The sequence below is a fragment of the Phytophthora cinnamomi genome, assembly GCF_018691715.1.
Source record: "Phytophthora cinnamomi strain GKB4 chromosome Unknown Contig2, whole genome shotgun sequence".
Taxonomy (NCBI): Eukaryota; Oomycota; class Peronosporomycetes; order Peronosporales; family Peronosporaceae; genus Phytophthora; species Phytophthora cinnamomi.
The window spans coordinates 273,853-553,031 of NW_027150935.1; the positions used below are offsets into that span (position 1 = coordinate 273,853).

Sequence of the window (279,179 nt, forward strand, 5' to 3'; positions counted from 1 at the left end):
GACGATGTCCTGAGGCATATATCGCCAATGGGCTTCGGTGAGTTTGAAGGGGCCGATGAAGCGTGGTGCAGTTTGTTTGCGCCGAGTTTGTCACGGCGGAGAATCGGATACCTTCAGTAGACAGCAAATAATACGGTCGCCCGTGAAATGAATCTTTATTTTTTCGCCCGGGTTTGTCTGCGTTCTTTTCTGCTTGTCCTCTGCCGCTTGCAGTGCATCTCGCACAAACCGTGTGCGGGATAGCCTGCCGCCAGTAGCACAAATTCCAACGGCTGCGCGATCAGCGGGTTCGCCGAAGGCTTCGGCGCAGTTGGCAATTGCGCTCGTTCGTGCGTCGTTTCCAGGATGCGCTGCCGAATGGTCAGCGGGTCAATCAGCACGTTCCGTCTAGTCAGCGAGTGGAGGACGCCGCTGGGCGGTGCGGTGAGGGCTTACTTCATGTTCTGGGCGCTCGTCACAGTATTAGCGCTCGATGCACTGAAGACGATTCCCGCGTCACCGGTGTCGCGGTTGCGCTCCACTGCGCCGGCTTCTCTGTCGGCGGTAAGTCCACAGCGGTAGCCCCTCCCCACCAAAAGTGGAGGTACTTCGATCCCATGGGGAGACCCGGAAGCGACCAGCAGGGACGCGCTGGTGCCGCGCGGAGTTGGCGAAGAATGGAGTCAGGCCTGCTCACGAGTGCTCAGCGTTGCCTTTGCAAACTCAGCCAGCAGCAAGAAGGCACTCCAGCTCGGGAATGATGTCGCGTATCTCCAGTCCATAACGACGCAGTTGACGCGCTTCAGTCTGCCCATCCGTCTCCGGATGCTGCGGCTGACATCTTCAGCTTTGTGCCGGGTATCTGATGAGCCGACCAGAACATGGCGGTGGTGGTCCTGACCGAAGACGGTCGATTCAGGCAACTCAAGGTGTCTAAACACCGTATCCAGGAAGAGCACTGCAGTTTCTTCCCGCGGTGACGGTGTCGGCACCGGTGCGAGGTGAACGACCCTACCGGAACTCGGTCCACGAAACACGCGTGAGGACAAATTCCAGTCTAGCCCTTGCCTCATAGGGAAGGCTTGCCCCGAAGACACAGTCCATCGACACCGAGCGCCGCACCTCGGTCGGAATCGGGAGTGGGCGCAGCAGGTCCTGCGAGGACGGCGACGGCTTCACTCGCTGGCAAATTTCACAAGTGCGCATCCTTGCGTACCCACTTGTACAAGTGTGGCCAGTAGACATTCAGCGCCACCGCCGCGAAAGTCTTCGCGTCCCGCAAGTAGGAGCATCATGATACTCGTGATGATCCGCGCACGAAGTTTCCGCCGTTCGGCACCACGATTCTGGGGCATCGATGTCGATACGTACTTCAGCAGAGATATTATCGCGACTATAACGCCCATGTGACTCCGCGAATTGAACGGGATAGAGCCTTCAGTGGCGCATCGCTGGGTGAAAGGTGTGTCATGATGGCAGCAACGGTCGTGTTCATATTCGTCGCGGTCTCCTCTCCTCGCAGTGATATCGCGGGGCGACGTCAGGTACAAGTCTGCCGCCACAATTGTCGAGCTCGAGTATTCGTCTCCCCGTCAAGTGTCTGACGCCCAAAACCACTCGCGTGATCGTATCGTGGACGCCGAGACAACGCGCGTCGGCAAGGATGTTAATTTTACCAAGTTTGTAGTGTGCCACGAAGTTGTACTCGAGAAGAATGACAGCCAACGAGCCATACGCTGAGATAAATTAGTGATTTCATCGCTGTCCGCATGATGCGTGGTCATCACGGTAAACCGCAAATGTTCGTTCTCGAGCAGGTAAACTCCTGAACTTGACCAGTGCGTAGGCTATGGCAAGGAGCCCTTTGTCGCGCACTGATAATCTCTTCCGCCGGCTTCAACTTGCGGGATTAACTGATCACTCGCACGCGGCCCTCCTCGTCAAACTGCATCAAAGCACATCCGATGGCGAAGCCGCTCGTGTCGCAGATGACGTGGAATGGTTTCGACACGTCTGCTAACATCAAGACGGGCGCGGAGGACAAGCTCTTCTTCACCGAGTCGAAGGCGTCCTGGTATTCCTGTCGCCACGACCACATTGCGGCTTTCTGCAGTAGCGACGACAATGGCTGGATCAGCTTAGTCTTCGAGTATCAGTAAGAAGTTTGCTATGCCTAGCCACTGACGCAGCTCGCGATCTGCGGAGTCGACTAATGAATATATTGACGACCTTCCTGGGGCCGTGGATCCATACTAACCCACAAAGCAGACCAACACCAGAATCTCCGGTGCGCAAAACACACATTTCTTCAAGTTTGCGTACAGCTTGTTGTCTCGCATCACCTGGAAGACTTGCCGAAGGCGTTTCAGGTGGACTTCCATGGCGCTGAGCTTGCCCTCAGCGCGACTGTGTAAGAAGATATATCATCGAAGCGCAATTCGGTGCGAAGTCGCGAAGTGGGCGCAAACACGCGGGGCCATGTGATTAAATTGCCGCCGGCGCGTTCTTCGGTCCTTGCATTACTAACCCTTGCGGCATTACTTCAACTAACTCCCAGAGCATGCTGCCTTCGACGTCCTTCACCGTAGCGAGAGGAATTTCGCACTTTCTCATCAGGATCTGGGAGAACCCATCGGTCAGGTCGATGCACTGTGCGCTACCGCCATGAGGCTAGCACGATGTCCTTCCGTGGATTGGTGTCTGCGCGGGGATGGTGGTATCGTTCAACTTGTTGTACGCGTGGACAATGCGCCACCCGCCCGTGGTCTTCTTCACGGATAAGTTTGACACGAATACGGCGAGATACTCTCGCGCACGTGTACTGCTTGCGGCGGCTCTCAAAGAACTCGTTGATGACTTTCACGTGATCCTCCGGGAGCGACCACTGCCGAGTGACACAATACTTCGTTCCAGGCACGAGATCAATGTTGTGGCGTACTCCAAGATCCACCAGAAGCTAGGCGGGGATCTTGTCGGGGATGATATCCACGAACTCGCGGGCCGTCTCGTACACCGGGTTGGCTGACTCTCGTAGGGCGTCCCAGGATAATGCAAAGCGTTCTAGCGCCGACTTTGGTTCCGGCGTTCGGTCGGGACAGCTCACTTCCATCAACGTCGACGGTAAGCAAAATACCACCGAACTCGACCCGGTGATTGTGACACCTGCTGGATCTCATGAAGTTCTTCCAGGGACAGCCCTGGGAGGCGCGTGATGGACTCTCTGATTCACGTGGTGTGGACTCGCGACTTATGACACGCGATCGGCGGAGCTCCTCCACTCTATTCAAGGACAGACACCGACTCTGTCGGTAGATTGGCTCTGCCAGATGACCTTCGCTAAACGCTTTGATCTCTTCTTGTTGTGCTTCCAGCGGGTGCCCGGAAGCGACCAAGTGTGGGTTTGCTAGCAGATGAATCATCCTCCTCTAGGTGTCGGGAGGGGCTCTTTCCGACTATACCTCGAGGTACGTGGGTGAACCTCGTGTTCGTTCGCGACATCGGTTTGCGATAGTAGCACGCGTCCACCCACTCGCTCAGCTTGGGACGGGAGACCACGTTCGACCGTCATCACATTGTGCGACGGGAACCCCTGCTCGACCGTCGTCGCGTTGCGCGACGGGAACCCATGCTCCACCGCCAACTTGTAGCTCGGCAGGAACCCACGCTCGACCGCCTTCTCATGTTGCGGGAACACATGCTCGACCATCCGCCTTCACCTTCGCGTTGACGCGAGGGAACTTGTTCATCCACATGTAACAACACAGCACAAGAATCCATCAAACGTATACGGCAGTGACACCTCGCACCGCGCAACGCAGTGGGGCCTTGCCATCCTCAAGCTTGACTTCCACCTCGCCCGGACCCGTCCGGGAGCGAACAGCACTGATAGACACGACGCGAAAGATACGGCCGCTCCTGAGTCCAGAAGCGCGCAGTAGGCACCGGCAACATGAAGACTGACAATGATCAGTCTCGAGTCGCCATTCGTAGTAACATTAAAACGTGCATACAGCACTGAGGTCTAGAAGGTCCGGCTGTCAAGGACGACCTGGCTCACTCTAGCCGTAGGGTGCCCTGCACGCATTGGCCCTGGATTGTTTATTATTGAGCGATCAGTAGCGTCGGCATCGACGTGCGCAAGAACAGGAGCTGGCAAGTACGGCATTCCGCCGATGGAAAATCTCAAACTGACAGCGGAGTGTCAGGGGACGAGAGTTCCACCCACTGCCCCACTATGAGAGAAGCGCTGTCAACCACCCGGACGCTTCGGCGTCGACTTCTATTGTCTTAAGCGCTGAAACCTCGAGAAGCGTCCGACACGGCCTGCGCACATAACGCCACCATCTGTGGTGTTTCGCGGAGCGCGAGCGAATGCCTCCCTCCAGGAGAAGGGTTCAGCGCGGGTTGTGACAGTACCGCGTCATGCCCTCACGCATCTCTAACAGGGACGCACCCGCGACGTGTCGATAGGGTAAGTGGAGCGATGCACGATGCGAGGTAAATGCGGCTTCGGTACGAACGTGCATGACATTGCCTTGTGTTTCGCCCATACCATAAGCCCGTCCGCCGAAAAGCATAATGTGCATGTTACAAACACACCATGCAGGCATTCCTTGTAGTGAAAGTTTTGGGATGTCGCGGCTCGGAGTCTGCTGCACCTGAACCAGCAATAAACCATATATGTAGCAGTAGTTAGCTATTGTGTTGATCAACAAATACAGTTTGTGACGTAAATATCTTGTAAATTTTGCGGTCCAAGAACTCTGGGCAAACTGAAGCATAGGGTCTTTGACTGTCACCAGAGGGCAGAACTTCGCCTTGTGACGGAAGGCCACACAATCCGGGCAAACCCGCACAGCGCCGACGCCAGCGCTTCCTCGGCCGCGTTGACAATTTGGGCAAGAGTTGAGGTAGGGATCCCAAACATCAGACACAGCCGGCCGCGACACTCGCACCCTACGTAAAACGTCAACAAATAAGCCCAGCACCTGGTGTGGTGCTGGAGCCTCAGGGTGCCCGCTACTGTATTGAAGATAGGTATCTCGTAGTAGGCACGAATCACAGTAGATTGAACGAGGCACTACTAAGGAAACAAAATGGTTGGACGAAAGACAACTACCGAATTCCTCGAAGAGTTGTCCACCCCAAATCTCCTCGATAAGCTGCCCCCCCCTGTTGTGCTTTTCAGCTAATTAGCTCTCATTTCATTTTTAGCTGAAGGCGCATTGTATGTCCTGCTGTCTCGCTCACTGCTTCCTCTCCTGCGGCTCTAACTCCTATTTCAAAACAGGACGACGGGCCAGCGGCGTTGATTTGTGTGTAAATGTTGTCGGCTGTGATGAGGGCGGAGCTGGACGTAGCTGCACGGCGCATGAAGCCTGTGGCAAGCAAATAAAAATCGACGGCATCATCGTTTTCAGAGGGAAACTGTAACGGGGTTACACGTACAAGTGGCTACGTTTCAGTTGTGATTTCCAACAGATAAGATATCTGCCAAAAGCCAGATATTTCTTCACCTTTGGTGTAAGTCACACCAATGGATACATTGAAGTGGGGCTTTCACCACAACGATGTCCAAGCATCACCAAAGATCCTATTGGTAGAAAGCAACATCTTTCTACCAATTAGAGACGTGCATATTAGCGGAGCTCTGACAGCCAGCTGCTGTCAACCCCTTTCATAGATGATAAACAGTTTTAGCAGTTCTAGGAGGAAGATCAATTTACAAGTAATAAAGTTCTCATTTTACCTAATCTAAGTCACTTGGAGTCTTTATTTGATTTATATTATACGTGCGTACTCAAGTATAATTAACCTAAGTAATTACTAAGTACTTACGATTCCATACACGTAGCGCAACGTGTAAGCTAAAGTAGTGAGTCAAGTTAGATCCACTACATCTACTACCAATCGCGCCAGCTGAAGGCAGCTGAGCGCAACTATCCGGTGCATGACAAGGAACTCCTTGCCATGAAGTATGCACTCGCAAAGGTCCGAGGTATTTGCTTGAAGTAGACCATCGGTGGTCTACACTGACCATGCATCACCGCGCACCGCAGTGAAGTCAACATATCACAAAGAATGGCGAGATGGCCTCATTCTTGCGGAGCATAACTCCGGCCGAACACAAACCCGATTGACAGACGGCCGGATCATGCAGAAAACACTATTGACGCCATGCGACGAGCAACTCATCATCTTCTGCAGCCGAGGTGCACGACGTGACGCGAAGCCTTGCCGGCCTACGGCACAAACACCTTCCGGACAAGTCCTCGTCGTGAAGCCGCCCAAGATTTTTCGCGTGCGCACGACGGACCGTTTTGCCGTTAAAGTCGTAAGCGACGAGGACTCAGTGACCAGGACGACGAGATATGCCCCGGATTACGATTCGACGTGAAGACTTCACGTCTTCAGCGCGATTACTGGCACCACTGCGGCGTTAGGTGCTTGGTGAGGAATAACGCGAGCCGTCTTTGTCATCAGCCGACCTCGTCGGAGTGTTGGTTCTTCATCATTGTCGCTTCCCGATACGGAGGAATAATAAACGATCGCTTCGAATACGGCATCTGTTGTGGTGCGGCAGCGAATTCGTTCAGTTCGTTTATCAGGTGTTCAAACATCACGGTGATGCCGACGATCGTGTCGACAGACTCCGCGCGTCATTCCGTGGGCAAAGAGCGCCTTTGGTTTCCGACCATTTAAAGCCGACGGGATCACCGCAAGACGATCAAAGCCGAAGAGCCAATCGGTTTATCGACGCAAAGAAAGTCGTCATCAACGTTTATCGGGCGACAATGAAACGCTGGTATAACACCGGAGTGATGGTTCACTTCAGCACGATCAATATGTTGTCGCAGAAGTTGCCGACACTTCGCACAGCGTCAGCCGCAACAATCGACAACATTAGACAATCAGCAGCCGAAGATCACAGCAGGGCGTAAGACGAAGTCCGCAGAGTCGCCTTCAGCGGAAGCGATGACGACCAGCTCGACGTCTCCGTTATCAAAGATTGCCGGTAACCGGTTTGAAAACCGAAGACACAGCTTCTGCCGACCGGAAGCGAATGCAAGATTACCGGCAGATAAGAACCAAATGAATTAAAACCACAGTCTTCAGCCACACGAACCTCGCTTCCAAACATTGAAGTTCGATTTCGAGTTAGTAGCCCGTCAAAACCCGGACGACAGCACGCATTAACATCGCCAGATATCACCAGTTCATCCGACTTTTATCGGGCGGTTGAAGTCGTACCAGCATCAATTTAGCCTGGCCGATGGAGTTCGTTAAAGCTCCAGTTCGGCAACGATAAAGTCTTCCTCCTTTCATCCGTCTCGAAGTCGACCTTTTGATGAGGTTCAGAGATCGTCGTGACCGTCTTGGTTCAGTTGCCTGTACACTGCAGCCTGACGAAGAGGAACAAATTCGGTCAGTACGATTGCAATTCGTCATCATATTCGGCATAGCCTGTTCGTCAGAAGCCAATTGCCAGAGCAGTGCCGAGCGGATTGTCCGCATTACCGGAACGAACTTCAAGGGCCTATTGAGGATTTCATCACATATTGGGAATCACGGACCAGCCTGCCGAGACGTTCGAAGAGGAACAGTACGCGTTGGCGCTATCGAGCGCTGTGGAACAGTCGCTGCGCCCGAAGTCTTCGCAAGAACTTAGCACGTGGAGTTTGATGCTTCGGGAACGACGTGCGTACCGCTGAGTCGTGAAGTCACCAGTACCGCGCCTGAAGTTATTCGCGTAATTTACGCTGGTCAGCGCATCGTTTTCCGCAGCAACGTGGAGTTGTTTCCGTTTTTCACGCTTCGAGCAATGTCTCGCGATGACGCATTCTGTTTATCCGGATCACGGTAAGCGTCTGGCTTCATTGGCTTTCAATAAAATCTGGTCTCTGACAAAGCCTGCTACTGGCATTTTGCCGAGAGTTCTTTGAAATTCGCCGGATTATGGAAGAGTCCGATGTAGTAATCGCGCCTGTGATGCCACTGTACGTATGCAGCGCCATCAAAGATGACGCCGTGGCTGCCGATCTGCACTTTGACGCGGAGTATCCACTGGCTGGTATGATTACTACACGGACTCCTTCCATGAGCTCCGATGGTTCAAAGTAAGAAGACATCTTCTTCGCAGCTAAGTGTCCGAGTGGCGGCACTTTACCGTGCTGGAATTCTTTGTTGAGGTGAACTAACAAGATATTACGGGACGTTTACCGAGAACGGATTACAAGCGCGCGGAAGTTTTGAAACGTACTGAAGCGGGTGAAATTTGAGCAGCCCACGCTACGCGGGAGGAGGCAAAACGTGCGCTGTGCCCGAGGACTTCAGCACGAAGTGTCTCAGGCGCGTCCTGGGCTTGAGCGACTGGTGACCTTAAAACGGGTACACGTCGTTCCGTGTGCCCGAGTTGTTCAAAGAGCTCCGTGCTAAGTTCTTAGCACGTGAGGTTCGGGCGCTAGCGATGACCACAGCGCTCGTGCTACTCTGCTGCACCAGCGCGTACCGTTCCTCGTAATGCCCTTCACCATTTCCGGAACGTCCCTTCCAGCAAGACGTCTCCGTGGTTCTGTATGTATCTTGATGTGGAGTGAAATCTTCCAACGAAAACGAGCCCCTGGAGGGTTCGTTTTCGATATATCAACAATCCGCTCAACAATACAGAAATTGAGCCGCGGGCGTCACGGATCGGTGGTGGCGTAGCTGGAACATTCCCGCATGACTGTTCTGGCCGATCAGTACGTCTTCCACGACCGGTGACCGCCGTGGAGCGTCTGCAGGTGCTGAGTTCGCCGTCTGAAGAGGAGCGAAGTGACCAGAAGGCCTGTCGCGGCGGTCTCTGGCAGACCGCCTCGAATATCCGTATCGAGTTGGGGACCCAGGATGAAGGAGAGGCTGCTCGTTGCCGAGGCCAATGCTCTGGGCTTCTGCTTTTTTTCGAGGCTTCGCCGAGGCTTCGGTCAGCCGAACTAGGTGGTCGTGCCGCAGGCCGGTTTCAGCCGCCCGGACGTAAAAGGTCGGATGGAGTGCGCCGACGGTATGTCTTAGCGTGTATGCGCTGCCGCCGCCAACAATAAGTGGAAACGCCTTTGATAGCGCGGAGCCAGCTTACTTGCCCGAAATCCGAAACCGTGATAAGCCAGCAGGTTCGTGCACGAACCAATGGACTAACTTTGAATCTATTTGGCCGCTCACATTGTCTGTATCCAGCCTACACTGCAGCTGCTATTAGGTCTTGGACAAAACCCAAATCATGGGCTTGCTCTCTTTGGTGATGAAACTGATTGCATCCGGAGCTGGAAGTCATCTGTGCCTGCCTCCGGGCTGGGAGCCCGGCCTCTGCGGAGCCCTTTGCGTTCAAACCCGCGCAGACCCGTGGTCGCTGGCCCACAGGAGGAGTTCGGCGCCCCGCGCAGACCTCATGGTTTGTCTGATTATTCACGTAATAATTGTGCAAGTGTCAGCGGTTCGCGGCTGTTGCATTGCAGTCAGATCCTCCCCACTTAAAGCGGGGAGCCATCACCCGAGTAAACTCCGGTAGTCGTGGATGCCGCTTAAGGCATTCACGCCGCAGAACGGTGTATGCCCGGTCGAGGCATGCATCAGTTGTTGATGACAAATCCTTATTATCGATAAACACTCTGCCCAGTATTGAACGAGGAGCGTAGCTTCAATATTTATCACAACGACCGCTCGGTTTGATCATCCACCGCAGAACCGCAGCCGATATGGAAAGATGGCTCCTGCGAAGCGTAAACACTTTGCTTACAGGTGCGCTAAAGAAGGTAATCTCTGGTCCGGATTACAATGTCGGACGGCATGCCATGCAGGTTTGAACACCATGTCGACGAACAGACGGGCCGTTTGTTTCGCTATCACTTTCTGTTGGCACCGCAGCAAGATGCGTACCATCTTGCTGAAGCGGCCGACGAAGACCACAACACCGGCATTCCCTCTCCGCTGGGAAGACTACGATGAAGTCCAAAGACATGGATCTCCAAACACTTCCGCTGACGGAGTCGGTAGATTGGTAGCGATTCTGCGCAAACGGCGCAGTACTCACGCGTTACATACCTCGCAAGCACGGATGTACTGCGCACCCACGGTACTGGTGGTGCCAGTAGAAGTCGCGCGATATTGACGTGCGCCCTTCATCAGTCCGGAGATGTCCCGCAGTCGGGGCATCATGATACTTCGTATACTATCCCCGAGCCGCAGGTCATGGTCATTTGGCACGACAACCGCGATCCGCGTTGTCGCCTGAATGCGTCCGTCAACACGAAAGCGGTGTGCACGCGCTCGAATAGTGCTTTTAGCAGCTCTGACGGACTCTGTCAGAAGGCGCTGTGCCATAGGCCAAAGAAGAGCTTCGCGTCCGCGTCGTGCGCGTACGCGGGCCTTCACATCATCCAACAGAGATGATGCAATTGTTCGATCGCATACAATGGCATTGACGTCAACAGCTCTGCATAGTCCGGCCGACGTGATTGTTCTGAAACCCTAAACCCTAAACCCTAAAGTCCCAAACTTCTAAACCCTAAACCCTAAACCCTAAACCCTAAACCCTAAACCCTAAACCCTAAACCCTAAACCCTAAACCCTAAACCCTAAACCCTAAACCCTAAACCCTAAACCCTAAACCCTAAACCCTAAACCCTAAACCCTAAACCCTAAACCCTAAACCCTAAACCCTAAACCCTAAACCCTAAACCTAAACCCTAAACCCTAAACCCTAAACCCTAAACCCTAAACCCTAAACCCTAAACCCTAAACCCTAAACCCTAAACCCTAAACCCTAAACCCTAAACCCTAAACCCTAAACCCTAAACCCTAAACCCTAAATCCTAAACCCTAAATCCTAAAACCCTAAACCCTAAACCCTAAACCCTAAACCCTAAACCCTACATCCTAAACCCTAAACACTAAACCCTAAACCCTAACCTAAACACTCAACACTCAACACTAAACACTCCACACTCAACACTAAACACTCAACACTCAACACTCAACACTAAACACTAAACACTAAACACTCAACACTCAACACTAAACACTAAACACTAAACACTAAACATTACACGCTAAACACTAAACACTCAACACTAAACACTCAACACTCAACCCTAAACACTCAACACTCAACCCTAAACACTCTACACTAAACACTCAACACTAAACACTCAACACTAAACACTAACTCTACCTCAAATTCAACTCACCTTTATTAAAACTTATTATTCACTTTCTTTCCACCATTAACCATATCTCTACCACTTCCAACAACAACCCATTAATATTTTAATCCACACACCAACTTCACAACATACCTTCTTCACACCAACTTTATCATCAACCTTCCCTATCCAATCAACACTATTATTTTTTCTCCAATATCACCTTATATTACAATCCTTTTATCTAATCAATTTCTAAATATTATCATACCACCTTTTTCCAAATTTCCACTACAACAAATCTAAATATTCACCAACACTACCCAACATCTACCACATCCTCTCTAATAACTACCACCTTCCTACCCATTCATACCCCCATTCCCAACCATCACAACCAATTAACATATTCCATCACACATAACCTTCATACCACCCATTCTCCCCATCCACCTCATCCATACCTTCATAAAAAAACCACAACAACACCCCTTCCTCACCATTCTACATCACACTTTCTTCCCAACACCACACACCTACCTTCCCATTTCCATCTACCACAACCTACCCTTCACAACTCCCATCCTCCCCAACTACTTCATATACAACCACACCCTCACCAACATCCCACAACAACACCCCCTACCTCACCAATCTACATCACACTTTCTACCCAACACCACACACCTACCTTCCCATTTTCATCTACCACAACCTACCCTTCACAACTCCCATCCTCCCCACCCACTTCATCCACAACGCAGCCTTTGTAGCGTGTGCGTTTCCGCTTATCTTTACTTGAATGTAGTATGGGATCGTTACGAGCTCGCATTGGCTACAACCCATATGATTTTGCGAGGTAGAAGTTTGTGAAAAGTCACTATATAGCTGCCTGTTCGCACCAGCCAAATTTCTGCGTCAATACGGTTTGTATGTCGTCAAACGCGAATGCTAATCGCTGATTGGTTGACTATTGATGTTAAGCCATATGGCTGAGCACTGTAGTTAAGTTCGGCGTGGTTGAAAACGTACCCTCCCGAATTTCCAGCTTCCGAGTAGCTATATTTGCTGCAGAATTGCTATCGTTTATTATTAGGCGATATGCCCTTTCTACGTCACACGGGAGTGGTACAGTTGAATTCGCCACCTGCGAAAACGTATTTCCCCCAATTTTCAGCTTATAAAGACGAGGTGTTGCTGACCCGCAATTGGTGCTCTTGCGCTACTCAGGACATTTTCGTACATATGTTCAATCAGAACACAGGACACAGCCTATTATGGACCAATCACAGACGACCTGCCTCCATCGACTGCACGTTCACCTCCATCGACTACAGTGCAAAAGTGCTCTGCAACTGTAGTTCTGCCTCCATCACCTCCATCGACTGCAGTTCAGACCGCGTATCATGATTACAGCATGGGGCCGACCTCCACGTTCCGCAGTGTCAACTTTGGGGAAGCGTCTTGAGGTCACTATTTGGAGATAGAGGGCAAGTGATGGCGCAAAAAACATCTACACGTCGCGTAGAACCCATTGGACTAGGTAAGCCGACCCCTACCCTCGAACCCATATCGACCCGTCTATGCAAATATTGCATACACACAGCATCAACACGCGGCTCGTGAGAGACCACCCAAGCAGCCTGACCGATGCTATGACATACTCAGACAGCCCAACACAGTACACCATCTGTTTTGGGCGACACGTTTGACAGGGAACGATGCATCATCACGTGTGAGTCGCTGAAAGGGCGCATTTATTCCGCTTGTTTAAGCTCGCAGCGCAGCCTTTTTAGCGTGCGCTTTTCCGCTTATCTTTACTTGAATGTAGTATGGGATCGTTACGAGCTCGCATTGGCTACAACCCATATGATTTTGCGAGGTAGAAGTTTGTGAAAAGTCACTATATAGCTGCCTGTTCGCACCAGCCAAATTTCTGCGTCAATACGGTTTGTATGTCGTCAAACGCGAATGCTAATCGCTGATTGGTTGACTATTGATGTTAATCCATATGGCTGAGCACTGTAGTTAAGTTCGGCGTGGTTCAAAACGTACCCTCCCGAATTTCCAGCTTCCGAGTAGCTATATTTGCTGCAGAATTGCTATCGTTTATTATTAGGCGATATGCCCTTTCTACGTCACACGAGAGTGGTACAGTTGAATTCACCACCTGCGAAAACCTATTTCCCCCAATTTTCAGCTTATAAAGACGAGGTGTTGCTGATCCGCAATTGGTGCTCTTGCGCTACTCAGGACATTTTCGTACATATGTTCAATCAGAACACAGGACACAGCCTATTATGGACCAATCACAGACGACCTGCCTCCATCGACTGCACGTTCACCTCCATCGACTACAGTGCAAAAGTGCTCTGCAACTGTAGTTCTGCCTCCATCACCTCCATCGACTGCAGTTCAGACCGCGTATCATGATTACAGCCTAAACCACTCTCTCATCAACATCCCACACCAACACCCTGTGGAGAAGCGAATTCCGGGAAAGGGGTGATTGGGAGCAATCGGCAAAAAGATGGATCTTGACGGAGTCACTATACCGCGGAAGTGACACCCGAGAAACCAGAACGAGGGGATCTGGTGATGTGGGTGGATCGAGGCTGTCAGATGTGTGTGGCGTCAAAGGGAGACTACTGGAAATACTACAAGATGACACAGAAGACGTCTACATACGGCAGAGGGCCAGATCCGTACTATCGGAAGTAGTTGGATCCAGATCACATGTACCCATGTGGATCCAGACCCGGGTCACCTGTACCCAGGCGGATCTGAGCTTCTGAGGGATGACTAGGATACGCTAAGCGGTGGATGGAGCTTACGCCAGCCGAAGGACCCCAGATCAAGACAAGTTAACCCAGATCAGGGACGGTGGGATCCGGATCACATGTACCCATGTGGATCCAGATCCAGATCACATGCACCCATGCGGATCTGGGCCTCTGAGAGGTGGCAATGGCAAGCGAAGTGGAGAAAAGAGTTTGCGACGACCCAAGGACTCAAGATCAGCGAGGATCAGCGTGAATCAAGCGGATTTGGGAGAGGTGGATCCAGATCACATGTATCCACGTGGATCTGGATCCGGATCCCGTACGCCCGGGCGGATCCAATCCTCTGGTAGACGGCTAAGACGAGGAAAGCGAGGAAAGGAGGTTGCAACAGCACAGGGACCCCAGATCAACGCAGACCGACCCAGATCAAGGCACTTCGGAGATCAGCGGATCTGGATCTGGTGATCTGGGGATCTGGGGATCTGGCGGATCTGGGACTCAGTGGGTGATCTGGCGGCTACAACTCAACGGAGGGAACAAGCGACGATGCAGTGAAGGTAGAGGTGGTCCGTAGAGCCGGCAGGTACAGATGGGAAGATAGTTCGGATTGGGTGATAGGATTTTGGGATAGGATTGGACATAACCATAAAGGAGAGTCGAATTTGCCTGGGAGTGCTCAAGTGGTCTACTCGCAGCGGGGAAACGCATATTGGCCCCGCTCGACGTACGCTGTGGATATTGGATTTGGCTCCACACGCACCCCAAGACTACCAAGCGCCAGCAAGCGGCCCTCACCCCCCAAAGAGTCAAATTTGCCTTGGACAACGCAAATGCCTTCGCCTTCGCCTGGAATCGGGATCGACATTGGCCCACCAAGAAGCGGCAAGGTACTGGGTAGCAGATCTAGTGTTGGTTGAATAATCTGGATAATATATTGGCCAGATCAACCTTCCTAGTGAACTCCCTACAAGTACAGATCCCAGATCACCCGGAGTTAACTACTTGGCCGGGTGATCCTTGATTCTCAACTACCCTGATCCCGCTATAGGAAGCGGCAAGTACGACAAAGGGCGACCTACCAAGTCGCAACAAGGGCCTACAACACACCACAAGGCAACCACTCGGCCGGATCCAGATCCAGGCCGCCAGATCCAAGTCGGGAATCACTTGATCTGGACCAAGAACCGCGAGCAGAGTGAAGATTTCCGCGCTGCTCCACCGGATCCCCGTGTCTCGCCAAGACGTTCCTACTTCAACACTTGGACTCTTCAGAAGTTACCAGAGGAGCAAGATCCAGCCCTACCGACGGGTACACAAGGTGAGGAGTTCAGCACTAATCACGGATCATCGGAGTACCCCCTCCGTTAGTCGGTGTCCGGGCGCTGTTGGGAAGTTGGATCTAGCAATCTCGCAGATTTTGCTGATCCCGCTACACCACAACCCCTTCCTCAGCATTCTACATCACACTTTCTACCCAACACTACACACCTACCTTTGTGGAGTAGCGCCCTCACAGAAATCTGCAAAGTCGTCCTCGCACAAACCCGTCGCGTCCGCTGTCGGTGGGCGCGTCGGGTATTTCCCCGGGACTTGAGTAGCGTATCTCAGGATAGGGTAACGAGTAGCTCAAGCTTGGAGCGTGAAGTCTTCCTTACTGGGACGGTCTTGTCCTTGATACGTATTTTCTCCTTTCTTGCCCTTGAACACGTGCAGTTATAGGTGCGTCGCGTCCTTGGGGGTGCGTGGCGTTATCGGGGCCGACGCGGTCTTGTGCGGCGTTATCGGGGCCGGCACGGGTCTTCGCCTTCAGCGACGCGTTATCGGGCGTGCTTGGACGGTATCGTTTAACGTGTCCCTCCTGTTGGGCACGGGTCTGAGGGTGAGTACACCGACGACCGAGGGACGGGGGCCGCGTTATCGGGGCGGCTCTGCTTGCCGGCACTCGGAAGCCTTGGACCGCAAGGGAGAAATCCACTTGAGCGGCACAAAGAAGATTCGGGACTGAGCCTTACACCTATCCTATGCTACCGACTGACTACTTGAAGATTGCTAGCTACGGTTCCATGCCTAACCCTACTTCGATGACGCATGCCCTGATTTAAGATGCTGGATCTCAGGGGTTCCTAGGACGGGGTCGTCCCAGACCTGAGACGGGGTCACTCAAGCGGGGTGTCACTCAAGCGAGGTAGTCCGAAAGCCTTGAATGACAGCTCCGACTCAGTCTTGACATCTGAGGTGTCTTTCACCCTTTCCGCAGAAGATTCCGTACAGGTCGCGTTCTTTCACTCTGGGCAACGGTCCTCTGGCGCGCCTCGCTCATCACTTCTCATCTCGCGGTCTGCTTCACCACACCGTCCCATTTTCATCTACCACATTCAACCACAACCTACCCCTCACAACTACCATCCTCCACACCCACTTCATCCAAAACCACACCCTCATCGACATCCCAACAACACCCCTTCCTCTCCATTCTACATCTCACATAAACCCTAAACCCTAAACCACTCTCTCATCAACATCCCACACCAACACCCCTTCCTCAGCATTCTACATCACACTTTCTACCGAACACCACACACCTACCTTTGTGGAGTAGCGCCCTCACAGAAATCTGCAAAGTCGTCTCGCACAAACCCGTCGCGTCCGCTGTCGGTGGGCGCGTCGGGTATTTCCCGGGACTTGAGTAGCGTATCTCAGGATAGGGTAACGAGTAGCTCAAGCTTGGAGCGTGAAGGCTTCCTTACTGGGACGGTCTTGTCCTTGATCCGTATTTTCTCCTTTCTTGCCCTTGAACACGTGCAGTTATCGGTGCGTCGCGTCCTTGGGGGTGCGTGGCGTTATCGGGGCCGACGCGGTCTTGTGCGGCGTTATCGGGGCCGGCACGGGTCTTCGCCTTCAGCGACGCGTTATCGGGCGTGCTTGGACGGTATCGTTTAACGTGTCCCTCCTGTTGGGCACGGGTCTGAGGGTGAGTACACCGACGACCGAGGGACGGGGGCCGCGTTATCGGGGCGGCTCTGCTTGCCGGCACTCGGAAGCCTTGGACCGCAAGGGAGAAATCCACTTGAGCGGCACAAAGAAGATTCGGGACTGAGCCTTACACCTATCCTATGCTACCGACTGACTACTTGAAGATTGCTAGCTACGGTTCCATGCCTAACCCTACTTCGATGACGCATGCCCTGATTTAAGATGCTGGATCTCAGGGGTTCCTAGGACGGGGTCGTCCCAGACCTGAGACGGGGTCACTCAAGCGGGGTGTCACTCAAGCGAGGTAGTCCGAAAGCCTTGAATGACAGCTCCGACTCAGTCTTGACATCTGAGGTGTCTTTCACCCTTTCCGCAGAAGATTCCGTACAGGTCGCGTTCTTTCACTCTGGGCAACGGTCCTCTGGCGCGCCTCGCTCATCACTTCTCATCTCGCGGTCTGCTTCACCACACCGTCCCATTTTCATCTACCACATTCAACCACAACCTACCCCTCACAACTACCATCCTCCACACCCACTTCATCCAAAACCACACCCTCATCGACATCCCAACAACACCCCTTCCTCTCCATTCTACATCTCACATAAACCCTAAACCCTAAACCACTCTCTCATCAACATCCCACACCAACACCCCTTCCTCAGCATTCTACATCACACTTTCTACCGAACACCACACACCTACCTTTGTGGAGTAGCGCCCTCACAGAAATCTGCAAAGTCGTCTCGCACAAACCCGTCGCGTCCGCTGTCGGTGGGCGCGTCGGGTATTTCCCGGGACTTGAGTAGCGTATCTCAGGATAGGGTAACGAGTAGCTCAAGCTTGGAGCGTGAAGTCTTCCTTACTGGGACGGTCTTGTCCTTGATCCGTATTTTCTCCTTTCTTGCCCTTGAACACGTGCAGTTATAGGTGCGTCGCGTCCTTGGGGGTGCGTGGCGTTATCGGGGCCGACGCGGTCTTGTGCGGCGTTATCGGGGCCGGCACGGGTCTTCGCCTTCAGCGACGCGTTATCGGGCGTGCTTGGACGGTATCGTTTAACGTGTCCCTCCTGTTGGGCACGGGTCTGAGGGTGAGTACACCGACGACCGAGGGACGGGGGCCGCGTTATCGGGGCGGCTCTGCTTGCCGGCACTCGGAAGCCTTGGACCGCAAGGGAGAAATCCACTTGAGCGGCACAAAGAAGATTCGGGACTGAGCCTTACACCTATCCTATGCTACCGACTGACTACTTGAAGATTGCTAGCTACGGTTCCATGCCTAACCCTACTTCGATGACGCATGCCCTGATTTAAGATGCTGGATCTCAGGGGTTCCTAGGACGGGGTCGTCCCAGACCTGAGACGGGGTCACTCAAGCGGGGTGTCACTCAAGCGAGGTAGTCCGAAAGCCTTGAATGACAGCTCCGACTCAGTCTTGACATCTGAGGTGTCTTTCACCCTTTCCGCAGAAGATTCCGTACAGGTCGCGTTCTTTCACTCTGGGCAACGGTCCTCTGGCGCGCCTCGCTCATCACTTCTCATCTCGCGGTCTGCTTCACCACACCGTCCCATTTTCATCTACCACATTCAACCACAACCTACCCCTCACAACTACCATCCTCCACACCCACTTCATCCAAAACCACACCCTCATCGACATCCCAACAACACCCCTTCCTCTCCATTCTACATCTCACATAAACCCTAAACCCTAAACCACTCTCTCATCAACATCCCACACCAACACCCCTTCCTCAGCATTCTACATCACACTTTCTACCGAACACCACACACCTACCTTTGTGGAGTAGCGCCCTCACAGAAATCTGCAAAGTCGTCCTCGCACAAACCCGTCGCGTCCGCTGTCGGTGGGCGCGTCGGGTATTTCCCCGGGACTTGAGTAGCGTATCTCAGGATAGGGTAACGAGTAGCTCAAGCTTGGAGCGTGAAGTCTTCCTTACTGGGACGGTCTTGTCCTTGATCCGTATTTTCTCCTTTCTTGCCCTTGAACACGTGCAGTTATAGGTGCGTCGCGTCCTTGGGGGTGCGTGGCGTTATCGGGGCCGACGCGGTCTTGTGCGGCGTTATCGGGGCCGGCACGGGTCTTCGCCTTCAGCGACGCGTTATCGGGCGTGCTTGGACGGTATCGTTTAACGTGTCCCTCCTGTTGGGCACGGGTCTGAGGGTGAGTACACCGACGACCGAGGGACGGGGCCGCGTTATCGGGGCGGCTCTGCTTGCCGGCACTCGGAAGCCTTGGACCGCAAGGGAGAAATCCACTTGAGCGGCACAAAGAAGATTCGGGACTGAGCCTTACACCTATCCTATGCTACCGACTGACTACTTGAAGATTGCTAGCTACGGTTCCATGCCTAACCCTACTTCGATGACGCATGCCCTGATTTAAGATGCTGGATCTCAGGGGTTCCTAGGACGGGGTCGTCCCAGACCTGAGACGGGGTCACTCAAGCGGGGTGTCACTCAAGCGAGGTAGTCCGAAAGCCTTGAATGACAGCTCCGACTCAGTCTTGACATCTGAGGTGTCTTTCACCCTTTCCGCAGAAGATTCCGTACAGGTCGCGTTCTTTCACTCTGGGCAACGGTCCTCTGGCGCGCCTCGCTCATCACTTCTCATCTCGCGGTCTGCTTCACCACACCGTCCCATTTTCATCTACCACATTCAACCACAACCTACCCCTCACAACTACCATCCTCCACACCCACTTCATCCAAAACCACACCCTCATCGACATCCCAACAACACCCCTTCCTCTCCATTCTACATCTCACATAAACCCTAAACCCTAAACCACTCTCTCATCAACATCCCACACCAACACCCCTTCCTCAGCATTCTACATCACACTTTCTACCGAACACCACACACCTACCTTTGTGGAGTAGCGCCCTCACAGAAATCTGCAAAGTCGTCCTCGCACAAACCCGTCGCGTCCGCTGTCGGTGGGCGCGTCGGGTATTTCCCCGGGACTTGAGTAGCGTATCTCAGGATAGGGTAACGAGTAGCTCAAGCTTGGAGCGTGAAGTCTTCCTTACTGGGACGGTCTTGTCCTTGATCCGTATTTTCTCCTTTCTTGCCCTTGAACACGTGCAGTTATAGGTGCGTCGCGTCCTTGGGGGTGCGTGGCGTTATCGGGGCCGACGCGGTCTTGTGCGGCGTTATCGGGGCCGGCACGGGTCTTCGCCTTCAGCGACGCGTTATCGGGCGTGCTTGGACGGTATCGTTTAACGTGTCCCTCCTGTTGGGCACGGGTCTGAGGGTGAGTACACCGACGACCGAGGGACGGGGGCCGCGTTATCGGGGCGGCTCTGCTTGCCGGCACTCGGAAGCCTTGGACCGCAAGGGAGAAATCCACTTGAGCGGCACAAAGAAGATTCGGGACTGAGCCTTACACCTATCCTATGCTACCGACTGACTACTTGAAGATTGCTAGCTACGGTTCCATGCCTAACCCTACTTCGATGACGCATGCCCTGATTTAAGATGCTGGATCTCAGGGGTTCCTAGGACGGGGTCGTCCCAGACCTGAGACGGGGTCACTCAAGCGGGGTGTCACTCAAGCGAGGTAGTCCGAAAGCCTTGAATGACAGCTCCGACTCAGTCTTGACATCTGAGGTGTCTTTCACCCTTTCCGCAGAAGATTCCGTACAGGTCGCGTTCTTTCACTCTGGGCAACGGTCCTCTGGCGCGCCTCGCTCATCACTTCTCATCTCGCGGTCTGCTTCACCACACCGTCCCATTTTCATCTACCACATTCAACCACAACCTACCCCTCACAACTACCATCCTCCACACCCACTTCATCCAAAACCACACCCTCATCGACATCCCAACAACACCCCTTCCTCTCCATTCTACATCTCACATAAACCCTAAACCCTAAACCACTCTCTCATCAACATCCCACACCAACACCCCTTCCTCAGCATTCTACATCACACTTTCTACCGAACACCACACACCTACCTTTGTGGAGTAGCGCCCTCACAGAAATCTGCAAAGTCGTCCTCGCACAAACCCGTCGCGTCCGCTGTCGGTGGGCGCGTCGGGTATTTCCCCGGGACTTGAGTAGCGTATCTCAGGATAGGGTAACGAGTAGCTCAAGCTTGGAGCGTGAAGTCTTCCTTACTGGGACGGTCTTGTCCTTGATCCGTATTTTCTCCTTTCTTGCCCTTGAACACGTGCAGTTATAGGTGCGTCGCGTCCTTGGGGGTGCGTGGCGTTATCGGGGCCGACGCGGTCTTGTGCGGCGTTATCGGGGCCGGCACGGGTCTTCGCCTTCAGCGACGCGTTATCGGGCGTGCTTGGACGGTATCGTTTAACGTGTCCCTCCTGTTGGGCACGGGTCTGAGGGTGAGTACACCGACGACCGAGGGACGGGGGCCGCGTTATCGGGGCGGCTCTGCTTGCCGGCACTCGGAAGCCTTGGACCGCAAGGGAGAAATCCACTTGAGCGGCACAAAGAAGATTCGGGACTGAGCCTTACACCTATCCTATGCTACCGACTGACTACTTGAAGATTGCTAGCTACGGTTCCATGCCTAACCCTACTTCGATGACGCATGCCCTGATTTAAGATGCTGGATCTCAGGGGTTCCTAGGACGGGGTCGTCCCAGACCTGAGACGGGGTCACTCAAGCGGGGTGTCACTCAAGCGAGGTAGTCCGAAAGCCTTGAATGACAGCTCCGACTCAGTCTTGACATCTGAGGTGTCTTTCACCCTTTCCGCAGAAGATTCCGTACAGGTCGCGTTCTTTCACTCTGGGCAACGGTCCTCTGGCGCGCCTCGCTCATCACTTCTCATCTCGCGGTCTGCTTCACCACACCGTCCCATTTTCATCTACCACATTCAACCACAACCTACCCCTCACAACTACCATCCTCCACACCCACTTCATCCAAAACCACACCCTCATCGACATCCCAACAACACCCCTTCCTCTCCATTCTACATCTCACATAAACCCTAAACCCTAAACCACTCTCTCATCAACATCCCACACCAACACCCCTTCCTCAGCATTCTACATCACACTTTCTACCGAACACCACACACCTACCTTTGTGGAGTAGCGCCCTCACAGAAATCTGCAAAGTCGTCCTCGCACAAACCCGTCGCGTCCGCTGTCGGTGGGCGCGTCGGGTATTTCCCCGGGACTTGAGTAGCGTATCTCAGGATAGGGTAACGAGTAGCTCAAGCTTGGAGCGTGAAGTCTTCCTTACTGGGACGGTCTTGTCCTTGATCCGTATTTTCTCCTTTCTTGCCCTTGAACACGTGCAGTTATAGGTGCGTCGCGTCCTTGGGGGTGCGTGGCGTTATCGGGGCCGACGCGGTCTTGTGCGGCGTTATCGGGGCCGGCACGGGTCTTCGCCTTCAGCGACGCGTTATCGGGCGTGCTTGGACGGTATCGTTTAACGTGTCCCTCCTGTTGGGCACGGGTCTGAGGGTGAGTACACCGACGACCGAGGGACGGGGGCCGCGTTATCGGGGCGGCTCTGCTTGCCGGCACTCGGAAGCCTTGGACCGCAAGGGAGAAATCCACTTGAGCGGCACAAAGAAGATTCGGGACTGAGCCTTACACCTATCCTATGCTACCGACTGACTACTTGAAGATTGCTAGCTACGGTTCCATGCCTAACCCTACTTCGATGACGCATGCCCTGATTTAAGATGCTGGATCTCAGGGGTTCCTAGGACGGGGTCGTCCCAGACCTGAGACGGGGTCACTCAAGCGGGGTGTCACTCAAGCGAGGTAGTCCGAAAGCCTTGAATGACAGCTCCGACTCAGTCTTGACATCTGAGGTGTCTTTCACCCTTTCCGCAGAAGATTCCGTACAGGTCGCGTTCTTTCACTCTGGGCAACGGTCCTCTGGCGCGCCTCGCTCATCACTTCTCATCTCGCGGTCTGCTTCACCACACCGTCCCATTTTCATCTACCACATTCAACCACAACCTACCCATCACAACTACCATCCTCCACACCCACTTCATCCAAAATCACACCCTCATAAACATCCCACAACAACACCCCTTCCTCACCATTCTACATCGCACTTTCTACCCAACACCACACACTACCTTCTGATTTCTATCTACCATATTCTGATTGGTGATCTTGTGATACTCAGGACATTTTCTTAAAGCGTTTAATCAGACCACAGGACACATAGTATTATGGACCAATCACAGAGAACCTGCCTCCATCGCCAGCACGGTTCACCTCAATCGACTACAGTGCGAAAGTGCTCTGCAACGGTAGTTCTGTGTAACGGGGTTGCACGGAAGTTACCCGATGGTTACAGAGTGTGGGACACACAGGAGTTGTGGGGTCCACATCTTAATCTAAATCAGTAGGAACAACAGTAGGTGGCTTTATAGCCAATGGATATGCAAGAGACTAGGGCTCACTATGCTAGATACTGAACGTCATACATTTACACCCAGACAAAGAGAAATACATTCAGTTTGGGATTTACACTTAAGGGTCTGGTGTTGACTCTTGGAGTCCGTAAGGTGTACGGACTCGTACGTTATTCTAGTATTAGAACGACCGCTATCCCTAGCTAAGACTCGGTGAGTCTAACCCGTCTTCCTCTGACGCAAAGCTACGGCAGCCCCGCTGCATTTGGTAGCACTTGTAGGCAATTCGACACCTGAGTCTGGAAAGATTGACCCTCTTTGAGGATGGAGCAGTTCGCTCATATGCCCCGGAACCAGCAGGAAGCGCTTAAAACGCTTATGTCCTTGCTTGGCCTGGAGGGCGTGATCCAACTTGTGCTGCAAGGCCCCGACGCGGTGAACGCGCGTCTCGAGGCATTATCCAGTTATGAGAATGCACTGTTGGAGCACCTTCAGCAGAGGATGGCCGCGACTGCGGCGCCCCAGGCGCCCGCGTCGTCATCCGACGCTGGTCCAAGACCCAAGCCGCTCATGGTAAGCGTGAAGACAATTGAAGGTAAAGAAGGAGAGAGTCTCCTGTTGTGGACCCGAGAGGTCGAGATGGCTATGGTATCAGCCATGCTCCGGACGGAGCAGCAGCGCGTGACGCTAGCTATCTCGAAATTCGGTGGGCGAGCGAGAGAGTGGGCACTAACGTGCGGGACGTCGGTCGACGTGGCCTTCCCGACGTGGCCTTCCCGACGTGGGACCTGCTAAAACAGCAACTGTCCCAAGTATTCGCCCCGCCTAACCAGGCGTATCGTGTGCGGTCACGTTTCATGGCTACTCGACAGAGTAAAAAGGAATTGGTGGACTATGTCCAGGAGCTGAGGACCCTTATTGCAGGTATGTCTGTTAATCCTCTACCTGACGCCGTCACCGTAACGGTGTTTATGGAGGGTTTGCGCACTGGCGTTGCCAGGACGGAGGTATTCCGTGTGCATCCCACCTCTTTTGAGGAGGCTGTGAACATCGCATTGAACGCTGAGTTCAATTTTAAGTCGTCACGACTTGGGTGGAATGCGTCGTACGCTACCTCGTCGAGTGGTCCGGAACCCATGAACCTCAGCTATGCTGAAGACGAGGAAGCCGAGCTTCGGACTGCTGAACAGCGGCGGGGCATCCGCAGATGCTTCATCTGTGGTGACACCCGTCACCTGCGCGTCGGCTGTCCGCTACGCAACCAGCGTCAGGCTTCTAGAAGCCATCGCTCCGCTTCGAGCCAGATCCCTGGTTCGTCTCGGGGAAATGAGGAGACCCAGTAGGCGCGGGGCGGCCTACAGGGGAAGAGCTAAGTTCTGTTGAGCCTCGACGAGGTGGAGATCCCCACGACTTAGCCCCGAAGAGAGCTGTACTCTCTAACACGGACCGTGTGTAAAAGCCGGGCTTGCTGGTCAAACAGGCGACTGTGCAGGGCTTTCAGAAGCCATGGACGATTTTGATCGATTCGGGAGCGTCGGGTAACTATTCCCGGCGCTCCACGATTGAAGGAAGTCAACTGTATGTTGAGGCGCTGGCAGCGCGTGTTGGTGACATTGTCACTGTTCGTCTTGCGACGGGCACTCGTGTCGCGGTGCCCAAGGTCCCGGCGGACCTGGGCGTGAAGTTTTTGGATTTCGACAGTGTGGAACGCTGTCTGGTCTTCGACCTGGATTCGAGATACGATCTCATCCTTGGCATGGCTTGGCTAGAGCGCCACGAGCCTTCGATAGATTGGCGGTCCAAGACCCTTAGTGCTACGCACTTCTCTCCTGGTGGAGCTTTGGCGAGTCATGAACCCACCTCTGCTAGGAAGCAGAAGCGCTTTTGGCGCGAGCACGGGACCGGGGCGGTCCATATGCTCGATGTCGGAGTTTCCGAGTTGGTGAACACTGAGCGTGTTGAGAAGGAGTGTTCCGGGTGTGTATCGGTCACTATACGTGGAACGTGGAGCGGCACGAATTCCGCTGAGCGGTGAAGACCCGGAGGGCGAGACACCGCTACGTGCTATTGAAAGCACGGTCGGCACGATGCTGAGGAGCCAGGGGCGATGCCCGGCTGAGGGATGGGGCGCGTCACTAATCAATTCCGCTAAGCGGGAGCGCGCGTGAGGGCGGCACCTCGCTGCTTGCCAGCGTTGGTGCGGTCGGCATGATGCCGAGGAACGGTGGAGTGGCACATAATCCACGAAGTGGAGGCTGTGGATCGAGCAGCACTCCGCTGGGTGTCGGTCGAGACACCGGAGCTCTTCCAGAGCTGAATGAGGTGGCAACAACTGGCGCCGGTGGAGGCGCGAATTCGAAGGTCTCTTACCGACGGACCACGCCGGCGAAGAGGAGGAGGCAGCGGTGCCGTGCACTGGCTGCGATGCGCTAGGCGTCTGAACTCGCACGAGTCGAGAATGGCGTGTCGAGCGGGGGTGCTCAACGCGAGAGCGAGCAGCTCTACACACTTGTGAACGGAGTGACGGGCGACGTCGACGGGAATATCCGACTCGACGCGTTGCCCTCACTCGAGGCTCTCTTATAGCTGGACGAAATATCCTTGGGCGAGTTCGGCGAGGCCCTGAGGGCCGGCGGATTAGCCGATGCGGTCGTGATACGCCGGATCAAGAACTGAACTCGTCAGCGCTTTTTGATGAAGCTGTCCTCGAGGACACCGAGAAGGCGCTGAATGCGCGTAGCTGGTCCGCTATCACGAAGGACCCTTCTGTTCCTTTTTACCCGGTAGTGAAGGAGTACGAGGACGTGGTGGCCAAGGAACCGCCCTCGGGGCTACCTCCGGATCGAGGTGTGCGTCATGAGATTAACCTTGTTCCCGGAACTAAATACTGCGTGACGAGGCAGTGACCTTTGCCAAAGGAGCAATGTGACATCATTGACGCATTTTTCCGTGCTAAAAACGATGCAGGCATGGTGCGTGAGAGCAAGTCTCCGCACTCCACGCCCACCTTCTGTGTCAGAAAGCCGAATGGCAAGTGGCGTATCGTGCATGCTATTAACAAGCTCAACGCTGCCACCATTCCGGCACAGACACCGATTCCTAGGAAGGATGTTCTTCAGGACAACATGACGGGCTGTACCTGTACGGTGCGCTCGACTTGGTCGACAGATATTATCAATTGCTCATGAGAGCGAGTGACATCCCTCTCACGGCTCTGAGTACCCCGAGTGGGATGCTCTGGGAGTGGCTAGTTATGCCCCAGGGCTGTCGAACGCACCTGCTACGTTTAATCGTCTAGTGACGCAGTTGTTCAGACTCCATCGGGCGTACGCACAAACGTACTTTGGCGATATTTTCGTCCACAGTCGTACGGAGCACGGGAAGACTGATGTGGAGAACCACGTGGAGCACCTGCGAGCGGTGCTCGAGTGCATGCACGCGGATACGTTGTACGCCAACATTGACAAGTGCATCTTCGGTGCAGAAGATATACCCTTCTTAGGGTGCTTCATTGGGAAGCGATGCCTGCGGGTCGATCCGGTCAAGGTCAAGGCCATTGTGGATTGTCCGGTTCCCATGAACCAGAAAGATTGTCGCAAGTGGCTTGGCCTCGCCAATTACATGCACAAGTACAGCGAGAATTACGCTGAGATGGCTCGGCCATTGCCTATCCTTCTGAAGAAAGATGCGGTCTGGCTTTGGGACGCTGAACATCAAGATGCGTTTGCGGCTATTAAAACTAGCCTGCTTCATGCGCCTATTCCGGCATTGCCAGACCCCGCTCGTCCCTTTAGTGTCGTCTGTGACGCCTCGGACTTCGCTATCGGCTGTGCCCTGCTGCAAGCAGACGCCGAGGGGGCGCGAGCGCGTGGTCGCGTTTGAGTCTCGCCAGCTCAAGGCTGCAGAGAAGAACTACCCAGGTCATGATAAGGAGCTACTTGCGATGAAGTCTGCGCTCGTCAAGTTCAGGGTTCACCTGTTGGGCTCTCAGCCGTTCGTGGTCTACACGGATCACGCGTCGTTACGCACTGCGACTCAGTCGCCTCAGCTCTCGCAGAGAATGGCCAAGTGGTTTCCTTCTTCGCAGAATATAACTTCGATGTGAAGTACAAGACTGGCAGACAGAATGTCCTCGCGGACGCGACGTCGCGCAGGCCGGACTATGAGCTCGCTCACGTCACGACGGTGACTTCGTCACTTCCGGATCAGATCCGTGCGGCTTCTGCCAAAGATGACACGTGTGTCGCGCTGTTAAAGGCTCTGGGGAGCAAGGCGTTTGAAGAGTCGGGCGCCGGTTTGTCGGCGCGGCTGCGCGCGCGACTGCATCGCTATACCCTCGATGGAGACCTGTTGTTTTAGAACACGGGATCCGAGGACACGCCTCGCGTTGTTATCCCTTATGTGGAGGATTTGAAGTTGCGTATCCTCTATGAGGCGCACGACACCCCCTGAGCGGTCATCTTGGCCGTGAGATGACCTACAGCTCGGTGAGCACCCACTACTGGTGGCCGAAGATATACAAGTGGACCAGCAATTCTGTGCGCACGTGTGAGACGTGCCAACGGGTGAAATCATCCCCTCATGCGGCGGCGACGCTGGCAAGCTTGCCCGTTCCGGCGGAGTGCTGGCGTTCCATGAGTATGGACTTCGTGTTTGGTCTGCCGGCAGACACGGCGGACAATACGGGCGTCGTCGTCTTCGTGGACCGGCTGAGCAAGAGTTCATCTCGCGGCTGTGCCGGACACCATTGATGGTAAAGGTACAGCAACGCTGTTCTTGGATCTCGTGTTTCGGCAACACGGACTCCCGGAGTCGATTGTCGCGAACCGAGACCCCCGGTTTATGGGCCACTTCTGGAGCGCGGTCTTTGCGGTGCTTGGCAACAAGCTAGACATGTCCACGACGGACCACCCGCAGACCGACGGTCAAACGGAGCGCGTGAATCGCGTCGTGGAGGACATTCTCCGCAGCATTTGTGCTGAAACCCCGAAGCGTTGGAGCGCTATGCTTCCGCTCGTCGAGTTTGCGTTGAACAACGCTGTACATGCCTCCACGAGCTATACGCCGTTTTACGTTAACGGTCTGGCCCATCCCCGTGTCCCTTTAACGCCGCCACGCTGTGGCTGCAGGCTTGGTGGGGGAGAGATGGCCGACCTAGCCGATCGACTTGCTGAAGTCAGCCCGGCTACTGTTCCTAAACAGGTTGACGATTTTCTGTCAACGCGTCTAAGTGTCTTACGACACATGCGTGACGCAATGGCTGAAAGCCACGACAAGCAAAAGGAAAATGCGGATGCCAGATGCAGAGGAAATGTTGACAATTATGAGGTCGGGGACCTGGTGTTGCTAAATGCAAAGAACCTACCTAGACATGCAGTGTCAGCCGTCTTCAAGACGAAGTTGCACCCGCGATTCATCGGACCTTTCAATGTCGTGGCTAAGGGAGGCCTAGCGTACACGCACAATCTTCCGAAGAAGATGGGGACGCATCCCGCCTTCTACGTGGGCATGCTCAAGCCGTACCGGGATCCGGCACAGGCGCGGATGGAGGCGCCACGAGCGTTGCGGTCGACGAGGTCGAGGGCGCAGTCACAGGCGCCGAGGTCGACAAGGTCGAGGATGCAATTGCAGGCGTCAAGACCGACGAGGTCGTCGACACGGTCGGAAGTGTCGACGACGGGAGTACCACCGTCACAGGAGTCGTCGGAAGCGCGCCCTGCATTCCGGCAAGAAGGTCGACCTGACCACAGAGCTCGGCCACCTGGCGCTCCAACGCGGCAACCCGCTCAGCTTGTTGATGCTCCCGGGAGCGAAGTAACTGAATCCAATCCCCTTCGTCACGGGCGACCTGCTCAAGATCTCGGAAGCGGTTCCATACCTCGTCGGGAACCTGGATCCAATCTACCCGCTGGTCCAGCGCCGCGACGTCGTCGAAGCATCGACTTAGACGCTGGTCAACGTCGCCGACGTGCTCACGGAGCTCCTCGTAGCGAAGGTGGATCTTACGAGCCTCTCCCTCGTTCACAGATCGCCTGTCCGGCGATAGCGCGCCTGCCTCCAGCGCTGCTCGATGAGCAGGGGAACCTCCACTATCATGTAGAGCGCCTCCTGGCGAAGCGGCAATGCCGGGGTCAAAACCAGTACCTGCTAAAGTGGCGATGGTACCCGGAGTCAGAAAACGCATGGGAGTTTGAGGTACCCCTCCGCCAAGACTGCCCAGACGTCGTGGACGCTTTTGATCAGCTTGATCACCAGCGCCCCGAGAGCTCAAGGCCGGCACGCCGGTCGTACCGCGCTTCCCTTCAATAGCTTGGGAAGATGCTGGGTCAGCTACAATGCTCCGGGGCTGACCATGAACCCCAACTACTCCTCCCTCGTGATGAGGAGAAGCTGGAGTGCTCAAAGGAGCGTGGTGCGTTTCACCTACCCGCGAATGAGACTGGAAGCCAACAGGCAGGTGGCGCTTGGCGCGGAGCTTTGCAGACTCGAAGCGGAGCCGGCGTTCAACGCGAACATCCACTTCACTGAAGCCTGCTCGGAGAGCTTCCATCGACGGCAGATGACGGCTGCCCGCAGCCCAGAGCTCGAACTGAGCCTCGTACACCGTGGGGTCCTCGCTCGGATTGAGCACTACGGGGTACGTCCGCATCTGAGGCGCGGACTGGCGCAGGCCCTGGCGTCGCAGACGCTCCCGATACTCTGCCACCGTAGTGGTCTGGAGAGAGAGCAACCGCTCGCGGAGCGAAGTCCGCAATGCGACCTCGGCCGGCGTACGGGCCGGAAGCCCAATGACGTAACGTCAGGTTCTGCGTCGCAGCCTGACGCGCGGCCTTGACCGGGTCGCGAGGCTGGATGTTATAGTGCGCGCGCCGGAGCAAGGGCCGGAGCTCAGGACGCTGAGAGCGCGGTGGCAGGTTCACCTGCCCCACGAGGTGCTCAGCCTGAGCTTCGTCCAAGTCGTTGGTAACGACAGCACCCTGTGTGGGACCTCCGATTCCACGGAGTGGCGAGTACCGAGGCTCAGTGAGCTCCCGCAGTTCGAGCGGACGACGCGGGAATGGGTTCGGAGTTCGGAAAGGAGCACGCGGCTCTTGCGCTGAGCGCTCGTCGCCACGACGGTTCGGGGACTGCGCCGGAGGCGTAGCGAGGCGGCTCGGAGAGCGAATTGTTGCGGGTGTCCCGGCCCCGCGTTGCAGCGATGGCACGCGAGAAACGCCACCACGGCTCGGCGAGCGAGGCGAAGCGGGTGATCCACCCTCTCGATGCGGGGATCCTTTGTGTGACTCCTCGTAGTTGATTTGGCCTTCTTCAAAGCTCGCCATGTGTTCGTCGTTGACCCGTCTAGGCGGTTGGGCCATCGCTCGAAGTGTGCTAGTCCTCTCGCAAAGCGAGCCGTGCCTGAGGCGATACGCCGCGAAGTACTGGGGCACCGAGAGCCTGTTAGGCGTCTGTGGTGTCGGCACCGAAGTGGAAGGCGCCGGTGGGCGATCGCTCGCACGGGGTGATGTGGAACGAAGTGGCTGCGCCCTGGTGTGGACATGGTGCGCCGCTGCTGCTGTCTGTGGTCGAACGACCAAACGCGTTGTGACTGCGAGTCATGCGCTGGCGCTCAGCGCCGAGAAGGTCCTCTGGGTCGTCCACGCGATGTGGATTGACCAGCTCGAGAAAGGTTCTCGATGGAACAAGATCACACGGTTGATAACGTTAAGCGTGGACACTACGTGTCTAGGGTTTGGAAGGGAAGGGTGTAACGGGGTTACACGGAAGTTACTCGATGGTTACAGAGTGTGGGACACACAGGAGTTGTGGGGTCCACATCTTAATCTAAATCAGTAGGAACAACAGTAGATGGCTTTATAGCCAATGGATATGCAAGAGACTAGGGCTCACTATGCTAGATACTGAACGTCATACATTTACACCCAGACAAAGAGAAATACATTCAGTTTGGGATTTACACTTAAGGGTCTGGTGTTGACTCTTGGAGTCCGTAAGGTGTACGGACTCGTACGTTATTCTAGTATTAGAACGACCGCTATCCCTAGCTAAGACTCGGTGAGTCTAACCCGTCTTCCTCTGACGCAAAGATACGGCAGCCCCGCTGCATTCTTCCTCCATCACGTCCATCGACTGCGGTTCAGACTGCGTATCATGATTACAGCCAACCACTTCCTACCCACTTTCAACCACAACCTACCAACAATTTACACCCTTCACAACGTCCACCCTCCTCACCAATTTTATACAAAAATACACCTTCATAACCCCCCCCCCCAACAACACTATCATCCACCCCATCCCACCCCACACTTATCTACAACATTATTCTTTTTCCCACATACCCACTCCCGACCACCATCTATCAACATATTCCACCACTCCACGCCATTCACAACATCCACCCTCCCCACCAACGTTATACATAAACCCACCTTCATAACCACCTCCCCAACAACAATATCGTCCATCCGATTGTGACGAGGCTCGCTTGGATCTTTCCGGCGAACGCGTCAATATCCTGCCGTCAACGCACTATATGTCCCACGCAAGACCCTTAGTGGATGGCAGGGGGAAGCTGGCTTCAAGGAACTGTCGCTTCAACAAGAACTGGCATGGACAGACTCTCGGCCGAAGCCCCAGTTCTCAGCTGGGAGTCTCAGCTACATCGCTGCGACTGCTGTGACTCTGAAGCCACGATGACTGACATTGGCTATGGATTGGCTTGACTCCTGTGAAGCTTGGATTGCGGTCACCCCGCTGAGCTACGCTTAGCTCAGACGTCTCCGATAGACACCGGTTGATGACTGGATGCGCGGTAAACGGAGCGGACCTGGTCTCAGCTGAAATCGTTGCGGCTTGGCTGAGAGTCGGTCAGCTTTCGTGGAGAAGGCGCTGAAGTCTCCAAGTCTCAGCTGGAAGAACTGAAGTTCCTGGGTCTCAGCTTGGATCACTAAGCCTAGCTGATCTCAGCCGAAGCCAGTTGGTTTTAGATCTCACTACTCTGAGCTTGGGTGGTCTCAGTCGGAACAGCTGGACTCGGTATGTCTCGGCTCAGATGTATGTGCTTGGACTCAGCGGACTCTCCGGAGTCTGGGTTTGGCGACCCAGGTCTCAGATGATGCGGACACTGGTGGACACTTATGCCGGGGGTCTCAGTTGGAATCTCGCCTGAGACTATGGGGTCTCAGAGTGGCCGATGGGTACACGGTGAATGCGCGCTGCTGGAGGGTCGCGTCATCAATGATGACGGACTCATATATCAGCCGGGATGGGACCAGCTGTACCCAGATTACGACACACTTTCGGCCAATGAGTCACCGAAAATCAGCCACCCATCACTGAATCTTCGTTGAAAATCTGCTGAACCCATGCCTGACCACGCTGGAATTTGCCGAGCTTGGCCCATTATTGGCTAAAACTCAGGTTGAAGCGCCGAATGCATTTAGGCACACTGGCAGCTCTCAGGATGGTCCTAGCACCCTTTGTGGTAGCTCTCCGAACGGCTCTCAGCGCCCCCACTTGATAGGCCTTTGTTTGCGTATGTAATAATTGAATCAGAATCGAATTTGCTCCGAAGGACGCAAGTGGGTGTGTTTCCTTGTGTAAAAGGGTGCCGAGGACCGGTTCCATCAAAACTCAAGCCCCACATAGTCTTTTTGGGTGTGCCACGGTGTGAGGAGGACCTTAATTAGCTATTTTATATTATTACGAGTTCTGGACGAAAGTACCGACACGCATTTAACATTTTCGGGGAGTAAGTGACTCTCCTGAGATTTCGGCGGAGCGACGGCGCAGGTGCTGAGATTGGCTCAAGTCTTCGGTGTGGTTGCTGGATTTCACTCATATTTGAGCGTGGTGCGCGAGCGTCCCTGGGGTGCAGAGCGAGAACCCAGACTACGGACAGGCTCAAACTGAGCCAATTTTCTCGTGGCCACTGTAGGGCTGAGGGGCGAGAGAAGACCTCTGGAAGCGGATCTCAGCTGGAGCCGCCGGAGGAAGCAAAGAAGCTATGGAGACCAGGTCCAAGGTCTCGGAAGAGGTGGACAAGTTACGTGTAGAGTGTCGTGTTTTGTATCGGAGAAACCCGGGGCAGATTGGGTTAGACACGTGCGAGCTGAGACCTGTTGAGTGGGGAGCAGGTTCCGACTGGCTGAGGTCCAAGCATGGCTGATACTGTACTGTGTGGGTCCCAGCCATGTACCAAATCGAACGGAGTGTCCAGACGAGTAACATCAAAGGATGTGTTCAAAGCCCACATCAATTTCTCCACTTGGTCGTCCCAATCACTCTGATCTGGCTCAGCCACGTAAGCTCGGACTGCTCGTATCACAGTCTGAACGGATCGTTCCTGTTGGCCATTGGCCTGAGGTCTGTACGCCAGGGTAGCTCTCTGACGGCTTCCCAATATGTCTCTGAACCTCGCAAAAATCTTGCCCATGAATCTAGGGTCTCGGCCATGGCATATCATCTCACTTGCACCAAACCGCTGAAACACCCGATCCATGTAGGCCTCAGCTACTTCTTGAGCTGTGGTATAGCCCATCGGCTTACAGATCACACATAACCCGAGAACAGACACTGAAATAGCAATATGAACGTATTGCCGCGATCAGACCTTGGTAGATTCGTAACAAAGACCCTGGAGACCACCTCAAACGACCGAGTCGCCAGGATATTTCCTGATGACGGCCCAGGGTTGGGCGTGACGCAATCCACACATTTTTGGACAAAACGATCTACGTCAGCGTACATTCCAGACCAGTAATACGCTTGGCGCAACCGCTCAAACGTTTCGGTGATTCCCTGATGAGCACCCTGAAAGTCGTCATGACTCAGATACAGCAGGTCAGTACGGAGCGAACTTGGCACCACTAGTCTCAGGCTATTGTCTGCATTCCGAGGGCGACTTGCCGTAGCTCAGCTCAGGTAATACAAGGCTACACGAGAGTCCAGCACAAACTGATTAGTAATTTTGGCCACATCTTCAGCTTCAGCGGAGGCCGGTTCCGTCAGATCTCCACTCAGGTGGTTTCGGAGCCCGTTGATCCACGGCTCAACTTCCTGTTGGGCTAATATTCGCCGCCACCTTTTGGCAATCGCTAACGTTGGTGCCATAGCCTCAGGTCAGAAGCGGTTAGCAAATTGCTCGGCTCCCATCTGAGAATCGTCCACAGCATTTGAGTCCGGACCATCCCTTTTGGCTTCAGCTGAAGTTCCTTCAGCCCGCGCACACCTTCTCGTGACAACAAATATCCTGGCTCAGGCGACCAAGGTTCGGCTGCTTCCGTTAGCGTCGTAGGCTCGGTCACAATATCCAACTTGACTCCGGATCCTTGATCGAGATCTGGCTCGAGCTGTTCATCCACAGACTTCTGTTCTTTGATCAACTTCTCAGTAATACGATTCAGCTGATTCAGCTGAGCCAATTCGACCGAGTCATCAATTGTTACAGAGTGTCGAGCAGCTAAAGACTTCGTCGTCAGGTAATCGGCTGCCGCGTTAAACTCGCGCTTAACGTGAACTAGCTTAACTGATCTGAACTTTGGGCGAAGATTCTCAAATTCATTGAGCAACATCTGAAGTCTCGGATTCAGACACTGGATGAGACCTTGATCCTGTTGTGTTGCAATCCGACAATCCCCAACAATGGCCAACTCTGAGATCCCTCTTGCAAGGTCATTTTCATGCCATCGATCAACCCATGGTACTCAGCCTCATTTAACGTAGCATCCTCGAAATGAAACCGCAAGCTTCGACCACATCCCAAGACGGTAATTTCCAGCGAATACATCCCGCTGAGCCTCGGCGATCTGATATAGATTGGCCGCTCCGTCAAAGCTGAGCAACCAGCCTTCCTAATCGGCTTCGAGCATCTCAAGACTAATAGGAGTAGCTCGGATGACACGTCCTTTGGCCGGGATAAGGCTCTCAGATATTTGGGCCAACTGATCAGGGGGGGGGGGGTAATCCCAGCGCCCATAATCGCTGCCAAGCCGTCCTCACCTTGTTGGATCCTGTGAATTTCCACAGGACAAGGTTCCAAGCGGGTCTCCCATTGCTCGCAGCGTCCCTTAAGTGATCGTGACGTGAATATCCACTTCAGCACCGAATGTCGGGTATATACTTTGATCAGTTTCGTCCCAGCCAGCATAGTGTAGAAAACGCTGAGAACTCTGATCAGCGCCACCACCTCCTTCTCAGCTGGATGATATCTGAGTTCTTGGTCATTCAGGACACGTCCAGTAAAACGAACCGGAAGTATAACTCCATCATGCTCTTGGTCCAGCACAGCGCAAGCTGCCCATGGGTTGTCATGCACGATAATCACGAATGGTTTCTGAAATCTGGATGTCTGATAAGAGGTACCGACACAATATTACGCTTCAGAACTTCGAAAGCCTCTTTGGCTCGACTGAGGTCTCGGCCAGCTTGGATCTGCTCGTCCGTCAGCTCGTACAGTACAGATGCTATAACGGAGAGGTCTTCAATACACTTGTTGTAGTAATTGAGACTTCCTAGAAAAGACTGAACACCTTTCAGAGTCGACGGGAACGGGAGATCCATCACACCCTAGGCAATTTTCGGCTTGGCTCGAATCCCTTCGGCTCCAATTTCATGAAACAAATACGAAATCGTCCTCTTGCCAAATTCGCTCTTGGGCAGGCTTACTGAGATCCCCCAATACCTCAGCCGGTACAACAATCGGTCCAGATCCTCGCACATCTGTTCCCAGGGCTAGGCTCCATAAGCGATACCGTCAACGTATGAACTTCGGCCTAAAACAGGATTCAGCTGAGGTGGCACCGGGATACTCCTTTGGAATACATTCATATTCTCGGCCATAGCGGTTAAGTCATGCTCAGCGGAGCCTCCAACATCAATTCCAATAACCTCCAAGACTTCGGCGTTCACCTGAAACTCTTCGGAGGTCGCGAGGCGTACGAAACCCCACAGACAATTGTCCAGCATCTGCCGGTATGTCAATGGAGCATTTTGCGGGCCAAATTGCATCCTCGCCCACTGAAAGTGCCCCAGCTAACAGATAAACGCTGAGATGTGCTTCGCTCTGAAAGACATCTGCACCGCCCAGAACCCGCTAGCCATATCCAAGCTCTGGAACCACATTGCACTCACTCTCGAACCCAATCAATAGATCGTCGATCAAAGGCAGAGGGTGATGCATGAGCTTGATTAACTGGTCCACCAGTGGATAATCAATACAGAGTCTGATATCGACTCCGTTCTTTTTCATCACGATGACAATTGGCGATTCCCATTCTGAGTCCGAATACTCGATCAGCTTAGTTTCCATGAGCTTCTGGAGCAAGTCATACACTTTCTGAAGGTGTTCCGGCCGAATTGGTCTGGACCGCTGAGCCACCTAGACTACGCCTCTGGCTGGTGTCGGCACAGCATTTCCGTTCCCCAGAAAACTTGGGTGATGTCTTTCCAAGATAATTCTAACTTGGGATTTCATCTCTGCAGTCGTTATTCCGGGTTCTCCAATATTTGCCGTGCTCAGGTCCGCCTTGGGGCTAAGATCTTTGAGTTCAGGAAGAGCAGCCAGCTGATTCCTCAGGTAACTCAAAAGTTCAGTGCCTTCATGAAAATACACAGATGCTTCTTCTTCATCCGAGATATCAATTTCCAGCCGCATACCCTGAGCCAAATCATCATGTAGTCGCAACGTCGGATCAGTAACAAAGTTCACCAGCTGATCTTGAAATCCGCCTTCCAGTTCCTGATGAGCCTGCGGCTACGTACTTCCACCTCCAGTCATCCTGATAGACGCTAAGTCGGGTTCGGAAACTGAGACACCTTCAGCTCAGCCGACCTCAGGCCGAGAATCGTTCGCTTCCTCGGCTATTATTGGCAAACTGGGCGACACCGTTGATGGATCACTCTAGGGCGGTCGTGGTGGCTTTTGCAACGTACGTCTCTGCCACGTCTGAACAGGTGGATTGGTATTTACCATGGATCTCAAGTTTGGTCTGTCTTATGGAGAACGATATGGCTGGTGGGGTGATCATGTCTTGGTTGGTGACAGACGTGATATGGCTATGGTGCATGGAGCAATCTTGCAACCATCGGAGATGGATACTAGAGCTACGACGAGCATTATGAGCTTAGCACTTGCACGCAGGTTGAAGCTGAAGCTCAGACGTGGTTACAGGCTCCGGGTTACGGGGGTTGGAGATGTTCCGACATACGCTACAGCTCAGGCTAGGAAAAAAGTTGACGCTCGGTGTACGTGTTGTTTACGTTATGGATATCTGGGTTGGGAACATCGGCGCAGGTGTAGACTGTCTCTTAGGGATGGATTTCATGATTGCTGCCGGTGTCCGACTTTGTCCTCGCGAAGGTGTTGTCCGACTCCCAGACGAAGAGTCTTTGTACTTGGTTGGTGGACCTGGGTTCGATCACGTTGTGCTTGAGGTCGGAGTGTCTTTAGCTGAGACTGAACGACTTCATCCGGGACGGTCCATGATTCTTCCGGTCAAATATCACCAAGCTGAGCCCGATAAAATTACTGAGTGGGCTGGGCGTGGTGATCAATGGGCGACTCGGTTCATCTATGGGGCTGGCAGGAGACCCAAGGCTGTCGAGGTGGTAAACGGCTCAGACCAAGTGGCGCGCATTACTCAGCACACTGTGGTTGCATGTCTGGTTGAGAAGTGGCATTTACCTCGCGGAGATCGTTTTGGCTGGCCCAATGCTCAGAAATACCGGGAATGGAGTGCATTGATATATGAAGCTGAGCCCTCCCCGGAATATCTGAAGCTGGAAGAGATGGTTGCGAGACAGGCTGAGCTTGTCGGACCTCCTGCCACCGAAAAACCAACTTACGAATTGCCGAAGAAGCTATTCCTGTGGAAGAAGCCCTCGGACCAGAACAATGCATGTGCTGCTAGGTCTGAGTTTGACGCAGGAATGGGCAATCGCCACACTTAGAGCAAGGCTGACGTCTGCAGTACTGGGTCGGATGACCTTCGTCATGGCAGCGTCACAGATGAGCTTACTCCAGCAATGGTTCTCAAACTCAAGCTCTGAGCTCGGATCACCGATCTCAGCTAAACCAGAATAAACTCGGGCTTGGTCAGATGAATTTGTGCATTTGGGGTTATTACTGCGCCAACATGGAAGGGATGGACCCACATATGCAAATGCGCAGTATGCGTGGGACTTAGGCTTGTCGCGCACAGGTTCCCGAACCAGCGAGCCTAGTGGTTTAACGGCGTCTCAGGGTCTGAGTTGTCCAGCAATAACTGAATAGTCTCAGGATCGAGGCCCTCAACTGAGCCTCCGGCGCGGATTGCCTCCTACATCGCCTTGAGTGCCGACCACATATCGCATAAACCCCGGCGATTTCTCAGTCTTGTGATGTTTCCTTCCACATTCATTGCACAGTATTTCTTCACACTGAAGTGATCCAGTTCCATACGGTTGGTTGTCCGGTCTTGGCTTCCAGGCCAAACTCTCAGCAACTCGAAAAATTTCCTCATCCGTCACAGCGGTCGAATGGCTGGGCTTAGCTGAAGTAGATATCGCTGAGCTTGGTGGAGACTCTGCGACTTCAGTTTTCGGGGCGGAAAACTTCAGCTCGGCTTCACTGTTTGCATCATAGTCCTGAATGACTTCATCTTCGAAATGAGCATGACGTCCAGGCTCAGATGTTGATTCCAAACCTTCGGCTATAAAGACCCGACCTTTGGTTCGTTGCTGCTGAGGTTTGAACGGGCCAAACTGCATGTTCTGAGGTGGGTGTCTCTTTTGCGTATAGTTTCGATCCTTCCGATGATCATCTTGCTGCAAAGCCTCGATACGCGTTAGCGTTTCCTCCAGTTAGCTCAGAATATCAAACCGGTTACCTGGTAGAGTGGTCCGCATCCGAGAATCTCCTAAAACCTTGATGAACCGGCGAATATGAGCTTCGCGATCAGTGGTCGGCTTCTCAAAAGCAATCCTAGCCTTTTTGGCAGCTCGGTTGGGCGATACAAAAACATCCGAGGGGTCTCAGAGTCACGCATCTCCATAGCGTAATCCCGCTCAGCCTTAGAACCGATACTGCGGCACTACTCTTTCTTGAATACGTGAGACAATCTCTTCCAGTCAGAGCGGGTCGAGTCCGGGGGCTGAGTGCACCAATCCTTCAGAGAACCTGAGAGTCGCATCCTCAGCTGAACTATCCGAGTATTCTTATCCCAAGGCGCCATAGTCGCATAGTACATAAAACGTTCCCACCAATTGATGCGACCATCCAAAGATGCACGTTCATCAGATTTATACAGTACGTCGTGGGGGGGGGGGGGGGGGGGCATGGCTTGCACTACCACTCGGGTCTCAGACCCAGTACCAACATTCTTGGCTTGGGCGGCGGCTCCGAACTGTCCTTCGAGCTCATCTTGAGACGAATCACTGGAACTGGAATCATCTGAGCCCCAGTCATCATCACCGGGCATCTTGGACTTGATTGCACGAACTTTCCCGCTTCGCTTCGACGTGGAGGTCGATGTACGGGATGTCGACTTGGTCCGCGCGCCTTGAGCTGAGGTCTGAGACTTTTCTGTCATAGCACTCGCTTTGACCGGTTCCGGCTTAGTTTGATTCGCCGGACTAACTGCTGCATAACGTCCGTTAGCTGAGCGAACTGGGCTAGGACTAGATCGCTTGGTGGACAAGACCTTGGCGTCCCATCTGAGACTCGGATCTGGGCTGAGGGCAGAGCTGAGACGAACACTCTAGCGTTTGAATTAACATGAGTGTTCAACTGCTCTTGAGTCATCTGGAACCTTTGGGGCTTCTCCTCTTGTTCATCACTTGCTCGCTTGTGCTCAGCTTGGGCTTCATCATGCTTCTCTTTCAGTGTCAGCAATTCCACCACATACTCAACTCGGATCTTTTTTTAATGAACCTTCTGCAGTTCAGCCTGTCTAACTCTGGCTTCAGCTCCTTGAAGTTCCTTCTGCACACCCAAGAGATACTGAGCCCGAGCTTCGTCTGCATTGCGTCTCTCAGCTTCTTCGGCAGCACGTTGCTCAGCTAATTTTTCCATAGCTTCTAACTGCCTTCACTGTTCTGTCTGAGTCCTTTGCTGGGTTTCAGACATTTGGGTGTTTGCAACTTACAACGTCTGATACTCCTCACGAAGTCTCAGCTGTTCAGCTTGGCTGTCAGCTAAAGCGGCGTTCAGCCAAGCTTCTAACATGCGTCTCTGATCTCCTCAGCATTGATTTGAGTCCACTCATCGGCATCATGCTTAACCAAGTCACGCTGAAACTGTTCCTCCATCATCAACGCTTCTGCGGAGGCTCCCGTATCCTTGGATGGGGTCCAAAGTTAAAGGCGGCAGGTCCAGTAACCCGCTGATCACTAAAACCAGTACGTCTCGCATGAGCCAGTCTCTTCGACTCGGAAGTGTCAGGTAACGGCAACTGGTCTGGGTTCTCAAGTCTGAGCGTCCCAGACTCAGTTCCGGCTGAAGCTGAGCCAGGTCGGGGAGGCTGAGACGTGACTGATATTACCATCCCAGGCTAGGAGCCTCTCGGCATAGCCGTTGTTGATACAATGTGCGGATCGCCGGGTACAGAGCGATGGGGGACACTGGACGGTAACCGGCACAGCAGCAAGGCGTTTCAAGATCTGGTAACCAGTGGACTACACAGGCACCGAGGTCGCCGCGAGGAGACTATCCAGACCAACATTAATTCTGCGGAGGCTGTCGACAATTTGGACACCGGACTGAGAACGGTTGGGCCAACATCATGTGTGAACACTGTCACCGACGTGGCCTTCCAGTCCGTGTATGCAAGACGAAACCGTGCAAGAAGTGTGACCAGTTTCACGATGGGAGATGCGAGGATTGGAAGCCGCCGGAAGCTGTGAAGAGACTCGCGCAACAAGGAGCACTGAATGACGTGCCGAAGACCATACTGGATCAGCTACTGGATGGCAAGGCAGATTCAGGAGGGGCGTTAAACCACTAAGCCCGCTGGGTAGGACCCAGTACGCGTCGGGCGCAGGCCCCCTGAATTTTGTGCCTTAGCTTACATTGGACCAGTGCTGAGAGCCAACTACCAAGACAACGAACAATGCATGGTTTCTCTGAGCAATGATGACATCATTCAGTCTGGCCGAGTCCAACTGGACTACCTGGACTGAACCATCCTGGACTGCCAATTCAAGAGGATCCGAAGGAATTTCAGTTGGCCCCAGGAGAACGCTATGAATGGTGGACGAATCATAAACCGGACGGGGCGAGCCAAGCTGATATCTGCGTTTTTGTCGCCATTCGGTCATTTCCAGTGGTGCCGCATGCCATTCGGTCTAAAGAACGCTCCGCTCGTTTACCAGCAGATGCTCAACAACTGTCTGTGGGGCTTTGCGAGGTTGCCGCCGGTAGAAGAGGCTATCGTGGATCGGGACGTACTGAATTATGTGGGCCTCGACCCGCTGTGAGGCAACACTGGATTGGGGACACTGGATCAGACAACGAGATTCAGAAAGACAAGTGCCTGCCGACCTTGGTGGATCAGGTGACTGTGTTTCAACGTAACATCCCCGCACCGACGCAAATGGGCCCTGTTCTCGGACGGAGCTCATACATTGATGACATTGCACACTGGGCGCCGACGTGGGATAAGTTGTGTGAGAACTTGGATGCGCTGTTAGTCAGGGTACGCTACTTAAACATCGCGGCCAGTCTACCGAAGAGGGAATTCGGTAACTGGTCCATCCCGTACCTGTCACATGAGATCAGTGTTGAAGGACTCAGAGCAACACCGAAGATCGCCAGGACCTGCCATTCCCAAATACGCTGAAGGGTATTCAGTCATTCCTGGGCAGTCGTAATTACTACCACAAGTGCATCGAGGACTTCCCAGTGGTTGCCGCGGTTCTGTATGAGCTGAGTGACGATCAAGTGCGAGCAGACCGGGACCTGTCAAGGGCGAAAGAGGCGTTCGAGATACTGAAGCGGAAGATCATATCAACTCCGCTACTACGTCACTCAGACCGGTCAAAGCCTTTCGTGATCATTCCTCACGCGCATCAGTGGGTCGCATGAGCAGTACTGGGTTAAGAGCATGATGGACGTGTCCGGCAGGTGCGTTTCATAGGACGAGTGCTTAAGGAGCCCAAGGTTCGATATCATGTCGCCGAGAAGGAAGTCATCGCAGTGATAAGGGTACTGGACGTGTTCAGGACACTCCTCGAGAGTTGTCCGCTGATTGGTTACACCCGCTATTCAGTACTCAGGTGGGTGATTCCATCCAAGTCCGCGGATGGGCGCTGTGTCCCCTGGGGCGTGGCCCCCTCTCAATGGGATTTGGAAGTTCGCCGTGTGCAGCGAGACGAAGATGGTTTGGCAGCCATACTGGGTGCTGGCATTACTCCGCCAGAACACCTCGATGAGATCGAGGGATTGCTGGTTCCAGCCAAGGGGTGAGCCTGGCCACCACCAGTCATTAGCGTTGAAATGCTGGATGAGAATTTCGAAGGTGTGATGCTGAGTTTCGACAGTGCCGCCAAGACGTCAACGCGCAAGGGAAGTTGTGGTTGCATTTTGTGAGGATTGCGTGGATAGGATATCCTGGATGCGCGAGTATTCATTCTGAACGACGCTACCGTGAACGATGCGGAGTACCATGCGCTACTGAATGAGTTAACCATGGCCCTCGACTGAGGCGTCAGGTATCTGATCGTTGTTGGAGATTCTTGCATCGTGGTGCAACAAGTTCATGGACTCATCAATTGTAACCAACCCAATTGGCAGAGACATCTGGTCATGTGCAAGACATTGGAGGCCCGATTCAGTACGTTGCGACTTGTGCATGCCAAGTGCGAGTTTAATCAAGCAGCGCCTATCTGACTTCCAAGACGTTAGCACTGGACATACCATGGAGTATCGAAGATGTGGATGCGTGTATGCACTTTCAGCGATTGTCGAAGATTCACGAGAAACTGATGAAACCTGCCGAAGTGGTACTGGATGAACATGCGCCTGACACAGCCGTACAAGATGAGGTGCCAGTGGAGCGACCAGAGATACCGGATGAAACATTACTCGATCCGGAGTCTGCACCACAGCCCCCAGCAGCTAGAGTCACGGCTGCGCTAACCCGAGCAGCCACTCAAAAACAGACTGAATCGACCGCGCCGATGGACTCACTGGAATACCAGGCCGAAAGGTGGCGCCGAATTAGGGCAGGATGACTATCTAGTGGATCTGAAGGCGTTCCGGAATGGAGACTTTGATCGCTTCTCCCCTCGTCGGCTGCGCAAGATCGAGAAGGTCGCAGACCTGTTTGCACTGGATGCCAGGGGCGTCCTGTATAGACTTGCTCGCTCTACACGTGACCGACCTCGAGACGCCCAGGATAAACCTCGGTTGGTGGTTCCGCGGACATTGCGCGAGGATCTGCTCCACTTCGTGCACGAGGATTTCCAAGACACCATGGGATCACCCTGACCCGTGAACGCCTATGTTCTGCCCGGCTTGTATGCCGACGTCGAGCGATTCGTGAAGGAGTGCGTAGACTGTGCGAGTGGAAAAGGGAAACCTCCCAATCCAGGACCGTTGCCCGGGAACATCGAGCCCCGACGCCCATTCGAGGTGGTCTCGATGGATTTCGTCACTCACATGCACAACACGTTCCTGCTGCTGCTCCAGGATACCTTTTCTGGATATGTGATGTGCAAACCGATGTCATCCACGACCGACCAAGATGTGGCAGAATCGTACGAGGAACGAGTCTTCAGGAGGTTCGGTGCATCCTCGATGATCAGACATGATCTGGACACTCGCTTCATGAGCGAGGTGTTCACCCGATTCAGGGAGCTACTTGATAACAAACAGGGTGCGACACTGTCATGCCGACCGCAGGCCCTCGGTGCAGACCGTCATCCGGAGCGTTCGAGCCTACATTTCTGAATCGGGCCAGTCTGACTTGGACGACCACGCAGAGCGCCTGATGATCTCCCTGAATACCTCTTTCGATGCGACCAGACTGGATACACCGTTCTATCTAGTACATGGATGGCATGCACAAGGAACCGTATCCGCTATGCTAGGACCGAAGCCATCCAGTGTGCCCGAGCGCACTGCGTATGAATGGCGGCGGAAATTCCAGCGTGACTACAGCTACGCCCACGCATGCGCAAAGCGCTGCACAAGAAGGCGAGGAAGGAGCTGTCAGAAGAGCAAACCAGGAAGTGGAACGAACTGTCAGATCGATTGAAGTCTGGATTCGAGAAGGGCGATTCAGTGTGGCTCTACATCCCCAAGGTGCAGACTGGATTGAGCCGAAAGCTTGATCCCATGTGGCACAGCCCATTCAAGACCGACGAGATACATGACGACTTCCGAGTGAAACTCAAGATCGACGATACTGGATACCGTGTCAACCCGTGGGTGCACGTCAGCCACCTCAAGCCCCGAGCTTTGTTCCCGAAGCGACCCTCGATGGAGATTACGCTAGAAGAGGACGACGATTTCGACGCTGCGCTGTTACCCGAAGACAGCTGGGAGCCGGGCGCGCTGAATGACGAGTACGAAGTGGAAAAGATTCTGGATCTCCGATGGACGAAGCGGACCCGCACGTCCAAACGTGTTGGCGAGTACCTGATTAAGTGGAAAAGATACGATGATCTAGAATGGCTCCCGATGTCCAAGCTCAATTGTGAGGCGCTCATGTATGAATTCAATCAGGGTTCCGGACCCGAGCCCGTTTCCAGGCTATGCAAGCTGGAGATGATCACCCCAGTGTCTAGCATACTGGCTGGAGACACTTGGCTCGGACCAACACTGATTGAGCTAACGGATTTTGGACGTGATTGTGATTGTTGAATTGTGAAACTGAATTATGGAAGTTGTTGGATGCGAAACTGGATGTGTACGCAGACTGAACTGGAAAACGAAATTGAGTGCTGAATGATGAGACACTAAACAAAGTAGTGAATGGAATGAGAAGGAGATGAAATGATGAACGTGCAAAACATGGATTATAGAGTTAGGTTGCCTATCGCTAATGCAGTGCCTAATCGCGGTATCCCTCGGACACCCTGTTGTTCGCGCGCTTGTGAGCTGGAAGCAGCTTCTTGCGAATGCGATCTGGCAGATGCACGATGCGCTCCTCGACGGTCTTGATCCCAGTCCACTGGATGCGTGCTGGTTCACGCCGGTCCCGGATCTTGAGCTGTTTGGCCATCGAGTATGGCATGCCATCGGATTTGTTTCGGATTTGTCATTCAGGATCCAGTTACAGACCTTGGCCGGGTAGACCCAGATGCCTGGTTCAAACTTCATGATCTCATGGACGCCGGCCACCTTGAGTGCCTTGAGCTTGGCCGTCCACTGAATGGCCACAACATCGCATAGACGCTTGCGCTTGGCCTGCTCGTCTGCATCCACCTCCAAGTCGAACGTTACCCAGTGACCCGCGAGCCAGAACCGCAACGCGTTTCTCCGCATGAAGTGGGCCATGTCGTCCAGCACATCCAGGACGTCGTTATCCAGGTCCTCTCGATCGTGGAACAAGAGCTGAGTAGTCCGACGCCGGAACATCTTGTCATCAGGCCCTAAATTCTAGATGGCCGTGTACTCTGCGGAGTCGTAGCGCTTTATGAGTGGGCCGGACCCACCGTCCTTGCTGGGCGCGTAGTCTGAGAAGTATGGAGACTGGTCGATCGCGTGTGGTGTACTGGGTGCGAAGGTATTAAGGATGCCGTTGTGCCGCCAAGAGTTGATCCCGGGACCCGGGACCTCGATTGTGGCCATTTCTTCTGGAGTCAATTCAGACAAGGTCTTGCGAGCGAGGGGCGACTGCCGCCGAGTCTCTCCAGGACGAGCTTTCTGCTTCTTCTTGGTTCTTGGTGTACCGGGTGCGGAGTCTGACTGCGATGACGCTGAATCGAGCTTGCGCTTGGATCGCCGAGTCGGAGTGGATGGCGCCTATTCTTCTTCGTCATCCTGGGCCTCTTCACCCTGTCCCCCTACCTCCACTTCAGTGTCACGACGCTCCATCTGAGCGATCTTGGCCTGCGTCTTCTTGCTCGGAGTCCACGTAGCGTCTTGCGTCTCGTTGTCGACCTCGTAGTCGTCGTCTGACCTGAGGAGCAGGACGTCGCCGTCGCCCTGAGTCGGATCCACCAAGCCGGGCCATAATTCGGGATGTGGGTGGTCTTGCTTGCACTGATCCAGCACGTTTCCCGCGAGATAGCAGATTTCAGGCACGAGGCACGCCCAGTCAGCCTCATCTAGCTTGTTCCAGAACGGCATGCGAGCCAGCATGTTGGACAGATCGTGAGCCTTGAAGGGAGCGCGAGCCGAGTTCCCGCTCTCCAGCAACTTCATGCTGGCAAGATATGTTAATCCAGAACCCATGGCCAACTGGACGTCGGTGAAAAGCTTGCGCCACACAGCAGGGAGATCTGCGAGCGATGCTCACGCAGCTTTATCATCGGCGAGATAATCTTGGTCCGCAGGACGCGCACGTTGCTGCGTAGGATCCCATTGAGTCGGACGGACCTGGATGAAGTCTGCAGCCTTGCGATCGCGGTCTGCTTTCTTGGGTTGAGGCTCCTCGTGTGACGAGTCGCCGGATGAGGGGTCGCCTGTGAGATCCAGGAACGCAGTGTGCCTGCCGTGAGACCCAGTACCACCGCCGTCACCATTCTCTTCAGTGTCGGTGTCGCCGCCACTCTTGGCGACGTATGGCACTGGATTAGCGAACAAGTCGTCAGCCGAGGTGGCATTGATGAGCGTCTTCCATTCAGAAAGGGGAAACGCGCTAGCCTTGTGTTGCTTGAGCCGACCCTCCAGTCGATGGCAATTGCCAGTCACTGGAGTCTGATGACAATTCAGGACGGTCATGGCCCGATCCACGTTGAGCGACCAAGCCTCCAGCGAGTCAGCGACCAGGCCTGCTGTCCTCAGTTGACGTTCCATTTTCGCGACTTGGTCCCGGAGTGACCGTTTCTCAGTCTCTTGCTCCTCCAAGAGCCGATTGAAGTCGAACTGGTACCTCTCCGCTGTCGCATCGGCTGTGGCCTGCTGGTCCTTGCAGAGTGCCTCCCACTGTTCATTCAGTTCCGTGAAGTGGGTCTAGAGCTGCGCTTTTTTTCTGCGCCTGGAGCAACCACTCTACCGCGGACGAACCAAGAGTTTGGACCTCATCGCGCGTTAGGCGATACTTGATCAGCAGACGACGCATGAACGTGGTCATACTGAATGTGCGCTGCACGAAATCTTGAGGCTCATACACCACGAAGAGCGAAGCCAGTTCCCAGCGAGTCTGGACCGAATCAAGAATAGTCTCCAGCTCTCTGTTACTGGGTGGCGATCCAGTGCGCGGACGCAAGAAATACTCATTCACGTCGTCGGCCTCGCCCACCAAGTCATTCAGGTCCGTCGAGTCGGTCGCTGAGAGCCCCTCCATGGCCGCCAACACCTCAATGCCAGCATAACCTTCACGAACGTAGCGACTGCGATTGATGTGCTTTATCCTGGCCGGAATTCCATCAAAGCAGAATGCCTCATCCGGAGTGTGATCCGGAGACGCCTACCAGTGTGCAGGTGGGGTGGGAGTGGATGACGCTGCGAAGCCACGCTCCAGAGGCAGCCCCTTCCCGCGGGTTTCTGTAGCTGACAGAACCAGCCCTGAAATGCTGCGTTGCTTGGCCGCCAGTCGCTGAGCTGCCATCTCTGCTGCGGAAGGGCCTGGATCTTGACTGAGCTGCTTGGTCTCGCCATCATCGTCCGCAAGCTGCGATAACCCCGCGACGCGAAGTCTATGGTGTTTCTCATCGTCCTGCTTTTCCTTTCCCGCAGCCATTTCGATCAGCGAACACTCCCAGTGCTTGCTGCGCGCTTCTAGCGATGCTTGGTTATCTGTGGAGCCTTGCTTTTCCGTGCCTGGGTCATCCGTGGGATTGTCATCGGTCGTGGAGTCGTCGCCTTTGCAGCTCGTACTGGGCTTTCTCGACTTGCCACCGGAGTTGCCGCCGATGCTGCTACCCGTGCCCAAGTTGGCACCAGCCTCACCGCTACCCGATGGTGGCGTGTGCGGAAGTTCTGCCGGGCTCGATGGTGTGCCGCGAGGCGACCCCGCGTCGTCGCCCGCTTCCGGCATCCCACCTACGAGCCTTTCGATGGAGAATGGATTATGCCGTTGACGTCGCATTTCACGGTGATGCCCTCTTGATGCGGCTTGACCTAATGTGGAGACAGGACGCAGATTGTACTGTGTCCGCGAACTTTTGTTTCTAACGGTATGGCTATCCAGTGCCGCCCGCCATTCAGATTGGCCAGCACCGCGTGTTGGTCTGCTCATTGCCTGTCACCGCGGTGACAAAATCCTCTGCGGAAAACTACGATCAGAGCGGCGGTTGACACGATGACTCGGGAATTTTTCTTGGGGCCACATCCGACTGCCGAACTGGATGGATGTGATGGAGTTTTGATTGGTCGCGCTGGATTGGAATCCGGTGGCGTGCTGGGTGACACGAGAGTGCTTGCTTGTGTGGAGATTTGGTACTACCAGTGCTTGCAGTTAGTATGGGCTCACAGGATTGGAGATGTGCCCCTGGATGAGCGCTCCTATTCAGCGAGGAGTAACACATGCTGTCCGTCCGCCGACGCCATCACCGCAGGAAAAGCCTAAGGCGTAGAAGTGTAGTCGGAGAACGTATCCCAGCTACAGCCTGCATTGGCTCCGTTCACGACACTGCAGCAAGACCGAATGATCCTCCCAACAACATGACCCCGTGCATCAAGCACCTCACTGATGCAGATTCACGATTAACCAGATGAATGGTGGCATCCCGGATCGTGACACACTGACTGAACAAGTGTCACACTGAATCCAGTTGATCCCCGGATGACCACCCTGGATGGAGTCAAGAGAATACCCATTCAGGACAAGCTACCCGCGATATTGCTATGGAGTTTGTCCCCAGCCTGGATGACACCAAGGCATACCCGTCGACACTGTATTAGCCGCACGTCGGATGCCGAAGGCCAATTCGACCGCGAAGGGTCGATGTACCCAGATGGCGCTGTCATGAAGTGATGAGTGATGCCGTGGAGAAGGTCGACGTCAACAGATCAAAGCATAGTCAAGTCAAGTGAAGCATACTGAAAGCTTTATTAGAAGTCAAAGAAGTGATAGAAGATAGCTAGCCAAACGTAACAACAAACAAGAAACCAATTTGCCGAGAACCAGACAAGCCCCCCCCCCCCCCCCCCCGCGCGCGCCGAGAGCATCTCGACGGACCGGAGGACGACGTCCAGCGCAGCGTGGAGGACAAGCTGCCCGGAACATCGCCCGGGGGCCCAAGACAACGGTCGGCTTGAGACCTCCCCGACGTTGCGAGCGTTGGGTGAGTGGCTTCTCGATTGTTTCAAGCCGAGGCGGGCAAGGCCTGGGGTATTGCCCACTGGGGGGATCTGCTCTAGCTTCATAACCAAGTTGCTACGTTCATTCTGGACGTCCATTTCATATTTCCCTACTGTTGTCTCAGGTGGTTATTAGCAGTTACCCCTGCGACTGAAATGATTTACTGCTGTGTGATAGGACTGTGTTTTGTATTGTCTTATATTTCCCTTACTTGGTGAGGGCGGTGCGCGAACGCTGAGTGCGCCTCCAGTACTGACTAGTGTACTGGGTGAAGACTCGCTTGTTGACTGGTGTATAGACACCCACCCAAGCGCCTCACAGAATAAGTGGTGGATGTATATTGTGTGACGTTTAGCTCGGCATTGATTTTCTGTATTTCAGTGTGGTTGGCTATTCTGGATTACGGGTCTGACTATGACTCCTACCATTCAGGACAGTCCCGTAGCGACTTACATTCTGTATACTCAGTTATATATTATTAACAACTTCAGGTGGCAAATCCGGTCCGCCAAAGATAAACGTACCGACAGGGGGTGACACCAGGGCACACGCCAATACTGGATCCCCGATCCATTTCCAGTTCCAACTCATTCAGTGTGTTGGTGACTGGATCGTGGTGACAAGACACCAAAGGGTACTCCATGGATTTCCATTTCCCCACGGCACTCGCACTATACACCTGGACGATAAAGGCGTTCACCCGCCTCGCCTCACGAACAACCACGACGACGAATACACCATCGCTGGCAGCGAGGAACACCCCGACGGTACGGACACCACGACGAACACGACACGATCGACGACACAGTGGTCGTAGCGCAGGAACTCGACGTTCGATAACCGACGGAGCACCATCTCCCGACGACAGCAGCAGTTCGAGTGACTCGAGCGAAGACTCAATTGATGACAGCAGCACGAGCAGTGACGACCCCGAGCGCAGTAGTTCCAGCAGCAGCTCTGACACCGAAGAAGATGAGCATCACGCGCGACGCAGTGAACGTGAACGACACGGCTACCACGGTCATCATGAAGAAGCTAGACGACAAAATGTAAAAGACCACGAACTCCCAACGTACGTACCGTCGCCTGATGTTTCGGTGTCGACGTGGATCAACCGAATGGACTTGAACATGAAGGGCGCCGAGGAGTCTGGTCGTGGAAGCTGGATGGACCGGAATCTGTATTTCATTAGTGGCGGCAAGTTGCAGGACGACGCGGCCAGATGGTGGGTAAACCTGAACAGAAGACTTCGGGAGAGTAAGAAGCGATAGACGTACTTGAGGAAAGCGATCTTACGCCGGTATGGAGAACGTCTGGACAAATCGGCAGCTGACTGGAGGGGCAACAACCGAGTCTGGATGCGGGGGAAATTTACGTTGATTTCGGAGCTGGACTTCGGAGTGTTGCTGGCAGAAACAAGGTGAGAGAACGAGTGTTAGTGGTGGCGCAGGTTATCAGATGCCTGGATAAAACTACGCGGAAATTAGTACTTCAAGATCCGAAACCAAAGACACTTGAGAAGGCAATCAAGAAAGCTACTCAGTGATCCTGATGACAACGTTCCCCAAGGAATGGCTAACATAGGGCAGCCGTGGGCGACAGCTCCGACGTCTTACTTAATGCCGATGACGAGTAATGCGGGTCAGACAACGGTGATTTCTGGGATGGGAGCAATGCACTTACCAGTGGAAATGATGCACCACCGGCCGACGACCGACGTTGACCGAGATCCAGGTGTAGTAGCGCTGTTCACCAATCCACAGGGGGTCTGGAACAACTTCTGGGGGACGTGGGATAAGCCACCTGGTCGTGAGTGGAATGGGAAGTACTGGACGGAAAAGAAGGAAGCACCGCGCAGGAAACTTGCGTCATCACCTGCGAGTCGAACAGAGGACAATAAGCACACTGAGAAACCGAAGGTGAAGCGAGCACGAGATTCGAGTGAGGACGAACCCGATGTTAGGCCGCGGAAGAAGAAACTGACAGCGCCAGTGATGCAAGTGGTGCTGGCGACGGATCAACAGCAGGTTCGAAGTTTGAACCACGAGTGAACTTTCGGCTGGACCCGTCTTCTCCACGATGTTATCGGTGCTGCCAGTACGGGCATTTGGCGAGCGAGTGCACTAACCAACAAATGTGCTACGCATGTAAGAACTGGGCATCCCGCGAAGGAATGCCCAGACGGGGAGGCCAATGCGAGACATGAGACCTACCTTGAACGGAAGCGAAACACGAAAACGATGGAGAAGGGAAACGAACAGCAAGCACAGTAGCGGGGGTACGGCGTTCGCAGGTAGCAGATTCCCTAAGACGAGCAGTTTGAGGAAGACGAGTTAGTGAAAGACGCCTACACGTTGGGTGTGGCGACACCAAGACTACGAATAAGGAGCCGGACACAAAGACGAGATTGATGGTGCACGCGGGGTTACGAGTGGAATGACTGGTAGCAGCGAGTGTGACGACGGTGGCGACCGACACCACGCTGCTAATCAACGAAGTAATGAAGGAGTTGCAGGCGGAGGCTGCTGTCCGTGACAGCGAACGGGCGGCACGATAAGTGACGACTGTACGGCACACGAGGGCAGCAGAGAAGTACGTGAGCGATGGACGAGAAGAATGGGTACGAGATGACAATGAATGTACTCAAGGGGTCAGACCTGTGGCTGCAGCTGGAGAAGGCGCGACGACGATGAATATCCCGGCCACTGATGACAGCGCGACATCGACGGGCGTGCCAGCCAATGGAGAAGGCGCGAATATCACGACGGAGGAGCAATTTACAGCGACTGTGGACAATGCTAATATATTAAAGAATAGCGTCGCTGCAGTGCGACTAGCTTGATGACGACCCGCAAGCAACGAAAACGAGAAGGTGCGAAGCGAGCCCAAGCGTGGAATCAAGCGGTAGCACGAGAACTGGAGCGGCAACGACTTGTCACTGACGAGCTGATATGTCAACGGCGTGCCGACGCTGAAGAGGCGTTGTCTAGGTTGACAGACCGACGACAACGACGAACGGAAGATCGCGATGTTGATGAACCTGCTCACGTACAAGAGCCCGTACGCGTGAAGTTAGTGCAACGAGCTAGTCGGAGAACGGAAGTGGTGACGAGTGATGATAATGCTGCCCCTACGTACGTGGAGGTGGATGATGTCCTTCCTGCGGCCACGGTGGACGTATCGGGCATCCAACGAACCGTGAAGCTTGACAGCGAAACCCGGTATATGGTGGCTCGGACAAACTGGATGGTGTACGGCGATCGGATCTCCTGCACGGCGCCCGTAGCCTTCGTGGAGGGTAGTGGCGGGCTGCTACTCGAAATGGTTGGAGTGTGGAGATTCGTGAATCTGAATGTGTTCGAGGAAATTGTGACAGTGGATGCATGCATCTTCACAGGTTGTGACGATGTGTTCTTGATCAGGGTCGCTTTCATGCAGAGGCATGAGGCGATCATGGACTTTAAGGGAAACGAACTACGATACAAGGAAAACGAACGATCAGACGTAATTCCGTTCGGAGGCCCGATAAGGGGACGCATTGCAGCGGTAAGAGTGGCAAGGAAGGCGCACCTAACGAGCCGTTCTGTGACACCGATCGAGGTGGCGGTCGTAGCGAAAAACGGAGAAAGAGGCGTGTTCATTCCGACAACGAAGTTAGGATCAGTAATGTTGGACACAACCGTGACTGAAGTGCAGAATGACAGGGCATGGATTCCAGCGGTGAATGGTAGTGAAGGGCGCGTCGCCCTCGAAGAAACGTTTAGGAACTTGGATGCCGTTGGACGAAAATGTAGCTGGATTAGAATTTAATGGTGAACATCGACCACGTTAAACTACGTCGCTAGCTCGATAAAAATGGTGACGACAACTCGCCATTAGATGATGAAGCCGAAGTTCATATTAGCGTGGGAGATGAAGAAAGCCGACAGCTGAGTATACGTCTGTTGCGAGTATACCGATGGTTGGCGGTGAACACTGGTGCGTGCCCATCAGCGACCAAGGTGCAGATTGAACATCATATCGATACCGGTGATACGGTACCGGTGATGCTCAAACGACGTAGGTAAGCTCAAACAGTAGACGCGATTGTGGAAGCCAACGTGAAGACGATGTTAGCGTCGGGGGTGATTGAAGAGGGCACTTGAGCATGGGGTTTTCCGGTGGTACTCGTGAAGAAAAAAGATGGGGAAGTGCGTTTTTGCGTGGATTACCGCGCGCTAAACAAACTCACACTTAAGGGCGTATATCAACTACCGAGGATAGATGATATGCTAGATGCTGTTGGCGGTGCATTGCTGTTCACGACGTTAGATCCCAGGGTTGGGTACTGGCAAATTCGGGTGGCATCAAAAGATAAGGAGAAAACCGCCTTTATGACGAAGGGTGGACTGTATCAGTTTGTTCGTATGCCATTTGGTTTGACCAATACGCCATCAACTTTTCAACGCTTGATGAATAGTGTATTACGTGAGTTAACGTGGGTTACTTGTCTAGTTTATTTGGATGACATTGTAATTTACACCAGAGGGGGATCAAGCAGTATCTAGTACAGTTAGCGTGTGTGTTGCAACGACTCGAGGATGTTGGTCTGGCACTGAAGTTGAAGAAGTGCCACTTTGCGATGAGTAGCATGGAGTATCTTGGGCACGAGCTATCCGCAGATGGGGTAAGACTTTAGATCGACTGGTGAATGCTGTGCGTGACTTTCCGACGCCCGTGAACACGAAGGGAATCAAGCCATTTGTACATCTTGCAGGTTACTATCGACGATTTGTGAAGAATTTCGGGACTCTGATGGCACCGATGACCAAGCTATTGCGAAAAAATGTGGAGTTTGTGGGGAAAGAGGCACAGAGGCGAGCGTTTGATGAAACTAAGTTGATTTTAACAACGACGCCTTTGTTGTTATACCCTGATTTCAGTTTGCCTATCCGACTGGTAACCGATGCGAGTGTAGTTGGACTCGGGGCTTGTTTGATGCAGGACACGGGAATGACTATGAATGAACCTATAGCTTACGCCAGTAAGGTGCTGAGTGAAACGGAGTTGAAGTACGGAATATCAGAGTTAGAGTGGTTTACGGTGGTCTGGGCTATAAACCTATTCCGTCCTTACCTATACGGACGCCGATTTACGATTATTACAGACCATGCGGCTCTCAAATGGCCTGTCGGGAAAACTACACAGATGGGCATTATTGCTGCAGGAAATGGACTTGATATTCGATATCGTCCGGGAAACACTAACGCAGTCGCCGATGCTCTCTCGCGACTTCCAGCAGTGATCCTTACTACGACAGGCAGATGGAGACGGCGGCGTAGGCAACTCACAACGAACCTGATACCTGCCATTGAAACGCGGACGCCGAGGAATGCAGGCACGACCGAAGACATGCAAACAGCAAGGGAAGACTGGGGCAAGGAGGATCAGGTGCAGACAATCCGAATAACCACGGTCGAGACGCCGATGGTGGAGGCGGCGACAGTTGTTCCCCTATCGAAGGACGGGCAGCAGCTGAATGAAGATTCTGATATCGCGGTGGACCAATGACCGCATCACCGAAGCGACATACCAACGCTAAACGAGTTTTCGAGGCCACTGACACGGGCGGCAAAGCGAAGGGTCGAGGAATTGCAGCCTCGAGGGACGAGAGGAAGATGAAGCAGCATTGTGAGGCATGATGGGGGGCGAGCCCATGATGCTGTACACGGCGAACAACCCCAACGACGCTGAGGTGACTGCCGGGCCAGTGACGATTGGTGACCATGCACAATCCGAGAAGACAACGAATAACGCGGGGGTGATGTGAGCACTATGGCGCCAACAGAGATGACGCCGACAGTGCCGTACAGCACGATAGGGACGCGATCCACGACGGATCCGGAGCCGGTCGATAGCAGAGGACGAGTACAACGACGGTGGAGTCATGATAAAAGCGAGCGGAAGCAGCCGGGGGCATAACTTGCAGGACGTGGACACGAAGGCGATGATGTCGAACAAATGAACGGGCTGCATTCAGCGACGGGAGCTGAGGACGCACCACGACGAAGAACGCGACAGAAAACTGCCAACCAGCGGGATGCAGTACGACGACGAGGTGACGAAGGCGGCGCCACGACGATCGAAGTGATGGAGCCGGCGAGTAAAACTGCGACGAAGTCACGGAATCTGAAGCCGAACCAGGTGAAGAACGCGGTGACGACCACGGCGAGTGCGCAGCCGAAGGCGGAAGTGACACGGCGAGGTTCAACGAACGCGCAGAAGATGGCGATGGAACAGCGACGACGCTCAGCTTAGTACTGATCGACACGAAGCGGGGGAAATGAATCCTCTGACCTCCGGAACTGTGGCCGATTGCATTCAGAGAGAGGCACGATTCGGTATGGGCGGGACACTTGCGGGCACCGTACACGTACGAGCGGATTGCGCGAGTGTATTGGTGGCCTGAACCATTGCAGGAAGTCAAGAAGTGGGTGCGTGGATGCCGAGATTGTGGGAGCCGTAAGGCACGACCACGGGAGGTTATCCCACTGCTACGAAGTCTACGAGGAGGTGATGTAGGCGATCGCTGGGCTTTGGATGTGGCTGGCCCATTCCCTCGAGCAGGAGGAGGAGAGCGATATGTCATTGCTGCAATTGACTATGTAAGGAAGTATGTTTCGGCAGTAGCAACAGAGCAACACGCCACGGAACATATGGCAGAGTTTATCATGAAAGAAGTGGTGCTCAAATTTGGTGTATTTCGGGGATTACTGACCAACGGAGCGCCCGAACCCACGGGGCGAGTCATTGAACAGCTCGTACCATTACTACAAGCCGAACAGACTAATCCTGTACCCTATCGACCTCAGGTGATAGGTTTGGTTGAAGATTCCACCGGACGTGGAAAGACACTGTTTCCATGTACATGCATGATGACAAACAAGATGACTGGGAGATGTGGGTAGCATTTGTGGTGTTTGCATACAACTCGGGCAGACACCCAACGGTGGCTCTCTCTCCTAATGAACTCATGATAAGGCGAAAACTGCGATCGCCAAACGATTTGTTACGGAGTGCGGGTGTGACGGAGGCAGGTGAATTGATGCCGTATCATCAGAAGTTGCTGCAGACGATGAGAAGTAATCACGAGTGCGCAGAACGAGCACGACGTCGCGAACAGACCCGACAAGTCAAGTATTATAACCAGCGTCTGAAGACAACGAGGACATTTAAGATAGGAGATCGTGTATGGATGTACAGACCTCCAAAAGGACCAAACGCTACGAAATTTTTCACAGATGGATGGGGCCGATGCGTATCGTGAGTGAAGTTGGCTACGAGAACTACTTGGTGAAACGTGAAGATAAAACGAAGAGCTACGAGAATTTATAACGCACGTTTCAATCTTAACGAACTACCACGAGCATACCGACGAATAGATTAAAGCAGCCGAAGACATTGAAGCGCAGTTGAACCATGAAGGCGAAATCGAACAAGAAGGTGATGGCGCGTAAGCAGGAACGGCTGTTGGAGCAACGACGGCGACAACGCGTCCTGTTACTGAAGCAACAGGCAAACGAAGACGTAGACCTGCAGCTATAAGTCAGGAGGCTTGGAGAGACGAGGGTGTGCAGTTGGTGGAAATCGGCAGACGAAGACGACGAAACAAAGCTGGACATTACGTACTTGAGTTGAGGCTACGACTCGCACGGAGTGCCCACGACGGACATGATGAACACGATGAGCCCGAAGACGACGGGGCTTGGTGGGTATTTCTGGCAGAGTACAACCGCTTGTTCGACACCGGTAGAGTCGTGGAAGACTCTGGTAGTGGAGAAGGCGTGTAACGAGTGTGGCGTTTACCGTGGATTGCGGGTTGTTCCCGATGATCTTCGCGGTTGTCAAATACCGCAGAAACGCAATAGACTGCTGGAAATTGTCCATGGCGAAGATTGTGGTCTGGAGGGTCGTCATGAGCACGTGGATGACGATCCGAAGGTCACCAAAGCAGCTAAGTGGGAGAAGGCGATAGTCCAACGAGTGGTGGGGGCAGGAGGCGACGTTCACAAGATAATTCGCTGGGTGGAGCACATGAGGCTTCTCGCGGTGACCACGAAGGCCTTTCGGGGCAACTTACGGGCACGGAGAACTACGGGCCATCATCGGCTGGGGCACCCATACGTGGACGGGAGCTGGGCCGGTGTGCGTTAGTTCGAAGAGCTCTAGCACAGGGGAGGATTACGGAGGACGGAGGACACGAGGAACAGACTAATAAATAGGACGCGAGTCCAGCTACTGAAGTGGCATGTATGGTGTTGGCTGTCTCGTTATCTATACTAGCGAACCCTGAACAGCCTTCGCACAGCGCTTGGACCCGCCGGCGAGCAGGTGTCCCAAGACTCATTACAATAGTTTCAAGGTGTCGCTACGGAGTTACCCTACACGTTGGTGAATCCACCGCTTCATTGTGTGGTAATATAACAACTCGACAGATTATTAATGGCAGATTTTCGAGGATTTGCGACACAAGTACTCGACACGTTGGTGAATCCACGGTTTGAATGTGTTGTAGTTAATTACTCAACCGGTTACTAATTGTAAGGATTCAAGGCGGTGTTACAGAATTACTCGACACACTGGCGAATACATGGCTTCAATGTGTTGTAAGATGATTACTCTACTGGTTACTTCATACAGTGCTTCCAGGCGTTATTACATAATTACTCGACAGATTACTAATTGTATGGTTTCATGCCGTAGTTGTAGAATCACTCGACATGTTACTCATTGTAGGGCTTCACGGCGGTATTACACCGTTACTCGACAGGTTATTAATTGTAGGGCTTCAACGAGTAGTTTCACATATACTGGATAGGTTACTGAATGCAGTACTTCAAGGGGTTGTTACAAAATTGCTCAACCGATTACTACAGTGCAGTTGTAGAGCTTCAACGCGTGGTTACGCAAATTACTCTACACGTTGGTGAATGCACCGCTTCAACGTTTGGTAATATAATACATCGACATGTTAGTCAGTGCAGCGGTTCAAGGCGTTATTACATCATTATTCGACAGGTTGCTGAATGCAGTACTTCCAGGCGTAGTTACAGAAGTACTTGACCGAGCGGCAGGACGACACCACGTCCGGCCGTGACGTCCCGGTGGCCAATTACAGAATTATTCGTCAGGTTAGCCCCTTACTTCCCGCATGTTGGAACGCTCAACATAAGAGGTGTATACCCTAATTTCCTCCCGTCGCAGCATCTATGTTATGTTGGAGGTCCGACATAAGACTGATGTATACTTGGATATTGTATGTATCATCGTCGCTTAACCTGGCATACAAAAATTAAGATTTTTGTTTGCGTGTGAAATGGACAAATGCACAGGATTGGGTTTGACCTTCGTGCGGGCTGGGTTCAAGGCGCCAGAGAAAGGATTCTACCACCCATCAAAATCAGTGGCCGACGGACACTGAACTCCCTCATTCGAGAACTTAACCGCGTGGAGAACAATGGTCGGCCCCGTCGGCAAACCCCCACGCCACACGCTAACGCCGTCACAGAAACAGCAGTTCCTCGAAGCGCAGCGGAGGGAGAGGCGACTGCGTCGTGCGGCAGAGATGGAGGAGAGGGAGAACGCAGCGGCGGCAGCTCCACAGAAGACAGCCGCGGCCAAGACCACAGCCTCGGAGGCGAACGCGGCTACACCGGGGGCGACGGTCGCACCGCAGGCCAAGAATGTGGCGCCAGCAGAGGCCAAGCCGACGGGAAAGAAGGCGCCGAGTCGGAAAAGGCGCCCGCAGAGACGCCAGCGATGTGGAGGACGGATTTTGTGCCAGGCCCCATCGCATCGCGAGTTGCCGAAGCTGCTACATCGACAACCCCGCCTGACACCATGACATCAGGTGTGGCGGGCGCGATGGCCAGCATTGTAACGGCGATTGTGGAGGAGAAGAGGCAAGATGGAGCGCCAGCAGCCAGGACGACCAACACATCTTCTGGATCAAGACCAACTGGATCGGGGAAGCGGAAGCGCGTGGACATGGTGGAATCGCGGAAGCGGCGACGAGGACTCCTTCAAGAGGAACGAGTTGACGACATTGAGGTATGTAATGTTGGAAGCGTCCAACATAAAGATGGTGATGACACGTTGCAACCAACTTATGACTAACATAACCATTTATTGTTCTTTTGTTTTGGCAGGAACTGTCAAGTGCTGAAAACGATACTGCTGCGTCTGGTGAGGAAGTCGTCGCGGTTACTACTCCTGTTCTTGTGAATTGTGGCGTCGACGGTGGCCCCAATCTGATGCCGCCAGGGGCTGCCGCTTGCACAAACCTCAACTCCGATAAAGATCCCGACCTACGTGAGGAACCTGAAGACGAAGAAGACGCGGAGGACGACGATTGCTGGGACGGAGACTGGGATTTTGGTCCGCTGACCGATGAAGAATCGGATGCTGAACGCGAGGAGTTTCCTGAGTCGGTGTGCTCGTCTGCTGCAAAGGTCAGCAAGTACATCACGGCGATGAGGGACATCGGGTGGGAGTATGGTAAGTCGACCTCGCTCAGCATAACTCTTTGTATGATCATATGCATCCACCGTAAACACTGACGTATCCGTTTTACACTATATACAGACGAATCCAAGTTTGGCCCGGATCCCACGTATGCGAACTTGTACGATGGACCGTTTGGACCTACGCACAGTGTTCTTGAAGTCGCTGAAGACCATCTCGCGCTCATGTTCTATTTCATGCCGCCCAAACGGTGGGCCCAGATTGCAGTTGAAAGCAATACTTACCACCGTCAGTCGATTCCACAGCGCGCACGGGCAATTCGGAAGCAGAAACTTCGAAGTGGTTGTGAAGTGGAGGACCTTGGAGACATTCGACTGTGTTTATCAGGCGTGAAGGACCTTGCAGTGTACGAGGTACTGCAAGTGATGGGCTTGCTTACTGCTAGAATGCTGGCGCCTATCCGCAAAGGCATTGCTGCACATTGGTCAGTGGGGAAGGTGGGGGCGATGCCTGCCATCCGGTTTGGGCTGTTCATGGGCAATAATCTTCTTTTTTTTCACATCATGGGCTATCTTCACTTCTCCAACAACAAGTCGCCCAAGGCCAGCATCGATCGAGCATGGAAAATACGCCCAGTCGTCGACGTGCTGCAACTGTAACGGGGTTACACGTACAAGTGGCTGCAAGCCACTTGTGAATTTAACAGATAGGTTATCTGTTAAACGTTTTGGATACTTCCTCACATTGGTGTAAGACACACCGATGGATACATTGAAGTGGACCACCACAGTGAGTGGTCCACACATACCCAAAAGATCCTATTGGTAGAAAGCAGCATCTTTCTACCAATCAGAGACATGCATATTAGCGGGGCTCTGACAGCCAGCCGCTGTCAACCCTTTCATAGATGATAAACAGTTTTAGCAGATTTAGGAGGAAGATCAATTTACAAACAATGCAATTCTCATTTTACCTAATTTAAGTCACTTGGAGTCTTTATTTGATTTATATTATACTTGTGTACTCAAGTATAATTAACTCAAGTTATGACTAAGTACTTTCGCTTCCTCATACACGTAGCGCGACGTGTAAGCAAAAGTAGTGCGTCAAGTTAGACCCACTACACCTGGTAGCACTTTGTAGTCCGTCTAACGACCGACTGCTTGACGTTCATACGAGGTGTACGAACGCGGAGCCGAGAACCACATGAGCACGGAGGTGCCCATGGAGAGCTCCCATACGCCTGCAACGCATGTTGCACGCGCTGACTGCCCCCACTTGTCTGGCCCAGAGTGGGAGGCCCTCCAACGACTGTCAACAGTCATTGGGGAAGCGGCGATAGCTACGATACTGCGTACGCTATCGCCGACAGAGCAACATGGTGTTGCTCTAGGATTCATCATGAAGGAACAGCGTGATGTTGCTTCCTCAGTGACGGCGTCGTCAGGGACGACACCACGTGCTCAATCATTGAAATTTAGCGTAAGCATTTACGTGGGAAGAGAGGGTGAGCCTCTCCTCCGGTGACTTGTCGAGCTCGACACAGCCATAACGGCTCGACGCATCGTCGACCCGCTGTCGAAGGTCGCGTTCGCCATGTCCTGCCTTGGCGGACGCGCAAGGAGTTGGGCGTATGGGCGCCGACTCTCCGATCCTACGTGCTTCAGCACGTACGAAGTGTTCAAAGAGGAGCTCAAACAAGCGTTTGAGTCCTCGCAAAACGAGTTCCGGTCGAGGGCGGAGTTCCTCGACCTTCAGCGGGGTAAGCATGACGTTCATGCTTACGCGCAGCGCGCACGATATTTGGTATCAAATATCGTGACTAACCCGATTGACGAGGCGACCAAGGTCGTCACGTTCATGAAGGGGCTTAGAGATGGGCCTGTGAAGACCTATCTCTTCCGAGAGTACCCGAGTACTCTCGAAGCTGCAATCACTCTTGCCATGCAAGAAGAGTTTAGCCTGCGGCAGGCTAAACTCCATGTAAACGTACCGAGGCCGCAACCGCGCCCGGTAGCGAGGACGGGAGGTCCGGAGCCAATGGACCTCTCGAGCGCAACAACTGCTGGTTACCAGCAGCAGGGAGGTAACGTGCGATGCTTCCGCTGCGGAAGGATCGGTCACTTTGCACGGGAGTGCACAGCTCCCATGCCCCCTGGAGGTGGCCGTCGTGGCGATGCTAGGCATCGCCGCGGACCAACAAAAAACGCGAACATCCAGTAGGCGCGGGGCGCCCTACTGGTAATGCAGTCGCGCGTGCCGACATCGGGCACGCGACACTGAGGACTGCAGCCCCCAGTGAGACCAGCTCTCACTGCAAGAAACAAGATGACAGGCCAAACCTAGTCATCTTGAAGGTTTACTCGAAGAGAGCGAGTGACTCTCTTCGAGCTTTGGTAGATTCAGGCGCGTCGAACAACTTTGTTCGACTACGAAGCCTGTCGAGACTTGACTTCGAGGAGGTAGATACACCTCGAAGTCTTCTGGAGGTACGACTGGCAACAGGTGCCATCGTGAAGACCGAGAAGCGCGTCGTGAACGTGCACTTCTCGTACAAACAACGAGTGTTTGTCGAACACTTTATCGTCCTGGACCTGGACGATAAGTTCGACGTAGTAATGGGCATGCCGTGGCTTGCACGGCATGATCCGGTGATAGACTGGAAGAAGCGCACGCTCGTGCGCTTCGGACGCGACAGCGGAACAGAGAGCGATGGCCCTGTTACCGCGGCTCACCAGTCGAGACAGCGCTTTATGCTGCTGTCCCGGAGTGCCCAAGAAGTGCGCGAGGGCGCGCACAAGTGAGACCCACGTCGGCAATGCTGCCGACGTCAGAAGAAAAAGATATGTTGGTTCCGGGAACCAACACCCACGTTCAAGCGTGTAAGGGACAGTCCCTGACCCGAAGCGGTCAGGTCGACAACGACGCGTCGGCTCCGGGAGCCGACGCACCCTCAGTCATGAGGGGCTCCGCCAATGAATGGCGTCGAGGTGACGACGGCGTGTCAACTCCGGGAGTTGACGCTGCAAACAGTGCGGACGGTTGCAAACGTACCGCACTGACGCAATTTGCATGCTGTCGTGCAGCCGGGCTGCACGACGAAGCGCCATGCGGTCAAGCCGGGCTTGATATCGCGCGCCCGCAGACAGGGTCTGCCGGCGAAGGAACACATTACCGTGCAGCCGGGCTTGATACCGCGCGCCCGCGGACAGGGTCCGCCGGCGAACAGCTGTCCATAGCCGGGCTTGGACCAGAAGAACAACTGTGCAAAGCAGGGCTCCGCACAACAAAGAGACGGCGCATGCGAAGAACGCTGCGCAAGTCTCGGTCCGGGACCGAGACGCTACAAGAACAGTCTGCCGGGCAGACAGAAGCGGTGACGCGGGGCGTCGAGACGCTGAACGTCTTGACGCGTACCGATACTGGATTCCAGTATCGTGACATGGAACTCGCTAGTCCTCCGACGACGGCGTCGGAGTTGACTTCGCTTCCAGCCATGAGCTGGAAGCGCTTCACGCGCGACTTGCACGATGGACGCATCGAACAAGTCTGCGTTCTTTCGGACAGCGAAAGAACGGAGAGCGAGAGCGAAGAGCTGAGGCAGCTCTTCATGGGAAGTACCACTGAGAGTGAAGACACTCTCAGTGCGAAGACGAAGCGAGAGCGCTTCGAGGAACAAGGTTGGGACTCGCTGAAGTCGAGTCCCTATTACAAATTGTTGAGGGAGTACAAAGACGTACTCCCGGAAGAGATTCCTGCGGAGCTTCCGCAGGATAAGGGCATTCAGCACGAGATTGATCTCGTGCCGGGCACGAAGTACTGTGTCACGCGGCAGTGGCCACTGCCGCGAGAGCAAGTGAAAGCGATCGACGACTTCTTTGAAAGTCGTCGCAAAGCAGGACAAGTGCGGGAATCAAAGTCCCCGCACAGTGCTCCGACGTTCTGTGTCAAGAAGCCACAGGACGGATGGCGCATCGTTCATGCCTACAACAAGCTGAACGATGCGACGGTACCGGCGCAGACGCCGATACCACGAAAAGATGTTATCATCAATTCGATGGCCGGGAGCACCGTTTACAGTGCTCTCGACTTGCGAGATGGATTTTATCAAATCCTAATGCGTGAGAGCGATATCCCTCTCACGGCAGTGAGCACGCCAAGCGGCATGCTCTGGGAATGGCTAGTAATGCCACAGGGGCTTAAGAACGCCCCTGCGACTTTCAACAGATGGGTGACGCACTTGTTGCGCTCGGTGCGCGACTTCGCACCGAGCTACTTCGATGATGTATTCATCCACAGCCGGGCTGTGGACGGGAAGACCGACGTAGAGATGCACAGGGTGCATCTCCGGCAGCTACGTGAGCTTATGCGAAAGCATAAGCTCTACGCGAACCTGAAGAAGTGTATCTTCGGGGCGAGCGAGATACCCGTCCTCGGGTGTCTCGTAGGGAAAAATGGTGTTCGCCCTGACCCGGAAAAGGTCAGAGGTATTATCGAATGGCCAACGCCTTCAAGTGTCAAGGAACTGAGGCAGTTCCTTGGCAGCCACGTACTTGTGCAAGTACGTGGAGGATTACGCGGGCAAGATCCGCCCGCTGTCACAGCTTCTCAAGAAAGGAAGCTGTGTGGGATTAGACACCCGATTGCCAAAAGGCATTCGATACAGTCAAGCGGGGCTTGCCTGAGGCGCCGATCTTGGCAGTGGCTGACCAAGATCGCCCATTTCACGTAGTGTGTGACGCATCCGATTTCGCNATCGGATGCGCGTTATCGCAGCACGATCACGAGGGCCGTGATCGTGTCGTCTACCAATCGCGTCAGCTGAAGCCAGCTGAGCGCAACTATCCGGTGCATGACAAGGAACTCCTTGCCATGAAGTATGCACTCGCAAAGTTCCGAGTGTACTTGCTTGGGAGTAGACCATTTGTGGTCTACACCGACCATGCTTCACTGCGCACCGCAGTGAAGTCACCACATTTCACAAAGAATGGCGAGATGGCTCTCATTCTTTGCGGAGTATAACTTCCGGGTCGAATACAAACCCGGAAGATTGAACGTGGTGGCCGACGCGTTATCACGTCGGCCGGACTATGCAGAAGCTGTTGACGTCAATGCCATTGACGCCATACGATCGAGCAAACCCACATCATCTCTGTTGGATGATGTGAAGGCCGCGTACGCGCACGACGCGGACGCGAAGCTCTTGCTGGCCTATGGCACAGCGCCTTCTGACAAGTCCCGTCAGAAGCTGCCCAAGCACCTTCGAGCGCGTGCACACCGCTTTCGTGTGCACGAAGGACTGCTACTTTACAACGCAGTCGACGACAACGCGGATCGCGTTGTCGTGCCAAATGACCATGACCTGCGACTCAGGATCATGTACGAGTATCACGATGCCCCGACTGCGGGACATCTCGGACGTGAGAAGACATACGTCCTTCTCACGCGCGACTTCTACTGGCACCACCAGTATAAGTGGGTGCGCAAGTACATCCGTGCTTGCGAGGTATGCCAACGCGTAAAGCCTGCGCCATTCGCGCAGGCTCCACTGCAATCACTACCGACTCCGTCGGAGTGTTGGAAGTCCATGTCTTTGGACTTCATCTTTGGTCTTCCCCCGGACAGCGGAGGGAACACCGGTGTTGTGGTCTTTGTAGACCGTTTCAGCAAGATGGTACATCTTGCTGCGGTGCCAGCAGAGGTGACCGCGAAGCAGACGGCCCGTCTGTTCGTCGACATGGTGTTCAAACACCATGGCATGCCGTCCGACATCGTGTCGGACAGAGACCCGCGCTTCACAGCGCACCTGTGGCAAGAAGTGTTTACACTTCTTGGGAGCCAGCTTTCCATGTCGACTGCGGATCATCCGCAGACGGACGGTCAAACCGAACGCGTGAATCGCGTGCTCGTCGATATGTTGAAGAGCTACGCTCACTCGTTCCACTACTGGAGCGAGTACTTACCGATGGCAGAGTTTGCCATCAATAACTCAGTGCATGCCTCGACAGGGCATACACCGTTCTACGTGAATGTCATGCGGCATCCACGTCTACCGAGTTTACTCGGAGTGATGTCTCCCACTTTAAGTGGGGGAGGATTTACGACTGCAATACAGCAGCCGCAGAAACCGCTGACACTTGCACAGTGTCAGCTGCAACAATGGACAAACCACATGAGTCTGCGCAGGGCGCAGACTACCCCAAAAACATGGCCAACGACCACGGGTCTGCGCAGGGCGCAATCACCGCAAAGAACCACGCAGAGGCCGGGCCTCTAGCGGAGAGCGAGCTGAATGACTTCAGCTCGGATGCAATCAGTTTCATCACCAAAAGACAAGCCGTGATTCGGTTTGTCCAAGACACAATGGCAGCTTCTGTTGATCAACAGAAGCTGAACGCAGACAATGCGGGCAGAGGCAACACAAATGAATTTAAAGTTGGTTCATTAGTTTTGTTAGCTACACAAAACCTGCCTAGACATGCAGTTTCGGATTTCGGAGCAAGCTTGCTTGCTCCGCGCTTCATCGGGCCGTTCACTGTGTTGGCACAGCACGGCAACGCATACACGCTAGACATACCGTCTAGCATGCGCCTCCATCCGACCTTTTACGTCGGACGGCTGAAGCCATACCGGCAGCACGAGCCATCTAGCTCGGCTGACCCGAAGCCTCGGCAGGAGCCGAGGCAGAAGCGGAAGCATTGGCCTCGGCGACGAGCAGTCTCTCCTCCAGCGCGGACGCGCTGGAGCAACCCTTCATCTGGGTCCCCAGCTCGACCTGGATATTCGAGGCGGTCTGCGAGACCGCCGCGACTTGGGCCTTCTGGTTCGCCAGCTCCTGTTTCAGGGCGGCGAACTCAGCGCCTACAGACGCTCCACGACGGCCACCCGGTCGTGGAGAGGCGCATACTGATCAGCCCGGGGCTGATCATACCCGGGGCGTGTTCCCACCCCCGCCACCGCCGATCCGTGACGCCCGCGGCTCAACCCGCTGGATTGTTGAGCGGATTGTTGACCATAGTATCCCGAAAACGAACCCTCAAGGGGTTCGTTTTCGTATTCGTTGGAGGATTTCCTCCCCATCGAGATACATGGGAGCCGCGGAACGTCTTGCTGGAGGACGTTCCGGAAATGGTGAGGGCGTACGAAGAGCAGTACGCGCTGGCGCAGCGGAAGTAACACGAGCGCTGCGATCATCGCTAGCGCCCGAACCCTCACGTGCTAAGAACTTAGCACGGAGCTCTGAGACTCTCGGGCACACGGAACGACGTGTACCCGTTCAGGTCGCGGTCGCTCAAGCGGACCGCGCCTGGAAAGCACTTCGTGCACTGAAAGCCCTCGGGCACAGCGCACGGCACATTTGCCTCCTCAGCAGCAACATGAAGTTGCTCCAGCTTTCCACGCTTCGAGTACGTCTCGAAGCGGTCACGCTGCTTAATCCGATCACGGTAAGCACTCGGCCTCTTGTTGAAGTTCTCAACAAAGGCGTTCCAGCTTTGACAAAGTGCCTGCCATTCGGGCACTTTGCTGCGAGAAGAGGTCTTCTTGCTTTGAAACCATCGGAGCTCATGAAAGAGTCCGATGTAGTAATCGCGCCTTTGATGCGTTTCCGCATCAAAGTGCAGCTCGGCAGCCACAGCGTCATCTTTGATGGCGCTGCATACGTACAGCGGCACCTCATTCGGAGGTACCGAGTTCCCAAACCGGTCCGCGATCTCGGACGCGGACGGCATCCATGGATCGCGCGCTGCAGGCGCAGCGCGCGGAGAGCCTTGAGCTTTAACATCACGCGCTGCAGCAGCAGCGCGCGGAGTACTGAGAGCCCCAGCGGAAGCGAGTGGGGTATCGCTTTTAGTTCGCGAACGCTTCGAGCTCGAAGCGTCCGATTCGTCCCCTTCACGCGGGCGAACGTTCTTGGCATGAGGGTCGATCGATTCGCTCGACACTGAGTCTTTACGCTTTGAGGGCGAGTCCTCCTCGCCCTCCATGTCTTCATCGTCGTCGTCGAAGTCGACGACGTCACCGTACTTCGCCTTCTGGCGTTCGAAGTAGTCGTCGATGGAGAGATGACTCCCCATCGACTTTGCGGACTTCTTCTGAGGCGCGCTCATCGTTGAATGAGCGCGGATTTCTTCTCCAAACGCGGAGAATTGACGAATGGTCAATTCCAAAGATTGACGTGCGGGGACCCCGCGCGTCTAACCTTATAAGGGGGGATGGTGTAACGGGGTTACACGTACAAGTGGCTACAAGCCACTTGTGAATTTAACAGATAGGTTATCTGTTAAACGTTTTGGATACTTCCTCACATTGGTGTAAGACACACCGATGGATACATTGAAGTGGACCATCACAGTGAGTGGTCCACACATACCCAAAAGATCCTATTGGTAGAAAGCAGCATCTTTCTACCAATCAGAGACATGCATATTAGCGGGGCTCTGACAGCCAGCCGCTGCCAACCCTTTCATAGATGATAAACAGTTTTAGCAGCTTTTAGAGGAAGATCAATTTACAAACAATACAGTTCTCATTTTACCTAATCTAAGTCACTTGGAATCCTTTTGTTACTTAACTTATATTTGTGTATTCAAATATAATTAACCTAAGTAATTACTAAGTACTTACGCTTCCTCATACACGTTGCGCAACGTGTAAGCTAAAGTAGTGAGTCAAGTTAGACCCACTACAGCAACGGACATTCGTCCGCGGCTACCGAGTGCCCCCTGTTATCAGCTTTGACGAAGCAACCCTTCCATCGCGTTCCAGACACAATCCTACCCGCCAATTCAACAAGGACAAGCCCCCCAAGTGGAGCACCAAGGTTTTCGTCGCTGCCTGCGCCAAGACGGCTTACTGCATGAGATTAGTACCCGTGGCGAGTACGAACTCGCCACGGTTTTTTTTTTTTTTGGCTCAAGTCCTCATGCTACATAATGGATGATATATATCTCGATGTCTAACATAAGATTAATTATATGTGTTGTGGTTGCTATATCTACAGAATTGAAGTGTACTCTGGAGCGAAAGCGCATTTGCGGACACGATTGCCCAAAGACAATAATTCTGGAGAAGCTGCTGTGCTGCGGAACATGAATGCGCTATGCCCACCAACGCCGACTGCCCCATGGCGTTTGGTGGTCACCGATAGGTTTTACACCTCGGTAAAGCTTGCGCTGGAGCTGCTTCACCGCTTCCCCCAGCTAAGCACCGTCATGTGGATGGATCGGCTACCCGTACACATGTTGTCCACAGAAGGTAGTCGACAACCCACCACAGTCAGTACATATGCATGCATGAGTACGCTACTCAGGATGACACACTAACATCGCAAATACTGTATCTGTTATAGTGCGTCGTGTACATGGAGATATGCAGGCTGTTCCTGCACCAGGACTGGTGCAGGATTACCACCGCTCGATGGGCGGTGTCCACGACCAGTTGAGACTCCAGCGCTACAGTGTGCAGCTAGCGTACAAAACACGCAAGTACTACAAGACCCTCTTCTTGGGTCTGTTTGATATGGCATTAGTGAACGCCTTCATTATTTACCGCTATTTCCGGAAGGTGAACAACAAGCGCCCTCCTAAACACTCTGTGTTTCTGGAGACATTGATGGAGCAACTACTTTCCGTAGACTCACCTGAAGCTTTTGAAGCAAATGAGGTAAGCGCTATGTTGCTGATCTAACATAACAGTATGCTGGCATCACACATAACTCTATTTATGTTGCATTATTTGTTTGCAGCGAGCTACAAGCGCACAGGAACGAACGGCAGCGTCTCAAGTGATAGGTGGTTCGACTCAGCGGTCTGTTAAAGACGAACGACCGGATTTGGTGGAATCGGATCACCGCCTCGAGGGGAATCTCGACACAGTTGACTGCGAGCAAGGAACGAAGCGGCGTCACCGAACATGCAAGGTGTGTGCCATTCTCAAAGTGAAGCCACGGAAGTTCACCAAGTACTTTTGCCCCGGGTGATCAATGGGCAATCGACGGTGCGTGATTCCTGCTAATTCTGTTTGATTTTCGTATACTAACATGCTGTACGATGATGCAGTACCTACTTGTGTAATATAGCACAGGAGGGAAAAGAGAAAACATGTTTTCAGGTCTGGCATGCTGACTGGAGCGACGGCAACGACATCCCGCGTGCGCTCCTCAGCGCACAACCGATCCCCGTGGGCGAGTGGTCAAACCCTGGCGCGGAGACCGGGAGGTACCGGGATCGATCCCCGCGGAGTGCGGGACTTTCTACGGAGGCCGGAGATAGGCAATATCTTGGACGAGCATGCCACTCCGTGGAGTGGTCCGCCCTGCCAACCCGCACCCCGGTGTAGGATAGTTGGGTGGGCTGGAGGCCCCAAGTGCCGAAAAATGCCCCATAGTGTAATGAGGGGTATCAGAACCCGGTCCCGAAATGGGTCGGATAGCCACAGGCATCCCCACCAGAGCAAGCCTCAAGCCTGGTGTGTGGGTTCTGGTGGCTTAAATCTTTCTCTCTGCTGAGCGCACATAAGATCCGTAACAGACCTCCGCCGTCGGGTCCTGGGAAGAAGCGAAGCCGCTCGACTCGAGGACGTCACCGCTCGGTGGGGTCGGCGGACGGAGATGGCTCAGCTATCAGCCAAGAGGAGGCGGACGGAGATGGCTCGGCGGCTAGCCAAGAGGAAACTGGTGAGAAGGAAAATGCTGACGACAGTGCAGGGGAGGCAGACGACGAGTCGTAGGTAGCACCTATGTTTTTTGGTAGCTTGCAATCAATGGAAACGTTACTTTTGCATTCCTGCCATTGGCTTCAGCACGTGAAACCATCGTTGCTGGACGTGTGCAACAATGTAATGAGGGGCTAACCAATACCCGGGACATTTTTATGTTTATTTAGGCAACATACGAAATGCCACTGGCTCATTTCACCTACATCAGCTTACTTTATGTTGTAGTAGCCGCTACTTTACCCACCTGTCTCTTCTTCCACCCACCCCTAAACACCCACTTCAAAATCGTACTTACACTGCGACTCATACATAGATCTATATATTGATTATGGGACAGGTAAAAATATACCCTCGTAAAAAGAGGCGGGAAGTAAGGGGTTAGTGCATGTGGGACTTCAATGTGTGTTTTCATTATTTCTCGATTGATTACGTAATGTTTCCGAATCACTCGACGGGCTACTGAATCTTTAAGGCGTTCTTACAAAATTACCCAATAGGCTACTAAATTACACGAGACGCTTACATATTTAGTGGACACGGTTGTATGTAAATGTCATCACCAATTCCTCCACTGAACTCCAACGCGATCAGTAACTTCACCGGTTTGACTATCAACTATCCCGGCATAAACTTGACTAACCAACCTCGACTCGTAAACTATTTGAGAATATGTATAATAAATCATGTATGCCGCATGGTTCGACACACCAAGGCGGTCTGGTTGCCCTCAGTGGTGCCAAAGTCACGGGCTCAACGGTCAGTGGGGAATTTGCAGCGGGACAAGAAGCTGGTGGATACCCCGATTCTTATAGGTTAAGCGATGTACGTGGAGAAAAACAAGCGACCTAGTGGACTACTGTGGACGATAGAGGCAAGGTCTAAGAGTTCGAAATTGTCAAGCTAAATAATAACTACAATGCAGTTAGTAAAAAAAAAAAAGATAAGAGAGGCAAGTGTGAACAAATGAAAATGATTTGATGTTGCTGGAAGTTTTCATCGTGAGGAAAAGACGCTAGTGTGTGTAGATACCGTGACGCAATATCACCACAAGTATTTGGCTCTTTCGCAATCATGTAGACTGTTGTAATCAATTAAAGTCGAATAGTGAGGGGCCAGCTGTGTTTTGCTCTAGAATGTGTGCCCCGACATTGCAAAGATTCGTGAATACCCTTCCTGTTGGCGTTTTCACAAGCCATTTCGAAAATTCTGTTCTTGTAAAACAACTGATCTGGGCCTCAATACCAGTAGCTGTGATTGTTTTGGTTTTGCAACAGTCAAAAAATGCCCACACGCTGGGTATCATCTTACCTCGGAGACGCGTAGCACAGAGCATTCCCGAGTCACTTCCGAAATGTAACGAAGTTTTCCTGAGGATATTGCCTAGGGGTAGTCCACAGATATAACAGGAATGTGAGTTGGCGCTGAAGCGTAAGTCGTTAAGACATGTTCGGGATCCGTGATCGTCTCCGAGACACTTGAAACACTGCCGACGTTGGAGGGGGCATTGGTCTGGATAATGGTGCACACGTTTCCATGGATTTGATGTCCAACACACCATGCATATAACGGCTTATTGTAGCAAAAGAACTGCTGAAATGTCAAATAAACCATTTCGTCCGCCTGAAGGAGGGAGTTTGCCACCACGCTTTCCGCTACAAAGCGATGCGTTGTAACAGAAGTAGTTGTTTCTTCCAGCGCAGGAAGCTGGGCAGTAGTACACACATCGCATGATTGACTAGCGTTGCTAACAGTACAAGGGAGACTTGATCCGTCCATCGCCTCCTGTAACCGCTGTCGTCTACAGTGATCTTTATCCAAAAAGAAAATTTTTACTTGTTCCAGAGCGTGGACATCCTTTTTTGATGCGTTTTCGATTAGTTTTTTGAAGCGATCCCAGTACGCATCTGAATAAATTGCAATACACTCAGCCGGTTGCTTGTCACGTCCAGTTTCTTGAGCATAGTCAATGAGACTATGTGTCTATCCATAGTGAATCACGGTTCGGACGGACGGGTAGTCTACACCCTGACCCAACCTGCTTGTTGCAACGATGTAAGAACATGCAGCGGATTTCCATTTTTTTCAGACTCTCCACACGGTCAAGGTGGTTCATGCCACTATGATAGCGAACGAATTCTTGCTCCGTATTGTAAGTTAAGATGTTAGCCAAACGTTCGACGTTCGATCTGGTGAAGCAACATATTATTCCCTTATCAGGGTGCACTAACGGTATTTGGACGATGGACAGGCCGGACCGCTCCATTTGTTTCACCGTTACGGTTTCCATAACTCTATATCGTAAAGAAGCCGTACAGTGGGTGTTCGAATGGTAACAAATTCAAACCCCAAAACTAAGGCAAGTTTGTCTTCCCACTCCACAGGAAGGGTTGCTGACAGCAACGTCTTTGAACAGCTATGGATGATAGCAAATGCACGTGTACCATGCATCTTCGATAGGTAGTAGCAGTTAGAGCTAGGTGGACTTCGTCAAAAAAAATCCTGCTAATTCTTTGCTGCTCTTGGAGTGTCAAAATGTAGCTCTTAAAACATTGCATCTCCAAAACCTCAACTCCGACAAACAAAATCGATGGGCAATAAGAGTGCGGGTTCATGTCTTGGTGATATGCGCAACAGTGTATTCCTAACGCGTTGGTTTTATCCCCAGATTCTATGAGCAGCGCAACCAAAGGAACTACCACGATAACCACTCGAGAAGGATCGCAAAAAGAAGTCAGCTGGTAAAGTAGTGATTTGCCGCCGTTGGTAGCCAAAACAACAAGCAAGTGGCTTACACTTTGCCGAATTATTGTCATAGCACTACACTGTTCTGTCGAACGAAACTTAGCAGTAGGATTTTTCAAAAAACAACGTATTTGGCTCTTAGCTGTTGCAAAATGAACTGGCAGCAAAGCATTCATCACGTCTCGAATTGCCGGTCTCGAGAAAGGCGGTATAGCAACAGTAATATATCGCATCGGTTCGATGCGTGTCGCCACGAGCGGCACATCTGGAGCCGGTACGACAGATCCTGAGGCTTCGTTATTTATCCGGCCACTAATTGTCACCTCAGATGTTCTTTGTTCGTCGTTATCAGCACTTGATACTTCTCCCACATGTAATAATGAATGCCATTGTTCCGAAGTACATCGAAATTCCCACAAATCATCCCGAGACATGAAGTAAGGATCTTCCGATGACCTACTATATGCAGTTGATGCGGTATAGCTTGAATGAGCGGCTTGAAAATCTAGGACATCACGTCTCACTCTGTCAATTTTGAGATGCCGTTCCATGAATGCAATAGCGATGTGGCGGTAATGGTGGACTGAAATGTTCATCTTGCAGTTTACAAATGCTTTATTTATCGAAGCGCGGCACGCGTCTCCGTCTAAATGTCCTTGCTCATGACTGCAAAATAAGTAATAGTGAGTATCGCTAGCTTTCACCCCCCGAAGACCAGATTGAAAGCCGCGAAGATATTCCGAAAAAAAATCCAGCACCGGGCGGACAACAGTCAAATAGATCACGATCTCAAACGTGATGCCTCTGGGCAAGAATCTTGCTATAAGGCGGTCCTGTCCTGATTTGGATTGACCTTTGTGATATCTCTGAACGAGCATCACTTGATCTACCATCATGTAAACCGATTTCTCCCCTGCAACATTGTTTCGAATTGTCGTTGCACTCATTTCCGATGCTCTAGGCGGTTGTCCCGAAGTAATATAAACAAGAGGAACAAGAATCTTTGTCAAATTATCCACTTGACAGCACCACATTTGCATACAACCCTCGTTGAAATCTCGAGATTAGGTGGGTGCTCAAGTCCCTTAGGTTATCCAGCGACACTTGATAACCGTCCATCAAACAGCGATCATATTTTGAGAGGTACGCAACTTGCGGGATGCGTCTTTCGCCAGGTGCCATTGCGATGCCAGATCCAAAACTCAAAACTTCTTGCATTACGCTAAATGGCGTACGATTTCCACTTTTCAGATAAAAGTGAGGTGACTTCGCTCTTAACAGAGTGGCATAGTTGTTTGCATCTGGGGGGCACCCCAGAACCTCTGGTGTATATTCATTAGCGCCGAAAATCGTGCCCAATACTTCAAAATAGCAACTAAACTGGTAATTTGCCCTGCCGGTTTGAAGTGAACGAACCCAGAAGAGTCCTTTGTGACGCCCGATATTGATTTGCATATAATAAATGGATGGGTTGGAAACAAGAGGAATTCGTTCGGTTCGTTCTCGCTGTCCAAGTTTACTCGAAAAATTACACCAAGAACATCATCGAGCAACTTCAAATGATTTGGGCCCACCTCGTCAGGGTTTGAGCTCAACACCGAAAGGTCAGAAATCTGTTTGCTTATATCGATGTTGGCAGCAGGTTCGTTCCGAACTATATACCGGGGGAACGCGTGTAGCTGTACCATGCGTAGCAGAGCGCCCATGGTTTGACAGTACTTTTTTCCACTCTCCTGGATTCTGTTAATTTTTGACGCTGGGACTACATCGTCTCCTGTTGATGAGAAATGACGCTCGAGCAAATATGTCCGCGTACCAATTATCTCTTGACCTATGTCCCAAAATCGAAGAATAACAGGATAAACGAGCTTTAGCAGTCGATCTTCGCCATCAAACTTGACAGAACTTATTAGCGTGGATATGTCATCGGTGCAGTGCGTTTTGACCACTTCATGCCATCTAAACCGCCTCAGAAATGGCGACACAAGGCGGTCATCAGCTGGGGGCACGTGAGTTACTTCCTCTGTATATTTCTTCAGTAAATTACTGACGGCCTGGTTGAATGGATCTCTGTCACCGTTTGAGCATTGAAAATCGGAGACAGCAAAATATTTTCGTCTTGGTCCGAGGAACAAGGTTTGGACCATGCAGTGACCATACACAAGGGGGGTAATCCTGGGGTGCTGTGTGCGAAAGTGCTTCACCATTGTATCTTTCTGTGGCGCGTAGTATACACAGATACCACAACTAAATCCTTGATTAACTTCAATACCATCAATGACTTGTCGCAGCTTTCTTGAGTTTGCTGAATATTCCTCAAGTGCACTCTCATTAGCAAATTCAAGCGGCTCGAGTTTACTCTCCAGTTCGTCACTGGATAACGCTATTTCATGTTGTCTTCTGAAGTGTCGCATTACTTGATCAACGCCCGAGTTAATTGCATGACGACACAACGAACAAATCAACAGGCGTACTCGTGAATTATATTCCACGCCAGCATCAATGATAGGGAGTGCACAAGTATGCAACACTTGTTTTCTCTTGCTTGAAGACTCACCCACCGTTGGGGTACACGCTGCCGAATGCTTGCGAAGATGCTTCGGATCCAAAAATCGGCTAGGACAGCTTGGGCACTTCAAAACCCCTCCAATTCGTTTAACATCGACGTATTTACGTGCCTCTTGCTCAGAATTCTTATAAAGTGCACATTTCACTATTTTCTGATGGACCACACGGGTATGTCTTTTCCGCTGTGAATCGGTTGGAAAATTCTCTTCACACTGGCGACACGAATGGTTACAAGATAATGTGGATTCCATTGCGGTGCTAAATCTGCGCTGGGTAGGGCCCCACCAGCCGTAACCGCACTAACTCACGTAATCCAAACTTACCCACTATATCGAGATGGCACACGTGAACTCCAAACTAACAACCAGCCGCAATTCTCCAAACAACTCCACAGTGAGTCCAATGAGAATCTAACGTGACAAGCAGTAACTTCAACGGGCCCACAACGAGCTAGAAACAGGTTTTCCCTGTCTGCGCTATAGAGAACTGCCTGAACAACAGAGAAATGACCGCGATCTCTTGTTGCACAGACCTCCGAACGGAAAATGTGTGAGGACCTCTCGTTCTGTGTTGTCCATTTGTGGCACATCGTACCCCTACACAGCTGCGACACGGAGACGCAAATTATCCCACGTATCTACCAATAGATTTGAAGAAACCACTCTCTTGAGACACGCTGTCAGAATGCCCACGCCTTACTAGATAATTTATTTATTTTAATGGATATGAGGGAACGAGGGAGTAACTACGTGATAAATATATTTACATTAAAAATGGAGATCAAGAACTCGCATATCAAGTTTAGCCTTATCTAAAAACGACACTTAGAGCTGATACTGCTCGCCCGGGCGGACGCGCCCGGGGATAAACACAGTTCGTTAGGACTGTGATCCTGAGCTTTGTTTTCCTGAGCTGTGGCCTTCTTTTCTGACTTCTGAACTTTTCTTTCTGGTCTCATTACGTATTTCATGTGACCGTTTTGAACAGCTGAAGACTTGCTTTGAACAGCAGAAGCAAACATGTTTCGAACAATTGAAGCAAACAGCTGGAAAATGAATGAAAGAGAAAAAAAGAGAAGGAAAGAGGACACTGAACGTCCTAGCAGCAGCGCAGGTCACGAGCATTGGTATGGGTACAATAGTAGTGACAATAGCACTACTATTTACGATTTATTGGCTACTATTGAATTGGCACTACTAGTGACATCAAACCCAGTACTATAGTAGTTCTCTGGATTTTATCCAGAGTCCGTAGGCGGATGCCACTCAGGTGCCATTATTGGCTAATCACATACCCTGTTGAATATGGTCTACAATGTTGAAGAAATGTCCGTGTTTAATGCCTGTTATTTTGAATAGCCTCTTTGTTGTACAAATTATGCTGCTATGTTGACCCATCCAGTAGAGATTGAAAACAAATACCTACTCTTTTGCATAGCCTCTACGTAACGATAATACCTATGACAATGATTTATCTATTTACTCGAGCATTCGACTTGAAGGCGAAGATTCATCGAAGTACTTTTCTATGGTGTAGGTACATGGACATTATTAACTGTGCATGAACGTTGAGGGAGTGTTTCATGTCTATCCTCAGGCGAGCAAAGCTTGACATAATTGGCCACCGCATTCGCTTTTTCCGAAATCGGTACTACAGTAGTGCCCGCCTAAACGTTAGCGAACAGAAGTAATTACAAACAAACGCGTTTAGTATATCAGGGATACTTAGTACATGTTAGTTATCCTCGGCTATGTCTAATTTCTGGTTGCCATTACCATGCACTCTGCAAGCACTATTGAAATTTATAATAGACTGATAACTGTGCAACGTATTGTCTGCTTGCAATTTCTTCAAACTATCTACGACGTCTTGCTCGAGACCACTACTTTTTCAAGCACGAATTCACATACACATGTACCTTAACAACCAGTTGTCGTAGCCTAGAGAGCATCCGGACACATTCTACCAATAGTTGCATGCACTACGACGGGTGGACACACCGTTTCACGATCAAGTTGAGAAAGTCTACAATCAAAACTAGAAAACCTATAATATCGCTACGTGAACTTCCAACCAGAGAGCCAGCAGTAACCACTAAATTAAAGTTACATCGTATTTGGAGTCTCTATGCAACACCGATCGAAGACAATACCCAGGATAGCAAATCCAGTGTTGGTAGTTTCTCGTTTTGAATGTAGTTTTTCTCGTTTTTATCCTACAAATTCTCAATTTGACCGTGAAATGGTGTGGTTACAATCAATGGCACACCCCTTGCCGACAGGCCTCGGTTGCTTGACTGACGAAGCAGTGCCTGAGAAATGTATCCGTGCAGTGAGGCTACGAACGGCAACACACGCGTTCCAAACAATTACTTTCAGTTAGTCTAGGCATGTTTAAGGAGCCCACTATCGTTTATGCAGTGTTCATCCATTAGCCCATGATTTCATAAATGCGCACAACGTTTTGTAGTCAATGAGCGTTGGCGCAATGATCAGTAACTCCAACCTTTAACTCTATGCAACTCCAAACCTTCTCTTGCGGTTCGAAAACTAGTAGGAAACCGTGTAAGCATTAATTTTGGTTCAGCAATTCGCGTAATTTACGAGCAAATAAATACTTTGCTGGCAATTCGCCAAACTAAACCATTAAACGCGATCAAAACCCGCAACACAGGCATTGAAAGTGCAACCATAGCTGTTTTGGGGTGTAGAACAAAATTATCTGACGAATAACTCGGAGAATCTTGGACCATCGTTCAGCTCGCGCGAGCCACTTCAGCAGTAAAATTGCAATATCAAATTCATACTTAGTACTACGAAGTAGATACTCAGTGCAAGTATGCATGCCATTAGATATTCCTAGCTTACTTGATAAAAATGTATCGATTCGAAAATTCTCTGGTCGATTGATTACCGATTTCGGCATATTTGGCCGGGTTTCACAACTCAAAATTAGTTCCATAAAATGCTGTCGGAGTGAACAAGTAAAACCTAAATGTGATAAAATATGAGAGCAGTACTAAAGCACGAATCTACCTCAGCTGCATGCTAAGCGGTCTACAAGTTAAATTCCAAAGCTGTTCCGAGCGAAGCACAGCTTTGTAGTAGTAGTAGTAGTAGTAGTGATAATACCTCTACTAATTCTACTATTCGTGTGGCTACTACCAAACCCTGTTTGGATGAATGGTGCACGTCTTTCCGACAGATAGCACGACATGATTGTTTTGAGATGTTCGCGGGAGCGCGGAGCACAAGGACGTACTCTCTGTTCACGCGTTTGGGTACACCCGGAGGCATGACCTCTCGCGCAGTCGTCGGGCTGCAATGGAGGCTCCGTGCACGGATTGCCGTGGACACGAGGGCCAGAAGACGGAGGTGTAGTCAAGGACCAGGTCGGCCAGCACGGGGTGTGCTTTGTGCGCAGCGATCTCACCCGCGATGTACGCACCCGAGGGCACCTACGGTGGTGGCGCGCGAACCCGTCGTGTTGGCTGTCCGGCTATGGTTTGAGCTGCCGACCAGCGCAAATAGCAAGACAACCTGCGGTACAAGGCGACTGGCGTCGAGGTAGGCTACGTGAGGGCTCCTAGACCAGCGGCCGTCTTCATGATGGAACCTGGCGCCATCGCTGCACGAGCAAGAACGCGTGGTGGGAGGACGTGTGCGAGGCACCAAGAGCGGGTCTGTCAGCAGTATGAGGTGATTGGCGGTGGCGCGCGATCACCCATCTCCACCAAGGGCCACCAAGAGTTTCTACGCGCAGGGCGTCGGCAATTTCTGTCGCTCCAGCAGCACGTGCGGTGACGAGGTGCGTAAGGTGACCGACCATTACGAACGTCGGCTGTGAACGGCAAGGTGAGCGACGTGACCGTGAACAAGAACTAAGATGGCCAGGTCATGCTCGACAACGCCAAGATCAAGGACATGTGGGCAGATGCGTGCGCTTCGTCGCAGGGGTGTGCCCAAGTGACTGGGCACCGTCCAGCGCGACCTCTATCGCCTAAGCTGAAGGATGCTGAATGGTGGTTATCTGGGCGCCGAACACTCGGGATTTACAGCGGCGCAGGTCACGGCAGCGTGGAGGCGTTCGTGAAGTTGACGTGAGACTGGCACGTCAACGAGATGCCCTCACGAGGGCGTCTTGGTGCACAAGCCGGAGCAGGTGAGTCGGTCGCGTAGGATGAAGAGCGGCTTGACGTTCGGCTACAAGGTAAGAGTGGTGTCGAGAGATTGCGCGTATTGCAACCGACACGTCGGCCGAGGTGGCGGGGTTCGTCTCGTTTCAAAGGAGCCATTGGAGGGTCCTAAAGCTTGGTGAACGGCGTGTCTCCGGATCGTGGCTCTCAATAATATTTATATTTAATGACCTTCACCAATACATGCACCGTTTCCTCTTTTCTAGCTTAGCAATCACTACTGTAGGGCTTCCTATAGACTTGCCTAGTTCTTCACTAGCCGATCGCCGCCGCTTCGCGGCGGTGTGTGTGTGGTTAGTCATAGGCGGTTACGCTCGCTGTTCCAGCTCGCTCCACTAATTGTTATAGCCCCCTCCGCTACGCTCCGGCGGGTGTACAGTTCGTCTTACCCCGTTACGCTCGCTGTGCCAGCTCGCTTAACTACTCGACATACCGTTCGTCCCAACCCGTTACGCTCGCTGTGCCACCTTACTCCACTACTGAACATAACGTTCGTCCCAACCCGTTCCGCTCGATGTTCCAGGTCGCTACACTACTTGGCCTACTGTTCGTCCCAACCCGCATTGAAAGTGCAACCATAGCTGTTTTGGGGTGTAGAACAAAATTATCTGACGAATAACTCGGAGAATCTTGGACCATCGTTCAGCTCGCGCGAGCCACTTCAGCAGTAAAATTGCAATATCAAATTCATACTTAGTACTACGAAGTAGATACTCAGTGCAAGTATGCATGCCATTAGATATTCCTAGCTTACTTGATAAAAATGTATCGATTCGAAAATTCTCTGGTCGATTGATTACCGATTTCGGCATATTTGGCCGGGTTTCACAACTCAAAATTAGTTCCATAAAATGCTGTCGGAGTGAACAAGTAAAACCTAAATGTGATAAAATATGAGAGCAGTACTAAAGCACGAATCTACCTCAGCTGCATGCTAAGCGGTCTACAAGTTAAATTCCAAAGCTGTTCCGAGCGAAGCACAGCTTTGTAGTAGTAGTAGTAGTAGTAGTAGTAGTAGTGATAATACCTCTACTAATTCTACTATTCCTGTGGCTACTACCAAACCCTGTTTGGATGAATGGTGCACGTCTTTCCGACAGATAGCACGACATGATTGTTTTGAGATGTTCGCGGGAGCGCGGAGCACAAGGACGTACTCTCTGTTCACGCGTTTGGGTACACCCGGAGGCATGACCTCTCGCGCAGTCGTCGGGCTGCAATGGAGGCTCCGTGCACGGATTGCCGTGGACACGAGGGCCAGAAGACGGAGGTGTAGTCAAGGACCAGGTCGGCCAGCACGGGGTGTGCTTTGTGCGCAGCGATCTCACCCGCGATGTACGCACCCGAGGGCACCTACGGTGGTGGCGCGCGAACCCGTCGTGTTGGCTGTCCGGCTATGGTTTGAGCTGCCGACCAGCGCAAATAGCAAGACAACCTGCGGTACAAGGCGACTGGCGTCGAGGTAGGCTACGTGAGGGCTCCTAGACCAGCGGCCGTCTTCATGATGGAACCTGGCGCCATCGCTGCACGAGCAAGAACGCGTGGTGGGAGGACGTGTGCGAGGCACCAAGAGCGGGTCTGTCAGCAGTATGAGGTGATTGGCGGTGGCGCGCGATCACCCATCTCCACCAAGGGCCACCAAGAGTTTCTACGCGCAGGGCGTCGGCAATTTCTGTCGCTCCAGCAGCACGTGCGGTGACGAGGTGCGTAAGGTGACCGACCATTACGAACGTCGGCTGTGAACGGCAAGGTGAGCGACGTGACCGTGAACAAGAACTAAGATGGCCAGGTCATGCTCGACAACGCCAAGATCAAGGACATGTGGGCAGATGCGTGCGCTTCGTCGCAGGGGTGTGCCCAAGTGACTGGGCACCGTCCAGCGCGACCTCTATCGCCTAAGCTGAAGGATGCTGAATGGTGGTTATCTGGGCGCCGAACACTCGGGATTTACAGCGGCGCAGGTCACGGCAGCGTGGAGGCGTTCGTGAAGTTGACGTGAGACTGGCACGTCAACGAGATGCCCTCACGAGGGCGTCTTGGTGCACAAGCCGGAGCAGGTGAGTCGGTCGCGTAGGATGAAGAGCGGCTTGACGTTCGGCTACAAGGTAAGAGTGGTGTCGAGAGATTGCGCGTATTGCAACCGACACGTCGGCCGAGGTGGCGGGGTTCGTCTCGTTTCAAAGGAGCCATTGGAGGGTCCTAAAGCTTGGTGAACGGCGTGTCTCCGGATCGTGGCTCTCAATAATATTTATATTTAATGACCTTCACCAATACATGCACCGTTTCCTCTTTTCTAGCTTAGCAATCACTACTGTAGGGCTTCCTATAGACTTGCCTAGTTCTTCACTAGCCGATCGCCGCCGCTTCGCGGCGGTGTGTGTGTGGTTAGTCATAGGCGGTTACGCTCGCTGTTCCAGCTCGCTCCACTAATTGTTATAGCCCCCTCCGCTACGCTCCGGCGGGTGTACAGTTCGTCTTACCCCGTTACGCTCGCTGTGCCAGCTCGCTTAACTACTCGACATACCGTTCGTCCCAACCCGTTACGCTCGCTGTGCCACCTTACTCCACTACTGAACATAACGTTCGTCCCAACCCGTTCCGCTCGATGTTCCAGGTCGCTACACTACTTGGCCTACTGTTCGTCCCAACCCGTTACGCTCGCTGTGCCAGCTCGCTCCACTACTTGACTTCCAGTTAGTCGCAATGTGTTACGCTCGCTGTGCCAGCTCGCTCCACTACTTGGCATACCGTTTGTCACAGCCCGTTACACTCGCTGTGCCACCTCGCTCCACTACTTAACTTCCTGTTGGTCGCAACCCCTTACGCTCGCTGTTCCAGCTCGCTTCACTACTTGCCATATCGTTCGTTGCAACCCGTTACGCTCGCTGTTCCAGCTCGCTTCACTACAACGCGATCGCGTTCGGTGCTCGAATGTCCAGCATGCTTGAAGGTTCGGCGTGCTTGAAGGTCCTGTGGGAGGTGCTTGAAGGTCCAGGTTCACCCCTGTCCAGCGCACGACTTGTATTTCGCACGCTGTATCGCGAAATGTGTGTGACACCCCGAATAATAATATATTCTAACATAGAGGGTTTCGGCCAATCACAGAGCAGTAATAATATATTATGTGTTTATCCATTTATCCAGTCAACGCTCAGGCCCAGAAGGTCGTCGTCTATTTACTTTATAGAGCTATCGCGCACATGTACAGGTTGCTATATCGCGCGCGCAGCGCACCGTCGTCGCTGTGCGGCGCCCGACGTCCGATCGCTTCCTCGCTCCGCCGCGCCCGAATTCGAAGTTGAAAACGCCAATGTGAGCGCTGAGGCAATATCAGCCAATCACAGGGCGTTATAAATATAACGCAAAAATAAGCCAGTCCGGAAGGTGGTGAGATGCCATAGGGCAGGTTACTAATGCGTTAATGCAGGGCGGTAGGACGATGCTCTACGACAGGCTAAGGCCCGAAGACAGAGAACGGACGGACTGACAGACAGACTGACAGGATACTCTGTTAGTTGTAGTAGATTGTTCTCATGAACCTAGGTTTGGTCAATATCCTGTATGTAGGGAAGTTGTCGGAATGTCGGAACGGTTGCGATATGGGGTGTTGAGACTGACTGTGTTGTTATAGGGCGCCAAGGCCTCCAAGCTCTCCACCACGGGCGCGCGGCTGGACAACGGGACCGCGCTCTCGAGCGCAGCTCGCACAGCTTGGGCGAACCGTACGCCGTGTGGGCAACGCGTCCGTGGCCAGCTCTGGTTCAGCGCCACGACGTTCGCTGTCTTCCGGCCACATGGAAGCCCCGCCTCGAGAAGAACAACTGCGCCATCTATCGCTAGAAGGAGGCGGTCCACGCCAACAACCTGCAGCGCAAGTCCATCGTGTGTGCCAAGATCGACACGTCGCTCGAGGAGCTCGAGTACGCCGTCAACTGCGTCACTACGGAGGACGAGCGCGCCTATGTATCCCGCTGCTACCTGTACAGCTTCCTGTGCTGCAGATGCACGAGAAAGCCTCGGCCGACGACCCGTTCCGCTTCATAGGCAACAAGTGGTTCGTTCGTGGACTCGGTCTTTAGCTGCCACGACAGGCTCGTGGCTGAGTTCTCGAAGACGATCGCCTACAGCACATAGGAAGTCATCCAAGGCACTAGGGATAGAACGACCAACATGACCACGAGATAGCGTACGGTCACTGATATGAATGAAATTATCATCGCGGCCAATCAAGATGCGGCAGGGGTCGGCAACGCGACGGAGCTGCGTTTCCTCGCGTTGCCGTCCGCTGCCGTGTCCAGCCCGCGCGGGAACACAGTTCCATCGCGTTGCCGACCGCTGCCACGTCCAGCCCGCGCGGAAACGCAGCTCTGCCGCCGCCGAGGACGCGACGGCCGTCGTCGGCTCCAGCGCCTGCAGCTGCAGCCGTACCTTGACCACGTCGATGGGGTTGGTGGCCGCCGCGGAGATGGTGTTGGCGACCTCGCCCAGCACGATTTTGAGCCCCACGCTCTGCTGCAGCTCAGCGTGCCTCTGAGCTACTCCCACGGCGTGCAGGCGTCGCGTTGCCAACCAACCACGAATGGTGGCCGGCGTGCTCCGGATGTACCAAATCGTGAATGTTAATGTGGTGTACTTATTATTTTTGAGAGATATATCAGTGTCGACAACAATTGCAATAGGTCTTCTGTTTTAATGAATTATGAGAAATACGTCACGATATCAAGATCAAGAGGGTGTAGGGTTTAAGACCACCAGTTATTACAATTTATCGAAAACCCAAACTAGTTTTAGGATTCTCCCAAAATACTCTATTTTAGGTGGTGGGTCCGGATACGTGGCAGCAGGACCCCCAGATACCCAAAATAAACCCGGCTGTGGGACCCCCAGAACCCCCGGATACACGTGTATCCACCCGGTAATATTTTTAGCTTTAGTTTATAATTAGGCGATATGCCCTTTCTATGTCACACTGGAGTGGTACAGTTGAATTCGCCACCTGCGAAAACGTATTTCCCCCAATTTTTAGCTTATAAAGACGAGGTGTTGCTGATCCGCAATTGGTGCTCTTGCGCTACTCAGGACATTTTCTTACATTTGTTCAATCAGAACACAGGACACAGCCTATTATGGACCAATCACAGACGACCTGCCTCCATCGACTGCACGTTCACCTCCATCGACTACAGTGCAAAAGTGCTCTGCAACTGTAGTTCTGCCTCCATCACCTCCATCGACTGCAGTTCAGACCGCGTATCATGATTACAGCATGGGGCCGACCTCTACGTTCCGCAGTGCCAACTTTGGGGAAGCGTCTTGAGGTCACTATTTGGAGATAGAGGGCAAGTGATGGCGCAAAAAACATCTACACGTCGCGTAGAACCCATTGGACTAGGTAAGCCGACCCCTACCCTCGAAACCCATATCGACCCGTCTATGCAAACATTGCATACACATAGCATCAACACCCGGCTCGTGGGAGACCACCCAAGCCGCCTGACCGATGCTATGACATACTCAGACATCCCAACACAGTATACCATCTGTTTCGGGCGACACTTTTGACAGGGAACGATGCACCATCACGTGTGAGTCGCTGAAAGGGCGCATTTATTCCGCTTGTTTAAGCTCGCAGCGCAGCCTTTTTATCGTGCGCTTTTCCGCTTATCTCTACTTGAATGTTGTATGGGATCGTTACGAGCTCGCATTGGCTACAACCCTATGATTTTGCGAGGTAGAAGTTTGTAAAAAGTGACTATTTATGTAACGGGGTTACACGTACAAGTGGCTACAAGCCACTTGTGAATTTAACAGATAGGATGTCTGTTAAAAGTTTTAGATACTTCCTCAACTTGGTGTAAGACACACCAATGGATACATTGAAGTGGGCCACCGCAATGAGTGGTCCACACCTACCCAAAGATCCTATTGGTAGAAAGCAGCATCTTTCTACCAATCAGAGTCATGCATATTAGCGGGGCTCTGACAGCCAGCCGCTGCCAACCCTTTCATAGATGATAAACAGTTTTTAGCAGATTTTAGAGGAAGATCAATTTACAAACAATACAGTTCTCATTTTACCTTAAACTAGCTACTTGGAGTCTTATCTGATTTAAATTATATTTGTGTATTCAAATATAATTAACCTAAGTAATTACTAACTACTTACGCTTCCGCATACCCGTAGCGCGACGTGTAAGCTAAAGTAGTGAGTCAAGTTAGACCCACTACACCTGGTAGCACTTTGTAGGCCGTCCAACGACCGACTGCTTGACGTTCGTACGAAGTGTACGAACGCGGAGCCGAGAACCACATGAGCACGGAGGTGCCCATGGAGAGCTCCAACACGCCTGCAACGCATGTTGCACGCGCGGACTGCCCCCACCTGTCTGACCCAGAGTGGGAAGCCCTCCAACGACTGTCAACAGTCATTGGAGAAGCGGCGATAGCTACGATGCTGCGTACGCTATCGCCGATGGAGCAACATGGTGTTGCTCTGGGGTTCATCATGAAGGAGCAGCGCGATGCTGCTTCCTCAGTGACGGCGTCGTCAGGGACGACACCGCGTGCTCAATCATTGAAATTGAGCGTAAGCAATTACGTGGGAAGAGAGGGCGAGCCTCTCCTCCGGTGGCTTGTCGAGCTCGACACAGCCATAGCGGCTCGCATCGTCGACCCGCTGTCCAAGGTCGCGTTCGCCATGTCCTGCCTTGGCGGACGCGCAAGGAGTTGGGCGTATGGACGCCGACTCTCCGATCCTACGTGCTTCAGCACGTACGAATTATTCAAAGAGGAGCTCAAACAAGCGTTTGAGCCCTCGCAAAACGAGTTCCGGTCGAGGGCGGAGTTCCTCGACCTTCAGCGGGGTAAGCATGACGTTCATGCTTACGCGCAGCGCGCACGATATTTGGTATCAAATATCGTGACTAACCCGATTGACGAGGCGACCAAGGTCGTCACGTTCATGAAGGGACTTAGAGATGGGCCCGTGAAGACCTGTCTCTTCCGAGAGTACCCGAGTACTCTCGAAGCTGTAATCACCCTTGCCATGCAAGAAGAGTTTAGCCTGCGGCAGGCTAAACTCCATGTAAATGTACCGAGGCCGCAACCGCGCCCGGTAGCGAGGACGGGAGGTCCAGAACCAATGGACCTCTCGAACGCAACAACTGGTGGTTACCAGCAGCAGGGAGGTAACGTGCGATGCTTCCGTTGCGGAAGGATCGGTCACTTTGCACGGGAGTGCATAGCTCCCATGCCCCCTGGAGGTGGCCGTCGTGGCGATGCTAGGCATCGCCGTGGACCAACAAAAACGTGAACATCCAGTAGGCGCGGGGCGCCCTACTGGTAATGCAGTCACTTGTATCGACATTGGGCACGCGACACTGAGGGCTGCAGCCCCCAGTGAGACCAGCTCTCACTGCAAGAAATAAGATGACAGGCCGAACCTAGTCATCTTGAAGGTTTACTCGAAGAGAGCAAGTGACTCTCTTTGAGCTTTGGTAGATTCAGGCGCGTCGAACAACTATTTTCGACTGCGGAGTTTACCCAGGCTTGACTTCGAGGAGGTAAATGTACCTCGAAGTCTTCTGGAAGTGCGGTTGGCAACAGGTGCCATCGTGAAGACCGAGAAGCGCGTCGTGAACGTGCGCTTCTCGCACAAACAACAAGTGTTTGTCGAACACTTTATCGTCCTGGACCTGGACGATAAGTTCGACGTAGTAATGGGCATGCCGTGCAAGCGACGGCATGATCCGGTAATTGACTGGAAGAAGCGCACGCTCGTGCGCTTCGGACGCGACAGCGGAACAGAGAGCGATGGCCCTGTTACCGCAGCGCACGCACCAGCAGGTGCGCGCGGCTCACCAGTCGAGACAGCGCTTAATGCTGCTGTCCCGGAGTGCCCAGGAAGTGCGCGAGGGCGCGCACAAGTGAGACCAACGTCGGCAATGCTGCCGACGTCAGAAGAAAAAGATGTACTGGTTCCAGGAACCAATACCAACGTTCAAGCGTGTAAGGGACAGTCCCTGACCCGAAGAGGTCAGGTCGACAACGACGCGTCGGCTCCGGGAGCCGACGCACCCTCGGTCACGAGGGGCTCCGCCAATGGATGGCGTCGAGGTGACGACGGCGTGTCAACTCCGGGAGTTGACGCTGCAAACCGTGCGGACGGTTGCAAACGTACCGCACTGACGCAATTTACATGCTGTCGTGCAGCCGGGCTGCACGACGAAGTGCCATACGATCAAGCCGGGCTTGATATCGCGCGCCCGCGGACAGGGTCCGTCGGCGAACAACTGTCCATAGCCGGGCTTGGACCAGAAGAACAACTGTGCAAAGCAGGGCTCCGCACAACAAAGAGACGGCGCATGCGAAGAACGCTGCGCAAGTCTCGGTCCGGGACCGAGACGCTACAAGAACAGTCTGCCGGGCAGACAGAAGCGGTGACGCGGGGCGTCGAGACGCTGAACGTCTTGACGCGTACCGATACTGGATTCCAGTATCGTGACATGGAACTCGCTAGTCCTCCGACGACGGCGTCGGAGTTGACTTCGCTTCCAGCCATGAGCTGGAAGCGCTTCACGCGCGACTTGCACGATGGACGCATCGAACAAGTCTGCGTTCTTTCGGACAGCGAAAGAACGGCGAGCGAGAGCGAAGAGCTGAGGCAGCTCTTCATGGGAAGTACCACTGAGAGTGAAGACACTCTCAGTGCGAAGACGAAGCGAGAGCGCTTCGAGGAACAAGGTTGGGACTCGTTAAAGTCGAGTCCCTATTACGAATTGTTGAGGGAGTACAAAGACGTACTCCCGGAAGAGATTCCTGCGGAGCTTCCGCAGGATAAGGGCATTCAGCACGAGATTGATCTCGTGCCGGGCGCGAAGTACTGTGTCACGCGGCAGTGGCCACTGCCGCGAGAGCAAGTCAAGGCGATCGACGACTTCTTTGAAAGTCGTCGCAAAGCAGGACAAGTGCGGGAATCGAAGTCCCCGCATAGTGCTCCGACGTTCTGTGTCAAAAAGCCACAGGGCGGATGGCGCATCGTTCATGCGTATAACAAGCTGAACGATGCGACGGTACCGGCGCAGACGCCGATACCGCGAAAAGATGTTATCATCGATTCGATGGCCGGGAGCACCGTTTACAGTGCTCTCGACTTGCGAGATGGATTTTATCAAATCCTAATGCGTGAGAGCGATATCCCTCTCACGGCAGTGAGCACGCCAAGTGGCATGCTCTGGGAATGGCTAGTAATGCCACAGGGGCTTAAGAACGCCCCTGCGACCTTCAACAGGTGCGTGACGCACTTGCTGCGCTCGGTGCGTGCCTTCGCGCTGAGCTACTTCGATGATGTGTTCATCCACAGCCGGGCTGTGGACGGGAAGACCGACATAGAAATGCACAGGGTGCATCTTCGGAAGCTACTTGAGCTTATGCGAAAGCATAAGCTCTACGCGAACCTGAAGAAGTGCATCTTCGGGGCGAGCGAGATACCCGTCCTCGGGTGTCTCGTAGGAAAGAATGGTGTTCGCCCTGACCCGGAAAAGGTCAGAGTGATTAACGAATGGCCAATGCTTCAAGTGTCAAGGAGCGGAGGCAGTTCCTTGGCTTGGCCACGTACTTGTGCAAGTACGTGGAGGATTACGCGGGCAAGATCCGCCCGCTGTCACAGCTTCTCAAGAAGGAAGCTGTGTGGAATTGGACAACCGATTGCCAAAAGGCATTCGATGCAGTCAAGCGGGGCTTGACTGAGGCGCCGATCTTGGCAGTAGCTAACCAAGATCGCCCATTTCACGTAGTGTGTGACGCATTCGATTTCGCGATAGGATGTGCACTGATGCAGCACGATCACGAGGGCCGTGATCGTGTCGTCTACTACCAATTGCGTCAGCTGAAGCCAGCTGAGCGCAACTATCCGGTACATGACAAGGAACTCCTTGCCATGAAATACGCACTCGCAAACTTCCGAGTGTATTTGCTTGGAAGTAGACCATTTGTGGTCTACACCGACTATGCATCACTGCGCACTGCAGTGAAATCACCACACATTTCACAGAGAATGGCGAGATGGCTCTCATTCTTTGCGGAGTATAACTTCCGGGTCGAATACAAACCCGGAAGATTGAATGTAGTGGCCGACGCGTTATCACGTCGGCCGGACTACGCAGAAGCTGCTGACGTCAATGCTATTGACGCCATGCGATCGAGCAAACCCACATCGTCTCTGTTGGATGATGTGAAGGCCGCGTACGCGCACGACGCGGACGCGAAGCTCTTCCTGGCTTATGGCACAGCGCCTTCTGACAAGTCCCGTCAGAAGCTGCCCAAGCACCTTCGAGCACGTGCACACCGCTTTCGTGTGCACGACGGACTACTGCTTTACAGTGCAGTCGACGACAACGCGGATCGCGTTGTCGTGCCGAATGACCATGACCTGCGACTCAGGATCATGTACGAATATCATGATGCCCCGACTGCGGGACATCTCGGACGTGAGAAGACATACGTCCTTCTCACGCGCGACTTCTACTGGCACCACCAGTATAAGTGGGTGCGCAAGTACATCCGTGTTTGCGAGGTATGCCAACGCGCAAAGCCTGCGCCATTCGCGCAGGCTCCACTGCAATCACTACCGACTCCGTCGGAGTGTTGGAAGTCCATGTCTTTGGACTTCATCTTTGGTCTTCCCCCGGATAGCGGAGGGAACACCGGTGTTGTGGTCTTCGTCGACCGCTTCAGCAAGACGGTACATCTTGCTGCGGTGCCGGCAGAAGTGACCGCGAAGCAGACGGCCCGTCTGCTCGTCGACATGGTGTTTAAACACCATGGCATGCCGTCCGACATCGTGTCGGACAGAGACCCGCGCTTCACAGCGCACCTGTGGCAAGAAGTGTTTACACTTCTTGGGAGCCAGCTTTCCATGTCGACGGCGGATCATCCGCAGACGGACGGCCAAACCGAGCGCGCGAATCGCGTGCTCGTCGATATGTTGAAGAGCTACGCTCACTCGTTCCAATACTGGAGCGAGTGCTTATCGATGGCAGAGTTTGCCATCAACAACTCAGTGCATGCCTCGACCGGGCATACACCGTTCTACGTGAATGCCATGCGACATCCACGCCTACCGAGTTTACTCGGAGTGATGGCTCCCACTTTAAGTGGGGGGAGGATCTACGACTGCCATACAGCAGCCGCAGAAAACCGCTGACACTTGCACAGTGTCAGTTGCAACAATGGATAAACCACATGAGTCTGCGCAGGGCGCAGACTCCCTCAACAACAAGGCCAACGACCACGGGTCTGCGCAGGGCGCAGACACCGCAAAGAACCACGCAGAGGCCGGGCCTCTAGCGGAGAGCGAGCTGAATGACTTCAGCTCGGATGCAATCAGTTTCATCACCAAAAGACAAGCCGTGATTCGGTTTGTCCAAGACACAATAGCAGCTTCTGTTGATCAACAGAAGCTGAACGCAGACAATGCGGGCAGAGGCAACACAAATGAATTCAAAGTTAGTTCATTGGTTTTGTTCGCTACACAAAACCTGCCTAGACATGCAGTTTCGGATTTCGGAGCAAGCTTGCTTGCTCCGCGCTTCATCGGGCCGTTCACTGTGTTGGCACGGCACGGCAACGCTTACACGCTAGACATACCGTCTAGCATGCGCCTCCATCCGACCTTTTACGTCGGACGGCTGAAGCCATACCGGCAGCACGAGCCATCTAGCTCGGCTGACCCGAAACCTCGGCAGGAGCCGAGGCAGAAGCGGAGGACTTGGCCTCGGCGACGAGCAACCTCTCCTCCAGCGCGCGGACGCGCTGGAGCAACCCCTTCATCTGGGTCCCCAGCTCGACCTGGATATTCGAGGCGGTCTGCGAGACCGCCGCGACTTGGGCCTTCTGGTTCGCCAGCTCCTGTTTCAGGGCGGCGAACTCAGCGCCCTGCAGACGCTCCACGACGGTCACCCGGTCGTGGAGAGGCGCATACTGATCAGCCCGGGGCTGATCATACCCGGGGCGTGTTCCCACCCCCGCCACCGCCGATCCGTGACGCCCGCGGCTCAACCCGCTGGATTGTTGAGCGGATTGTTGACCATAGTATCCCGAAAACGAACCCTCAAGGGGCTCGTTTTCGTATTCGTTGGAGAGGATTTCCTCCCCATCGAGATACATGGGAGCCGCGGAACGTCTTGCTGGAGGACGTTCCGGAAATGGTGAGGGCGTACGAGGAGCAGTACGCGCTGGTGCAGCGGAAGTAGTACGAGCGCTGCGATCATCGCTAGCGCCCGAACCCTCACGTGCTAAGAACTTAGCACGGAGCTCTTTGAGACTCTCGGGCACACGGAACGACGTGTACCCGTTCAGGTCGCGGTCGCTCAAGCGGACCGCGCCTGGGATGCACTTCGTGCACTGAAAGCCCTCGGGCACAGCGCACGGCACATTAGCCTCCTCCGCAGCAGCATGAAGTTGCTCCAACTTTCCACGCTTCGAGTATGTCTCGAAGCGATCACGCGCTTGCTTAATCCGATCACGGTAAGCACTCGGCCTCTTGTTGAAGTTTTCAACAAAGGCGTTCCAACTTTGACAAAGTGCCTGCCACTCGGGCACTTTGCTGCGAGAAGACGTCTTCTTGCTTTGAAACCATCGGAGCTCATGAAAGAGTCCGATGTAGTAATCGCGCCTTTGATGCGTTTCCGCATCAAAGTGCAGCTCGGCAGCCACAGCGTCATCTTTGATGGCGCTGCATACGTACAGCGGAACCTCATTCGGCGGTACCGAGTTCCCATACCTGTCCGTGATCTCAGACGCGGACGGCATCCACGGATCACGCGCGGAGTACTGAGAGCCCCAGCGGAAGCGAGTGGGGTATCGCTTTTAGTTCGCGAACGCTTCGAGCTCGAAGCGTCCGATTCGTCCCCTTCACGCGGGCGAATGTTCTTGGCATGAGGGTCGATCGATTCGCTCGACACTGAGTCTTTGCGCTTTGAGGACGAGTCCTCCTCGCCCTCCATATCTTCATCGTCGTCGTCGAAGTCGACGACGTCGCCATACTTCGCCTTCTGGCGTTTGAAGTAGTCGTCGATGGAGAGATGACTCCCCACCGACTTTGAGGTCTTCTTCTCTTGAGGCGCGCTCATCGTTGAATGAGCGCGGATTTCTTCTCCAAACGCGGAGAATTGACGAATGGTCAATTCCAAAAGATTGACGTGCGGGGACCCCGCGCGTCTAACCTTAAGGGGGGGATGGTGTAACGGGGTTACACCTACAAGTGGCTGCAAGCCACTTGTGAATTTAACAGATAGGTTATCTGTTAAAAGTTTTGGATACTTCCTCACCTTGGTGTAAGACACACCAATGGATACATCGAAGTGGACCACCACAATGAGTGGTCCACACATACCCAAAAGATCCTATTGGTAGAAAGCAACATCTTTCTACCAATTAGAGACATGCATATTAGCGGGGCTCTGACAGCCAGCCGCTGTCAACCCCTTTCATAGATGATAAACAGTTTTTAGCAGATTTAGGAGGAAGATCAATTCACAAACAATACAGTTCTCATTTTTACCTTAAACTAGCTACTTGGAGTCTTATCTGATTTAAATTATATTTGTGTATTCAAATATAATTAACCTAAGTAATTACTAACTACTTACGCTTCCTCATACCCGTAGCGCGACGTGTAAGCTAAAGTAGTGAGTCAAGTTAGACCCACTACACGAGGTATTATAGTGTGGGATTAAGGACGGCCTGGTGCCTACTCCGGTGGGGCCACGGGGTAGTTGTAGTGGGTTCCACGACACGGCCATGTAGTCGAGACTCCCCCGTTGGTGCACAGATGCCAGGCAGGCCGTCCCGAATCTGCAACATTGCTCACTTACCTGCACCCGGGTTTAATTACCTTGGGGAATGGCATTTGGGTACTGCAGCTCTCCACTATACTGACCGTTACTTTCTCTAAAGTGGGTAGCAATACCTATTTTAAGATGATAAGAAAGACTGCAGCTGGCACCCGCCGCCGACGTAGGAATTCGCGTGCCCTTGCCGCAGCGACCGCTCTTGGGAGCCGCGACCCTGAGGTGCCCACGTCCGCCCGCCAGCGGCGTGGGAAATCTCATACCAATCCGGGGTAAATGGGGCAGATCTCGGCGAAGCCGGGTGACCCGCCTCATCTCCGGGCCAGTGGTCGTGTATGGGACCGGCGCTCTAGGTGGACGCACCTATTTGCGCTTCTGTGTCCGCGGCGGGGCGCGTGTATAGGCCCAGGAAATGGCGGCGGTGTTCTTAGACTTTATGTCTAACGCGCCATGTGACTCTGTTACGTGTACGTAGACCATAATGGCTCGAACGAAAAAGAAAAGGATACGCGAGGAGATCGAGCAGTCCATGCGGGACAACGAGCGTATCAACGCAACTCCGTCTGCCCCAGAGGAGCCTACCGCTAAGAAGCGCCGCCAGGGACGTCGGAGGGCTAAGCGCCACAACTTAAACAACGAATTTCAAGCGCTTAACGTGACAGCCACAGCCACTACTCTCACGGCGGGCGAGAGTCACGTTGCGGCCGGGAATACGACTGTTGAGCCTCCACCAGCCCACCGAGAAGGACCTCCGGTCCCGGTAGCCGTGTCTGTTGCTTCTACAGTTGTAGCGGCGGATAGCGGTACAACGGAGCAAGTTCGTGGCCCGACCCCGGCGGAGCTAGCGCGTGTGCGGCGCGCAGCAATGTCGGTTTCTCAAAAAGAACGCACGCGAGCCCGCGACAGAGAGCCCAGGTTAGAAGGGCTAATATGACGGGATCCCAGCGCGAGCGTCAGAGACGTAGAGCTGCAGAACTCCAACGTGCACGTCGAGCGTCAGTCCCCGAGGCCGAACGGAGCTCAGTGCGCGAAGAAAACCGCTTACGACGGGCCAATAGAAGATCTAACCAAACGGAGCAACAACCGGAGATTGTGCAGGAGACCGACCGTCTCCAACATGCAGAACAGCAACAGCAAGAAGGCCCTGGTGAACGTCAAGAACGGCAGGAACGCGAGCGCGTTCGCCAGGAAGAACGTCGGGCTGCGCTCAGCCAGGAAGTCGTCGAAGCGGAGCGAGCCGCCCGCCGGGAACATCAAGGCAATGGTTCGCGATGCTCTAGACGAAGAGCAGAGAGAGGAACAACGCCAACAGGAGCGTATACGGCGCAGCACCCGTCGCAGAGGTCATGCACTCGCGAACCAGGAGGATTTCAGAGTCTCGATGCTCAGTGGCGGCAACATCGTCAATGGGCGCAACAGACTGCCTCCGACTACGGTTTGCCCTCATTGCAACGCGTGGAAATGGCCTACAGAGTCCAAGAAAGGCTGTTGTTTAGAGGGAGTGGTGCAGTTGCCTCCACTACCAGCTGCGCCTCCGCGACTGCACCAGTTGTACACGGACGCCCAGTTTCGGCGCCGCATCCGTGCCTACAACCACGGGTTTGCCTTCACGTCGATTGGGACTTCCTGTAGCAACTGGTACAACTTCAGGGACGTGAACCAAGACGAGAGCGTTGCGGGATCATGAGGCGTATACACGTATCGTATTCAAGGAGCCATGGGGCACTACCTGGGCTCTCTACTTCCGCGTATTGATACGATCACAAACGAGTCGATGCCCCCCAAGTTTGCCCAGATCTACATCGTCGATCCAGACATGCAACAGCGTGTGGAGCGACGCCGCGGTATCTTCGCTGATCTCCATCCCGGAGCGCTGTTGGAGATCGAGCAAATGATGGGGGAGTGCAATCCGTTCGCGCAACAATTCCTCAATTTCGCGGAGAAGCTGCGCGCCGACCAGGCAGCGAGAAAGGAGGTGGTTGATATGGTGTTCCGGCTACACGAAAAGAGATCAAACCCACGAACCCACAACCTACCAACGGTCTCGGAAGTTGGGGCGACTCTTATCGAGGACGGCAACGTGGACAGCCCGCGCGACATCCTTCTGCGTACTAAAGATCACTCGCTGCTTCGCCTCTTCGAGACACACTCTGTGTATGATCCGTTGCGTTATCCCCTACTTCTTCCGCATGGAGAACTGGGTTGGACATATACAGACGTGTATGCGAACAACGTGGTGCGCAGAAAGAAGCGTGAAATGTCCCTCCGCGAGCACGTAGCCTTCCGGTTGTTCCAGAAAGTCGGCGACGAGTCGGTACTGCACCAAGGTGGACGTTTATTCCAGAAGTACTGCGTAGATCAACGAGAAAAGTGCGAACAAGAGCAACTGCGTTGGGTGGCATCCCATCAAGCCGAACTACGGGCCGATCAGTACCGCGGAGTTCAAGACGCGCTTCTAAGTGAAAACACGGTGGTTCTGCGCGAGGGAGAAGCTCTACTGACCGAGTATAACCGCGAAACGGGGGCGCTACAGCACCCAGATGAACCGTAGCGTCGCTCGGAACACTTCCTGGACCAAATTGGCAAGCGTATCGTTCTACCAGTTACGCATTCGGGGAGTCCGCGGGCCATGTACAAGTCTTACCAGGATTCTATGGCTATCGTGCGAGAGTACAGAAAACCGGACGTCTTCGTTACTATGACGTGCAACCCTACGTGGGAGGAGATCCAGGAAAAGATACCGGAGCCAAACCAAAGCGCTCAAGACCGCCCGGACATCGTAGCGCGTGTTTGGCAGCAGAAACTCGCGGCTATGCTGAAGACTTGGATGAAGGCGTACTGGGACGTATTCTGGCGAGGATCTACGTGGTAGAGTTCCAGAAGCAGGGCCTCCCACACTCACACATTCTGATTATTCTCGCAGACGAAGACAAACCGCGTACACGACAAATCATCGACAAGTTGTGCTCTTCGGAGCTTCCGAACGCCGAGATCAACCCTCAGTTGTACGAGACCATCCTCACATGCATGATGCATGGTCCATGTGGCGCGGCTAACCCCTCCAGCCCCTGCATGAAGGACGGGAAGTGCACGAAGGGATACGCGAAGCCGTTGGTAGAGGTTACACAAGGAAACGTGAACGGGTGTCCTGTCTACAGACGTCGCCGCCGGCCTCCAGGAATTCTCAAGTTCAAGGGAAGGGAGTACGACAACGCCACCATTAACCAATGGGTGGTTCCGTACAACCCATACCTTTCGCAGAAGTACAACTGCCATATCAATGTGAAGGTTTGTACGGCCCTCACAACAGTCAAATACCTGTACAAATACGTCTACAAGGGGTCCGACAAGGCGGTAATCACTGTTGAAACGGTGGGGAGAGAGTCGAACGGCGCAATGATGGAGCCCAACGAGATTCTCCGGTTTCTGAACGCAAGGTATATATCTCCGATAGAGGCATGTATGCGGCTTCTCGACTTTTCCGTTCAAGGAAAGACGCACTCCATCGTACAGCTGACTATCCACCTGGAGAACGAACGATTCGTGACCTTCCGTTCGAGCGACAACCCGGATCGAGTTCTCACTCGCGGTCGCCACACGATGTTGACCCGTTTCTTTGAACTGTGCGTGAGTGAGGCCCCGGAGAACCAAGTGACAAAGACCATATTGACCCGCTTCTACGAACTGTGCGTGCGTGAGGCCCCGGAGAACCAAGTGACAAAGACCATATGGTGTACCAAGACATTCCGAAGCTATTCCGATGGGATGACAAGGCAAAGAAATGGGTTCGTCGCAAACAATACCAAGCGGCGCTTGGGCGGATGGTTCATGTCACCCCTCAGGACATGGAGAGGTTCTACATGCGTGTACTGCTGTGTCACCGCAAGGGACCTCAGAGCTTTGCCAAGCTTCGGACAGTGGATGGTGTTACGTATGCGTCGTACCGCCAGGCCGCACTCAAACTGGGCTACCTTGAAGACGACGCGGAGTGGATTGCGCGTACGGAAGAAGCCGCTGCCTTCAAGATGCCGTACCAACTCCGCCAGTTCTTCGCGACTATCATTGTTTATTCTCAAGTTTCGGAGGTTCGCGCACTGTGGAATCGATTCTACGAGGTTCTTTCACAAGACTTCGCGTTCATATACGAGGACTTGGAAGGACAGGAGAAGGAATACACGATTAGGTTCCACACACTCAAGGATCTTAACGATTTGCTCCAAATCAGTGGCTACGTAGTGGCGGACTTTGATGTGCTGTAGCGGGATCAGCAAAATCTGCGAGATTGCTAGATCCAACTTCCCAACAGCGCCCGGACACAGACTAACGGAGGGGGTACTCCGATGATCCGTGATCAGTGCTGAACTCCTCACCTTGTGTACCCGTCGGTAGGGCTGGATCTTGCTCCTCTGGTAACTTCTGAAGAGTCAAAGTGTTGAAGTAGGAACGTCTTGGCGAGACGCGGGGATCCGGTGGAGCAGCGCGGAAATCTTCACTCTGCTCGCGGTTCTTGGTCCAGATCAAGTGATTCCCGACTTGGATCTGGCGGCCTGGATCTGGATCCGGCCGAGTGGTTGCCTTGTGGTGTGTTGTTGGCCTTTGTTGCGACTTGGTAGGTCGCCCTTTGTCGTACTTGCCGCTTCCTATAGCGGGATGAGGGTAGTTGAGATTCAAGGATCCACCCGGCCAAGCAGTTAACTTCGGGTGATCTGGGATCTGCACTTGTAGGGAGTTCACTAGGAAGGTCGATCTGGCCAATATATTATCAAGATTAATCAACCGACACTAGATCTGCTACCAAAATCCTTATTACTGCTTAGCGGGCAAATGTCGATCCCGATTCCAGGAGAAGGTGAAGGCACTTGCGTTGTCCAAGGAAAATTTGACTCTGATTTATGGTTGTGTTCAATCCTATCCCAAAATCTTATCACCCAATCCGAACTATCTTCCCATATGTACCTGCCGGCTCTACGGACCACCTCTACCTTCATTACAGCGTCACTCGTCTCTTCCGTTGAGCTGTAGTCGCCAGATCACCCGCTGAGTCCCAGATCACCCAGATCCGGATCCACCTGATTCCCAGATCCGATCTCCGAAGTGCCTTGATCTGGGTCGGTCTGGGGTCCCTGGGCTGTTGGGACCTCCTTTCCTCACTTCACGCATCTTTGCCGTCTACGAAAGGCTTGGATCCACATGGGTACATGTGATCTGGATCCACCTCCCCCAGATCTACTTGATTCACGCTGGTCCTTGCTGATCTTGAGTCCTTCGGTCGTCGCAAACTCCTTTCTCCACTTCTCTTGCCATTGCCACCTCTCAGAAGCCCGGATTCGCATGGGTGCAGGCGATCTGGATCTAGATCCACATGGGTACATCTGCTCCAGATCCCACCGTCCCTGATCCGGGTGAAATTGTCTTGATCTGGAGTCTTGCGGTGGGTCTAAGCTCCATCCATCGCTTTGTGTGTCCTAATCTCCTTCCCGAAGCTCGATACTGTGTTGGCATTGGTAAGCCGGATCTGGATCCACATGGGTATATGTGATCTGGGTCCAGCCCTCCCGTATATTGCTGATCCAGCCCTCCACCGAGTGCAGGCGCCATCTGTGCCACCTTGCAGTATCCCCACCAGCTTCCCTTCAACGCTACGCGCCTCAGGTAACCTGAGTTACTCGTACTAGCCAGATCCACTCGATCTGGCTTTTCTGATGTCACTTCCGTGGTATTGTGTGTGGTATCGGGAAATGAAGCCGAAGCCAAAACCCAAAGGCGAGACAAGGTGCGAAGAAGACTCGAGGCGCCGGCGCCAACTGGCAAGGCACAACCCATCGCCAGTCACTGGACCAAAAGCCCCGGTCGCAGATTGGCCTCAATTGGTCGGTGACGAGGACTCGTCGACGGTCCCAAGTAAAGCGTGGGCGGTTGCAGCTCGCTAAGTACGGTGCGAACCTACTGGCAAGATCCGAACTTATGAGTCATCGGCGCCTGTCCCCAGTCGTCGGTGGCGTTTTAGCGGCCGTTGGAGTCGCCGGTAGCGCCGCCACGTCGCAGAGAAAGGGCCGAAGAGTCGTAGGTTTCAATTGGCGGTCCAAAACGGACGCGTTTATACTTGATACTTGTATTGATCGATAGGAAACTTAAGAGAAGACAAGATAAGCCTTCAGGCAACAATAACAGAACAGCTTTTCCTCCCAACCACGCAAGGGCTACACCGGTGCATGCAGTGAACGACCTGCAGCTCAATGTAAACCTGGTAGGTAGGATTATGACTGTCTGTGGGCACATCTACTAGTGTAGCGTGTGTTCATCCATGTCAGGGCCAAGAGTTAGTGGCCGGTGTATTGGTAGCGACGTGTCGTCACCATAAACTGGAGGAGCGAGAGCGCACTCCATTTATTTCTTCCCGCCGGAGTATAGCTCCAGCACCCACGTATCACGCCGTAAAAGACCGGGACCCTTCCTTCTTAGGGCCTGCGAGGTATATTTTGTGTGTAAGAGCGTGCTAGCCTTTGCTCGTGGCTATTGACGCTGAGTCTTCCGTCGGTCGACTAGCGGAAGCTCGGTACACAGGGGAAACATCAACCCAGTGCAAAGGAAAGTTCCTATGGGATCTGGATCCACCCGATCTGACCGCTCCGGTGGGCGCCACTCCTGAGGCGCTACGTCGCTTGAACCGGGCCCTCTCCACTCGGCAGGGAAAGACCTAAATCAGCTTGATCCGGCTCCACTCATCCCAGCTCCGTTTGACCCAGATCAAATACGCCAGATCCACCAGATCCTCGGTGTCTCTGCTCTGACTTGTCTTGAGTGATCTGGGCCGTTAGGCGAGAATTATCACCATACCAGTCTTCCGTTTGCCAATATCTGACGCACACAACGCCAGATCTTCACATACAATATACATCACCCATCCCATTAATATGCAGCCACCCTGCAGATCCTTCTTCCAACACACCGCTAGAGTGACCAACTCACTCCAGTTGATCCCTGTCTCACTACTCCTCGTGAGACTGCATCACGCCAAACTGGTTCCGATTCGCCCGATCCCGCAAGAAATCGTGGAGTATCGCACCGCAATTGAGGTCTGTCTAATCGGTCCATGTCAGTTCGTCGTACCCTCTCCAATGCACCAAGAATTCCCTGTAGATTCGGCCGTAACGAGTTCGATTTCCTGTTCTCATGTCTGTAATCTTCTCCACCTCGTATTCGTCCTCGTTCAGATCATGGATCCAGCAATCCTCGGGCAGCAGGGCTTCATCGAAGTCAAGACGATCTGTATCCTCGACTGTCAGCCGGATCTGGGGCGATCTGGGAATGTCTTCACCAGCTTGAGCTTGGAGACATGCACCACCGGGAAAAGGCGGTATTCTGCACCTGCCAACTCGATCCGAGCTGCATAATCGCTGGTCTTCTGCGCCACACGGAATTGGCCGTGCCACAGATGCGCCAACTGCCGGGCATAGTCGTCTTTTACACGATCCAGATACAACCAGACGCGGGATCCGACCTCCATCTGGTGCGGGTGTACTTTTTCATTATGCTGATCTGCCCGATCCGAGATTGCCTCTCGCAACTTCGGCTTGACTTGCTCTCGTGCAAGTTGGTAATAGCGCTGGATCTGGTATCGCCACCTCCGAGGATCTCGATCCTGACGTCGAGTGCTGCCTAGCGGGGTCGTCGGCTCCAAGGTGGATCTAGTATCCCACCCATGTACCAGGTAAAACGGGGTTTCCCCCCGGATCCGATCCTGAGCGGTGTTGATCGCGAAGGTAAGTCGTTCCGCATAATCGCTGATCCAGATCCTGCACGTACATCTTGAGTGCCCTGGTCGCTGTTTGCACCATGCGTTCGGCCGTGCCGTTGACCTGGGGGCGCTAAGCCATAGTAGCGCGCTGTCGTTGTCCTCAGATCCGGTTGAACGACCTGAAGAAGTCGGACATAAACCCTGGCTCACGATCGTGCCGGATCACTTCGCTGGCGCCGAATCCCCTGAACACGCACTCCTCGTATGACTCCGCGATCGTTTGTGCCGTTCTCGAGGCGCTAGCTTTGGCGATCACATACCCTGTGAACAGATCCACCCAGATCAGCAGCTCCGTGTTACCTTTGTAGGACTTGGGCAACGACGGGATGTGATCTGGAACGGGTAGGTTGCCTGGATGTTACCGGGTGACTCACCCTGGATCCGGGGTCGCCCCTTGCCAGTCTCGCAGTCCACGCACTCTCCGACATATTGCTGCACACTCCGGTAGAGATCTCTCCGGTGGAAGTGATCTCGGATCTTCTGATACGTGCGTCCGATCCCTTGGTGGCCACCTTCCGGACTCGCGTGATAATGATGCAGAACATCCTGTTGGAGTGTCTCCGGAATCACCAACCGCATCAGTCCATCTCGATCAGCCTCCGATCTTTTCGTAGGATGGCGGTAGAACAGCAGATCACTCAGATCCACTTCATAATCCATGCTAAGGTTGCCATAGGATCTGGCCTCGTCCTGCGTCAGATCTTGCGCCGCCCCGACCAAATACTTCTTCAGCCCGGAGATCCACGCCTCGTCGTCCTGAGCTTGCCGGATCCGATCGATCCTCAGTTCTCTCACTACCTCTTCTTGTAGGACAGTAGGTATGGATCTGGACCTAGCCTTCGATCTGGTGATTGCCGGCGAAACTCGAGCGATCGAGTCGTCCTCCTCCGCCCTCACCACCAGTATCTCGTGCAGTCGGTTCAGCGTGACCAGATCCTGCAGATCCTCCTCGTCGTCGTCCAGGATCCCGCCTTGTCGTTGGAGCGCGGCGCCGCTAGACTACCAGCGCTACCGTTCCAGTCGCGCTTGACGTGTACCAGCTCGTGATCGGGCCAGATCCGAAGCCGATCTAGGGCGTTTTGCCTTAGCAGTGTGAGCCCTGGTGCTTTGCAGTCGATCTCACCTCTCACTTGGTGGATCACCAGGTTTGAGTCGCCGCAGATCACTAGCCTGCGCTGATCTTCTCCCTCGAGTAGGTCCATACACAGCAGGAGGTCGTGGTACTCGGCTTCATTGACAGTCAACCCTTCAGCATAGCCGGATCTAGCCTTTACCACACTCCACTCGGGCAACCTCCATAAGATCGCGCTGTAAGCGCCTTCACCACGTTTGACGCGGGCGGATCCGTCGAAGCTGACCACAAAAAGCTCCTCATCTAGCCGCACAGTCGGGATCGGTGCTTGGATCTGGCGCGTGGGTTCCTTCTTCGGCGCAATCGCTATCAGGGCCTGATCCACTTGTGATGTGGGTGTGATGCTGGCAGCGATCGCCCCCAGGATCTCGTCTTCACCCTTCGTACACTTGACGATCTCGAGCGTCCACGGAGAGAGCAGGGCGGCCCACTGCCCTAGGCGTCCTTGTAACCCCGGTGATCTGAAGAGCCACGCCAGTGTAGAGTACCTGGTCAGGACCTTGATCGGGCGGCCCACCAACATATTATAACCCAGATCCAGGATCCGCAGCAACGCTAACACCTCCTTCTCGACAATCCCATAATTGAGTTCATTGGACTTCAGCGTGCGGCTTACGAAGGTAACCGGAGAGTAGATCCCATCATGTTCCTGCATAGGGCCGCCGAGATCGCCCAATCATTTGCATACACCACCACTACTGGTTGTAGACCAGAGTTGAAGTGACGCAGGATCGGAGTCGAGGCAACCTTGCTCTTCAGCTTAGTAAACGCTCGGTGAGCTCGGATCCAGTAGGAATCGATCTCGCCCAGACCACCCAGGCCCAGATCATCTGTCTTCAGACTATGAGAGCTCAGATCTGGTACCTCCGGATAACGTGCATCCAGATCCGGTATCACCAGATCAGGATATCCCGATGCTTGGTGTTCCAGCGCTGATCTGGGGGCTTCGCCTCCATGTAGAGTCGACGCAACGCCGCTGGGGTGCAGATCACTCGGTTGTGAGGTCTCACCAGTCATGGATCCAAGATCACCAGATCCTGACTCGGTGATCCGATGTGATCTGGGGTGGGCTGATCCAGGTGTGCCTTTATCTGGGCCCGAGCTTCCGCCTTTGACATCGCGACGAAGTCCACCTCTCGTAGCTCATACAAGACTGCAGCGTAAATCGCATAATCCTCGATAAACCGACTGGAATAATTTAAGCTTCCGAGGAACGACTGGATTGATCTGAGTGATCCTGGGACGGCAAGTCCACCAAGGCAGATAGATCCTTGGGATTCGCCTCCAGGCCTGAGTTGGATACCTTATGGCCTAGATATTCCACCTTGGCTTTGCCCCAGAGGCTCTTCACCACGCTAATCGAGATATTCCATTCGTCACACGCCTCCAGCAGATCGTCCACCCGTTCACACAAGTGATCCCACGATCTGGCGGTCATCAAGATGTCGTCAATATGAGATCTACGTCCCAACACCGAAGGCTTGATCGAACTCTACCGACCACTACTTGCCGGGTGCAGATCGGCTCGATATTCACTAGATCTGGATCTACTCATATCTGATCCGGACCGGCCTGATCTGGGATCGCCCAATCCGAATTGGCCGGATCCGGGCTTACCGGATCCAAGTCCGTTGGACCCAGATCCACTTGATCTGGGGGAACGCTGGGTCGTACTCTCCAGATCACCACTCATCCGGCATCGACAAGCTCGAACTTCGTCATATCCGGGTCGACCAGGTCGGACAGCTCCAGATCCAGATCGGGCAGATCCAGATCCGCCCGATCCGGGCTTGTCGACTTCGCTTCCGCCCAAGCCAGCTCCAGTTGATCTAGGCGAAAGATCACTAGACGTGTCCAGATCACCATGCACCAGGCTCCGATCTGCTCGTATCTCCTCGGATCCCGGTCGGCCAGATCCGACCACTCCAGATCCAGGTCGGGCAGATCCAGAGCCGCCAGATCTGGGCTCGTCGACTTCGTTTCCGTCCAAGCTAGCTCCACTTGATCTAGGTGAGAGATCACTAGACGTGTCCAGATCACCATGCACCGGGGCCAAATCTGCTCGATTGTCGTCGGATCCGGATCCGCTTTTGTCAGATCGCGGATCCGGGTGAACCCATAGAGCACATTATCGAGCATCCGCTGGTAGATCTGGGGGGCTGGGGCGTTCTTCGAGCCAAATGGCATACGATTCCACTCGAATAGACCGAACGGGGTGATGAAGACAGAGATCGCACGAGCCCGATCTGTCATGGTCACCACCCAAAATCCGCTTGCCATGTCGAGAGAGCAATACCAAAGTACCTTGTCCAGATCTTCGAGCAGATCGTTGATCAGGGGCATTGGGAAGATCATCAGCCTAGTTAGACTGTTAACCAGCAGATAATCAATACACAAACGTATATCTACGCCGTTTTTCTTGATGATCACAGGCCCATGGCGAGATCGAGGCCTTGATGCTCTGGGCTCCGAGCAACCCCTTGATCAGATCTGACAGCTTCTCGCGAAACTGAGGTGCAACCTTACGCACACGTTGAGCGATGGGCCTTGCATCAATATCACAAACTACGCCACGGGCGGCGGGGGGCAACGCATTGCCTTTGCCGATCAGCAGGTGTCGGCGCTTCCAGATCAACCTGCGTAGGCGCTCGATCTCCTCCGGTGAGTTGATCTCCGGATCGTCCACTTGTATGTCCTCGATCTTCACGTCTGCAGTCCCCACCGTGTCTTCAGGCAGCACCGCCCTCTCGGCTTCGACGTCTTCTGCATGCAAATCACCACTCTCAAGGATGCAGACTTGCTCGTCCTCGACCGGATCCGAGCCAGCCTGATCTGGATTAAGCGGGTTTGTAGCGGCCGTCGAGCCCGGTGCTTGGTTTGCCTCCTGTATCATTCCGCCGTGTAGACCCATGCCCTTTCCCACTTGTCATCACTTGATGCGTGTATACCAGTCGGATCCGCGTTCTGTCCCTTAGCACCATATGCCAGATTTGCAGATCAGGGTGATTACCACCCTGATTACTCTCCGATAGGACAATGGGCTGATCCGCCTGTCCCACGCCAACTGGATCTTCAGCACCTTGCGCGTACAGCGTCGGATCTTGATCGGTGGGCACCTCGCCCGGTCCCGTCGATGGATCTGGGGATGGCAGGTCCTCGGCGGCTTGCTGCGGGTCCTGATCTGGCATGGGCATGTCTTTTGGTGGCGATGACCGAATGCGCTCCGCCAGGCAAGTACTCTCGTGGTACACACTGAGAAGCCGAGTCAATTGACCCATCTACTGCGAGAGGGTCCATATTGCTCTGTCCAAGGTCGCGAGGACCAACATTCCCTGAACCTCTTCACGTGGAGGTATACTTGTTGTTGACACCGCCAAATCTGCTGCGAATATATCCTTTCAGCCTGTCCGACAGTGCAGTCGGGAAGACGTGCACTCTGCTGGCAAGTCGCACACATTCGGTTAGCTTGATGGACACCCGCGCTTGGAGAGGAACTTCAGACATACTTCCTTCCCATCTTGACGCGGGATTGAGATGCCCTCCGGAACCTACCAGGCTTTATTGTTGCCAAAGCGCTGTTGGCATGGTCAGTGGGGGCGATCATCCGAGCGAGCCGGATTACGGGTACGACCGCGTCATTGCCTCCATCTTTTCTCGTTGGGTTGTGAGCAGAAGTCCATGTAGCACGAGCTTGTCTGGCGTAAATAGTGAACAAATCAAGTTTCTAGTTGCTGATTCATTTGCACTGTTGGTCGCCACAGCATTTCTGTACTGCTCGAGCTGAGACTCAATCCACAGCACTAGCCTGAGGGGCATATCCTGGGGCCAGCGCTTACGACTCTTCAGAGCTCCAAGGAAGTTGTAACGTGTGATCGCGAGCTGCTGCGTCACCGCGTCACACATTACAGCACAATATTGCTGCAATCCGGTAGCACCAGCCAGGATGTCATCCCACGAAGCTGGGTCCGGAACTGGTAGAAACTTGGTTGAGACAGAGATATCACTCATGTTCACGAAATTCTCGCGCTGGCGCTTTAGCCTAAGCGGTTAATCCACTGGAGTAAATTGCAGAGATGACAGACCAGGGCTGCCGAATTGGGGGTCGTACGCGCGCATGGCGACGCCAGGGTAGGCCCACAGCAAGAGATCGGCATAGGACACCATTGAATCCATATAGCTGGCGGGAGATTTACCTTTGTAAGCATCAGATGTGACAATAGCATGAACTCGGCGTTGCTCGGGCGTCGGTGTGAAGCTGAATTTGCTCCGTTTGGTCAGCCATTTCTCCTCCCATTCGTCTGCTGAGCGTTTGGCTCCCGTGACAGACATTTGGCGACACTCCAGGAGATAGGGCAGTAGGTGAGGTTTGCGCATCCATACAAGGTCCAGAATTTCAACGTCTGCTGGAGTTTCAGTTTCCATTCGTGCTGGGACTGTCAGTGGAGCAGGGTTTGCGATGGGACCGATTTCACTCGTTTGCTCCAAAGCGAGGCCCGCGTGACCCAGTTGGGGTTGCTGCGAGCGGTTAACTGGTACTGTGTTCTCTGCGTTGACAGGACAATTGTTACCGTTCGATTGCAGGGCTAGGACGAGAACAACTTCGTCTGCTGCGTTTTCCACGTCGTCGTCCACTGCAGTCATATCGAAGAAAGATGACGTATTGGGAGCTGCTGTGGTTGGTCGGTCATCGATCTGACTTGACGCTGACGATCCCGCACCTGTTGCAGCTGGTTGACATGAGTTGAACACGTTTTCCGCCATCGATGTAATATACGTAGTTGATCACGTGCTGCAGCGAGACTCGGGAGCGACGTACTGTGCTCGGGTCGATCCAGCTGTACATACACTCGTAGGCCAGTGACACATCGGGTAGAAGCTCATGTAGTAGTTGTGCAACTGAGATTGTTGAGCCCGATAAAGCCGGGTTCAGCAGTAGTTCCATGATGATATCGAGAATTTTGTCGAGTTGACTGTAGCTCCAACTGCCGAGGGGGAACTCGTGACACCCCATGATCATCGCAACCACTGTATAAACTGAGTCCCAGATGTCGCCGCTGGTGGCCTCGACTGGACCTGACTATGTGTTGATGACGAGGTTCGACTTGGAATATACCGTGACTTGGCCGTAGCAGAATTACCCGTCATCCTTGGCACATACTGCTTGCTGGACCCAAGTTCCAAGTTGTTCGCCTTTGGTGTCCCTGCTGTCGACCTTCCTTGCCAAGGCGGTAGCTCATGATAGCCTCACAATTGACCCCGTGTCGTCGTTTGTTGTCGCGAGTCGGACCGTCACCATTGCGCCTCTAGCGTTGCTGACCTTCTCGTAAGTAGGGGATGAAATCGAACCGTTGAGGTCTTCAGGGAAGACCAAGATAAAGGAACCCCGGGAGAGAGTGAGAGTCGCCATCTTCTAAGGAAATTGGACGTGGGTTGTGACGCGACTGAAGACGAAGGCCGGTTAGAGGTTGCTGTTGTTGGAAGGATTGGCTTGCTTCTAGCACGTTGAAAATCCGGAAATAACTACAACTACATATGTGTGGTGACTTCACTGCGGTGCGCAGTGATGCATGGTCGGTGTAAACCACAAACGGTCTACTCCCAAGCAAATACACTCGGAACTTTGCGAGTGCGTATTTCATGGCAAGGAGTTCCTAGTCGTGTACCGGATAGTTGCGCTCAGCTGGCTTCAGCTGACGCGATTGGTAGTAGACGACACGATCACGGCCCTCGTGATCGTGCTGCATCAACGGGCATCCGATCGCGAAATCGGATGCGTCACATACGACGTGGAATGGACGATCTTGGTCAGCCACTACCAAGATCGGCGCCTCAGTCAAGCCCTGCTTGACTGCATCGAATGCCTTTTGGCAATCGGTTGTCCACTTCCACCCAGCTTCTTTTTTAAGAAGTTGTGACCGTGGGCGGATCTTGCCCGCGTAATCCTCCACGTACTTGCACACGTACGTGGCCAAGCCAAGGAACTGCCTCAGTTCCTTGACACTTGAAGGCGTTTCCTGTTGCTTCCAGTACCCCTGCGGCACCTCCAGATCCCCGTCGCGTCGGATCTGGCAAAGTCGTCGACTTGATAGAGACCTGAGACCACAGCAGTACGTTTCCCATGTAGATCACGTGTATTACCTTGTAGATCTGGTCGCTTGCTAACTTGATCTACCGATGTCTTGTTCACAAATGCATAGATGCAATACCTAGAACGCTCGGCTCGTACCGGATTCCAACCCGGCGAGCGTCCTAGTTTAACATCTTCTCGGCTTTCTCTGGTAGCATCCCCGCGTGCTTGGTCGGGTTGTACCACTGGCGGATCCAGTTGTAGAACTCCTCCATTGGGTACTTGCCCATGTCGTGGAGCTCCCCGCACCCGCGGCACACGAAGAGGCAGTGATCTGCCGGGTGGCCTCTCTTGCCGCACTTCTGGCAAGTCAAGCGCCTCCAGCATCCAAGCTCCATGTGCTTCCGGGATCCGCAGTGCGAGCAGCGACTGCGATCGGATCCGTCGGCATGGACTCTGGATCTGTGGTCACGAGGCACTTGATCTGCTGAGCGGCGTTCCAGTTGGCCCCGATCTAGGGTGTTCGACACTTCCTCGGCATGTAGAGGTTGTTCACCGCCCGCGGCCATGTAGATCCGGCGATAATCGTCCCCGTCCGAGTCAGATCCGTCTGAACTTGAGTCGGATCCGAAGTCGGGGCCTGGATCTGGACCGCTCGCACATGTTTCGCTGGGACTGCCGATGCGGGCGTCGCTGAGGCCTTCTTCCGGTACTTGCTGGATCCAAATGCAGACTTCTTCATCCGGTTCTTCGCTCGATCCAGCGCGCGCAGGACTTCTTCGAGCTCGTCCGCATCTGGAAGTCGTAGCAGCGTCAGCCGATCGGCCAGATCCTGATCTCCCAAGGTTTCAATGAAGTGATCCATAGTTCGCGCTTCTCTTTGGGTCCTCCGTCCTTGATCTTGAGTCTTGCACGTAGTCCAGCGACATTCAGCCGGTGCAGGTACTCCAGCGCAGACTCATCAGATCGCTTGCGAGCATGGTAATACTGGCGGGCTACCGAGATCCCGAACCCACAGTACTGGATCTGGAAGCTGCGGAGCAGCTCCGACCACTTGTTGCGTGTGGATCGGGGTAGCTGCCGGTACCAGTTCCTCGCTGATCCGGACAACAGATCCGCGAAGGTCAAGCACTTTTCTCCATCGGATGCTTGATCGCGTAGGAACGCCGACTTCACCTTGCCGACCCAAGCTCTCGCGCGATCTTCGTCTTGATCTTTACCAGAGAACTCCTTGAGATCCGAGATCGCCGAGATCCGGACGCGTTGGATCATGGTGGATCCGGTGGATCCGGCTGTGGTTGTGGCGACAGCGGCGTGGCTCGGTGTCGGGAAGTCGAGTTCGTCGGGATCGTACTCCCAATAAGAGTGATCTGGATCCGGCGACTCGGTGGACTCCATGTCGACGTCTTGTGATCTAGGGTTCTGGATCGCTTGGGGTGTCGGCGTCGGTGCGAGGGTCTGTTGCTCCCTCAGGAAGCGGCTCATGGCGGCTTGGGAGTAGGACTCCAGCTTGCCAGTCGATTCGTCGGAGCCGGATCCGGTCGCCGTGGTGGCTTGATCTGTCGGCTTGGCCGTCTGCTTCCTGGATCCAGATCGGGGGTGATCTGGGCGCTGGGCCTTGGATCGAGCTTGGAGCATCGATGCGCCTGACGGTCCGAGCGACATACGTCGTGGTTCCGATGAAGTGTCGGATCCAGCTTCCGCGGCAGACACGAAGGGCGATGACGTCCGTAGCTTGTCGAGTCAGCCTTGGTGGATGCTGATCCGGGATCTGGGACCATCGGCAACGATGTCGCCGGGATCTCACCCACCAAGACCCTCAGCTTGTCGAAGAGGCCGTGAGTCGAGGCTTGGATCTGGTCCAGATCCAGATCGAAGAGATCGTTCGGATCAAACTGTCCCGCCACAAGTCCGGTCTCCTTCAGCAGATGCATCAGTTCTTCGCCGCGACCAGCTTGCTGTCCGCCGTCGCGGGAGCTGCGATGGGGCCTTGAAGGTGTCCGATCTGCTTCAGATCCAGGATCCGCATCACTGGATCTTGGGCGATGAAGTCACGCAGCTCCGCACGGCGGAACGCGAACTCCAGAGCGGCTTCCGACCATCCCGATCCGGGATCCTTGGGGTCTTCTTCGTCCAGATCCGGGGCCTTCATCTTCCTCCGCGCCGCCGATGTCTTCGGCTGGTCTTGATCCAGCGGCTTGGGCAGTGGAGGAGTGTAGGGAAGTTGCTCGCGTTTGAGCTTAACCGGCGAATCAGCAAATGTATACCGATTTGTGCCAGCCTTGGTTTGTTTTGTTGGTGGATCTAGACGTGAGTCTAGATCCACCGGGGTCCCCGAAGGGACCTGGGGAGGAAGTTGAGGTTTGTCTTCCAGATCCGAATCCGGATCTGCCTCTTTTCCGTCGACAGAGGTCCTCCTAGCACTCTGTCGATCCGTGGATCTTGCTTCATTCAGCGGCGTCGTCGTCGATCCCAACTCCGATGACGCCTGGTCCCCTTGTTCCATCTTCACTTGAACTTCTTCTTGGGACTCACGGTGAAATCCCGAGTCACCAGAAGATCCGGGCACGCGCACCATTGTGGTGTAGCGGGATCAGCAAAATCTGCGAGATTGCTAGATCCAACTTCCCAACAGCGCCCGGACACAGACTAACGGAGGGGGTACTCCGATGATCCGTTATCAGTGCTGAACTCCTCACCTTGTGTACCCGTCGGTAGGGCTGGATCTTGCTCCTCTGGTAACTTCTGAAGAGTCCAAGTGTTGAAGTAGGAACGTCTTGGCGAGACGCGGGGATCCGGTGGAGCAGCGCGGAAATCTTCACTCTGCTCGCGGTTCTTGGTCCAGATCAAGTGATTCCCGACTTGGATCTGGCGGCCTGGATCTGGATCCGGCCGAGTGGCTGCCTTGTGGTGTGTTGTAGGCCCTTGTTGCGACTTGGTAGGTCGCCCTTTGTCGTACTTGCCGCTTCCTATAGCGGGATCAGGGTAGTTGAGAATCAAGGATCACCCGGCCATGTAGTTAACTCCGGGTGATCTGGGATCTGCACTTGTAGGGAGTTCACTAGGAAGGTTGATCTGGCCGATATATTATCCAGATTATTCAATCGACACTAGATCCGCTACCCAGTACCTTGCTGCTTCTTGGTGGGCCAATGTCGATCCCGATTTCAGGCGAAGGCACTTGCGTTGTCCAAGGCAAATTTGAGTCTGAATTATGGTTATGTCCAATCCTATCCCAAAATCCTATCACCCAATTCGAACTATTTTCCCATCTGTACCTGCCGGCTCTACGGACCACCTCTACCTTCACTGCATCGTCACTTGTTCCCTCGGTTGAGCTGTAGCCGCCAGATCCGTCACTGAGTCCCAGATCCGCCAGATCCCCAGATCCCCAGATCCGCTGATCTCCGAAGTGCCTTGATCTGGGTCGGTCTGCGTTGATCTGGGGTCCCTGTGCTGTTGTGACCTCCTTTCCTCACTTTCCTCGTCTTAGCCGTCTACCAGAGGCTTGGATCCGCGCTGGCGTACGGGATCCGGATCCACATCCACATGGGTACATGTGATCTGGATCCACCTCTCCCAAATCCGCTTGATCCACACTGATCCTCGCTGATCTTGAGTCCTTCGGTCGTCGCAAACTCCTTTCTCCACTTCACTTGCCATTGTCACCTTTCAGAGGCCCAGATCCGCATGGGTGCACGTGATCTGGATCTGGGTCCACATGGGTACATGTGATCCAGCTCCCACCGTCCCTGATCTGGGTTAACTTGTCTTGATCTAGGGTCCTTCGGCTGGCGTAAGCTCCACCCACCGCTTTGTGTATCCTCAGAAGCTCAGATCCGCCTGGATACAGGTGACCCGGGTCTGGATCCACATGGGTACGTATGATCTGGATCCAACCACTTCTGATAGTGCTGATCTGGCCCTCTGCCGTATGTAGACGTCTTCTGTGTCATCTTGTAGTATTTCCAGTAGTCCCCCTTTGACGCCACACACATCTGATAGCATCGATCCACCCGGATCGCCAGATCCCCTCGATCTGGCTTCTCGGGTGTCACTTCCGCGGTATTGTGACTCCGTCAGAATCCATCTTTTGCCGATCGCTCCCAATCACCCCTTTCCCGGAATTCGCTTCTCCACATTGGTCTCCAGCGCCACTTCCAGCCAGCGCACCGTTTGGGTTCATAACCTGACGGCTAGTGTCCACAGGCTGTAGGCGGTGACTGCGCGTCACAGCAACCATGCCAAGTAGATGTAGGAGAGGAGAGCGCTGGCGGTGGCAAATGACCGCGACGTCGGGAAGGGGGACACTTGTGCTTGAGGTGCACGATTGGGAAGTACTGTCGCCTCCGCTTTCCTAGGCGATGTGCATTCAATCTAGGCTACTGATACGGCTAAGAGCAACTGACCTAGATGTACCTTAGTTGACCTAGCAGCCACTGTCTCTGTGACTGTGTTACATACACACACAAATGAAAGATGCTTGCGAAAGAGAGCTCTCTATTCAGCTCTCGTCACAACCAAGGGGTACGACCTCATGTCGTACCCACACACCTTGCATCATGCGATGCATCTCGAGTCAGCACGACCCACCTCTGTGGTGGCGTCGGCTACTCAACCTCACATCGCCTTCCCGACCACCTAACAAACCACTGAGTGGGTGCCGCGCAGGAGGTGTTCCATCGATACTCCCAGACATCTAATATATATGAAAGAAACGGGAGTGAAGCGTATTTGGATCGTTGTGGCTATGAATGTTTAGTGCGTCTACAGGTTTTGTCAATTCATCAAGAATCTATTAATTACTTTACCGGGAGTCTCTCCTGGGCTGAAACCGCCAATTTTTTTTTTTTTTTTGGGGGGGGGGAATCTCATTAAATCCGAACCAAAAACATTATTGCAGTCAAATTGACAAATATGCCTTATTTGGCACTTATAACGACATATCGTGAAGGTTGCATCCTCGCACGACGACTAGCCTTCACGCAGCAGCAGCAAAGTTACATCTCGAATTCAAATTGAGCATCATGCATGATGAAATTCGATATAAAAATAGTTGTGGTGCACAATAGTTAGGAAAACGTCAACATAGTTTATATGGAAGGTTATATGACGATGAACGGAACATGTTTGTGATAATCTGTTGCGAAGATGCTTAAAACGTATCAAAGTGTGTGTGGAGAAAGTTTGGTGTCGATTGGACATTTTCCAGATTTCTCATTTTGCAAAAGCCCCCCATGGCGTGTCCGGTTTTTAGCGAGACTCCCTGTTAATGAATGGTACCGACCTGTGCACGACTGCCAATGGTGGCTAACCCACAATTATAAGGTCACGTTTTCTAGCTGCACTTTTTTGCTTGGCTTTGGCCAAGCCCACCCAACTGGGACCCACCATAGACCTACCGCCGCGTAATGGCTTTGATAAAAAAAATAAATAAATAAATAAAATAAAAACAGTTTGGGCACACAGCTGACGCTGCAAGGAACAGCAATCTATTTGGTACTCTCCGTTAGTTTGGCCAGCTAGGCGTCACTGGGTACCCTAGAGTCGATCCATCATATCGAGTTGTTACCACCCCATGCGCGGCGAACCCAGCGCACCAAGTACGACATAGGATACTCCAGGACGAGGTGACATCGAGTCCGCTCCTGCTCATGAGTCGCTTGGCAATTGCCTCGCGTCCTGCTATACGAAGGTTCAGTCTCAAGCGAATTGCACCTCTGTCGGTGAGCGAGTAGCCATTCTGCTACATCCGGGTGATTATGCGTTTCTGCGATTTCAAACGCGGCTTGAGTGTCCATATCGTCACTCTGTTCCTTGCCGCGTGCCGCGTGGAGAAACTGCACAACGTCGAGATGTCCGCTACTGGCGGCGGCTCGAAGCGCACGACCCGCGTCTCCCTCGATCCTGTTCTCGTGCAGCCATTTGACCGTCTCCAGATGCCCCGCTGCAGCAGCCCAGTCCATTGCTCTCGTGGTGCATCCTTCACTACGATGAATGTGCAGCCATTGCACCAAGGACAGGTTTCCAGCCGCTGCAGCCCAGTCCATCGCCCCTCTGGAGCACCCTTCCGTGCGGTTCGAATGAAGCCACTGCACGATTGCCAAGTCGCAGTTCCGGACGGCGCTATCCATGGCGTGTACCGTGCAACCTTCACTGCGGTTAGCGTGCAGCCACTGCACTACATTCAGGTGACCGCACAAGGCCGCACCGTTCATAACGGCTGGCCCCCACTCACACCGATCAGGGTGACACTTCGACAGCCACTGCAGCACGTGTACATGGCCGCAGGTTGCAGCGAACGAAGCCGCCTCCTTCCAGTGCGAATCGGTGTCGCGCTCTGCCAAGTAGTTGAGCTTCCTGACAGAGACGCCTCGCTTGCACGCCAGAGTCACGGCCCCTGAGCCCGAGAAGTTGTCCAGGAAGCCGTCGATGCGCCGTACCACGTGATCAAGGACGCTAATGCCGCGCGATCCCAGGCATTCGCGACACACCACATAGGCTGCAGTGAGCACGGGCGGCCCGCTGCCTGGCGGCGTGGACGTGCCGCAAGCAGCGCTCATGTCGGAAAAGTTTCTTCTGTGAAACTAGGATGTGTGCCACATATGGATACAGTTTGAAAGCAGCAGGAAGCAACAAGATTGCATGTCTAATTTATGGCCGTGAGCGCTTACGCCAACGAGTACGCCGCGATTTCCTTCGACACGTCGGCCACGATGGCCAGGCTTTGCTGGGTCGTGGTGGTGATAGCGTTCGGACTACCCTTGAGTCCAAATTCAGCTACTACGAACGGGTTTGGTACTGTCGGGTCGTCGTCGTTGCCAGCACTTGGCGCGTCAAGGGAGAGCGCTGCCTGATAGTCCCACACGCACACCTTCGCGTCGTTGGCAGTGGACACAAGCCGGTCCTGGGGGCGGAACGCAGGGAAGTGCACCTGGGAAACCATAGCGCCATGGTGCTTCAGCCGGCGTACGATCTGCTTGGATCCAAAGTCGACAACCGCGATGCTGGCATCCCCCAGACCAGCCGCGAAGGACTTGTCATTCGGCGCGAACGCCAGCGAGTGCACCAGCGGCGGGTTGAACATTTGCTGGACGCCACCTTCCCCCTCCGCAGACACATTGTCGCCGAGTGCATTCACGCCGGTGTTGAGATCGATGCTAAACTTCACTCGACCCCGGGAGAAGTCCCAGAAGAGAAGCAAACCGTCCATTCCGCCCGACACGAGATCCCACGGCGCGTTTGGGCGGAAGGGCGCGGCGCTGCAGATGTTGCTGTGCTGGCCGCGCAGTGTCTTGAAAAGGCGGTGGCTCTCCAGGTCGTACACGCAGATATTCCCCGTGTCGTCCGGCGCCGACAGAAACTTGCCCTGCTTGCCTGGGTGTCGCGACAGCACGTTGATCTCGTCCTCGTTCTGCTGAAACACCTCTCGGTCCGCGCAGTCCACGATCAGCGCAGGCTGCCGCACATCGAAGGTCAGCACCTTGGTGCCCGCTGCCACGTAGATGAAGGCGCTCTCCGCGCCTGCGTTCGCCTTGCCGAAGGCGAGCGAGTTGACGGCGCTCTCGTCTTCGTCGTCCGTGCCCAGCGCCTTCTTGACGTTCAGACACTTGGTCACTCGGGTGGTGCGCACGTCCCACAGGCGGCAGGTGCCATCGTCGCTGCCTGACGCCAGCACATTTGGGTGCACGTCTTCCTCGCACAGCAGCGTATTCACCGATTCGCGGTGGCCCTTGAACGTCAGCACTCGGGTCGGCGCGGCCATCGTGGCCAACGAGCGTTGTCGACCTGCCAAAATAATGAGCGCGAAGCGGTACCGAAATGCTGGTACAATCGACTGGCCAATCGAAAACCCACCCTGCAACAACTTCAACGCTCATGTCACACTTGAGTGGGGTCCGCGACTGGTTTGCTGCCTGAGCCCCTTGCAATCGTCTCGCTGGAATGTGCGGCCAGGCCTCATAAGTTATGGGTTAGTTTAAACCTTGTATCGCTGCCCAGACAGCCGCCGAATGCAGGCTGTTTCGGTGTGGTGGTGGCGGCGGCAATGCTATTGTCAGTGACAAGTTGTCACAAGACTGTGACTTGTGTGCACGCTGCGCGGAGACGCACCGTGAGGCTGTGAGCATGTCTCGAGTGGCTCTATCTAGTAGCAGCTGTCTCAAGTTGTGACGAGCGTCGATGCTGGCATCACGGCCGACCCGTGGTGGCAGCCAAACCGTGTGGGCTTGCGCGCTGGACTCTGACGCCACCAGCCTGGGAACCTCGTCCTCGACTCGAGCCGGCCGACAAATCAGGGTGACCGCTTTACCAAGTCGGTCGGTCGGTCCGCTGCAAGGAGACGATCGAGACTGTGCGGATGAACACGCACGATTTGCCGTGCGCGGAGCCCGGCCGGCATGCATGTGCTTGCTGCGGTGGTCGAGCACTCATCACTCGGTGACACCGAGTCGGTGTCGAATCGCCACGTCTCTGGCGACCATAGAGGTTTAACTGATTGTGACTGCAACTGTAGTCACAGGCCGAGTATACACAGTAGTGTATTCTGCGAGGACCATCGTGAGCACAGCTCACTACTGTAGTCCTCTTCGTGAGCAGCGCGGGCGGTGAAGCCACCATTGGCACCGCGCTCCGGTGGGGAAGCTGGTGGTGCTCGCAAGCGGCGGCGGGAAGCTCCGATCTCGAGATCTTCGGTGGGGAGCTTCCCAAGACGCCCCGAGGCACTCTTATCCGCGTGTTGGCCAACCGTCTGCTTTTACAGCTACGCAACGCTGGTCTGCGCCAATCGCTCGCCCGGCTCGAGATATCGTCTGCTTCAAGAGCACCAAGGTGACGGCGGCGCAACCGGGGCTCCCGCTGGCCGGTCATCCAGCGATGACACAACTGCAAAGCCTGTTTTTGGTCTCTGCTGTCAGGGCGCCTTGGACTTTGCCGCCTGCACTGATTCAGTACAGTACAGGCAGCAAAGCCTCAGTGCCACTGAAGGCATCAGCCACACGATCCGGGCCCTGCTGCTTTCAGCGCAGTTTTGCAGCGCGATCGATAGATCTTCCGCCCCGTGCGAGCCGGGGCGCGGAGGCACAACGCACCAGGCTACATGCGCGTTGGCAACGCGGGCGAAGGAGCTCGCGCCGCCTCAACGATCCGGAGTCGCGCGTTGCATTCATCAGCGGCGGCATGTTAGTCACGCGCGCAATGTAGCACCGAAGTGCGCCATGCCGTTGTCGTTGTACGACTACTGTACCGGCGGCGACGGCGATGCCTGAATGCTCTCTCCGGGGCTGTTTCTGCCGTGCCTGCAATCGGGCAGGGGCGAGCAGGCATCTTAAGCGTGACCAGCGCAGTCTCACCCTATGCGGGTAATGTGCCACAGTACTCGCAACACTTGGTGCGTAGAGGACAGGATCGGTGTCCTCAGTCGTCGTCGCTCGGAACAACACAACGTGGCGCTGCTTGTCAACGTCAACGTCAACGGGTGCAATGCGGACTCGAACGCAATGCTGCCAACAAGGGGTGGTGGTGGCTGCAACAATAGCCGCAACAGCAGTCGAGCGAGCCGAGACGTATCGCCGCCGCATCTTGAGTGCGAGGTCCCACCCTACTCACTCATTCACCGGCCGCGCCTACCTGGATAAATGCGTTGCCATGCCGCGATGCCGATCCTGAAGATCGAGGCCGGCCTCGCTCCGAGGCTCGGAGTCCGAGCGAGTGCGTCCCTCGACGGCACAATGCTGAGCTGACCGTCTTATCCAGCGCCGCCGGTGCCGGGCGCGGGTGTAGCGAGCGCCTTTCGGTGACGTGCGTGTCCAATATGGCGAAATCGCCTCGTTTCTGGTGGCAGGAGCGTCACGAGAGTTGGCTGCCGTGGAGAAGAGCGGTCACTCCAGGCGAGCTCCACATGGCGGCACAGCCAGTGGACTTCCGTCGGATCCCAGCCCAACCAACTTGATTGCCTCGCCCGGGGCGGGTCAGGCACCTGCCTGGTGTTTGCGAACGACTTCACCGAACCATCCGCGAGATGTATCGGCGGGCCGGGGTTCGTGGCTGAAGCCGGAGGACAAATGGCGCCGCGCCATCATGAGAGGTGAGCGTTGCAAAGTGTGCTTTGCCGAGCCGTGTCAGATTATATCTACATATTATGTACACCCGCTCTGAGTTGACGCCGCAGTGCACGTTGCAGACCCTTTCTTGTCGGGAAATGCCTATCGTGATCCGTGCCCAGCAGTCTTCCAGAGATCAGATGCGCCGCAGGGGCCTCAGAGGCATGCAAGAGCTGCAGCCTCCTGCAGCAGTCTAGGCAGCAGCAGCGCCACCACCACGGTGCAGTTTCTCAGCGTCCTTGGCCCTCGCAGCAGGGCGGACCCATCGTGGTGGAGCGTGGCCGCCAAGACCCGCTTGCCATATCTCGCCAGACAGACCTGAATGTGGATGAAGTTGCCTTTTCGGGTGGAATTAACCAATCGAATCGCAGTCGACGGATCCGATTTCGGCCAATGGCGCTGCCATGGCGCGCGCCGATTGGCCAAAAGTCTGCGCGACGTTTCGCAGCGGCATGGTTTTGTGCCCGGATTCGTAACCGCTCGGTTCAGCATAATCCGGCCTCTTTTTTGGCTGGTCTGCGTCGCAGCCACGGCGATCTCCACTTTCGGATTTCCCTCGCGCGGAGCACAACACACAGAAAACGCAGAATCGCGACGATGCAGATGAAGGTGGCCATGGACAAGCAGACCTCGCGGCGCCTGGTCAAAGTGACCAACTACGCGCTCGTGCAGGTGCTCAAGGCCACGGTGGCGCGCCTGCGCCAGGTGGAGATGGAGCTGGGAGACCTGGAGCTGGCGCTCGAGGACGAGCAGGAGGAGGTCGAGTCCTACAGCGACGACATCGACGACTGCCACGACCGCATCGAGGACATCGACGAGTTCGTGCGCGAGCTCGAGGCCGGCAACGTGCGCACCGTGAGCGACGTGGCCGCCGCGCTCGCCGAGATGGCCGAGGAGCGCCAGGAGGAGCAGAAGCTGCTCAAGGTGCTGGGCGACGCGCGCTCAAGCCACGAGCAGCAGTTCGAGCAGCTCCAGAGCCAGTCCACCGCGCTCAAGCAGGAGCGCCTCCTGCTCAACAAGACCCGCTTCGAGATCTGCTGCCTCTTCCGCCGCAACGGCGTCTTCGAGCTCGTGCGGCGGAGGCTCGCGGTCTTCAACCCTAAGCTGCTGTGAGGCGTTGACGCGATGGCGCTCAATATTTATTAGCCCTATAGTACTATGGAAATACAAACTCGATACCATATCTGCCACACTCCTCTTCTGTGCGTGTCTGCGTTCGTTCCATCCTTCCCCTGCATTCGCCAAAGGGCTTCCAACCTTGGAATCCAAGGGAACTTCGACGCTGGGCTGATTTTTTTGCTCGCTTCCCTGTCGCCGCGGAACCCGCGGGTGGGCTTTGGTCCGGAGGTGCTGGCCATCACCCGCGCCGCAGCAGCTGCGCAAGGTGCTCTCGGTGCGCCATCACATGCTCGCGTCTCCAAATCGAAAGATCTTCCGTAGGATTGCGGGCACGATATGCCGATATGGCGGCCAAGACCAGGCGCTCACCCAGCCATCTTCCGATCGTTACCTCCGGGGTGTGGGAACGAAGATGGAGTGCAAGGTGCGCAGGCCAATGGCGACGCTCGGTCGCGGGCGCGACTGGCGACTCCACATCGCTTGATACATCTCGATCCAGCTCCGAGGAGCGCGGCGCGGATTTGAGCGAGCGAGAGACCTGCCATATCATCACTTGGTGGTGTTTTCCGCCGCAGCTGTCTAGGGATCGCCGCCGCGATAGGCACGCGCAGAGAGAGGAAGTCTGAGATGGACGCGCCGCTGCAGTGTGAGTCAGCAGCAGTTCGGCCAAGCCGATCAGAGACGGTATCCATGATCCATGATCCAGGCAAGACTCGGTTGCGGATCATTCCCGCCGGGCCGCCGCCTCCCGCAAAGGTGTGCAATGCAGCCTCTTCTTCTTCTCCAAATGAGGTCGTCCAAAGCGCTCTGCCGGCCCAGCATGATGACCCAGCACAGCTAGGTCATCATTTCTTCGCAGTTGGCACGGTTCGAACCAGTGGCCTACGGAAGCCATACATACAGAGGATTCTCGGACAACCAAGCGTGAACATCCGAGCTCCTCCGGGCGTGGTCTTGACGATCCGCCCTTCAGAAAGTGAAACCGCAGCAGAGATGTAGCCATGTTCGAGAACCCCTTCAAGCCGCCTCCCCATAGCAAGCGAAACTCCACAGCTTGTCGGGCAGGACGGCCATGACGACGGTCAACCTTATACCTCGGTGCGGTGCTCTTCTCGATGTACTCTGTCCGATACGGTGATACTTTGCTCACGATTTTGGTCTCTTCCCTCACAGCCACATCTTCGGGCTTAAGATCGATGTCCACTCGAACGTGGCTTTCGTCGACGACCAAACCGTGGCGTACCCAGCAGGCCACCAGATAGTCGTGTGCTCTCTCGACGACAAGCGCCAGAAGTTCATTGCCGGCACCGAGGCCTCGGAGGGCGTCACCGCCACTGCGCTAGCCCCGAGCCACCGCTTCCTCGCCGTTGCTGAGCGCAGCGAGCGGGCGCTCGTGAGCATTTTCGACCTCAAGACGCTCAAGAAGCGCAAGGTGCTGAGCTCCGCTGATGCACAGGCCCGAAGCTACGTCAGCATGGCCTTCAGTGCGGACAACCAACTGCTACTCACACAAGGAGGGGCTCCAGACTGGATGCTAACGTGCTGGAATTGGTCCAAAGGTAAACCCGTGGCCAGCGTCAAGGCTCCTCTCCATGTCATGGCGCCTCATGCTTCTCCGAGCTCCGCCATGCTAGCGCTGGCAGGCCAGTCGACGCTGCATACGATCAGCGGCAGCATGGCTCACTTGAGTTCGTCACCTTCTGACGCCAACCTCATGGGAACCGGTGCTAACAACTCGGGGGCAACAGCAAGCACGGCTTCCCCACCGCAGGTATCTGCTTGCTCGTTTAGCGATGTAGATGCGGGATTGGTGTGCGTCACGGGCGCTGGGCTGGTTCGCTTCTTCAGAGTGCTTGAAACAGCCTTTCGCCCCTTGCCGAGCCCTCGCATGGAGACCCACATATTTCTGACCCATGCTTGGCTGAAGCAGCGCGATGACTACCTTGTCGCAGGCTCTGCTGCGGGGGATCTTATGCTTTTTCACGGAGGCGAGTTTGTCACGCGTCTTAGTGCATCCCCAGGACCTGGGAAGGCTGTGCACAGCTTGACTGCAACCACCAAGGGATTGCTCTGTGGACTCAGTGACAACACAGTGGCCATGTTCAGCGTCATTTTAACTGACACAGGAGACCATGTTGATGCAGCATCACCCAACGCAAATTCTGAAGACGAGGCTGGTTCCTCGTCAGCACCCCAGGAAGACCATTTTCTAGAAGATGCAGCGGAGATTCTGACATTGCAGCGACTTATACGAGTTGACACAGGATCCGGCTACGTCGCAACAATTGCAGTGAGCCCCAACGAAGATGTCATTGTCGTCACCACCTCGAATGCACAGCTGCTTACATTTCCGTACCAGATTCACACTTCAGGGGTGCATTCCGGTGCGCCAGCCACCGTTCCAGTGGTAGATGAATCTGCCTCGATCGCAGTCGCTGGCACTATTATCGGTGGAGTTGCGGGTGCAGCTACGGCAGATGCTACGGCTATCCAGAGCGAAGATGTTGAATATGTGGTAACAAGTTTTCATCAGCCAAGCGACCCAAGCACCAACAATGGGCCACCGGGGGGTGCTAACGGAGGCATTCCCGGGGGGTTATTACATGTGACGGGCATGGATGTATGTGTGCGCAAGCCTCTCCTCGTGACCTGTGGCTTAGATCGGACAGTACGTGTGTGGAATTATATTGACCGCACTTGCGAGGTCGCCAAGCGTTTCAATGAGGAGGCTTTCAGTGTAGCTTGTCATCCTTCTGGGTTGCATCTGCTAGTTGGCTTTGCAGACAAACTGCGCTTGCTCAATATCCTGATGGATGATATACGCTCTTTCAAGGAGCTCCCTGTGAAAGCCTGCCGTGAATGCCAGTTCAGCACTGGGGGTCACCTTTTTGCTGCAGTGAATGGTAATACCATCCAAGTGTTCTCACTCTTCACGGGGGAGTTAGTGGCCACGCTCCGAGGTCACAACGGCAAGGTGCGCAGTCTCTTCTGGAATGCTGACGATTCTAGCATCGTGTCTGCGGGGCTCGACGGCGCTGTCTATCACTGGGACCTTGACGAAGCAAAACGCGAGGCTGAGTTCGTGCAAAAAGGTGTGTCCTACTATTCGGCACTCTGCAATCGTGAAGGCACCGCAATCTACGCTGTTGGGGGCGATCGATTACTCAAAGAAATTGAAGTGCCTTCGTCCCAACTTACCAAGGAATTTATGTGCGACGCTACATTGGGGCAGTTGGTGCTGTCTGGCTCGCAGCGCCTGCTGTTCGGTGCTGGGATTGAACCGGATCGGCCTGGAGCGATACGAGCGTTCAAATTCCCACTGACGGGCGAATCCACAGAATTCCAGTGCCTCAGCGCTCCTGTTACTCGTCTGCGGGTCTCATTTGATGACCAATTTCTCTTCGCTGCAGGCGAAGATGGCGCCGTGTGTATCTTCGAAGTGCGGGATAAGGAAGGACGCCCCACGCGACCTACAGGGAAGGACGGGGAAATCTCGTTATCTGCAGCAACCGTTGGCGGCGCGTTTGCTGGTGGCTCGTCTTACCATCACGACGGCCTTGGAGGTCACGGAGGCAGCATGGCGGTATTTTCGGAGGAGATTCTGGTGACCAAGTCAGATCTTGAAGAGAAAAACACGCTGATGCTCGAGCTGAAGAACAAGGTGGACGAGCTCATGCTTCACAATGAGTACCAGTTACGCCTCAAGGACATGACGTACAACGAGAATTTGAAAGACCTGACGGAAAAGTTCACGCATGAAATTGAGCTTGAGAAAAATAAGTACGAGTTGCTGAGAGAGGACAAGAACGACATTGAAATGGAGTATGAAGAAAAGATCAAGCAGCTGGAGGAGCACCACCTGCAGCAAATGCAGGAGACTGAGGCGGCGTATCAACAAAAAATTATGAAAGAAGTTGAGCGATACCAAGAAGTGCTTACTCAACGAGAGGCACAGTGCCTCCACTGGAAAAGCGAGCAGCAGCGTCTTGTGACCACGCACGATAAATATGTGGCTGATGTCACTGAAGATTTTGAGCAGCGCTTGAATGAAGATCGTCAGCTGCGAATGCAGATGGAGGAGGAGAAGGACGAACTTGGCCGAGAGTACCGCGAGACCGTGGCCCAGGTCGAAGCCGACGTAGACGAAGAAATTGAGGCACTCAAGAAGAAGTATGAAGATAAGTTGCAGGCTGAACGCGAAGCTACGCTGCGGTTTAAAGGGGAAAATGGTATTATGAAGAAAAAGTTTTCTGCGCTCCAGAAGGATATCGAAGACCAGCGTGACCAAATCAAACTACTGCTAGAGAAAGAGAAAGAGCTGATTGAGGCGATTAAGCAACTCGAGAAGGAAATCCAGGCATTGAAGCGTGAGATTCGCGCGCGTGATGAAACCATCGGCGAGAAGGAAAAGCGAATTTACGACCTGAAGAAGAAGAATCAAGAGCTGGAGAAGTTCAAGTTTGTGCTGGACTACAAAATCAAGGAGCTGAAGCGTGCTATCGAGCCGCGCGAAAACGAGATTGCTGACATGAAAGCTCAAATCAAAGAGATGGACCAGGAACTAGAGCTTTTTCACAAAAGCAACGCTCAGCTGGATGTACTCATTGGGGAGCAGCGACAGCGTATTAATGCTTTACAGAAGGCCATTGCGGGGCACCGTCAAGTTTTGAGCGACCAGCAAACATCAATGAGACGCTTCCGCTGCGACCTACACGAATGTGTGCGCCACCTGCAGTCACCCAAGGAGCTCGCGCTCCAGGTGGCGCAGCTGTACAATAAGTATGTCACCACCGACAATGGGCCTGGTGGCTTTGGCTCAACCAATGCGGGCTCTGGTGGCGACGTCGAGGCTGAAATCCAGCTCGAATATGCCCGACAGAAGCAGTATCTGGAGAAGTCGGTTCACGTCCTCAAGCGCAAGTACGCCGCTGATGCGCAGGAGCACCAGCGTGAGAACTTGCGTGCCACCTCCGACAATATGCTTCTCATCCGCGAGATCAATGACCTTCGCAGCGCTCTGATGGCAGCCAAGAACAATCTTCAAATGGAGAGAGCTACGTTAGCAACTGCTGGTCTTGGCACCTCGGCGATGAACCAGGAGAAGACCCACGGCAGCAGGACGTTGGTGGCGGCTCTGGAAGCAGTGGGTGGGGATCCTGACGCACTGATTGCCAGGCAGCGAGCTGAAATTGAAGAGTTACGCCGGGCGGTGAAGGCGCTTGAGGACAAATTGGCGAGTAGTACAGGGAGCAGGTCTGGAGAGATATTCCCCCCTATTGGTCGTGCCGTGGATGGTTAGGATGTTCATCAAGGTGTTGGCTTGGTTCAAAAATGAACACTCGATTTTGCATTTCATCTATCGTATCGTTAGGTGTAGCTCGATATGGACGAACTGCAGGAGTTTTAGTGAGTCGCAGAACGCAGCCTCGTGCATGCTGGTAAACAGAAATTGAAGTGGAGTCTGCTTCAGCAACACTGGGCCTTTCTGTTGGTCAGCGGGAGTTCTGCCGTGAGAGCACTCGATCATTTACTCCGTTTGCGGGACCCCAACGCCATGCTAAGCGCTTGTGACGCCAGCGTGTTCACTGCCGTCCACGTCGTGACGCGCGAGGCGTTCGCAGTTCACGGAGTGGCCACTTTGCCGCATGTCGCGAAGCGTATCGATGCCTTCCTCGACACTTTGTCTGGTCCCTGGGCTGTGGAAATTGCGTGCTGGAGAGGGGACTCGAAGCGAAAACTCTCGTACCTGGCGGCGCACGACCCGAAGACCTTCTGGCGCCCGGCTGCAATGTGGGCGGCGATGCAAGGGCATATCCACGTGCTCCAGTGGCTTCATGATCATCACCCAGACCGATGCGAATGGTCTGTGGGCGTCATGGACGACGCTGCGAGGTGCAGGCAGCTTACCGCCGTGCGGTGGCTTCACGCTAACCGCAGCGAAGGGTGCACTTCCACTGCGATGACGCTGGCTGCTGCGGGTGGAGACCTGGAGATGGTCAAGTGGCTCCACCACAACCGCAGGGAAGGCTGCACGACGCGCGCTATGGATCTGGCCGCTAAGAGTGGATATCTGGACGTCGTACAGTGGCTGCACAACAACCGCAGCGAGGGCTGCACTACCGATGCAATGGACCACGCCGCAGCCAATGGCCACCTTCATGTGGTCCGGTGGCTCAGCAGCAACCGGCACGAAAGCCACACGGGCCGCGCACTGGAAGCTGCCACCAGGAACGGTCATCTTGCGGTAACCCGGTGGCTGGATGGATCAAGGGGAGAGAGGCCCGACGACCGCATGTTGCATCAAGACGCTGTCGATGTCGTCCCCCGCCATGGCAACGTGGTGGAATAGCTTGCGGTAACATGGCGGAAAAGTGTCTCCATAAGGTTAGGCGCATGCATGCCAGCAACATGTACTCAATGCCCCATTCCCTGCCGCAAATTTACTTCCCGACTAACGATTCAGTCGAGCGCTGGGCTCACCATCCTGAATAGGCTGTCGCCTATGGAGCGAAAAGAGCATGTGCCAACAAGATATCTCCATCTGCATTGCACCTCGGTTTGCTTCGTGTCTCACTTGGCCCGATTTCTTTGCGAGGCATTCCAAGTTAAATCGCCGATCGCGACGGTTCTCGCTCCAAGTGCTCATTCCGCGATCTTCTTCGTCGCAGCCGCAGCAAGACCATGGCGACCGACGGAGCTCTTTGCGCGTCTGAAGGCGTTCCCGTGCTTACTGTCTCTCATGTTGTGAGTCAGGAGTGCCTGGCCAAACACAACGTCGGCGGTCTACCCTACGTGGTCCGTCAGATCAACGCCTTCCTCGATACGGTGTCGGGATCGGATGGAATCGTGCGCGCGTGCAGTCGAGGTGTTTCAGTGCACATGCTCACGTACATTGCATCTCGTGATACAACATCAAATTGGGAGGACGCGGCCGTGAGTGCCGCTGCAGGAGGTCACGTGCACGTGTTAAAGTGGCTGTCATTAAACTACGCCGGTCACTGCGAGTGGGGGCCCAACGTTATGGATGCAGCAGCGCGGTACGGCCATCTCCAGACTGTTCAGTGGCTTCACAAGAATCGAGAAGAAGGCTGCACCACGGACGCGATGGACTGGGCCATTTGCCGAGGTGACTTGGTGATGGCTAAATGGCTTCATGCGAATCGGACGGAAGGGTGCACAGATTTTGCAATGAACTACGCCGCCTTTGGTGGTCACTTGAAAGTGTTGCAATGGTTGAGCGAAAACAGAAGCGAGGGACGACCAGGTTTGGCTCTACAAGCCGCGGCGAAACATGGGCACCTGCCTGTTGTGAAGTGGCTGTACACACGCTGTGATGTCAGATATCGACGCCTTGCGCTGGAAGATGCCAAGAAATTCGGTCACTCGGACGTGGTAGCTTGGCTACAACAAGAACAAGGTAAAAACCGCGGTTTGCAGGAGTTACTGGCCGATGGAATGAAATGGATGTGGCACTCGTTACAGGCACCTGATGCTGGTGCTGTCAAGATCGCAGACATGAAAGCTGAGCACAACACATTTTTTTCAAAGTAATTTCAGTGACTTCTGCCTCGCTCGTTTGCTTTTGCGCAGAGCGCTACAAGACTTAAGATCAACTTAGATGTTGTTCAGGACGATGGACACGGGGTAGTGGTCGCTGTTGTAGCCGCTGCAAGATGTGGTGTACAAGTCGTGGTTGAACGAAACACTCGCAATTGCCGACGAGAGCGATTTGGAAACCAAGATGTGGTCCAGGCTGCTTACTTCAGTCATTTCGTAGACGCAGTCGTTGTCTTCGTCATACCACTGCGAATAGCGATCGGACTGCGAAACCTTGCTGGCCACTTGAACGAAGTTGGTGCCCGTCAGGATGCTAAGCACAGCACTAATGGGCTCATTGCTGTTCTTGTCGAGCACAGTGGAGGACCAATCGTTCATGTCGCCCGTGATAATGGCATGGTTCCCCTGGCTAACAGCAGCGCTGGCTAGACTAGCGAGTACTGTGGCCTGCGCTTCGCGCTCATAGCAACGGGCCTTGTTCTCAGGGTTGGCGAGTAAGTGGGCGCTTATCAATGAAATTGGCTTCGAGAATCCCGACACGTTGAAGGTCGTGTAAAAGTGCTTCGAGACGCCCTTGGTGCTGGAGAAGCCACTTGCGGTTGGACACGTCGACCCAGACACAGGAATCGAAGCCGTGGCAGTTGATCGCTTCAAGTCGACCACAGGATCCACGCGTGTCAAGAGGGCCGCGTTCTGCCCTGTAGACGTGTCAGTGCCGCGTACGAGATAGCCCACGTAAGTGGAATCTCCCAGGGCTTCAAGCTGAGTGATCACCGCTTCCAGCACTGTGCAGTCCTCCACTTCATTTAGATGAAGGATGTCTGCGTTGAGCGCCTTTACCACAGTCGCGATCTGCTGTATGTGGCTTTGAGCTTGGGCAGCCGTCGTCCAGGTGCAATCCGCTCCAGGGCACACTAGAGTATGTGTCTCAGTTCCGAGGAACAGGAACTCGGCGTTGAACGTTGCCACTTTCAGCTGTGACTTGTTAGCGCGGCGATCACCAGGGTTACTTGGAGCGGTGGCGCATGCCGCAAAGGCGCCATCAGCTGGACTTGCGAGGAATCCAGCAACAGCGAAGGCGGCAGCAGTCGCGATGGAGGTGAGAGAAACCATGTCGAAGCTTGGCGAGCGGGAGGTTGGGCTGAGTTGAGTGCGTATGACAGATCAAATTCGAGAGTGAGAGGCCTTTGTGGTCGAGCTGCTGCCGGTGAATGCCCATGTGCTCTACGGGAATTCTTCTGTGTGTCTGGGCGCCATACACAAGCAAACCAGATTGGGGCTCGCACCCAAAGGATGACGAACTGTTTAGTAAGACGTCTGCTCGAATGGTGAAAGGACGAGTGCCATCATGGTCCGATTGTCACCAGCGGTGAATGCGAGTGGCCGTGATGTTGAGCGCGTCGTCCTTGGCATTCGCAAACTCAAGCCTGTGTCTTCTGCTCATGTACATACTGCACTGTAGTGGATTCGTACCAGGCATTCATTGTTCACTGCAAGACGGGTACGACTCGCGGCGATTGCTTCAAGCGTGAATGTTCATCACCAATACATCATCGTGCCACTTTCAAACAGTGAAACATCGCCGTTTTCCTGTTCGGATCAGCATTTACAAGAATACGTAGTACACTTTGCTCCCTCGTGCAAGATTTGCTTTCCTAAAAAAAGTTATGATCAAGTGAAACTCCTGGTGCAGCAGCGCACGAATCGGCGCCAGCCAGTACTTGACTATGGGCGACGATCCTTATGACTTCGAGATCGCGTTCCCTGCAGCACCGAACAGTGCTAGCAGATCAACCAGAAAGCATCGCAATAGCAGTGGCAGCGATGACGATGGCAGTGATGCTAGCGGGGGTCTCAGCAGCATGAGCAGTATCAGCAGTGATAGCGAACACGAAACCGATCACAAGCGGCAATATCGAACGGAATCGAGCTTCAACCGAGCACCCAAGAGCTTCAACGATCCGAAGGGTGCTGCTTCAGGTGCTGTGTCGTCGGGAAGCGCGCTGGATAAGGCTCGAAGCTTTTTGTCGAAGTACTCTAGCGCAACAAAGGACAAACCCAATGGATCAGACCCCCCAAATAGGTGAGCAAGCTCTCGTTCCTACTTTGTCGGCTTGATACCATCTAATGAAATCGTGTTCCACAGCTCCCGTAGTCGACGCATTAGTCTGGAGCTAGATGACGAGGACGAGTTCTCTGCGGGTTCTTCGTCTGGTGACGACGGCATCAGAAGCAAGTCTGCAATTCCTGTAAATTTGAGTGGTATGGTGGTCCCTAGTGAGCAAGATAGCGCCTCCCGTCACAGTTCTGAATCACCTGGTTTCTTTGACAAAAGTGCTGACAAACAACCGATGTATACAAGCGTGCACTACGGCAACGAAGTAAATGGAGAGAGCAGCCAAATTAGCGGTCGATTGCCGTCATACTCTTCTCCTCAATCGGTGACGGCAGAGGTGGCGGCTCGCGATGACGAGCACAGCAGCGATGACAGTCAGATTGGAGATAGTATTGAATCTTTTCACAGCGGCGCGTCGGATGAGCGATCGCAGGAGTTGTCTGCTGTAGAAACACCAACTGTCACGCTACCCAAAGAAGATGATCAATACCACGAAGAGAGTGCTGACGTTTATGACGATTCGTTTCAAGAGGAGAGCCTGGGTCAGAGTCAAACTAATAGTGCCGTTGACGTTCAACCGCGTCTTGGCACGTCTAATTTCGCTACAGTGATGATGGATCATTCGGTTGCATCTGAAAGCGGAGTTTACGAAGAGGAAGTGTTTGAGGAAGACTCGATAGTAGCTACACCTGCTCCTACCATCAGCTCGGGGGCAGCCAAGGACAATTTTGTGCAGCAGGAAGATTCGTCGTCAGCACACGATGCTTCCAGCAGCTATCTTGATGATGAGCCCGACGAACAATCCTCTATCCCCAAGCTGCCTATCACCTCTCTTGTGGATATCCCAACCAAATCAGATTCTTCACCGAAAGAAGACAATGTACAAATTAAAACTCAATCGAGTCTCGACATCTCAACATTCACCGCGGGGAGAACACTAGAATCTGAAACTGGAGTGTGCGAAGAGAAAGCGGAATCGACAGTAGCCACACCTGCTCCCACCATCAGCTCAGGTGCAGCAGTTGCATCAACGCTCCAAGGCACAAGGTACGAGGACACATCTTCATCCCACGATGATTCAAGCAACCACTCCGGTGACAAGAACGACAGCCTAGCTCAGTGTGCCAGAGAACTTGGGGCTTGTAACCCAACGGAGCAAACAAAATCGGAATCCCCACCCGACCCAAAATCTGACAAAGTCACACCGTCAAAATATTCCCACGTAACTATCGTTAGAGATTTCGAAGTCGATGAAGAAAAACGCGTCGAGATGCGGGATGCAAGTACTCAATTTACTGGAAACCACGCCTCTATCCAAACAGATCTGGTTCCGGACGGTATGCGCAACTTGCTCACTGCTACAAGCACTGCAAACCGGAAAAGTGAAGTATGCCCGAGCAATCCCGAAGATGTCCGTGTTCAACGAGTGCCACAACCGCCCCCTCCTCCAATATCATCAATGTTTGGGTCTCCAATGTACAGCTTGGACATTTTGAAGCTGCCCGGGACGTCATCGACGTCAATATACAAGCAGCAGTTACTTGCTTTGCAAGAGCAAATTCTGCAGAAGAAGCGCGAGACTGAAAGAATCGTCCACGACCGAATGACGTTCCAGTATTCCTCTTCGCGAGGCACCGAGCGGGTACGTTGGCTTTCGATGATTGAATCTTTACCTGTAACTAATTTGAGACGTTTTATTCGGAGTTAGTTCTTGGCAGCTAGACGGACACAAAAACTGGAATTGTGGGAAGCACTCATGCGTGTTGACCCAACGCTTGACGAACAAAAGGCTCGGGAGGTGGCGCGCCTTTCCCAAGCAGCGTCAACGTAGAGTACTTCAACGTAAAATACAACTTCTGAATTATGTCAGGAATATTTGTCTTCTGTAATACCTCGTAAATTCTTGGTGAGCCTGGCAGCGTGGAGCCAAGCGTTTTGATATGTGAGTTCACACAATCGGCTTTTCATACAAGTTCGCGAATTTGACGCCAAGTTATGCTTGCGATTTCATTGCTTTGCTCAAGTGCAGGGACAAGCCCCATGATAAAGAGCGTCCTCGAGGGGACTCGAACCCCCAATCCCCGCCTTCGGAGGGCGATGCCTTATCCATTAGGCCACGCGGACTTGCTGAAGATTGCCCGATTGCTAAACTGTGTAATCTAGCAAGGTTCACGAAGTTTGGCAAAAATGTAAACTGAGTGAAGCAACGCGAAGTACACTATGGACACCAAAACAACACAGCTGATCACTCACTTGATCGCATTTAGGTATGGTTCATTAAAGCTAACGAGGGAGCAGCGCGGCGCGGTCGCCACGCGTCTACGAGTCAAAAAAGGAATGTACAAGGCACGCCGGCGCGACCCCGCCTTCTACTGCCACCGCGCCGCTACCTCCCCCACAGTAGTCTGCTAGCGCACGCCACTTACAGCGTCACGCCCGGCACGGAGGCGCCCGGCCCCGGGTGCGATGGTTCGTACGAATGTCCGGGGTCGAACGAGGTGCCCGGCTCGTACCCGAGGGGGCTCTCCGGGGAACGCGGCACGCCGGCCACGTGCATTGAGCGCTGCGACTGCTCCATCTCTACCTGCTGCTGCAGAGTGAAGCGCGGCTCGGCCAGAATGGGCACCGAATCCTGGCGGTTGCGCGTCTGCGGCGGCGCAGCGCCGGTCACCGAGTCGCTGCGCATCTTGGACGACGAGGACGGTATGGCGGCGGGTGCAGCCGTCACGGCCGACTCCTTGCGCATAGCCATCGCCACTTCCTTCTGCGCGCGTTCCTCAGCCGACACGCCGCCCGAGCCGGCTGCGTTGGCGTAGTTGTTGGTGTTCGAGCGCGGGGCCTCGAAGAAGATGTCGCTCTGGCGGTCCAGGTCCTGGTCCTCGCGCTTGCGGGTGCGCACGTAGAATGTGATGACGACCAGCGCCAGCACCACCACGGCGGCCACCACGACCGGCACGATCCAGCTGGACGCCTTGGACGAGCTCGAGGTGCCGTTGTCGGCGCTCATGGAGCCGCCGGAGCTGCTGGGCGCCACCGTGCCGTACACGGACGTGGTGGAGGACGAGTCCTGCGCAGCGGACGACTGAGTGTCGGTCGATCCCGTCGTGGAACTGGTCACGGTGGTTGTCGGTGCCTCCGTCGTGGCCGAGGGGGTCGCCGTCGTGGCTGAGGGGGCCGCCGTCGTGGCCGTGGGCGCCTCGGTCGTGGTTGTCGGCGTCTCGGTGGTGGCAGTCGGGGCCTCCGTCGTTGCCGTCGGGGTCTTGGTGGTCGTCGTGGGCGTCTTGGTCGTCGTAGTAGGCGTCTTGGTCGTCGTGGCAGGCGTGGCTGTCGTTGTCGCCGTCGTGGTCGAGGCGGACGAGCTGTCGGTGCCGGCCGAGGACGTCGTGGCCGCCGTGGAGTTGGTGGTGTCCTGCGCCATCACGACCGCCAGCGCACACAGCGCCAGCACCAGTAGCAGCGCGCCGAGTCTTCTGACGCCCATATCTCCCTGTGTGTCAACCTGCCTGCCTGGTCTCCTGCGCTGTGCTGTAGGACGGTGGTGGTTGCTTCCTACCTACCCGCTGTCCGTCCGTCCGGGCCAGGTGAGAAGGGGCTGGTTAATACTCCGGCGAAGCGGAGTGAGTGCTTATGGCGCGAGTGCGAGGCCTGGGCCAGAGCGGAAGTTCTGCGCGCCGCGGCCGGAATGAAAGGCGAGGGAGGGCGGCCGAGAGAGTCGGTCGGGTAAAAGCCAAGTGGCCCATTCCCACCAAGGGAAGGCGCAACCCCACGACGCGGGCAGGCCAGATGGTGCTGGCGATCGACGAAATGCACATGAAACGCTGCGGCTGCTTGCTGCAACCGGAGCTGCCTGCCAAGTCTCGCCTTATGGGGTTTCACCAGCTTGCCCGCGTACTGTAGCAGCGACTGTCTCGGACATGCGGCTCCAGCGCTCCAGCGCTCCAGGCGCTCGGTGCTGGCTGTGTCGGAGTCTATTCTCGCCTGGCAACGGCACTCGGAACTAGGCACCCGTGCCACTTTCTTTCGAGTGTGGTGGAAGCCCTGCGCTGTGTGCACGCGGATGGTACATGCCAATCACGCACGCAATTGCTGTACATGCATCAGTCGCCTTCACGTTGCGGGGGCACTTCGCAGCGGAGCCCCACAACGCCGAAGCCCTGCCTACGATGGCCGGCCCCGAGATGGAGGCAGGCAGGCAGGATCGCTTCCCTATGGCTCCTCGCTGCAAGACTGCCGAGGGCAGAGACTTCGTGTGCAACAGCGAGCATGGCAGGGCTTCGTGGCATGGCCGTGTGTCGCCAGCACCTTGATTCAAGGTCAAGGCTTGAAGGAGCGGCGCAGCTCTCGTCCTGTCCAGACTGGACAGGACCCTGCCGATCTTGGGATCGACCGCCGCTGACTCAAGCGCAACAGCGGCCCATTTGGCGGGTGTGTCTGTAGAGGGCACCCATTTTCGCTGGACATGTGCCTTTGAGGCGCGGAGGAAACGTGTCGGTCTCGTTACGCCACGACTGGGTCTGGCAGGAGAGCCATCCTTGGCCGATCGGGTCAGCAGCTCGGCGCTACTCGCGCGTTGCCGTGGCGACTTCGGGGCGGACCTTCGCGTACGTAACAGTGGCCACTCTCCGCTCGACAGGGACTCTACTGAAGGGCCATCACGCATCGATTAAGCTCCCTGGCGCAGCGCAGACGTACGGAGCTGTCTGCGACGCTGAGGTGTCGTGCTACCAGTCGTGGCGGTCAATCGAAAAGCAGGCTGTAGGCAATCGCTGGCGCGTGCGATGGCAAAATACACGACTTCAGAAACTGGAGCGTGTATAGTGGCGGCTAATGCGCCATGCCTCCCCAGCGGCCAACATATCACGCCTCCCTATGGTTATTGAGGAGCAAATATCTGTCCGCAGCACATTCATTATGAAATGTGTTGGGGCGAGTACTTAGTAACGGCTCCAGTCCCAATGCGATAGTGACCCAACGCAGTATTGCTAGCAATGATGGCTCGGAAGTCCTCGTGCAGCTCGCGGGGCCGGGGCAATGCCCGCCCGGCGGCTGCTTCTGCGAGCTTGACCACGGCAGCAAGTGGATTTGTCGAGTTTCACCCCAGTATGTCGTTGGAGAACGCGCCGACGCTGGCGGATTGTCTTCCAAAGCCCGTGCATTCCACTCCTGCCTTGGCGGAGCACAACTCGAAGGACACCACGCTGGAGCAGGTCCTCGCGGACCGCGGCCATGTGTGGACAAAGGTGAACGAGGTACGCAGCTGACGTGCGGCACCCAGGCTCAAACACCAATTGGAGCTAATCCATTGCCCCTGCAGGTGATCGAAAAGCTGGCGCCGCTGCAAGCCTTCCAAGGAGACGTCCACGCTCTGCAAAAGCTGCAGCAGCTCCACCTTCTGTGTAATATCCTTTCAATTGTTTGATCCGCTTTGTACTTGATTCGTATTACTAGACGTAGCATAAGAATGGCTTCGTTGTTGTCCTTAACCTGCCCTACAGCAGCGCGAATCGCATCTCCGCACTCTCCAGCTTACGTTGCTGCAGGACGGACGAGCTCTCTCATCCGTTGAAGCCGCCACGCACACTGACTCAGTGACTGAGGCCACCGAAATGTACGTGTCCTTCTTTGCACGACAACGCCTTCAACATGACCAACCTGCTTTGTCTTCAACAACACAGCGAACAAGGCGACAATGGCATCGATACGTGTACGTCCAACGCGAATGAAACCGAATGGCAGAATGAACAGGAGCGACACCTTGATTTTGTTGACTACGACGCCATGGACTTGATTGAGCTATCCGAACAGTTTGCATAAACCCGTGCTCCGCAGCGCTAATGTGGAAGCTATAAATCGTCATCGGGTTATATTGGCTCTCCGTCCAAATCATCTTCATCCATGGGAGCTCCATCCAAATCCTCGTCGAGGGGTTCTCCATCTAGCTCATCTTCAGCTGCATCGCCGTCAAGTGGCTCACCGTCGAGTGCTTCGTCATCCATTTTCACGCCGTCGATATCGCTGCTACTCTCTATGCCTGCACTCAGTTCTTCGTCGATAGGGTCTCCATCTAAATCCTCCTCATCAATCGGCTCGCCATCCAGGTTTTCTCTATCTACTTCTCCCACCCTATCACTTCGTCTTTCTGCCGCATCGTTTGTGCCAGCCTTTGGTTCATCCGCGGAAGGGGTATCGATACTAGATTGAGTATTGGGCTTTTTGATAGCCATAGCCATAGCAGATGCTGGTGTAGTTGTTGCGGTTGGAGAAGTAAACTCTTTCAGCCAGTGAAGCCGAGCAACCAAATGCTTCACGTCACCCGAGGCCAAAATTCCAGATTGTCGGCATGTTTTTCGTAATCGCTCCAGATCTGCTTCTCCAATACCTCCAAACGTGAGGCTATGTGTAGTCATGTATTCGTCCTCCTCCACTTTCCGCAGGAACGTAGCATGAAGCCCCACCAGGACGGCCGGAGGAAATAGACTCCAACTTTCCCACGCTGTCAGAACATTCATCACCTTATCTTTCATTGCGTTGGCAGACATACGGCCGACGATGTTCTTGTGCGAAACGCGCAGTGTGTCCATTATCTCTGGCAGACATTCTTGAAATGTCGTGCGGAAAAGCGATGCATTCTTCACGGCCGCTGAGCTGTTGTGTAAAATATCGGATGTCACATACAGTAAACCAACGAGAGTGACACCAGACGCTATGGAACTCTTGAAAGACTCCAGAATAATGTTGACGAGATCCACCGCCGCCTCTGAATTGTCTAGCGCGAATCCCATCGTCTTCTTCACGGATTCTCTCTCCAGAGTCAGCTCGCTGAGGAGCTCTTTGAAATCATCATAGTCCTCACCAGACAGTCGGTTTCGCTCACGTCCTCGTTCCAAGTCTCGCGCCCGCGCTAGTTGTTGACCCGTCAGCAGCTTCTGGCCGTTGTCCACGTTAGCGTACTCACGACTAGTCCGACTGTCAAAATGTCTTCTATCCCGGCTCATATCGTGTGAGTGATCACCATGACGGCGGTCGTCGCGACGGGAACGTGAGCGCGATCGACGGCTCCGCTTACGTGAGTTTGAATCATCGGATGACCATGACCTGCTTCGATGACCACGACTGCGACTTCGACTTCGACTGCGGTATCTACGCCGCCGACCTCTTCGATCATCTCGGCTATCAACAGAGCTTTCGGAGCTACTTCGGGAACGGTGCCGACGTCCACCCCGTCGTCGACGGGATCTCTTAGGACTCGAACTGGGGCTTCGCGACCTGCTGCGACTAGAGCTTCGACTGTGTCGTCGGGGTGACACAGAGCTTCTGTCATGGTAACTGTACCGCCCAGATGAACGAGACGATGAACCACGTCTTCCATACCCTTCACACTGAGAGGGTGTTTTGGGTGGCACCCATACGGGTCCTTCGACCGTCATTTGAAACGGGGTTTCACGCCACGATTGTTCATCGTCTCCCATCGCGAAAGAATAAACTCGCCACCTATAGTAAAGAGCTAGTGATGATTGCGGCTCAAACAAGAAGTCGTAGTCGGTCTTGTTGTTCGCCTCCCGCATGCGAACAGCATTCTCGAACTGTAGTCCATCTGCTGCCACATAACGCGCGAGATGATCCACACGTCGCCTCACTGAATTATCAGCGGGTATCTCGACTGTAATAGTCTGCGTTGCGACTGTGTTGACGTCGCCCGAAGGAATGGTGGAAGGATTAACCGACGGAGGGGTCACTGCAGATGGAAGCAACACCCCCGGCGCGCGTGCTCGAGGTTGAATTTTGACAGCTTTGCCCCAGCCAACAATTATTGGTTGGCCTTCTAACTGCAACGATATAATCGACAAGAGGTAAGAATGGGCCCCGATCTTGCGAACATCGTCTTATCGGGGAACACTCACCTCCTTATTATCCAAATTGACGCGGGCGTCATCAGCATCACGTCGCTCATAGAAGCTCACAAAGCCGCAGTTGCGTCTACGCGCACGCTCTTCCTCCGACCGCGGCCACATGATCTTCACTGAGTACACATCGCCATAGCGGCCAAACTCTTTCTGCGCGTATTCAGAAGAAGCAGGAACACAGAACCACAGGCATCAGCGTCCTTCTCCACCGGACCACACACTCGTTTCCACCTGACAACGCACCTGCAGCACTTCCTCTGTGACCGTTGGGGCCAAGTTGCCCACGTACAAATTCGTCGTCTCCGGGTCGCCCGTGTCGAACGAGCCCTTTGCCATGCCCGCTCCCTCCATCGAGACAGGCGCTGGGCCCCGCTCCTTCATTTCCTCCAGGAACTCGTCGATTGCTCGCCGCTTCTTGGGCCTCTGCGCCGTCTGGAGCTGCTCCCGGTGCTCGGCGTCCTTCTGCTTGATCTCGTGCAGCATCTTGTCCATCTCCGACACCTTTTTGCCCGCCACCGCCGTCGGCGCCGGCTCCTTCGCCCTCAGTCTGTACACATCACCGCTCTGCCTGGCGGACTGTCGGGCGTCCTCCTGCGTGCCGCCGCGCACGAAAGCCTTGCCCCTGGTCTCGTCCTCGTTGTCGAAGGACGCCACGAACGTCGCGTAGATCTTGGCGGCCTCCTCGTCCGCCTGCCGCTTCTTGGCCTCGCGGTCCTCGCGCTCCTGCAGGTCAGCGGCGTCGTCAGTGGGTCAGTTTGGCCTCCACTAGGGAGCAGGGCGCCTGCACCTTCTGGAACTTGGTCTTCTTCTGGTGGCCCAGCACGAAGCGCGCCAGCTTGTCGTCCGTGAGCGCCGCCAGCGAGCTGGGCTGCATCTCGGTCTTCTCCATGCCCCACGGCAGCTGCTGCTGTGGCTGTGGCTGCGGCTGGGCCGGCGCTCCGCCCGACGGCGCCGCCTCCTCCTCCTCTGCGCGGCACGAGCGTCTCCGCCCCATCGGATTGCCGTGTTCCGTATCAAGTTAGCGTGTGTCTCGTAAAAACTGGGAATAGTGTGCACCACCTGAATCTTGTAATGTTGCGCAACATTAGGCTAAAGATCGAGGCTCCCCCTCCTGCTTTCAAGAAGAGAAATCTTACGCGAGGAAGACCAGACGACATCATGGTGCGTAACCGGCTGCGTGTGCCAGCTAACAGGGCTGCACGTGCCTTATACTGCTGTCGTGGTGGAGAACTGACCCAGTCGCTGGCTCGTGCCTGCTTTGTCGCCCTGAGCAGTCCATCCTGTCCTACAACGGAGCGGCGATCATCGCCATGGCGGGCAAAGATTGCGTCGGCATCGCATGGTACGGCTCGCTGCAGTGCGGGGGACTTGGCTCCAAGAAACTACACAGTACTGTGACTAACCTGCTGCTGCGCGCGTTAACAGCGACACCAGACTAGGCATGCAGGCGCAGACCGTGGCCATGGACTTCCAGAAGGTGTTCCGCGTGACGGACAAGACGTTCCTGGGCCTGGCGGGCCTCGCCACCGACGTGCAGTCCGTCTCGCAGCTGCTCAAGTTCAAGCTCAACATGTACAAGATGAACGAGGAGCGCGAGATCAAGCCCAAGACGCTGAGCGCGCTGCTGTCGTCCATGATGTACGAGAAGCGGTTCGGCCCCTGGTTCGTGGAGCCCGTGATCGCCGGTCTGACAGAGGACAACAAGCCCTTCCTGTCCAGCATGGACTGCCTGGGCTGCGAGATGATGACGAAGGACTTCGTGGTGGCCGGAACCATGGAGGAGGCGCTCTACGGTATGTGCGAGTCCATGTACAAGCCCGACATGGAGGAGGAGGACCTGTTCGAGACGCTCTCGCAGTGTCTGCTGTCGGCCTGCAACCGTGACGCGCTCTCCGGCTGGGGCGCCGTCGTGCACATCATCACACCCAAGGGCATCACGTCGAAGAAACTGCAGTCGCGCCAGGATTAGGCGTTCAGCTCAGTGACCATGCCGATGCGTTCTGGACGCGGTGCGGCGCTTCTCGGCCGAAGTTCGCGGTAATACAGACTCGGCACAGGGTGAGCGCAAGCAGTAAAGCGACAGGCGAATACAGGCATAACGACACACCCACAGACTGCGAGTAGGTCGTTGCTTTCATCGTACAGGTGCGATCAACATCGTGAGAAATGGCATCAGGGTGGATTGGGCCCCCAGTCTTCAATCGACAACGACCCAGCAACCGGGGGCATTGAACCTGCACCGGGCCAAATGTTACCAGGCAGGTCTTGCCCAGCGTTCCTCGGTCCTTTGCGCGATAAGGCATCGCCACGAGCGTGCCGTGCAGGTCTGCAAATGCCCGACAAACATCTCGAGAACACCTATAACCTTAAATATTGTATGAGTTGTGATTGGCTCCCACATACACATTTAACTGTGATATTACATTACCTTTCACAACTTTGTACGTTTGCGGTGTTCTTTACGGAAGCAGAAGTATGCCCAGCTGGTAGGTAGGGTGCTCGGTGTCACTCACTTGGGCTCTCCACCCGCACAATGCACGACACGCAAACGGTCCACAGCTCGGGCTCTCCATGCACGCAGCATGGCATTGCATTCGCGCGCTGGATGGCTCGCCCGCCAGCGCTCGCCGCCGCCACCTTCAAGTGAGCTGCTCGCAGCGACTGTAACTGGTCTCTTACGTTAGATACGTTGCCATGCGCCCGCTCTCTACTCGCCTTCGCGCATTACCCGGTCTGCCCGGACTCAAGCGGCGACGCCGGCGCTGCAGCTCCGCGTCCGACGCGCCTCCCCCCGCGCTCCTCGCCTCGTCCGACTCGGACAGCGGCGAGTCTGCCCCTCGACGGCTGCTGCCGGCCGCGTCGCTCTCTCTTCTGGCTCCTCGGCGGCTGCGCCGTCGCCGCCCGCGCAGCCTCAGTCCAACTTCCGTGAGCTCCGTCGGCTCCGTCTGTTCCTTCGGCTCCAGCTCCGCCATGGCGGCCACGATGGTGCCCGCGCCGCCCTACATGCTGGGCGAGCGCCCCACGCCGGCGCACGGCGGCTCCGGAGCGCCGTCCTTCCGCCAGGTGCCGTTCGTGCGCGCCAGCGAGCGCGTGGAGAGCGGCGTCAAGGTGCGCAAGCAGCTGCGCAAGTACCTGAAGGCGGCGTCGGCCACGCAGCACATGGTGGCGCAGAGCCATCTCAGCGACGCGTGTCTGCCGGCTCTGCAGCCGCAGGAGGTGGCGCAGTCCTGCTTCCAGGAGTTCTTCACGCAGATGCGCACGTACAACCAGGTGCTGGGCAACAAGCACTTGGCCGCGAGCAAGGCCTACCTGGACATGACGAAGCCGCTAGAGAACTCGGGCAAGTCGAAGCGCTGGGCGCGAGACGTGTACAACTTGGTGCAGCGCTGTGTGACGGACGTGCAGGTGGCGGAGAAGAAGATGGACAAGGCGAGACTGCGGGTATCACGCGCTGCGGACGAGCTGGCGCATTGGAAAACCGTGCTGGAAGCTAACGAGGCGACGTATCAAGTGCAACCGAACAACCCGGAGGTGAAACGTGCGTTCCAGCTGGCGCAGTATCGCTTCTCCAACGCTTTCGGCGAGGATGAAGCTGCTGGCGCAGAATATGACGACGCGAGGACCATGCTGCTGAGTGCTATCGCAAGACGTGATGAAGTTGTGGAAGAGGCCTCAGAACTCTCGCAGAGCGTCGAAGAAGATCGATTGGATACGCTGTTGATCGTCATTGGACAGTTTGTGGAGACCAAAGTGGCTATTTTACAAGCAGAGATCGAAGCTATGGCAGATCTGCAGCGCACACTCAAGGCAATGGACCGTGACTCAGTTGTACAGCAGTATATCGTGGATAGTATGGCGCCAGAACTCACACATCGACATGCGAAGGCCCTTAGTCTAATGGAGTGGCACCGCGTGTCGTGGCGGTACGAGCAGCAATCGCGGCAAGCCGCTGAACCAGCCAGCTACATAGCAGTTGCAGGATCTCAAGAGGATATTGCCAAACTAAAGGCCTCTGGGGTGTCAGAGAAGGATGTCGAGGTTATCAAGGACTTTGTGTCAAGCTGCTTTGTAGATCCTGAGGCTGCACTCCTTCCTTCAGGTGCGTCAACGTCGTCAGGTACTTCTGGTCCTTCATCAAAGCACCGCGCCAAGTTTACAGATGGTTCAGCTTCAGCCACACAGTCCATGTATCGCCTGCAAGTTGTTCGCCGTGTAATACTGGATTGCCTTACGCATCAGCGGGCACACGATCGTGAACTCACCCGTGAAGGATTTTCTCGACTTTCGGCAGCATTGCGGTTGCTGCTTGATGCCTGCGTGGCTCAACACGACACACGTACCACAAAGCATCTCATGAATATGCTGCAGACTTTTTACCGTAAGACCAGCAAGGATGGACAAGAGTACCTTCATGCTGCGCTGAAAGATCATGCGGCTTGGCGAGTAGGTGTATTCTGGGGAGACGCATTGTTGGAGAGTGTGGCGGAGGAACTTAGCAAGACGTCAATGGACACCCCATGGTACTTTCTGGCTGACCCTGAACGTGCTCAAAAGGTATTGGAGCTGCACAACGTCGTCTATGGTCAAGTGTCTGCCTACTTGTATCACCTTTCTAGCTTTGGCTTTGCGCGGCGACAACTATTCCAGTTCGCGCGGAATGTGTGCTTTGCCTACGAACTGGGTGAGGACCAACGCATTAGTCTACTAGCTTCAGTTCAAGGTATGGCTCTTGAAGTATCGCAAGAAGACGACTACGAGGAGAAACGAGAAGAACCTATGGGGGACGACTGGCAACGCCCATCAGAGCGAGATAGTGAAATGTCTGATCGTGGGAGCAGCAGGGTCCCTGCCGCGCGAGCTACCGACGTTCAGTTTACCTCGTTTACGTTGCCTGACTGGTCATCCTTCTCGAGTGGAGGTGGAATCAGTGGTGCTGGAAACGACGGAAGTGTGTCAAAGTTTGGCCGAGGACGTGGAGAGTCAAGTGCATCTAACGCAACGACAGTTATCGAGGGTTCAACCACGGCATCTTACGTTGGTAGCGTGCGTGATCTGGAGGAAATGAAGATAATCGCGTCTACAGTGGTTGGTGAAGAGGGTGACGAATCCTGGGAAAATTTGTTTGGAGCATCCGCTTCCGCCTCCACGGCTGCCGGTGACGAGCCCACCCCGTCGATCCTTGGCATTGATGATGAAGGGTCCGACGCGAGCGATAAACACAAGGACAAACTGATGAAGCGCCGCAAAAACTCGCGTAAGTTTAACGATCAACTGCGGCTCGCACGTAGCATCCCTCTCAGTCTCCGCATCCACGAGGAGGAAGCGACCGCAGCCGAGTCAACTGCAGTTTCGGGAAAGTCGGAGCAGAAGCAGCCACCGCTACCACCCGGTCCTCCCCCACCGTCATCCGTCCCGATCCTGCTACGACCCCGTTCAACAGACAATGTTTTCGTGGCAGCTCGTGAAGAAGCTGGTTACCTGCCGCCCACTCACAGAAGCAACATTCACAGTCTAAGGCACGATCACGTGTTTGCTACCGACGAGAACGGCAGTGTCAAATCTGAGAGGAGACGACACAGGAAGCTACACAAGGCGCGGTCCGTTGCCAGCATCGACACATCAATGCTAAGGGCCGAGAACGAGAATGAGCAGGTGTTCAACAGTAGTCGCTCTGCTGCCAGTCCAGCCACAGGCATGGACCAGATCAAGACCATCGCGGCTCGAATGAAGCAGAGGCGCAAGGAGAATAGCAACGGCAGCATCGACTTCGTAGCGCTGACTCGCGCTCAAAGCGACGCCACTGAATCGGCTTCAGCATCAGCTGGCGCGTCGAAGGATCCCCCCACGCCGGAGAAGAAGCAGGAAACAACACTGTCAGGTGTAGCAGCTCTGCGCGCCCGTTTCGAGAACAAATGACGCAGTAAGTAGAATAAAACGAGTGAGTGAGACCTGCAAAATGAAGGTAGAGTACCCATTCCCGATCACCACCATCACCAGACACAAGACCCTTGAATGCAATAGACGGCGGTCGAGGAGAACAAACGAAAAGCTTTTAGTGAGTGCCATCTAGAAGAGCCCCCGGCCTCCCTTCGTGTCGTCTAGAAGCGGCCGCCGGCCTTGGGCGCCTTGCCCTGGTACTTGTCCGGCAGCAGGAAGTTGGCCTTGGTGTCGCTCGAGTGCACGAAGAGGCGGCCGCACACGGGCATGATGTCCCACTCGAGGCTGAGAGTCACGTTGGCGCCGCGCAGCTCGTCGTGCTGGTCGGCCAGGAAGTACTTGACGCCCTCGTCCTGGAACTGCAGCAGGCTAGCGGCCTCCTTGGTCTGCACGATCTTGTCCCAGATGACCACCTGGTTGCGCGCGTTGCTGGCGCTCTCGAACTCGGCCATCACGTACACGAAGAGCTGCTTGACGTTCCAGTTGAAGACGGAGCTCAGGTCTGACGTGCACACAAGAAGATAGAGAGGACAGTTGTTAGCCCCGCACATTGGGAGCGTGGCAGTTAGAGAGAGAGCGCGCACCCGCGTCCAGATCGAAGGAGAGCGTGGCGCGGTCCGCCTTGTCGCGGTAGTTGCGCAGCGAGTGGATCTTGGTGAGCTCCAGGCGCCGCACGACGGGCGCCGGCTCGTGAAGGAACGTGCTGATGGCCGTGAGCGTGCACATGATGGCCAGCGCCATCAGCGACGTGAAGAACACGGCGTTCGCGCGCGTCCAGACCGAGTACATGTTGCCACGCGGAGGATATTCGCTCTATGGGCCAAAAAGTCGATTTGCAGGGAAATGAAGGCTCGTGATTGGACGAAAAGGCAGAGCACGGGTTCAACGGCAACTATAACTCGAATGCAGGCAGCGTGCACACTGCACTAGCACTGCGCTGCTTGCTTGTATATAGTTACAGCCATCCACACGTTGACAGCAGCTACAGCCCTCGCGCCCAAAATGCTGCAAGCTCGTCGCTATAAACGCACCTTACACTGCTGCGGCCGGGTTGGTGGTCGCGAGCATCACCACAGGCGCCGGCTGGCGGTCAATGCCGGCATTCACGAGCTCGGCGACCAGCAGCTGCGCCGTGCGGAGGCAGCGCAGATGCATGATGGTGTTGGCGGCAACCAGCAGCCCAACAAAGAGCCCGACGCTGCTCGAGTAGTAGTACGTGGACTCGCCGTACTGGTTGTCGTCGATGCTGGAGCTGTCAGCGTTGCTGCCGTGTGTGCTGTTGTCCGCGTAGCCGTACATGCTCCCCGAAAAGATGAGCGTCATGACCAGCAGCCACATATTGAGGACCAGCATCGCGTAGTTGCACCAAATGTACCAACGCAGCCACTTGAGCCGCAGCAGGTCCACGGGCGCGCGCGAGCCGTGATAGCCCATGAAGGCGGTCATGAGCCCCAGCGTGCCTAGAATGAACGGCTGCAGGAACAGGAACGTCGCCACGTAGTACGCCATCAAGCAGCCGGCCATCCACCGGCACTTCTGCAGGAAAGTAAAACGCATGTTGTCAGCCTCCGCGTCGCCCGAGACTCCGCCCGGGGCCATGGCCATGACCGTCACGTAAGGCAGGTTCGGGTTAGCAGCGTTGGGCCCGCTCTGGTAGATTCCCTGTGGCGCATTTGGGTTCACCGGAATGTTGCTGCCGCCGAGCAGGTGCGACTGGATCTGGCTGATGTTGCCCAGAGGCTGCGACACTGCGATGGGTGGCAGTGTCGACGCCATTTTCATGGCGGTGCTGGGCGTCTCCTGCGCGATGTAGGGCGCGGTGGACGCCTGCACTTGCTCCTGGTCGGTGGTGCTGGTCGTGACCGTCGTGGCGGAGGCCGAGGCGGGAGCTGCGGAGGGCTGCTGCTCGCCGGAGTTGCCTGCTGCGTTCATCATGCCCGTCGCGCTGATGCCTGCTCTGGTGCTCGAGTCGAAGGTCGGAAGAGAGCAGCGAATGAGTGACCAGGTGCAGCGTGTAAGAATTCAGCATAAATATCCGGTTCCAAGCGTAACCGTACCCGCATGTGTAATAATCGTAACCCATGCGCGTAACCGCCGGGGTACATGTTCAAGGGTGTAGCGTCAACCATGCTGACGTCCGCGCCGTGGCGCCAAGCTGGCCGCGCTTGGCTCTCGACGCGCAGCCGGCGCTTCTCGCTCGCGGCGCCCGGCCAGCCGCCGTACCGCGTGCTGTTCTTCGGCACGGACGATGTGTCGCTCGCCACGCTCAAGGCGCTGCACGCCCGCAGGTGCGCGCAGTGTGTGCGGATCGTGTGGCTGCCATCAACTCGTCGACTCCCTACTGAGCTGAGCCGCGTTTTGCCTCTGCAGCAACGAGGAGCTAGGCGCCGACCGCCTCGTAGAGCACATCGAGGTCGTGTGCCCGTCGGACCGCCCCATGAACGGCCGCAAGAAGGACGAGCCTGTGCCCGTCAAGAAGTTCGCGCAGCGCTGCGGCCTCAAGGTCTTCGACACGCCGGCGCACTTGAAGTCGCTCAAGGCTTGGGACTTCCCCGTGACGGACGCGTTCGACGTGGGCGTGGTCGTGTCCTTTGGCTACTTCCTGGTGTGTTGCTGGCGACTGTGAGGAACTTCAAGCGTCCAGACTGCTCATGAGTTGTGTTCGTGTTGAGTGTGATGCAGCATCCAAATATGCTGAAGAACCTGCACCATGGTGCAATCAATATGCATCCGTCGCTTCTCCCCAAGGTACGGCAGAATCGGTTGAACTGGGCTCCAAACAATGGTATCGGCGCTTTCCTGAACCGGTTGGTTGAGTTGGAATACATGTAGTACCGAGGCCCTGCACCGATCCACCACGCTCTGTTAAACGGCGACAAGACCACTGGCGTCTCGGTGATCGAGATCGACCCGAAAGCGTTTGATGTGGGGCGCATTCTGCTTCAGGAGCCCTACGATATCAAGGCCGGCATTCAGTGCCAGGAGTACGGTCGAGCAGCTACATGAACACGCTCGATCATAGTGGATTCATTAACCTTTCATGATGTATGTGTTATACAGGCTAGCACAGGAGCTCGCCGTATTTGGTGCGGATTGCATCGTGGAAACACTGGCTGATCTGCCGACTCGGAAGAAAGCGTCCGTTGTTCAGGACGACGCGATTGCGTGCAAAGCCCCCAAGCTGACGCTCAAGGACGGGTTCATTGCGCTTGACGAAACTGCAAGCGAAATATTCCACGTAAGTACTACAGCTTCGCACACAAAACACATGATGTTTAACTAACACCTTTGCATTCAATCCTTTCGTATGTCATGGTGCACTAGAAATGGCAGGCACTAAGCAGTTCGGTTGGAGTAAATGTCCAATTTCGAGAAAAGATAGTCAAGTTGATCGAAGTTCGACTTCCGTCGATCGATGAGTTACAATCTGGTAAGTCTCTGTTTTTAGCCTTTCACCGGGCATAACATAAGTCACTGACTTGGCCGTTGCATGATACTTTGTAAAGTTGAAGCCGACGAAGCTCGCAACGGGCCAGCAGCAACCGGGATCTTTTTCTTCGAGAAAAAACGTCAAGCGCTCTGGCTGCGCTGCGCGAAAGACTCGTGGTTGCTCATCACAAAACTGCAGCAAGCTGATCGCAAGGTCGGAACCGCTCTGGATTTCTGCAACGGCTATCGCCTCAAGAGCATGCAGCGGGAGCACTTCGAAGAGGTGACTTTCGCGCCTATCAACAGCAAATTGTAGCTGTTGTGCATTGTGTGGGGATCAGTTGTGATACAGACGTTTAGGTACCACAACGTCGTGGTAACGTACTTAGTAGTTAATACAATGACCGAGTGGTGAAGAGAACTTCTATAACCGGTATGTTAATTGCTACGTGCATATCTTAGGCACTGCCTAATTGGCCACGGCGGGTGTTGTTCTTGACGGCTTGATGCCGAGTTTTCTGGTGGGCTTAATTAAAGCCCAATTTCTGAGGAGTTTAATGTCCATTTACCTGGTGGGGATTGAGATGCTTGGACGCATGAAAGTTCACGTGGGTCTCCCATGCCGTGGTGTCCTTCCTTGTCCCCCCCCCTCCAACTGCACGTCGAAGTTGAGTACACGTACCTGAGATAATAGTTAGGTTGGTCGCTGGCGTCCAGTCGCGCGTGGTAGAGGACCCGGAGGCCGGTACCGTTCATCAAGTCGGATTTACCCGGTCTAGAACGAGACTTGTCTGGTCCCTCCATCTTTCGATAGCCAACGAGAAGAGCATCCATTTCAGAACTGGGAACAAATAAATATACAGCGATTGAGGAACGGAGTTACATTGTGCTAACCCCAATATATTGTTTGAATTCGGAAATGACCTACTATCATATGTAGAGAATATCCGCCGTACGTTTGTCTTTTGTATCACAGTTCACAGAACTGTACGTACAAGTACTATAATTATTGTTAATGAACTGCTACTTATACTAAGGTTGAGGGGTAGCGTTGGGCTCACTTCGAAAGGGCCAGCAAAGGCAGTCGCTCACAGATTTGCTGTACTTTGACTTACCACCAGGTCACAGCTTACAGCCACATACATGTGCTTTGCTTCAAAAAGCTGCACTCTTCGCGGACAGCAAAATTGCCGCTACGAAAAAGTTGGGTGCTGTGGTGAAAGATCACCTCGGAGGTGGTTACTTCGCATGTAGCATAGGCCGCCGCTGAGAAACAACCTCCAAAATCAAGTTGCATCCCCAACTGACAATTTACTTTGTACATATATCCTTACACCGTGTGGCATCTGTGTTCTTGTATTTCAGACATTTGCTTCAATAAAGAACACAAAAATAATAAGTGTATGAGTTGTGATTGGCTCACAGATACAGATTTTACTATAATATTTCAATAACTTTCACAATTTTGTATATATCAGGTTTTTATTTGTAATAACCCTGTTGCCGGAGCGAAAAAGCACAACTAACGAGATTGTTCCTTTCACGCATTTCGTTAATTCCGTTGGAATTAGATCCATAAAAGGCAATGTACTGCAGTACGTGCCAGAAACTAGCCTGCCTAAAGGACGGTGAAAGACGGACAACAAAGACAATCGCAGCTAACATGCGCATTAAAATATATTGTTGCTGTATTAATAAATGCAGTAAAGTGTACTTTATACATGTACAGGCAGCCCGAAGACATTCGTACTTGCAGCATTCCAGAGGTGCACTTTCGCGTGCTTGGGGCGTAGAAAAATGTAAAGGCGGTCTCACCGGAATTCCTGCCGATGCTGTCTGCACTGTCGAAACTGTGCATGACCCTTGTTGCAACATGTTAGGCCCCATCTGCAAAGTCGGAACAGGTCAAGGCATCGTCAAGGATAATCGTAATCTCACCTTGACTTGCCAAGTCTATTGCAAATCTTCCTGAATCGAATTTCTGTCAGTATTTTACAGATCTTAATCCCAAGATGTGAGTTTCGCCATTACACCTACGTATGTATGGGCAAAGTCTTCGTTGACAAGGACCACCCTCTGGAGTCTCCCGTTAGTGTCTTCTTCGTTTCGACGAGTTTCACTCTCGATTTTGCCTTCAGGTCGACTTGAGCCCACCCAACCTTCAGACTTCTAACAACCATGCTGGCTGCTGCTGCTCTTGCGTCGGCCGCCGCTCTACTGGCGGCTTCGATCCCGAGCGCCGATGCCCACGGCTACATGTTGATCCCCGAGTCGCAGTTCAAGGGCTCTGCTAACTCGGCCTGGATCGTGCAGATTGACCCCGTGTGGAAAAGCAACGACTGGGATGGCAATAAGCCGGGCAGCGTGGATGCATTCAAGGCTCTTAAGACGGCCAACAACTTCAAGGACCTGAAAACGCTCATGGACGACACCTCCGTGTACGGTGCTGACTGCGGTTTCACCGACCCAAACGGCACTCCGCAGCCCATTCCGACGGACGGCAAGGCTACCTTTTCTCGTGCTATTGTCCACGTGGGTCCGTGTGAGATCTGGCTGGATGACAAGAAGGTGCTTTACGAGGACGACTGTTACAGCAAGTACGGTAATGAGAACCAGGACATCAAGTCGGTCTTCCCCGTAGACTACTCGTCATGCGACAACGGTGGCTGTAAGGAGATGCGCTTCTACTGGCTGGCATTCCAGGGCATTGATGGCAAGACCGTGTGGCAGTCTTACAGTAAGTTGTTGTTCATAGCGGCCTTGACCAGCGAAATTACTAATGGTTATTTTTGTGGTGGTATTACAGAGGACTGCATTCCGCTCAAGGGGTCGGGAGGTGGTGGTGGTTCGTCGACGTCGCAGACTCAATCTTCATCAACGGGTGACTCAAACAGCCCGTCCAGCAGTGACTCCAACAGTCCGTCCAGCGGTGAATCGACTACCCCGGCGCCGGAGTCGAACGGTTCCCCCACGACTCAGGGATCATCTGCGGACACCCCCGAGGTCACCCCAGCCCCGTCGTCCAAATGCAACGGCCGCAAGCGTCGCTACTAAGCGCACCATTTGCCAGTGTTGAGTGAAGATATTGGTTGTGATGCTGGGACTTCCCCAAGTTTACATGTAGATGACTGCGGTATATGAATGGAATGTGAGTATTATTGTTCCGCTAGTCTAACCGCAGTTCCGAATATTTTTTACATGGTTCCAAGTGTTTAAACTTTTTTTTTTAACACTGTAGCAAGTTTAAAACTTAGTTGCTCAATGTTTAAAATAAAAAGTGTTAGAATTAGATGTGTGAAGCGCCAAGATTTCAGTTATATATTTTATTTCGCGAAGTTGTGTCGACTTTTTCGAGTATATCGTGTACTCAAACTACGAGGGAAAAAAACATCGTGTGTTGTGGCGAGCGTGCGTCATTATTGTAAACGAAAGTCAGTAGTATGTGTCTTATCTTGAGAAAAACACAACGCGATAAAACTTGCATACGTATGTCGATCATTTTTAAATTAAAGAAGAAACTCTTTTTTAGCCGTCTATATAGGAACTTTGTGTGCAAAGCCCGTCTGGACTAAAGTCCCCCTCCGTTTCCAAAATTCCTATAGTATTTTGTCTGTATGTTTTCGCTTCAACAGTACACGACTGTCGCGGACAGCAAAAACGGCCACTTTGAAATCATAGTATTTCTCCGAGAACACGCGGCCACAAGCTTCAACAAGTGCGAGCATCAAGCTGTGGCCGTTGTCACACGCAATTCTTAGAGAGGCTTGCTAGAAACAGGATGGATAATGGCGATCGGGTTGCGTCGGAGCACCTGTCCAAGCCAACAGGATGATTTGGACATGGCCAAAGCGAATCACTGATCATAGGATACCCGTACAGCATGGTTCGTAATGTACATTGCCCCAATGCACAGCTCAGACTCTCAAATCTCATTGCGGATACTGTTTGTGTAGGAGCCTTGCCAATGAAAAGGCGAGGTCTCTCGCACGTTGGTAACCAACTATTACAGAACCGAGACCGTCTGTGATTTGGGCTGGAAAGCGTTCGGACGGCAGGAAACGAACAGCAACATCCCAACGTCCGCCCTCGATCAAAAGTATCCTTTGTCGGGATGACTTTATTCAACTATAAGCGGCTTGTTGACTCAATTTGCACTATGCCCGCAGAAACTTCGATACTTACTAAATGCTTTGATATATGCGAAGTCTTTTATGTCCGTGCAAGGCCAAAGAAAAATGAAAGCACGCGGATACTCTTGCGCGTACAGTAGATCTTTCGGTCACTCTACAGTTTGATAAAATGCATCTTACATCTGCATTATGACCACCCATCTGCAATGACAGAACATCAGAACGTATACATGTACAGCTGTTAGCTTGTGGTGCAAAACTCACCATTGACCGCTGCAACATCAAAGCGATAGTATCGCCGGGATGGATACAGCACCGTATGGTAGGGTATTTTCCCCCACAACGTGACAAAGCCAATCTCCGTGGCATTTCATCTTGAGATGAGGATTCACGGGTCGCCCGGCACCAGGTTGCGACGGGGGCATGCTACTTTGCTGCAGAGTTGCCGAGTCATCTCCCACTCTCAATTTTACCTTCAGGTCGATTTGAGCCCACCCAACCTTCAGACTTCTAACAACCATGCTGGCTGCTGCTGCTTTTGCGTCGGCCGCCGCTCTACTGGCGGCTTCGATCCCGAGCGCCGATGCCCACGGCTATATGTTGATCCCCGAGTCGCAGTTCAAGGGCTCTGCTAACTCGGCCTGGATCGTGCAGATTGACCCCGTGTGGACGAGCGACAAATGGGATGGCAACAACCCTCAGAGTGTGGATACGTTCAAATCTCTTAAGTCGGCCAACAACTTCAAGGACCTGAAAACGCTCATGGACGACACCTCCGTGTACGGTGCTGACTGTGGTTTCACGAACCCGGACGGCACTCCACAGCCCATTCCGACAGACGGCAAGGCTACTTTCTCCCGTGCCCTGGTGCACCACGGTCCGTGTGAGATCTGGCTGGACGACAAGAAGGTGCTGTACGAGGACGACTGCTTCGCCAAGTACGGAAACGAGAACCAAGACATCAAGTCGATTTTCCCAATTGACTACTCGTCATGCAGCAAGGGTGGCTGCAAGCAGATGCGCTTCTACTGGCTGGCATTCCAGGGTCTGAATAAAAAGACCGTGTGGCAATCTTACAGTAAGTACTTTACAGTGTAGATTCCGAGGTGATGGTGGAATCTTGATGTACTAACCAACTTTAATCCTGTGCTACGATAGAGGACTGCATTCCCCTCAAGGGATCGGGAGGTGGTGGTGGTGGTTCGTCGACGTCGCAGACTCAGTCTTCATCAACGGGCGACTCAAACAGCCCGTCCAGCAGCGACTCCAACAGTCCGTCCAGCGGTGACTCCAACAGTCCGTCCAGCGGTGAATCGACTACCCCGGCGCCGGAGTCGAACAATTCCCCCACGACTCAGGGATCATCTGCGGACACCCCCGAGGTCACCCCAGCCCCGTCGTCCAAATGCAACGGCCGCAAGCGTCGCTACTAAGCGCACCATTTGCCAGTGTTGAGTGAAGATATTGGTTGTGTTGCTGGGATTTCCCCAAGTTTACATGTAGATGACTGCGGTATATGAATGGAATGTGAGTATTATTGTTCCGCTGGTCTGAACGCGTCCTAACCTTCGACTTCCTAAGGCTCACGGCAGCATGATGCGAGTATTTCGACAGGGTATAGGCCATCGGATATCCCGATAGCTTTGCAAAGAACCCCTGTAACGATGATAATCTTGATCACCCTTTCGTCGTTGGGATACCCATACTAGTGCTATCTGGTGATGCATGCCTCGTAAGTAGCACCAGACCATCACCAATGGCAATGCTATTCCATACAGGTCCAGGCACAGATTCAGCATGATCTTGATGAACGGACTTGAGTTCTTCAGGAAACCATCGACTAACCTGCCCACACACTCCATCAACGCCATCCGCCACACATTTCCCCCACTGAAAGACTTGCCCCGTTGTGCTTACGACCACCGTCGTCTGAGGACCTGAAGCGATTAAGTAAACGCGCCTGTCGCCAGGTAGAGGCACCTGCAAGGGTTCATAGGAGCATCCCGCGGCAATAACAACACCGAGTTTGTTGCTAGGTCGAGAATCGTCGATTCCAAGCTGACCTTCCCAGTTGCAGCCAAAAGTTAGTACCTGACCCCCTGCCGACAAAACAACCGAATGTGTGTCGCCACACGCAACGTCTAACACTGGTGTACAATCTGTGGGCAAGCACACCGGGGCTGGCTCAAGCGTATATGGGTCAGCTGCGGAAGAGTGAGCCCCCAATCCAAGTTGGCCGTAGATATTTGATCCCCAGGCGTAAATCCCGCTACTGGTTACGGCAATGGTGTGCTGACGACCACAGGCGACGCGAAAAACCTTATCCGGTGGAGAAAACCACGGCACTCGCTCAGGGATCGTGCACCCGCGACCCAGAGGCGGTGCTGTAGATAATAAGCTGGAAGAAGCTGTCGGACTGCTCTCCCAGCTATACAGCCCGCCCGACGACGAGATTGCCATAAAGTACTGTTCACCTGCTTCGATCTGCCGAAGATCCGCTACATCAGCGATAGTTTTAGGGCGTGCAAGAAGCGGTTTCCCACCTAACAACCCAAAGCAGTCGCCTGTCGGATCGTTGGCGAGCATTCGGACGCCGGAAGAGATCTCCGGTACCAATTGGTCGCTGAAGAGGATCTGTTCTTCCTTAAATTCCGCGTACGAATCATTTAGCTGAGGCTGAAGTTGCAGTGACTTCGACATATCGATGCCTGTACTTTTACTTTCAAGGACACGGTACGGCTCTACAGCTCTCCACTGGTGCAACTTGCGTCCAGTGCTAGCCGCGAAGGAAGCCCGGCTTGTACAAGCAGCGACGATGTTCCGCAGTCCAACTCTACAGCTCAAACAACAAGGATTCGCGTGTCAATTCAAGCAACCACCACTATACCAGCATCTACGAAACGACGTACTCCTCCAAGCGAACCATGAGCAACCCCCTATCGTCCCTGTCATCCCATGACAAGGTTCGATAGAGTGAAGAACCCGGGATATGATCGTCCGATTCTGTAGGAATACCACACTCAGCTTTCTCATCCTGGTGGTTGCGCCGCGCCTTCTCTCCAAAATATGAACATCCTAGAATGAAATTTCCGGCGTCTTTGCTAAACAGGAAGCAGTAGAGCTGCGAACAGTTGCGGACTTCTACACTGCGTATTCGCGACAACAGCGGGCGCGGCCGCATCTGAAGCGCATCCGCGTCAAACACACAAGCAACAACATCGTAGCACACCGAAACACGTTTTCGCAATGCCGCAATCGACTCGAACGAGCTGTGTGATGGTAAAACTCCCACTTTGTCTGTTGGTGAATGTCCGCGCAAATCAAATAGCTGTCGAGGGGACGAAGGTTCTCTGCGCGTTGGTGATGGCAACGGTGAGCTCTTAGGTGACATCGTGTCTTCTTTCACAGGCACCGCCCCTTTCGGCGGAGACGTCAGGTGGTCTGCACCGGAGATTCCTCGGCTCGCATAGTAGCTCGCAAACTGCCGCAGCTGTTGACGTCGCTTGACGGAAACAATCACGTGAGCAAGTGAGACGATGATGGGTTTCTGTTGCCTTGCTGCACCGCCCTTGGTCGCGTCAATGGCACTCGCCAAGTACATTTTGCGCCACATGACGCGCAGGAATTCGGCCTCGTCCAGACTCTGGCGCTTGCTCTTGAGCTCGGCTAGCAGCCCCAGCAAGTCCCGCTTGACGTCTCCAGCTGTGAACGGGACTAGCGACCGCTGAAGTTCCGCAGCACTAACCTGGCCATTGCACTCCAGTTCGTGGAACAGCTCCCGCAGCTCCACTTGGGCCTGCGTGTAGCAGGCCACATGGTCCGGGTCCATTGCAACTTCTTCAGCTTCAATGTCTCCGTGTCGTTTCGTCGTCTCAGATCTGATTCCAAGCCGCTTTCATTGGCTAAGGCATCGACGGCGACAATTGGTCAAAACGCCGTCCCGAGTCATTGGTTCAGGTAGAGGCACACGTCCAATAGTCGAGTCAGACCAGAGCGACCATGGTGACTGCCGGAGGTGCGTTCCTCGCCCTCGGAAGGCCCCGTGGCCCGATGCAATGGGGTGACTGTTTTTGCCTGCGTCTTGTGATACTGCGACTGAAATTTGGTCTCTGTTGGGCGTGTGTTGTCAATGCAACGGAGTAGACAAGCATCCTATGGATCGACTCAAAGACGATGTCGTCCAAGTTCGCGGCAAAGTGGCCGACATGGACGCTGCGGTGGAGGTTCGTTGCCTTGTTTTTATTGCGTTTGCTTCTTCGACCAAGGCTTGTAACAGTGTTGTGGTTGTGGTGGTTGTTGGTGTTGGCGTGCAGACGGAGCTGTCCACCGAGTTTGGCATGACCTACCTGCAGGTGAAGAACCACGCGCTCCTGACATATACCAAGATGGAGCTCTTCTTTGCGCTGCTGAAGGTAACACAACAGCGCAATATATATCGTGAAGTTTCCACTAACACCGTTGCCGTGGCGGATGTTACCCAGCTGGAGAAGCCGGAGAAGGTCAAGGACCACCCGGTGTTCAAGGAGTTGGTGCGCTACCGCACGCTGCTGGAACGTATTCGTCCGCTAGACCGCAAGATGAAGTACCAGGTGGACAAGATGCTGAAGGTGGCTTTGTCGGGCGGCAAGGGCCTGGACGAATCGCTGAGCTATGCACCCAACCCAGACGAGCTCGCAGCCGAGGATGGACAAAACGATGGCGAGGATGGCGAGGAGGGTGGCTCTGGTGCTAAGGATGGTATATACCGGGCTCCGCGCTTGGCGGCCGTGCCGTACGAGGAGGAGGAGCGTGCGCAGGTCAAGCAGGCCAAAAAGGATGAGCGCAATCGCAAGCGTTTGCAAAAGAGCACCATTCTGGCGGAGCTGCGCGAAGAATTCAGCGAGCGACCCACCGAGATTCTGGCCAGCGGCACAAGCGTAGTGGACAAGGAAATTGCCCGCGAGGAGGCGGAGAAGAAGGAATTCGAGGAATCGCGGTTCGTCCGTGTGGTTACATCGCGCAAGGACAAGATCCGCAAGCGCCAGCGCGAGATGGAGGCGAACCGTGCCGACAACGTTGGCTCGATCGACAATTTTGCCGCTGTGCAGGACATTCTTTCGTTGGATAAGACAAAGCACAGAATCCCGACGCCGCGCGAACCGAAGAAAATCGGCGGCAAAACGGGTGGTATCTTTTCGCACGTTGACGCACCAGTAAGTTGGATGCAGCACTCCTGTTGTTGTATTTTTTTGATACTAAAATTACTGACCTATTGACAATGTTGGTGCCAACTGCAGACCGAGAAAAAGCGAAAGGTGTCCCGAACTGCTGGAAGCAGCAACAGCGGTGCTCGTGGCGTGGTCTCGGCACCATCAGGCGCTGCATCAAGCTCGACTTCCTCTGCTCCGAAGAAGTCCTCGGGCAAGAAGAAGAAAGTGGTGTTTTCCAACCTATTTTCATGATTTCGTAGCTATGACAGCCTTAATTCTGAGGAATAGACGTTCGTGTACGAGAGCTTACAGGTATTTTCAGCACAAGGGCATTCGTCGCTGTCAAGCCCAAACGAACTCATCAAACGGCTATGCGGCGTCCTTCAGATGCATGCACCTAGTGCATGATGCAGCAGCCAGCGTCACTACACTCTGGCCGTGTGTCATCCACCTGTGCGTGCAGCAGTGCATCAGTCTACAATTCATGCAACATTGCTTGCATCGATTGCCAGTCAAGCATGGGGTCTTGGAATCCAAGTTGGATCGGCCAGCTCGCCCATCCTGCTTTCATTGCACATGTCCCAAAGAAACGCAAGTTTTTCTGCTGCCGAAAATTACCTCAGTAAGTCTCCAAAGTATCCTATGATTCTATGACAAGTAGCGTCTCATCATCGAACGGGATGGTCCGACAATGAAGTAGGACGTGTTGACATTTTGGTTTCGGGCTTGCTGCGCGACAGCGACACCCAGTCAGTGCTTCTCCCCCACCCCACCCACAGTCGCCCGACTACCTGCCCACTGCTACGATCGGCCCTGGTGGACGTGTGGGGGCTTCGACGCTACGTTGGGTATTTTACGCGGGCTTTGTGTGGATACTTTGTCAACTTAATGGTGCAAATTTCAGCAGGCACATCCAGTGCGTGTCTTCGCGACATGTGGGTGGCATGATGGGGAGATTCGATAGCGGAGATGAGCTAAAGCGTCGCGAGTTACGGTTAAACACCGACTAATCCACAGGGACTGACGATAAAAACTGGCACGTTGCCAGCGATTTAGCCACGCCAGCCACGAATAGAACACTGAAGAACCCTTCCAATGACCGCTTGTTACGCTGTTCTCGGACCCGCAGCTGGGCGCTACTAGAGCGGAGACGAGAGCCCACAGCACGGAGACGAGCTCCAGCGGCAATGGCCTAACAAGTGCGCTCGCTCGCGCGCATGTCCAGCGTGGCGCGACGTCTCTCGTCAGCAGCAACGCTCCGGCAGGGTGGCTCCGCTGCGAATTGCCAATTCCTGCACTTCCAGCGAGCCGGAGGAGCGAGCGGCGCGTTCGGCTTGTGCACGCAGTGGACCTGCGCCGTCCGCCAGCAAGCAACGTGGGCGCTGCTGCTGCGCTGCGAGCTCTGCCAACTCAGCGGACGCGCAACAGATGGATGACTGCTCACGAACGGACACGCTGCTTACATACCCAGCACCAGCATCGCGTGCTGCATCCCATGGCGCCGACAGGGACTGCCAGCAGCAGGAGCAGCATTGCAGCAGCAGCGACGGCATCTGCACAGTATTAATACATGCACATGTATATTCATGTGCGTAGAACCAGATCCATTTGCCCTGGTTCTCCTCACCGAAATTTCACGCGCGATCCGAGCGCTTGAGGTTCGCGAGGCGCGGGGCCCAGCAAAACAATCGTATGGCAGCTCTCTCGCGGCAACGCGCCGACACGGAAAAGATCCGCGGCGTGCAGCGCGTAGGTAACCCTTTCCGTTTCGACAGCGAGTCGATCGTGCTTCGCGTGAACGTGGCGACGCCAAACAGCAGGATGCTGCTGCCGCAGAGAGGATCGAGTCGCAGCGCCGTCCAAGGCCAGGAGATTCGCTCTTCCACGGCTCTGAACCACCACGCCTCGACGCGCGCGGGGGGATTTGAAATACATGTACCGCCGTGACGACCGCATGAAGTTCATGATGAACTGCGAGGTAGACTCGTTGGCGACCTTCGGCGCTGTCTGCCGGCGTGCACCGACACAGCACTGCCGCGCAGGGGGAGTGAGAGGCAAAACTAGCTTGTTGATGTTGCGGTCCGTCCTACGATTGTCGGGCGCCAGTCCCGTGTCTATGCCGGCGCGGCCGACTTTTCTTAAGTGTCCGTTTTCGCAGGCTACTTAACGAGGGCCAATCACAGCGCTGAGTTCCCAGCGCATCGATTGGCTGTAAATGTCGCCAGCCAATCAATACCACTCTAGCGTCGCAGAAAAAGGCGCGCCGGGTGGTCAGAAGTATTTCAGGCACAAGAGGCGCCGCCGGCTCCCATACTGAGGCTCATTTCCGCTTTTTCCAACGCAAGCCGAAGCTGGCACCGCGCAAGGAAAAAAAAGAAGAAAACGCCCATACTCACTTCAAGTCAAACTTCCTCATGGGCGAAAACAAGATGCGAAAGCGGCCGGCGACGGCGGGCCCGGACGCGCGCCCGGGCGCCTCGGCCGCGCCCGTGTTCCTGCAGAAGACGTACGATATGATTGAGAGCTCCCCGCCCGCCGTCGCCTGCTGGGGCGACGCCGGCACCTCGTTCATCATCAAGCTGCCGCGCGAGTTCGCCAAGACCATGCTGCCGCGCTACTTCAAGCACAACAACTTCAGCAGCTTCGTGCGCCAGCTCAACTTCTACGGCTTCCGCAAGCACAAGAAGGACGAGATCGTCATCTCCACGGAGGAGGACGAGAGCAAGAACTGGTGGGAGTTCTACCACGAGAAGTTCATGCGCGGCCGCCAGGAGCTTATGGCCCAGATCCGCCGCAAAACGTACTCGGAGCCGGCCTCCCCCGACCACGAGGAGGTCGAGACGCTCAAGCAGTCGGTGCAGAGTCTGCAGGGCCAGGTGTCGGAGCTCATGGGCCAACTCTCGGACCTCACGGGGCTTGTCAAAAGCCTGCTGCAGGACAAGCAGGCGCCCATGCCTTTGCCCCCGCAACGCGCCCCCAAGCGCATGAAGATCAGCGAGGGCCCGGTCTCCGTGCCTAGGATGGCCGTCTCTCCGCCTACCAACGTCATGGCTGAAGCCTATGTGCCGCAGCTGGACCAGGTGCCCATGCCCGCACCGCAACCTCGCCAGCCGCAGCCCAACATGATGCTGGACTCCGTGCCCAAGATCCAGAACCAGCGGACACGAGAGATGTCTCTGATGGAGTGGACCGAGTCCTACGGAATGGACTACCTGCTGAACGACTCCGGACGGCAGATGCCGCTGTTTTCCGAGGACATGCTCAACTACGACTGAGCTTCGGTGCCTCTTGAGTTTCCCAGTCTTTGAAGCACTTGAGCGCTGGCAGGAGCAGAGCTTGGCAACTTCACGGACAAGTGGAGGGGAAGACATGGGGCGAGGAGACGTCGATATCCATTTTTATATATCACCAGTTGGCGACCGTTGCCCGGGCAATGAACCTGGCCAAGAAACGCGGTGGCGAGGTCCAAGGTGGCTTCGCGACGGCGGGACAAGACAAGGGGAGCGGCTTGGCTGACTGACTGGCTGGCTGAGGTCGTTCGAGAGCGAGAGGTAGCTCGACTCGGATAGAAGCTAGGCAGAGGGCAGAAGAGTGAAGTGGTTATGTAGTGTGCATGCGGAAAACACGCTGTTGCATCCGAGAAAAGTTGAGCATATTGGTACAGTAAAGTAAGAGATGTCATTGAACGCTTTCATTTTGTTTGTTGTCCGTGTTTGCGCATCATGTCAAACAAAAATATTAATTAACCATTCGTACCAAAGTACGAATCGCGATTTAAGCTTACCATTCGAAAAAGACGTGTTTTGTGCTCATTATCAGCTGGGAAATGTTGAGAACTCGAGGCATGCATCTGAAAAAATATCTCGCTTTTCCGATCCACAAAATTTCAACTTTTCTCACCACAATATTGTATTCAAATTTAGTTTATTGCATATTTTAATATGCAATAACCTTTAAAAAGGAAAACTCGTGCTAAACGCCATCGATTAGGAGTAAATTAACGCTTTCTACGAGTATTTTATACTTTCAGTTTGTATGCCCCATAAACTCCGAAATCTGATTGGTCAACTTCAAACGCGATTATCTCGATAACTCTTAGAATCGAGGCAGCGGCCCCAAATTTTGGTAACGGTGTGCCCGACTTGCTGGATTACTGGTCCACGAGCCGAACAAGAGACATCCCAAAAAGCTCGCAGTCGAGTCTGAGCGTGATTCCGCCGATAAGACGCACCGAAATGTCGGAGCATTCGCTGGCGATAGGTAGGGACAACTGCTGCACAAAAGGCAAACTTGGGGTCGGTAGCATCGTTGACCAGGCAGCACATCGTCAACTGTTGGTTTCGTCACTGGACAGTTGATATCATTCAATTCGTGGCGATGTTCTCGCTGACGGCAACTCCGATGTCATGGAGGTACTCATGTTGTCAACATCATTGTCGTATCCAGATAGACTATAATCTTTGACTTCAGGCAGCAACAAAATAACATCAATTCCGATCAAAGCGTCGAGCCACCGCATCGTTTTACACGTAACAGAGACTCCTAGGGACGACCAGCAGTGCTGGCGTTGTTCCAGTCGGCAAGGCACTACAGCAGTTCCCCCGAGTTAATGACCAGCCCCAGTGGATCCGCCACCATGGCCATGCGCTTCCACCAGAAGCGCTTCTTCGCGTACCCGAATGGCGCCCCCAGCCTGCACACGCTCAGCTCTGTCGCCTCCCACAGGTGCGCTAGCGTCTCTTCCTCCTCCTCGTTTTGTTTCTGCTGAAAAAGACGCAGAAGTGCTCACTCTACCCGAGTTGCATGGCATGACCGACCAGCTACACGCTGGTGACAACCGACCGGTCCGTGTCGCTCCTGGGCTACGGAGACGCCGGTTACAGCCTGCACAAGCTCGAAGTTGACGCTCTCCACGCAGGTAAAGCAGACGTAGTGGCCAGCGCTGCCATTGAGCGGTCAGATGCTCGTCAGGCGCGCGTGGCGATCGCGTACGCCGTCGGAGATACTCTGTTCCTGCAGGTTGTGGCGCCCCACCACGAATCTCTAGGCAATGGAGAAGCTGCTCAAGTTGCGGGCTGCGGAAAATTTGAACTGGAGGCAGCGCCGACGCACATGTTCACTGTGAAGGCATCAGGAAGCACCGGGGACGTCTTCTACGGCGTCATGGTGTGCTGCACCGACACCATGATCGCGTTTGGGTATGTTGAGAGTGAGAGCGAAAGCTCTTCGACAAGTTCTGCTGCTGACTGCGCTCGGCTAGATAACGAGCAGTTTGCTGCCTTCTTCCCCGAATTCGCGACGTTTTCTCACACAGTTCTGGCTACGGATGTTTTCACGTCGCCTGAGAGAGGGCAAGGCTGGATCGCATTTGGTTGTGCTGACGGGTATTGTCTTCATCATACCGTACCGCGATGTACGTCGCTGACGCCGTAGAAACTCACGCATGTGTACTCGTGACTGTGCTGATTAGATTGGTGCGTGTATTTCGAGGGCAAGTGCAAGGAGGATGCCTTGGTGGTCCTTTCAAGACCAAAGACTTGCAGCTGAACGGACCAGTGACGTCCGTTGCGCTTTTCCCCAAGCGATCTTCTTCTTTGGCGTCGTCTTGGCAGTGCAATTTGTTGGTGACGTGTGCAATTGGCCAAGCGGTGGTATACGAAGATGTGTATAGTGGCGCAAACGGAAGTGATGATGGTGAAGTCTTGGTGGACTCCGACACCTTCGATTCAATCTTCGCGGGTATCATTGCTGACATCGACCTGGTAGCTGGTCTTCTTTTCCACCATGTATTGATTGCAAAGTACCAACTTGTGTGACGTATGATTGTTGGTAGGACGGAGAAGCTGAACTCCTATTGGGGACAGACAGCCAAGTGCTGCTGGCATACAAGGCAGTGCGTGGCACTGACACCGACGCAAAACCCATGGACGACAGCAAGCACAGCGCCGTGTTTGAGGACGCAGCGAAAGACTTAGTCGAGTCCAGCGTCGAGTCTCCCGACAGCTCGCACAACATTTGGAGCGTCCATTCAGCGCCCGGATCTGCATTGGCAGAGCGACGGAAGTGGCAGCGGCTGACTCGGAGCCGCTGGGACTTGGAGACGTTCGGAGCCATCTACAGTCTCCTGTGGAGAGACGTGAACCACGACGGCGTCCCGGAGCTGCTCGTCGCCAGCTCCACCGGCGTCTACGTGTACGAAGCCGACCCAGCCTTCGTCATCAAGAAGCTCGAGTCGGTGCTGTCGGCGTTGGCCACTTCAACTACACGCTCGTCAAGCGCCCAGTGATCCCTTACCATCATCGCCCTCTCTGATTCGTGCAAAAGATGTTACAAACCGTTTTCATTGGTTAATATTCTAATCTCACCATCCGCCGTGCTAATTGCGTCTTCACTCTGCAATTGACACGCGAGGGCAGAGGAGACCATGCTGCCGCTCCGGTCCGCGTCCTGGCGTCGGCCGCTCGCTCGCCACGCGCGTCTGCTGTCCGTCGCAGGGACGCCAGGTCGCCCCGATGGCGTCTCCGCAGCCGCCACCGTCAGCTCCAGCTCCGAGGCCAAGCCGGGGCTGTTCCAGCTGCCGGACCTGCACACCCCGTCCGACTTCCCGAGACTCACGCGGGACGTCAAGCTGCAGTGCCACCAGCTGCGACAGGAGGTTGTATTCATATTAGTAGTGCTAATATAGTAGTGCTGCACTAACGTATCGTTGCTGTTGCAGCTGGCAGCGTCGCCACCGGGGCTGCAAACACTGCGCACTCTTGACGACATCTCCAACGCCATTTGCTCGGTCATCGACGCCGCGGAGCTCTGCCGCAACGTGCACCCCAACGAGTACGAGATGACATATACTACAGTAGTTAATACTTTTAATCGGCTACTAAGTGGAGATTGCTGATGGCGTTGCGGTGGTCAGGAACTTCCGGCGGGCTGCGAGCGAGTGCTTCACGGAGCTGTCGGACTTCATCCAAAACCTGAATGCTGATGTGGAGCTCTATCGGGCGCTGAAAACGGTGACGGAGGATAAAGTTGGGATTATGAGCTTCACGCCCGAGCAGAGGAGGATGGGTGTTTTACTGCGCAACGAGTTCGAACGTGACGGAATTCACTTGTCGCGGTCGGATCGGCAACGAGTTATTTCCCTGCAGAATGACATCACGCACCTCAGCATGAAGTTCCAGTCGACGATGTACAGCGCCCGAGAGTATGTGGACGTACCTGCTAAACTTATTCGCGGTATGCCGCATAGCATCACGTCCGTGTGCGAGCGCAAGTGGATGAGCCGCGATACGCTGCGAGTTCCTACGGACATGCACGTCATGAACACTATCCTTAAGTGGGTAGGTGCCCCTGAAGTCCGACGGAAGATGTACATTGCTGCCAATTCGTGCGCCACGGACAACCTCCCGGTTTTGGATGAGTTGCGGGCGAAGCGTCATGAACTGGCTCAGCTATTAGGCTTCCCCACATACGCGCACTTAGCTACAAGGTAAGGTGCGTGGGCAATATTGACGTTGGACACCTTGCTAATGATATGGTGTTTGCATCCGAAAAACAGCGATCGTATGATTGGATCCCCCGAAGCTGTAGAGAATTTCATCGAGGATATTGCAAAGCAGCTCATGGCTAAGGTTCGTCAAGTGCCCGTATCCCCACAACTGCATTGAACCTTACTCGATTTCTTTTGTTTACTGGCAGGCCAAAATGGAGCAGAAGCTGCTGTTGGATGCCAAACGGAAGCATGAAGGTCGCTCTGTCGATCAGGTTTACATGTGGGACTTGCCATACTACATGGGAATGCTAAAGGCCCAGGAGCATCGCATCGACTCGCGTGTGATCTCTGCATACTTTCCTCTGGAGAACTGCTTGAAGGGTCTGCATCTGCTGTGCTCAAAGCTATTTGGCCTGGAGCTGAAGCAAGAGCCAATGCTCAACGCTAGCGAGCGATGGCACGAAGACGTTGTCAAATTGGCACTCACACGAAACGGTGAAAAGCTGGGATACATTTACTTCGACCTGTATCCGCGGCAAAACAAGTACAATCACGCAGCCCACTTCACTATCCGCTGTGGCAAGCGCCTGAGCGATTCATCGTACCAGAAGCCCATTGTGGCGCTGGTCTGCAATTTCAACAAGCCGGCGCCCGACAGTCCGTCCTTGCTGACGCATGCAGAAGTCGAGACGCTTTTCCACGAATTCGGCCACGCCATGCACTCTCTGCTGTCTCGAACCGAATTCCAGCACTTGTCAGGAACGCGTGCAACGCTGGACTTCGTGGAGACTCCTTCCCACCTGTTCGAGTACTTCGCTTGGGACTATCGGGTGGTTAGTGAATTCGCGCACCACTACCGGACAGGCGCTCCGTTGCCTGCTGCCATGATGCAAGGTCTGCGTGCCTCAAAGACGATGTTCGCCGCGATGGACACGCAGACTCAGTGCCTGTACTCGATGCTGGATCTCCAGCTTTTTGGAGAGCAACCCTTGCCTTGCTCTCCTCCCACGACTACACAGATGCTGCACGAGCTGCAGAACTCGAGCACTCTGGTGCCTCACGTGGATGGAACGTACTGGCACACGCGCTTCGGACACCTCATCGGATACGGTGCTGGCTACTACAGCTATCTGTATGCGCGCGTGTTTGCGGCTGACATTTGGCATACAAACTTCGTCGGAACTCAGGGTCCGTTGAACCGCGAAGCAGGTGAGAAGCTGTACCAAAAGCTCATGGTGCACGGCGGTGCCAAGGATCCGAACGTTCTGCTGGTCGATATGCTTGGTCGCGAGCCTTCTCCGGCAAGTTACCTGCGCGAACTGGGAGTGTAAGATGTCAGACGAGAAAGTGGCAGCCCTCGGTGATCTGCACAGCAAATACCAGGGTAGTTAGTGTGAATAGATTGCAATTTCTCGTGCGTTAACTCCTTCCGGAGTCTGCTGATATAATAGCTGGTGCAATGAGAAGTGCTCGGTACAATAAGGGCACACATCACCAGCAGGATAGCGGACGGAGCAATTGGATCCAATCGGACGGCGAACAGGCAACAGGAAGCACAGGGATATAAATGGCTGCCTCGCTCAGTCAGCAGTGTGGTCCGTCCGTCGCCAAAGTCTGTCTATTGCACGACACAACAGGCCGCACACGGCGCTCCGTCCTTGCCGACATCGTCCGGGTTGGCCGCCTTTACGTCCACACGCTGCTTGCTGGCCATCTCCACGTGCATGGAGCTGGTGGTGGAGGTCGTGGCGCTGGAGAGGTCGGAGCTGCGCACACTATCTAACTGGTCGGCGGGCACGGCGGCGATTGTGCCGACTTTCTGCTTGGTCACGTCGGGGGACTTCTGCGTCACGACGCCCCCCGCCTGGCGCCACAGTAGCGCGTCCACCCAGAAGGCGGCCTCGTCGTGGGACCGCGCCTTGATGGTGTACACGCGCTCGTTCAGCTCGATGGTGAAGAGGCCGGGGCCATCTGCATCAACACAATACACACAGCACGTCAGTCAAATGACGATAAAGCTGCAAGCAACGAGAGCTCAATTCCTACCGACGTGGTCTTCCTGGAGCAAGGTGATGGCTCCCACCTGCGGCAGGTTCAGCGCCGCCAGCAGCTTCTGGCCTTGTTTCTACAGAGAAACAAAACCACGTCAGTAAAACGCTGCGGCCCCAAAGAGGCTACTGCACTGCGCGCACCTTGTAGTACGTGAGGAAGCAGCCGTTGGTCTCGAACCACCGCTTCTGCCACTTGCCCTCGCGCGTCTTTTTGAACAAATAGCCTGCGGACATGGCCACAAGCGCCGGTTAGCAGCTTTCTCGCTCTCTCTCTCTCGCCTCTCCGCCGCAGATCCGACTGCGCGCACGCACCGCGGATCTCCTCGGCGCGGAAGTTGGCCGTGCCGGAGCTGCTGGGCTTGTTGGACGGCGACGAGGCCACGAGCTTGGCGTCCATGCGGTCGGCCATCGCTTGCGCTTCTGGTTCTTCCTGTGCGGCCGCGATTGGTATATTGAGACTGGGACTGTGTCGAGGCCACTACTGTGGGGGTGACCTCCCGCCTCAATATGATCTGATATAGTTGTATTATGGTGAGAAATGGGACGGCAGTCATCGTTGAAGCGGAGGGACCTGCGCGCCGGCTGACGCATTTGGACGTGGACACCAAAATAACGCGCGTATCAGATTTTAGCCGCGCACTTGTATGGGTGAAATGAACCCATGTCTGATTCGAATCAGTGGCGTTAGTTTGGGCGCGGTATTTTGGGCTTCTACGGTGGACCACGTCATTTCGTTGGTCGTGCCCCTTATCTCGCCTGATAGTGGCTGTCGTTCTGGATCAGCGTCTCGAGCTCCTCGAGGCGCTGCCGGTCGATGTGCGGCTGCATCTGCCACGAGGCCAGGTACACCGTCACTGTCTCGTGCTTGGAGCACTCAAAGATGTCGCTCGCGATCAGCGACTTGGCCACCAGCTCGTGCTCGTACATGGCCAGCACCTCCAGCAGAATCAGCTCTGCCGAAGCCACAACACGCACCCCACCGTCAGCTTCAACGATTGTCTACGTCACCACTTCGTCGTGCCTCTTAATTCAGCGGTCGTACCGTATCGCTGCCTGCGCTTCTCGTCCAGAGCTTTTGCCTGGTCATCTGTCAGCAAGCGCCTCATCCGCGCGTAGATATCTGCCTGCACATCGATTCCATTAGCAACGAGTCAGCACCAACAGCAGCAACACCCTGCAACCACCAGCACGTTGGACGCACCAATCCGTCGACTTCATCCTGCAGACGCTTGCTGCAGCGGTGGGCCAAATCCCACAACTATCGCGCAGCCATTCGCCAAGTGTTAACTATATAACCAATAGTCTACCCACAGCTCCACCCCGAGCGCGTACCCGTGACGACGCGCGCTCCTGCAACTGCCCGCAGTCAGCCAGCGACCCCCAGTGCTCCCCTGCCAGGTATCTGCGATGGAGCATCTCGTTAGTGCTCGTTGTTCCCAGCTCCAATGCAGACGCGCAACGCACGTGGTTTTCTGCACGCTGTCGGCCACCTTGGAGAGCTGCTGCTGTCCGCGCGCGCAGCCGGCCCGCCACTCCTGGTCCAGCTTCTTCCACGGGCTCAGCCACCAGCACCCGTCGCGCGCCGCCACCATCCCTTCTGCTGCCGATCGAGCGGCGAAATACCACTGTGATACTGCATGTCATGCTTTAGCATAGGACTTAACTTCAACTTGCCGATGTCATTGTCAAGCGGCGTCCTCGGCGAACTCCTCGCTAATGTGTCGAAGAAGAGCGCGCGCTATGATGATAATAGCCTGGCCTGCTAGCAGTACTCAGACAAGGCCCAAAAAACAACCGTCAATACAGAGAGCTGCCTTCCCGGCAATGCCAAGCCTAAGTTACTGGTGGCTGCTGGAGCCCTGGACCAAGGCTCTCGCTCTATGCCCATGACGACAGCGTTCGCAACACGGATCGGAGTCAGTAGTGACAGTAGAAAGCGAGGCTGTAATGGGCTCTGAAGTCGTGAAGGAGCGGACGCTGATATCGTAAAACTGCCCCTCGTGGACACATGCTGCCAGAGATACGATGAAATTACTGCCTCGGGGCTTTCCCACTGATAGCCTGTCCATATCTCAAGGGAAACCACACCACGTAGCGCTCGTGCCATTCCTAAACCAGCAGCCCCCCACTAAACAGACCAAAACCAAGCCTGGCATCACGATCGCAATGACGACTCCTGGCAGCGCCTCGAAGTATGCTGCAGTAGTGACGTCCAGTGCGGACGCGCTGCAAGAACGCAAAATTCAAGACGCTCAGCCTTCTCTGGATCCCGTTCAAGCAAATGGCGGCAATTGGGACGTCGCATTCTTCGGCTGCTTCTCAAGCCTCGTTCCGAACTGTTTCATGTCAACTATCTGCCCCTGTGTGGCCATCGCGCAGATCCAGGCGCGTCTCGGTAACTGCTACGTGAAGGCGTTGTATGGTCACGGCAGCGCGATGTTCGGCCTCCTGGTATGTTGCGTGCTCTTCACCACGCATAGTATTGACAACCAAGACAATCAGCTCCCCAGTGCTGCGCTTCACACGAGGCATTCGTCAGGCGGCCAGCAAGTCCTGTTCCTTTGTGGCGCGGCGTTCTTCTACCTGGTCTACGCTGCAAACGTGTGCCACCTCCGCGCTCGCGTCCGAAAGGAGTTCCAAATCGATGGAAACTGCGGCAACGACTGCGTGGTGGCCATCTGCTGTCCTCCGTGCGCGATAGCCCAAATGGCATCGCAGACGCAAAGCTACACCCCAGGTAGCTGCAGCTTCCGACAACCTCGCGTCGACGCTCTTCCAGGTTACCCCGCCACGCCACCGATGGCATTCGCTTAACTGCCGAGAACCAAGAATATACAGGAGTGAAATGGACCCGTCTGGTGCTATAAGGAAAAGTAATACATTTCAGTCGTGTCGGAGTGAAAAATCAATGGAAGGGGGTTACTCGAAGCCAGTGGGGCCATGTGGTCCCATCGTTTGCCGAAGTCAACTGGATAGAATGCACCGGTAACCCATGTGTGCTGCTGCACAATAAATCATTCCGGGCGACTGGAACTTCGTGAACGATGCGGCTGGAGAAGAAGATTCGAGGCGAGCACGCAGTTCTGTCGTCACAGGCAAACCAATTCCGTCGCCAGCCTTATGATGAGCCCTCCAGACACATGCGAAACCAGTCGGGCGGACAGCTGAGCCATGTTTAATCTGCGAAGCCACTTCGTTTGGAGTAGCTACCCACCCGCAGCCACGGACGGTTTCTTGGGTTCAGGCCGCCGACCAGAAGATATGTTTTCTTGAAAGTGCATATGCGGCAGCAATATGGTCGTCGACGCTCCAGCCGCCCCGAACGGATAGGACAGCAGGCGGTACGGTACACCCAGTTTTAAAGAAAGTTGCTGGCCGCTGATCGCACCTTCCCATTTGGCGCTCGTCAGACTGGCAACGCATTTGGGAATTCGCGGCCTCGAAGCTCTTCCACCCCACCAACTAGCCCTCCAGTCTACGCGATTCACCATGCAGACGCCAAGCAGCGAGACGAGCTACGCCATCCCCGTCATGACGCCGCAGCCGAGTGTCGTGGTGCTCCCGAACGCGGACGACCCGAAGGATCGGAAAATGCGGGACGACAATCAACTGGTTGGCGCCACGCACGTAGCAGACATCGTCGACACCGCTAACGACTGGGACGTCCCGTTCTTCGGCTGCTTCTCGAGCATCATGCCCAATTGCTGCATGTCGACGATCTGTCCCTGCGTGGCCATCGCGCAGATCCAGGCGCGGCTGGGCAACAGCTACCAGACAGCGCTGTTGAGTCATGGCTCCGTGATTTTCGGCCTGGTGGTCTGCATCATCCTCTTCATCTCGCACAGCACCACCACGGACGTGGTTGAGCAACGCTCTCCCACGGACGGTGAGCCGCATCCTGTTGATCGTTCGTCGGAGGGGCGGCAGATCATCTTCCTATGTGGTGCCGCGTTCTTCCTACTCTTTTACGCTTTCTCGCTGTGTCTCGTGCGGATGCGAGTACGAAAGCAGTTCGAGATCAAGGGCAGCGTCGGCGTCGACTGTTTGGTGTCCACGTGCTGCGCTCCGTGCGCGGTGGCTCAAATGGCGTCCCAGGCGCAAAGCTACACCCCTGGGAGCTGCAGCTTCCAAGAGCCTGGACTCGACACGCTGCCAGGATATCCCATCACACCGATGCAATTTATCTAAGACCAGCTCCACGTGATGCTACACCAACACCGAGTTACCAATGAAATATATGATCGTCGCTGCTTGTAAGCGCTTCCATCTAAATCTACGTCCTGGACACGTGCATGTACGCTACACAACCACGCCGCGAACACCTCGCACACCTTTGCTGGTGCGTAGATCTACGGTTGTACTGCATTGGATGAACATGTTGAAGTTGTCGCCTTCGCCATGCACTGAGCGACTTGTCTCCGCTCGAAGACGTGGCCGCTGCTGATTACATGTCTCCCTGCACTCTTCCGTTGTTGCCTTCGCCAGTTGGAAAGCTGCATCTGGGCTGTTGGGAGGTTTTCGATTAGCACCTGGGGCGAGTACTATTACGTACTCGTGCTCCTATCCGAAGAGCTCACGAGGTTGAACCGAACGTCGGTCTGAATATTAGAGCTTCACAATCCGCAGGACGTGTCCTCGATTTGCCTTCCAATGGCATTCCCATTCCCACCACTCAGTGGTCAACTGGGGCACCCAGTACAATTCCACAACCGAGACTCGCCGCTGAGCTGAGCATGTCCAAGTCTGTCGCCACGTACGCCCAGGCTCAGTGTCCGCCAGAGGCGATGCTGTCCAAGCAAACCGAGCTGGGCCCGAAACTCCCCGTGATCACTATTGTCCCCGATGCCAACCCGGTTCGACCCGTAGCTAGACGCGGGCCTGCTGCAGCTGCATCTCGCCGACGTGAGTTGAACTCGACATCGACATGGAATGCCAGCTTCTGTGATTGCTGCTGCGCCGTGGCTCCAACCTATTGCTGCGTCGTCACGTGTTGTCCGTGCACGACCGTCGCGTCGGTGAAGGAGAGCTTGGGCGGTGGATACGAGGGGACGCTGGTGTACTTTGGAGCATTGGCGTTTGGAGTGCTGTTCTGCATCGGATTCGCAGCCTCGAACAACTCTAATGACTCGCCTGACTTCGACATGGCTTCAACGCCTCCCCCGGCACACCACCACGACGGTCTTTGCAGCTCGGCACTGTGGGAAGCCGCAGCGCTCGCATTTTTTATGACGTTCTTGTTTGGCGTGTGGCGACTTCGCGTCCAAACTCGCCACGCTCTCGGTATTCAAGGATCACCAGCGGTTGATTGCCTCTCCAGCTTCTTTTGCTGCTTCTGCGTGATCTCGCAACTTCACCTTGAACTCAAGTGCCACTACGAGGAGCCATCAACAACTCGGACTCCGCAATGCTGCCACGAACGGGGCGATGAAAACTTCGCCGCTCCTCGCCGGATGGATACGCTGGCGCCATACGCAGTCATGTAGCATTGAACTAGCAATTAATGAATGGGAAATCGTGGGCGGAAGGTTTGTGATGGTTCTGATCCACTTGAAGTTGTCCAAAGTATTTGTGATGGTATTCTCGAAAGGTGCAACAGAGTACATGTAGTTTCAAGGATGGAGAGGTTGCACTTGCTCAAGCTGATGAAGGTGTACTCCACTGAAGTAACTCCACTATGCTAGTGGGCCACGCGTCGTGGCCTTCCCAGCTCACGTCCAACAAAATTGTTTCATGTTGAAGCAACCATCTTCAAATAGAGTTTTCCTAGTCAGACTCGATGACTGTGTGCTTGGCCGTGCCACTTTCTCCCAGCAGCCGCTTGGAATTTTGCAACGCAGCCCAATTCGGTTGTTGCAAAACGAGTCAAACATGTTACCCGCTCAGTACCCGTTCGAGATACGTCGAGAATCGAACGTAGCGATCAGTTTGCTATCTTCGTCATCTGCTTCTTCACCACTACGAAGCAGTACCACAGCAACGTACCAGACCAGCTTGCAGGCATCAATGCTACACGTTTGGACAAGCTTCACACTCAATCATTTGAACTCCTGTAGCTGACTTGACCTTGGTCAACCAGACCATACCTCGTCAGAATCGCCACGATAGGAGGGTGCTGCCGGTGTTGGTGCCGATCACTCCTGCCAAGATCGAACTCCCATTTTACAACTTACCTCGCATACGCTAAACCACCACTACGTCCACCACCTCCCCAACATGAAGACCGGAGCTTTTGTCGCTGCTGTCGCCACGACCCTCGCTGCTATCACCGCTCCCACGCAAGTCGCAGCGGACGAGTGCTCAACGCTCACCCTCGTTGTGACCTTCTTGCCACTGTTGACTGACGCCAACACCTGCGCCTCGAACACGGGCTACTCGCTCTACCCGTTCACTGGACTCCCCACGGCCGAAGAACTCACTCTCATCTGCGCCGACACCACGTGCACCAAGGTGCTGGCGGAGGCCGCCGCGTTGGATCTCCCGGACTGCACCGTGACGTACAACGGAGTCGCCTACAACGTCAAGGACGAGGTCACGCTATACGCGACCGCCTGCGGCGTGGCTCGGAAGTAAGCTCCGCCATCAGCTCGACCCAGGACTGAGAAAAGCTCAGTATGTAGTCAATGAAATGTGATGGATTTTCCTCTTCTGCCGACTTGCTGTTTGCAGATTCTCGATCACCAAAGTGTCCTGCTTGGGAGACCTGTTAACGAATCTCTGTAGTATTCAGAAACCCTGGTGCTGTTGCTTTACAATTTACAAGAACTGCAGTTAATAAACGTACTGATGTTGGTGGCATGTTCAGTGCACAGTTTCCAAATGGTTTGATCATCGGATGGGGTGGTGGAACTTCCACGCGCAGATCAATGCGCCCGACGAATATCGTAAACGGCTGCGAGTGGCATTCGAGCATTAGCACCACAGTTTTCACGCCCCGCTGCCAAAAATGAACTCTGTAGCATTCGTCACCGCTGTAGCCGCCGTGCTCGGCTCCCTCGTCGCCGCTGAGGAGTGCGCCCCCACCACGCTGAGCTTCGCGCTGCTCCCACTGGAGTCTCAATCAGGTCTCTGCGCCGCCGAATCGGGCTACAAGCTGTATCCGTTCACTGGTATGCCTTCGCTCGACCAAGTCAAGGCCATGTGCAAGAGCGACGCCTGCAACAAGCTGCTCGTCGACGCCAGAGATTCCGAGATGCCTGACTGCGAATTGACTGTGAACGGCTCCGCGTACAATATTCACGAGAGTATCGAGCTCATGTTCGCTGGGTGCAAGGTCATCGACGTTAATGAGCTCTCCTCTTAGTCACCCTGTACCTACTGATTTGTCAGTACAAAAATCTCATTTTTCCAGTGGCACATAAAGGTTGAAATGTACTGTGACGCTAGTTGTCTTCGCTGCAGGGAATTAATCGTGGTTATCTACCTCGAAAACAACCAATTCTTTAGACAACGATGCTGAACGGTTGTACATGCCGACATCGAGCGCTGATCATGGCCCGAGGATTGCTTGCGCCAAATTTCAGGTACCGTAAGCCCATCAAAAAGGTGGGAAGTTTGCAAGGTTGGTCGTCGAACCGTCGAAGATTGATACAGAACTTGGTAGTAATGCCCCACACAACCTAAGACACCCACGGCCAAATCGTCACTTTGTCTACGGCAACTAGATGTACAGTAAGACAGGTCTTTTGGCCCGCTCAATGCTGTAATCAACGATAGCGTGGTGGCTACCCAGTTTCCGCTCGTGGTTGCCATCTCCTGATTTGCGTCTCAATGAAGGTATCAGCTCCCGTGGCCGTCATCTCTTCGACCCTGCTGATTGCTCCAAACGGGGCGAATGCGGCATGCTTGAGTTGGTCGTCGTTGTACCAGGACGTACTAGACGGTGTCTGCGTCTGCAATGAGACTCAGTGTGACTCCATCGCGAAGCTTACAGCGGGCCAAGTGGGGGTCTACACCACCTTCAAGGATGGCCAACGCTTGACATACACCGTGGCCAACGTCGCCAAGCCTTCCGAAAATACATACAATGAGAAAATCGACGACTTTAAGATGACCAACTTCACTATTGCAGCGAACAAGGCGCCCAACTCAAACAAAATCGACATGATCCAACGTGCACTCAACATGACTACGATAAAACTGTTTGCTTCGTCATGGGCACCCCCGGTCTGCGACAGCTCTGAAGTTACGGTGAGTGTCAAGCACACGGACTCCAACACATTTACGCTGACGCTGCCGGCAAAACGGTGATCCTGCCACCGTCCGATGATACGAAAATCTTGTAAGCGCGGTGACTATCACAACCTGACAAATAGACGCTGTCGATCCAGAGAGCAGTTCTCGAGAAATGTCAGTGAACTAGAAAATCCTTCAGGTACTCATTCAACTCACGCCACCAAGCACCTCAAGCACAGAAAACTCACTATAAAGACAACTGCCTTTATTGTCGCTGGTGCTACTACCCTTGCCTCCATCTGAGCATCTACATTCGTTGGTACCGAAGCATGCTCCACCATGACCATCGTGTTGAGACCGCAACTCGCTATCTGCGCCAACACTATCTGCAAGGGCATAGAAAGCTACAAAACGCGAAGTGTGCTAGATCGACAGTATTAAAATACATCTTCAGACTTGCTACAACAGCAAGATGTGTCAGGGCGACGAAGAATACACTAAGCTCTGCATTCGGTGAACCCAAGTTTGAGCGCACTATCCACAGCCGCACTCACTTCCAAATTCGCCTCGCACAAGCAAAACCAGCCACCACTACCAGCATGAAGACCGCAACCTTCGCCGTCGCCGCCGTTGCTGCATTCACTTCCTTCTCCGCACGCACACTCGTTACCGCTGAAACATGCTCCACCATGACCCTCGTCTTCAAGCTACTAACGCTGCTCTCCGATGCCAAGAGCTGTGCCGACGACACCGGGTACACCATCTACCCGTTCACCGGCAAACCCACGGACCAGCAGATGACGGCTATCTGCGCCAACCCGACATGCACGGGTGTGCTGCAGGACGCCATCGGCAACGACCTGCCAGACTGCACGATCGACTTCGAGGCGACCAAACTCAACCTGCGTACGGAGCTAACCGACTACGCTATGCGGTGCGCTGTGTACAACTCGCGCAAGTAGAATGGTGCGACCGGCAGACTTTTCTACCGGTAGTCAGAGCACCGTCGTGTATGCGTAGGATAATGCTTAATAGAACTTGTTAATCGACGAAGCGCCCGAATTTCATGCAAACTTTCAATATGAACACTGCAATATGTTAGTCGTAATTTTGGTTAATAATATGGTACTATAGGAGTTGCTTTCTAAGATGAGGCACTTTACACCTTTCTACCCGGAGCAGCAGTGGCTGGCGCTCCTGTCGTGTTGGGGTTGAAGCGAACTGAAGGCGACGATGCCAACCGGTAGCCACTAGTAGCAGGGATTCCGCCGTTCATAATTGGAACCGTGGCGGAGGTGGGAGGGGTGTAGGCCTCCACGATGTACACGGAGTTTGGCTGCGTTGGGGTCTGGAGCAGGTTGCGGTCAAGGCGATCGTTTGCGTACAGGCTGCGCTGCACCCGAGGCTGGTTCTGGTTCTGGAGTTCCTCAAGCTGGCGCATGAGTTTGCGCCGCTTCCACCAGTAGTAGCCGTAGGCCACAAGCATCAAGATGATGATCACAATGGCAACAAGGACCACGTACATCCACCACTGCCAGAAGAAGCACGGCTTGCCTGAGAACGGAAAGTAAGTGCTGAGCAGACTGCTCTTGCGGTCGGAGGAGCCGACGCAGCTGCAGAACGAGTCCTCGGCGGTCATGGTCTCCACCGTGATGTTCTTGCCGGAGGTGACGCCGTTCGGGCAGTTGTCGGCCACCGCGAGGCCCACGCGCTCGTTCTTGCGGTCGTGCACCGTGAACAGTCCGTCCATGAACACGTCGCCCAGCAGCGTGAAGTCTCCCTCGGAGATGCCGAACACTCGACACGCAGACTCGCCCTGCCCAGTGGACACCACGAGCGGGCGCCAAATGTACTCAGCCGGAATGGTGATGGTCATCTGCTGGGACTTCTCGTCGTCAACCGCGAGCGAGATGGTGAGTCCGGGCAGCGAGTAGATGATGGAGTCGGCGTTGGTCGGGTCGCACTCGCTAGAGCAGCAGGTCGAGCCGTCGTCGAAGAAGCTGTCGCTCACGTCAGTCGTGACCTTCTCCACCTGCGTCTTGAGCTCCGAGATCACGGCGCTGTAGACGCTGGACGGGAAGGCCAGGTTGCTGGTGCCCGAGTCGATGATGGACCGCGGCGAGTTGATGGTCTCGCAGTCCAGCCCAAGGCTCTCACCGTTCACGCCGATGTCCGTGACGATGACGTTGTAGTACTTCTCCTGCACCAGTGGCGTGTAGACGATGTCGCCCTTGTGGAAGCTCTCGCCGCTCGGGCCCTGCGTGCCTCCGAGTAGGAACTCGCCTGCGTACAGGTACGAGTCGTCCTGCAGCGACACGTTGCTGAGGCTCAGCGCCTGCAGCGCGCCGCACATCTGCAGGCTGAAGACGTCGTCGAGGCCGTCGGCGCTCTGGACCGTGTCGAAGTAGGGCGTGGGCGGGTCGCTCGAGGGCGACGCGATGGCCTTGTAGCCGAGCCCGACGATGCCGTCGTAGCCCGTGGAGATGAAGCTGTCCTGGGACGTGATCTCGGCGAACGGCATGCTCTCGACCGTGCCCAGGCCCTCGCCGGAGAAGGTGTCCTGCACCACCTCGCCGCTCCAGGAGCCGCTCACGTACGTGACGCTGACCGACGTGCCCTGGTCCACGCACGTGCTCGAGTCCGAGCACGAGTACAGGTGCTCGTTCGTGAGCGAGCAGCACTCGGCCGTGACCACGGCCGTGTTGGCCGAGCCCGTGTCCAGCAGCAGGTTGAACGAGTCGCTGGCCGAGCTGCCCGAGCTGGACGAGTACAGTGGCGACCCGATGTTCACCTGCACGTAGTAGGCCAGGCCCGACGAGAGGCCCCAGAGCTTCTGCTGCAGGATCGTGTCGCTGGCCTGCGTCGACGCGCCCAGCAGCGCCACCATTGCCGTCGCCGTTGCTGCTGCATGTGTTGCGCGAGACACCTGCATCCCGTAGCAGTGCAATACTGAGCTCCGAATATAACCCGGTCAACTGAACGCAGCAGTAACGCAAAATCCACACTGCGCTCGGTCGATCAACTTGGCGATCGACCAGCGCGGCGAGAGCACGGAGGCCGTGCCCTGCAATTCCTTTCGATAGGGGTGGGATGTCCCAACAGATCCTGGCCACTTGCTGCATGTGATCTGCCCTGCACACCGGTACGAAAACAGGCTGTTTGTGGAAGACGCCGTGCGAGTCGGCTAGATTGTGGCGCCGTGGGGCCTCAAATAGAGGAATGTGGCCCGTGTCCAGCTGCAGAATGTGGTGTCCACATTGCCACATCCAGACCCAGGGCGTAAACGAGGCCTGCAGTCAAACGCCCGGCATGTGCTCGCGCCCCCCATGACGTTGAGCCCCAAAACTTTTGCGGGCTGGACAGGATGGCGGTCTCAGCTCTACAAGCATTTGACTCACGCGCGAGTGAGCCCCGCGGCAGGTCCAGTTCAAAAAGCTGCACTTTAGATTTGGGGTCCTCAAATCTAAAATTGGGCGTCGCGCCCTCACCAGATGAGCAGGATCGCAGCGCGCAAGGATGGATCGGCACCGATGCCCGCCGCAACCAGAGCGCGCGTGGGACACCCCGACGGAGCCTCCAGCCGCGCTGCCGATGATGAATACATGTATTACGTGTACACCTCCGACCCCTCTTCGCCAGCACCTTGAATCAAGGCCCTTGATTAGGCCAGTAGCGCTCACTCAGCTGAGTCCTGGCGCGGACGCAAATCCAGCGGCAACTTGTAAACGAATCCATGACTTCAACAACTTTCAGCAGCGAAATCGATGCTTCAAGTCGTGTGGCGTACATACTCCACAAAATGTGTACGTGTACACACGTCGACTGTGTCACTCTATCAACCCTCTTAATTCCGACTTTTCTAAACACGCACGGAACCATTAAGTTCGCGCCCATTAAGCTCGCACCCGCCCCGGCATCACCTCGCGCCCGCCATGATGAAGAAGAGCGTGGTGAAGAACCGCGCGCCCGCGCCCATCCAGATCACGGCCGAGCAGATCCTGCTCGAGGCCAACCAGCGCAAGGAAGAGCTGGCGCAGCCGCCGCGCCGCCGCATCGCCGATGCCGCCGAGCTGGCCGAGTACCGCATGGGCAAGCGCAAGGCCTTCGAGGACGAGCTGCGCCGCCAGCGCCACCACGTGGGCACCTGGATGAAGTACGCCACGTGGGAGGAGAGCCAGGAGGAGTTCGCGCGCGCGCGCAGCGTCTTCGAGCGCGCGCTGGACGTGGACTACAAGGCCCCCACGATCTGGCTCAAGTACGCCGAGATGGAGATGCGCCACAAGTTCGTCAACCACGCGCGCAACGTCTGGGACCGCGCCGTGACGCTGCTGCCCCGCGTGGCGCAGTTCTGGTACAAGTACGCCTTCATGGAGGAGATGCTGGGCAACCTCAACGGCGCGCGCCGCGTCTTCGAGCGCTGGATGGAGTGGCAGCCCGACGACCAGGCCTGGTACTCGTACATCAAGCTGGAGGTGCGCGCCGCGGACATCCCGCGCGCGCGGGCGCTGTACGAGCGCTACGTGCTGTGCCACCCGGGGGAGAAGGCCTACATCAAGTACGCCAAGTGGGAGGAGCGGACGCAGAAGCAGCTCGTGCTGGCCAGGAAGGTGTACGAGCGCGCGCTGGAGGAGCTGCGCAGCGACGAGAAGACGGAGCAGATCTACCTGGCCTTCGCCCTATTTGAAGAGAGGTGTCGCGAGCTGGAACGGGCTCGCGCAGTGTTCAAGTACGCGCTGGACACGCTGCCGAAGGAGGAGGCGCCGGCACTGTACAGCGCATTTATTACGTTCGAGAAGCAGCACGGCGACAAGGAGAGGATCGAGGAGGTGGTGATTGCCAAGCGGCGCGTCGTGTACGAGCAGCAGGTGGCTGCTAATGCCCTGGACTACGACTCGTGGCTTGAGTACATCAAGCTCGAGGAGAACGAGGCCGCCAGCTCGCAGTCGTTTGGCCTGGTACGTGAAGTGTACGAGCGCGCCATCGCTAACGTGCCCCCTATTCCCGAGAAGAAGTACTGGCGCAGGTATATCTACCTCTGGATTAAATACGCGCTGTTTGAAGAGCTGCTGGCAGGCGACAACGACGACAGCGGCAGCTCGTCTGAGCGTTGCAAGCAGGTTTATAAGACGTGCCTGAAGCTGGTTCCGCACGACAAATTTACGTTTGCAAAGATCTGGATACTCTACGCCAAGTTTCTCATCCGGCAGCGCGACGTACAGGGAGCCCGCATGATTCTAGGCGAAGCTCTAGGACGTTGTCCGAAGAAGAAACTCTTCGCTAGCTACATTGATCTGGAGCTTATGATGGGCGAGATCGACCGGTGCCGCAAGATCTACATGCGGTTCCTCGAGTTTGATGCACAAAACTGTGAGACGTGGCAAAAATACGCCATGCTCGAGCGTCAGGTAGGCGAGACGGAGCGTGCCCGCGCAATTTACGAGCTGGCGATCAAGCAGCCGGTACTGGACATGCCCGAGATGATCTGGAAGCACTACATCGACTTTGAAATCGAGAACGAGGAGTGTGAGAATACCCGTGCGCTGTACGAGCGGTTGCTGGAACGCACTAAGCACGTCAAGGTCTGGATTAGTTTTGCTCAGTTTGAGGCTTCATCGTCCGATGACAAGGACACTCAAGCAGAGAACCTGGAGGCGTCGCGCGACGTATTTGAGCGCGCGCTGCGGTACATGAAGGACCAGGGTGGTGAGGAGCTCAAGGAGGACCGCGTGCTGTGCATGGAGACGTGGCTGGAGATGGAGAAGAAGGGCGGCGACACCAAGATGATCCAGAAGGTCAGCGACATGCTGCCGCGGAAGGTCACCAAGCACCGCATGGCATACGCGCAGGACGGGGTACGTCGAACTGTCAAACCGTCAAGTGTATTGTGTAAATGTGCGATACTGACATGCTGTTTTGTGCTGTCTGTGCGTGCAGGCGGAGTTGGGTCTCGAAGAGTACACGGACTACATCTTCCCAGACGACGAGCAGGCGCAGTCGCACCTCAAGCTGCTGCAGGCCGCGCAGCTCTGGAAACAGAAGAAGCGCGCGAGAGAGGAGGCTGCACAGAGCGAAGAAGACGCAGCAGAACCTTCAGACTTGTAGATCCCCGCAATGTATTAGCTTTCGTCCATCGGGTGGCCGGTCACTTCAACGTGTTGCCCTCTATCTCATCAGCTACTGCAGCAAGAACTGTCACAATTGATATCGCTTCTGAAGGGATTAGCACCTTCATCACCCATCCCGATCATTGAGTCATTCGCTTTGAGGCTCACAAGCATCGCTATCATGGTTCTTCCTGTGCGTTCGCTGCTGTCTCCTGGGCGCTACACGCGCGCTCTGTTCGCGCACGCAGGTGCATCTGGTAGCATTGGATCTCCTCTCGCTGGTGGTGTAAGTTGCAGCGCGCGGTTCGCGTCCAACGCGCCGCCGCGCCAAGTCTTCGCGGACTCCTCGGTGGGCATCGGCAGCCTCCCTCTGGCGCCTGAGGAGACACAAGCAGAGCGCGAGCTGCTCAAGTCGCTGCCGGAGTTCCAGGAGGCGGCGCAGGTGCTGCTGGGCCAGGGCGGGGACGAGGCGCGGCTGCTGCCCAACTACAAGCGCGCCGAGAAGGCGCTGCCCAAGCTGCAGCGCACCGTGGAGATCTGCCGCTCGGCCATGGGCTTCCAGAGCGTGTATCTGCAGGCGGCGCTGCGCCACCTGGTGGCCACGCTGTTTATGAAGGGCGACGTGGCGGAGGCGCGCAGGGTCATGCAGGAGCGTGGCGAGGTCATGCAGTGGCCCGTGGCGGAGCACGAGCGCATGCTGCGGCTGCTGCTGCGCGCCAACCTGCCCCATGAGGCGGAGGCCTGGTGCCAGAAGGACGAGTTCTCGCAGCTCTACCCGAAGGACGAAACGGTGCCACTCAAGTGGACGCTGTACGAGCTCATTGGCACGGAGCTCAGTGGTGGAGCCGAGCAGCTGGCCAAGGCCGTCGAAGATCCGCTGTTTGTGCAGGCCGTGGAGACGCTCAGAGAGAAGAAGGACGTCGTGCTCCAACACGAGGAGGCCAGCGACTTGAAGGCCAGTGAGGTGCAGCTAGGGCGCGAGATCCCGTACCTGCTAGCGCAGTACGCGTCACTGTCAGTGGCCAGCACGCGCGCGCTGGAGAGAGACCCCAAGGCGGACCCCAAGGCGCCTCCGACCGACGAGCAGCTTGCGAGCCTGAACCAAGCTGAAGCCTTGTACAAGGAGGCGCTGGCGTGGGTGGAGAGAACGGCGGCTGAAGACGACAAGGACGCGCTGCTGGCTTCGGGCCCGAACGCTCCGTTTGGAGCGTGGGTCGAGACCAACCTCGGCGAGTTGCTGCTGCGCAAGAACCAGCCTGAGGAGGCTATGGAGTGGCTGGGCAAGGCCATGAGCACGCTGCAGGCGGAGCAGAACGGCGTTGGAGGTAGTGCACTGGCGATGACTCGTGTGTTGGGACAGATTGCGCGGGGTTGCCACACCATGGGCCAGGCAGTGACGAGCGAGGGTCTCTTTGTTACCGTGGTCGAGTCATTCGAGCGTGAAGCCAAACTGTCTGCGACGGATCGTGTTGAATTCGCTCGTGTGCTTCGCTCGTATGGCGATCTGCTATCAAACTGGGAAAAGCGTGAGGCTGGTGCCGCCAAGAGGTACGCGCAAGCCGAGCGTGTGGAGAAGGAGATTGCAGAGATGTGCAAGGCCAACCAGAGTGCCACCGCACTGCACCCCCTATTTTATTTACCGCTTTAAGGGGTGGAGGAGTCGAAGAAGTTGGCATGCTTGGTAGTCGAACGAACAAAGTTGCCGCACTGTGATGCGCCTAATCGAATACCTGGGTTTTCACATGCAACTGCTTCTTCATTGCTATCACAGCTGCGCTGTTAACAAGACGCACAATGACGCCCTACAAAGTAACTGGGCTGAGGAGACTGCACCAATGTCTCGTCAATCTTGCTGAGCTCAGTCCATATCAACAGCAATGTAATCGTGGCGGTACGGGGGACTCTGGCCGTGTTGACGAGAAGGTTGAACGCCACTTTGAACAAGCCGTTCAGAGCCCGCCAGGGAGATCGCGCAAAACAAGAAGAGGAAAGAGACTCCCATCTACGAAGACAAACATCGCGAATGGTACGTCAGCACATGGGAGCAAACGTACTACAAACCCCAAGTTCAGCCACGTACCAGAAGCATCCACGGCATGATAATGTCGAAGCTGGACATCGTTTTGCCCTCTAGCCGATCTGCTAGAAGGAAGAACGGCGCCACCAACATCAAGATGATGCCAGCAGTAAAGACCGCGTCCAGCAGTCGGTGCGCGGAAGTCGAGTTGATGTACTTCTTGATGGGGTACCAACAGAGATAAGCCACCAATACCCACACAGGCATCATCACGCGCCACCAGCTCGTTGCGTCCAAGCTGCCGTCCACCTTCATCCCAATTAGTAGCGCCTGGGCGACGCGCAGCAGCGTCATGATCGTCTTGCGCACCACCGCCTTCACCAGCATTCGTCGCTCCTCCTCAATACCCGCAGTCTCGGAGAAACTCGCGCCCACCGTGTCGTTCACGAGCATTTGATGGCCCAAAACGCCTGCCGTCACGGTCTCGAGCAGATTTAACGCCTCGTAGAGGAAATACGGCGCCAAGACCGTGACGAGGCTCCAGTCTACGACTCCATCCAGTCTGAGAGCGATAAAAACTTCCACCACCAGCAACAGCAACTCCTTGACAAAGGCGTAAAGTTTACCGTTCGCGAACACCAGCGAGAACAGCAAGCTGCCGTAGTAGACGCCGTTCAGCACCCACAACGGGGAGAAGACCACCCTCCACGAGTTCGAGATCAGCTTGTCCACTTTCAGACAGCACAGAACTGCAACACCAAACACACCCAGTTAGTTAGTTGCCATTGCACCGATGCAAAGCAAGGGCGTAAAGACGACGTACTGGGGATGGCCAGCACGAACAAGAAGTGCACCATGGCGAGCAGCAACGTGAGGCAGCGGCCGCGGAAGCCGAAGCCCCTCACGGTCTCATACACGTCCTGCCAACGCAATTAGGTGAGTCTTGTTAAATAGTAGGCGGATAGTTGACAGACGCCGCGCACCTCGACGCTCCAGCCGTTGATGCTCATTCTGAGGCGAGGACTCCACTGCGCTCCGGCGTCCGTGGTGGCAATTGGTTTTGATGGGGATGCCCCACCACGTCAGGTGAAATAACGGTTTGAAGGCCGGGTGCATCTGGCCCGGAAATCAGTTGATTGGGAAATCCTGATTGGCTGACAGCTGGGGTCTATAGGGAATCAGCTTGGCAAGTTTTGAAGCTGCTCGCGAAGGCCTGTTTGTCCGTGGGCTCATTTCGTTTAGGTTCCAATAAGCCTTATTGGTGTTTCTCCTAGAAGATGGAATATCTCGATCTGGCTCGGATGTGTTCTCAATACGTTTTGACTTTACCTCACTGATTTGGAGAAGGCGAAGTGAGCGCCGCTCACTATGCTGGCGAAGATGCTCATGATATGAGCAGCGGCAATTTTGACCAAGAAACTGACACCGAGATCCGCACCGCCCATTAATCGTACACGATGCAGCAGACGTAGCCTCCCTTTGTCAGACTACATAGTGCTTCTGTGACTGTTACACCACCCAAGTGTCTGGAGTATCTGTATTCACCACCTCCATCCCCTCGTAGGACAGGACCTGAAACATTGGTGGTTATCTGTTGAGCTTACGATTGCATTACGACGCCGAAGTCAGCGAGCAAAAGCTCTACAGAACAACGAAGTGCCGGACTTGTAGCGGTAATTGCTGTGACGGTTGTTGGTGCCTTAGGTGTGAACGCATTGATGAAGAAAACAATGCTGTATTTTAAAGCGCTTCGAATGAGGTACCTGACCTGAGCTCAAACAGTCGTAAAATACTTAGCGTATGCCCCGCTAGAATTCCCTGAAGAGATCTCGCCAATTTACTAACAAATTGCTTGGTTTGACGATGCACGTACCGTATATATCGACCCAATACCTCGGGTCTGTTATTACCGCAGCCTGTAGATCTGTAGCGCGTTCGTTATGCCACTTTTATTATTGTGTAGCAACGAAGTTTGCACGTTGTAAAAAAACAAAGTACACCCGTAATTGTACCGCGTTCTTCTATGACTTTTGCTCGTGAGTCGGTTGTAGTTACTATTGGAGATCTTCACAGTTTGCATAAGGTCGAACTTTTTTCCGATTAAATTCTTCAGTTTATCGAAGTCGACAGTTTTCCGCACAAACGTGTCGAGCTCCTTTGAGTTCACGGTCGTTCCCAAAGCCTGTCGACGATTGCAACAGCGAGTATATCTTCGACTTTCGCAAAATTGGCTCCGCTTTTGTGACCGGCCACGTTCTCACCACTTCTAAAGTTTGCACCGCCGCTTAACGGATGTGTAGTACCCTGCTGAGCGATGAGGGGGTCGGCATTGATTGCCATGCTGCCAAAGCAAGTTGATCAGAAGTAGTAAGACGACCTGATAAGGCCGCATAACTGGGAATCCGGGATGAAGACACGTTTTAAACTTGAGGGGTTCGAGGCTGATAGAGAAATGATTCATCAGCTTATCCAACCTTCACAAATAATGTTTTCCAACGCTGTGGGCGCTGTGCGGATCTCGGTGTCAGTTCTACAGCTAGCAGATAAACAAAAAGCGCGTGATGTTCAACAGGAAGTAAATTTCTGGCAAATGCCAGCGTAGCTATCGAGCCGTCAGCCAATATATAAACTGCCGCTCACTTTTGCTTCTCCTTGTCCGTCAAGCTCGCCACGACTTCGGCGACAGAAGCACGCAACACGTTGTTTGGGACGAGTTCCATGGGCGTTTTGCCCCCTCTGTCTTCGGCAGTCAGATCAGCGCCGTGCTCCAGCAGCTTCTGCCACATGATGGGGAAGAGCGCAAGACGCGCAGCCTGGTGCAGGGGCGTATCCCCAAAGCGGTTTCGTAGGTTTACATCGGCTCCGTGAGCAAGTAGCACGTCCATTAGCTCGAGATCGTAGCGACGCATGGCGTGATGCAGCGGCGTGGCCGTCGCCGTGTTAGCCGCGTTGACGTCGGCACCATGCTCCAGCAACAGCCTCGCCATCTGCAGCTGCACAGACTCCTCCTCGTCTTCCTCACTGTCACTAATATACTCGTCCATATCGGACGAGGTCATGGCCGCGAGCAGCAGCAGCGCCGTGTTGTCCTGGAAGTCCGTCGCGTTGACGTCCGCCTGCCCCTCCTCCAGCAACAGCTTGGCCATGGCGAGCTTCGCCTTGCTCACTGCCGTGTGCAGTGGCGTGGCCATCCTTCTATTGGCCAGATTCACGTCCGCGCCCATGGCGATCAGCACTCTGGCCACGTCCAGCTGGGTGCAGTCCGCCGCGTAGTGCAGCGCCGTGTTGCCCAGAGAGTCGGCGGCGTTCACCTCCTCGCGCACGCTGGAGCTCCGCAGCACCTCCAGCACGCTCATGGCGCCGTACTTGGCAGCAATGTGCAGCACGCTGCTGCCCACGGGGTCTCTGCCCGAGGCGTCGGCCCCGTGGGCCAGCAGCACCTTGAGCATCTCGGCCTCGTCGGTGCGCGCGGCGTCGAACAGCGGCTTCTCGCTGTGGCGCACGTCGGCGTTCAGGTCGGGCTCGAAGCCCAGCACGAAGCCCAGCACCGACAGCTGGCGGCTGCGCAGCGCCGCGGACAGTAGCCGCCGCCAGAAGAGCTCGGAGACCTGCTCGGCCCACTGCGGGCGGCTCAGCACGGCGGACACCAGCAGCTCCGCCACGCCCACGTGGCCGTGCTCCAGCGCCTGCTCGCACGGCGTCTCGCCGAAGAAGCGGTTGGCCAGCAGCTCGTCCTCCACGACGCCCTGCTCCAGCAGCACCGCCACGCGCGCCTCGTCTCCGGCGGCGCTGGCGGCCAGGAGGGCGGACGAGGTGTCGCCCAGCGGGTCCTCGCGGCCGTCGCTCCAGTTCTGCATCAGCGCCATCTTGGAAGTGTGAATGAACCCATTTCAGATTTTAGCTTCAACTGAGATGGTACATGGTACCCTGTGAGAGCTATGTACCTTATATTTGGCACAACTGTAGTAGCATTTCAACGCGATGCCCAAGCTGCTGCTGTGCGGCGCCGTGCAGGGCCACTGGGAGCTGCTGTTCGAGCGCGCGCGCAAGCTGAACGCGGCCGCCAAGGACAAGCCGTTCGAGGCGCTCGTGTGCGTGGGTCGATGCTTCCCGCTGCCCGCCGAGTACCTCGCAGGAGGCAGCAAGCAGGTGCCGCTGCCCACCTACTTCCTGCCGGGCCACGAGGCGGCGCGTTCGTGGCAGGAAGACGCCAGGCAGACGGAGGTTTTCGACCAATTGAGCGCGGAGAAGCAGTCGACGGAGCCTGTGCAGGTCGGAGAGGGGTTCTTCTGTCTCGCGGGAGCTGGAGTCGCCAATGTAAGAGACGCAACAGCGCAGAACTGCTGGTTGGGAGCGATTTGGCGCATTACGGGGTGGTTTTAATGCTGCTTCTGTTGTGCAGATTGCAGGACTGAGGGTGGCCTACGTGTCTGGAACGGAGACTCACGGCCTGGAGGATGAGAAGGGAACGCTGTTGACTTTCTCGAAGTCGTCGGTGCGTTGTCTAGGGATACCGTAGCGTACCTGGTGACCAATGGCTAATGCGTGCTGTGTGCTTGCTGTGGTGCAGACCAACGCGCTAGTGCAACAGCTTCTCGCCAGTGGAGACCAGGGAGATGTGGACTTTTTGTTCACGGCAAAGTATCCGACGAGCTTTCAGCTTCTGCTGCCGGAGCAGCAACTGCCTCATGGCCTGCAGGCGATGCGAGGAAGCGCTGTGATTAGGGAGATTGTGCAGCAGATACACCCGAAGTACCATATTACAAGTCGTGGAGGTGATGGCACCCGCGGCGACGTGTTCTACCAGCGACTGCCCTATGTGAGCGAGGTGACTGGCACGGGTCGCAAGCAACTCACGCGACTCATTGGCCTCAGCGGTGTGAATAAAATCAAGGACAAGACACGCAAGTATCTGCACGCCCTGCAAGTCGTGCCGTTCGCCCAGCAGAACGCAGAAGAGCGTCAGCACGTGGATATCCCCGCAGGCACCACACAGAACCCGTACCTCCACGCGATGCTAGAGGAAGCAACCTCTCGGAGTGGCGAACCCGGTGCGAAGCGAAGAAAGCTGGATCCCGCTGCGACCGGAGGTCTCTCTGCCGAGCAGATTGAGCAGCTCACTGCAAAAAGCCAAGGTGACGCCCAGTTCTTCTACGACCAAAGACTCGCGGCGAAGGGCCAGCGCAAGGGCGGGCTAGTGCCAGGTGACCACCAGCAGCGGAGGAATAATCGCCCAGCAGTACCAGAGCGCACTGAGTGCTGGTTTTGTTTGTCAACACCCACGCTCGAGCGCCACTTGATCGTGAGTATCGGCCAGGAGGCCTATCTGGCCATGCCAAAGGGAGCTATCTGCGGAGACCACCTGCTTATCGTGCCTATTGCGCACGAGGCGTCCACAATGGCGCTCAGCGAAGATACGTGGCGGGAGATGGAGCGCTTCAAGTCGGCGCTGCGTCGCTACTTTGCATCGCAGGGCAAGGAGCTGCTGGTGATTGACCGCAACGTGGCCACGCTGGGAGCCACGCACTGCCACTTGCAGGTCGTGGGCGTGCCCAAGGCGAAGGCCGAGGCTACCCGCCGCGTCTTTGAGACGGAGGGCGAGAAATACCACGTCAAATTCGAGGAGCTGCAACGCGGTGCTGACGAGAAAGCAGACGACAGCGTCGATGTTGCGGCTTCTACGGGGCCGCTGGAGCTGCTCCGCCAGCAGACGGACGGCAAGCCGTTCCTGTACGCCGAGCTTCCCGATGGCCAGGGCGGCACCACGCAGCTGCTGCACCACGTGGAGGGCAAGCATTACGTGCAGTTCGGGCGGCACGCGGCTGCGTGCTTGCTGGACATGCCGCGGCGCGCCAACTGGAAGTTCTGCGTGGTGCCCAAACCTGAGGAGGAGAAGCTCACGCAGACGTTCAAGAGCCAATGGAAGCAGTACGACTTTACGCTTGAGGACGAGGAAGACGAGGATGGCGCTTGAAGAAGGAGGTCGGAGAAGGCGGGTTCTTAAGGGGACAATCAGCATGGTATATTGATACGGAGGAGGGCGCTGCGCGTAGCTCTGCTTGGCTTGGCGCGAAGCGGGCCTCTCCTGCTGGTTTACTACTACTACGATAGCTTAGGATGGCTTAAGGTTGCGTCGATAATATAGAAATACGGCGGGGACGGAGGCAGGTCCAGCGCATTGACACGTTCCTCCAGGTCTTGTCTGTTGTCGGCTTCAGCCTTCGTGCAGGCCGCTCTAGGCGGACTTCTTGCCGCCGAAGACGACGTTCCAGATGTCGGCCTTGCTCTGCGCCTTGGAGGCGGAGCTGGCGCCGGCCGTGGGGTAGTTGACCTGCTTGGCGGCGCCCTGCGCGGCGGCGGGGGACTCGTGCAGCGCCTCCTGGATCTGCTTCTCGTAGTCCACGCCGTAGATGTCGCACCAGGCCTTCTCACCCTGGGAAACGGGCGGGATGCTCGTCTTGGCGGAGCCGCCCGAGGTGGCGGGCGTCTGCTGTAGTACGCGCGCGGGCGTGGACGAGCTGATGCAGCGCGCGGCGGTCTTGGGTAGTCGGAGCGAGGTGCGGGCCAGCATAGCGGAGGTGGTGGCTGTCGGGGCAGTGGGTGGGGCGACTTGCGCGGTGGAGAGTGAATTCGAAAGTGAGCCAACTCGCGCTGGCCGCGCCTCCAATTCAAGTGATGAGCGCCGAGTGAAGATCGAATACGCAAGCTCGTCGAGAATCATGGATATCGCATATTTAATCACAGTCTAAGGTATCGCAGGTTATCGAATGTGTACGGGTTGTGTGCATAAATTATATGACGGAATACATCAGAGACGGCGGGGTTATCCAGATAGGTAGTCATGATCTCTGGCGGGTCGAAATGGAATCGGCCGAAACGTCGTTTCGTGTCTCTCCGCATGTTGCAGTGGTGCGGAGACGGCGGGCTAGGGCCCGTTAAACGCCTCGGTTCTGCGCGCCTACTACTTGGGCTCAGTATACGATTACTCACTGAGCTGTTCCGGCTCTGTACATGGCCGATTTTGCGCCAATGCGGACGCGCCATCGTCCGCCTGCATTCTGGCTGGAGCCCAGTATGCTTGCGTTTCGCGGAGATTGCAGGCGGGGCTTTAACTTCAAGGCGCAACGCCTGCCGGTGACGCGGGCGACTTGGTCGTGCACCGATAACTGCAACCTGCACCGCCGCAGTCCGCTTGGTGCGCCGGCGCCAGCCATCGTCGCGTCGGCCGGGGCGCCTGGCCTCAGCGAGTTCTTCCTATCGGGCTGATCGCCGCCGCCAAGCTCAGCACGCGCGTCATCGCCGCCCGGCTATTGCCGATCGAAAGTGGAACTTTGCGGTGGTTCGCGCCGAGTGTCTATGCGGCCGCATACAGAAATCGAGTCTCGCGCGGAAAATGCTCGTGACCGCCCGCGCTCAGCAATTTAAACGTGGCGCCGGCCGTGATAGGTGGGGGACCAAGCGCACCCAGCAAGCGAAGCCACGGGGGTGAGACCGTCATACCCCGAGCGAGTGTCGCTCTCCGGGCCGAGTCGGCGTCTGAGTCCGCGCGGCGGAATCAGGCGGGGCCGACTGTAATCGAGTTGTTTGGATGCGGGATGCGCCAAGTTCACGGTGGACGTTGCGCTTCAGAAAGCGACGCGCCAGCCTCGAATCAATCCTGGCATTCATTACGCTGCTACACTGTAGCCTACAGGTGCATCGATTATCTCGGGTCAGCGCAGGCTCTATGGCATCGTATCCCGCAGAGGTATCCACTAAAAACAAGTATACACAGGGATCGAGTTTCGAAAGGCTGCGTCCGTTGGCCACGGAAGGGCCACCAATGCTGCTTGGGGGTGTTCATCGCGTTGAAGTGCACGGCATGAGGTTCACCGGAGGCCTCTTCTCTATCTGGTTCCCGCGATCGAGTGACCATCCCCCGCGGCTCTGAGCAATCGATCCCGTCGGCAGCAATCTCCGTCCGGCTCGCTGCCTCGCCTACCTAGCGCTTCCACGTGGTCATGCAGCCGTCCTGCGGGCGCAGGCTCGGCAGCCGCACCAGCTTCTTGCCCAGCGAGTTGCCCTTCTTGACCAGCACGCTGAAGACGCCCGCGCAGATGAGCAGCGTCAGCAGCACCGAGCGGAACAGCCGCTCGAACATGTAGCTCTGGCCGCCGCTGCGGTACGTCTCCACGAGGAAGAAGGCGACCACGAGGCCCATGAGCTTGGCCAGCACCGACTCGAGGCTCTCGCCCTGCGTCTGGAACGGCGACGGCTTGCTGCGCGACACCGAGAAGCGCCCGAGCAGCAGGTCCAGCACGTCCTGGCGGTAGCCGTCCATGAAGTTGTTCATGATGTAGCGCACGCACGAGTTGTAACCGTCCATGAGCGCGCCCTTCTTGGTGCGCTTGCCCGTGCGCGTGAAGTCCGTCTTGAGCGCGCCCGTGCCGGCGTAGAACAGGCTGATCGCGTCGGCGTTGTTGCCCCACACGCGCTTGAACGTTCGCTCGAATTCCTCGAACGGCGAGTTAAGCACGTTGCCCTGAAGCGCCTCGGTCTCGTTGAGCTGCAGCAGCAGGCTGCGCCGGCCGAAGAGCGACTGGCAAGAACGGCAACATGTGTGCGAGGTTAGCAACGACTTCAACCAGAACATACGGCAAGCAAGATACTCCTTGTGGCGGGGGTATGTATCTCTGACGAACTCACCTGGACGACGTTGGTGCGGTCAAGATTGTCCATGCAGTTCGTGCGCACCACGCCCGACTGTTTGCTCACGACGGCGCCATCCGCGCTCTTGCAAAAGTATCTGAGCCAAGATCACACAACAGCAAAGATGTTTAGAAGTCGGTCGGCTGGATGCTAGAAGCTGTGCCACATCTTACCCGTGGTCCAGGAAGTCGTCGTCAACCTGTTTGATCAGCTTCTCGAGGTTGCCCCATTTCATGTTGCGGCACTCGCGATGAAAATCGAACCAAACAAGCCGCACCGCCGCGAGAATGTGCGAGTCCTTCGTGGCGGCATCTGCCACGGTCTTGGCCATCGCTTCGCCGAGCTTGAGCTGTTCCTTCTTCTTGTCGATGAGATTCACGAACAGCACGCGGCCATACAGCGACATGAGTTCGTACGCGTGCTTCTGGAAGGCGGACACGTCCCGCTCCACATCGCCCGCCTGGTACACCTTGGGCGCGTACTTCATGGTGACCGGCGAGCTCCAGAACACGGGGATCGAGCCACGGATCTGTACGAACGAGGTTTGTCTGCCGTCGTCGAATAGACAGATCTGCTCAGTCTCCACGAAGTTGGCCACGTTGCCGTCGTCGTCAACGCCACGCATAGTGAAGCGCATCCCCTGCCTCTTGCACGACCGCCGCGAGATGTACAGGATGCGGAAGGACTTGTCCTTGACCTTGAGCTGCTCCGTCACCTCGATGTGCGCCTGCACCATGGGCGTGACCCACTCGAAGAACTTTTGCTCTGCAACAGCACAGATCAAGCAATTGCCACCGAGTCAAAAACACAATCCCTCTCGTTCGCGCGCACACCCGACCACACTCGCCGTACCCAAGAACGCTGAGCACAGCGATTTGTTCCAGAAGAAGCGGTCGTCCGCGCGCTCCGCGATGCTGCCCTTCTTGCCGTCAAAAGCCGCGATTCCTGCCACAAGAACCCCAAACCCATCAGTGCACTGCCGTCTCTACGACTCTATTGCCTCCAGTCCGTACGCTGCAGCGAGTGCGTGAGGTCGAAGTCCTTGGCGAAGTGCAGCTTCTGCTTCTCGATGTCCGTGGTGATCATGTCGATGTAGCTCTGCTCGTCCTGCTCCTGCTGCGGCGTGAGCGTGGGCAGGTTCTGCGTCGGGATGAGCAGCAGCTCGAGCCGCTGCACGAGTCGGATCTCTGCGTCGTCCACGCCCCTGGCCGCCAGCTTGGACTGCGTGACCACGGCCAGGTACGGCCCGCGCAGCAGCCAGAAGACGCCGTAGATGGCGTCGAAGGCCATGCGCCGCCCGTGCACGTGCTGGAAGTCCTCCACGTGCTCCACGCTCAGCCCCAGCGACGCGTCGCCTGCCGCCGAGCGCGGGATCTGCAGACTCAGCGGGTGCGACGGGTGCAGCACTACCAGGAAGTCGTCCTGCACCACCAGCTCGTAGTGCTTCTTCTTGTCGGCGGGCGGCGGCATCTCTCTCCTTGGTACTGAAGAACACTTCTATTGTGAATGAATACTGCTCGTGTCCGATACGCTGTGTACAGCTACACAGCTAAATATATCGCGGCGTCGCGAGGATACGAAACGGCTACAACGCACTCGACTAAGTGCGAGTGCACTTCAACTGCAACGGTACGTGTCAACAAGGTTGTGGGATTGTCGGCCTTACCACACACGCAACATGGACGCTAGTTGAGTACCTACTACCTCCTTACGCAAGTGCTGCTACCCATCGCGCACGGGCTTGTACAGCCTTTTGCTGCTTAGGCGGCGTAGGTGTGCAGGTGGCTGGGGGACGACAGTCGGTAGTTGTGCGGCGTCGGGCTGTCGCGGAAGTCGCTGTGGTGCAGGCCCCGCGCGGCCAGCGACTCGAAGCCGCCGCCCGCCGTCATGCTCAGCAGCGTTTGACTCTTCTCGAGCTGCTCCAGGATGGCCTCGCCCTCCATCTGCTGGTGCCGCATCCAGGCGGCCGCGGCCTCGTCTCGCGTCTGCAGGCCCGGGTGGATCGCAAAGTCGAAGAGCAGGCTGCCAGCCACGGCGCCGACCAACGGCCCGACGAAATACACCCAGCACGAGTCTGCTCGCTCGCCGGGCAACGCGATGGACCCCCAACCTGCAATGGCTGCTACGACTCGAGGCCCGAAATCTCGCGCCGGATTCAGACACGCCTGTGTGAACGGGGTCATCACCATTGTGAGTGCTGCCAGTGCTGCGCCGACGTAGAATGGAGCCAGAGGCGTCGCCGGCATTCGTGGCGGTGGCATCTCGTTGATATCTTGAGCCCCCGCAGTTGAATTCGTGAAGGCGGCTACACCTGTTGGCTGGTGAGGCTGACGGATAACGCGCTGCACGAGCACGAAGAGCATCGTCCCCAGTGCCTCCAGGAAAACTGCGCCGACGACCGAAACATCACCTTTGCTCCAGAAGCTCGAGCTATCTTCACCTGTGGGGTATACGAGCTGTGGGTGCGGGAATGAAGCCCCGAACGCAACTGCTGACAGCGATGAGCTTGCGCTTCCCCGGTTGAGACCTAGACGCTCCTCGTAGCGCACAATGGCCGACTCAAACACGAGATACACCGCAAGTCCAGCGAACGTAGCACCCAGCAGCTGAAATAGCATATAGGCAGGGATCTTGCATGGCTGAAAACCGCTGCGGGCGTGTGGCGAGACCGCGATCGCTAATGTCACGGCTGGATTCAGGTGTGCACCAGACCCTGGGCTTCCGATAAAGGTGGCGAGTGTGGCTGCAATGCCCCAACCGACCGCGACCTGTTCCAGCGCCAAATCCACGGAACCAGGAGTTGTGAATGCAGCAGCGGCAATTCCTGCAGTGCCCAGGAAGACGAACACGAACGTCCCAATGAATTCCGACACGCATTCGAGAGCTAGCGGTCGGAGCGTCGGAGAGAGCATGCTGCTGCTGAGCATGAATACCTTGCGGTCGAGTTTCCCAGGCACACTGGAGAGAAGGACGCGGCCGGCCGGCGTGGAGATGATCAATGACGGCAGCGGCAGCAGGCCGCCGGAGCGCTCCGGTCTTTCTCCAGCAACGCCATCGCGAGCTGCAACGGCGAGCGGTTTCCCCGGAGCAAGCAAAGCGTCGCCGACTGGAGTGGCGACTAACAACGACTCCGGCGCTCGAAAACCATTTTGCTTGGTTCCAGTGCAGGACAGGCGGCGCTATCGCTAGACACGCAAAAAGTACCAAAGCGAGCTACACCCCGGGCACAATTGGAAGCAGCAGCAAACGAGTGACGTGACACGGTTCAGCTTCAGCTTCAGCGGTGCGTGTTGTTTGGAGTCGACTGCTGAATGGCGAGCACGCGTCCGGACGGAGCCGCACCCGTCAAGCTTGCTCCGACCCTGCAGGCAGCACGTAGCCAAACACTTTGCTACCCAGGAACGTCAGGTACGGCAGTGCGTTGGCTCCCTCCTGCGGGATGAAGTTGCGTCCGTCCCAGTATGCGCGTCGTGTCCAGCCCGCGAGTTGCGTGCACCGGAGCAGCAGGTGGCCGTCGTCCTCGGTCACGGTGTCCACGCGACACAGTAAGTGTGCCACGCAGTCCTGCAGAGCAATGCTATGGGCCGCAGCGGTGGCGACCTCCTGGCGAGCCAGTTCCTTCTTGGACAGCTTCCTCTTCTTGGTCTCCACTTGGTCACTAGTCTCGGATGTTGAAGTTGCATCCACGGGCGATTGCAGCTCCCCGCCGCCGGGGGCGCACACGGCCACGTTAAGTTGCTCGAACTTGTCCACGTCGGCTCCTGTGCTGCCTCCGATGGCCAGCACCAGCTCCTCCATGCCTCGAACGGGGACGTTTAGCACTGCAACGAGTAAAGCGGCAAAAAAGGCAACAAGTGAGGAAAAAGCACTTCAACTGCAACAACGAGGGGCTGGGTGCAGTACCGAAGACGGCCCCCGATTGGCTCATGAACTTGGCCGTGTGGCGAGTGGCGTTCATGGAGCAGATGAATCCCCCCTTCAGTTGCCCCCACACAACCGAGCGGCAAGTGTTAACGTCTCACGCAGATGACAACAGGCAGGACAGCTCTATCTAAACGACGGCGGACCTGGTTATTGATGGCTGTGAGCCACGTGATGGTCATGAGGCTGCGTGCCTCGCCATCTTTGCTGCGCACTGAGAGCAAGCACACTGGATTCGGGTACAGCAGCCGCGAGAGCATGCCCCGGTCCACCGCCACCCACTCCATCGGCGATACCATGGTGGCTGGCAATTGATGCAGGTCGACCTTGACTTGGTTTCACTATGTCGCCGTTTCGCGGTGTTTATGCCCATTATATACCCGAGTGCAGCCAATCAGCGCCGCGCGAATCCAAAACGGGTGCGGTTTATGCAGGCGGCCCATCCCACCTGTTCTCGTACTTAATCGAAGGCCAGTGCAAAATGAGACCCCCTTGACGCCAAGAACTCAACCGGAGGCGAAGGGCTTTAGGCGAACACTAACCGACCCTCCCTCTCGTTGCGTAGTTTTCACCATGGCGGGCGGCAAGAAGAAGGTGGCCAGCATGGTCTACTACGACCTCATGGGCATCGAGGCGGACGCCACGCCCGAGCAGATCAAGAAAGCCTACCGCAGGAAGGCGCTGCAGCTGCACCCGGACAAGCGCGGCAACACGCCCGAGTCACAGGAGGAGGTGGGGCTTTAGACACCGTTAACACTATCCTAACCAGGTTAGAGAGTGCTAACCAGTATTTTTTAATTTTTGTCGCCAGTTCACGCGCATGAAGCAGGCGTACGACGTCCTTTCGGACCCGCAGAAGCGCGAAGTCTACGACCAGTACGTGACCAATATTTCTCCATTGCCATTCCCACCAGTGCCAATTATTTTATAACCATTTATTTGCCGTTTAACACTACCTTAAAATTATTGTAGAGTCGGTGAAGACGGCATCAAACTCATGGAGGACTACGGCAACATGAGTCCCGAGGAGATGTCCATCCTGCTGTTCCGCTCCATGGGCGCATTCGGCGCCAGGGGCAAGTGCGTGCTCATTCTACTGGTGTCGCTGCTCTTCGCCTTCTTCCTGCTCATCCCCAGTACGTCCTGCAAAAAATATTGACCAAACCAGTCAATTTTTTTAACACTGTCTATCCTCGACCGAACCTGTATGTCCACCAAAACTACAGTCTTCTGGTGCCTGCGCGCGGACTCCACCATCTCCTGGAACTGGGCCGTGGTCTGCATCCCTCTCTGGATCGTGGACACCATTTATTACTGCTGTCTGGGCTGCATGTACGCGTCCTCGGACGTCGGCATGGACCCGGAGGACAAGGCCCAAGAAAAGCCGCCCCTGTACAAGCTCTACGCGTTCCTTAAGGCGCTGCTGCTGCTGGTTCTGCAGGTTTTCCTGGCCTTGAAGCTTAATGGAGACCTCAGCTGGATGCTCGTGGAGGTGCTGATCCCGTACTTCGTCTACGACGGGCTCAACCTGCTCGAGGCGATGGCCGGCGGAGTGCTGGGCTACAACATGCTCACCAAGAACAGCGAAGGTGCAGGTGTGACCCACACCGAGGACATTAAGAAGCAGCGCGCAGCGCTGGTGCTCGCAGTCGCGAGGAAATTGACTTTGAACCTCGCGCGGATTGCTCAGGGAGTGCTGCTGGGCCTCAAGGTGGACGGCAACTTGGGCGACGCCAGCTGGTGGGTCGTCTTCATCCCCGTGTGGCTCTACGTCGCGTTCTTCGTGTCGTTCCCGGTCAGGAAATACTTCCGCGCGAAGGCCAAGGCCAAGGAGCCCAAGGACAAGTCGCCCAGACCGCAGCATACCCATGACGCGTACACGCGCGAGTCGGTCACGGAGGAGGAGGAGGAGGAAGTGTCCAAGTTTCCGGCGCTGGATGCGCTGTGCACGATTTTGGTCATCGGCGCACTCATGTCGCCGTTTTTCATTCTGTCGGCAAGACTGCAGGACGGGTCGTTTTCCAGTATTTACGTGCTACTGCCGTGGCTCATTGTGGTGCGTTCTTCGTGGCTTTACCGACTCGCTGTTTGGTTTGTATCCTCATATCCTCATTGTTGCTTGTTTTTGTCTTGCTTCAGGTCGGGCTCGTATTTTGCTTTATTTGCTGCGCGATTTCCTGCGTCAGTTTCCACGACCCGGAGGACGGCGGCGCACCTGAGGAGGCTACCGCAGAGGGCGCCCAGAACATGCCATCAGCAGAAGAAGGTGCGACTGCGCGTTCAGATTACGTATCTGTCGACATGGATTAAGTAGCAGGGCTGGTACGGCAAGTGCGTTCGTCCTTGCGCAGTTGGCAGGCGCAGAGGCCGCAACGCCAGTTTAGGCCTGCTGCTGCTAGTTCGCTCACGATCCCTATTTTATTAATGGATCGATTTTGTTTGTGCTGTTGTGTTGCTGCTGTCGTGGTTCTGCTATGCAGTCGTGTGACTACAAGAAGCTGACAAACAGTATTACCGCATCTCCGGGTAGATGAGCTTCAAGTCTGGCATCGTCCTGCAGTAACTTCGAACACAGCCTGCCGGATATCCACATCCTTCTTTTTGCTCATTCTTCACTTGCAAGCCATGCACTCAATGTGTACCTAACTTTGCTCGCTTGATATTGGCTGAGTTGGCTGCTGTATCCAGGCGAATCGAAAGGTGTAATCGAATCCTGTGAAAACGTCATGCACGTGTCATCAGATTCACACTGCGACCATAAAGACGGATCAACTCACCGGAGTGTTGGAGCGATGCTTGTGCGTTATAGTACACCCAGAAGAGGAGCTTTACTTGTATGCCGACGAATTGTTTGTCGAGGACAAAAGCCAAGTGATGAATAGGCGAAAAACCCAACTGCTTTTTAAGCGCGTAGAACAGCAGCAGCAACGAGACCAATTGGAGCGAGCAGTAGAACAGTACATTCTTGAGTGTCTGAAGTAGCATGTGCTCACTCATTCCGTGGAGTTGCGCGTAGTATTCTCGATTGGGCAGGTGGTACATGCCATACAAGTAGATCGCTGTTGAGGCAACTACATACGTTAGCAACGGCATTTACAGGTAAGGTGCACTTGAACGTTCATACTCACAAAAGACAAGTGGGATAATGACCTCGACGTAGTTGAGCAGAAGAATAAACTCCGCCAGGTACAGAAGCCGTTGAACCATTCGAGTGTATTGTATGGTGACTGGAAGTTTTGGCATTGGGCCCCCAGCAACTCGAACTACTGGATGCACATTACCTTTGGTAAAAAACGGCTTGGTCGCATGACTTGAAAGTTTGCGAACTGATTCCCTTGCCGACACCACCAATGACTTTTTCCTTGTTTCTTCGACAGGCCTCAGAAGAGGAGGGCCTGGAAGAATGACATCCATGACTGGAGCTACGCGTTTGAGTTCCAGAAACGACGAAATTCTCATTTCAGGCTTTACATCCCGTCGCAATCGCAGGAGCATTGTCGCTCGGTCTAATGCAGTCGGGTTACGGCTCCTACTACGCATACTTGCGTAGCGATCCCAGACAAATTCATGCTCGATTTGTATCTCCAACTTCTGTAGCCTTCTCTTTGTGTGTTCCGCATCCCGCAGCGATATTGTCATCATTATGATATCTACGGTCATTATCTCCAACGTTGTCCACACCGAGGGCGAATTCTGCATGCAGTAGACTACAAACAGCGCGTTGAAGACGTCGCAATTGAAGATCACAACTTCAGGTAGTTCATCGGTAAGATGGAGAATTGTTTTCGAAAACAAATTCCGCATGAACATCTTGATAGCCGGCAGAAGCAACGCGAACCCCATTTGGGCCCTCTCTGACAGCGTAGTGAACACGTAGAAATAGGGTGGATAAATGAACACGAGCAGCACTTCGCACATCCATAATTTGACCGCATTGATTATCATCGCTGTTGCCCCGGGAGTCATTCGGATCTTCCAGCCCCATTCAAACACCATCGTAATCGAGATCAGGGTAACCCAAAGAGGGGTGACAGTCAGCAGTGAAAATGGTAATGGGAACCCAATCGCCAGCGCGAATGCGTAGAGAATACCAGTGCTAAGTGCTGACACCAGGATTGTATTCCCAATGGCTCGCCATAGCGGGTACGGGAGAAGAGATACGTTCATTCGGAACTGCTGAATAGCCAAGAAGGTGATTACCACAAACGTATAATACGTCCGGAGGAAGTACAGCCTGTTCGCTTGGATTCCGTCGGACGGCTTAGCAAGTGGAATGGTGTCGACGAGGACTGTGACCAGCAAACACGGCAGTGGCGTGATAATCATCACTCCGATCACTCGCAGCCAGCTTGTTTCATTCGTATACTTGGTCAACTCTAACACGCGCTCCGCCGAATACTTTCCTCGTAGTTCAACTTGCGTCGACTCCCAAAGTTTCGAGAACGAGCGCAACATGAATCCCACGGACGGGGAACGAATACTTATGACGATCAGTGACAAATACCAGAACTTCGGTCGAGCTTTATCGCTAGCAATCGCAATTTTAGCAGGTTGCCATTCTTGTTTTAGCCTGGATGCGATGATGTCCACGCAGCACGATGCTGTAAATTTCGTCGTCGCCAGTTAGCTTGAAATTGAAGGGGTTTGATGTTGAAGCCACGGTCGAGTAGTCGTATCCTGTGAAAACAAAACACTTAGCAGCGTGCTTGGTATGCAATCAGATCCAGCGACTACATGTATAACGCACCTGAGTGCTGCAGTGACGTTTGAACGTTGTAATACATGTGTACCCAAAACATGAGCTTGAGCTGTACGCCGCTGTACCGTTTCTCGAGAACGTAAGCGAATTGGTGCATTGGCGAAAGCCCTAGCACGTGCTTCAACGCGATACGCAGCACCTATAATGAGACGAATTGGAGGGAGCAGTGCATCTATACACTTTCAACGATCTGCGCGTGGTTCATGCTGCGAACAGGAAACTGTTACGTTGGGTGAGATAGGTGCTGCTTTTAATTAACGACCAACATGACGGGCACAGTACACAGGCGCAGCTGTCGGGGCCACTGTGGACTTGGTAGGTGGGGGAGTCGCCTGTGTTTTGGGGGTTGGACGCTTGAGCCTTGAGCATTACCAGTAGCATCCAGGAAGTGCAGTAACCAGCAAGACTACGAAGTGCTGCGCGGTCATTCTTTGAAATATAAAACCCGTGTTGAAATCTTCTTTGCTACTTGACAATCTTGAGTGGACGTTCACACCAGCGAGGTGTGTCGGGAAGTAGCGCCAGCACCGACGCCATGGAATTTCCCACCGGAGGCGACACAGCGCAGGGCAGGAGACCCTGCAATGACAATACCAAATACGCGAAATACGCGAAACACACCTACTACAAGTTGCTCGCAAACTTTGCATAACTCGTTTGAATTCTGAAACACCACCTTCCGAAGCTCACAGTCGCTACTTATTGAACAGCATTTTGCGGAAATCTTCGTTGCTCTTGGGCTTCACTGTTTCCACTGCGGTGTTAGCATCCACCCCCGAAGACTCTGTCTTGGTGGTATTGTCTTGTGCAGCCAGTTTGCGACGAAGTGCGCGCGGCATTAAACTCGTGGACGGCAAATTGAGCCGCGTTGACGGTCGTGCGTGCGGTGCGTTCATAATTCCTGTGCTTCGCTGTTGCTTCTGCTTCTGTTGCTTTTCCTGCTGCTCCAAGATATGAGTGATCGAGAAACGAGAAGGTTTCATCGTAACTTGCTCGCCTAGCTTGTCTTGCAGAGCGGGAGCGTTAGCCAGACAAAACTCGACCTGTGAAGGTTCGGATACTTCCACGAGGCCATAATTCTTCAACTTTCCGTGACGGTCCTTCAAAATTGACACGCGCCTGACCACCACTAGTTGACCCGCTGACTGCATGGCCTGCTGAAGAGAGGTCTGTAGCTGTTCTTCTGTCACCTGCTCTTTGGATCCTAGGCCGTTGAGATCGCCAACGTACAACGTCACTGGATCGGTCTTCCAAAACCCTTGCTTCTCCGCGGGCTTTCCACTAGGTGTAGACGCCGAAGTCGAAGGTGGCTTGGAGCGCTCAACGCGCAGAGGGTGCCCGTGGAGCAGGGATCCGTTTTGTTTAAGCCCCTCTTCCACTCCCGCTTCGTCCGTGAACTGCACGTACGCCATCCCACGAGACTTCACACGATCACCACGCGTCTTCACAACAAGCCGGACATCTTTCAGGGTTGGAATATCGCGGAACAGAGCCTCGATATCCTCTTGGCTCGCTTCCTTTGACACGTTGCATAGGAAAAGCGTGTGCTCATTCGTCAAACTCTCGTGTGCCTTCTTCTTCTCCGCACTCTTAGCCTTATTAGTCTCGCCCACTTTGATTGCCGTACCATCATCTCCTTCAGCACTGACCGTATTGGGCTTGGCACGCTTTCCCGAGGGTTGATGTTGCGAGCTCTGGGTTGGCTTGCTTCCTTCGTTCGACGGGTAAGATTTGCGCTTCTTGGTATTTTTTGTCTTCTTCTCTTCCGTAATGGGTGCTGAGATCGCGGTAGCAGGAACTTGCAAACTTGTAGACACTTGAGCTGCTGAACGATGCTTCGTATGATACCGGCGCGCGCGGAGATAGTTATGTAGGTTTCCATTTTCGCGCTCGAAGACGAGCCACGCTTCTGCAAGAACTAGTGGCGAGTCCTTCACGCGTTCCACCGCCGTATCAAACACCATGTCGCGAATTCCGGCCACTGTAAACGCGCCCGTGCGACGAATTGCTTCTAAGTAGGCAATCCACGAAGCCGCCAGGGTCCCAAGAGATGTCTCCAGCACGTTCTTCCACACCTTGATTACCTTGTCCGCCTTCATAGTGGTCAAGGGCTCGAGAATAGTCGATCCTTCAGGGTTCAGTAGAGCCCAGTAACACTTGGCTTGGTACTCTGTTAGCCTTACCCTGCCGTCAAGGAAGTCTGGGAACGTCTTGCTGATGTACTGATCGCATTCCGAGAAAACTCCCCCCACTAACGTGTCCACCTGCTGAACCATGCCGAGAGACTCCTCGTCGATGCTGGCCGAGGCGTGGCGCCGCACGGAATCGCACCATGTCAGCAGCACGTTGAGCAAGTGGAATTGGTCCATGGGCGATTTCGAGCGAGTCAGCAGTTCCGTTCGCACAAACTGCGAGATTTCTGTGAGAGGCTTGCCCTGGCGCTCCATCTCAACCAAACACTCGGTCCAGGCAGCGGAGTCGAAGGGGACATTACGCACAGCTCGTCGAGCCACCGCCAACTTCCCGCCAACGTTGGCATCGCCTTCAGCGTCGTCTTGGCCAGGCTCCAAGTACTCGAGATAGCTGGCCCAGAGCGCGGGGCTCAGGCACATGGCCGCCACTGCGCGCTCGTACAAGCACACGACAAGCTGTCGGCCTAGCTGCGACGACACCAAGGGCGCGACGCGGTGCTTGACGAAGTTGAGGTACTGCAGCCAGGCCTGCTCCGGCGCCGCGGCGTCTTCCGTTCCGTGCGCGGCTCCGACGCGCGCCTCGAAGCCGCGCAGCTTCTTCATCAGCGGCGCGAACAGCTTGCTCTGTCTGCTGGAGGCGTCCTCCAGCGGCGACAGCTCTTGCTCGGCCTCCTCCTCTGCGTCCAGCCTGTTGTACGCGTCCCAGGCACGGAACTCCGACATGGCCAGGTCGTTCTGGTCCAGCGGCAGCTGCATCTGCCTGCAGAAGAGGTCTCGCAGCGCCCTCTCCTTCTGCTTCTCCTGCTCCTGCAGCTTCTCCGCCGTCAGCTCCCTGCACAGCGCCCAGACCTCGTGGCCGCGGGCGAAGTGCGTGCCCACGGAGCTCTGTGCACTGAGCATGGCAAGCTGCAGCTCCTCCTGGGCGCCGCTCTCGCCCAGCAGCCTCAGCTTCTGCAGCGAGAGCGGCACGGACCAGTAGTCCGCCTCCGCCAGCTCCAGCAGCTGCTGCAGCTGCTCGCCTGTGGCTCCACAGGCCTCTGCGTCGCCCACCCACTGCGCGGACATGTCGTCCGACAGCGGGAAGACGCGCTGGAAGGCGGCGTACAGCTCTGCGCGCAGCGAGTGATACGTGGAGGCCTGCGGGCTCTCCGGGCCCTCGGACGTCGGCCAGTGCCACGTCACGTGCGTCACGGCGGCTGCGAACTGCTCGTACGCCACGTCCAGAGGCTGCGGCGCCTGCAGAACCGCGTCCGCGGCCTCTCGGCAGCACTGCAGCACGGCGGCGGACGCTGCTTGTGCTTGGCTGTGCTCGGCCGCCTCCTCCAGCACCTCCACGTGCACGCTGGGGGCCAGCGAGGCGGCGGACGATAGCGCAGACACGTCCGCCATGTCCTCGTCGCTGGAGAAGCCCGAGGACGAGCTGCCGTCGTCGGGAGCAGCGCCGCCGCGAGCCATGGACACGGAGGACGAGCTCGTGGGGATTCTGGTTGGAATAATGGAGATGTTGTGCTATTTATTGAGGATGCAATATATTGGAAATTAAATTGAACGGAATATACCAGACGCATCGAAATTTATTTCCGATATTTTACGTTCTTTGTACTCGGTGTTGTATCTTTCTCGTCTTTTTAAGTTATTTTTTGAGTAAAGCCGGAAATACAAGGTGCGAGTGTCCGTGACGAGAGCATGCTCAAATACGATAACTATCTTCGGCGCGATGCTAGTTTTGAAAGTTCAGCTAAAAGCAACGCGGACAGAGAAGTCTGGGTGTTTGCAGACGAATCGGGAACTCGACGATAGCACGCATGGCACCTGCGTGTCAATTGCTGGCCAAGCTATGGCACGCTACGCAAGTGGAGATGCATGGACGCCACTCGACGGAGCGAGTGCTCCAGCTGACAAAGTACGCCAACGAGACGAGTTGGTTGCGGGTGATCACGATTTTGCTGGTCACCCCGCTGCCATGTCTGGTCGTGACAGTCCTCGTGGATATTCTACCGCTTGCCAACCCATCCGAAGGTGTGGGTGCCAACAAAATGTACTTCGCGCGCTCTTTCTACACTTTCGTCGTGATCACCTTCCTGGCTACCTACCAGTTCCGTATCAGCGTTCCAGTGCTCCCGTACCCTTTACATCGCGCGATCCGAAACACGGTGCTGATATCAGCGCTTTGTGTGGGTGTGCACTACGGACTCGCCGCAGCGATAGGGTTTCCACTGCCGTTTTCGATGATGACGGTGACGCCAGCCTGGACTACACTTGTTTCGATAGCTCTGGCTTTCGAATGGACCAAGAAGCTCAAAAAGACTCCTGGAGCTGGAAAGATGGTCGTCAACGCGATCAAACTGTGGTTATGCGAAGTATTGCTGGTTTTCACGTATCCGGTGTACTACTACGTTTTTACGACTCTGTCAAAGGGGGGCAAGACAGCATTTGCGTTGCTACTGCCCGTCATTAAGCTGGTTATGAAGAATATCATCGCGCGTTCGGTCGTTCATCTCATCGACGAAATGCCGGAAGTAGTAGTATTCAACGCGGAAGTTTTCAATGCTCTATTTGTCTCCTACTGCATGCAGAACTCGCCTTCAATCTGGATAACGCTGGAGATTATGATCTTCGACGTCTTGATGATGGGCTTCGCGTTGCGTGACGCGGGAAATGCTCGCAGGAGTTTAAAAGAGCTAGAGCGGCGGATCGAGCACGAGAAAAGCTGGGATAGTTTTCGCGATCGTAGTACGAGACGTTCAAGTACGAGATTAACTACTTTGGACCGGGCAAGCATGCTCCTATATCATAGCGTTAAGCCAGAGGCGGCAGCAACGTCCACCGCGCCTTCAGCACCAAATCCCAGCGGGACACTGACGACTGTTCACATTATGACCAAATCCTTCAGCTCGATTGTACCAACCTCACAGAAGCAGCTATTAGGACGAGTTGGTGTCCATCCGGCTACAACTATTGACGACAGTTGTCCGACCCGCTATACATGCAAGGTTCAGCAACTCGTATACTCCGCCGAATTTTTGCTTCTGCTCAACTATGTCGAGGTTATCATTCCGCTCGTCTACTGTAAGTGCTTCGTTTCACGTTTATTCGCAAGAACTCGAGCCTAACAAAACGAAATTGCGCAGCGATTTACTTATATGTCATGCATCACTTGCCGAATCGTGACTACTACGCCCAGCTTCACGGCATGGATCACGACCATCTTATCCGTACGCTGCAAAATGTCATGTTTTACTGCTCACTCCAGCTGGCCTCGCTATTCGTGCTATTTTTCGTGTTGCAGTGCTCACTGGGGCTATCGCCGACTCACCAACTGGCATACGTGCTGGAGAAACAATACAGTGGGGTGCAGCTGAAGTTAGTGTTTTGGGTCTACTACAACGTACAGGCCTCATTGCAGCATTCAGGTACGTTGACGTGTTTTATAGTTTGCTGAGTTACAATGTGACGAGCTTAAGATTATGTATGCTGCTTCTACAAGGCTACGATTACTCCTTCAAATTTGCTTGGTTGCATCATTAAAAAGGGAAAGGCTTCTATTAGTTTAAAGTTAGAAAGTAATTTCGTTTAAATTTAAAATAACTGGTAAATTGAAGTAAAATCAATTGAAAACGAGATAAGACTATCTTCTTATGAAGGGCAATTTGTATGACTCCACACGTTTCTCTGTGGCGTGTTACCGAGTAAGTTGGCGTTGTCTGGCTAGACAACCCATGATGATACAGGTCGATCATTACTGCAACCACGGTAATTTAAATGCGTGATCGTAGCCTATCGAAAACTGAACATTAGCTGATCTCGATTACCCTAGTGATGGAATTGTGCAAACTCACCATTGTGTAGTAACGAAGTTTGCACGTTGTAAAAGACCCAAAACACCAGTTTGATTTGTACCCCGTCGAATTGCTTTCCAGTACATCAGGTGATTTGGCAGGTGACACATTCCTATCAAATAAATCACTAATTAATTCGAATGCAATGAGACAATTTACTTGGATAGAACAGTCGTACAACCCAACGTACTTACAAAGCACAAGTGGGATGACCACCTCGACACAGCTCAGGAGGAAAAGCAATCCTGCCGAGTACACCAAGCGCTGGACCTTGCGGATATAGTGTGATCGAAGTCTGGTAAAACCACAAACAGCATGTTCTACATGTAGAATGGGGGTTCGTACTGTTGTTACTGGTAAAAGAAAATTCCCGCGAGTACGAATGCATCCTCGGTAGATTTTGGTAAAACTACGACCTTTCGTGTCATCCCCTTGAAACAAGGCATACCTGCCACTCTATTCACGAGATCAGGGTTCGGAGCGAAACGTCTTCGCAGTTTGGAACGCAGTAGTGGTCATTGACGCTTTCGTTCTTGAGTTATCATCCAGCAGTATACTAGCTCACTGCAAAGTAGTAAAATCTCCGCTAAGGTCTCGAATTCGTTGTATTCCTTCCGAGATTCGTTGCTGTGTCATTCTCAGTTCCAAATCTCTCAAGTAGCGACGATTACTTCTTGCATCGCGGTGGGAGAACGCCATTATCATTACACCGAAAACATGATTTTCAATGTGACTCAAATTGACGGCTAGTTTTACATACAGTAGGGCACGAAAGAGCGTTGAAGGTGTCGCAATTAAAGATCACAACTTCGGACATTTCGTTGTGCAAGTGAGTGACAGTCCGAGCTAAAACGTTTCGCATAAACATCTTGATGGCAGGTAATAGCAGCACCAATGCTGTTTTGCCACTCTTCGACAGAGTCGTAAGGATATACAAATACGGCGGATATGTGAAAACCAGAAGCAGTTGACAAACCCACAGCTTGAAGGAGTTGATTAGCATTACCGCTGCTCCTGGCGGCTCTCTCACCTTCTTCGCCCACTCAAAACCATGATAATCGAGATTGGTGTTGCCCACGGGGGTGTTACCATCAACAATCCGAACGGGACTGGGCAACCAACAGTCTGGGCAACTCCGTAGAGATGAAAAGTGACACAAGCGTTGCGCCACGAATGACGCGCTTAATTAAGGGTATCGGGACGCTGGCCCGGAACTGCAACACAACGAGAGTAGTGACTACCAGAAACGTATAGAATGTTCGAATGAAGAACATGAAGTTGGCGTTGATTCCGTCAGACGGATCGGCGAGTGGCAGCAGATCCACCGCTACAGTCACGATCAAGCACCTGAGTGGAGTGGCATATAAGACTGCGATCACTCGTAGCCAGGTCGCTTCGTTGAAGTACTTGGTAACTTCTAAGACACACTTCTTCCGAGCATACTCCACTTGAGTTGCCTCCCACAGATTGATGATCACACACCATCTGGTCGACATCCAGCTATGTAGTTGAGAGACGATGGATGCTTAAAATCTGCAAGGACTGGTTAAGTTTTGTGCGGTTGTTTGTAAATACACACTCAGATGTCATTATCCCAGCTTGACGCACATTTCGACCGCCCGAAGCGATCACGGCGACAGCGCTCGTGCAGTACAGTTGATTTTTCCCTCAAAAGTGATTCGACATCATTTTCCACATCGAAGAAGAGGTCTCTAAAAGGCGAATATATCTACCACTACGATGTATTCCAGCAGGCATATGAGTAAGGGGCGGATGCAACGATAAAAAGCAAAAGCGACAAAGAGCTGACTGCGCATTGACAAAATGTATCCGTCACTAGATCAATGCAGATAACCCGAAGATGCCTTCCCAATGTCCTGGTCACGTACGTTCGGGTTCTATCTCTAAACACGAACACGCTCGCGGGCCACGCTGCACTTCTGAACCGCGGTTGGTGTACCAGTTGAAGGTGCTTCTGTTTGTGTAGGCTCGCTGGCGAGGGACGATTTCGTTGTCGGCCCCTCACCCGTTGACTCCGTCGTCAAAGTTTCGTAGGACGAACCCGGCGTCAAACCGCTCGTAGAATCAGCTTCGATAGCCACAGCCAAGCCTACAGAGGGCGAATGCGTTGTCGGAGCCTCGGTCGTAGTATTGGATGACGATGCACCACTCAAGGCGCTGTAGATCGGAATGCACTCCTTGTAAACCTGCCACGAAATGCCAATGACGAAGCGCACGCCGAGCCAGTACCAGTACAGGATGCAGCTATCGCCGCAGCCACTGTAATCTAGCTTGTACGGCTGCTCCGTGATAGACTCGCGACAATTCAGGTACGACAGGGTCAGCTTGTCCCCCATGTAGATCTCGCAGGGGCCATCATGCGTGTAGCCTGACGTACGCATCGTGCCGTTCTCCGGAATCTGCTGAGAAATTCCGTTCGGGTCGGTCCACCCGCAGGCTTGATCAGCTCCTTCCGTGACTGTGTAGTTGCCATTGTCCATGAAGTCACGAAGATTTTTGTAGCCGTTGTCAACCATGAATTGCGCGAAGTTCTCTTGTGTTGTGTACCAACGGCTTCCACAATTCCTGGCGCTCAGCCGACGTCGCGTTCGCCCGCGTCCATGTCGGGGTCGGAACGTACACGACTTGGTGGGCTTCAACAGAGAGACTCTGCAGCAGGAAAGCACTGCCGAGGAGTGCGAAGGGGGTCAGCATTGTTACTCGAACAAGTTGGTGTGAGGGTGAATTGGACAATGACATTCGGAGCATCGCTAAGAGCTGCACGGAGTGGCATTTTGACGCGTTGCTGCCGTATTTTCCTATGTGTACACCTTGAAGAATCTTTGGTGGTCGTGGTGCTTCTTCCTGAGCAGACTGGCAGTATACCACGGAAACAAGGATTTTATGCTAGTCTTGTGCACGTGCAAGCACTTCGTTCAATGACCGTAGTGGCTCGGGAGCTTTATGCACAATAAGTAGTGATTCTTGCAAAACCAATAACCTTCGGTTGAACCACGTCATCCGTGTTTGCAGATTTTCGGCTTCACAGAGCTCAGACGCTATGTAAAAGCGCCGATATTTGGTCGTAGAATCGATTAACAAATTTTGGCTAGGAAGGAAAGCGGCTCCATGGTAGCGCCTACGGAGCGCTGGTGCTTGTAAAAGCGCATAGCTCGCACACGATCAACTAAACTCCAGTCGGTTCATGCTGCAATTGCATGACATCTTAGTCATGCACATATGTGTTTCGCGAAAGAGGGATGACACCCTTTGTCCCAAAATTTAATCACGAGTGGTAGTGAGTTTAAGGCACAGCAACACAATACTGGTATATTATTTGGACGGAAATGACCCCAACAGCCAAATGCACAGCCATCGACGCGAAGGCAACCCAACGAATTATTCTTTTGGCCATCTCATGGCGTGGTATGTGAAGGCAAATCGTGTTGGCAGCCCAGCTCAAAATGACCACCAATCAATGTGTGTGAACTTGACATCGGTTCTACCGACGGTGGAACCATGAAAGTTGCGATATTTTAGTGTATGAAAGCAATTGCAAATTACACTACATGTACCGTTTTGTTCGGAACGAGCTTGGCAGCGTTAGACAAGCGGAAAATTGTTACACTGAGCCCGACTTCCTACATGTATACAGGTACAGAGGAAATGAAGTATGCAAAACAACTTGTTGATGTACTTTAATATGTCGTGATCACCAAGGCGCTACAGAGCGGCTTCAACTACTACTACTACTTCCACCCGATGGTGGCAGTTTCATTTCCCAAGCATATGTGCAGTGGCTATTCTCGATCAGCCTCAACTCACAGGTCGTTTGAGTGAGAAATCCCGAACTCATGTCGATATTCGTGTGTCAATTATCTAGTGCTGCTTTTAATTAAGTTCTGAGAAAGGAATGATTTGATGGCCAACACAGTTGTTTCGGAAAGGCCGTGCATTTATCTCCCGGAAACTGTCGTTAGAACCTAACGGAGCCCTTCGAGGCAAGCTTGGATCAATGCCGTTTCAAGCGTCATGGCATAAAGCTAATAATGCGTGAGACTCCTGATAGATTGCACAGTGCCAAGTTGTCTTCGCGTCCTTCATGGCTTGCCGTGGTCATGGGATTTAGATGAACCAGAGGCGAGGGGTCTACCTGGTGCAACCGCCGCAAAACTTTCCAAATGCTCCGACGTCACAGCCAACTGCCACGAAAAACTCTGTGGGCAGCGGTCGATTCAAAGAGCACTCTTGTGAAGGAGCGCCAAGGAGATTTCATTCCTGAATTCTTCTGTTCCAACGCAGGTCTCCCGACGTCTCGCGTTTCGTTGATGCTTCGACCCGTGTCAGATTCCATGCTACATCTTCAAATGGATCAAGCCACGTGTTCAGTTGAAGAAGTTGTACCGCTTTCGAAGAGTTTTGAGGCAGAAGATTCGCCGACCAACAAGTCTTCAGGCCGTCCCTCAGCACCAGCCGCGAAGATTTTGTTCCTATGACATCTCTCTTCGCACCCAGTCGTCACCCGCGCCTGTCTTCTGTGACGCAAGGATCGCGGGTTCAGTCAGTCTTCGCTCAGAAAGCACCTAGGTACACTTTCAGCCTCCTACGGCCTCCTCCAGGGCGCTACATGTCTAGTTTGTAAAGCCAGGATCAATCTCAGTTCGCATTTTACCAACCACTATACAAGCGGGCTTGGCACTTTGAAATATTTCAAATCAGCATCATCGACCTGGTTCACCCGTCGGCCGCCAACCCTCAACCATGAGCCGCTCCACGCACAAGGACGACAAGGAGCGCTACCTCACGTATTCGATCACCGTACGTGCAGCGAACAAGGACAAGGGGATCGAAGAAGAAGTGGTGACTAAGAAGATGCCGAAGTTTATCGACGGTGGCCCAAAGGACTTCTTAGACTGGGTCTATCACTTCGACCAGCTCGCCTCTCAAGCACTGGAACGCCGAAGACAAATTCTGAATACCACCATCCTACTGGAAGGCGATCTCCGAGAAGCGTTCGCTGACGCGGCCATCTCAGACGATGACGTCCGCATGGACGAGGAGTTCACGCGCGCACTCCGCAAGGCCTCTATCGTAGTGCTCCCGGTCGACTACAGCGAAAACTACAAGAGGAGTTGTGGGAGATCCGCAAGCCGCGCACCGAGTCGCTGGCCGAATACAGCAAGCGGTTCCGCGCACTCGTGCGTATGGAGCATACTCTGGCCCGACTGAATGAGAACTCGCCGATGTGCGAGGACGCGCTGTGCCGACTCTACAAGCGCGGACTGCCCTACGATTGGCAGAACAAGTATGACGCTAGTGGTCAAGTCTACACTACCGTCGCCGCTCTGGTGCCCTTCTTCGAGCGGATTGAACAAGGTGAACAGCGCCTCCATCGCGCTGGCAGTCAAGACAAGGGAAGCCGTCATGACAACTCTCGCGGCCATGGGCGCCGCAACAATAACAACAACAGCAACAGCACCAGCTATCGCAACGGCAACAACAGCAACAGCAACAACCGTCAGCAACACCAGCGAGGAAGAAACCCTGGACGAGGTAACGGCAACAACAACAGTCACGCCTCCAGCAACAAGTACTGTACCTTCCACAGGACGACGACCCACAACACGGCTGACTGCCGAGCTCTGCGCCATGACAACCAGCAAGAGGAGCATCAGCAAGCAGACCAGCGCCGCGGACCCCGTGCAGCTCAGCCTCCTCAACAGCACCAGCAGACAAGAGTGGTACAACGCCAAACGGAGGGAAGCTCCAGCGACGACGAATATTTGTTTGTGGGACTGAACGCGTCTCCGACCAGCTCACCACCTCCAATGCGCGTGATGATCAAGCTGGAAGCTGGCAAGGATCGTTTTCAAGCTCTGCTCGACAGTGGCTGCTCGCGCAGCATCGTCAGTTCCGCGTTCATGGAGCTATTGCAGCAGAAACAAGGGGCAACACTTGAGCATTCTCAGGTTTCCTTCAAGTTGGTCAAGGGAAACACTAAAGCACCGGGGCTACGACAGTCCGGTTCCGGATCCCACAGTTGAAACGCGATTCAGTGATAATCCATAAGTTCGAGGTCCTACCAACGCTGCCCGACGATATGACAATAGGCCGCGATTTAATGGGCGCTCTCGGACTCGTGATCGACTTCAAGAACGGCCGCATCACGTGGGACGGAAGCGAGCTCGTCGTTCGCACCACGGAGCATGGCCTGCAGCGCAGGACAACGCAAATGATGACGCTACGCTCGATGAAGACGACGAGCTATGCGCCGGAGATGACTGCGCCACGACACCAGAAGATCTGTTGCCGCAGCACCTCGAAGCTGCTTTGGAGCACTGTTATTTGAAACTGCTCGAAGAATATGTGGATCTGTATAGTGGACGACTTGGCCGGATCAGACTGGATGACTATTTGCTTCCTCTACGTGCTGACTACACGCCTTCGCATGCAAGGCCTTACAGCGTTCCTCGTAGTCAAGAAGAAGCCGCACATCGTGAGATCCAGAAACTCCTTGAAGAGGACGTTATCGAGCAGATCTACGGCTCGGAGGCAGCGGCGCCAGCATTCTTCTTGGTGAAGCCCAACGGATCACTTCGCCTCTTGGTTGATTTCCGTGAGTTGAACAAGTTCCTGCGTCGGTCGCCTTACTACGTGCCCAAGATTCGTGAGATCCTGCTCCGCCTCGGCAAAGCTAAGTGCATGTCTACGCTGGACGCGAATATGGGCTACTTCGCGCGTCGATTGGCGAGACAGAGCCGAGCAGCGACCGCTTTTTGCCTCCCGTTCGGCAAATTCCAGTTTAAGCGGTTGCCCATGGGCATTTCGACTGCGCCGGACGAGTATCAGGCGTGCATGGAGAGGATTCTCGGCGACTTAGACTTTGTGATTGTTTACTTGGACGACATCTTGATCTTCTCCGAGAACCCAGTCGAGCACCTGGAGCACCTGCGGATTGTATTCGACCGGCTCCGCCAGTATGACGTCACTCTCAACGGCAAGAAGTGCCACATTTGCGCGATCGTGTGGACTACCTCGGCTTCACACTCACTCCCGAAGGAATTCAACCGCAGACGAAGAAGGTGGAAGCGATACAGCAGATCGCCGAACCTCGCAACAAGCGCGAGCTGCGCAGATTCTTGGGGATGATCGCATACTACCGTGACATGGTGCCAAATAAATCAGCACTGACCGCTCGTCTTAATCGTCTGACATCGAAAACCTGTAAGTTCACTGGACTCCTGAAGACTCGGCCGCCTTCAGAAGTATCAAGGAAGCGCTGGCTCGGAGCGTGTGGCTAGCCTTCCGGATTACAGCCGCCGCTTTCACGTGTTTGCAGATGCCAGCGGACATCAGATCGGCGGTGTTATCGTGCAAGGCCGGAGGATCCTCGCATGCTTCTCGCGGTCCATGACCGACACGCAGAAGAAATACTCTACCATGGAATGGGAGTTGTTGTCCGTGGTCGAGATCCTCAAGGAGTATCGCACGATGCTATTGGGTTTTCCTGTGGTTATTCATACGGACCATAAAATTTGTTGTTCCCACGCGAGACATCGCTGAGGGTCAAACGCTGGAAACTCCTACTCGAAGAGTACCGATTGGAAGTCGTGTACATCCCTGGTTCGCAGAATATCGGCGCGGATGCATTTTCTCGGCTGCGCTACGATTTCGTGAAGCAAGTTAGCGAGGAGGAACTCTGCGCGGTCGAAGAAGAAGAAGTTGCTATCGACGGAGCTGTCGTGAAGAAGCATCAACTGGGCGACGCAACCTGCAAGAGTATCATCGAACAACTCGAGAAAAAGCAGGCCGACCCCGACTACGCGTTGCGCCCCGCTCTCGGCGTCGTTCTATTGCACCACCGAAGCAGAATAATGGTGCCCGAGTCGCTACGTGCCGACTTGGTGGAGATGTATCACTCCTATCTACTTCACCCGGGTGCAGACAAGCAGTACCACACGATGAGCGTTTTCTGGTGGCCGGGTATGGAGAAGGATGTGACCGACTTCGTTAAAGCTTGCAACGATTGCAAACGTGCGAAGCTGCATGGTGGAAAGCAGAACTATGGACATCTACCACCGACTCCTGTCTCCAACACCGATCGTCCCTTTGACGTCGTCCACGTTGACTTGCTGGGACCAATTTCGGGAAATTTCTACTGCCTGACTGCTATCGAACAACAATTTCGCTGGCTGGAAGTGATAATCCAGCGCGGCAAGACGTCAGCCACCACGGCTATCAGCTTTGAAAGAGTTTGGCTGTGTCGTTATCCGCGGCCTAAGCGCGTCGTGCACGACCTAGGCCCCGAGTTTACCGGCGACGAGTTCCAGTTGCTTCTGAAGTCAATGGCGATCAAGGACAAACCAATTACGGCAAAATCCTCAGGCGAACGCTATCTGTGAGCGCGTGCACCTGGAATTGATGAACATCTTGCGCGTGCGCCCTGATCTGCATGACCAGCTCGAGACGGCACTCGACTACGCCGCGTATGCAATCCGTGCCAGCTACCACAGCATCCTGCGAGCGTCTCCAGCGCAGTTGCTGTTCGGCGAGACATGCTCACCCGCCATTTGCACTTCGCAAACTGGAACTACCTCTCGAAGCAAAGGTTCATGGCGATTCTACAGGACAATGACCGAGAAAACCTCAGACGCGTGCAGCACTTCTATCGTGAAGGCGACACTGTGATGCTGCGTATTCCCGCTCGAGAACGCAAGAAAACGGACCCAGTTGCCAAGGGCCCATTCGTGATTAAGACCGTGTTTGACAACGGCACTGTCCTCCTGGACACGGGAGCCACGGAATACCGGACGAACATCCGACGTATATTCCCCTGTTAAGTCGGCTCCACCGTTATCCTGGCATTCGGGGAGAATGACATCTCTCTTCGCACCCAGTCGTCACCCGCGCCTGTCTTCTGTGACGCAAGGATCGCGGGTTCAGTCAGTCTTCGCTCAGAAAGCACCTAGGTACACTTTCAGCCTCCTACGGCCTCCTCCAGGGCGCTACATGTCTAGTTTGTAAAGCCAGGATCAATCTCAGTTCGCATTTTACCAACCACTATACAAGCGGGCTTGGCACCTAGACGGGGTGCGGGGTGCAGCGGTGATATTTGTCGTGACGCAGCATTGCGGATACATGCACGACCTCTTCATGGGCGCAGTTGGTGTCGATGCTTTCTTCGTGCTGTCTTCGTTTCTGCTGACGATGATTTTCATGAAGAAAAGCATTCAACTGCTTGCTCAACAAGCTTCTTATCGCAAATGGGCATTCACACTGATCGACTACTTCTCGAAGCGCTTCTTTCGCGTATACCCGCTTTTCGCGCTGCTATCTATCGCGCTGTGGCTGATGCCGTTCGAGTACAAGAACCGCTACTTCATGGTGAAAAAACCCGAAGATTTCAACCTCTTCCAGACTCTCACCTTCCATCCCGAGCACCGCCATTATCTGATGTGGACCCTTCCTCTTGAGATTTCGTATTACTTCATCCTGCCGGTGTTCGTCTTGGGCGTGCTCAAGATGGGTCGGTATTGGTGGGTTTCATTCGTTCCGCTGTATATCTGGGTCATCCACGAGGGGATATACACGACTCGAAACAACTTTTATCGCCAGCCGCTGAAGCTACACCTTCCAACATTCATCGCAGGGTCCATGGCAGCCGTCATTTATGTGAAATTCGACGCGTGGATGAAGGGCTCAGGCTTCGTGTTCCGCACACCGCACACTGTTGCGGTTCGATTCATTGAATTCGTCTTGATCGCTTTCTACCTCAGCGTCGTAGTTCGAGGCTTAGTTTTCAACTGGTTTGGCGCGCCGTTGCCGACTGAGACGCACTACATCATGCCGTTCACGAGTGTCAAGTTGTCGCTGCTGATCGCGATTGAAATGGTCCTTCCGTCTACAGTGTCACAAATCTTCGAGTGGGTCGTGCTTCGGTACTTGGGCAAGATCAGCTTTTCCGTGTATCTTCTGCACGTTTTCGTCATTTTCAGCAAGCCTATCAAGAGCCAACACAGCTACTACGACCGCACCATTTCGTTCTTTGGCCTGGTGATTTTGTTGGCGACGGTATCGTACCACGTGGTGGAGTATCCATCCCAGCTTTTGGCGCAGCGGCTTTCCCGCGAGTTCGCGAAAATGGAAGACTCTCGTCCAACAATTGCGACCTTTGAGATTCTGGGGAAAGTTGGAGATGATGACGAGGAGGTGGGCATAGCGAAGACGTCCTCGACCCGTGCAGCAGCTTCAAAGTGATGATCTCCCTTAGCATCATAGACTTATTTTATAACAGTCATAAAACACGATGCATACAATAAGAATTAGCTTTTACGAACACGATGAGAATCATTTCTGAATGCGTGATGATCGGATGACAGTATTTACCTGCAGGTATATTAAACTCCAGAACTCAAATCATCATGTGTGGCCGAGATTCAGAGATCGACAGCAATCATACAGCGAGGGCATGAGGTTGCCGCAACGCTCACTCTGGATGACTTTCGCAAAACTACCTAGCGAATGCCCAGGACAATAGTATTAAAATGAAAAATCTACAAATGATTAAAGGCTCAAAGTTTTCGTCTGTGTATTCAAAGAATATCATGTTGAGAGGGCAATGAAAAATACCGCCATCTCCAGTGGTTCGCCCGTGTCATGAAAACGTAGTGAAGCAGATGGGTAACATCATAGTAGACAAATCCTCCGGCTCTTGTTGATCGCAACATGGGCGCATACGTATGTACAGTACAACGCATTGTTTGCTCACAACTTCAAGCGAGCTTCTTGATGTTGGATTCGGAATCGGATAGTGAGTAGATTGCGTCCGTATGTCTGCTAAGCAGCCTTTATGTATTACTTGTAGAAGCGCTCGGTGTTTTGCGATTGACCACTTCATCACACTTTTTAAATCCCCATACAAAATACATGTTTCTTTTACTTGACAGTACATAATATGTTCTTTCAAGTAACAAAGATATTATCTTGTGCATTAATTTGGTGGTGTTCGTACTTCGTGATAAATCACAGAGGATTTAGATGAGCATCGCTCAAATTGCGTGGCTCAGTAATGGCACTTCTAGAAAGTGCCAAACCGAAGCTTATTCGCTAGATCATGCATGATATTGCTTATGCGCACGATTCGTGCACCAAGTCGTGCAACACGACTTGGTCTTGGTCGACCATTCACGAGTTTCATCATTTGTATTATATATATGGTATACATCACTTGGTAAAATTGTCTCAAGATCTATCTTCTCATATATTTATCGACATTGGCACAGCTGCAGAGTGACTAGGCACAACACTAGTCAGTATCCTCCGCCTGCATTATTTGGGCATCCTACGGTGCATGGGTGCCAGCTGATAAAGGCTGGTCGAATTGCAGCTACATGTACCCATCCACAACTAAACTTCTGCAATAGCCAATTATTTCAAGCCCGAACGAGGCGTCTCCCGAGATCCGTATTTGGCCCCCATTTTTTGCAAAAAGAAATCCTGATGAGTGCTAACATTGATAAGCCTAATCATACCGTATGATTTACACGTGATTCCACAAAACGATGGGAGTCTGGCACGTTCGATAATACGGTACCGGGCTTCACACATAAATATAAATATAGATGATGCAACCGACAACGAAAACAGTTGTCACTGAGGCCATTGGTTGGTTAGCACCAGCAAGCGCCGCCATAAGAAATAGCACCTGTTTTTACCGTGTTGTCATTTTCATAGGCTCTGAAAACAAAGATGCTGCTGCAGCCACCTAACTCTCCCGAGGGTGGCGTCTGTACACTACCAGTTTGGAGCTGTAAAATACGTTGTTGAACTTCATGGCATCACTAAAAATATGTTGGTTTCATAGCTTCTACAAAGAAGTTTTGAACATACTAAACCTTTTATAGGGCAACCATTTAAATAGTACTGTACCAGCGGCGATGCAGTGCCGATCCGACAAAACATCACCAGCAGATCGCTGCGTGGATACAGCTTGATACTGTAACCCATGGGTTCATTGCAACACTCGTAAAAAGTTCCCGCCTTAAAAAAATTGTTGGCGAATTTTGAGTTTTCTCGGCGTAAAAACTGATCATCGCATAATTTGCGGATTTCGGATTTGAAGAAATGCTTAGCCTTTTCCATACAAATATTAACATAACGACGTTGTGTACCTGATCTCTGCACCGTTTTTTTGCCGAAAACCTTAAAGTTTTTACGTATTGAGGCCGAGCTAACCCGGGTTCACGGTGCCGCAGTTTCCGCCAGCATCAACGGATTGGTCACCCACAGATGCCCAGAATCCACATCGACAGTTCCGAATCGAACCGGGACTCGTCACCAGGCAATCGCTCACCGCACAGCAGCTGTGACAGCGCTGTCGATTACGATAAAATTGAGACAACTAACAACGTTCAACAACGAAATCAAAAGTTTGTATCGAGGATAACAACTGCGTAGGTAAACACTACAGGTAGAGGGAGGCCGCAAACACGATGTCGCGCTTGAGTTTCTTGCCACCCTCGTCAAACTTCTTCTCGAGCTCGACGTCGCCGATGGAGTGCGCAGCCAACGTAAGCTGGCGCAGCAACTCCTCTAGACGACGCAGGCAACGGATAATCGTGCCCTCAAACGCATCCGACATCTTGCAAACCTGCGAGAACTTGGCACCCTGGCACCAAGCAATCACCACGTCTACCAGACTGGTGTTGAATGCACCAGCGTACTCATCGACATCGATAGTAATTTTGGCGTCCTGCATTACCTTGGCAATGCGTTGCGCAGTTTCGCGCAGTTGGCGGACAGGGATTTCTAAGCTTTCAGCCTGCGGCGGTTTGTCGCTTTCCTTCTTCTTCTCCGTGTTGATCAAGCAACTCAGAAGCGCCACCGTATCGTTCACCGACAAATCATTAAACTGACCGTTGAAGATCATCTCCGTCACCAGAAGCTCGTCTGTCGTTGACACCTCGCAAGCCGTACGACCCTTACGCTGGATCCCACCCTCCTTGCCCACAAATTCAAGTCTCCGAAGCACACGTCGACGGCGACGCAGATCATCACGCAGCACCAAGGACTCGGATTCCTTGATCTTACGCTCCAACTCACGCATCTTGCCTCATTCTCCATCTTCAGGTTGTACAGTGCAAATCTAGCCTCCTTGTCAGATGCATTGTGGAATGCTGAGCTTTTAAGCTTTTTCTCAGCCTCGACTGTCTTCTCAATCACACGCGTGAACTGCTCGTCCTGGATGTCCATGTCTTCACGAGGGTCCAAGAGCGGCACACCTTGGGGGAATCGACGCAACACCTCTTTCACCGACTTGCCGACAGCCTGACGGCTGGCTCTCCAACGTCCGCAAGTCCTTGGGGATGTACACGCGCAGGGATGACAGCAGATCCAGCATCTCCAGCGGCACGGGGCAGATTTTCATCTCGTAGTTAGTAGACGAAGATAGACCCATCATACATTCCGGGGCCGGTGTGGGCAGTTCCGAAACGGAGCTGTCGTTGGTAGCGTCGTTTGACTTCGTGTTACCATTGTTTGCCACGCAGTTCAGCAGAACGTGCACAATCGTGGCAGGAGCCGCAGAGGTCGAGTCACTGGCGTTCTTGGTGGTGAAGTTCACAACAACACCCCAATCCCACTTGGGTTTCGTCGTACCATCGTCGCTTTCCGGGCAGTAGAGCTTTACCAAACGACCACCGTTGAGAAATCGCACAACATAGTCCGGCTTGTTGCGAACAGCCAGAAATTCCTCTTTGAGACGTACGAGCGACCTGGACAGGTAGTAGTACTGCGCAACTTCTTCCTCGTTCTTGATCACGATCTGGTCCTTCTCCTCCTCAGCGCGCTCAAGCGCTTCCTCAAGCGCGGGCGCAGCCTGCTCGTACTGGAACTGGTGGAAAGACTGCTTGATCATGTACTCCGGGTCGGCATCTTCCACACGCATCAAATTCAGCAACATGTTGTAGCCGAGGTGGAACGTACTGAAAAGCGGGTCAGCTCGGCCGTAGAGAATGCCCTTGGCAACCTGCGGCTCCATCTGCTCGCTCCACATCTGAATGACGATACCACGCGCGTCAAGCGAACGTCGACCAGCACGGCCCTTTTGCTGCGTGCCGGTGGACACCACGCCGCCTCCAGAGTGTTGAGGCCTGCTCCGCGGCCGTGAGCGTGGCGGACGCGTCGTCGAAGGCGCCGAACAGGTCCAGCTCCTCGTCCTCTCAGTTGGTTCAATCCTACGGTGCCATGGTCCCTAACCGAGGCCAGTGCCACGTTATGTGCGCCACAGCGGCTGTGAACCGCTCGTACGCCTCGTCCAGAGGCTGCGGCGCCTGCAGAACCGCGTCCGCGGCCTCTCGGCAGCACTGCAGCACGGCGGCGGACTCTTCTTGTGCTTGGCTGTGCTCGGCCGCCTCCTCCAGCACCTCCACGTGCACGCTGGGGGCGAGTGAGGCGGCTGACGATAGCGCAGACACGTCCGCCATGTCCTCGTCGCTGGAGAAGCCCGAGGACGAGCTGCCGTCGTCGGGAGCAGCGCCGCCGCGAGCCATGGACACGAAGGACGAGCTCTTGGGGATTCTGTTTGGAATAATGGAGATGTTGTGCTATTTATTGAGGATGTAATATATTGTAAATTAAATAGAGCGGAATATACCAGCAGGAAATAGTAGTATAGTACAGGATAAAATAGGATCAAGAGTACTACTACTACCCGATTTTAGACGAGAGCACTATAACTACTCTACAGCGCGGTATTCACTACTTGTAGTAGTTTCGATGGACCAAACACGATGTTATAGTACTCCAAGAGTACTACTGGCGAGTTAACCCTGATCGAGCAACCACGACTCCCACCCTGCAATTCTAGATTGACTTCGTCGCTCGGGGAACATCGTCATATCTGAAGCTGTGTCATAACCGGACAAACGAAGTATGGGCTGCACTGTGAACGGTTGTGACGAGCTCAAACGAGGTCCGTGTAGTGTATGTTTCAAACCAATACGCCAAATATGCGCCATCGGTGTGTTTGAAGGTTCAAATTTGGCACTCAACGAAAGGTGCCCACTGTATATTCTTTGGCGTTATTACTGATTTTCCGTACCCACACAACGGCTCGTAGATTTTGCTGTCTGAATTGTGTTCAGGTGGTTCATCCAGACGTTGAAGCCGCCGCCCCAACAGCATCCTTCTCTGCCAAAAAAAAAAACTCGATCCCCCTTCACGATTGTCTAGCAGTATTCAGACCTTCACCAAACCTCGCTGAGAAGACGTACTGAAGTGGATTCGCGATGAAGGTGGGAATCGACTCCCCGCTATTGCTCTGCTAGCACACATCCACCTCGGCAAGATATCATCATCAGCGTTTCAGGAGCGAGTATTCTCTACGGGGGGATTGTGGTGTAGCCTCTTTGAACCCGCACGGATAGCAGACGCGCAGAGAAACAGCTCCTACTGAAGCACAACAGAAGCGAGGTCGCGATTATGAAGCAGAACGTGCGCAAGGATGAGTAGCCGTGAGTAGTAGTGAAGTAGAAATGATAGTCTACTACCCTTTTCTAAACAAGCACTACTAGTATTGGTGTGACCACCTGTGGAGCCCTGGGTGGTACCGGTAAAACTACGACCCACTTTTTACCGCTACTACTAATCTCAGGTTCTATGCTCCGTCCTCAAATGGATCAAGCCACGTGTTCGGTTGAAGAAGTTGTACCGCTTTCGAAGAGTTTTGAGGCAGAAGATTCGCCGACCAACAAGTCTTCAGGCCGTCCCTCAGTATTAGCCGCGAAGATTTTGTTCCTAGACGGGGTGCGGGGTGCAGCGGTGATATTTGTCGTGACACAGCACTGCGGATACATGCACAACCTCTTCATGGGCGCAGTTGGTGTCGATGCTTTCTTCGTGCTGTCTTCGTTTCTGCTGACGATGATTCTCATGAAGAAAAGCATTCAATTGCTTGCTCAACAAGCTTCTTATCGCAAATGGGCATTCACACTGATCGACTACTTCTCGAAGCGCTTCTTCCGCGTATACCCGCTTTTCGCGCTGCTATCTATCGCGCTGTGGCTGATGCCGTTCGAGTACAAGAACCGCTACTTCATGGTGAAAAAGCCCGAAGATTTCAACCTCTTCTAGACTCTCACTGTACTGCGTCCACGCTCGGAGACGGTGGCAGACCAATGTGAGATCGAAGAGAAGTTTCTATTCCCTGGTGTAACTCGAACTGACTGCTAAACGCGTGGTTCTGCTGGGCCACAGATCTACGATACCGTTAAATCAGGATGACACCGGTCCTGTACCAGTTCAATCCACTACACTCGCCTTCCATCCCGAGCACCGCCACTATCTGATGTGGACCCTCCCTCTTGAGATTTCGTATTACTTCATCGTGGAAGTATCCGTTGGCTTGGATACTCCTATTTCCTGAAGCAAGGAGAAACCGAATAAGAAACTCAAGACGGAGTTCAGCATCTCATGCGATCGGACAAGTTTGAGAATTCGTAGGACCTGAAGAAGGTCGTAGTTGGGTCTTGCACTGGTTGACTTGGTCGTAGACACTGCCGAGGCTTGGGGCGAGGCGAGGAAGGTCAACTGCGTTGCCGTCCAACCACGGAATTGATGGACGATAGCGTCGTTGCTGTTAGTAGTCTTCATTCGCAGTTATTCCCGGGCATGCCAGCGTGGTTGAGCGACGAGGAGAGAGGGCGTATCTGCGGGCTGAGGGAAGGCGGGCTCTCAATAAGAGCCATTACAAGGACAGTAAGGCGATCCCGCGACGCGGTCGAGCGAGCTCTAGCAGCACCACGTCGGCACCGCCGCCAGCCAGACCGCAAGCCGATCGTGTCGGAAAGGCTGGCTCGACTGCTGCTGCGGAAAGTGGCCAGCGGCGATTTCAACGCTGCCCAGCTCCATTGGGGGGGGGGTTGAATCGGAATTCAAAAGGATTGGATTGTTGGAGCTTACACTCTAGGCTAGTGCTAAAGACACGCGGCCATGCGTCCTATCAACTAGTGCGTCCAATCAACCATCATTCTACACTGCGCGTCCAATCAACCTACTCGTCTAATCAACGTGTGGTCGTATTGGACCGGTTCGGTTAATTGGTTCAGGTACCTCGGAACTGGCACGGTGTATCAAGGTTCAGTACCTGCAACAGGACCTACAGCATCTAGCTCTCACTTTTTATTTTCCAGTCATCGCAAAGTCGAGCTCAAGTAACTCCAACGCTTACCATGCCTGTAATTAGCGGGCTCTGGCTTTCCTTGGCCCTGCTCAGACAAAGAAGCTGGCTGATTTTCAATACGTGGAAGTGGTGTCAGTATCGGGTGACACGTCAACGGTTGTTGCTGCGGGACCCGACGACGGACTATCTGCGGAGGGATTCGAAGTCCCGACTAATGTCATTGAACTCCGCTTGGTCTCCGAGACAGAGCACCGTTGATGGCCAGGCTCCTACGTCGCACACCCTGTTGCCTTTATCCGCACTTCGACTGAAGGAGTGGACGTTTGGGCGTACGGAGTCGTGTCCGGCTACACAGCATCGGACAGCACATACACGATTCACGTGAACAGTTCTGAAGGCCCTGTCCGACTCCCCTTAGTTGATGCGCACTCAGCGATCAAGGTGGACCCGCTCAACTACGCGCTTCAGACAGGAGGCGGCGTAATACCACAGTGCTCAACCCATTATAACTACTCCACCTGCAGAATGAAGTTGTCACAAGAAACGGTCCGGAATCCCGCCATGTATAACCGAGTCGCCGTCTGTCGAATTTGATGGGAACGCCATCACTCTCCTGGTGAAACCATCAACGCTGCAAGTGGTCCACGTTCGACGCCAGCATATTGTTGATTTTACGACGGCCCCTTGAAACAAACGACCTGGCGATCTTTATAACGACCCGTCCGGTGAGACCTGCCGTCCTCATCAAAAGACCTACGGCACCAGCTACATCGCCGCAGGACGGCTGGCCACTTCTGGGCGCAAGTCCGCGCGACACACGCCGTCGCGACAACCGGAAAGAGACGACGTCGGCGACTCTGGTGATGAGTCGGGGGCAGAGGAAGCTACTGAAGATGACGACGGAGCGGAAGAACGTGCCGACATCGACTTTGATCTCGATGACGACGATGAAGGAGATATCAACGCTGTTCGCCACATGAATCGCACGCTGTCTAAGCGAAGGCGTACGAGATCACCCTCTGACACTGAGAGCGAGAGTTATCTTATAGCCAAAGGTCCATCTGCACATCGGGATGTATTCCGACCCTCGCCGGCCGACAGGAGAATCCACTCGTGAACAAGCAACATGCAGGTAAGATCCCTCAGACTCTTCTTCAATCTGTGCAACAGGCCGAATTCGTCGAGTTTCTCGCGACCCCGGGAGTGCCTCGATCTCTATATTACTTTGGATTTGGCCTCGGCTTATCGATTATGCATTGTCATAATGTACTCGTAAACGACGAAGTTGCCGCTGAAGAACGAGGTGTTAATATGTGGGATTTGTCGGTCAAGAATGGCATCGAACCCCCGCCCAAAGCGAATAGCTGCGGGGGTGTCAGCAGCGCTCTAGCCACACTCCATAAGTTTGCCCAGGTGTTCTACAACTCCGAAACCGCAAGTTTCATCGCGACGACACGCGACTTCGTTGATCAGCTACAACGACCACGCACGATCAAACCCGTCCATGGCTCGGTTGCTGGCGTTCTGGATCAATGGAAAGTTCAGTCTTTTCCGAAATCGGCTCGTCACAGGGGGTTTGAAGGCAGCAACAGAAGTCTCTGCTCAGTTCACCCGCAATGATGACAAGCTAGCGGCTCTTCAAGACTCTCAACATCTGCTGACGATTGTAGGGAAACAGCGCTCATACCCCCAGGAGCGGCACTAGCGTGCTCCGAAGCTGAGTCAGGCGAGTTTCATTCCCCCGACAGTGTTTACGACACTCCCCAAGGCAGATGACGGGCGGCGTTTGTGCCTTAAGTACCTGTCTTCCGACGGCTGTAAGGTGGTGAAATGCTCTAGAGCTCACTTTCGGCCTGAAGCTCTCTCTGACGAGGCCAAAGTACATATTGCTGAAAACTGGCATGGATTGGCGACAAAGTTTCAAGACTTATGACGTCACGTGCAGCGTAGTGGATCCAAGGCTGTCGTTTCCGAGATGACCCAGGAAATGCTGTACGAACGGTACTTCGCAACGTTAGTCAGTATCCGCAAGAACACTCAACTCAGTACGCTTGAGTACTGCCGCAACTATGCTCGTGACGCCGGACTCCAGTATCCAAACACTGACCATGCAAACACGGATGAAATCGACAACGAACTAGTTCTGTTTTGGACCAACATCTGTGAACAACAAGGCTTATCCCTTGCTGAGACCGTGCGTTTACTCAGAGGTCAGACCCCAGATGATCCGAGAATGAACAAGGACCTTTACCCGGTGCCCCCCCCCCCTCCCTCTCGATTCATCACTGGTTTCAACGGTTGCTAGTTGGAGCGAAATTGTGATGAATGGCGTCACTCCTAGGTGGACTATCTCCCCCCCCCCCCCAATCCCACCGCCCAACCAACCATCGCAGCATCGAGGGTAAAGAATCCCATATTCGCCGCCATATTGGGGCGGGTCAACTAGAAGAACGATATCTCATCGTCAACTCGCGTCTTCTTGACGTGTGGCCCGAAGTAATTATCAGTCCAATCGGTACTGTTGACTAGGCAGGTGGCACACAAGGAGACATTCGCTTGATCAATGACTACTCGTTTCCGGAAGGAAAGTCGGTGAACGATTACACGGACAGAAGAAATTTCCCCCCTGTCTCGTACAATCCATCTCGGGATATCGCTAAGCGTATCCACACCCCCAAACAATCGCATCCCCACTTGTTCGTGCTTATCATGTTCGGTGATGTGTCTGGGGCGTTTCGCCACGTTCCAATTCACGCCGATGCAGCGCACTTGTTCGGGTTTCTTTTCGAAGGTTTCCTCGTGTGGTTTCGTGTGGTGCGGGTCACCTGCCTTCTACTTCTACGCAGCCACTGTCATCAATCATCTCTACGAGTACGGAATTTGCTTAAATCGACAATTTATCGGCAACGTGTGGTGTGTTGATCACACGTGTGTGGAAGTCGACATGTACCACCGGTACCACGATGCCAATCTATCCCTTCGTCGCGCGATGGCAACTGTTCTCGGTCCGACTACAATTAACCAGCAAAAAATTACAACGTGCGCAGCGAAGTGCAAGGCGCTTTGATTGCTATAGGATACCGAAGCGGGAAATGTCTTTATCCCAGTGGACAAACTGGCAAAAGCCGCTGACCGCGTCAACAATCTGATACATTCTGCGTCGGCATCTAAAACAATGATTCTTGAGCCTATCGGAAGCCTCCGACACGTTGCTAGTTGCTCCCCGCCTGTTCGTGCATTTTGACAAGCTCTTCAAAGCACGGCATGTACATTTTCACGCTTTGGACTTCGAATATTGCCAACACAGGCGCTAAATGATTTGCGCTAGTTCTGAGCTGTGCTGGACTACTCTGAACAATTCAACAAAATCCCCGTTGCAGATTTCGCATCCGCCACGGAACCGACGTTTGATGTCTTCATGGACGCTAGTGGCGAAGGCCTGTGTGTGTGCTAGTACCCATGCGACGGGAGTACATCCGTCAAAGGTTGACTACTACTGACTCGCTGGAGTTATCAATCAACATCAGTGAACTACGGAGCGCAGTGCTCGCTGCACTGCATTGGGGATCTTATTGGTCGGCTTCGTCATCGGAAAAGAAGCGTGTTCATGTCAAGCTACACACCGATAACACAAGCGCTGTTAGCTGGGCTAACCGCTGCGCCAGTCGGCACCCGGTTGCCCAGATGTACAACAAACTGCTATTCTTGGAAGAATTCCAGTACAATATTTCGCTGACGGCAACTCACATCCCCGGGAAGCTCAACGTTATGGTCGACGCTGGATCCCGCGCTTGAGATTCCTCGCACTCGCTTATACCCTGTGTTCTAATCTCTCTTCTTGCTGGAAACAGGTTCCGCTAGACGCCTCGTTCACAGATCTCTCAAATATTTGGGAACAATGCTGCGAAGAAACTCCCTGGCTCGCTCTACCGTTACCAAGTACCGTCAATACTGGCGTCAGTGGTGCGGATTCGCAAGGCAAATGCAGTGGGCTCGCTGGCTGTCTCCAGAAAACGCGTCACGCCGCCTCGAATATTTTGCTACTCAGGTGTGGGCTAATGGTTGGAATTTGAACAACCAAGGCAACCAGCATGGAACAATTCTCCTGAAACTAGCGGGCATCCGCTGGTACCACCGGCGACACAAGAATATTCGCCTGCCAAACAGTCCACGTTTGAAATTATTACTTGCCGGCATCAAGCGACTGTCATCTCCACGCAGAAAGAAACAACCGCTTACGCCGCCCTTTTTTGCGCCTGCTGTATCGTTCTCTCGATCTCGCTCGGCTACAACAACGTCTATTGTGGGGTAGCCTGTTCATCGGCTACTTCTTTCAGCTACGAAGATCTGAATTTCTCAAAATCGAGAAGTTCTACCACTTCTACTGCCTTAAAATGAGTAATGTCTTCTTCTTCTTGGACGACAACGGCAGACAAACGCCCTACAAACGCGTCACATCGGTCACGATCGGGTCAGAAGGAGCCACAAACGACCTATTTGGTCGTGGATCATGGCGCACAATGCGTTCGTCGGGAAACAAGCTGTTTGTCCGGTGCAAGGTCTTCGTCACATCCTACGAGCAAGAAACCAGCTCCGTCAAGAGTCGAATCGCCACCTCTGTGCTGACCTCACGTCCCAGACAGTCGTTCGCGTCATCAAAATGACAGCTCGCAAGATCGGTGTCCCATCTTCAAAGTACTCGACGCACCCCTTTCGGATCGGAGGTGCAACGGCTCTAACTGCCGCCGGTGCCAGCAAACTCGCTATCAAGTTCATTGATCGGTGGCTCTCCGACTGTTTCGAAGAGTATCCAAGGCATGCAACAGCATCGTCAAGGGGGTTATCAAGGAAAATGATCCGCTGATCTGCGCCGCAGTACCCGGCAACCATTCTGGTGGTGGGGCCGTTCGCCGCGCCCTACGACTCGGACAAGCTCAATTATTTTCCCTATGCCCCAACCACGACTGCGTAGGAAACCGCCGGTGTTCGTCTTGGGCGTGCTCAAGATGGGTCGGTATTGGTGGATTTCGCTCGTTCCGCTGTATATCTGGGTCATCCACGAGGGAATATACACGACTCGAAACAACTTTTATCGCCAGCCGCTGAAGCTACACCTTCCAACATTCATCGCAGGGTCCATGGCAGCCGTCATTTATGTGAAATTCGACGCGTGGATGAAGGGCTCAGGCTTCGTGTTCCGCACACCGCACACTGTTGCGGTTCGATTCATTGAATTCGTCTTGATCGCTTTCTACCTCAGCGTCGTAGTTCGAGGCTTAGTTTTCAACTGGTTTGGCGCGCCGTTGCCGACTGAGACGCACTACATCATGCCGTTCACGAGTGTCAAGTTGTCGCTGCTGATCGCGATTGAAATGGTCCTTCCGTCTACAGTGTCACAAATCTTCGAGTGGGTCGTGCTTCGGTACTGGGCAAGATCAGCTTTTCCGTGTATCTTCTGCACGTTTTCGTCATTTTCAGCAAGCCTATCAAGAGTCAACTCAGCTACTACGACCGCTCTTCGGCCTGGTGATATTGTTGGCGACGGTATCGTACCACGTGGTGGAGTATCCATCCCAGCTTTTGGCGCAGCGGCCAGGGATTAGTAGTACCGGTAAAAAGTGGGTAGTAGTAGTACCGGTACTATCCAGGACGCTACAAAGCGGTCATACTCATAGTAGTATTGATTCTAGAAAGTGGTAGTAATAGTAGTAGTAATACCATTACTACTCCACTACTATTACTCACGGCTCATCCTTGCGCGCGTCCTGCTTCATGACCGCGATCTCGCTCCTGTTGTGCCTGAGTAGCAGCTGTTTCCCTGCGCGTTTGCTATCCGTGCGCGTTCGAAGAGGCCCGATCACAGTCCCCCTGCAACGTGTTTGCCCCACACGCTTGGGGTTGGTCGTGACTGTGCTGATGCAGTCCGAAGTCCGTCAGGCCGACGATGTCACAACGTATGACACCGCGCCGGTGCGTGCCCGACTGTCAGCGACACCTATTTCATTTATCAAACAGAATCGAGGCAGCTAGGCTACCAACCGAGTTACCAACTAACCTCAATACACGCCCGCCCGACACAAACAACTTGAGTTCCGTCCTGGTCGCATCTCTAGCCACTCGGGCGTACGCCCACGCGCGCCTGCCCTAATCGTTGCAGCCGCCGAAAGACTCGGAAGCCAAGTGCTTCCTGGACGTCCCTCCGGAGTCGTCCATATCGTACAGTCGTCCACCGAGCTGTCGCTGGCTACACGCCCCGTTCTACTCGCCGTTTCGTCCCTAGCACTCGTTCCGGGAGCGCGTCGTTCCGTTTGTCGGCCTGCTCGTTAGCCGTCTTGTCCTCAACCACTCGCCCGGCTTGCTCGTTAGCCGGCGGATTCCAACCTGCTCGCACGGCTTGCTCGTTAGCCAGCGGATTCCAAACTGAGCTCGCTCTGCTGCCGTCTGGCACGGAAAAGATCTCACTTCGCCCCGTCGGGCACGAAGTCCTACGATCGCGATCCTGTCGTGCGGTAGCTCGTGCAGCAAATCCTGCCGCACACGAAGTCCATTGGGTTCACGTACTACACTGACGGCTACTTCAACACCGTCACCTGTCGCCTCATTCGCATCTAACGCTCACTCGTTGCCATGACGTTGGCCGCCTTACACCCCCTTGTAGAGAACACTCCTGAAACACCGATGACGATATTTTGCCGAGGCGAATGCGTGCTAGCAGAGCAATAGAAGGGAATCGATCCTCGCCTTCATCGCGAAACCATTTCAGTACGTCTATGTGCTTGTAGAGCCCCAACAGCGCCCAGTGCATGCCGTCGGGCTTATCGATCGCCATGTCCTTGGAGAGATCCTCTTTTGCTCGTCGGTCGAGGTAATGTCATCCCCAGGGAGGTGTGGCGAAGGTACGAAGTCGGAGTTGAATCCAGTCCAGATACTGCTAGGCGGCGCGCTTAATCGTGAAATGGGATCGTACGTTTTGGCAGGGAAGGATGCTGTTGGGGCGGCAGCTTCAGCGGCTGGATAGACCGCCTGTACGCAATTCAGACAGCAAAATCGACGAGTCGGAGTGTGAGCACGAAAACCCAGTATTAACACTAAAGAATATACGCATTGTACCTCTCGTTGAGTGCCGCATTTGAACCTTCAAACACACCGATACCGCATATGTGGTGTATGAGCTTGGAACACACACTACACGGATCTCGTTTTGAGCTCGCCGCCCTCCTGGCAACCGTTCACAGCGCAGCCCATACTTCGTTTGTCGGGTTATGACATGGTTTCTGAAATGGCGATCGTCCCCGAGCGACGAACCGAGAACCAGTCAATGCGGAATTGCAGGATGGGAGTCGTGGTTGCTCGGTCAGGGTTACCACGCCAGTAGTACTCCGGAAAGTACTATAGTAACGTGTTGAGTCTGGTAAACTACTACTACTAGTGAATACCGCACTATACGGTAGTAGTAGTAGTAGTACCGTCAAAAATCGGGTAGTAATAGTACCGTTGGTTACTATTTTGCAAATACTACTAATCCCTGGCAGCGGCTTACTCGTGAGTTCGCGAAGATGGAAAACTCTCGTCCAACAATTGCGACCTTTGAGATTCTGGGGGAAGTTGGAGAAGATGACGAGGTGGTGGGCATAGCGAAGACGCCCTCGACCCGTGCAGCAGCTTCAAAGTGATGATCTCCCTTAGCATCATAGACTTATTTTATAACAGTCATAAAACACGATGCATACAATAAGAATTAGCTTTTACGAACACGTTGAGAATCATTTCGGGAATGCGTGATGATCGGATGACAGTTTTTACCTGCAGGTATGTTAAGCTTCCAGAACTCGAATCATCACGTGTGGTAGAGATTCAGAGACCAACATCAGTGGATGCAAATCGTACAGCGAGGGCATGAGGTTTCCGCAACGCTCACTCCGGATGACTTCACAAAACTACCTAGACAGAACACGTCAAATTGAAGAAAGAGATGGCGTGCAAATGCCCAGGACGAGGGTATTAAAATGAAAAATCTACAAATGATTAAAGGCTCAAAATTTTCGTCTGTATTCAAAAGAATATCATTTCGAGAGGGTTTGTACCAAGTAGGAGCGGAACTGGGAAACCCATTTGGTGGGTAGAACTTACTTGCAAGGACTGCGGGACGTGCAACTGTCCCGGCAGCACACACCGAAGTCGGCAGCGTTAGCGTACATCTTCTTGCAACAGCTAGCAATTCGGAGCGCGTCAGGATTGTTCCAAGAGCCGCACACGGAGAAACCGGCGCAGGTCCATTCTTGCTGGGCATTGATAGAGGCGGAGGTAGCGACCGCAGCAATGACGACGGCAGCGAAGAAGGTCTTGGAAATCATGGAGCTTGAAGGTTGGATGGTTGGGAAGGTCTGAATGTTGTGGAAAATTGAAGAGTGAGCAATGAAAAATATCGCCATCTCCAGTGGTTCGCCCGCGTCACGAAAACGTAGTGAAGCAGACGGGATAGCATCGTAGTAGACAAATCCTCCGGCTCTTGTTGATCGCAGCATATGCACATAGGTCTGTACAGTACAACGCATTGTTCGTTCACAACTTCAAGTGAGCTTATCCATGTTGGATTCGGAATCGGATACATGTACTCATTTTTTAAACACGATCAGGAGTACAGCAGTGGTCTCGTCGCGCCAGCACCTCACTATCTACTAAAAGAACAAACTCCGTCGCGTGGAGCGCTGTTTAGGAGGCGACAATTCGACACTGCTTCAGACTAGGATCGTGTCAACGAGCATGAGCGCTAGGCTGGAGCACGACAGTGAACCGACTACCAGGTAGAGAAACGGAGCATGGAGATCTAGAACTGCTGATATCTAGATTAGATTTATTGGATCCGTTTTGTTGAATATGCTGTTGAGAACAACCCAGAGAGAGAGACACACGACACACGCGAGCAGTCTTCAAGCGAGAGTGACGGTGTTGACGAGGAGGAACTCGCCAGGCGAGGTACTAGAAAGGGTGCAAAAGCTCCAGATGTACATGTTTGCACACGGATTGCGGGGCACCAGCCTACAGAACGTTGTCAACGTGGCAATCGCCTCTAAGGCTCATCTCGTACTTCCATGCGGAATAGTTTCCATGCGGAATAGTAGTTTGTATGCTAAATTATAGGTCCCTTTCCATGTGGAATAGTAGTTTGTATGTTACATGATAGGTTTCCTCTTATAGCAGCTATAAATCTATAAGAGAGCTTGGGGAGTTGCTGACCAAACACCTCCACTACATGTATAGACGGTGTTCTCTGTACTCACTTCACGGCCACTTCTTGTTGTATGCAATTGTTAGTTGACGGTCGTCCCGTAAGCCTTCCCGTAATTGTTAGTTGTCTCAATTTCATCGTGATCGACAAAGCTCCCGAGGTCGTTCCGCATGCGCTTTCCTGGTGATGAGTCCCGTTTCTATTCGGAACTGACGAAGTGGGTGGGCATCTGCGGGTGACCAATCCGTTGATACCGGGGAAACTGCGGCATCGTACATCACGGGTTCATCGCAACTCACGGAATCACGTAAAAACCGTCAGGTTTTTCAGCAAAAAAAAAAAAAAACGGTACAGAGATAAGGTATTTGGGGGTGACGCAAAGTCTTTATCTTAATACTTGTTTGAAAACGGCTAAGCATTTCTTCAAATCCGCCAATAATGCGATGACTTACCACGTTTAGCTTTACACCGTAAAAACTCAAAATTTGCCAACAAAATATATAGGACGAGAACTTTTTACGCGTGGTATCAAGCTTCATTCACGCAGCGATCTGCTGATGTTTTGTCGAATCCGCACTGCATCACCACTGGTACAGTACTATTTAAATGGTTACCCAATAAAAGGTTTAGTGCGTTCAAAACTTTTCGATAGCGTCTGACTCAAACCGGCGCATTGGAAGACTTCCAAAACTCACACACGCAAAAAGAAGATGCACTGCTTTCCCCCTCGCATCCACGTGGAAAGGCGCTCGCAAATCACAGCACAAATTGAGCAGACCGGTTTAGCGTCTCCTCAATTTGAGAGCTAGCAAAGCCAATTGATGGCTCACAAGCGAGTTTGTTGCCTTGAAAATACCTTCAGCAGCTTGTCAAAAGCCTCTGGCGGAAGTGACACGGTGGTCACGAAGCTGCCTTCGGCACGGCTAGCGTACATGACGTGCCAAGGCGAGTCTAGTGGCGAGATCAGCGCCTCCCTCGTCAAATAGTTCCTCTCACGAACCATCATTCCCAGTCGTAGCAGCAGCAGAAGACGGCGTCGTGAGCGCTTTGCCTGGCGTGCATGATGGGTGGCTACCTAGAAGGACGGCGACAGCATATTTTCCTTGAGTGCGAAGCTGGAATTGTGTGGCGCACGGTGCTCGCATTTCTAGGGGTAGGTGCTCGCTTCCCACTCGCAAAGCATGCTCACAAAATGAAATGCTACTGTAGATGTGCGAATTTTGGAAGTCTTCCATTGACAACTGTTTCGATATCGCATAGCATCATCATATTATAGTATGATGATGCAGCCGGTATCGAAAACAGGACAGAACCGGAAAAAAACACACAAGCATGCTGTAGTACCTACATGTATCACAACAAATCGTTTTTACTTGCGGAACTACATGTATAGTGACTGGGAGGGATGACGTGCATCGTAAGCGGACCAGCGGCGCTAAGCTTGGCTGGGCACCGCTTCGGCGCCCCGCTGTTCGCTTCGCTCACGATTTATAGATTGTACGTTTGGCCCAGTACAGTGCGCGGCTCGCTGGAATGCTCGGTGCTGGGCCCGCCTTCGCAAATACCGCGCGGGGAGCCTGCTTCGTTTGATGCAGCTTCGCGACCTCGCTACCGCTCGCCTCAGTTGGTCGGAGGCGCTGGCGCGCCTCGTCTTTAATTAATGACCATAAAAGAAACGAGAGGGTAATAAACTATGCCATGGACATTAAAATGATTTGCTATTTGATACTGTATTTCACTTAATCCGGGCCTTATAAATGAAGCCTGTGCGGCACCAGCAGTTGTGAATAGTTCATCGGCGATCTTTTAAAGCCCCCAGAGCAACACTTCATTGCGGAGAAGAGATCCACTGTCTTATACCTTGTTGGCGCTAAGACAAAGTTTGTGTTTCTGAGTTAGTGTCAGCGTAGTGTACCAGGAGGGGCGGCGCAACATTTGTACGACACAGAAATGTTTAATGAGAGCAGGGGTATGAAAAGGTCTATGCACCCGAGTTAAGTCAATCTCGGAGAACGTGTCATCCCTCCCTTGATACAGGGAAAACCTTTGAAAACGGAGATGTGCACGCCACTTGCGCAATCCAGTCCTATCCCAAAAGCTATCATCCGAGTGCCTCCGAATGTGCGGAGTATTATTTCTAACAGTTTATTAGAGGTCAGCAGCCGCGAAAACGGGGGGTCGCACTGTATATATATATATATATTATGCTTTGCAATGCGTTTGTCGTTTTCACCTAGTGATTTGCCCGAGTTATAATTTCTGGCGCCCGATATAAAAACAGAAGGCCATTAAATCCTCCAAGTTATAATCGCCAGCCTCGATATCGATATCGATTTACGCTATCTGTGGTCGAATTGCCGATCCAAAAACCCGATTTATTTTAAATCGCGATGGCTGTGTACGGATTATAATGCCGCGCTTTATATATATAAAATATGCAATTGGACACGTACATCTGGACACTTGACGAGTGGTCGGCAGATCGCGCTGCTGATCTGTCGAAGCACCGCAGTTTCCGAAAACCTTCACCTTGCACAAGTGCAGAATGTACTCTCTCGACTACCGTTGGCGAGCCGTTTTTCTTATGCATGTGTGTAGAATCTGTATGCAGTATGTAAGGGATACATTTGGGCCTAACGTGCGAACACTGCAACGTTGGTACAAGTTGTTTTTGACCGATGGTGTGGTTGATGAAGGAGATCGAACTAACCGCTCGTCGCGTTGGCCGAACGACGTGGTAACCCGTGTTCGAAAGTACGTGAAAGCCCACTCTACATTTTATTTAGAGTAGCTACAGCGGTTCATACGAAACGCTTTTCCTAAAGTGAAATGGTAGTGTAGTATCATGTGGTCTTACATGGCGGGGAGCTGCTCGCGCCACAGACAAGCGGAAAGCCCAGCGATACAGGAGCCGCTAGTGCACTCACAGACGAAGCTAACGAGCCGTTAAACACGTCCAACAGAGCCGTACCGGAGCAGCAGTAGCCGGCGACGTTACCTCGGTGTCCTGAGAACCAACGATGCGCCCGTTATGTTAAGTAGGAAGAGGTGGTGCGACTTACCTACGCCTGGAGGTCGATTTACTACCGTCTCGCATTTTTATGTCTTCGAATTATTTTATCTCAGAGTTCGATCTAAGCCCTAAATCCGAGCGACAAAATATCTGCAAACCACAATATATTAATATGTATGAATCCAGACTCCCATCATTTTGTGGAATCACGTATAAATCGTTCGGTATGGCCAGGCTTATCAATGTACTGTAAGGATTGGTGACGATTTCTGGTAAAAATAATGGGGATTTGTTGTGGCCAAAAACGGATCTCAAGGGACGCCTCGTTTGAGCTTGCAATAGTTGGCTATTACACTGAAGTGCAGTTATGGGTGATTACATGACGCTGCATTATCGACAGGCACCCATGCACCGTAGAAGGCCCAAATAATGCAAGCGAGAGCATGTAGGTGTTTAGCATACTAACCAAGGTCGATAAATATATGGGAAGATGGGTCTTGAGACAATTTTACCAAGCGATGTATCTTTTTCCATGCATTCCAGTACATACTGTACCATACCATATATATACTGCCGCTTTCACTAATTTGCCACCCTATCAGGGCTTCTTAATCGGACTTTGAGTATAATCACCATGATGATAAAATCAGATTATGAAACTGTAAAACAGACTTCAGACCGAATAACTTTAGCCCTTAGAACTAACGTTACTTTAGATAGCAAGATGCAAGAGCCCCTCTCTGGAGCAGAAGAAGGCACAATCCCTTGTACGGTTCGTTGCTGCTTGACGATAAAGAAGGTGAAGCACCGAGTAGATACCGTGACAAGGGACGTATGGCGAGGTTTGATTTTACAGTCGGTGATGTGCTTGATGTTTTGCGGGCGAAGGTAGCAACCACGTTCGAGTCAGCTATACGGAAACCGCTTGACTCAACTACGATAGTGTATTTGAAACCAAGCAACAATGCCCCCCAAAGAGTTCCAATCAAGCAAAACGCAGTAGCCACCGCCGAAGAGTGCGCTCTGCAATGCCAAACACGAGAGATACCATATGAACCGGAGTGTCGTACGCATACAGCAAAATAACAGGCCTCCATCTTAGGTCTTCGGAGTAAGTCATTGTAAGCGAGAAAACCCCGAATGGCCAGGTGATTGGCGGCATTCGGACTTTCTCGACTGCTAACTTCCCTCTAATCTGAGTTTTAACTTTTAGCACAGGTCATAGCAAATCCCACCCTACACCTAGTCTCGCCTATCTTATTCCCGGCTTAAGACCTCGCCTTGGCCAAAATGTGTGAAAGGCACAATACGTATAAGACATACGTACGCAATCTACTCACTACCAGCTCACGTGTCCCCCACTCCTCTTACATTGTGTAGTTTTGGTTTGGCGGGGGAGTTCTCCTACACTCTTACAGCCTAATAGCCGTTTTGACTTGATTTTACTATAGCCACGATTTGGGATCTTATGGAAGCGCTCTAATAGTCGATTTTCTCTTATAACCGGCGCCACTATAGCCGGTGGTCTCTGTAGCTAGTCTATGTAGAGTACAAGAGAGTACGGACTTTAAGTTACAATATCACTTTCTTTTTGCCCTTTACGAGCCCAGGCCGCAAACACGATAATGCGCTTGAGTTTCTTGCCGCCCTCGTCAAACTTCTTCTCGAGCTCGACGTCGCCGATGGAGTGCGCAGCCAACGTAAGCTGGCGCAGCAACTCCTCTAGACGACGCAAGCAACAGATAATCGTGTCCTCAAACGCGTCCGACATCTTGCAAACCTGCGAGAACTTGGCACCCTGGCACCAAGTAATCACCACGTCTACCAGACTTGTGTTGAATGCACCAGCGTACTCATCGACATCGATAGCAATTTTGGCGTCCTGCATTACCTTGGCAATGCGCTGCGCAGTTTCGCGCAGTTGGCGGACAGGGACCTCTAAGCTTTCAGCCTGCGGCGGTTTGTCGCTTTCCTTCTTCTTCTCCGTGTTGATCAAGCAACTCAGAAGCGCCACCGTATCGTTCACCGACAAATCATTAAACTGACCGTTGAAGATCATCTCCGTCACCAGAAGCTCGTCTGTCGTTGACACCTCGCAAGCCGTACGACCCTTACGCTGGATCACACCCTCCTTGTCCACAAATTCAAGTCTCCGCAGCACACGTCGACGGCGACGCAGATCGTCGCACAGCACCAAGGACTTGGATTCCTTAATCTTACGCTCCAACTCACGCATCTTTGCCTCACTCGCCATCTTCAGGTTGTACAGTGCAAATCTCGCCTCCTTGTCAGATGCATTGTGGAATGCTGAGCTTTTAAGCTTTTTCTCAGCCTCGACTGTCTTCTCAATCACACGCGTGAACTGCTCGTCATGGATGCCCATGTCTTCACGAGGGTCCAAGAGCGGCACACCTTGGGGGAATCGACGCAACACCTCCTTCACCGACTTGCCCACAGCCTGACGGCTGGCTCTCCAACGTGCGCAAGTCCTTGGGGATGTACACGCGCAGGGATGACAGCAGATCCAGCATCTCCAGCGGCACGGGGCAGAGTTTCATCTCGTAGTTAGTAGACGACGATAGACCCATCATACATTCCGGGGCCGGTGTGGGCAGCTCCGAAACGGAGCTGTCGTTGGTAGCGTCGTTTGACTTCGTGTTACTATTGTTTGCCACGCAGTTCAGCAGAACGTGCACAATCGTGGCAGGAGCCGCAGAGGTCGAGTCACTGGCGTTCTTGGTGGTGAAGTTCACAACAACACCCCAATCCCACTTGGGTTTAGTCGTGCCATCGTCGCTTTCCGGGCAGTAGAGCTTTACCAAACGACCACCGTTGAGAAAGCGCACAACATAGTCCGGCTTGTTGCGAACAGCCAGAAATTCCTCTTTGAGACGTACGAGCGACCTGGACAGGTAGTAGTACTGCGCAACTTCTTCCTCGTTCTTGATCACGATCTGGTCCTTCTCCTCCTCAGCGCGCTCAAGCGCTTCCTCAAGCGCGGGCGCAGCCTGCTCGTACTGGAACTGGTGGAAAGACTGCTTGATCATGTACTCCGGGTCGGCATCTTCCACACGCATCAAATTCAGCAACATGTTGTAGCCGAGGTGGAACGTACTGAAAAGCGGGTCAGCTCGGCCGTAGAGAATGCCCTTGGCAACCTGCGGCTCCATCTGCTCGCTCCACATCTGAATGACGATACCACGCGCGTCAAGCGAACGTCGACCAGCACGGCCCTTTTGCTGCGTGCCGGTGGACACCACGCCGCCTCCAGAGTGTTGAGGCCTGCTCCGCGGCCGTGAGCGTGGCGGACGCGTCGTCGAAGGCGCCGAACAGGTCCAGCTCCTCGTCCTCTTAGTGGTTCAATCCTACGATTCCATGGTCCCTAACCGAGGCCAGTGCCACGTTATGTGCGCCACAGCGGCTGTGAACCGCTCGTACGCCTCGTCCAGAGGCTGCGGCGCCTGCAGAACCGCGTCCGCGGCCTCTCGGCAGCACTGCAGCACGGCGGCGGACTCTTCTTGTGCTTGGCTGTGCTCGGCCGCCTCCTCCAGCACCTCCACGTGCACGCTGGGGGCGAGTGAGGCGGCGGACGATAGCGCAGACACGTCCGCCATGTCCTCGTCGCTGGAGAAGCCCGAGGACGAGCTGCCGTCGTCGGGAGCAGCGCCGCCGCGAGCCATGGACACGAAGGACGAGCTCTTGGGGATTCTGTTTGGAATAATGGAGATGTTGTGCTATTTATTGAGGATGTAATATATTGTAAATTAAATAGAGCGGAATATACCAGCAGGAATTAGTAGTATAGTACAGGATAAAATAGGATCAGAGAGTACTACTACTACCCGATTTTAGACGAGAGCACTACAACTACTCTATAGTGCGGTATTCACTACTTGTAGTTGTTTTGATGGACCAAACACGATACTATAGTTCTCCAATAGTACCACTTGCGAGTTAACCCTGATCGAGCAACCACGACTCCCACCCTGCAATTCTAGGTTGACAGGTTCTCGATTCGTCGCTCGGGGAACATCGTCATATCTGAAGCTGTGTCATAACCGGACAAACGAAGTATGGGCTGCACTGTGAACGGTTGTGACGAGCTCAAACGAGGCCCGTGTAGTGTATATTACGCCACATATGCGCCATCGGTGTGTTTGAAGGTTCAAATTTGGCAATCAACGAAAGGTGCCCACTGTATATTCTTTGGCGTTATTACTGATTTTCCATACTCACACTACGGCTCGTAGATTTTGCTGTCTGAATTGTGTTCAGGTGGTTTATCCAGACGTTGAAGCCGCCGCCCCAGCAGCATCCTTCTCTGCCAAAGAAACTCGACCCCCTTCACGATTGTCTAGCAGTATTCAGACCTTCCCCAGACCTCGCTGAGAAGACGAACTGAAGTGGATTCGCGATGAAGGTGAGAATCGATTCCCCTCTATTGCTCTGCTAGCACACATCCACCTCGGCAAGATATCATCATCAGCGTTTCAGGAGAGAGTATTCTCTACGGGGGGATTGTGTTGTAGCCTCTTCGAACTCGCACGGGTAGCAAACTTGCAGAGAAACAGCTACTACTGAAGCACAACAGAGACGAGGTCGCGATCATGAAGCAGACCGCGCGCAAGGGTGAGTAGCCGTGAGTAACCGTGGGTAGCAATGATATTATGACTATTACTGCTACCCCTTTCTAAAAGCACAACTAGTATGAGTATGACCGCCTCGTGGAGCCCTGGGAGGTACCGGTAAAACTACGACCCACTTTTTACCGCTACTACTAATCTCAGGTTCTATGCTCCGTCTTCAAATGGACCAAGCCAAGTGTTCGGTTGAAGAAGTTGTACCGCTGTCGAAGAGTTTTGAGGCAGAAGATTCGCCGACCAACAAGTCTTCAGGCCGTCCCTCAGCACCAGCCGCGAAGATTTTGTTCCTAGACGGGGTGCGGGGTGCAGCGGTGATATTTGTCGTGACACAGCACTGCGGATACATGCACGACCTCTTCATGGGCGCAGTTGGTGTCGATGCTTTCTTCGTGCTGTCTTCGTTTCTGCTGACGATGATTTTCATGAAGAAAAGCATTCAATTGCTTGCTCAACAAGCTTCTAATCGCAAATGGGCATTCACACTGATCGACTACTTCTCGAAGCGCTTCTTCCGCGTATACCCGCTTTTCGCTCTGCTATCTATCGCGCTGTGGCTGATGCCGTTCGAGTGCAAGAACCGCTACTTCATGTTGAAAAAGCCCGAAGATTTCAACCTCTTCCAGACTCTCACCTTCCATCCCGAGCACCGCCACTATCTGATGTGGACCCTTCCTCTTGAGATTTCGTATTACTTCATCCTGCCGGTGTTCGTCTTGGCCGTGCTCAAGATGGGTCGGTATTGGTGGATTTCGTTCGTTCCGCTGTATATCTGGGTCATCCACGAGGGGATATACACGACTCGAAACAACTTTTATCGCCAGCCGCTGAAGCTACACCTTCCAACATTCATCGCAGGGTCCATGGCAGCCGTCATTTATGTGAAATTCGACGCGTGGATGAAGGGATCAGGCTTCGTGTTCCGCACACCGCACACTGTTGCGGTTCGATTCATTGAATTCGTCTTGATCGCTTTCTACCTTAGCGTCGTAGTTCGGGGCTTAGTTTTCAACTGGTTTGGCGCGCCGTTGCCGACTGAGACGCACTACATCATGTCATTCACGAGTGTCAAGTTGTAGCCGCTGATCGTGATTGAAATGGTCCTTCCGTCTACAGTGTCACAAATCTTCGAGTGGGTCGTGCTTCAGTATTTGGGCAAGATCAGCTTTTCCGTGTATCTGCTGCACGTTTTCGTCATTTTCAGCAAGCCTATCAAGAGCCAACCCAGCTACTACGACCGCACCATTTCGTTCTTCGGCCTGGTGATCTTATTGGCGACGGTATCGTACCACGTGGTGGAGTATCCATCCCAGCTTTTGGCGCGGCGGCTTTCTCGCGAAGACGCCCTCGACCCGTGCAGCAGCTTCAAAGTGATGATCTCCCTTAGCATCATAGACTTATTTAAAAACACGATGCATACAATAAGAATTAGCTTTACGAACACGTTGAGAATCATTTCGGAATGCGTGATGATCGGATGACAGTTTTTACCTGCAGGTATATTAAACTTTCAAAACTCAAATCATCATGTGTGGCAGAGATTCAGAGATCGACATCAGTGAACGCAATCGTACAGCGAGGGCATGAGGTTGAAAGCCGCAACGCTCACTTCGGATGACTTTTGCAAAACTATCTAGACAGAACAAGTCAAATTGGAGAAAGTGATGGAATGCGGATGCGAATGCCCAGGACGAGTGTATTAAAATGAAAACTCTACAAATGATTAAAGGCTCAAAATTTTCGTCTGTGTATTCAAAGAATATCAATTTTGAGAGGGCAAGTACCAAGTAGGATACCAAGAAAACCATTCGGTGGCTAGCAAGGTTTGCCGAACGTGCAACTGTCCTGGCAGCACTGACCGTAGTTGTCACCGTACATCTTCTGGCAGCAGCTAGCAGTTTGAAGCGCGTCAGGGCTGTCCCCAGATCCACACGCGGTGAAACCGGCGCAGGTCGGTTGTTGCTGGGCATTGATAGAGGCGGAGGTAGCGACAGCAGCAACAACGACGGCAGCGAAGAAGGACTTGAAGATCATGGAGCTTGAAGGTTGGCAGGTTGGGAAGGTCTGAATGTTATGGAAAATTGAAGAGTGAGCAATGAAAAATACCGCCATCTCCAGTGGTTCGCCCGCGTCATGAAAACGTAGTGAAGCAGATGGGATAGCATCGTAGTAGACAAATCCTCTGGCTCTCGTTGATCGCAGCATAGGCACATAGGTATGTACAGTACAACGCATTGTTCGTTCACAACTTCAAGCGAGCTTCTTGATGTTGGATTCGGAATCGGATAGTGAGTAGATTGCGTCCGTATGTCTTCTACGTATGTAGCCATAATGTGCTTTTTGTGGAAACACTCGGTGTTTTGCGATTGACCACTTCATCAGACTTTTTAAATCCCCATACAAGGGTTCAAATACATTTTTTTTCTTTTACTTGGCATAGCATACCTTGTGCATTAATTTTTTGGTGTTCGTACTTCGTGGTAAATCACAGAGGATTTAGATGAGCATCGCTCAAATTGTGATCCAAAACTGATTTGGCTCGGTAATGGCACTTCTAGAAGTGCCAAACCGAATAGATCATGCATGGTATCGCTTATGTGCACGATTCGAGCGCCATGTCGTGCAGAACGACTTGGTGCTGGGTGACTGTTCACGAGTTGAACCACTTGTATTATATATATGGTATCGTACAGTATGTACTGGAATGTATGGAAAAAGATACATCGCTTGGTAAAATTGTCTCAAGATCCATCTTCCCACCTATTTATCGACCTTGGTGCAGCCACAGAGTGACTCGGCACAACACTAGTTAGTATCCTAAACACCTACACGCTATCGCTTGCATTATTTGGGCCTTCTACGGTGCATGGGTGCCAGTCGATAAAGCAGCTACATGTAACCATCCATAACTGCACTTCAGTGTAATAGCCAACTATTGCAAGCTCAAACGAGGCGTCCCTTGAGATCCGTTTTTGGCAACAACAAATCCCCATTATTTTTACAACAAATTGCCACCAATCCTTACAGTACATTGATAAGCCTGACCATACCGAACGATTTATACGTGATTCCACAAAATGATGGGAGTCTGGATTCATACATAGATACATATACATCTGTTTTCGCAGAAAATAGTAGGAACTCCCCAGAGGGTGGGCTACATCATTAAAGACGAGGCGCGCCAGCGCCTTCGACCAAGTGAGGCGAGCGGTAGCGAGGTCGCGAAGCCGCAGCAAACCCGCGTGGGGAGCCTGCGAAGCAAGGCCGCGCGGTATTTGCGGAGGCGAGCCCAGCACCGAGCATTCCAGCGAGCCGCGGACTGTACTGGGCCGAAAGTACAATCTATAATTCGTGAGCGAAGCGAACAGCGGGTGCACCGAATGGGTGCCCAGCCAAGCTTAGCGCCGCTGGTCCTCTTACGATGCACGTCATCCCTCCCAGTCACTATAGTTCCGCCAAGTCAAAAGGATTTTTAGGATTTGTTGTGATAGGCACGACAGCATGTTTGTGTGTGTTTTTTACGGTTCTGTCCTGTTTTCGATATCGGCTGCATCATCATACTGTACTATGATGATGGTACAGTGTATGATAATGTAGCCGATATGGTATGGTCTGGGACAGACGCTATGGGAAAGTTTTGAACACACTAAGCCTTTTATTGGTAACCATTTAAATAGTACTGTACCAGCGGCGATGCAGTACGGATCCGACAAAACATCAGCAGCTCGCTGCGTGGATGCAGCTTGATACTGTAACCCATGGGTTCATTGCAACACTCGTAAAAAGTTCCCGCCTTATATAATTTGTTGGCGAATTTTGAGTTTTCTCGGCGTAAAAACTGATCATCGCATAATTTGCGGATTTCGGATTTGAAGAAATGCTTAGCCTTTTCCATACAAATGTGAACATAACGACGTTGTGTACCTGATCTCTGCACCGTTTTTTCCCGAAAAACCTGACAGCTTTTACGCGTTGCATTGAGGCCGTGCGTCGCGATGAACCCGTGCTTTACGGTGTCTCAGTTTCCGCCAGCATCAACGGGTTAGTAACCCGCAGCCACTTCGACAGTTTCGAATCGAAACGGGACCCATCACCAGGAAATCGCATGCGGAACGCCCTCGGGAGCTGTGTCGATCACGGTGAAATTGAGACAACTAACAGCGTTCAACAACGAAATCAAAAGTTTGTATCGAGGAAAACAACTGCGTAGGTAAACTACAGGTAGAGGGAGGCCGCAAACACGATGTCGCGCTTGAGTTTCTTGCCGCCCTCGTCAAAACTTCTTCTCGAGCTCGACGTCGCCTATGGAGTGCGCAGCCAACGTAAGCTGGCGCAGCAACTCCTCTAGACGACGCAAGCAACGGATAATCGTGCCCTCAAACGCGTCCGACATCTTTCAAATCTGCGAAAACTTGGCACCCTCGCACCAAGCAATCACCACGTCTACCAGATTTGTGTTGAATGCACCAGCGTACTCATCGACATCGATAGTAATTTTGGCGTCCTGCATTACCTTGGCAATGCATTGCGCAGTTTCGCGCAGTTGGCGGACAGGGATTTCTAAGCTTTCAGCCTGCGGCGGTTTGTCGCTTTCCTTCTTCTTCTCCGTGTTGATCAAGCAACTCAGAAGCGCCACCGTATCGTTCACCGACAAATCATTAAACTGACCGTTGAAGATTGAAGCGGAGTGGCCTCCTTGGTGCTGGTCACGCAGAGATGGAAGCAACGACAACAAAGAGCTGGGCGGCAAAACCCACCTTGTTGGTCAAGAGTGTATTCTCAACTGAACCGTTCTTCTCTCAGATTCTTCTCTTTCAACCTTTTTGTCTTAAGCCTACTGCAAGTAGTATAGTGGGGATCAGTATAATCCTCAACAGCCCCACCTACGGATTCCCATTAACTTGCAGCTCCAAATCTTGCCCTAGGTAATAACCCCATTGCAGCCCTGTGTTTTCAAATGCAGGCCGCGATAATGGCTTGGCAAAAGCATCGGCCACGTTATCCACTCCTGACATTCGAAGCACATCGATTTCTTTCAAATCGATACACTCACGTACAAGTGGTGTCGCACATCGATGTGGAATGAAATACAGGGTTGCTGGCAAGCTTCTTTGCGCTTTCATTGTCTACAAAGATTTGTGCTGGTTGTTGTTGCTGCACTTGCAGCTCTTTCAGCATTTGGCGCAAGTGCGCCACTTCCTGCACCAGTAGACTTAGAGCCATGTATTCCGCTTCCGTCGTGTGCAGCGCGACAGTCGTCTCAGTTTGGCTGCTCCACGAAATGATGCTCCCACAAAACTGAGTCACATAGCCTGCAACAGACTTTCGGTCGTCAACTCGATTAGCGAAGGCGAAGACTCTTGCCGCATGAGAGAGCGGCGCGGACTGTGAGTCTGCAGCCACTGCGTCAACTTCCCTCCGGACCGAAGTCTCCGGACGCGGAGATGGGTCTCCGTCCAGATGGACCACCTTTGGCTTCATCAGCTTCTCTGCGATCTTCGACACTCTTTGCAGGTGAGTCCGCTCTTCGGAATCCTGAACAGTCCAGGACCCTCCGAGTGCCAGCGTCTTCGACGTCAGGTAGTCGGCAGCTTGGTTGTACTCGCGCTTAACATGGACCAGTCGCAACGTCCGGAACTTATCCTTCTGGACATCACACTCAGCCAAGTGCTTCTGGAGGTTCGGCTGGTGACAGTTGATGAGACCTTGGACTTGTTGAATCACGATCCAAGAATCTCCCACAACCACCAAGTCTTCGACCTGACGGTCGAGCGCCATCTGGGCTCCTTTCGGAATCCGTGATACCCCGCATCGTTGGCTGTTACATCGTCCAGAATAAAACCTCGGGCTTCGAGCACCTTCCAACCGGGGAGCTGCCAGAGAATACATCCGCAGCTTCCTCGCCGAGTCGACGTCTTGGCCGCACCATCGAAACTCAGGACGACGCCCTGATCGGTATCGTCGAGCATCTCCACACTGAGAACTGGCGGCTTCCGGACGCGTCCCTTGGCAGGTATCAGTGCTTCTGCGATTTCGTCCAAATGTTCACGTGGGGTGATTCCAGCTCCCATGATAGCGGTCAGACCGTCTTCATCCTTCTGGACCTTCCGGACGGTGATGTCCCAGTGTGAGAGCATAACTCCCCACGGAACACAGCGTCCGTCGGCAGACTTCGACTGGAGTATCCACTTGAAGACTGAGTGCCGAGTGTAGACTTCCAGACGACAACCCTCGAGAAGCGTCCCGAAGACTTGAAGGACTCTTAACACAGCAATCACCTCCTTCTCAGCTGTGTGATATCGGAACTCAGCGTCGTTCAGAACTCTTCCAGTAAACCGCACCGATTGGATCTTCCCATCGTATTCCTGACCGAGGACCGCGCAAGCAGCCCAGCGGTTGGCATACGGGATGATCACGAACGGCTTTGTCCGGTCCGGATGCCGGAGCAGTGGGGTCGAAACGATCTTCTTCTTGAGAATCTCGAACGCAGCCTTGGCCCTAGTGAGATCTCATCCGGCCTGCACTTGGTCGTCCGAAAGTTCGTACAGGACTGCAGCCACTACCGGAAAGTCTTCAATAAACTTATGATAGTAGTTCAGACTTCCAAGGAAAGACTGCACTCCTTTCAGAGTCTTCGATAATTGCAGGTCCTGAACCCCCTTAGCGATTTTCGGAACCGCCCGAATCCCCTCTGCACTAATTTCGTGTGACAGGTAAGGTATCAACAGCATTCCAAACTCACTTTTCGGGAGACTCACGGAAATGTTCCAGTAGCGCCGGCGGAATAGAAGAGCATTCAGATCCTCACAAAGCTTGTCCCAGGTGGGCGCGCCATGTGCGATGTCATCAATGTACGAGCTCCGTCCCAAGACCGGGCCCATGCTGTCTGGAGCAGGGATGTTCCTCTGGAACACCGTCGCTGTATCCGTCAATGCCAACATTTGGCCTTCGGAATCACTCTATCTGGACGGGTCCAAACTCAGGAAGTCCAGAACATCTTGGTCCACCTCCGATTCTTCTTCCGGAGACAGTCTCACGAAACCCCACAGGCAGTTATTAATCACTGCCTGATAGACGAGAGGGGCATTCTTGAGGCCAAACGGCATCCGAACCCACTGGAAGTGTCCGAACGGACAGACGAAGGCCGAGATCAGCTTCGCACGCTCAGGCATCCGGATGGCCCAGAACCCACTCGCCATGTCCAGACTCATAAACCACATTGCACTCTCAAAGCCAATCAATAGATCGTCGATCAACGGCAGAGGGTAATTGGACAGTTGAATGAATCCATTCACCACTCGGTAGTCGATACACATCCGGATGTCCACGCCGTTCTTCTTCAGGACGATGACGATCGGAGAAGCCCACGGCGATTCGGAGTGTTCTATCAGCCCTGTCTCCAAAAGCTTCTTCAGCAACTCGTAGACCTTGATCGCTAAGTGTGGGGCGATTGACCTCGGACGCTGAGCAACTGGCTTAGCATCACCGACATCTAGAGCACACCACACTCCACGAGCCGGCGCGGGGGCAGCATTCCTGTCTCCCAAGAATATCTTGTGGTGATACCTCAGTTGCGTTCGAAGTTTCTCGTCTTCGGCCGAAGTAGTCCGTCCGGATTCTCTAACATCGGCCTTCTCGATATCACACCTTGGACTCAGTTCTTGGAGTTCCGGAAGCATGGCCAGTTCGTCGCGCAGCTGAGCCAGTAACTCACTACCTTCGTGTATGTACACGGCTGGTTCCAAGTTCAGCTCTTCCGTACTCATCTGCATGCACCGTTCGTACTCCACTTCGAACCTTCGGACCCGAATAGACAATCGTTCAGGACTCCGTTCAACCTTCGACTCGACTTCGACGGGGACTTCCGGAACACACTTGGTCAGACACTCATCGTCAAAACTGATCGCGTCATAAAACTCATCCGAGTCCGAACCAGAGTCTTCGTCCGGGTTCCTTTTAGGATCTTCGATCTTTTCTGGCTGGACTTTTGCAACTTCAGACACCGAGCTCGCATTCTCTACATTCTCGCCTGGTCCGGGTACCTCATCTGGAGCAGCCTCAGGAACAGTGCATTCTCTTTCGGACGCTCCGGAACTCTCGGTTTCCGAAGGTCGAGGAGTCTGATCCGGACGACGCCTTTCCGACTTCACCCCAGGTTTAGGCTGCAGACGCACCATGTGCACCTGCGCCGAATCAACTGGCGACCGAGTCAGCAACTTCGTGGGCCACGGGTAATCGGGAGTCTGGACACACGGTGGTTCGGAACTCTGATGCATTCGAGCGAGTCGCTCTTCACGCTCTCTAAGCTCCCTCGAGTTAGTACTTTCATAAATCATCACTTGCCATTCTCGATAGCTCCGTAATCCCGGACGGACAAACCTTCCAGCCGTCGGAAAAATCCAAACTCCACAACCCGGACCACTGCCGTTCGAGATTCGATCCAGACCACTGCCGTTCGAGAGTCGACACAACCCGGACCACTGCCGTTCGAGAGTCGACTGTCTTGTCCGAAATGTTGACCACCTTCACAGCAACTGACCAGGACTTCGCAGCATAGATAATCTGCGTAACCCAGCGGTCACCTCGACCAGCCCAAACGACTTCGCGTTGCGGATTGCTCTGACCGTAGTCAACCCGGACGACGGCCGACTCACCCGGGGCCAAGTACAGACTCTCTTTCGGAGTGGCGGCCAAGTCCAGACCACGTCCCATGTGGTCCGCAGTCTGACCAGCTAGCAGTACCGTCTCTTCGTCCGGAAGCCTGATCAATCCTTCCTGAGTGCACAATCGAACTCCACCCGAGTAAATGAAGTTCATACCAAGAAGCACATCCACACCTTCGCCAATGTTCGCGACCCATAGTTCCGTAATGTAGACCACGCGAGGTCCCAAGGTAATCTTCACCTCAGTAGTAGCCGTGATAATCGTCGGGAAACCACCAAATTCGGACACCCGGGGCTGTTTGCAAAACTTCAGTCGGAGTTTGAACCTACGCTCAAGGTCCAAACTCACCATGCTAACAGATGCTCCGGAATCCAGAAGGATATCCGTTCGACTGTTGTTCACAGCACCATGGACCATCGCCACTTTTTTGGTGTCATCAGGGTTGTGCTCTTTCCACCATCCGTACCTCTGGCCGGGCCCCAGTCGGAATTCGGGAGGGTCGTTCGAATCATTATCCCCCAGACGACTTTCTTCCAACCGAGACCGCTCCAAACGTTGTTGATCGGATAGGTATTTGTCGTTTTCCTCTGAAATCACAGTCATGCATTGATGGTTATCTTGGTGCTTGCTCCTCAACTCTGGTCCAATATACACTAGGACACACAATTCCGGGATAGTCTTGAGCCCGACGCGTTCTGGATCCCCATCCAGCGGGCTTGTTAGTGTAACTGTTGTTCCCCAGAATCGACGTCCCCATCCAGTAGTTGATTCCGGATAGCGGACGGAAGGTCCAGTGTTCCTTGACGAGCGAAAGTCTTCACAGCTTGGAACTTCTTCCACTCTTCACATTGGTCTTCATCAAGCTTCTTGCAGAACAGGCAGGGTCGAACTCTGCACAGGCGGGCGGGGTGCCCTTTCCGGCCGCAGTGATCACACTTAAGGTCGGTCCAGCAGCTCTCCGTAGAGTGTCCAAAATCCTTGTAGCGCTCACAGAACTTGGTGCGGTTCGAAGTGTCGAAACGAGGAGACCGAGATGGCATCCGGAAATCTCCGCCCGAAGGAAGTCTCCAACCGGAGTTCTCCATAATCCGGAAGACAGTGCTTGAAATATCTTGCACGCGATCTTCGTCTCGTCTGGAATCACCTCCGGTCGCCGCACTTCCAACAGCCGAACTTGCCGTCGTCGGAGTGACAGGAACTTCATCCACCGCATCTTGGAAACGCACTTCCCGATCATCTTCATCTTCGTCCGAAACATTTTCGTCCTGAACCACATACGCGCGTCCGGAACGCTTCGACTGGAACCGTCCGTGCGGAACATTGTCTGCCCGGAAGTCCCGCTTGGCCGGAGGAGCATCGTAGTCATCGCCTTGGGTCATCTCTTCGTGCTGCTTTAGGACGTACTCCAAGTCACATAGTCTCCGGATGCGTTGGTCTTGCAACGTCGTTCGAAGTCGTGAGTCCAAAAGCTTCTTCGTGAACACCTTCAGATGACGTTCCCGCTGCTTGGACGACGAGTCAAAGTCGATACCCGCCTTATCTGCCACCTTGTTCAGGTGGTAGTAAACTCTAGCGGGCTTTCGGACTTCCTCTTAACCATCGTGTAGTAGCGCTCGGAGTCTGAGGTCTTTGCTTTGCAATACATCTCACGGAACTCCTTCAGAGCTCTCGTGCACGAACACATCGTCGACGGCATGCTGCAGGCTGAAGAGGTGGCGCTGTTCGTCGCCTGGCGAGACCCACGCGCACTGAGCAGCCCCGTCGGGAAGGCTGCCATCCTCAACAAGACCCGCAAGTAGCTTAGAGATGTCACGGCTCGGACGCGAGCGCGGTGAATGTTGGTCGCCGAGAAGGCGGGAGAGAACCGTAGCGTGTCCCGCTCGGACGGCTGCTAGCGTCAGTGTCGGAGAAAGTCCGCTTTGTCCGAACAGGAGGGCGATGATCGGGTTGATTTTGTGGGCGTTCGACGCGCGGCACCGGATGGGAGTGCCTTCTCCTGGTTGAACCACAAGATCGCGTCCGGAGACCTCCACGACTTGACCGTGTACCCATCGTGCCTCGTGACGCACGAAGACCGGAGCATGAAGCCAGGGGCTGCGTGTACGTGCGAGCGAGTCATGGAAGATTCGAGATGGAGGCGGAACAGGTGGAACTCTGGAGTTACGCGGCAAATTGAACAATGACTATCCTACACTCGTTGGTTCATGACCACCCATTTCTCTCGCTGGAAAACCCGTTTTCCACGCGTCGACGCGTCCAGAAAACGTACCTTTCAGCAAGCCTATCAAGAGCCAAAGCAGCTACTACGACCGCACCATTTCGTTCTTCGGCCTGGTGATCTTATTGGCGACGGTATCGTACCACGTGGTGGAGTATCCATCCCAGCTTTTGGCGCGGCGGCTTTCTCGCGAAGACGCCCTCGACCTGTGCAGCAGCTTCAAAGTGTTGATCTCCCTTAGCATCATACACTTATTTTTCATAAAGCACGATGCATACAATAAGAATTAGCTTTTATGAATACGTTGAGAATCATTTCTGAATGCGTGATGATCGGATGACAGTTTTTACCTGCAGGTATATTAAACTTCCAAAACTCAAATCATCATGTGTGGCAGAGAATCAGAGATCGACATCAGTGAACGCAATCGTACAGCGAGGGCAAGAGGTTGAAAGCCGCAACGCTCACTTCGGATGACTTTCGCAAAACTATCTAGACAGAACAAGTCAAATTGGAGAAAGTGATGGAATGCGGATGCGAATGCCCAGGGCGAGTGTATTAACCCATTTAACGCGGGAAATTATTCTGTATTAGACAGATTAAGAGAATGACTTAGTTTAATTATAGCTGGACGATTGCAACAATTTATCTGTTGCAAGCCCTTCCAGCTCTAGACGCTGCGAAGTGTCGCAAAAATGCTGCGTGTGTGAACAAGGCAGCGACAATGTATCCGTCACATGGAAAATCTGACGATTGCAATTGGTCAGAGTAGCATATGGTATGATGGGCAACACTCTTTATTTCGATCTCCTCCCTATCATGTTCAGTTTTCACCAAACAGGCGGCGTCGTTTCAGTGGTGGTGAGCGCAAGGCGAGGGAGCGCGCTCACCAACTTTTCGACCAGTTCTAGACTTAGAGAGAAGTAGTAGGATCGAACTGGTCGGAAGTGGGTGAGCGCGAAGAAGATGGCAACGCGTCGAGCCCAGGTTTGTTCAGCACTCCGTTTACTTACTCATTGTCTTCTCCGTCACTAACCTCCGTCCGCTTGCGCTTCCGCAGGCGAATTCTTCCCCGTAGGTGCGCAGGAATCGCAGCCCCGCTACCCCACGCACCGTGCCATATTTGGCTGCAGTCAACGTATTACCTGCTTCTGGACGCCGAACCGTATTGCACAAGGGGATGTACCCTTGGAGAGCCCCGGTACATTCCCGACAGTAGAATCTGGTCTCGAAGCTCTTCACTTGGGGGGGGGGGGGGGGGGGGGCTCAATGCTGAGCAGACCTTACAGAGAAATTGTCGGCTTTTGCTCTTCCCCTTGCTCTTGCCCGACTTAGCCTTGTAGAGCTCAGATGTGCTACGCAGCACGTGGTCACGATTACCGGTCGGCACACTTGCCAGATCTTCAGCGTGTCGGTTCGTACGGAAACTAATAGCTGTAACTGCAAGTAACTCGACGTGAAGCTGCCGCATGTACGCCGCGTGCGAGGGAACACGCTTACCCTTCCGCTTCATGATGATCTTGTGAAGAATGAAGCCATTGACGAGCGCCATGTCCACGAACGCGAGAAATAGTTGTCGGTAGTATTTCTTGAATGCAACGCAGCGCTGGATAGAATACCGCTGGAGGCGGATTTGGTCGTGGGTATTTACGCCACCCATACCAGAATGGTAGTCTGCGATCAACTGCGGGTAAGGGACCTGCGTGAGAGCTCCTGTCCTCTTGTCTTTCCTCGTCACGCAAGTCTGCGCTGTGGAGCATCCTGTCGATATTAGATGCACGGAACTTGAGTCCATCCAGGCTGTGGCTACAAGTGCTGGATACTGTCTGTATTGAGCGATTCTGTAAGTCCCTCTCGGCATGTACTGCGGCCTTTTCTTCTGCGGGAACATGAGGTCTGATGGCCACCCTAGTCGATCAGAACGCTGAGTCCCGACATAGTAGAAACCCAGGGGCAGCAGTGCGAGTGCCAAAGCTGGGGAGCTGTAGAAATTATCCGCGACAACCAATCTCTGCTTCGCTTGACCATCAAACGTTTTCAAAACGTTGCGGATGACAGCTCTCTGCGATGAGCCTTGTTTCTTCTTCTTGCCTGGTTCAGCTCCTAGATATACTTCAACTCTGTAATATACAGAATACCATAACAATGTTAGTAAACAAAGACTCCAGTTATACAGAACTAGATAGACCACGTCTTCCGTTATGCTGTCGAACGCAGAGTTGCCAGCTCACCTGGCACAATATCCCGTATCGGCGCAGCACGTCATGTAGCACTTGGTCCCATACTTGTGAGGTGTATCCTTGTTGTACACCCGGATCGGGTTGTACTGGCTTCGATTCGGAATAGTACCTTCGTCAAAGCTAACCGCGGGACCTAGACGATACCCCCGACGGAAAGTTTTCTCTATCTCTTGCAAGACAGGGCGAACTTTGAAGGCCTTGTCCGTCATGTGACTCACATTGCTTGTAAAGTGAAGATATCGTGTAATCATCCTAAATCGGTCGCGCGTCATATATTTTCCAAACGTGCCCCGTGGAACAGCTCCATCCTCGCCAATAGTCCAGTGCTTTTCCAGACCATCCGTGTGACCACACAGCGTGCGCCGTGAGCAGGCCGATGACGTGCAGAATTTCGTACGCTTTGATCGGCTTCTGCCTCTCCAGCCTGCTGACAATGTCCCTCAGATCTTCAACACGCTTTTTAGGGTCTTGGGCCTGGGCAAAAAGCTGCCGCTCCCTGATTTTCTGCGCAACTGCCGGAATGCACCGTTGTCGGTAGGCTTCACTCTCTGCAGCGATTTTTGTCCACAACTTCTTGGGCAAGAAGTAAAAAAACATCCCGATCGGTGAATCTGCACAAGCGACTGCAGATTTGGTGGGACCAAACCTTCCAGAATACAACGTCGCTTTGTCCAACTTCAAATTAGCTACACTCATAACAATACAGAATAGGTTAGTGCATGACAAAACGTATTCTATAGAAGACAGACTTACCGCAATGGTCTTGATCAAAAATTGCCCACTCGAGCCCTCTCATTTCATCGTCGTCTTGCTGGAAATTCTCGCCTTCATCTTCATACTCTGAATCGGATTCTACATCGTCCACGAATTCCTCAAGCTCGGGATCGATATCGTAGAAAGCAGAGTCTCCCTCTTCCGACTCATCACTGACTGAGAAGATATCGGGCACAACGTTGACGTCATCCGGCGCAAGAGGAGGAAACAGCTTCTCAGCACGCATTGCATCCATGAAGTTGTCACGATCAAATGCACCCAAATCATCTGGTTCGTCATCCGTCTTGGCCTCCTCGCTAGCATCGCTCTCGGAATCAGAATCAACCGACGCAATGTCAACACAGCCTTGTTCTGTATCCACCCGATCACCGCGTCCAGACCCAGCGACTTGTTCTGTATCCACCCGACCTTTGCCACCAGACACACCGCCTTGTTCTGGATCCGCCCGATCACCGCGTGCAGACCCAGCGACTTGTTCTGTATCCACCCGATCACCGCGAACAGACCCAGCAACTTGTCCCGCACTTGTCTCATCTTCGTCACGGGGAGTCGGCATTTGCAGCTGCGCCGCCGCGTACGCCGCTTGTTTCCCCATTGGTGGCTGTCCAACTCGTAACGGTGGCCCAGAGAAGGTCGGTGCCACTAAACCCGAACGACTGGCGTACTGCCATAGGCTTTTTGCTCCTAGAAGTAGTGCATATTAGTACCAGCAATACCTTATCTGCATGCCAAGCACCGTACCGACAAAGTAGTCCACATTGACGCGATCCTTGCGAAGCCTGTCCTTCACGCCGGGCTTCACATACGTGTGGCCAACGTTTAGCCCTGTGGGCTGCCTTGCCTTCCAGCCGTCCTTCAGCAGGCGACTCCACAGCTTCTTGAACTCCTTCGCGTCCACGTAGTCTAGCGCGTCCATCGTTTCAAAAATGAGTGGCAGCTAGGGGAAGGGAGAGGGGGGAGAAAATAGTTCGCAACCGTATTTTCAAACCTCTTCGCCGTTTATACTGTATTTTCTATGGCTGTCTGAAAATACTCGTCTATCTCACCAGCACTGATCCTCAATGATAACCCCCCCCCCCCCCCACACACACACACACACACACACACATACAAAATTGCATACGCGGGGAATTCCTGTCAACCTTCCAGCGGCTAAGCTCCCGGAATATTTACACCTGCAATATTACTTAATCTGTCGAATACAGAATTCCGCGTTAATTGGGTTAAAATGAAAAATCTACAAATGATTAAAGGCTCAAAATTTTCGTCTGTGTATTCAACGAATATCATTTTTGAGAGGGCAAGTACCAAGTAGGAGCGATACCAAGAAAACCATTCGGTGGGTAGATCTTGCTAGCAAGGTTTGCCGCACGAGCAACTGTCCTGGCAGCACTGGCCGTAGTTGTCACCGTACATCTTCTGGCAGCAGCTAGAAATTCGAAGCGCGTCAGCGCTGACCCCAGATCCGCACGCGGTGAAACCGGCGCAGGTCGGTTGTTGCTGGGCATTGATAGAGGCGGAGGTAGCGACAGCAGCAACAACGACGGCAGCGAAGAAGGACTTGAAGATCATGGAGCTTGAAGGTTGGCAGGTTGGGAAGGTCTGAATGTTATGGAAAATTGAAGAGTGAGCAATGAAAAATACCGCCATCTCCAGTGGTTCGCCCGCGTCATGAAAACGTAGTGAAGCAGATGGGATAGCATCGTAGTAGACAAATCCTCTGGCTCTCGTTGATCGCAGCATAGGCACATAGGTATGTACAGTACAACGCATTGTTCGTTCACAACTTCAAGCGATCTTATCCAAATTGAGTCGGAATCCGATTGTGCGTAGATTGTGTCCGTACGTCTTCTAAGTAGCTTTTACATATTTTTTGTGAAACACCCGGTGTTTTGCGGTTGACCACTTCATCAGACCTTTTAAATTAAATCCCCATACAACATACATTTTTTGTACTTGAAAGAACATATCTTGTGTATTAATTTAGTGGTCTTCGTACTTCGTGGTACATCACAGAGGATTTAGATGAGCATCGCTCAAATTGTGATCCAAAACCGATTTGGCTCGGTAATGGCACTTCTAGAAAGTGCCAAACCGAATAGATCATGCATGGTATCGCTTATGTGCACGATTCGAGCGCCATGTCGTGCAGAACGACTTGGTGCTGGGTGACCGTTCACGAGTTGAACCACTTGTATTATATATATGGTGTGGTACAGTATGTACTGGAATGTATGGAAAAAGATACATCGCTTGGTAAAATTGTCTCAAGATCCATCTTCCCACATATTTATCGCCCTTGGTGCAGCCACAGAGTGACTCGGCACAACACTAGTTAGTATCCTAAACACCTACATGCTATCGCTTGCATTATTTGGGCATTCTACGGTGCATGGGTGCCAGTCGATAAAGCAGCTACATGTAACCATCCATAACTGCACCTCAGTGTAATAGCCAACTATTACAAGTTCAAATGAGGCGTCCATGTTTGGCCACAACAAATCCCATTTTTTACAAGACAAAATCGTCATCAATGCTTACATTGGATCATACCGTATGATTTATACGTGATTCCACAAAATGATGGGAGTCTGGCTCGCTCACTAATACTGTACCTATTTCAAACAAAAATATAAAGAGATAATATTAGGTATGATCCCTGATAAACACGATAAAATGCGATTCAGCACAAACCGGGAAGGGGCGGCTAAGGCGAGCGGTTGCGAGGAGCGTAGCCGCAGCAAACCCGCGCGGTACATGCATTTGCTGAGGCGGGTCCAGCGACAAGCATTCCAGCGAGCCGTGCATTGCACTCGCCAGGACATGTTATCTTTAAAGGCGCGAGCGAAGCGAACCGCGGGGGCGCCCAGCCAAGCGGAGCGCGGCTGGTCAACATGAAATTCATGCGACATTTTCTTATTCTAGGATATTGTGTGGGTATTGTGCTGTGCATGCGTTGTTGTGCAGGTCTGAGATTCGCTGTGCTCCTCTCAAATATAAATATACACTATCATGATGCAGTCGATAACGAAAACAGTTGTCACTGGTCTGGTGTGAATTATTAATATTGACACCAGAAAGCGCCGCCATAAGGAAAAGCGCCTGCTATAGCCATGTTGCCGCTTTCATAGGCTCTGAGAAACACAAAGATGATGCTGCAGCCACCTTACACTTCTGATGATGACGTCTGTACACACTACCAGTTTGGAGCTGTAAAATACGTTGTTGAACTTCATTGCATCAATAAAATAAGTTGGTTCTCATAGCTTTTACAAAGAAGTTTTGAACATAGTAAACCTTTTATAGGGCAACCATTTAAATAGTACTGTACCAGCGTCGACGCAGTGCCGATCCGACAAAACATCACCAGCAGATCGCTGCATGGATGCAGCTTGATACTGTAACCCATGGGTTCATTGCAACACTCGTAAAAAGTTCCCGCCTTATATAATTTGTTGGCGAATTTTGAGTTTTCTCGGCGTAAAAACTGATCATCGCATAATTTGCGGATTTCGGATTTGAAGAAATGCTTAGCCTTTTCCATACAAATGTGAACATAACGACGTTGTGTACCTGATCTCTGCACCGTTTTTTTGCCGAAAACCTTAAAGTTTTTACGTATTGAGGCCGAGCTAACCCGGGTTCACGGTGCCGCAGTTTCCGCCAGCATCAACGGGTTGGTAACCCGCAGCCACTTCGACAGTTTCGAATCGAAACGGGACTCGTCACCTGGCAATCGCATGCGGAACTCCGTCGGTCTCACCGCACAGCTCTGTCGAATCGACAGTGCCGATCACGATAAAAGTGAGACAACTAACAGCGTTCGACAACGAAATCAAAAGTTTGTATCGAGGTTAACAACTGCGTAGGTAAACTACAGGTAGAGGGAGGCCGCAAACACAATGTCGCGCTTGAGTTTCTTGCCACCCTCGTCAAACTTCTTCTCGAGTTCGACGTCGCCGATGGAGTGCGCAGCCAACGTAAGCTGGCGCAGCAACTCCTCTAGACGACGCAGGCAACGGATAATCGTGCCCTCAAACGCATCCGACATCTTGCAAACCTGCGAGAACTTGGCCCCCTGGCACCAAGCAATCACCACGTCTACCAGACTGGTGTTGAATGCACCAGCGTACTCATCGACATCGATAGTAATTTTGGCGTCCTGCATTACCTTGGCAATGCGTTGCGCAGTTTCGCGCAGTTGGCGGACAGGGATTTCTAAGCTTTCAGCCTGCGGCGGTTTGTCGCTTTCCTTCTTCTTCTCCGTGTTGATCAAGCAACTCAGAAGCGCCACCGTATCGTTCACCGACAAATCATTAAACTGACCGTTGAAGATCATCTCCGTCACCAGAAGCTCGTCTGTCGTTGACACCTCGCAAGCCGTACGACCCTTACGCTGGATCACACCCTCCTTGTCCACAAATTCAAGTCTCCGCAGCACACGTCGACGGCGACGCAGATCGTCGCGCAGCACCAAGGACTTGGATTCCTTGATCTTACGCTCCAACTCACGCATCGTTGCCTCACTCTCCATCTTCAGGTTGTACAGTGCAAATCTAGCCTCCTTGTCAGATGCATTGTGGAATGTTGAGCTTTTAAGCTTTTTCTCAGCCTCGACTGTCTTCTCAATCACACGCGTGAACTGCTCGTCCTGAATGTCCATGTCTTCACGAGGGTCCAAGAGCGGCACACCTTGAGGGAATCGACGCAACACCTCCTTCACCGACTTGCCGACAGCCTGACGGCTCTCCAACGTCCGCAAGTCCTTGGGGATGTACACGCGCAGGGATGACAGCAGATCCAGCATCTCCAGCGGCACGGGGCAGATTTTCATCTCGTAGTTAGTAGACGAAGATAGACCCATCATACCTTCCGGGGCCGGTGTGGGCAGTTCCGAAACAGAGCTGCCGTTGGTAGCGTCGTTTGACTTCGTGTTACCATTGTTTGCCACGCAGTTCAGCAGAACGTGCACAATCGTGTCAGGAGCCGCAGAGGTCGAGTCACTGGCGTTCTTGGTGGTGAAGTTCACAACAACACCCCAATCCCACTTGGGTTTCGTCGTACCATCGTCGCTTTCCGGGCAGTAGAGCTTTACCAAACGACCACCGTTGAGAAATCGCACAACATAGTCCGGCTTGTTGCGAACAGCCAGGAATTCCTCTTTGAGACGTACGAGCGACCTGGACAGGTAGTAGTACTGCGCAACTTCTTCCTCGTTCTTGATCACGATCTGGTCCTTCTCCTCCTCAGCGCGCTCAAGCGCTTCCTCAAGCGCGGGCGCAGCCAGCTCGTTCTGGAACTGGTGGAACGACTGCTTGATCATGTACTCCGGGTCGGCATCTTCCACACGCATCAAATTCAGCAACATGTTGTAGCCGAGGTGGAACGTACTGAAAAGCGGGTCAGCTTGGCCGTAGAGAATGCCCTTGGCAACCTGCGGCTCCATCTGCTCGCTCAACATCTGAATGACGATACCACGCGCGTCAAGCGAACGTCGACCAGCACGGCCAGACATTTGAATGTACTCGCCGGCAGTAATCCAACGGAAGTCCTTGCCATCGTACTTGCGGCAGTTCGTAAAAACGACAGTCTTGGCAGGCATGTTCAGACCCATAGAGAACGTCTCGGTAGCGAAAAGACACTTGAGCAAACCTTCGCCGAAGAGAATCTCGATCACTTCCTTGAGAATGGGCAGCAGGCCACCGTGGTGAATACCGATGCCACGACGAAGCAGCGGCAGAATGGAATCCACCTGCGGCAGCGCGCGGTCATCGTCCGAGAGCGAGTCCATCGCATTCTTGAAAAGCTGGTCCACAGACTGTTTTTCCTCCTCCGTGTTGAAGTCTAGTTTGCTCATGAGCAGTGCGTAGGACTCGCACTCGCGCTTGCTGAAGGAGAAAATGATCACGGGGTCGTACTGCCGCTCCATGATGAGCTTGACGATGCGGAACACGTCGGTGCCGACCTTCTTCTTCGGGTTGCTCTTCTGCGCCTTGCGCCGCTTGGTGTTGCTGCCGTAGGACGCGAGCTCAGCCGCCGCGTCGTCCACCGAGGCCGACAGCGTGGCGATGGCCTTCTGGAAGTTGTCCTCGCGGAACTTGCCCTTCTCGTCGACCACGAGGTGGAGCCCGTTGCCCCCCGCGGGGAAGATGTAGTGCTGCAGGGGCGTGGGGCGGTAGTCCGTGTACACGACGTGGCAGGGCTGGTGGTGGATGTGGCAGATCCAGCCGGCGAACTCCTTGGAGTTGGGGATGGTGGCCGACAGGAAGACGAAGCGCACCTTGTGCGGCAGCAGGATGATGCTCTCCTCCCAGACGACGCCGCGCTCCTTGTCGCGCATGTAGTGGATCTCGTCGTAGATGACCCAGGCCACCTCGCGCATGACCTCGGAGCCGCGGTAGAGCATGCTCCGCAAGATCTCCGTCGTCATGATGAGGCACGTGGCCGACGGGTTGATGGTGATGTCGCCGGTCATGAGCCCCACGTCGCCGAACTCCTCCTCCAGGTCGCGGTACTTCTGGTTGCTCAGCGCCTTGATGGGCGACGTGTAGATCACGCGCTGCTTGTCGCGCAGCGACTTGGCGATGGCGTACTCGGCCACGGCCGTCTTGCCGGCCGACGTGTGCGCCGAGACGAGCACGGACTCGCCGGCCTCGATGTAGTCCACGGCCTGCTGCTGGAACGGGTCCAGCGCGAACGGGTACGTCTTGGCCGGGTTCTTGGCGGCCGCGCCCGCCGTGGGCGTCGCCTCGTGCTCGGGCGGGTACACGGAGAACGAGATGAGGTTCTTCTGCTGCGTGCCGGTGGACACCACGCCGCCGCTGGAGCCTCCAGAGTGTTGGTCACCGTTGTCCGCGGGCGTGGCGTCGATGCGCTTGCCCTCCACGACCTTGAGCGCCGTGGAGGCCGGGCGACCATCACTCTGACTCTGCTGCTTCTTGGCGGGCGGAGACGCCGCCTGCTCGTCGTTGGCGGCGCGAGCGGGCGCGTCCTTGCGCTTGGCAGAGGCGGAGGAGGACGAGACGGCGGTGGACGCCTGCTCCGCGGCCGTGAGCGTGGCGGACGCGTCGTCGAAGGCGCCGAACAGGTCCAGCTCCTCGTCGGCCATGGCGATGGATCAAAAGTGCAAGTGAAAGGTGCCTTGCTGCCATCAGTCTGTCGGGCACAGACTCGTGGCTGCGGGCACATGATGTTAGAGTGAGGATTGTGGCGAGACGAGGGGTGAGCGGAAGGTGGAGCGAACGGAAACGAGATTTTTGTGAGAAAAATTGACTTTTCACTTGTACTTGAAAAAGGGGGTACGTTAAGTAATATATTGTTGGTTACGTTTTTGGGAGGATTGAGCGAGCGAGTGCTTGATGCACCGGGGTGCTACAATGGCGTCTGTATATAGTGAGAGCGGCACGTTATCCGTTAATCTGCGAATACCAGTCGTGGTTCGGTTGGTATTAATACATGACGAAGAGTGGGAATTGCTGTAGTTTACTTTGCAAGATAGAAAACAAGCCGAGTACGATCTCGAAATCAGATAGAATCGGGCGGATACCGAGCAAGTAAGGTGAATGCTTAACGGAGAGGACGTACAGATGACGAGCGATATGACAACTTCGACGTACTTCAAAAGTATAAAAAAAGTCTCGAAGTAATTGACTAAGAACTCGGCTGCGCGATCAACCATACAGGACACCGTTCAACTGAACCCAGACACGGACGGAGAAACCAGGGCCTTACAAGGACATGTTCATGTAGAGGACGACCACCAGGTGCTGCCCGAGAGACGCAATCGAGCTTTTTATTTCCTTGAGCAATGCATCGTGCGAGTCCCAGACCTTGGTTAGAACATGTACACGCACAAGGGGTGTTTGGATGTTGTTGTTGTTGTATTACGTCTTCGCGTCAATCTGTCTTACTGGGAGCCTAGGTGTATAGTAGCTAGTCTCCGGCATAGGGTAGTATCCGCATACGTCAAGTCGTCCTCACATGGCATCCATGCGATTATGTCTCCCACGAGTTTCTTCCACTCGGTCGTGTTTTGTGCTTGGGTACGAAGCGTGAGAAGGTCAGTTTTGGTGCGGAGCCGGCGTCCTCGCTTGGTATTGCGAAGGTTTTGATCCAAGATCGTTGGTAGCGTGGTGCGGGGGCGTCCTCGCCAGCCACGTTCAGTAGAGCTGTCGAAGTAGCGAGCCATTTGCATGAACGCTGGGTTGCGATCCGAGCCGCGAAGAATCTGTCCAAAGAGTACCCATCGTGCCTTGGTGATGCGGTAGCGCAGAGGTCGAGCGTTACAGCGCTTGTAGAGCGCTGCGTTGGAGATCCGCCGAGGGTAGCGGACGCCGAGTACTTGGCGAAGTTGTCGGCGATGAAAGCTCTCAAGGCCGAGCACGTCCCCTTTCGTAAGCGCCCACGTACCGCAGTTGTATAGCAAAATCGGCAATACGTAGCTGTTGTACAGGCGAACTCTGGTGCGCTCGGAAGTCTGCGAGGTTTGCAGCCATAATGTCCACGTTCGGTTGAGGGCGGCACGGGCGAGCTGTTTACGGCGCGAGACGTCTTCGGCATCACCCAGAAGAGAACCGAGTTTCTTGGTGTTGCGCCATGCTTCCTCTTGGGCGCGGACGTGACGAGTAGGAGTACTGGTTGATGCGCGAGCAACCGTCGTCAGCTCGGTCTTCGACGAGTTCATGGCCAGCGACCAGCGAGCCAAGATCGCTGGGGATGGTCTTGGATGAAGGCGGTGGCTTCGACGGTGCGGCACACGAAGTCGGCGTCGTCTGCGTAGACGATCATATCGTCGAGGAATGCACGGCCAACGTCGAGGGAGTCAGCGAGATCGCGTAAAGCAGCTTCTAGGTAGACAATGAACAGAACAGGCGAAAGTGAGTCGCCTTGGGGCGTGCCGAGGTTGCTTGTGAACGGGTTCAGCGTGGTCGATCCAGATCGGAGTGACAGCGTTGTGTCCGCGAGCAGGAGCTGGATTAGGCGTACTTCGTCGTCGTCGAGGAAACTGCGGAGCACGTCCATGAGCTTGGCCCGGTCGATGGTGTCGAAGGCCCGCGACAGGTCAATGCCGAGGATATGATACACCTCGCGATAGCGTTGGACACGTGCGGCGATCCAGTGGTGGGCCCAGACGGCATCGGCGGTGCTGCGACCGGGGCGGAAGCCGCTCTGATGTGGCGAGAGATACCCTGCAACGTTGCCGGCAATCCGGCGAAGTACCACGACCGATAGTGCTTTTCGAACGCAATTGAGCAGTACGATTGGGCGAAGGCTGGAGCACTCGCCGCGAGGCTTGTTCAGCTTGGGCAGGCCAATCAGTAGGCCGGCACCAAGCCGGATATGTTGACCTGTGGCGAATCCTTGATTGATGAGCTCAGCGAGCGGTTGGGCGAGAGCATCAGCGCCATACTTGAGTAGTTATGCTGATACGGCGTCTGGGTCAGCGGCGCGGCCGTTCTTGAGCCGATGGAAGGCGCGTTCGAGCTCGGCTGGGTCAATCGGTAGCTGCAGCGGTCGGCGCTCCGAGTCGGGGTGGATTACTTCTCGGGATGGGTCAACAAAGAGAGAGTGAAAGTGCTTTCGCACTAGGTGGTTAGCTCGGTTAGTAGATAGAACTAGTTTACCTTGTTTGTCTCGGATGTGTTGGCGGGGGCTCGGCTTGCGAAGAAGTGCACGTGTAGCTTCGTAGACGCGACTCGATGTGCTGAGTGACTCGATCACTTCTGCTTGGTGATCGAGGGCTTGGTTTGCTAGTTCGAGGCAGCGGGTTCTGATGGCATGGAGGATTTCGTTCCGGGTCTTGCGCAGCTGACGAACGTCGGCACTGGTGTTGTTGTAGATTTCTAGGCGTAGCTGCTGCTGGAGGTAGGAGAGTGTTTTTAACTGCGGGTCGGCGAAGCGGCCTTTGCTGATAGCAGGCTGGTAGCCGACGGAATCTTCGGCGGACGTGTAGGCGTGGCGGAGAATGCGGTCCCAGCGGTCTTGGGGCGAAGCGATGCTCAGGGTCTCGGCGTCGTCTTGGAGTGCAGTGGCGAGGCGGCGTTGGTAATCGGTGCGAGCGTCTTCGTCGTAGTAGAGTCGGCTGTGTGCGAGGCGTGTTTCCTCGTCTCGGGCGACGTGGGTCTGGAAGCGGCGTTGGGGACGTCGCGAAGATTGAAGTCAGCAGTCACTAGCTTGTGGTCGGAGTTAGTGAGGGTACCGCCCCATGCGTGGGCATTCGTGCAGAGCTTGAGGATGGACGCCGGGCTGAGCACGTAGTCGATTTGATTGTAGATGCAGTGTCCGACGCGTCGTTGCGTTCACGTTGTAAGATTCTTGGCACGCTTGCGGAAGAAAGTGTTAGTTGCAGTTAGTCCATGTAATTCACAGAAAGCAGCGAGTAAGTACCCATTGCGGTTGCGATATCCGCGGGCCCAGTTGCCTACGAAGTGCTCGCCGTCGCGAGGTTGGCCCAGTTTGGCGTTGAAGTCGCCGAGAACAAAGGTGAGGTCGCGCCGGGGAAGCTTGTTGTGTGTCGTAGCGAGGTCAGCGTAGAAGCGGTCGGCTTCCTCGATGCTGCGGCCCATGTGTGGGGCGTATGCGTTGATGATGTTCATGCGTCCGCTTCGGAGCCGTAGCTGGAGGACACCGATGCGGTCGGAGACGGCCCACGCGCTGGTGACGTAGCGGCGCAGGTGAGGCGCCACCACAAAGCCGACGCCGTAGTGGGGGTTAGTGCATTTCAGGGTGATCAGAGAGTAGTTACCGATGGACTGCGTGGATTCGGTGCATATCTTCGTCTCTTGGAGGGCAGCAATGTCGACGCGGTACGCCGCGAGGTCTGCAGGAAGCGTGTCGAGCTTCTTGCGCTCTGAACCAATGGAGTTCACATTGAACGTACCTAAGCGAAGGAGGCGGGGGGAGAGAGATCTCGGGGAGGGTGTTGTGGGAGTAGATGTGAGGGATAGACTTGTTAGAGACTGGCAAATGCTCGAAAGCACTGCCTTAAAGCGACCGGCGAGCATCAAGCCCGTCAGCGCTCCGTGAGGGCGTCACCCCAACCCACCAAAAAGGGTGTTTGGATATTGTTTGCAAAAAGGGTTACGGACAGGAGCATACTGAAAACAAGATGAAACCCCAAATATGGCCAAACATGGTTAAACATGTTCAGACATGTTTGGCTTATGGGACGGACGTCATCGTCAGCAAATCTGCTACAAATCCTATGGGTCAACGTGAACTTCTCCTGCCAACTCTGGCAGCAGTAGTTCACTCTGGCAGGAGGTCTTCTGGCAGGAGGTTTCCCAGCCCTAGACCACAGCGGCGACGACAGCGTACGCGATCGCGGTCTGGGCCTCCTGGAAATGTCCAGCTCAAGGATGACGTCCATAGTAAATGGCAGAGTTCCTACCAAACGTAGATCTATCGGTCATTAAAGCCCGCATAAGACCGACCCAGCGTCGACCAGGGAATCGTAGGACCAACTAGGACCATGGGGCTGAGTCTGCGGGCTGTCCTCAAATGCCATTGGGGTCGATTTAGCTTGAGCTCTCCTGCTAGATTTGAGTGTCGTTTCACCTCCTCCGACTGAAAACATGGGCTGTACATTTTTTGTTATAAAATTCTCTGCTGCACACTACAAATACATGGGGCCAAAAGACAACTAGGCAACTAAGTCCATTTACATACATGTAGTAGGAAGTGTTGACATGGCAGTCGCGTCAATTTTAGTACAGCACGTTGCATATCATTTTAAGAACGAACGCGCTCGCACACACCTAAGTCGTGCAGGACAAGCGAGAGTGGGGTACAACAAAGGAGTACATGTAAAAACAACTACTGCCTACACAACAACTATGGACGTGACGCTCGCCCGAATTGCGGGCCCCACAGTGCGTTCTGCAGCACTACAAGAAATAGGTCCGCGGTCGTTGAGAGAACTCAGTTGCCATTCGGATTCGTTGCCGTCGAGGCGCCGCCTGAGCCAGAGTAGAGCGGGATGCACTCCTTGTACACTTGCCACGAGTACTTGCCCTTCAGGTAGCGCACGCCCAGCCAGTACCAGTACAGGATGCACCTATCGCCGCAACCGCTGTAATCCAACTTGAATGTCTGGTCCGTGATCGACTCGTGGCAGTTCAGGTACGACAGAGCCAGCTTGTCGCCCATGTAGATCTCGCAGGGGCCATCGTGCGTGTAGCCCGACGTGCGCATGATGCCGTCCGACGGGATCTGTTGGGCGATTCCCTTGGGGTCGGTCCACCCACAGGCCTGGTCGGCTCCTTTCGTGACCGTGTACTTGGCGTTATCCATGAAGTCGCGGAGACTCTTGTACCCGTTGTCCATCTGGTACTGCGTAAAATTCTCCTGCGTCTTGAAGCCCTGCTTCTCAAGGAACGCCAATGGATTCCACAACTCACGACGTTCGCTCGCAGTCGAGTTCGCTCGCGTCCACGTGGGCGACGGAATGTACACGACCTGGTGAGCTTCAACCGACAGGATCTGAAACGCTAAAGCGCTGCCGAGCACTGCGATGGACGTCAACATTGTCAGCTGAGTTAATTCGTGCGAGCGTCAATCGAAGAATGACGGCCTGGAAAGCCCTGCGTCGCGTGAACAGCATTTGGATGGGGCAGAATCGTACTGTACATGTAGCTGCCCCACCTTTTACTGTTTGTACAGGCTCGGTTCAACTTGTCTTTCATGATGGTGCTTCTTCGCGAGCATATGCGGGCGTCACATCCAACTCAAATCGGGTGATCTTGAACGGCAGCCCTTCCTTACATCATAATATGATGTATTGAACGGCTGTAATAGATGCACACACTTCGAAGTCTCTACACACATAATATGTACATACATAATATGTACATACATAATATGTACATACATAATATGTACATACATAATATGTAGAGACTTCGAAGTGTGTGCATCTATTGCATGTACTGTAAAACCTGTAATTGTGCCCCATTTGTTTAATAGTACCCCATCCCAAAAATTTTTAAGCAACTGGGTGGGGACATGCGACAGCGCCTCATCCCTGTTTTAGTACCCCACCCTGATTCAAATTATCAGAATTATCAAAATTATCAGATGATCGTACACATCAAAAGCAAGAATCAACTTGGCGCTTCAAACAAGGTCTCGCCGGTTTGATTCGATCTCTCTCATTTTCAAATTTGAGTCGTGACAATGAAGCGTAAGTTCACCGTGGAAGAGAAATTGCAGACTACCTGTGGTTCAATCCTCTCAAGGACAACATTATGACAAGCATTGACGAGTGGAAAATGAGCGACAACTTTCAGTACACACGTCGTCGTAACGTGAAAGTACCGGGAAACGATGTGGTTCGAAGCTGGCTGACCCGTGCTTGGAAGGCTGTGTCCAGCGAGACCATCATCACAAACTTCCGTCGTTGTTTCCTCGAAGCGGATGATCAACTCTCTCTGACCACGCACTTTATTTACGGAGAGGCTTTTGTGGCTTAGCTGGCTGAACATCGCGCGGCTGCATCTACCAACGACGATGTAGTTGTGGAAGCTGAAAACAGCAGCGCGTCGGAAGATGGCGACTCGTTCATCGACATCATCGGAGAGGCTGATATCTAAGCAAGCACATGCAGCTTTTAGGACTCTTCCACTCTCACTTGACTACCATCCCTTTAATAGTAGACCCCGCACCCTAGCAGGGGGTACTAACGGAGTGCCCCATGGGTCACTATTACAGGTTTTACAGTACGTGTACTGTATATTGTTAGACTCTGACAAAGGCTTACAAGGACAAGTTCATGTAGAGGACGACCACCAGGTGCTGCCCGAGAGACGCAATCGAGCTTTTTATTTCCTTGAGCAATGCATCGTGCGAGTCCCAGACCTTGGTTAGAACATGTACACGCACAAGGGGTGTTTGGATATTGTTTGCAAAAAGGGTTACGGACAGGAACATACTGAAAACAAGATGAAACCCCAAATATGGCCAAACATGGTTAAACATGTTCAGACATGTTTGGCTTATGGGACGGACGTCATCGTCAGCAAATCTGCTACAAATCCTATGGGTCAACGTGAACTTCTTTCACAAGCGCAACGGGAAAACAAGCTCATGCAAAAAATATTTTAACCAATCAAAATTGTGATATCCGAAAAATTAATATTAGCCAATAAATGTGGTTAAGAGCGCATTCGATTCTCACATCGCGATATGGCGAGGGGAGTGACGACACGCGCGCCGTACGGCAGCGCTGTGAAGACGCCGTGCGACGCGTGTGGCAAGGCGATATCGCGCACCAACCTTTCCAAGCACAAGAAGAAGTGTAAGGGCACCAAGGAGCGGCTCTCACGCAGTGAGATCGGGAAGAAGTCGTGGGAGAAGAACCGCGCCAAGCGTGTCGGCGCCCAGCGTGCCAAGCGTGCCGCGCGTGCATTCGAGCGACTTGAAGGTGGGTTTAATCTATTGCGACCATAAGTTACCGTTATTTCTAACACGTGTCTCTAGAGTTACGAGCGGAGCTTCTCGAACTAGAAAATGTATCTCTCCCTCCGAAACCCGAGCCTGTAGGCTTGAAAGGGCACGAACTGGAAGATTTAAGCCGTGATGCAGACCTATTTGAGTACATCTTCACCCAGGTAAGTGTTGATGGATGAAAATCAAAAGGTTCTCATGTGTTTATTAATATTACTGTGTTCAGATGGAGCACATGGACTTGCTGTCGCAAATTTGGTTTAAACGAACCTTTCTACTGTTGCATCCCGATAAGCGCCACCGCATGCCACCTGAGTTTCAGGTGGAACCCGCAAGTACGTTACTTCAATCCACGTGCAAGCAGTTTGTCTTCTATAGGCAGCGTATGCTCAAGGAAGAAGCAAACACGCTGTTTGGGGAGCGCGTTCGACTTCAAAAGTACCGCAGTTACTTACAGACAACTTTTAAAGCGAAGATCGACCGGTGGCTTGCTGACTGCGAGGATGACCGTCATGAGAACAATTTACTGAAGGCGCCTATCCAAGACCAGATTGACGCGTTCGGAGAAGGCAAGAGCTGCAAATCGTTGATAGAGTTTGAAGCTTCGTACTTGGCGCGCTTTGCTGAGAAGGACAAGACTTATGAGGCTGAGGCGAAGAAAAAAGCAGCGATATCCACCCGGGAGCGCCATTTCGAGGCTGCTTTTGGTATTGAATCTGACTCTGAGGGTGATTAAGGGATTGGGTAAACTCGGATAGATTTGTATCCGATTAATAAAAAGGCCATCGTTAGTCAACAATATAAGAATTAGTATGACAAGACTTAAAGTACTAAGACAAGACTAAAAGTACTAAAACAAGACTAAAAGTACTACGACAAGACTAAAAGTACTGGAGTAAAAATGAATGGCGAAGAGGCTCACAATTGATTTGGCTGGACAGGAAGCTGTGAGCGCACAGTTTATTTTGTTTCTTTCCAATGGCATCACAGCCAACGTCTCAACGACCCTCATTTCAAGAGCTATTGCAAGGTGGAATTGCGACAGCTACGCATGTGATCAAGAAGGAAACCAGGGACGTCTACGCATCCTACTTTAAGAAGTTTTGCGATTTCTGCGTCGCAAATGAATACCCGGATCCAGCTATGGTGCGCCATCACGAGCTTCCCTCTCTTCTTGTTGCATTCATGGAAAGTGTATCGGTCTCTAGTGCTGTATCTAACTAGACTGCCGAGAAGATACGAGCTGCCGTTGCAAACTACTACAGTAGTCACGAGCGTCGTGATGCTGCCGGTCCAGATAAGTGGGTGGTGGTCACCGACGAGAATGGAATTAAGTACGGTCTGGGAAACCCAGCAAAAGACTCGTTTGTTCGGCAGTTCATGCGCGGTCTCAAGAAGCGCAAAAGTGTGGAGTTTACTCAGCGCCAAGCCACGCCTATTTCGCTGGACATGCTTAACGTTCTGCACAGCCATTTGGCGACCACAGAAGGATTCACGGAAGCAAGCCGCTTGTGGTTTACAGCGGTATCCGCTTTTGCGTTCTATAGCATGTGCCGAATTAACGAGGTGTTGAGCCTGCAGTGGAAAAATTTAACGCTAGGGCTCACGCGACAAAGCGTTTCGGACCCTACCTCATCCATATCGTTTGCATCATACAAGCTTGAAGGACGGAAAACTGAGGTCGCAGAAGGCCGCTGCTATAATCTACACCACTTGGACGAGCGTGAACGATCAATTGATGCTTTGTAGCATATGACGGCCTGGCTGGCGTACATCCAAACGAAGACGGATCATCGATGGAGTGACACAGATTATGTATTTCCGGCACTTTCGAAGATTTCAAAGAACGTTCTCAAGACGGACACAACTACAACGGGATGTGAAAATGCGCGTGTGGAATGGGGCAAGAAAATGTCAGAACAGGCATTCATCACCTTGCTTAACTGTGTGGTTCGTGATCTCAATCGAAATGGAACGAAGACTCGCGGCTACGTTAGACAAGCGTGGAGAGATATCTGGTTTACATCGCATACCTTTCGTCGGGCTGGCGCGCAGTACCGGTTCATGTTTGCCGTCCCAGAAAGGTGATGGTCACTCAGAATGGTAAAGTGGTGGGCTGGCTGGACACAAAATGATTCGACGGAGACCCTTGTGCGCTATCTTCTTGACCAAGCATCTAGCGACGAAGATAAACAACTAGCGGATTGTTTGGCCCCAGATCGTGGAGTCTACAATGGTTGTCCGACGACGTTTACCAATAGAAAGCGAAGTGCGGCAGCTAATACTAGGCAGACGCCTTCAGAAATCTCACTGGAAAAGCGTTTGAAGGCCCTCGAAAAATCTACAAGTACTTTAGAAGAAAAACTGAATACCCTGATAGCGATACTACAGCCTGGGAGGAGCCCTGCGCCTGAGCCATTGCGCGATCGGCCTGGATGCAGTGAACAGGTATTTATTCTCCCTCCAGCAAAAGATTGGAAGGATTTGTGTCGCATGTATTGGAAGGCGGATCCTTCTCGTCATTTATTCAAGCCAGTATGCGATTGGACCAATCTGGACAAAAAGAAAAGCGGTGTGCTTCCCAGCCGCTTTAGCGTTGCCAAACTGATTGCCCAAGATGTGTTGGAATTTGCCATCCAGAAGGGAGTTGCTGACCCAAGGGAGGTTTCGGACGCTACACTAACCGCGTATTCGGCTTACTATACCACACATTGGTTGAATGACAGTGTTATTCCGAATATGTGTGTACTCACGATTGACACACTTGCACGATATATTCGTCTCGACAAAAAGCGCCGACTTGTGAAGACTCGGCATGCGTACATGCAAGGAATTGTGTAGTTGATAATGCCATCGTATTGTAGGTCTTGTCCTAGTACAGCAAGTCTTGTCTTAGTACTTTTAAGCTTGCCGTAGTAATATTGGTCTTGTCTGAATTTGCTAGTACTATTAGTCTTGTCGTATCTTTGTAGGAGACCGACCGTCTCTAAGACCTTATCTAACCGACCTAAATGAGTACTGTAAAAAAATATTTTTTCGGTCGTTCAACGATTGGTGCATATTCGCATATAGGATTTTTCTGATTCGTCATGCAACCCGATTTTGCATATTTCATTGTTTCATGCGATGGAAGTTGCTTCTGACACCGCGTCATACAAATTCCAAATATCGTGGAAGTAGCTTCTTTTTCCTTGCGCAGCAGATTTGAATAGGAGCGATAATTGGGTTAGGTCTACTATACATTCGCTAAGTGATTCATCAGAACCTAACCCTTCATTTTGTAAATGGAAGCGCTACTTCTCCTGCCAACTCTGGCAGCAGTAGTTCACTCTGGCAGGAGGTCTTCTGGCAGGAGGTTTCCCTGCCCTAGACCACAGCGGCGACGACAGCGTACGCGATCGCGGTCTGGGCCTCCTGGAAATGTCCAGCTCAAGGATGACGTCCATAGTAAATGGCAGAGTTCCTACCAAACGTAGATCTATCGGTCATTAAAGCCCGCATAAGACCGACCCAGCGTCGACCAGGGAATCGTAGGACCAACTAGGACCATGGGGCTGAGTCTGCGGGCTGTCCTCAAATGCCATTGGGGTCGATTTAGCTTGAGCTCTCCTGCTAGATTTGAGTGTCGTTTCACCTCCTCCGACTGAAAACATGGGCTGTACATTTTTTGTTATAAAATTCTCTGCTGCACACTACAAATACATGGGGCCAAAAGACAACTAGGCAACTAAGTCCATTTACATACATGTAGTAGGAAGTGTTGACATGGCAGTCGCGTCAATTTTAGTACAGCACGTTGCATATCATTTTAAGAACGAACGCGCTCGCACACACCTAAGTCGTGCAGGACAAGCGAGAGTGGGGGTACAACAAAGGAGTACATGTAAAAACAACTACTGCCTACACAACAACTATGGACGTGACGCTCGCCCGAATTGCGGGCCCCACAGTGCGTTCTGCAGTACTACAAGAAATAGGTCCGCGGTCGTTGAGAGAACTCAGTTGCCATTCGGATTCGTTGCCGTCGAGGCGCCGCCTGAGCCAGAGTAGAGCGGGATGCACTCCTTGTACACTTGCCACGAGTACTTGCCCTTCAGGTAGCGCACGCCCAGCCAGTACCAGTACAGGATGCACCTATCGCCGCAACCGCTGTAATCCAACTTGAATGTCTGGTCCGTGATCGACTCGTGGCAGTTCAGGTACGACAGAGCCAGCTTGTCGCCCATGTAGATCTCGCAGGGGCCATCGTGCGTGTAGCCCGACGTGCGCATGATGCCGTCCGACGGGATCTGTTGGGCGATTCCCTTGGGGTCGGTCCACCCACAGGCCTGGTCGGCTCCTTTCGTGACCGTGTACTTGGCGTTATCCATGAAGTCGCGGAGACTCTTGTACCCGTTGTCCATCTGGTACTGCGTAAAATTCTCCTGCGTCTTGAAGCCCTGCTTCTCAAGGAACGCCAATGGATTCCACAACTCACGACGTTCGCTCGCAGTCGAGTTCGCTCGCGTCCACGTGGGCGACGGAATGTACACGACCTGGTGAGCTTCAACCGACAGGATCTGAAACGCTAAAGCGCTGCCGAGCACTGCGATGGACGTCAACATTGTCAGCTGAGTTAATTCGTGCGAGCGTCAATCGAAGAATGACGGCCTGGAAAGCCCTGCGTCGCGTGAACAGCATTTGGATGGGGCAGAATCGTACTGTACATGTAGCTGCCCCACCTTTTACTGTTTGTACAGGCTCGGTTCAACTTGTCTTTCATGATGGTGCTTCTTCGCGAGCATATGCGGGCGTCACATCCAACTCAAATCGGGTGATCTTGAACGGCAGCCCTTCCTTACATCATAATATGATGTATTGAACGGCTGTAATAGATGCACACACTTCGAAGTCTCTACATACATAATATACATAATATAGATGCACACACTTCGAAGTCTCTACATATTATGTATGTACATATTATGTATGTACATATTATGTATGTACATATTATGTATGTACATATTATGTGTGTAGAGACTTCGAAGTGTGTGCATCTATTGCATGTACTGTAAAACCTGTAATTGTGCCCCATTTGTTTAATAGTACCCCATCCCAAAAATTTTTAAGCAACTGGGTGGGGACATGCGACAGCGCCTCATCCCTGTTTTAGTACCCCACCCTGATTCAAATTATCAGAATTATCAAAATTATCAGATGATCGTACACATCAAAAGCAAGAATCAACTTGGCGCTTCAAACAAGGTCTCGCCGGTTTGATTCGATCTCTCTCATTTTCAAATTTGAGTCGTGACAATGAAGCGTAAGTTCACCGTGGAAGAGAAATTGCAGACTACCTGTGGTTCAATCCTCTCAAGGACAACATTATGACAAGCATTGACGAGTGGAAAATGAGCGACAACTTTCAGTACACACGTCGTCGTAACGTGAAAGTACCGGGAAACGATGTGGTTCGAAGCTGGCTGACCCGTGCTTGGAAGGCTGTGTCCAGCGAGACCATCATCACAAACTTCCGTCGTTGTTTCCTCGGAGCGGATGATCAACTCTCTCTGACCACGCACTTTATTTACGGAGAGGCTTTTGTGGCTTAGCTGGCTGAACATCGCGCGGCTGCATCTACCAACGACGATGTAGTTGTGGAAGCTGAAAACAGCAGCGCGTCGGAAGATGGCGACTCGTTCATCGACATCATCGGAGAGGCTGATATCTAAGCAAGCACATGCAGCTTTTAGGACTCTTCCACTCTCACTTGACTACCATCCCTTTAATAGTAGACCCCGCACCCTAGCAGGGGGTACTAACGGAGTGCCCCATGGGTCACTATTACAGGTTTTACAGTACGTGTACTGTATATTGTTAGACTCTGACAAAGGCTTACAAGGACAAGTTCATGTAGAGGACGACCACCAGGTGCTGCCCGAGAGACGCAATCGAGCTTTTTATTTCCTTGAGCAATGCATCGTGCGAGTCCCAGACCTTGGTTAGAACATGTACACGCACAAGGGGTGTTTGGATATTGTTTGCAAAAAGGGTTACGGACAGGAACATACTGAAAACAAGATGAAACCCCAAATATGGCCAAACATGGTTAAACATGTTCAGACATGTTTGGCTTATGGGACGGACGTCATCGTCAGCAAATCTGCTACAAATCCTATGGGTCAACGTGAACTTCTCCTGCCAACTCTGGCAGCAGTAGTTCACTCTGGCAGGAGGTCTTCTGGCAGGAGGTTTCCCAGCCCTAGACCACAGCGGCGACGACAGCGTACGCGATCGCGGTCTGGGCCTCCTGGAAATGTCCAGCTCAAGGATGACGTCCATAGTAAGTGGCAGAGTTCCTACCAAACGTAGATCTATCGGTCATTAAAGCCCGCATAAGACCGACCCAGCGTCGACCAGGGAATCGTAGGACCAACTAGGACCATGGGGCTGAGTCTGCGGGCTGTCCTCAAATGCCATTGGGGTCGATTTAGCTTGAGCTCTCCTGCTAGATTTGAGTGTCGTTTCACCTCCTCCGACTGAAAACATGGGCTGTACATTTTTTGTTATAAAATTCTCTGCTGCACACTACAAATACATGGGGCCAAAAGACAACTAGGCAACTAAGTCCATTTACATACATGTAGTAGGAAGTGTTGACATGGCAGTCGCGTCAATTTTAGTACAGCACGTTGCATATCATTTTAAGAACGAACGCGCTCGCACACACCTAAGTCGTGCAGGACAAGCGAGAGTGGGGTACAACAAAGGAGTACATGTAAAAACAACTACTGCCTACACAACAACTATGGACGTGACGCTCGCCCGAATTGCGGGCCCCACAGTGCGTTCTGCAGTACTACAAGAAATAGGTCCGCGGTCGTTGAGAGAACTCAGTTGCCATTCGGATTCGTTGCCGTCGAGGCGCCGCCTGAGCCAGAGTAGAGCGGGATGCACTCCTTGTACACTTGCCACGAGTACTTGCCCTTCAGGTAGCGCACGCCCAGCCAGTACCAGTACAGGATGCACCTATCGCCGCAACCGCTGTAATCCAACTTGAATGTCTGGTCCGTGATCGACTCGTGGCAGTTCAGGTACGACAGAGCCAACTTGTCGCCCATGTAGATCTCGCAGGGGCCATCGTGCGTGTAGCCCGACGTGCGCATGATGCCGTCCGACGGGATCTGTTGGGCGATTCCCTTGGGGTCGGTCCACCCACAGGCCTGGTCGGCTCCTTTCGTGACCGTGTACTTGGCGTTATCCATGAAGTCGCGGAGACTCTTGTACCCGTTGTCCATCTGGTACTGCGTAAAATTCTCCTGCGTCTTGAAGCCCTGCTTCTCAAGGAACGCCAATGGATTCCACAACTCACGACGTTCGCTCGCAGTCGAGTTCGCTCGCGTCCACGTGGGCGACGGAATGTACACGACCTGGTGAGCTTCAACCGACAGGATCTGAAACGCTAAAGCGCTGCCGAGCACTGCGATGGACGTCAACATTGTCAGCTGAGTTAATTCGTGCGAGCGTCAATCGAAGAATGACGGCCTGGAAAGCCCTGCGTCGCGTGAACAGCATTTGGATGGGGCAGAATCGTACTGTACATGTAGCTGCCCCACCTTTTACTGTTTGTACAGGCTCGGTTCAACTTGTCTTTCATGATGGTGCTTCTTCGCGAGCATATGCGGGCGTCACATCCAACTCAAATCGGGTGATCTTGAACGGCAGCCCTTCCTTACATCATAATATGATGTATTGAACGGCTGTAATAGATGCACACACTTCGAAGTCTCTACATACATAATATACATAATATATAGATGCACACACTTCGAAGTCTCTACATATTATGTATGTACATATTATGTATGTACATATTATGTATGTACATATTATGTATGTACATATTATGTGTGTAGAGACTTCGAAGTGTGTGCATCTATTGCATGTACTGTAAAACCTGTAATTGTGCCCCATTTGTTTAATAGTACCCCATCCCAAAAATTTTTAAGCAACTGGGTGGGGACATGCGACAGCGCCTCATCCCTGTTTTAGTACCCCACCCTGATTCAAATTATCAGAATTATCAAAATTATCAGATGATCGTACACATCAAAAGCAAGAATCAACTTGGCGCTTCAAACAAGGTCTCGCCGGTTTGATTCGATCTCTCTCATTTTCAAATTTGAGTCGTGACAATGAAGCGTAAGTTCACCGTGGAAGAGAAATTGCAGACTACCTGTGGTTCAATCCTCTCAAGGACAACATTATGACAAGCATTGACGAGTGGAAAATGAGCGACAACTTTCAGTACACACGTCGTCGTAACGTGAAAGTACCGGGAAACGATGTGGTTCGAAGCTGGCTGACCCGTGCTTGGAAGGCTGTGTCCAGCGAGACCATCATCACAAACTTCCGTCGTTGTTTCCTCGGAGCGGATGATCAACTCTCTGACCACGCACTTTATTTACGGAGAGGCTTTTGTGGCTTAGCTGGCTGAACATCGCGCGGCTGCATCTACCAACGACGATGTAGTTGTGGAAGCTGAAAACAGCAGCGCGTCGGAAGATGGCGACTCGTTCATCGACATCATCGGAGAGGCTGATATCTAAGCAAGCACATGCAGCTTTTAGGACTCTTCCACTCTCACTTGACTACCATCCCTTTAATAGTAGACCCCGCACCCTAGCAGGGTACTAACGGAGTGCCCCATGGGTCACTATTACAGGTTTTACAGTACGTGTACTGTATATTGTTAGACTCTGACAAAGGCTTACAAGGACAAGTTCATGTAGAGGACGACCACCAGGTGCTGCCCGAGAGACGCAATCGAGCTTTTATTTCCTTGAGCAATGCATCGTGCGAGTCCCAGACCTTGGTTAGAACATGTACACGCACAAGGGGTGTTTGGATATTGTTTGCAAAAGGGTTACGGACAGGAACATACTGAAAACAAGATGAAACCCCAAATATGGCCAAACATGGTTAAACATGTTCAGACATGTTTGGCTTATGGGACGGACGTCATCGTCAGCAAATCTGCTACAAATCCTATGGGTCAACGTGAACTTCTCCTGCCAACTCTGGCAGCAGTAGTTCACTCTGGCAGGAGGTCTTCTGGCAGGAGGTTTCCCAGCCCTAGACCACAGCGGCGACGACAGCGTACGCGATCGCGGTCTGGGCCTCCTGGAAATGTCCAGCTCAAGGATGACGTCCATAGTAAGTGGCAGAGTTCCTACCAAACGTAGATCTATCGGTCATTAAAGCCCGCATAAGACCGACCCAGCGTCGACCAGGGAATCGTAGGACCAACTAGGACCATGGGGCTGAGTCTGCGGGCTGTCCTCAAATGCCATTGGGGTCGATTTAGCTTGAGCTCTCCTGCTAGATTTGAGTGTCGTTTCACCTCCTCCGACTGAAAACATGGGCTGTACATTTTTTGTTATAAAATTCTCTGCTGCACACTACAAATACATGGGGCCAAAAGACAACTAGGCAACTAAGTCCATTTACATACATGTAGTAGGAAGTGTTGACATGGCAGTCGCGTCAATTTTAGTACAGCACGTTGCATATCATTTTAAGAACGAACGCGCTCGCACACACCTAAGTCGTGCAGGACAAGCGAGAGTGGGGTACAACAAAGGAGTACATGTAAAAACAACTACTGCCTACACAACAACTATGGACGTGACGCTCGCCCGAATTGCGGGCCCCACAGTGCGTTCTGCAGCACTACAAGAAATAGGTCCGCGGTCGTTGAGAGAACTCAGTTGCCATTCGGATTCGTTGCCGTCGAGGCGCCGCCTGAGCCAGAGTAGAGCGGGATGCACTCCTTGTACACTTGCCACGAGTACTTGCCCTTCAGGTAGCGCACGCCCAGCCAGTACCAGTACAGGATGCACCTATCGCCGCAACCGCTGTAATCCAACTTGAATGTCTGGTCCGTGATCGACTCGTGGCAGTTCAGGTACGACAGAGCCAACTTGTCGCCCATGTAGATCTCGCAGGGGCCATCGTGCGTGTAGCCCGACGTGCGCATGATGCCGTCCGACGGGATCTGTTGGGCGATTCCCTTGGGGTCGGTCCACCCACAGGCCTGGTCGGCTCCTTTCGTGACCGTGTACTTGGCGTTATCCATGAAGTCGCGGAGACTCTTGTACCCGTTGTCCATCTGGTACTGCGTAAAATTCTCCTGCGTCTTGAAGCCCTGCTTCTCAAGGAACGCCAATGGATTCCACAACTCACGACGTTCGCTCGCAGTCGAGTTCGCTCGCGTCCACGTGGGCGACGGAATGTACACGACCTGGTGAGCTTCAACCGACAGGATCTGAAACGCTAAAGCGCTGCCGAGCACTGCGATGGACGTCAACATTGTCAGCTGAGTTAATTCGTGCGAGCGTCAATCGAAGAATGACGGCCTGGAAAGCCCTGCGTCGCGTGAACAGCATTTGGATGGGGCAGAATCGTACTGTACATGTAGCTGCCCCACCTTTTACTGTTTGTACAGGCTCGGTTCAACTTGTCTTTCATGATGGTGCTTCTTCGCGAGCATATGCGGGCGTCACATCCAACTCAAATCGGGTGATCTTGAACGGCAGCCCTTCCTTACATCATAATATGATGTATTGAACGGCTGTAATAGATGCACACACTTCGAAGTCTCTACACACATAATATGTACATACATAATATGTACATACATAATATGTACATACATAATATGTACATACATAATATGTACATACATAATATGTAGAGACTTCGAAGTGTGTGCATCTATTGCATGTACTGTAAAACCTGTAATTGTGCCCCATTTGTTTAATAGTACCC

General features: G+C 53.7%; 51 protein-coding genes across 59 annotated transcripts; 30 read left to right on the forward strand and 21 right to left on the reverse strand.

The window, feature by feature from the left end:
* Positions 1-97,986: 97,986 nt before the first annotated feature.
* On the forward strand, positions 97,987-98,517 carry IUM83_12209 (helitron helicase-like protein; the record flags this gene model as incomplete). Its single annotated transcript, XM_067936816.1, has 1 exon — positions 97,987-98,517. The coding sequence occupies one exon, from the start codon at positions 97,987-97,989 to the stop codon at positions 98,515-98,517; it is 531 nt and encodes a 176-aa protein (XP_067800216.1).
* Positions 98,518-115,925: 17,408 nt separating this feature from the next.
* On the reverse strand, positions 115,926-117,020 carry IUM83_12210 (WD40/YVTN repeat-like-containing domain; the record flags this gene model as incomplete). Its single annotated transcript, XM_067936817.1, has 1 exon — positions 115,926-117,020. One exon carries the CDS (start codon positions 117,018-117,020, stop codon positions 115,926-115,928), a length of 1,095 nt encoding a protein of 364 aa, XP_067800105.1.
* Positions 117,021-119,332: 2,312 nt separating this feature from the next.
* IUM83_12211 (uncharacterized protein) lies at positions 119,333-119,677 on the forward strand (the record flags this gene model as incomplete). The annotated part of the gene is made up of 2 exons (XM_067936818.1): positions 119,333-119,339; positions 119,424-119,677. The coding sequence occupies 2 exons, from the start codon at positions 119,333-119,335 to the stop codon at positions 119,675-119,677; spliced, it is 261 nt and encodes an 86-aa protein (XP_067800106.1).
* Positions 119,678-119,952: 275 nt separating this feature from the next.
* IUM83_12212 (Cilia- and flagella-associated protein 57) lies at positions 119,953-120,468 on the forward strand (the record flags this gene model as incomplete). The annotated part of the gene is made up of 1 exon (XM_067936819.1): positions 119,953-120,468. The coding sequence occupies one exon, from the start codon at positions 119,953-119,955 to the stop codon at positions 120,466-120,468; it is 516 nt and encodes a 171-aa protein (XP_067800107.1).
* Positions 120,469-121,546: 1,078 nt separating this feature from the next.
* IUM83_12213 (putative WD domain-containing protein) lies at positions 121,547-125,773 on the forward strand (the record flags this gene model as incomplete). 2 transcript variants are annotated; one of them, XM_067936821.1, is made up of 3 exons in its annotated part: positions 121,547-121,572; positions 121,648-122,477; positions 122,730-125,773. In XM_067936821.1, 3 exons carry the CDS (start codon positions 121,547-121,549, stop codon positions 125,771-125,773), a joined length of 3,900 nt encoding a protein of 1,299 aa, XP_067800109.1. The 2 variants fall into 2 exon arrangements, with proteins under 2 accessions (XP_067800109.1, XP_067800108.1); XM_067936820.1 differs by lacking the exon at positions 122,730-125,773 and having other exon boundaries at positions 121,648-122,033; positions 122,143-122,162.
* Positions 125,774-126,028: 255 nt separating this feature from the next.
* IUM83_12214 (uncharacterized protein) lies at positions 126,029-128,025 on the forward strand (the record flags this gene model as incomplete). Of its 2 annotated transcripts, XM_067936823.1 has the most annotated exons (2): positions 126,029-126,718; positions 127,228-128,025. In XM_067936823.1, the coding sequence occupies 2 exons, from the start codon at positions 126,029-126,031 to the stop codon at positions 128,023-128,025; spliced, it is 1,488 nt and encodes a 495-aa protein (XP_067800101.1). The 2 variants fall into 2 exon arrangements, with proteins under 2 accessions (XP_067800101.1, XP_067800100.1); XM_067936822.1 differs by lacking the exon at positions 127,228-128,025 and having other exon boundaries at positions 126,029-126,823.
* A 63-nt stretch (positions 128,026-128,088) lies between these two features.
* IUM83_12215 (endonuclease exonuclease phosphatase) lies at positions 128,089-129,144 on the reverse strand (the record flags this gene model as incomplete). The annotated part of the gene is made up of 1 exon (XM_067936824.1): positions 128,089-129,144. One exon carries the CDS (start codon positions 129,142-129,144, stop codon positions 128,089-128,091), a length of 1,056 nt encoding a protein of 351 aa, XP_067800102.1.
* A 614-nt stretch (positions 129,145-129,758) lies between these two features.
* Positions 129,759-131,978, forward strand: IUM83_12216 (Elicitin protein; the record flags this gene model as incomplete). The annotated part of the gene is made up of 4 exons (XM_067936825.1): positions 129,759-130,114; positions 130,178-130,293; positions 131,470-131,789; positions 131,856-131,978. The coding sequence occupies 4 exons, from the start codon at positions 129,759-129,761 to the stop codon at positions 131,976-131,978; spliced, it is 915 nt and encodes a 304-aa protein (XP_067800103.1).
* A 591-nt stretch (positions 131,979-132,569) lies between these two features.
* On the reverse strand, positions 132,570-133,628 carry IUM83_12217 (putative carbohydrate-binding protein; the record flags this gene model as incomplete). The annotated part of the gene is made up of 1 exon (XM_067936826.1): positions 132,570-133,628. The coding sequence occupies one exon, from the start codon at positions 133,626-133,628 to the stop codon at positions 132,570-132,572; it is 1,059 nt and encodes a 352-aa protein (XP_067800104.1).
* A 1,621-nt stretch (positions 133,629-135,249) lies between these two features.
* On the forward strand, positions 135,250-135,566 carry IUM83_12218 (uncharacterized protein; the record flags this gene model as incomplete). Its single annotated transcript, XM_067936827.1, has 2 exons — positions 135,250-135,396; positions 135,462-135,566. 2 exons carry the CDS (start codon positions 135,250-135,252, stop codon positions 135,564-135,566), a joined length of 252 nt encoding a protein of 83 aa, XP_067800110.1.
* A 442-nt stretch (positions 135,567-136,008) lies between these two features.
* On the reverse strand, positions 136,009-136,728 carry IUM83_12219 (putative U2-associated splicing factor; the record flags this gene model as incomplete). Its single annotated transcript, XM_067936828.1, has 1 exon — positions 136,009-136,728. The coding sequence occupies one exon, from the start codon at positions 136,726-136,728 to the stop codon at positions 136,009-136,011; it is 720 nt and encodes a 239-aa protein (XP_067800111.1).
* Positions 136,729-138,030: 1,302 nt separating this feature from the next.
* Positions 138,031-138,940, reverse strand: IUM83_12220 (putative U2-associated splicing factor; the record flags this gene model as incomplete). Its single annotated transcript, XM_067936829.1, has 3 exons — positions 138,031-138,201; positions 138,295-138,774; positions 138,839-138,940. The coding sequence occupies 3 exons, from the start codon at positions 138,938-138,940 to the stop codon at positions 138,031-138,033; spliced, it is 753 nt and encodes a 250-aa protein (XP_067800232.1).
* A 269-nt stretch (positions 138,941-139,209) lies between these two features.
* Positions 139,210-140,020, forward strand: IUM83_12221 (Proteasome subunit beta type-3; the record flags this gene model as incomplete). The annotated part of the gene is made up of 3 exons (XM_067936830.1): positions 139,210-139,212; positions 139,326-139,393; positions 139,477-140,020. 3 exons carry the CDS (start codon positions 139,210-139,212, stop codon positions 140,018-140,020), a joined length of 615 nt encoding a protein of 204 aa, XP_067800188.1.
* A 725-nt stretch (positions 140,021-140,745) lies between these two features.
* On the forward strand, positions 140,746-143,967 carry IUM83_12222 (Calcium-binding protein 39; the record flags this gene model as incomplete). Of its 2 annotated transcripts, XM_067936831.1 has the most annotated exons (2): positions 140,746-142,150; positions 143,057-143,967. In XM_067936831.1, 2 exons carry the CDS (start codon positions 140,746-140,748, stop codon positions 143,965-143,967), a joined length of 2,316 nt encoding a protein of 771 aa, XP_067800157.1. The 2 variants fall into 2 exon arrangements, with proteins under 2 accessions (XP_067800157.1, XP_067800158.1); XM_067936832.1 differs by lacking the exon at positions 140,746-142,150 and having other exon boundaries at positions 142,405-143,967.
* A 182-nt stretch (positions 143,968-144,149) lies between these two features.
* On the reverse strand, positions 144,150-144,777 carry IUM83_12223 (Signal peptidase complex subunit 3; the record flags this gene model as incomplete). Its single annotated transcript, XM_067936833.1, has 2 exons — positions 144,150-144,490; positions 144,573-144,777. 2 exons carry the CDS (start codon positions 144,775-144,777, stop codon positions 144,150-144,152), a joined length of 546 nt encoding a protein of 181 aa, XP_067800150.1.
* Positions 144,778-145,020: 243 nt separating this feature from the next.
* IUM83_12224 (putative signal peptidase complex subunit 3) lies at positions 145,021-145,923 on the reverse strand (the record flags this gene model as incomplete). Of its 2 annotated transcripts, none has more annotated exons than XM_067936835.1 (1): positions 145,021-145,923. In XM_067936835.1, the coding sequence occupies one exon, from the start codon at positions 145,921-145,923 to the stop codon at positions 145,021-145,023; it is 903 nt and encodes a 300-aa protein (XP_067800060.1). The 2 variants fall into 2 exon arrangements, with proteins under 2 accessions (XP_067800060.1, XP_067800061.1); XM_067936834.1 differs by having other exon boundaries at positions 145,021-145,593.
* A 192-nt stretch (positions 145,924-146,115) lies between these two features.
* Positions 146,116-147,733, forward strand: IUM83_12225 (methionyl-tRNA formyltransferase; the record flags this gene model as incomplete). The annotated part of the gene is made up of 7 exons (XM_067936836.1): positions 146,116-146,276; positions 146,359-146,593; positions 146,671-146,736; positions 146,821-146,972; positions 147,049-147,226; positions 147,313-147,418; positions 147,495-147,733. 7 exons carry the CDS (start codon positions 146,116-146,118, stop codon positions 147,731-147,733), a joined length of 1,137 nt encoding a protein of 378 aa, XP_067800162.1.
* A 1,560-nt stretch (positions 147,734-149,293) lies between these two features.
* IUM83_12226 (E3 ubiquitin-protein ligase HERC4) lies at positions 149,294-155,376 on the reverse strand (the record flags this gene model as incomplete). The annotated part of the gene is made up of 4 exons (XM_067936837.1): positions 149,294-149,385; positions 149,455-149,471; positions 154,207-154,380; positions 154,457-155,376. 4 exons carry the CDS (start codon positions 155,374-155,376, stop codon positions 149,294-149,296), a joined length of 1,203 nt encoding a protein of 400 aa, XP_067800233.1.
* IUM83_12227 (Mucin-like protein 2) lies at positions 152,067-152,980 on the forward strand (the record flags this gene model as incomplete). The annotated part of the gene is made up of 2 exons (XM_067936838.1): positions 152,067-152,625; positions 152,706-152,980. 2 exons carry the CDS (start codon positions 152,067-152,069, stop codon positions 152,978-152,980), a joined length of 834 nt encoding a protein of 277 aa, XP_067800189.1.
* Positions 155,377-155,546: 170 nt separating the features above from the next.
* IUM83_12228 (neuroguidin-like protein) lies at positions 155,547-156,988 on the forward strand (the record flags this gene model as incomplete). Its single annotated transcript, XM_067936839.1, has 5 exons — positions 155,547-155,562; positions 155,691-155,770; positions 155,861-155,959; positions 156,029-156,739; positions 156,824-156,988. 5 exons carry the CDS (start codon positions 155,547-155,549, stop codon positions 156,986-156,988), a joined length of 1,071 nt encoding a protein of 356 aa, XP_067800231.1.
* A 2,177-nt stretch (positions 156,989-159,165) lies between these two features.
* IUM83_12229 lies at positions 159,166-160,011 on the forward strand (the record flags this gene model as incomplete). 2 transcript variants are annotated; one of them, XM_067936840.1, is made up of 1 exon in its annotated part: positions 159,166-160,011. In XM_067936840.1, the coding sequence occupies one exon, from the start codon at positions 159,166-159,168 to the stop codon at positions 160,009-160,011; it is 846 nt and encodes a 281-aa protein (XP_067800230.1). The 2 variants fall into 2 exon arrangements, with proteins under 2 accessions (XP_067800230.1, XP_067800229.1); XM_067936841.1 differs by having other exon boundaries at positions 159,757-160,011.
* A 1,361-nt stretch (positions 160,012-161,372) lies between these two features.
* IUM83_12230 (Mitochondrial intermediate peptidase) lies at positions 161,373-163,022 on the forward strand (the record flags this gene model as incomplete). The annotated part of the gene is made up of 4 exons (XM_067936842.1): positions 161,373-161,461; positions 161,557-162,120; positions 162,207-162,498; positions 162,570-163,022. The coding sequence occupies 4 exons, from the start codon at positions 161,373-161,375 to the stop codon at positions 163,020-163,022; spliced, it is 1,398 nt and encodes a 465-aa protein (XP_067800124.1).
* Positions 163,023-163,160: 138 nt separating this feature from the next.
* On the forward strand, positions 163,161-165,556 carry IUM83_12231 (putative mitochondrial intermediate peptidase; the record flags this gene model as incomplete). Of its 2 annotated transcripts, none has more annotated exons than XM_067936843.1 (5): positions 163,161-163,391; positions 163,455-163,567; positions 163,650-164,222; positions 164,292-164,364; positions 164,432-165,556. In XM_067936843.1, the coding sequence occupies 5 exons, from the start codon at positions 163,161-163,163 to the stop codon at positions 165,554-165,556; spliced, it is 2,115 nt and encodes a 704-aa protein (XP_067800073.1). The 2 variants fall into 2 exon arrangements, with proteins under 2 accessions (XP_067800073.1, XP_067800074.1); XM_067936844.1 differs by having other exon boundaries at positions 164,651-165,556.
* A 287-nt stretch (positions 165,557-165,843) lies between these two features.
* Positions 165,844-166,685, reverse strand: IUM83_12232 (PH domain-like protein; the record flags this gene model as incomplete). Its single annotated transcript, XM_067936845.1, has 4 exons — positions 165,844-166,196; positions 166,272-166,350; positions 166,418-166,500; positions 166,589-166,685. 4 exons carry the CDS (start codon positions 166,683-166,685, stop codon positions 165,844-165,846), a joined length of 612 nt encoding a protein of 203 aa, XP_067800123.1.
* Positions 166,686-167,023: 338 nt separating this feature from the next.
* IUM83_12233 (E3 ubiquitin-protein ligase) lies at positions 167,024-167,868 on the reverse strand (the record flags this gene model as incomplete). Its single annotated transcript, XM_067936846.1, has 5 exons — positions 167,024-167,229; positions 167,319-167,400; positions 167,478-167,534; positions 167,609-167,678; positions 167,741-167,868. 5 exons carry the CDS (start codon positions 167,866-167,868, stop codon positions 167,024-167,026), a joined length of 543 nt encoding a protein of 180 aa, XP_067800262.1.
* Positions 167,869-168,442: 574 nt separating this feature from the next.
* On the forward strand, positions 168,443-169,742 carry IUM83_12234 (PLAC8 family protein; the record flags this gene model as incomplete). Its single annotated transcript, XM_067936847.1, has 3 exons — positions 168,443-169,013; positions 169,567-169,617; positions 169,687-169,742. 3 exons carry the CDS (start codon positions 168,443-168,445, stop codon positions 169,740-169,742), a joined length of 678 nt encoding a protein of 225 aa, XP_067800072.1.
* Positions 169,743-169,765: 23 nt separating this feature from the next.
* Positions 169,766-170,464, forward strand: IUM83_12235 (PLAC8 family protein; the record flags this gene model as incomplete). Its single annotated transcript, XM_067936848.1, has 1 exon — positions 169,766-170,464. One exon carries the CDS (start codon positions 169,766-169,768, stop codon positions 170,462-170,464), a length of 699 nt encoding a protein of 232 aa, XP_067800077.1.
* A 545-nt stretch (positions 170,465-171,009) lies between these two features.
* Positions 171,010-171,759, forward strand: IUM83_12236 (PLAC8 family protein; the record flags this gene model as incomplete). Its single annotated transcript, XM_067936849.1, has 1 exon — positions 171,010-171,759. One exon carries the CDS (start codon positions 171,010-171,012, stop codon positions 171,757-171,759), a length of 750 nt encoding a protein of 249 aa, XP_067800261.1.
* A 730-nt stretch (positions 171,760-172,489) lies between these two features.
* IUM83_12237 (Elicitin-like protein) lies at positions 172,490-172,846 on the forward strand (the record flags this gene model as incomplete). Its single annotated transcript, XM_067936850.1, has 1 exon — positions 172,490-172,846. The coding sequence occupies one exon, from the start codon at positions 172,490-172,492 to the stop codon at positions 172,844-172,846; it is 357 nt and encodes a 118-aa protein (XP_067800122.1).
* A 373-nt stretch (positions 172,847-173,219) lies between these two features.
* IUM83_12238 (elicitin-like protein) lies at positions 173,220-173,576 on the forward strand (the record flags this gene model as incomplete). Its single annotated transcript, XM_067936851.1, has 1 exon — positions 173,220-173,576. The coding sequence occupies one exon, from the start codon at positions 173,220-173,222 to the stop codon at positions 173,574-173,576; it is 357 nt and encodes a 118-aa protein (XP_067800121.1).
* Positions 173,577-175,047: 1,471 nt separating this feature from the next.
* On the forward strand, positions 175,048-175,410 carry IUM83_12239 (elicitin-like protein; the record flags this gene model as incomplete). The annotated part of the gene is made up of 1 exon (XM_067936852.1): positions 175,048-175,410. The coding sequence occupies one exon, from the start codon at positions 175,048-175,050 to the stop codon at positions 175,408-175,410; it is 363 nt and encodes a 120-aa protein (XP_067800256.1).
* A 197-nt stretch (positions 175,411-175,607) lies between these two features.
* On the reverse strand, positions 175,608-177,335 carry IUM83_12240 (the record flags this gene model as incomplete). Of its 2 annotated transcripts, XM_067936854.1 has the most annotated exons (2): positions 176,777-176,783; positions 176,884-177,335. In XM_067936854.1, 2 exons carry the CDS (start codon positions 177,333-177,335, stop codon positions 176,777-176,779), a joined length of 459 nt encoding a protein of 152 aa, XP_067800179.1. The 2 variants fall into 2 exon arrangements, with proteins under 2 accessions (XP_067800180.1, XP_067800179.1); XM_067936853.1 differs by having other exon boundaries at positions 175,608-177,335.
* Positions 177,336-178,380: 1,045 nt separating this feature from the next.
* Positions 178,381-180,550, forward strand: IUM83_12241 (pre-mRNA-splicing factor, Crooked neck-like protein; the record flags this gene model as incomplete). The annotated part of the gene is made up of 2 exons (XM_067936855.1): positions 178,381-180,300; positions 180,383-180,550. The coding sequence occupies 2 exons, from the start codon at positions 178,381-178,383 to the stop codon at positions 180,548-180,550; spliced, it is 2,088 nt and encodes a 695-aa protein (XP_067800165.1).
* A 183-nt stretch (positions 180,551-180,733) lies between these two features.
* Positions 180,734-182,200, forward strand: IUM83_12242 (Pre-mRNA-splicing factor, Crooked neck-like protein; the record flags this gene model as incomplete). Its single annotated transcript, XM_067936856.1, has 1 exon — positions 180,734-182,200. One exon carries the CDS (start codon positions 180,734-180,736, stop codon positions 182,198-182,200), a length of 1,467 nt encoding a protein of 488 aa, XP_067800178.1.
* Positions 182,201-182,410: 210 nt separating this feature from the next.
* Positions 182,411-183,579, reverse strand: IUM83_12243 (Ankyrin protein; the record flags this gene model as incomplete). Its single annotated transcript, XM_067936857.1, has 4 exons — positions 182,411-182,554; positions 182,633-183,318; positions 183,393-183,489; positions 183,553-183,579. 4 exons carry the CDS (start codon positions 183,577-183,579, stop codon positions 182,411-182,413), a joined length of 954 nt encoding a protein of 317 aa, XP_067800133.1.
* Positions 183,580-185,205: 1,626 nt separating this feature from the next.
* IUM83_12244 (ankyrin-like protein) lies at positions 185,206-186,435 on the reverse strand (the record flags this gene model as incomplete). The annotated part of the gene is made up of 1 exon (XM_067936858.1): positions 185,206-186,435. The coding sequence occupies one exon, from the start codon at positions 186,433-186,435 to the stop codon at positions 185,206-185,208; it is 1,230 nt and encodes a 409-aa protein (XP_067800182.1).
* A 115-nt stretch (positions 186,436-186,550) lies between these two features.
* On the forward strand, positions 186,551-188,543 carry IUM83_12245 (Nuclear protein; the record flags this gene model as incomplete). Its single annotated transcript, XM_067936859.1, has 3 exons — positions 186,551-186,886; positions 186,972-187,064; positions 187,140-188,543. The coding sequence occupies 3 exons, from the start codon at positions 186,551-186,553 to the stop codon at positions 188,541-188,543; spliced, it is 1,833 nt and encodes a 610-aa protein (XP_067800181.1).
* Positions 188,544-188,804: 261 nt separating this feature from the next.
* On the reverse strand, positions 188,805-189,140 carry IUM83_12246 (cAMP-dependent protein kinase regulatory subunit; the record flags this gene model as incomplete). Its single annotated transcript, XM_067936860.1, has 1 exon — positions 188,805-189,140. The coding sequence occupies one exon, from the start codon at positions 189,138-189,140 to the stop codon at positions 188,805-188,807; it is 336 nt and encodes a 111-aa protein (XP_067800237.1).
* Positions 189,141-190,550: 1,410 nt separating this feature from the next.
* Positions 190,551-192,727, reverse strand: IUM83_12247 (phosphatidylinositide phosphatase sac1; the record flags this gene model as incomplete). Its single annotated transcript, XM_067936861.1, has 5 exons — positions 190,551-191,147; positions 191,255-191,354; positions 191,431-192,022; positions 192,110-192,202; positions 192,271-192,727. 5 exons carry the CDS (start codon positions 192,725-192,727, stop codon positions 190,551-190,553), a joined length of 1,839 nt encoding a protein of 612 aa, XP_067800236.1.
* A 290-nt stretch (positions 192,728-193,017) lies between these two features.
* Positions 193,018-194,169, reverse strand: IUM83_12248 (Glycerol uptake facilitator protein; the record flags this gene model as incomplete). Its single annotated transcript, XM_067936862.1, has 1 exon — positions 193,018-194,169. One exon carries the CDS (start codon positions 194,167-194,169, stop codon positions 193,018-193,020), a length of 1,152 nt encoding a protein of 383 aa, XP_067800177.1.
* A 433-nt stretch (positions 194,170-194,602) lies between these two features.
* On the reverse strand, positions 194,603-195,477 carry IUM83_12249 (phosphatidylinositide phosphatase sac1-like protein; the record flags this gene model as incomplete). The annotated part of the gene is made up of 3 exons (XM_067936863.1): positions 194,603-195,078; positions 195,161-195,233; positions 195,325-195,477. 3 exons carry the CDS (start codon positions 195,475-195,477, stop codon positions 194,603-194,605), a joined length of 702 nt encoding a protein of 233 aa, XP_067800176.1.
* A 274-nt stretch (positions 195,478-195,751) lies between these two features.
* On the forward strand, positions 195,752-197,666 carry IUM83_12250 (DnaJ like subfamily A member 2; the record flags this gene model as incomplete). Its single annotated transcript, XM_067936864.1, has 6 exons — positions 195,752-195,910; positions 195,990-196,054; positions 196,151-196,314; positions 196,405-197,234; positions 197,318-197,444; positions 197,659-197,666. 6 exons carry the CDS (start codon positions 195,752-195,754, stop codon positions 197,664-197,666), a joined length of 1,353 nt encoding a protein of 450 aa, XP_067800084.1.
* Positions 197,667-197,820: 154 nt separating this feature from the next.
* On the reverse strand, positions 197,821-198,385 carry IUM83_12251 (uncharacterized protein; the record flags this gene model as incomplete). Its single annotated transcript, XM_067936865.1, has 3 exons — positions 197,821-197,891; positions 197,956-198,237; positions 198,307-198,385. 3 exons carry the CDS (start codon positions 198,383-198,385, stop codon positions 197,821-197,823), a joined length of 432 nt encoding a protein of 143 aa, XP_067800159.1.
* Positions 198,386-200,632: 2,247 nt separating this feature from the next.
* On the reverse strand, positions 200,633-203,584 carry IUM83_12252 (squamous cell carcinoma antigen recognized by t-cells 3-like; the record flags this gene model as incomplete). Its single annotated transcript, XM_067936866.1, has 1 exon — positions 200,633-203,584. The coding sequence occupies one exon, from the start codon at positions 203,582-203,584 to the stop codon at positions 200,633-200,635; it is 2,952 nt and encodes a 983-aa protein (XP_067800206.1).
* Positions 203,585-210,729: 7,145 nt separating this feature from the next.
* Positions 210,730-213,117, forward strand: IUM83_12253 (Pol Polyprotein; the record flags this gene model as incomplete). Its single annotated transcript, XM_067936867.1, has 3 exons — positions 210,730-210,980; positions 211,064-211,987; positions 212,079-213,117. 3 exons carry the CDS (start codon positions 210,730-210,732, stop codon positions 213,115-213,117), a joined length of 2,214 nt encoding a protein of 737 aa, XP_067800160.1.
* Positions 213,118-213,569: 452 nt separating this feature from the next.
* IUM83_12254 (Pol protein) lies at positions 213,570-214,370 on the forward strand (the record flags this gene model as incomplete). Its single annotated transcript, XM_067936868.1, has 1 exon — positions 213,570-214,370. The coding sequence occupies one exon, from the start codon at positions 213,570-213,572 to the stop codon at positions 214,368-214,370; it is 801 nt and encodes a 266-aa protein (XP_067800161.1).
* A 153-nt stretch (positions 214,371-214,523) lies between these two features.
* IUM83_12255 (Pol Polyprotein) lies at positions 214,524-214,808 on the forward strand (the record flags this gene model as incomplete). The annotated part of the gene is made up of 1 exon (XM_067936869.1): positions 214,524-214,808. One exon carries the CDS (start codon positions 214,524-214,526, stop codon positions 214,806-214,808), a length of 285 nt encoding a protein of 94 aa, XP_067800085.1.
* A 298-nt stretch (positions 214,809-215,106) lies between these two features.
* On the forward strand, positions 215,107-216,225 carry IUM83_12256 (Acyltransferase family; the record flags this gene model as incomplete). Its single annotated transcript, XM_067936870.1, has 1 exon — positions 215,107-216,225. The coding sequence occupies one exon, from the start codon at positions 215,107-215,109 to the stop codon at positions 216,223-216,225; it is 1,119 nt and encodes a 372-aa protein (XP_067800086.1).
* A 2,206-nt stretch (positions 216,226-218,431) lies between these two features.
* On the reverse strand, positions 218,432-220,021 carry IUM83_12257 (Superkiller viralicidic activity 2-like 2; the record flags this gene model as incomplete). The annotated part of the gene is made up of 3 exons (XM_067936871.1): positions 218,432-218,968; positions 219,070-219,221; positions 219,292-220,021. The coding sequence occupies 3 exons, from the start codon at positions 220,019-220,021 to the stop codon at positions 218,432-218,434; spliced, it is 1,419 nt and encodes a 472-aa protein (XP_067800087.1).
* Positions 220,022-257,718: 37,697 nt separating this feature from the next.
* Positions 257,719-261,033, reverse strand: IUM83_12258 (DEAD/DEAH box RNA helicase; the record flags this gene model as incomplete). Of its 2 annotated transcripts, XM_067936872.1 has the most annotated exons (2): positions 257,719-257,738; positions 257,853-261,033. In XM_067936872.1, the coding sequence occupies 2 exons, from the start codon at positions 261,031-261,033 to the stop codon at positions 257,719-257,721; spliced, it is 3,201 nt and encodes a 1,066-aa protein (XP_067800082.1). The 2 variants fall into 2 exon arrangements, with proteins under 2 accessions (XP_067800082.1, XP_067800081.1); XM_067936873.1 differs by lacking the exon at positions 257,719-257,738 and having other exon boundaries at positions 257,800-261,033.
* A 7,073-nt stretch (positions 261,034-268,106) lies between these two features.
* IUM83_12259 (uncharacterized protein) lies at positions 268,107-269,103 on the forward strand (the record flags this gene model as incomplete). Its single annotated transcript, XM_067936874.1, has 3 exons — positions 268,107-268,344; positions 268,401-268,531; positions 268,594-269,103. 3 exons carry the CDS (start codon positions 268,107-268,109, stop codon positions 269,101-269,103), a joined length of 879 nt encoding a protein of 292 aa, XP_067800083.1.
* Between the last annotated feature and the right edge of the window lie 10,076 nt (positions 269,104-279,179).